Below are 288358 nucleotides of genomic sequence, written 5' to 3'. Positions count from 1 at the left end.
GAGTAAATATCTATGAGTGATACAGCTGGGCCATATGATAATCTATGTTTAGTTTTATTAGAAACTCCCAAACTTGTGTTCCAAAGTGCTTCTATGATTTTACGTTTCCATGGTGGTCCTTGAACGTTCCTCTGGTCTGGCATGTGGCCCTCACCATCCATGGTGGGCACTGCAATCCAGTCCTCTCCTGCCTCGCCTCCAGGAAGCCTTCCTTGGCTGCGTCCACCTTCCCTCCCTCTCTTCCGCCTCTGGTTTCCTAGAGCAGGTGGGCTCTGAACCTCAGCACTCATGTGGTGATTTCTGTAGATCAGTCCTGAATTTTTCAATCAGGAGGAGCCTCTTGAGCCAGGGACCACACAGCCCTGAGGTCAGAGGGGAGGGAAGAGCTGCTCGCTGCTGGCCCCTGGTGCCCAGGCTGGTGTAAACGTGGGAAAGCCTACGCCACGGAGGATGGATTGCAGGCTGAACATCAGGGTCCCGGGCCCTTTTCTGCCAATGATCCCTGGGCCTATTGTTTCTATCTCTGAGCCTCAGGTCCTGAAGCTGCGAAATGGGAACAGATGAGCTGGGCTAGGTGATTCCTAAAAGCCCTCTCCAGTTTTCAGGATTCTTTCTGTTCCATTAGTGTTTCTTAACACTTTGCAGGTAGAATCACCAAAGAAACTTAAAAGGCTAGCAACGCCTGTGCCCCATTCCCATGGATTTAAGATGCAATTGGCTTGTAATGGAGCTCTGGTGTTCGTGGTTTTATAAAAGTTCATGGAATCAGCAAGACAGAGTTGGGAACCTGACATCCCCAGGTTTGGTGGGGAAGCCACTCATTGGAAGGACCTGGGTAATGTTCAGGCAGAGCCATGGCCTCATGCTGCCCTCTGGTGGTCAGGTTGTTCACTACAGGCAGATTTCCACATCCAAGTGTTTCACCCTGGGTCAGGAAAAATGTGTAATAATTGAGCAGACCGGGGAAAGGAATTGAGGAAGAGGAAGAAGGAGAAAGAGAAGGCCTGGCTTCTCCATGACCCACGGGTACACAGGCATTTCCCTTCCCACTTCTCTCCTACAACAAATAATGTGCCTCCAGGATAAGCCTCTGGGTCCCCGCTCCCCACTCCATAGATGTAAGGGGAATTTAGAAGGATAGCGGTTCAGATGAATGGCTTTAGGTCAGTATTCCCCCAGCAGAGGGAAACTTTGATGCAGGGGTTCCAGAACCCAGCACAGGGCCTGGCCCATCATAGGGGCTCAATACATTGTTGAGCAAATGAATCCCACCAGGAAAAATACTGTCTTTCCTCATTGTGCCATATTTATTTGTCATCCCCAATTTTTTACTACCATTAAGTAGTTCATTTCAATTCGGTTGGCACAGCTACTTTTTAACTATGTAAAAAGGAAATCATTGACTTTTTGGGCTAAATTGAGAACAGATTATCCACACATTAGAAATGGCAACAACATTAAGATCTTAGCATATTAATCTTCACCTTCTTTCAAAAACTCTTTAGCTCCATAAAATTCTGGGCCTGGCCAGAGACAGTCCTGGCCAGAAGCTCATGAGTAAAAACTATTCTCATTTCCCTTCCACAAGCTGGGGTAACTCTAGCAGGATGGTGCTACTCAAATACGGTTCAGAGACAACACAGGCATCACCTTGGAGCTTGTTGGAAATGCAGAATCTCAGTCCTCACCCCAACTGAAGAATCAGAATATGTGTCTTAATAAGCTACCCTGGTGATACACACGCACATCAAAAGTCAAGAACGGCTCTTCTGGGTTGTGCAATCACCAAGCTGTTTGAAGCTCAAGGAATCTATGCAGAAAGTTGAATACTTATTGATTTGGGTCTGGAAAACTTTCTCCAACAACTTTTCTTGAAACTAAACCTTAACTAAACCTGCAAGGGCTAAAAAAAGTTTGTCAAAAATTTTCCAAGTCATTATGATTAATACTATTTTCAAAATCTGTGTCGGCCTTCTCTCTCTGGTGAATGCTCCACACTCCCCTGTCTCTTATCTACTTCGTGTTTACACGTTGGTTTGGCAAGGGGGTGTTGGGTTGGTCAATATCAGTGAGCTCTGGCCATGTTTAGAGGCTCACTCTTAGAAAAATCAATCAACTTTCAATTAACAATTAACTTTCACAGCAAAAAGTATTTTTAAACCTAGACCTGTCTGGCTCACGCATCACATGAGGCCATGGAAAATCAGATAAAGAGTAAGGATAGTTAAGCACTAATGGACTCTACAGATGTAGGGTTTGTGAAAATGAAAGATAACTCAGCTCTTTGAGGTGGACCAGCTCACAAGAGCTTTTCGTGTGACAGCTGGCAGCTGGAATCAGCCTACTTTTGAAGCTCTGATTCCTCACTAAGCAAGAAATCATGCACGTTTTGTGGTTGTTGTCAATGGTTTTCCTTCCTTGAAAAAAAAGATAAACAGCTGAAGTGGGTTTCTTATCATTATCAAAATCATATGAGTTTAGGTATCCAAACTATGTTTCCGATGATCTGATAAAGAAGATGAAAAAAGACTTTGTAGACCAAATTTGGCAGCTTAGACTTTACAAGCAAAACATAAAAGCTACCCTTTCGTAACCAGTCAACCTGATCGTAATTCCAACATTGGATAGTAGAAACTCTAAACAAAATAAAGACCTGTTACAGTTAGTAGAGCTCTTAAAGATGTAAAAACTCAGTTTAACCATCTTATTGGTTCAGGTGATGCTAAGACATTAAATGACTAGCCCGTGATCACACTGCTTGTTTCTATCGAAGCAAAAGCTAGCATCTGGGTCTTCTGATATGGAATTAGGTGTTATTATCATCTATATTAGGCGTCCCTGGTGGCTCAGACAGTAAAGCGTCTGTCTGTAATGCAGGAGACTTGGGTTTGATCCCTGGGTTGGGAAAATCCCCTGGAGAAGGAAATGGCAACCTACTCCAGTATTCTTGCCTGGAAAATTCCATGGACGGAGGAGGCTACAGTCCATGGGGTCGCAAAGAGTTGGACACGACTGAGCCACTTCACTCACTTATTATCTGTAACACTGTGCATGTGAAACATAATGCCCCTCCTTACGAAGAATAACAAGAACGACAGAACAGAATAAAGCACAGAAGGGTAGAGACCACATCTGTTTATCGCTTTATCTGGTATAGCCTAAAATCACGGGCACAGCACTCAACACATATTTGCTGAATAGACTTGGAACAGATCACAATTCAAGAAATGTTTGCTGAGTGTTTCTGAGTTTCTAAAACCATTGGTTAGGCAGTATACGAGACACATTTACATCACTACCTTCATTTTATACAACACCATTCCCACCACCATTATTGTGATTATCAGAGTTGCACGCAGTTACTACACAAGGTATAGATAGAGGTCATCATTTCCTCTGATTTAGGAGAGAAGGAAAGGAAGACCGGCAGGAAAGGGTGGATAGGATATCTCGGAACTTAGAGACAGGCTCACCTTAGACATAATTTGAAATTTTCTGAAATCTATAAGCAATTGTCTTTTTTCACGAAGTATATTTTCAGAGTATAAACGGTGATCCTTAAATTTTGCCCAGCTGATGCAATCCCCAGAGGACTGTCACTCTTAAAGGCAAGAAGTGAAGGGAGATGGTCCATGGGTATTCCAACGGTTATAGGTTTTCAGTCTTCCCTACAAACTGGTGCTTATCAGATCCTTTTCCTCCCTCTGTTTGCACGAAATGATCTAGAGGTATGTTAACAAAAGAAAAACGACTTAGAACACATAAAGGCAGTTAAGCCTAAGACTCTGCCAACGCTGTTTGAGCAAATCCTTCAAAAATAGCCTCTCCAGGGGAGCACGGTCTTTCATTGTGGCTCAGGGAAGAAATGCAGACAAAACTCCATCATCCAGCTCTGTTGGTTTAGCACTGTTTTATTTTTACTCTCGAAGCCTTCTATCTACTAAAACCTTAAATGGAAGAGAATACACTATAGATCAAGACAGAACTCAGTTACAACTCAAACCCTGCTCCCGACTGATTCTTAGAGTGGACCCTGGTGCACAGCGACTGCTGGATAAATGCTAGCAATGGCCGTCACCATGGCCATCACCTCCATATTGCCCTCGTGGAGGCTGCTCCAAGCCTGCTGCTCCAACGTTGACGATCTTCCCTCAATCCGCATGGATCCCTATGGATTGCTTCACCCGAGGAGACAAGTCATTTCTGGACTTCTGCACTTCAGCACTGAATGCCTTATCTAGATTAAAAAGTACCAGCTCCTGTCTAGTCAAATGACCAAGGACCATTTTTAGGTTTTTCTTCTAAGATGAAAGTAAATTTTTTTTTAATCTACAGTATGTGACACCTATTACTACTAATGCAACACTAATAAACCTACTATTAACAATATAGTACTAATAAATCAACATTTATGTCAGAAGTAAGGGCAAGAGACAGATATAGGCAGAGAGAATGAATACAGCTGTGTAGACCACCAAATAAAGTTCCATTGGTCCTGACCCCAGTAGGAACGTAAAAAATAAACTCAAAATGGATTAAAGACCTAAATGTGAGATTGGACACCGTAAAATCGTCGAGGAAAACATAGGCAGAACACTCTCTGACATATATCACAGCAGTGTCTTTTTTGATCTCTCTCAGATTAATGGAAACAAAAGCAAATGGAACCTAATTAAACTCAAAACCTTTAGCAGAGCAAAGGAAATCACAAACAAGATGAAAAGACAACCCACAGAATGAAAGAAAATATTTGCAAATGATGACAAGGGATTATTCACCAAAGTTTACAAACAGCTCATGTAGCTCAGTATCATCAAAACAAACAATCCAATTTAAAAAATGGGCAGAAAACCTAAACAGATATTTCGCATGTTCCAACAGACATATGAAAATATGTTCACCATTGCTAATTATCAGAGAAATGCAAATCAAAATCACAATATCACCTCACACCAGTCAGAATGGCTATCATAAAAAAAGAAAAAAATCCACAAACAAATGCTGGAGAGGGTGTGGAGAGAAGGGGACCCTCCTACACTGTTGATGGGAATGTAAATTGGTGCAGCCACTATGGAGAACAGTATGGAGGTTCCTTTAAAAAACTAAAAATAGAGCTACTGTAGGACCCTGCAATCCCATTCCTGGGCATATACCTGGAGTAGAAAGGATACATGCACCCCAATGTTCACAGAAGGGCCGTTTACAATAGCCAAGGCATGGAAGCAACCTAAATGCCCATGGATAGAAGAATATATAAAGAGGTGGTATATATATACAATGGAATAGTTACAAGAATGAAATAATGCCATTTGCAATAATGGATGCACCTAGAGATTGTCACCATGAGTGAAGTAAGTAGACAGAGAAAGACAAATATTACATGATATCACTTACTTGCAGAATCGAAAAAGAAACGAACAAGTGAACTTATTTACAAAACAGAAACAGGCTTTTTCTCCTGGGAACTGGCACATTTAAAATGGATAGCTAACAAGGACCTACTTGGCATAGCACATGAAACTCTGCTCAATATTCTGTAACAACCTACCTGGGAAAAGAATTTAATAAAGAAAAATATATATATTAAATAAAATAAGAACAGCAAAGTCATCCTTTACTGAAGAATCTTCCCTCAGTTACTGAGTCTAAGCCTTTCAACCATTTTAAGGTCATCTTTGAAAGTTATCGACCCTCTCTACGGAGAAACATTCACACACACACTAAATATTGAATAAATATTACTGGCTGATCCTTGAGAGTTACTTGACTCCCTGAAGCCCATTTTAAGAAAACCTTGGCTAAGATTAGCCCCGCACCTTTAAAAATGAAACAAAAGTCAACATTCAGCCTCAAAGGAGAGAAGAGAGAGACAAGGGGATTGCTGGGCTACCAAGGACAGCTCACACTCTGCCCTGAGGTAAGGACAGGTGGAATAGAAGCAGCCCCATTGCCCCAGGGAAGTTATACTGCCCCTAAGAGAACACAGAGCCAAGAGCTGCAGAACCTCCCTAATGCAGGATTCCTCAAATAGGAAGGGTTCTTTTTTTTTTTTTTCCCTTTTCTTGGCAAGAAGGGAAAATTTGATGATTCTATCTAGTGGGGAATACAGGTCATTCTTGGCAGTGCCCTTGGCCCCCTGTTTATAGAAGTCACCAACAGGGGTCGCTATGAATGTATCTACTCTACCTTCAAGGCCCCAAGGCCGTGCAAAACAATTTTGTCTTGACAAACAAAAGAACGGTCTACTACTACCCCACCGTGCGAGCTCTGGTTTCTTGCAGATTCAGGAAATACGGAGCCTTGTCTTGCGAGAGAGGGAGGGGTTAGGGACCGAGTCCCAGCCCTCGTCCTGGTTCCCACCGGTCCACTGTCTGTAATTGTCCTGGAGCATTCCTGGTTTTCCCACTGGGCCCTAAACCTCATAGGGGTTTTGCCCTCCAGGAGTTGGCAAATCCGCGCCGGGTTTTCCTATGCTCCCACCTGCCTGGCTGCGAGTCTGGCAGCGGCCGCAGCCTGTCTTCGGTACCTACTGCCGCCTCTCCATCCTCTTTGCTTAGGCCACCGCCTCTCTTTGGCAGCGTAGCTACCAGGTTTTTCCTTTTGCAGCGAACGTACCTCTGTTTTTTCAAATGGCACCTTTGCTGTGGGGCTCCAGGGCCTGGCAGAGCCCGTGCTACAGCTTTGCTTCCCTCCCAGATCTCAGAGCCCACCCCCTGCAGCTGAGGTCCCGAACTCAGAGGCCGCCTCCTGGGCTAGTCGACGCCTGAGACCCTCACCCAGGCTCCAGCGCTTCCTGAGACCTGACAGGACCTTAAGAAGAAATGTTGCCATCCCTAAGGGTCCCCGGCTTCAAATGAAGTCTTAGTCGCACGACTGTGTCTGACCGACTCTTTGCGACCCCATGGACTGTAGCCTGCCAGGCTCCTCTGTCCATGGGATTCTCCAGGCATGAATCCTGGAGGGGGTTGCCATTTCCTTCTCCAGGGGATCTTCCCCATCCAGGGATCAAACCTGGGTCTCCTGCATTGCAGGCAGATTCTTTACCATCTGAGTCACCAGGGAGGCTTCAAATGACCACCTTCAAAAACTGGAGACAAGGTGGATGTGTGCCTGTGTGGTGGCAACGGTCATGTGGGAAAACAAGGGTCCCCACCCCTGAGGTGGCACCCAGGTACAGATAGAGTTCATGAGACACCTAGGAGCAGGGGAGGGAGAGCCTCCTCGCCACCCTCAGCTCCGCACACACGTGTGGCTGTTCGGGCAGAGCTGCCCTGGGCACTGCAGTAAGGTCTTGGCCAAGTGATGCTCTTACTCCAAGGGGGAAGGGACATGGGTGTCTACAAAACAGCATGTCTTCCTGATTGAGGACATGGCTTTGGCGGAAAGCAGCTGCCTCTGCAGTCTAGCCTGCCTTTCTTCTGTGCTCACTCAGACCCGCTGAACTAACACCTTGAGCACAACCAAAAAGGCAGGGCCAACCTGCCTGGGTCCCTCCTTAATCAAGCACTGCCTTTCTTCCCCCCTAGGGTCTTAAGAGCACAAACAACATCACATTCATTTCTGTAACCCCCCTCAATACTGAGGAAGGGCTGCCATTCATCACTGTCCATCAGGTTGCGATAACAGACACAGATTCTTGAAAAGACAGCTGCAAAGTTTTCAGTAAACAGTATTTCTTCCAAGGAAATGCTGAAAAGTACCATGTGATCCCTCTTTGGAATGATTACTGCTGTCTTAGAGCTCCCTGGTGGCTCAGAGGTTAAAGTGTCTGCCTGCAATGCGGGAGACCTGGGTTCGATCCCTGGGTCGGGAAGATCCCCTGGAGAAGGAAATGGCAACCCACTCCAGTATTCTTGCCTGGAGAATCCCATGGACAGAGGAGCCTGGTGGGCTACAGTCCACGGGGTCACAAAGAGTTGGACACAACTGAGCGACTTCACTTCACTCACTCCTGTCTTACTCACTGGAAAACTGCCGGGGGCCAGCGTGAGGAACTCCGCTCATGGCTAAAGGTCATGAGGAAGGAGGCTTGGCATACGCAAAGGCGTGATCAAGCCTCAGGAAATCCCCTGTCCCCGATCATCTACCCCCAAACCAGAGTCTGTTTTATGCTCTCACCTACACCTCTGACTTCATGGGGGGCTCTCCCCCATAACCGTTTCTCTCGGAGAAGGAGTAAACATGCAGCTCCAAGGCAATAAAAATTCTTGGGCGTGACAAGAGTGTTTCAGCTTACGGACTCCTCTGAAGGTTATCTAGCCCGCCTGTATAGGTTTGTTTGGCCACATGTGATTGTTTACAGCCTCCCAACCTGAGAGGCACGAGATGTTTTAGACTTACTAAAGGCAAATTCTTTGGGGGAGTTAGAAATTATTAGTATAGTGGGTTGGTTAGGAATTATATTGGTGAAGGGTTTTTCATTTGTTGTGTCAATAATTGCTGCTAATTCCCTGCTCTGGGTGGGACAAGGATGTCTCAGGTCAAACCTCTCTGCTGACAGAATAGCTTGTATGACAGGATTATCCATACTCCTGCCACTACGCACATGATTGTTTACTATGCCTCAGCCATAAACAGCACAGAGTTTGGGAGTATTTTGAAAGTCTTAATTAGCATAGGGCTTTTTCTTCTTGTTGAGTCAATGATTGCCGCCAGGCCTCCATATCCTTAGGCACCTGGGAATATATTAATCAATGTATTTGGAATATAGAAAAGGAAATATAGTCATTTTTAAGGTTAGCAATACTAAACTTTTTGAGTTAATGAATTTTCTCTTTTGTAATAGATCACTGTACTTTGTTATAAATCACTGTGTCCTTGTTATGTAAAAATGTAACTTTATCACTATCTTAAGACTAAATAGATCTTAAGGGGAGCATTGGTGAAAGGATTTTCATTTGTTAGGCTGATGTTTGCTGCTAAATCTCCATGTTCCCAGCCCTTATAACGAATATAACTAGCATATGGGAGAAATAAACATTAACCTTTAAGTATATAGGAGAAATACGTATTAACCTTTAAGATTAATCATGTTAACCTTGGGTTAAATAAATTCCTTTCTTGATTGTAACTCACTACACCCTCACCCTATAGGAATGTAACTTTATTTGGAGGGTGGTGCCTGGTTTAAGAAAGGATCATAAAATCCCTAAGACCTTTTTATGTGAAGCACCTGATTTTGATAAAGGTCAGGACTGCTGACCCCCGCGTGACTCTGTATTCATCCCTATGTGTAACAAAAGGTATATAAGCAAACCTAAAAATAAAGAAAATGGGTCAGTTTCCAGAAAGACTGATTCCCCCATGTCGCTTCCTTCTTGCTCCCGTTTCCCTGGCTGAATTCCCATCTGGATTCAGCCTCCTTTTCTCCACTACACTATCTCCTACTATACTATCCGTTTCTAATCTCTCCCTATATCTGTAACTAAATATGTATTTTTCCAAAGACGCCGACGCTGTCCCCACCTTCGAATTCCCTGGATCCACCAGGGCTGGACCCCGGCAGAAAACCTGTCCCCTGAAAGCAGACTATCAGAAACTTGGCTGTTTGAAATTATTTCAGTAAGAATGAAACCCCTTCAGTCTTGTCTGGAGTAACTAAGACACTCTGACACAGAGAAGCTGACTTGATTTTAAGCCCAGGTGCAGACACTCAAATAAAGGTGTCTGGACACAGGAGTACACATTTAACCTAACTTAGTGGTTTCCAGGGAAATATGACCCTGGGTCCATTTTGGTTTAGACCTGTTGTGACCCTTTTATTACACTCACTTTGCATTGCTTTAAATGCATTAAAACACTATTTCATCTGAATGTTATCCAGATTCTATCCTTCTGCCAAATTCTACAATAACTCTACTTTTCCCTTTGTTGAGAAGCTCCATAATGACTACTGCGTGGTTCTCCTCCTTGAATGAGACAATAAACCCCACTTTGCCAAACTGCAGGTTTGTCCCTAGTGATCTTAGGCTGATTGGGCTCTGACAGTAACAGGCACAGAGACTCACTTGTAATGGAAGGGAATTCTGGTGGGTTTGTTGAACAGTCAACATGGACCGTGAAACAGATGGAGATACGGCATAAGCAGAGGTGAGCCGTTTTCATTACACTAAGGGAGTAGAATCATTTCTGCAGCACTATCCAACTGTTTTCCCAAGAACAGGTAGAAATGAGAACATGAATCAACTTGTTTGTAAAGTGTACAGTTCAGTGGTTTTCCAATACAGTCACAGAATTAGGCAGGCATACCCACTGTCTAAGTTCATATATTTTTATCATCCCCAAAGAACTGCCCTTGTACCAACCACTCCCCAACCCCTCTGCACATCCTCTGGCAACCACTAATCTACCTTCTGTCTCCTTGGATTTGCCTATTACTGGACATTTCCGTGACTGTAACCCTACAATGTGTGGTCTTTTGTGATTGGCATCTTTCATTGTACCATGGTCCTCCATTTTGTTTCATTTCTCTCTTGTTTTTTTACCTAATAATATTTTATTGTATGGATTCTCCATACTTCATTTATCTGTTCAGTTGATGGACATAAGGGTTATTTCCATGTTGGGGGCACTATGAATAATACTATGAATATTCATATATATGTTTTTATGGGAACAAATTCTTTTAATTCTTTTGGGTTTATACTTAAGAGTGAGATTGCCAGCCTATAAGATAACTCCATATTTAACTTTTGAAGAACTGCCAAACTGAGAGGTCTTATGCTAGCACTAGGCCCCATTTTTGAAGGAACTCTTACTATTATATATAAGCCAGTCATTTTATCTGCTTGGTCCTTAATACAATTTTAGTTTGGACAGATTTATACTAGTCATGTCAGAAGTATCAACGTGTAAACTTATTTTGATTTTTTTATCAAAAAATGTGACTGAACAATTTTACATTCCCACCAGCAATGTGTGGGGTTTCCAATTTCTGCACACCCTCATCAACAATTGTTATTGTCTGTCTCTTTTATTATAGCTGTCGTGGTGTGTGTTTTTGATTTGCATTTTCCTGATGACTAACGATGTTGAATATCTTTCCATGTGCTTATTGGCCATTTATCTATCTTCTTTGGAGAAATGTCTTTTCAAATACTTTACCCAGTTTTTAATTGGGTTATTTGTCTTTTTATTGTTGAGCTTAGGATATCCTTTATATATATTGTATATAAATAGTATGCAATATGAGCATATATATTATTACAAGTCCCTTATCAGATATATATACTTGCAAACATTTTCTCCCATTATATGGGTTGTCTTTTCACGTTCTTGATAGGGTCTAGTATAAGACAAAAGTTTTCAGTTTTGATGAAGTTCACTTTATCTCTTTCTTTTCTTTTGTTCATGTTTTGGTATGATATCTAAGAATCCACTGCCAAGGTCATTAAGATTTACTTGCATGCTATCTTATAAGAGTGTTATAGTTTTAGGTCTAATTTAGGTCATTGACCCATTTGGAATTAATTTTTGTATAAGGATTCAATCTCATTCTTTTTTATGTGACTATCCAGTTGTCCCAGCCCTTGTCTATTGAAAATCTGATTCTCTCTTCACTGCTGTCTTAATATCCTCACTGAAAGCCAATTGACAAATGTACAGGTTTGTTTTTAGACTCAATTTTATTCTATTGATCTATAGAATTCTCCTTATTCTATATTCTCATGATTGCTGTAGCTTTCCAGTAAGTTTTGAAATCAGGATATGTGAGTCCTCCAACCTTATTTTCTTTCTCAAGATTATATTGGTATTCTGAGTTGCTTGCATTTTCATATGAATTTTAGGATCAACTCATCAATTTCTCCAAAGAAACCATCTAGGATTTTGATAGAGATTAAACTGACTCTATAGATCAATTTGGAAAAAAATTGCCATCTTAACAATAAGTTTCCACTTATTAAGGTCTTCTCTAATACCTTTTGATGGTGTTTTAGAATTTTTAGTATGCAAGTCTTGTACTTTTGTTAAATTTATTTCTATGTATTTTATTATTTTTGATGCTCTTATAAATTGGATTGTTTTATCTTTCATTTTGGATTGTCCATTGCTAATACATAGGGATGCAGTGAATTTTTATATATTGACCATGTATTCTGCCACTTTGTTGAAACTGTTTATTAGCTGCAGTATTTGTCTGTGTGTGTATTCCTTAGGATTTTCTACAAACAAAATCACATCAAACGCAAATACAGTTTTACTTCTTCCTTTCCAACCTAGATGCCTTTTATTCCTATTCTTGTTTAATTTCCCGGACTGGAATCCTCAGTAAATATTAAATAGAAGTGATGCGAGCAGACATTTTGTCTTATTCCTGATACTACAGGTAAAAGCTTTCAGTCTTTCCCTGTTAAGTGTGACACTGCTGCTGCTACTGCTGCTAAGTCGCTTCAGTTGTGTCCGACTCCGTGCGACCCCATAGACGGCAGCCCACCAGACTCCCCCACCCCTGGGATTCTCCAGGCAAGAACACTGGAGTGGGTTGCCATTGCCTTCTCCAATGCATGGAATGTGAAAAGTGAAAGTGAAGTCGCTCAGCCATGTCTGACTCTTAGGGACCCCATGGACTGCAGCCCACCAGGCTCCTCTGTCCATGGATTTTCCAGGCAAGAGTACTGGAGTGGGGTGCCATTGCCTTTAGCTGTGGGGATTTCATAGATGTCTCAGTCTACTAATTCAGATGCTAATCTCATCCAGAAATACCCTCACAGACACATCAAGAATCATGTTGGACCAAATGTCTGGGCACTCACATTGTATTAATAACAAGACAATACAAATGTATAAAACAAAATAAAATAATCATCTCCCTTCATTCCCTCTCATTTTCCTTACTCACCTTTTCCACACCATCCTTGTATTTATCTCCAGGAAAGCAGTATTAACAGTCACTTAATTTATCATGTCTGAGTTTTGAAAATACTCATAACAACAAGGACAATAAAGAGTATATCTTCCTGGGAAAAGAAGTTTTACATAGCTTATTTTTCCTGTTGCATACTTAGCGTACAAAATACTAGAACTTAGTCATGGGATACCCTAGAGTAAATGCCTAAAAATTTTAAATTAATGAAAAGATTTCCATATGATTTAACAGACACTCTATTCCTTGACCACACTTAAATCCTTGCAATATATCCTTTTCATCAAGTAAAGTAGGTTTTGAATATAGCTCTGCATGCTAACATCATCAGCTAAGCACAGATAAGAAGTAAAGACATTTAATCTCTATGAAGTTCATTTTCTGCCATAATTACTAGTAATATAAAGCAGACTCTAAAAATAGATTACCTGAATCAAAAGAATCACAGCTTTAAACGAAAGCATATCATTAAAAATGATAAGGCTGCAGAGTTAGTAATTCCATGAATGTCTCAGACTGGAACTTCAGGCACCTTGAAAACATCTTCACACCCTGGCTCCATTTTCCCTCTGCAAGCATTTTACTTGGCAAAATCCGGCCCATCCCACGATGTTCAGCTCAGCTGTCGCATTCTGGGGGATGCTTTTCTTCACTGACCTGCCCACCACTAGGTTAGTCACTTCCACCATCTGTGCCTTCATGATGTTCTGCTGACACTGCCATCATCCCAGTTAATCCCACTGCAAGTGTCAGCTAGGGCGAGGTTTCTCTTATCTTCTGAACTGTCAGCAAAATGTGGTAAAGTTTTACGGTGTCCTTGCTCCTTGAGCACATGTGAATACACACACACATACACACACATCTCAAAAATATACAAGCAACTCCTGCAGCTCAATTCCAGAAAAATAAACAACCCAATCAAAAAATGGGCCAAAGAACTAAATAGACTTTTCTCCAAAGAAGACATACAGATGGCTAACAAACACATGAAAAGATGCTCAACATCACTCATTATCAGATGAGTACCATTTCACCACAATGAGGTACCATTTGACGCCAGTCAGAATGGCTGCGATCCAAAAGTCTACAAGCAATAAATGCTGGAAAAGGTGTGGAGAAAAGGGAACCCTCTTACACTGTTGGTGGGAATGCAAACTATTATAGCCACTGTGGAGAACAGTGTGGAGATTCCTTAAAAGACTGGAACTAGAACTGCCTTATGACCCAGCAATCCCACTGCTGGGCATACACACCAAGGAAACCAGAATTGAAAGAGACATGTGTACCCCAATGTTCATCGCAGCACTGTTTATAATAGCCAGGACATGGAAGCAACCTAGATGTCCATCAGCAGATGAATGGGTAAGAAAGCTGTGGTACATATACACAATGGAGTATTACTCAGCCATTAAAAAGAATACATTTGAATCAGTTCTAATGAAGTGGATGAAACTGGAGCCTATATATACGGAGAAGGCAATGGCACCCTACTCCAGCACTCTTGCTTGGAAAATCCCACGGTGGAGGAGCCTGGTAGGCTGCAGTCCACGGGGTCGCTAAGAGTCAGACACGACTGAACGACTTCACTTTCACTTTTCACTTTCATACATTGGAGAAGGCAATGGCAACCCACTCCAGTGTTCTTGCCTGGAGAATCCCAGGGATGGGGAAGCCTGGTGGGCTGCCGTCTATGGGGTCGCACAGAGTCGGACACGACTGAAGTGACGCAGCAGCAGCAGCAGCAACGCATATATATGGAATTTAGAAAGATGTTAACGATAACCCTGTATGCAAGACAGCAAAAGAGACACACAGATGTATAGAACACTCTTTTGGACTCTGTGGGAGAGGCGAGACTGGGATGATTTGGGAGAATGGCATTGAAACATGTATAATATCATATATGAAATGAATCGCCAGTCCAGGTTCAATGCATGATACTGGATGCTTGGTGCTGGTGCACTGGGACGACCCAGAGGGATGGTACGGGGAGGGAGGAGGGAGGGGGGTTCAGGATGGGGAACACGTGTGTACCTGTGGCGGATTCATGTTGATGTATGGCAAAACCAATACAATACTGTAAAGTAATTAACCTCCAGTTAAAATAAATAAATTTATATTATTAAAAAAAAAGAAATGCACCAACAGTTACACATACATAGAGTGAGATATGGAACCTAAATGTCAATTCCACTATTTTCTGTTCCTAAGAACTGTGGTGTTGGAGAAGACTCGTGAGAGTCCCTTGGACTGCAAGGAGATCCAACCAGTCCATCCTAGAGGAAATCAGTCCTGGTTATTCATTGGAAGGACTGATGCTGAAGCTGAAACTCCAATACTTTGGCCACTTCATGTGAAGAGCTGACTCATTTGAAAGGACCCTGATGATGGGAAAGATTGAGGGCAGGAGGAGAAGGGGACGACAGAGGATGAGATGGTTGGATGGCATCACTGACTCAATGGACATGGGTTTGGGTGAACACCAGGAGTTTGTGATGGACAGGGAGGACTGGTGTGCTGCGGTTCACTGGGTCGCAAAGAGTCGGACACAACTGAGCGACTGAACTGAACTGAATTCCTTCCGTTAGACTTTTCCTTAATTTATACATATCTGGCTTCCCTAAATGTATTTGTTTTTCTACAACTTGAGTGGAATGATTTGTATATCTATTTTCCTTCCTTGTCTAGTACAGAAAATATTTAAGGTTTTTAGTTTGCTTCTAGGTAAGGTTTTGGCAGAAAAAAATTTTTTTAATTATTATATGCCCCTCTGGTGGTCATTATTGTCAAATAATTCCATAACATCTGCTTTAATTTCTTTGACTGATAAGGTTTTTAAAGGATGTTTTTATTTATTTGCTTTTTGAGGCCAACTGGTGGGGCTTTGAGAATATACATTTATTATTCGTTTCTGATTTTACTATATTTGGGTCAGAGAATATGGGTCTGTACTGCTTCTATATCTAGAACTCAAGGTTTTGTCTGTAACCTATTTTGAGAGCCTTTTAGAAATATATGACAAACTATTAAAAAGTTTGCAAACTTGACCCAGCAATTCCAAACCTAAGATTTATGTTACGAGCATAATTGAAACAATTCACAAAAATGAATATACAATTATATTTATCAAAATGCCATTTATTATAACAAATTTGGAGATTTTCTAAATTTGTCATAATAGGAGACTAAAGTAAAATATGCTACATTCATATTTTATTATATTTGTATTTTCATTTCTATTATCTTTCCTATTTTATTTTTTCAGCTTTTTGAGGTATGAGTGACAAAACTGTAGTTATTTTAAGTGTACGACACAAAGATTTGATACACTCATACACTGCGGAAGGAGTCCCACAATCAAGTTAATTAACTTTGTTCTTTTGCCCACTGAACATTCACAAGATAATTTGTGTTCTTCAAATCCACCAATCGGTGACAGCCTTGCTGCAACACCCCGCACTTCGGAAAGTCAGCAAATCACAGAGCGCCCCTAAGCTGCTGAAAGTGAGCCAATCAGTGACAGCCAGTACGTGTCAGCACATCAGCTCACAAAGTAATTGTCGAGTGTGTTTTGTCAGTAATGGATGTTCAGTGGACAAAAGAGCAAACTAAGCTGGATGTGACCCCGTAGAAACCATCTTACAGTGTAAATGAAACACAGATTTATTGTAAATGAAAGGAAACACGGAACTTACACAAGTGAAACACAATGTAAATGAAACACAAGACTTACACAAGCAACTGACAAATGGCCCAAGACAGCTGAACTGGTCAGGCTTGCAGAGACCACCAGGCCATCACTGGACAGACAGGCAGAGTGGGCAGAGAACACAAGGTTTTTTTCAGTAACAGCAGCTTCTATTTTTGTCGAAAGAATTTTCAGTTGGGTATCTTCATCCTTTTGGTGGTTTCATTAGTGTCATGGGTTAGAGCATAGACTCAGTGAGCTGATATAGATAGACATGAGGCCCATATATGCTTCATCAGTCTTTTTAAGTAGGTTATTTTCCTCTACATTTTGTTGCTCTTCCACAGAGGGTGCCTGTGGACAGTGTGCTTGACAGCCAAAAATGGCACGTGAAGTTTAACCCATTGTTTAGCATGCCTAGTGCTATGGGCCTCTGTGATTTATGGCTGTGGCGTTCCATGGGATTTGCCCATCTCAGAAGCAAGCTATTTCATCAGTGAACCGTGCTTTTCCATTATATGCTAGTCTTATCAAAAAGACACCAGTGAGCTAACTGCTTAGGCTGAACAGTAAGTTGGTCTCTCTGAGTTTACTGGATGGGCAGTCACCTGTTTCTGAATTTGGCTAAGGCATCAGGAACCAGGCTTGGGCCCTGGTTAGAGGGACCATCTTCATATCATTGCAGACCTTGCTATGTTCTAGTTCAGATGGTTCAGGACCCAGAGCAAGGTAGGAATGTCAGGTGGCAGAGTCATTTTCTTTTCAGTGACCATCCCGTTTTTCCAGAATGGGCTGGTTTCAGGCTGGACAACAGAAGGAAGTCCCTGTAGACTTGGCTGATGAGAAAGTAGAGCCCCATTTCCACAGTCTCCAACCTGTTGTGAGATTGAACCGTGACACCTGTGAGTCCATGGGTCTGAAGGAGGTAGGAAGAGGCCTCCAGCACAAGGTTAGCTTCCCTGATGACTGGATCACTATCCAGGGCTTCTTGCCCCAGGTGCCCCCTCCCCAAGTGTGGTTGCTTATCTGGTATATAAGGCTGCAGTGAAATTCCTATGTGTAGAGAGTGTTGTTTCCAAAATAGGCCAATCAGAGGTTGGGCCTCCATTCCTATGGCTGCTAGCCACACAGGAAGCCCCCAGAAAGGTCCCATGCCCATTTCTTCTTTTTTTTTCCCCCCCTCTTTACAGCTCTATTGACGTTTAGTTGATATATACCAAAAGTTTCACATATTTACTATACACATTTTGATGAGTTTGGGCATATACAGAAAAACACAATTATAGGCAAAACTCCAGCTGAGGGAGACTAAATATCCTGTTCCTCCTTTCTCCCCCTTTCCCCAGTTGCTGACCAGAAGCCAAATGACAGGGGAACCCAAATGAAGGAGTCCATAGAGGTCAGCCTCTCAGGGCACAGAGATGAGCAGAGATCAGAGGCTGAATTTTCCCTTCTTCCTAGAGAGTATCCCCTACCCTCTGAAAAAGAAGTATTGGCCCATCCAAGCCCGCATACCAAGCATCCCACTGGTTCAGCCACTCTTATGATATCTTTCAGGCACTACAGGAAAACAGCACACAAGCTGACCTGCATAAGCCTCAAAAGGACACAGAAGGACTTCAAACACCATGTCTCCCTCAGCCTACAGGCTACTGAGTTGGTGGATGGCATTATCTGGCACCCTGAACTGCGTAACATCTTGTATGAGGACACTGCATTTTCTCTGACCCTGGGAGAAGTCATTGTTTCCAAGATGCAATCTTGGGAAACTCTGAGATTACAGACCATCCACCCTTAGTATTCACTGTTTTAGAAGCCACCAATAGCGGACACCACTTCAAATGTGTTCAATAGGCAGGTCCATTCACTGGGCATCCAGAAAGTTCACACTAATTACCAAGGCTGCAAGAAAATGAGAAGTGTGTTCCAGAAAAAAAAAAAAACAACAAAACAACACATGTATGCTTTAGCAAATTCAGGAATATTGAAAGTCTTGCCCATGAGAGGAGCAGGGGACCAAATCCCAGAACCTCATTCATATGACTGCTGGAACCGTATGTTTAAATCCAGGTTTATTAGCCATGGGTTTTCCTGTGTTTTTACCACAGAAACAGATAAATCCATTCCAGATTTTTGCATCAGCTCATCAGGCTGGATGCCTTTCTGAGCAGCAGTGGCAGCCCCTAATCTCCCTGCCACCCTGTAATTATATTCTTCTCCCTGCTTTCAGCCATGAAGCATGAGCATGCTCTTGAGTTTTTCTGAGCTCCACAGAGGCAGGCCTCCTTATCACCAGTCACTGGCAGCCTTTCACCCGGCTTTGTTTTTGTTTTTTTTTTCTGGATGACGCACTTGTCTGGGGGAGCTGGTGACTGGTAGTTCCATCCTGGTCTTCCCACCCCCTCATCTCCTGGGTTCCCGATGCCAGGCCTGCCTCACCATCACTAGAAGAGTTGACAACAAGGCTTGCACGGTTCAGTCCCAAGCCTGCCCGACAACCTGACGGGACCCCTGAGAGCATCTCTGAGAGGCCCAATTGGTCAGGGCCATTTCCACAAACACTTAGCATGAGATGAAGCAGTGTGTGACCTCCAGGTTACCTCCAGCAGCTACTGTTCATAGGCCCAGGACACACACCACCCAGACCATGTAGCATAAATACAGAAAGTTGGTATGGGTCTACAAGCAGAGAAAAGGAGGAAAATACACAAAAACGCCCAACTTCCAGGCCCACTCCCATCTTCCTCCCCATCTCAGTTCACAGCTTTCACTGTCCCACTGGGAGGTGCATCTAGGCTGGGCAGAAGACGGGACACATCCCAGAGGCTGGTCAGTACAGACGGACCCTAAACTATGACGCTTTACATATGGCGGGTGGGGCGCAGGGCATGTGGCATGCGAGGCCACCATTTACATCATTTAGCAAGAGCCCCTAAAACCCAGTATCTGGCGACTGCCTGTTCTGCCTCCCAGCAAACTCAGATCTGCTGATGTAGCTAGTTGCTAAACCCTGAAAACGAGGGAGAAAATGAGACTCCAGGGCCATGTGGATTTGTTTCTCCCCAGGCAAACAGGAAGTGTATCTCTCACCTTCTAAAGAGTGATTGCATCTGAGTAGGAACAGCACCCTGTCTTGATCACTACGTGATTGCATCCAAGTAGGAACAGCACCCTGTCTTGATCACTACAGTCCTGAGCCTAGGTCCTGGCAAGTAATAAGGAATGAATGAATATCTGGAGGACTTACTGAAACAGCCGATGGGAACCTTGAAGCCAATGAAGCTAGTAAAATAAAGTATTAGCTGTTCAGTTGTGTCAGACTCTTTGCAAACCTATAGACTGTAGCCTGTCAGGTTCCTCTGTCCATTGAATTCTCCCGGCAAGAATCCTAGAGTGGGTAGCCATTCCCTTCTCCAGGGTATCCTCCCAACCCAGGGACTGAACCCATGTTTCCCATATTACAGGCAGTTTCTTTACTGTCTGAGCCACCAGGGAGTGTGAAACTAAACTGTAACTATGTGTAAGGAGGTAGGGTGTTGGGCACAAAGGACTACTTGCCACTAACCAAGGTGACACTGGGCTTTTAAAGAGAACATGTGAGTGTATTTATCTCTCAGGCATTATCTTATCTATCTCTGTTTCTGAGAGAATAGACAAATCTCTTCTTTTTTAATGCCATGTATGAACTCTTCTTTCAGAATCTTGTGCATTCTGATGTACCACAAGAATATTAATGGCGAATAGGGACTTTCCTGCTGGTCCAGTGGTTAACACTTCGCCTTCCAATGCAGAGGGTGCAGGTTTGATCCCTGGTCGGGGAGCTAAGATCCCATATGCCCTATGGCCAAGAAACCAGGACATAAACAACATAAGCAATACTGTAACAAATTCAATAAAGACTTAATTAAAAAAAAGAATATTAATGGCAAATAAATGCTATTTTGGTGAAGTCCTTCCATGCCCTTTAGAGACTAGCTTCCAAAACCATTAGCAGACTTGGACTGTCTCTCCCACCCAGGCACAAAGGCTATGAAGCCCTCACCCTTGACCTTAATCCAGGGGACCCAGATAGCCAAGTCCCAGCTCCTTCTTCCTACACCTTTCCAGCCATGACTGGGGATATAGTGGGGAGGGGGGGGGGCGGTGACAGGAAGCCACAGCCCAGAAAAGGGCTTTCCTGGGGACTGCTCACCTGCATTGCTCCCCCCAACCTCCTCGACCTGCTTCCTACCATTTTGGGGAGAAAAATGGAGTCTGGGCTGAGGTCACCTCCTGGGGAGGTATGGTCTATCACAGAAGGGGCCAGCAACCTGATAGTACTCCCCCGACCTAAGAATGCCAGGAGCTCTGAGCCTTGCTACATAGGGGAAGCAACTCCTCTACCTGAACACTCCCTTCTGGCCTTCTAGGAAAAAACAATAACTATTTGAAAAGTCATAAAAACATATATTTAAGAGCACATTTGTTTTTTCCCTTTTGGCTTAGGGTCCAATATGGCTTGCACAGCATTGTGGGATCCCATTTTTGTCTAAGATTTTGTTATTTTGTTCATCATGGGGGTTTTGCATTTAAAAAAATATTGCATTAAAATATTATTCATCTTGATTACTGAGGGTTGGTTTTTTTTTCCACACTGCCTTGAATTTTGTGTCCCAGGTGAGTACGTCTCTTACCTCACCTTAATCCTAGCTATGACAGAGTAACTTCACACTTTTGGTCTTCTCATTAGGTCATAACCAGACCAAGTCCAAAAAGGAGGAAAATGCAATAGGATAGCAGAAGCAAATACAGTCTACTTGAAACTCCAACTAGGCTTCCCAGGTGGCTCAGTGGTAAAGAATCTGCCTGCCAATGCAGGAGACATAGGTTCCATCCCTGGGTCGGAAAGATCCCCTGGAGGAAGAAACTGCAACCTCCTCCAGTATTCTTCCCCAGAAAATCCCGTGGACAGAGGAGCCTGGTTGGCTACAGTCCATAGGGTTGTGAACAGTCGGACATGACTGAAGTGGCTGGGCATGCATGAAACTCCTACCAGCTTTTAGATTTAAAACAAGTAGCCCATTTGAGGGAGAAATAGAGACAAACATGAATTAGGATCAAATGCCTTTATGAACTTTACCTATATCAATAGGTACAGTTCTCTTGTAAATAGAAATGAGAGTTGTCTTTATCCATTCAACCTGAATTTAAACTTTCTACTTATTGAATGTCATATTAGACCCTGAGTAATAAGGATGTAAAAGACAGAGTTTACAGCCTGGTATGTAGCAACTGACTCTAGCATTCTTGCCTGGAGAATTTCCAAGGACAGAAGAGCCTGGCAGGCTATAGTTCATGGGGTCACAAAGAGTCAGACACGACTGAGCGATTAAGAGTGAGAGAGACAGACAGGGAATAACTGATCTGCATCCAATTCAGTAAATGCTCTAAATATGTACACAAATAGTTTGGAAGTATAGACATGTAAGCACAAGGGTTTTTCGTTTGTTTGTTTGTTTGCTTCAGTTTTGGTTTTGCTGGGTAGGTCTCTCATTCATACTGTGGGATTTCAGTTTATGGAGGTGACTGAGTGACACCATGACAAGGTCAATGCCATGGAGAGAAGTTTTTCTTTTTTTTCAATTACATTTCCCTAGAGAAAGGGGCACACCATGCCATAAAGGGTCCCCGTGGAAGCATCAGGTTTGGGTCAGGAGGCAGAAGCAGGAGCAAGAGGCAAATTTAGGCCAGAGACTTTATCTGAGTTTGCATTGGGCAGGGCAGAGTAAACAGCTTGAAAAGTAAAGTGAAAGTGTTAGTTGCTCAGTCACGTCTGACTCTTTGTGACCCCATGGACTGTAGCCTGCCAGGCTCCTTTGTCCATGGAATTTTCCAGGCGAGAATACTGGAGAGTAGCCATTTCCTTCTCCAAGGGATCTTCCTGGCCCAGGACAAACAGCTTGGGACTGGCTGATCTGAAAAATAAACGGGGGTCTTCGGACTATTGGGGTGTTCTCTCATTGCCTGGTGCCTGACCCTGAGATGACACAGGGCAGGGGAAGTGGTGGCTCTGTGTGTGAGAGCTAGATAAAGGGGGTGGCTGGCTTGCATATGAAAGGTGTGTCCAAGCTGTTTGTTATCTTTAGAAACTAGCTAGCCCTGGGAGGTCAGTCTGTCTCTAGTCAGCAAGATTTTTAGGATGTCAAAACATCATAAGATACAGAAAATAAAAAACACAATTAACACAGTGGGAGTGGGGGAGGAAAGGGTTATAAATATTAGACAAAACCATAATTATAAGGCATTAATGGTATGGTTGCCAACATCCATTGGATCATAGACAAAGCAAGAGAATTCCAGAAAAACATCTATTCCTACTTCATTCCTAAAGCCTTTGACTGTGTGGATCACAACAAACTGTGGAAAATTCTTAGAGGTGGGAATACCAGACCACCTGACCTGCCTCCTGCAAAACCTGTGTGCAGGTCAAGAAGTAACAGAACTGGACATGGAACAATGGGCTGGTTCCAAATTGGGAAAGGAGTATGTCAAGGCTGTATATTGTCACCTTGCTTATTTAACTTATATGCAGAGTACATCATGTGAAATGCAGGCTGGATGAAGCACAAGCTGGAATCAAGATTACTGGGAGAGATATCAAAAACCTCAGATATGCAGATGACACCACTCTTATGGCAAAAAGCAAAGAACTAAAGAGCCTCCTGATGAAGGTGAAAGAGGAGAGTGAGAAAGCTGGTTTAAAACTCAACATTCAAAAAATGAAGACCATGGCATCCTGTCCATCACTTCATGGCAAACAGATAGGAAAACAATGGAAATAGTGAGAGATTTGATTTACTTGGGCTCCAAAATCACTGCAGATGGTGACAACAGCCATGAAATTAAAAGACACTTGCTCCTTGGAAGAAAAGCTATGACAAACCTAGACAGCATATTAAAAAGTAGAGACATTGCTTTGCCAACAAAGGTCTGTATACAGAAAAAGGCTATGGTTTTTCCAGTAGTCATGTATTGATGTGAATGTCAGACAATACAGATAACTGAGCGCCGAAGAATTGGTGCTTTTAAACTGAGGTGCTGGAGAAGACTCTTGAGAGTCCCTTGGACTGCAAGGAGATCCAACCAGTCCATCCTAAAAGAAATCAACCCTGAATACTCATTGGAAGGACTGATGCTGAAGCTGAAGCTGAAGCTCCAATACTTTGGCCACCTGATGCAAAGAACTGACTCATTAGAAAAGGTCTTGATGCGGGGAAAGATAGAAGGCAGGAGAAGGGGACGACAGAGGATGAGATGGCTAGATGGCCTCACCGACTTGATGGACATGAGTTTGAGCAAGCTCCGGGAGTTGGTAATAGGGAAGCCTGGCATGCTGCAGCGCGTGGGGTTGCAAAGAGTTGGACATGACTGAGGAACTGAAATGACTAAATGGTATGGTGAATTGAGGAAATGGAGTATTTTGTTGTTGAGGGTGGGTGGGATGGGAAGGGTAGAATCATTTCCCCTTTTCCAAATAGTAGGAAACTTTCTCCAGAATGTGGCAAAGTTTGTAAAACTTGGTGATGGATGTATGTACAGGCTTGTACAGGTTATTAAAAAATTAACATTTTTTAATATCTAGCCAGTCATTTACACAAATCTTTGTGGGCACCATAAACCACTTTAGTGGACAGATAGTTTTAGAGCTGAGTAAACAGTTACATGGGCTTTCCTAATGACTCAGCAGTAAAGAATCTGCCTGCAGGAGATGCAAGAGAGCTGGGTTTGATCCCTGGTCAGGAAGATTCCCCCCATGGCAATCCGCTCAAGTATTCTTGCCTGGAGAATCCCATGGACAGAGGAGTGAGGCTGGCTGCAGTCCATAGAATCGCAAAAAGTTGGACACGACTGAAGCCACTGAGCATGCACGCATGAAAACAGGATCATAGAATTTAGGCTTAATTAACTAGCTCACCATTCCACTTCCAGTAAACAACAGATGTATGAAGTCTAGATCTGACTGGACTCCCTCAAACACACAGAAGAACTGTACAAAAAAGATCTTCACGACCCAGATAATCACGATGGTGTGATCACTCACCTAGAGCCAGACACCTTGGAATCTGAAGTCAAGTGGGCCTTAGAAAGCATCACTACGAACAAAGCTAGTGGAGGTGATGGAATTCCAGTTGAGCTATTTCAAATCCTGAAAGATGATGCTATGAAAGTGCTGCACTCAATATGCCAACAAATTAGGAAAACTCAGCAGTGGCCACAGGACTGGAAAAGGTTTTTCATTCCAATCCCAAAGAAAGGCAATGCCAAAGAATGATCAAACTATCGCACAATTGCACTCATCTCACACGATAGTAAAGTAATGCTTAAAATTCTCTGAGCCAGGCTTCAGCAATACATGAACCATGAACTTCCAGATGTTCAAGCTGGTTTTAGAAAAGGCAGAGGAACCAGAGATCAAATTGCCAACATCTGCTGGATCATTGAAAAAGCAAGAGAGTTCCAGAAAAATATCTATTTCTGCTTTATTGTCTATGCCAAAACCTTTGACTGTGTGGATCACAATAAATTGTGGAAAATTCTGAAAGAGATGGGAATACCAGACCACCTGACCTGCCTCTTGAGAAATCTGTATGCAAGTCAGGAAGCAACAGTTAGAACTGGACATGGAACAACAGACTGGTTCCAAAGAGGAATAGGAGTATGTCAAGGCTCTATACTGTCACCCAGCTTATTTAACTTATATGCAGAGTACATCATGAGAAACGCTGGGCTGGATGAAGCACAAGCTGGAATCAAGATTGCCAGGAGAAATATCAATGACCTGAGATATGCAGATGACACCACCCTTATGGCAGAAAGTGAAGAAGAACTAAAGAGCCTCTTGATGAAAGTGAAAGAGGAGAGTGGAGAAGTTGGCTTAAAGTTCAACATTCAGAAAACTAAGATCATGGCATCCAACCCATCACTTCATGGAAAATAGATGGGGAAATAGTGGAAACAGTGGCTAATTTTGTTTTTCTGGGCTCCAAAATCACTGCAGATGGTGACTGCAGCCATGAAATTAAAAGACACTTACTCCTTGGGAGTAACCTAGACAGCATATTAAAAAGCAGAGACATTATTTTGCTGACAAAGGTCTGTCTAGTCAAGGCTATGGTTTTTCCAGTGGTCATGTATAGATGTGAGAGTCGGACTATAAAGAAAGCTGAGCACCGAAGAATTTATGCTTTTGAACTGTGGTGTTGGAGAAGACTCTTGAGAGTCCCTTGGACTGCAAGGAGATCCAACCAGTCCATCCTAAAGGAGACCAGTCCTGGGTGTTCATTGGAAAGACTGATGTTGAAGCTGAAACTCCAATACTTTGGCCACCTGATGTGAAGAGCTGACTCATTTGAAAGGACCCTGATGCTGGGAAAGGTTGAGGGCAGGAGGAGAGGGGGACGACAGAGGATGAGATGGTTGGATGGCATCACCGACTCATTGGACATGGGTTTGGGTGGACTCCGGGAGTTGGTGATGGACAGGGAGGCCTGGCGTGCTGCGATTCATGGGGTCCAAAGAGTTGGACATGACTGAGCGACTGAACTGACTTGATGAAGTCCAGGTCTCACTTGACTCCCTCAAGCTCTTTACACCACATTGCATTGGAAAAGAAACAGAAAAGAAGAAATCTGCTAAGTGATCTATTCCTTAGCTCACAGTCCAGGACATGTCTCCCATCTCCACTTTAATACCTTCTTGTCTAAGCTAAAGAGTGACCATCAGTGCCTCAACCAAGCCCATTGAGGCCTCAACTGCCCTTCACATCTGAAGTACTTAACCCTCTGAAAATAAATCTTGGCAAAAAAAAAAAAAATATTATACACTTGCATTGCCCTAAAATGATGCTAAAGCTGAAACTCCAGTACTTTGGCCACCTCATGCAAAGAGTTGACTCATTGGAAAAGACTCTGATGCTGGGAGGGATTGGGGGCAGGAGAAAAAGGGGACGACAGAGGATGAGATGGCTGGATGGCATCACTGACTCGATGGACGCGAGTCTGGGTGAACTCCAGGAGTTGGTGATGGACAGGGAGGCCTGGTGTGCTGCGATTCACGGGGTCGCAAAGAGTCGGACACGACTGAGCGACTGAACTGGACTGAACTGAAAATGACGAAAAACAACCGTGACGACCAAATTGAGAGCACCAAATAGATTCAGACCCTATGCACCTTTTACTTGGGAGGGGGTTAAAATTATACCCTCGATAACCATTTCCTTAGTTTGGAAGAAGAGCCTTCCACCAGCGCCTCTAGTTGATTCCCAACTCTGCCCCCTACAGAGTGGACAAGGATCCTGCTGTGTGTAAGCGACACTCCGGGCCAGAGAGGCTAAAAAGAGAAATGAGAGATTTCTTGGTCGGAAAACGAAGAGAAACAATGGATTTGGGGGCCAAAGGCAGAGAGAGAACTTGAGGCCACGCTTCAAGGATAGCGGATGTAAAATTTCTCGTGAGGGGCGAGAGTGACCCAATCAAATTTGGTAATAAACTCTCAAAGAGGTCCGGACTGGGCAAGTTTAGGGATCGAAATGGGAGGAGGGGGGGAGAATCTAAGGGAGAGCACAGGGGGACTCGGCAGAACTAGAGTAGCTTGGGTTAGCCAGATCCCGAGGCACGCGCGCTCGGCCTGCAAGGCAGAAGGCGGAGCCTTCGGGGGAACCGCCTATCGGGCCGCTCTGTGGGCGGGGCTATCCCGCTCTCCTGTCGATTACATAACAAACCTGTGCCGGTGGCGGGGGAGCGGCGCGGGCTGTGGCGGCGGGGGCGTGGCCGGGGCGTGGCCGGGGCGTGGCCAGGCCTGCACCGGGCCAGGCAAGATGGCGGCCATGGATACTGAGTCGGCGCCCCTGACCCTAGAATCGCTGCCCACCGACCCCCTGCTCCTCATCTTATCCTTCTTGGACTACCGGGACCTAATCAAGTAATGGGACGAGGCACATGGCAGGGGTGGGGTTCGCGGGTAAGGGAGGAGGTGTAAGGCAGGAAGGACGGAGGCCCGGCTCGCCGACCGAACCTGGACTCGGGTGTCAGCTAGAAGGTGACGCCAGGGCCACCCTGATCCTGCAGGGTCCCTCGGGGGTCCGGGGTGAGACCGCGGCGGAAGGGGTCCCGCCTTGAGGTCTTCCTCGCGGCCGGGGCCCAGGCCTGAGGAGCGACAAGAGCCCTCTCTCCCGGGCCTCAGCGAGGCCCAGTTGGAAGCGGGGAGATACTACTCCCCGCTGCCGGCCTGCGGACCCCCGCGGCCCGCACCTCCGGACCCCCGGCGTCTCTGCCCGATCCTGGCAGCCTTGGCCGGTTTGAAAAAGTCTCCGTCCCGGCGGCAGAGCACTCTTCTCTCTCTGCCTGGGCCGGAGGCCTTCGGAGTCGGGCGCCAAAGTGGGCCAGTGGGACGCGGGAGAGGAGCCGGGCGACCCCCTCACCCCTGGGTGCGACTTCTGCGGCAACGTTATATCTGGCAGGCTCACTTTCCATCTTCTCTGCTGGATAATTGTTTCGTTTTCAGCCTTCCTCCTCACGGTTGCATGTTGGATTTTGTTTTGGTACTGACTTCCGGTGTTGCGATACAGGTGACCATCTTCCCTCCTGTACGCTTTGGGTTTCACAAGTTGCCGGCGTCTGTTCCCAAAAATAAACACCGGTTGCTGGTAGGGGTGGTTAAATGCCAGGTTCCTTCAGTGCTTGGGACTGCCTGGAATGGTGGAAGAAATGGCGCTGTTTACACCCTTGACAGCTGGTGGCATGCCTCTTTCTTGGGCCACCATATATATTTTCAGAGGAGGCAAAGACGCCCTCTTAAGGATAGGTAGGAGAGATTAGTTTTGTTTTGTTTGATTAACCATTGGATTCTAGCAGTTTGGTGACTGTACCGTGTGTTGTCAGGGATCCTTGTAGACATGCAGCTTTCTGGAAGTTGGTGGCAGCTGTTGGTTTGTCTAGCTAAGTGGTGACAGAGAGAGCAGTTTCTGGCTGCTATCTATACTAATACCTGTAACATTTTTATTTTTCTAGAAAACAATTTTTTCTCTACTCACGCTTGTAATAAAGTTTGTCTTTTCTTTGGAAAAGTCTGTTCCAGCTGCAAACTCTCATCTGAAATATTGTGTTGGTAGGGCCTTTTAGGGGCTTCCCTTGTAGCTCAGTCGGTAAAGAATCTGTCTGCAGTGCAGGAGACCCGGTTCGATCCCCGGGTTGGGAAGATACCCTGGAGAAGGAAATGGCGACCCACTCCAGTATCCTTCCCTGAAAAAATCTCATGGACAGAGGAGCCTGGTGGCTGCAGTCCATGGGGTCGCAAAGAGTCGGGCACGACTGAGCAACTAACACTTACTTATAGCCTTTTAGAAATCTAACACTACACACACTCTTGATCTAATGGGCTACCTTGCTCTCAGAATGATCTTTCTAAGACAGATCCTAAAAATCCTGTAATGCCACTCGTTATTTACAGATTATAACCTAAACTTCAGGGAGCATTTAAGGCCCTTATTATTTGACATAGTCCACTCTATCCAAATTGACCTCAGCCAGCATACCACACTTGTGCCTTTTTTGTTCTGTGGCTTAAACTCTTGACCTTGCCTGGAATGCCATGCTCCCCTCTTCTCATCCTAGCAAGATGAATTCCTTTAAGACCCCCTGTCCTGAGTCCGATCTCTACCTTTTTTCCTCCCTCTGCAGAGTTCATTTACCATACCAGATAGATTGTGCATTTCTTAAATATAAAGACTGTGTTGTTTGTCTTTGTAGTCACTGTTTATTCAACAGGTTTTTTTTTTTTTTTTTTTTGAGTGTTTCTGTGTGCCAGCCTATTAAATGCTGGGGAAACAATAGTGAACAAGACACATAAGGACCCTCTTATAAGCTCTTACAGTCTAATGGGCAAGATGGAGAAAAAGTGCATAATTACAAGAGCTGCTGTGTGCTATGAAGGAAATGAATCAGTGACTCTGTTAAGGAGCTGATTCAGACTGGAAGGAGCTGATTCAGACTGGAAGGAGCTGCTGTATATGATAGACAGCATAGAGCAGTCCTGGCAGAAGGACCCATGTTTTCAGGAGCTGATTGGAGGATAGCAGAGCCTGTTGGAAGAGCTAGAAGACTGGTGTTGTAGGAAGTAGGGAGTGACTCACAGGCAGAGAGGCTGAGCAGAGACTGGTGAGATCATGAAGGACCTTGTGAGGAGTTCAAATTTATTATAAATGCTTTAGGTCATAATCAAAGTTTTAAACAAAAGTGACATGATCCCTCTATAAATGTTTGTAGAAGTAAACTGAGTTGAATACTGTATTAGTCAGGGTTCTTGAAGGAAGCAGAACCAATACGTGTGTGTATGTGTGGCTTATTTTAAGGTATTTGCTCATGAATTTTGGAGGCTCTTTCCTATAGTCTGCCATGTGCAAGCTGGAGACCCAAGAAAGCTGGTGGAATAGTTTGAAGGGTAGGGAGCTGGAGAAGTGATTCCAGTCTGGCTCTAAAAGCTTGAGAACCAGGAGTGCCAAAGGCAGGATAAGATCAGTGTCCCAGATCAGTGGTCAGGCAGAGAGCAAATTCAACCTTCCTCTGCCTTTTTGTTCTATTCAGACCCTCAGTGGATTGGATGATGCCCACCCGTACTGGGGAGGGCTGTTTGGCTAACCTAGTCCGCCAGTTCGAAGGCTCATTTTTTCCAGCAACATCTGACAGACACATCAGGAAATAGTGTTGAACCAGCTATCTGGGCATCCCTTAGCCCAAACAAGTTGAGACAAATGCCATCGAATTTTATCCACAGAAAAGTTTCCAATGTACTGTGACTTTCCTGTAGTATGTAGCTGAGATTTTTCAAGTGTCTCTCCCATTGCTAACCTTCTGAAGGTTTTGGTACATATTTGCTGAACTGGATTGGATTGGATTGATTAGTCTATTGGGATCATTGTTTAATGTAAACTGCACAGTTTGAGTCTCACTGCATATTAGAATTATATGTGGCATTTTAAAAATATACATATCATGCCCGAGGTACAGACGTCACCCCATGCCGACTGAGTTAGAAGCTCTAGGACAGTAGTTTTCATCCTTAATGTCCATCAAAAATCACTTCTGGTGCACATTCCAGCGACTCTTTTATGTTGTTTAACTCTTGGGACATCGAGAGAGAAGGACCTAAAAAAGAGATAGGGGACTCTTGAGTTCACAAAATTGGAGGGATTCCTAGTTTTGCAAATGTTTGGGCGTCTCCTGAGAGAGGCTGAAAAGGATGAGAATGATGTTTGTGTAAAATCTGAAAAGTGAACAAAGCCTATTCTGTTTAGCATCAGTTGTTTTTTTTAACATGCCCCACTCATGGCCTTGACAAATCCTGTGTGATTTAAGATTCCCTTAATTGATTAGTTATTGCCCAAGTAAAATCTTTTAATACCTACCTACTTTCTCTAACTTGTGATTTCTCTTCTGAAAGGATAGAAATCCATTTTTTAAAATCTCAAGTTCATTCTTTTTTGAATTAATTACATAGGGAAGGATTTACAGGCATCAAGCACTATTGTGTTAGAAATCTCTATATAATAAGAAAATTATTTCTAATATTTCATATTTTTGAGCAGTTGACCCTAAGTTGAATAGCTGTGGATACTGAATCAGAACTGTTGTGAATCCAACATCTTTTATAAGTGGGTTTTCCAATAGTTCCTATAATTGAAAAGTGGTTTTGGCTACATATTCCTGTTAAGAAAAAAATTGGAACAGAAGGCCTATGTATTTAATATCAAATGTCTCACATCTTAGAAAGAAAAAACAGTTTGTTTACATCTGCATAACATTTCTATTTGTAGAAATGATTACTGCCCAATAATGAGTATAGGAAAACTCTTTGATTTGAAATAACTCCAGTGGTTTATAGGTTTCATAGACTTTTGTATGAAAATTAAAATTGTAGACATTTTGCAGTGTGTTTGTGACGGCTGCACAAATAGTTAAGATTTCACTACTCACAAGGTAATTATACTAGCTAACACATTAAATAGGTTTTAGAAAATACTGTTTTGCGGAAGGTAGTGGAAGAAAAGCAAAAGGAACAAAACAGAACTTAACATTGACTATTTTCATCTTCATTTCTAAATTGCTTTCTTGTTTTCTTTTATACTAACCATGAATCTGGTTACTGCCAGCTGTTGCTATGTCAGTCGAAGACTCAGCCAGCTATCAAGTCATGATCCTCTGTGGAGAAGACATTGCAAAAAATACTGGCTGATATCTGAGTGAGTATTTGGGAAACATGTATCTTGAAATTGGGCCCTTGGCTTTCATTAGTGCTAGTCTATCCTGATTTTCCTCTCTAAGCCTGTCTCTTTAACACCTTTGATGGCTCTGCTTGTGCCTGCCAGTAAACGCAGGTGTTCTCCAAACTTCTCTCCGTGACTGACTGCTCTTCTCCCTCTGAGAAGTCTCCTGCATGGACTCCTGCAGTTTGTAGAGATGACTTGTATACTTCTAACTCCCAAACCTGAGTGTCCACCCCAGACATTGCCATTGAACCCCAGATTTGTTTGCATAACTGTCTGCTGGACCTTTCCACTGGATGACCCACAGGGTTCACCGAATTTAGTAAATTTTAATCAATTTGATAGAATAAAAGTGTAGATGACAGAAGGTGGGAGTTGGAAAAGGTGAAAGAAAGGGTAGGATTGCTAATATCTTTTTCTTAGGTTGAGGGGAGTCAGGTGGTAACTGAAGTTGGTGAAGCAAGAAACAGAGATTTAAACATATTATTTAAAGCTAAGCTATTGAGTAGAACTAAAAATAACAGCCTCTAAACATTGGAAGGAGAAAGAATGAGGAAGAAGGAATTTCATGTATTGCTTCATCCTGACCTTTTATTGATTCTTTGGGGTATCAGTAGATAGATATAAAATTGATAAATCAAGAACTAGAGGAATAGGGACTTCCCTGGTGGTCCAGTGGTTAAGAATCTGCCAGCCAGCATAGGGGACGTGGGTTCAGTCCCTGGTCCAAGAAGATCCCACATGCTGTGGAGCAGCTAAGCCCGTGTGCCACAGCTACCGAGCCTGTGTGCTGCAACTGCTGAGGCCACTTGGCGCAGCTGCTGAAGCCCATGTGCTCGAGAGCCTGTGCTCTGCAAGAAGAGAAGTCACTGCAGTGGGAAGCCGTCACACCACAGCTAGAGAGTAGCCCCCGCTCACCTCAACTATAGAAAGCCCAGACGCAGCAGCAAAGACTTAGTGCAGCCACAAATTTAAAAAATTAAAAAATACAGCTGGAGGAACAAGCATTTAGAATTACAGAGATACCTTCCAGAAGTACCTAAAGTTTCCTTTGAAGAGTTGGACGAAGAACAGGAGACTGCCTAGCTTTTCACTATAAGTTCTTTGGTACTTTTTGGTTTTAATAATATGTGTATTACTTCGATGAATAAAAGGTTGCTTCCTTCCTACCACTCCCCTCACCCCAAAACACACACACACGTACATACAACACCCTGGATTGTTCTCCCCATCCCTAAACCGGGTCCTCCTGTATTCCTGCCGTCATAGCGGTACCATGCATCCTGGCATCCAAGCCAGAGAGGGGCAGCATCCTACGTCTCTTCTGTCCTTCTCTCCCTACCTCATTCAGTGACCAAGCCTTTCTGACTTCAGCCCCTGTATGTTTCTTGAATCTTTCTTCTCATTTCGTTTCGCCACCACAGCTTTAGTTCAGTTATCGTCCCTTACCGGACTGCTGCAGAACCTTTCCAACCGGTCTCTCTGTCTGTGGTATACACCCCTCCCAAACCACAACCACAGGTCCGCTCTTTTCACTCCCCTGTTACAACGCTTCAGTGACTCTCTATTCCCTAGAGGATAAGGTCCAAGCTACTACTGGTATTCTGGCTGCCTTATCCTGTACCACTTCTGACTCTTAAATTTATATTTCATTCTTTCTCCCTGATTAGATTACATTCTTTGAAGGCAAAAAATGTGCCTTATTTTCAGTGTCCTCAGTGGCTAAATAAACAGTAAATGTTTGTGGAATCATACCAGACAGGAATGTTGAATTTTGACTCCTTTGCTGTGCTGTATTGATTCTCTGGTTAATCCAGTGTAGATAAATTAGATTAATATAGCCTGTCAGTCATTAGTTTCTAAATGTGCTCTAAAATGGAAAAGCTAAATATATATTTTAAAATTTTACCATTGGTATGTTTTTAGGAGTAAGTTGGAATTCATATCCCATATGTTATTCATATTATATCTTATTAAGGATTAGAAACCTTACAAAAATAATAAATAGAAAGTAAAAAAATAAGTGACTCATAATCCCACTATTCCAGGAACATTACTTGTTAAATTTTTTGATGTGTGTGTTACTGTTTATTATCTAGTCTTCATTTGTAGCTAAAATAAATGAAAAGGAAGACAAAAGTAGCCACAAATTCCCAATAAAGTACATTGGTAAGTGTCTAAAATATATGCTAATTTCATTGGGAAAGATTTTTAATTTTATTTTTTAAATCTATTTAGGGAAGAGAAAACACAGAAGAACCAGTGTTGGAAATCCCTCTTCATTGATACTTACTCTGATGTAGGAAGATATATTGACCATTATGCTGCTATTAAAAAGGCCTGGGATGATCTCAAGAAATACTTGGAACCCAGATGTCCTCGGATGGTTTTATCTCTGAAAGGTATTGGGAATACAGGGTGTCCCTTCTTCATTTTAGTGACTCTAGTATAAACAGGTTAAATAACTTTAGGTTTCTGTCTCCTACGCTGATCTCTGCTAGTCCAACATTGTCTGTAATGCATCATTCACTTTTGGTCGGGGAAACGGGAAGCCTCGGTTGCTAAGGGGATACTGACCCTGGTTTGCCCACCTCTGCACCCGCGTGATTCTTTATTGGAAGGGAAGGCTGAACTCATCTGATCTTTACATTTGTTTTACATAAAGAAACTAGTAATGCTAGAATTGCTTGAGGATACCTATTGTAATTTCTTTTAAAAGACTTTTTTTTTTTTTTTTAATTGAAGAATTGCCTGCTGTATCAACCCTCTTCCCTGTTTTCAGTACAAATAAGTGTTTATTTGACAGCCTGGTATTAGGAAAGACCAAATATTGACAGACCGGGTTTTTACGCATCTGAAGAGCAGCATAATAGAATAGGGAAAGCTTTCATCCCTACTTTGACATTTACAGAATAATGAAACTAGGATTTGAAGTGAGGTTTATTTGACCCCAGAATCTGTGCTCTGTCTACCATACTACTGTTGTCCAATTTTGGCAAGAAATATTAAGCTATTTTCCATTACTTCGATTTTTAAATTTATGCCCAAGAAATACATAAATGGATTGGAGATGCTACTTATCTGCTTTAGCCTCCAATTTTTTTAGGTTTCTCCACTAAAAGGAATTTTATATGTGTTTTGGTTTTGCTAAGCTGAAATTGGAATTAGTTCTTCTCAAGTGTATTCCTTTTGAACTGAGGTCTCTTTTGAAAAGGGATTCCTTTTACATTTCATATTTCTGCTGTACTTTTCCATGCAAATATGAATTTCATACAGTCATGATTGCATGACCAGTTACTTAAAACTGAATTGCAAGGAAGTAGAAGAAAGAATAATTTGGTAGAGAGAGTAGAGCTTTGAAGGAAAGGACCCTTGATTAATATTTTTATTAGTATTTTTTCTTGAAAGAAAAGAAAAATATCTATTTCATATGTGGGGCTGAAAAATTTCAAGAGGAAAATAATTCCGAAAATAGGTAATTTGGTGGTGATATGTAAAATATGTAAGTGTTAGTGGGCTTCCTGGGTGGCGCTAGTGGTAAAGAACTTCTGCTAATGCAGGAAATGTAAGAGACGCAGGTTCGATCCCTGAGTTGGGAAGATCCCCTGGAGGAGGAAATGGCAACCCACTCCAGTGTTCTTGCCTAGAGAATCCCATGGACAGAGGAGCTTGGCAGGCTACAGTCCATAGGGTCTCAAAGAGTCCTACATGAGTGAAGTGATTTAGCATGAAGCAAGTATGCAGTAGCTAATATTTGTTCAACACAAAACTAAGTGCTAAGCTAAGTACTGTGTATTATTACATTTAAATTGCCAAAATCCAGTGACGCAGGCAATTACTATTCTCATCTTATAGGTGAGCTACCTGAGGCAAAAAAAATCTAAGGAGGTTGTTTGCCATCACAAAGCAAAGGCTGAGCCAGGATTTGAATACAGGACTGATTCCAGAGCTGCGGTCTTAACAGCTGTTGAAGGAAGAGAGGACCTATTCTGCTTAGGTTATCTTAGGACTCTTAGAGAGCTAGTCTAATATTAGGATATTTGGAATATGAGAATATATTCATTGTTCTCCTTTGAGGCACGGAGCTACCAGGAAAGGAAGAAACTAAGGGTGCATAGCAGTCTCTTCCTTTTCTCTTTTATAGTTTTTTAGGGGGGCACTCAGTTGGTATTCCCAGGCTCCCTGCTCACAGTTGTGTACCTAGTGGATGGAGGTGCGGTTGTCAGAGGATTCCTTCACAGCCCCTGTTTTACTGCTAGGTGCCAGTTCTCTGGGGTCTTTGCTCTGAGTTGGAATAGGACAGATGCTCTGAAATCTAGAAAATCGGGGGTTCTATTCATGTAGACCTATGAGTTTTAGGACTGAGTCAGGAACTTAGCTATTCATCTCAGGGGCCATAATCCCTGACTCAATTTCAAGAGTATGGAGATTGCAGATAGGAAACTTGGAAAGCAGATAGGCATTGGGCTTGGGAAAATTTTTATTAAGTATCTTGAAATTATAGTGTACTGGCCTGTTGTTGTCGTTCAGTCACTCAGTCATGTCCAACTCTTTGGGACCCCGTGACTGCAGCATACCAGGCTTCCCTGTCCTTCACCATCTGCCAGAGTTTGCTCAAACTCATGTCCATTGAGTCAATGATGCCATTGAACCGTCTCATCCTCTGTCGTCCCCTTCTCCTCCTGCCCTCAATCTTTCCCGGCAACAAGGTCTTTCCCAGTGAGTCGGCTCTTCACATCAGGTGGCCGAAGTATTGGAGTTTCAGCTTCAGCATCAGTCCTTCCAATGAATATTCAGGGTTGATTCCTTTTAGGATTGACTGGTTGGATGTCCTTGCAGTCCAAGGGACTCTCAAGAGTCTTCTCCAGCACCACAGTTCAAAGGCATCATTTCTTCCCCACTTGGCCATTTTTATTGTCCAGCTCTCACATCTATACATGGCTACTGGAAAAACCATAGCTTTGACTAGATGGACCTTTGTAGGCAAAGCTATGTCTCTACTTTTTAATATGCTGTCTAGGTTTGTCATAGCTTTTCTTCCAAGGAGTAAGCGTCTTTTAATTTCATGGCTGCAGTCACCATCCAAAGTGATTTTGGAGCCCTAGAAAATAAAGTCTGTCACTGGTTCCATGTTTCCCCATCTATTTGCCATGAAGTGATAACCAGATGTCATGGTGTTTGTTTTTTGAATGTTGAGTTTTAAACCAGCTTTCTTACTCTCCTCTTTCACCTTCAAGAGGCTCTTAGTTCCTCTTTGCTTACTGCCATAAGGGTGGTGTCATCTGCATATCTGAGGTGATTGATATTTCTCCTGGCAATCTTGATTCCAGCTTGTGCTTTATCCAGCCTGCGTTTCGGATGATGTACTCTGCATATAAATTAAATAAGCAGGGTGACAATATACAGCCTTGTCCTACTCCTTTCCCAATTTGGAACCAGTCTGTTCTTCCATGTCCAGTTCTAACTGTTGCTTCTTGACTTGCACACAGGTTTCGCAGGAGGCAGGTCAGGTGGTCTGGTATTCCCATCTCTTTAAGAATCTTCCACAGTTTGTTGTGATCCATGCAGTCAAAGGCTTTAGCATAGTCAATGAAGCAGAAGTAGATGTTTTTCTGGATTTCTCTTTGCTTTTTCAATGATCAAAATATGTTGGCAATTTGATCTCTGGTTCCTCTGCCTTTTCTAAATCCAACTTGCACATCTGGAAGTTCCAGGTTGCAGTCTGTCTAATGGTATGTATCATATGTCTTTGAAGTTCATATTAACCTTAAGTGTTGGCTTAACATTTTTAGAGTCAAGGGACCTTTTAGAGATCATTTTGACCAAGGATTAGCAAACTTTTTCTTTAAATGACCAGCTAGTAAATACTTTAGGCTTCGATAGGCAGATGACCTTTGTGACAGCTGTTCAGCTCTGCTATTGTGGGAGAGCAGCCATAGACAGTTCAACGACAAATGGGTGTGGCAGTGTTCCAAGAAAACTTCATTTACAGAAGTAGGTGGCATGTGGCCTTCGGGCTGTAGTTTGTGGATCCCTGATTTATAACAGCCCTTTTCTTTTCATAGGTGAAGGAACAGTCTCAGAGAGTTTAGGTGACTTATGTAGCTGGTGAGGAACAGAGATGAACTCTAGAACTCTAGGCCTCTTGGCTCCTAGTGATCGTTTCACCTCTTCCTCATACAAATAGGCTGGGGGCCAGGAAAGCACTTTATTAAGCACATGAAAGTTGCTTAATCCTCTCTGTAATTTTCTGTAGGTGGTTATCATCTATTTTGCAGAGGAGGAAACCGGATTAAAGAGTTGAAATAACTTGCCAGAGATCACAGTCAGTCTAGTCATGCCTTGGTATCCACAGTGGATTGGTTCCAGGGCTCACTGGGGATATCAAAACCCAAAGACGCGCAAGTGCCATTGTTGACCCTTTGTATCCTTGTGTTGCACAACCGTGGATACAGAGGGCCAGCTATAATTGGTAGAGCTGAGATTTGACCCTGGTCTGTCTGGCTTCCAAATTCTGTTAGAGTAGGATGCCCCTCTAAAACATATTTCCTTGTATTTGTCTTTCACCATGTTTCCTTGTTGTCATTTAACTTTTTTTTTTCCTCTGTCTTGCTATCTGTTTTCAAGAAATGCTTGGTTTCTTAATGTTACATGTTAAATGTCCAATATGTAGCACTAACCATATAAATAGTAATTTTTTTCTCATTCAACTTCTGGTTCAGATAGCTATTTAGCTTGTTTACTTTCATACTGAACTTTTTAAAAAATAAACTTTTTTTGTAGTAATTTACATTACAAGACAGTTGCAAAGATGGCACAGAGGGTTCCTGTGTACCCCTCAGCCAGCTTCAGTTTCCCCTAACATACCACCCTGTGGGACATTTGTCAAACTAAAGTCTTCACTGGCACATTCCTGCTCACTGAACTCTGGACTTTATTTGTAATTCCCCAGGTTTTCCATCAGTGAGATCCTTTTTCAGTTCCTGCACACAGTCAAGAATACCACATGGCATTTAGTTGCCATGTGTCTCCTCACTGTCCTCTGGCCTGTGGAAATTTTCCAGCCTTTCCTTATCTTTCACAGCCTTGACAGTTTGAAGCAGTACTGGTCAGGTGTTTTGCAGGATGTCCCTCCGACTGACTTTGTCTAAAGTATTGCTCCTGATTAGACTGGACTAAGGGGTTTTTCAGGTTACTACCGAGGTGAAATGTTTCTCTTATTACATAGCTGGAGGTATGTGATATTAACAGGCTATCACTAGTGATGTTAACCAACCTAGAGAAATGTGCACACATCAAAAGTAAAAAATAAAGAAATGTGCACAGATCATAAGTGTACAACTCAGTAAACTGTTGCAATGTGAACTTTCCCATTGTAACACCCTTCAGGTCATAAAGTTGAATAATTATGTGTACCTCGAATCCTCTCTCTTTCTCAGGGGTAACCATTATCCTGATTGCTAATGCCACAGAGTTGCTTTCTCTCTTTTTGAACTTTATATAATTTGCATGATTAACTTGTGTATTTTGTGTAAAGTATTTGTTTCATTTGTGAGATTCAGTTGTGTGTAACAGTATTTTGTTCATTTTTGTTATGGTATAAACATTCCATTATATGATTAGACCACAGTTTATGTATTTATTCTACTGTTGATGGATAGTTTATTTCTAGTCTTTGACTATTACTAATAATATTGTAAATCATTTTAAAAGTGATTTTTATTAGGGCATAGTTGATTTAAAATGCTGTGTTAGTTTCTGCTGTATGGCAAAGTGAGTCAGTTATACATATACATATATCCACTCTTTTTTAGATTCTTTTCCCATGTACGTCATTACAAGTGTTGAGTGGAGTTCCCTGTTCCATACAGTAGGTCCTTATTAGTTATCTATTTTATGTACAGTAATGTGTATATGTCAAACCCAGTCTCCCAATTTATCCCTCCCCCCCACAATCCTGTCTGTCTTCTATGTCTGTGACTCTATATCTATTTGTAAATCATTTTTGATGTATATATGGGCATATTTCTATCAGGCAAATATCTGGGATTGTGTTTGTTGGGTGGTATAGTATGCTTACATTAAACTTCAAAAAATAGTTAATTTTCCAAAATGGTTTTACCACTTTACATTCCTACTAGCACTTTAATGTTGTCATTGTTTCTATTTTGGCCTTTCTAATGGGTGTGTATGGTGATCTTAATTTGCATATCCTTGAGGAGGTAGAATGACAGTTTTATTTCTAGCTTTCCAATCCCTATATGTCATTTCTTTGTTTTTCTTGCTTTATTGAACTGGCTGGGCCTTCAGTACAGTATTGGGTAGAAATGATAATAGTGAGTATCCTTATCTTTCCGACTGCAGAGGGAGAGCTTTCAACAAGATGATGTTTGCTGTAGGTTTTTAGTAAATACTCTTTAGCATATTGAAGGAAGTCCCTTAAGATCCTAGTTTGGGGAAAGGGTTTTTTGTTTTTGTGTTTTAAATGAATAATTGAATTTTATCAAATCCCTTTCTACTTCATTCTGTTAATGCTCTGAATTATATTGATTGCTTTTTCTGAATGTTAAACCAGTTTTGCATTCTTGGAGTAAACTTACTTTGGTTAGAATGTGTTATCTTTTCTTTTTAATATATTGTTGGATTTGATTTGCTAGTATTTGGGGTTTTACATCTATGCTCATGAGAGAGTTTGGCCTGTAATTTTCCTTTCTTGCAATGTTCTTGTCAGGTTTTGGTATCAAGATGATGCTGGCCTTGTAAAACGAGTCGGGAAGTGTTGCCTCTTTTTCTGTTCCCTGGAAGAGTTTATGTAAGCTTGGTCTTATTTCTTGTTTAAATGATTAGTAGAATATTACCAGTGAAGCTATTCAATCTTGGAGTTTTCATTGTGGGAAGGTTTTAAATTAAGTTTCAATTTCTTTATCAGATTTAGGACTACTCAGATTTTCTACTTAGTCTCATGTCAGTTTTGGTAAGTTGTGTTTTTCTAGGAAATTGTGCACTTCATGTACATTTTCCAATTTATTGCTATAAAATTTTTCATAATATCCTCTTATCTTTGTAATGCTCGTTGGATCGGTAGTGATTTCACCTTTCCATTTCTGATATTATTTGATATTATTATTTCTCTCTGTTATTCTTGATCAGTTTTGCTAGGTAGGGACTAATCAATTTTATTAATGTTTTCAAAGAACTGACTTTTGTCTTTGTCAATCCTCTGTATATTAATATCTTATTTCTTATTTCATTAATTTTGCTGACTGCATCTCTTTGAGTTTATATTGTCACTTTTTCCTGACTTGAGATGATTACTTAGACTATAAATTTTTCAGCCTTTCTTATTTTCTTCAAATCCCTTTAGGTGTATAAATTTCCCATTAAACATAGCTTTAAGTTCATCCAACAAGTTTGAATATGTTGTGTTTTCATTAACATGCAGTTCAAAATATTTTGTGATTTCTTCTTTGACCCATGGATTGTATAGAAATGTATTCCTTCATTTCCAAACATTGGGGGCTTTTTTAGTAATCTTTTTAATGTAATTTATATTTTAATTCCACTATGATCAGAGAATATACTTTATATGAGTTCAGTCATTTGAACTTTATTGTGATTTGTTGTGTGTCCAGCATATAATTTATCTTGGGAAATATTCCATGTATACTTGGAAAGAATATGTATCTCTCCTATATATTTTTTGCCATTGTTGCCATTTAGTACTATGTATATAATTAGGCAAAAACTGTTAATCTTATCAAATCATTTATACTTTTATGAAGTTTTTGGTTTCCTTATTCTGTTAGTTACTGAGAGAGATATGTTAAAATTCCTTACTGTGGTAGGCAGAGTTCTGAGAAAGTTTCCAAGATTCCCATCCTTGTGGTACATGCCTGATAAAATGATAGCCTCCCCTTAAGTATGAGTGGTACTATGGATATAATTTGGAGAAGGCAATGGTACGCCACTCCAGTACTCTTGCCTTTTAGTCCTGTGATAGGTCATATCATATGACAAAAGGTGAAGGGGTTTTACAAATTAATGAAAGTCAAAAATTAGTTGTTTTTGAATTAATTATTAATCAAAAGGGAAATTATCCTGAGCAGGCCTGACCCAGAAGGAACTTAAAAGGAACTGGGCCCTTCCAGAAGTCAGAGAGATACAAAGCATGAGTATCTCTCCTATTGGCCATGAGCAAGCAAATTGGCATGTTGTGGAGAGGGCCAGCTGAGAGGGATGGCAGATCGCTTCTCAGAGCAGAGAGCTTCAGTCCTACAACTGCAGAGAACCGTGTTCTGCCAACAACCAGTGAGTTTGGAATAGAACCCCAAGCAAAGGATGCATAAAATGAGCTAGCAGCCCCAGTTAACACCATGACTTCAGCCTTGTGGGACCCGAGTGGGAGATCCAGTTAAGTCATGCCCAGAATTCTGACCTGCAGAAACTGTAAAATAGTAAATGAGTGTTGTTTGACACTTCTAATATTGTGGCAGTAGAAAACTAATATTCCCATTATAATTATAGACAATCTTTTTTTTCCATTTTAATTCTGTCATTTAAAAAATATATTTTGAAGCTGTGTTATTAGATGTACAAAACTAAAGTTATAATGCCTGTGTAGTGAATTGAGCCTTTTTTCCTTTACGGAAAGTCCTCCATTACCTCAAATAATGCTATTTGCCTTTAAGTCTGTTTTGTATGATTTTAGTAGAGCTATTTTAGTTTTCTGTGTTTACATCTTTAAGATGTGCCTCTTGTATATAATTGTGTTTTGTTTTTCATCTGGTCTGTCAATCTTTTTTAATTAGATTATTTAGTCTGTTTATATTTAATATAATTATTAATACATTTGAATGTAAATATACCATGTTGCTGGGAGGCCCAGGTGGTTCCATGGTAAAGAATCCGCCTACCAGTGCCGGAGACACGGTTTGATCCCCTGGTCGGGGAGGTCCCCTGGAGAAGGAAATGGCAACCCACTCCAGTACTCTTGCCTGGAGAATCCCATGGAACAGAGCAGCCTAGTGGGCTGCAGTCCACGGGGCTGCAAAGAGTCGGACAGGACTGAGCGGCTGAGCAGGCATGTGTGCATACCTTGTTTCTACTTTTTATTGGTGCTGCCTCAGCAGCTGCTCCTTTTTTTGCATTCTTCTTAATTATCTTTTATTCCATACCCCCTTGCCTTTCTTAGTTAACGTCTTCTTTTAGTGATTAGTCTAGAAATTAGAATACGTATGTCTGACATAGTGAAAGTCTATTGTAAAATTAGTATCTTTACCACTTCCTGAACAATGAAAGATCCTTAAAATACTTTAATTTCAATTACCTCCCTCTTATCTTTTTATTATAGTTTTATGATTTTAGTTTTCATCAACCTGTTTTATATCTTTGAAAACATTATTTCTATTTTATATGTTCAATATTATTTTAGATTTACCTCCATATTTACATCTTCTATTGCACTTTATTTCTTCCTGTATCTTCATGCTTCCATCTGGGGTAATTTTTCTTCTGCCTGAAGAATTCCTATTAGTATTTTTTTTTTTAATGAGGGACTGCAACTGCTGAATTATTTTCAGATTTTTTTTTTTTTTTTGGTTGAAAAATGTATTGATTTCATCTTCACTTTTGAAGTATAAATTCACTGAATATAGAATTCTAGTCAGCAGTTGTTGTTTTTTTTTCCCAGTGCTTGGAGATAACTGTTCTAGCTTCTGTTGTTCTGTTGGTAATTTAGCTATCAGTCTTACTGTCATTCCTCTGAAAGTGACTGTGGCTTTTTCCCCTTCTCTGGTTGCTTTTAAGATTTCTCTTTGTCTTTGATTTTCAGCAGTTTTCTGGTAATGTGTCTAGGTAACGATTTTCTTTGTAATTATAGTCCTTCTTGTAATTATAGTGCTTCTTGAATTGTTTTAATAAATTTTGGAGAACTCTCAACCCTATGATAATGCTGAAAGCTTTGCTCAGTTTCTCAGCTTTGTGTTTGCTTTCAGAATTGGGAGTTGCCTCAAAGACAAGGTACCTCCAGTGGCTAAATTCTCAGTCTCCCTGTTCTGGACCAGCCTCCCCCGGCCCAGACCGTGCTCATTCTCACCGCCTTTGAGGTTCTCCGGAAACGTTGAAACCAATATTCTGTTCAGCTTTTCTGCTTCTAAGCAGAAGGTTTGGCCCAGCAGCCTGGTGTGCCATTGCTGGGAATGACTCTCTTCCTTGCTATTTGTAATGATACTTTTTGAAGCTAGTTTATATGGCAGGCTTACAAACGTGAAAATCAAATGCTAGGTAATATCCTCCTAGAATGAACCTACACCTAAGTCCTGTATTCCCCATTGAGAAGCTTGGTTAAGACTCTTGAACAACATCTGTTTAGAGAACTTCTGGAGAGTTTTTTTAAATAGAGAAGTTTATTAGATTAAGAAAAATGAGCTATGCTCTTAAGTTTGCAGTGTAATGTGAAAAATTATTGTGGATTTCACTGGTGCCTGCCATTCCATATTTTATTTAATGCCAGTGCTTTCCCCCTGGAGAGGAAACTGGGGAATTTGCTTGCTCAGGTGCTTCAATTGTCACAGCCAATCTAAAGTGATGTAATGGTTCTCTAAATATTCAGTTCATTTCCCTATATTTCAGCAAGTACCTTTTAGGCAGAATTCAATTGGTCTAAAATTGTTTCATTGGCTAGCAGATACAGTGGAATTCCTTCTTAGATTTAAGGCTATCATTGTTTCATAATTTGCTTTTTTGTGTCTCTGCAGAGGGTGCTCGAGAGGAAGACCTAGATGCTGTGGAAGCTCAGATCGGCTGCAAGCTTCCTGATGATTATCGGTGTTCCTATCGTATCCACAATGGGCAGAAGTTAGTTGTTCCTGGGTAAGATGTTCACTGTTTGGGTTATTTTTTATGATACAAAGTATTTTCTAGAATGTAAACAAATTGTATTTGTAGTTATTCTTAACAGATTAAAGGAGTATGAGAATTTCCTCTTGTTTGTTGTAGCAATCCATAAGACAGAATATAAAGCTTGAATTTGATTTTGCCAAAATAGATTTATGTCTCAAAAGCATCATTTCTATTAATACATCTTTATAGTTTAAATGAAGTCTGGTTGGAGGTGGGGGTATGGGACATGAGAGAGGGGTGTGTGTGTGTATATATATATAATTTAACTAGAACTGTTCTGAATCCTTGAAATGTTTACCCTGTTACAGGCCAGGTAAATTGTTTGGGAGAACTTGTTGTAAATTCTGTGTATCATACATCTAAAAAGTAATTTGCTCAGAGCTATACATACTTAACCAAAGAAAATATAGTTTTGTCCTATTCAAGCATAGCCTATTTTAAACTTACTTCCAAAAGATATGAAGTATTCACTGTGGATCCTTTTGGTAAAAGCAGAGCATACAGTAGCTGTCAAATTCACTCCTAGTTTTAAAAGGTTTATTCTTTGAATGATTCTGCTCCTTTTGTTCCTTTATGAAATTAAGCTAATTCAGAGACTTTGCATTTGTGACATGCTAATAGGAATTTAGGGAGAATTTTGCATTGTTCTTGTTAGAATTTGATATCTATGTGTGTGAAAAATCATATGAGGCTCTTTTACCATTTTAGATCAGAGTTGAGTGAGGACAGGGAATCTAGAAGGTGATCGATCATGTTGAGGTTACTGAGGTTCAGATATCAAATACTGGGCAGTTAGAACTAGATAAGCCTAAATCACTGATTTTTTTTTTTTTCTACTCTTGTTTTCCTGTCACGCTGCAACTTGACAAAAAAGGAAAAATTGTCATATTTCAAGAACAAACAGGAGAGAACTTTACTAAAGGAGTTGCTCAGACTTGACATGACAAACAGGTCATGAGTTCAACCCAGGGATTTTTATCTGTCCACAGCTCAGTGAGGCTTAGGATGAGACTCTTGCAAAGACTGAAACCTGTGTTGTTCTCATTTGTCTACCATGAGATGAGTTTAGACACCAGACATCCCAAGTTTTTGAAAATTTGAATAAGGTTTAAGCTGATCTCCATTTATTCTGCCTGGTAGGATAGGGTAAGCTAAAGGTTGTATCAAGATAAAACTATCAGAGAGAATATACTCCTTTAAACAGAAAATTAGTCATACATACATATATAGCAAAATGCTGGCAAATTATGGCAAGATAGGTTTTTGAAAGCAATAAAACTATTTTTTCTTTTTAAAAGGTATATATTTAGATATTTAGGCTTTTAATTTAAACCAGAATCTTTCCACTCAAGAGTTTGAATTTAAGATATATAGAAATTGTAGTGTTTCATGTATTCCTGCTTTAGAATTGACATGGTAATCAGTTTTCATAAAGTTGTCAATGTGAAATTAGTACTCATCAAAAGGTTGCAGCTGACTAAATTTTTGAGTCTGTGTTCTCAGGTTGTTGGGAAGCATGGCACTGTCTAATCACTACCGTTCTGAGGATTTGTTAGATGTCGACACGGCTGCTGGAGGCTTCCAGCAGAGACAGGGACTGAAATACTGTCTCCCTTTAACTTTTTGCATACACACTGGTTTGAGTCAGTACATAGCAGTGGAAGCTGCGGAGGGCCGAAACAAAAATGAAGTCTTCTACCAATGTCCAGTAAGTAGGAAGTGTCTTGAAAGGTGGCTTTCAGATATGTTCTGATAAAATGTGCATTAGGAATTTTCAAGATTATGGAATGAGTATAGAGCGTTATATAATTTGATTATAGACCTATTTGACTAGAGGGCTAATATTCTGATTTAATGACATAAAATACTAAAAGAAAATTTCACCAATGGACCAACAGTGCAAACAATTGTACGTACAGAGGGAAAGCTGTGATTTGTGTTAGGGATTTTAAGCTTGAGAAAAACTAATGAGCTTCTTTCTGAGGTGATTAATTGTAATATCAGTTTCTAACCTTAAAAATCTAACATTTGCACATCATTTGATTCAAGTTCTGAGTGCAGTAGAAACTTTCTAAACTCTTTCTTCAGCATGTATTTGGGTTATTGAAAAATATAGATCCTTTTCAGGAGGCTTTTGTTAAGATTTTCCTGTACGCACAGAATATCATGTCATTTGGTCTCATTCTTATTTCCTCAGTTCTCAGTCATTCCTCAGTTACAGACCTGCTGCTTTTGTTTTTGTCTGGATGTGAACTTTTAACTTAAAAGAGGAATTTAAAATAGAAAATGTTTTTCTTAGTTATCTGAGACATGTGACTCTATATGACATTTATATTATTTAAAGAACTTTCATTGCTTTAAATTTTTTTCTAAGCATTTGCATTTCTTTATCTCATTTTTGACTTGATAGTTCTGTAAGGTTGTAGGACAGTGACTTGGCCTCTCATTTCCTGAGAGAAACGATTAATCTAGAATTGTTCAGGTCCATTGACTGAATCCAAAGCCCTGTCTTTTAGGTCCATAGGTCATATATCATCTCATGGTTTTAATGTCTTAATCGTTCTCTTAAAGGATCATTTTTTTTTTAGTTCATTTGAACACTGAGAGCAGTGTATAAGCATTTTAACTGTTTTTGAGAGCTGCTTGGCATTCTTCCAAGGGCTTGATAGGAAGAGCCTAAATACAGAAATCATAAAAACAGAAACTGAACAGTATGTGGAATGTCTAAGTATTGTTTAGAGCACTTCAGTTATTGCTGTCTGTTTTGCCTTGTCCCCAGGGAAGGATACAATGAATAACAAGAAATTAAGTAAAATGTACCATATTCAATTATAATATTCTTTTTCTCACCTAGGACCAAATGGCTCGGAATCCAGCTGCTATTGACATGTTTATCATAGGTAAAACAAAAGTCTTCTTTTCTCCCTTTTTCCTTTTGGTCCAGACACATGAAGTTAGTAAAAACTTGTCTGTTACTTGATCAGCTAGCAATTTTATATTTGTATTTCTTAGAGCGTGTTGGTTCATAAAGTACTATAACTATGTTTCTTTAGAATAGCCCTTATACTTCATTTGACTTGGGTTTCTACTTGGAAAAAAGCCACGCCCGATACAACCTTGTTTTCTCAGGATTCTTCTGTAGAACAGTGAAATATATGGAATAGCTAGAAATGTGTATATAGTTCCCTTATACACACATGCATTTTTGGTCGATCATATTAATGCGTAATTAGATAATGAAATAATGGTACTTGTTCTCGTCTAGTGCCAGTGCTGTAGTAAGATACTGATAAGTCACACCAGAGACCTCAAACCAGCAGCCTTCAGAGACCAGTATAAACTGGGCCTTATAAACTGCTTGGCACACCTGATTTTTCTTGGTCTTAAAAGGGTATTTCTCATAGGATTTTTTTTAACTTTTTATTAAAACCAGTTAACAATGTTATGATAGTTACAGGTGAACAGTGAAGGGAGTCAGCAATACAGACACATCTCATAGGATTCTGAGAACAATTCAGTCTGTATACAAGAGCATCTCACCCCTTTGTTGTTCATTCATTCTTTTTTTTTTTTTTTTAAAGGGACAACATTTATTCCTTTTTCAAATGTTACAGTAAAACCAGGTGGAAGAGAATGGTTTTAGCAGTTAGAAAAAAAAAAAAAGTACAAATCTGGGGTTTGGCCATTAAAAGTTATTTACAACAATGGGAGGGGGAAAAAAAGACAACAAGAAGTTGTTTCACATTACAGACCTCCCGCCCACCCCAAAGCTTAATACTTGGTTACCAAGTCAAAAAAGGAGACACGGGTTGATTCACAAGCTGGAGGTTTGAACTTGAGTAAGACATTTATAAAAACCTAGACCGGGGCAGTGTTCTCCCCAGCCCAGGTGCCACTAGGCACAGCACAAGAGACTAAAAACTCAACGGGAAAGCTGGACACTCAGGGTTTGGGAGTGTAGGCACCCCCACATCTGGCTCAGGGATTTGGGGAGTAAACAAAACCTACTTGGAAAAGAATTGGGGAAGAAAACCAGCAATTGCCTTCGGCACAGGTGGGGACAGGGAAGGAGGTAGGGCCAAGGGCAGGAGCATTTCACATCACTAACCTAACTTGGGAAAACTGCAAGGGACCATCTTCAACTGGCCTTAAGAGGAAGACCAGATGGATGATGGGAGAATCCACAGGAGCGAGAGAAGGAGAGGAAACGTGGCTAGGGGGCAACAGCCCCTTCCTTTCTGGGCACAGGAAGGCAGCTGGGGCACCAGGTCCAGGCAGTGACCTCACAAGGACAGCACAGTTTTTGCAGCTTAGAGATCACCCACCTGCCCCCACCCAGCTACTCATTCTGCTCGCTGGCTGGTGCAGGGTCACTCTCTGGCCCCGAGGGAGTGGATGGCTCTGCGGCCTGGGGCCCTGCCTCTTCTGTGTCTCCTCCCTTGGCGGCAGCGCTGGCCTCTGCCCCTTTGGCCTGGGGCTCCTGGCTCTCGGGGGTGGCAGCAGCCTTCCCTTCCTGGGCAGTGCCCTCCTCGCCGCAGGCACTGATCTCCCCCTGCTCCTGCTCTTCCTCTGTGGGTGAAGAGGCAGACGAATCACCCCCACCCTCCCGATTTCTCTTGAAGGACAGGCCACTCCATTTGAAAGGCTTCTTGAAAGAGAATTTCTTCTTCTTCTTGGGGGTCTCCTTGGGGGGCACCTCCCCCTTAGCCTCAGCGCCCTGGCCAGGGGGTGCTGGCTCGATGGCATCACCAGTGGCCCCTGCTGCCTCCTCTGTTCCGTTCACGGGGGGCGACTCCCCTTCACCTTTGGGGGATAAGTCTCCATTGCTTTTCACGTGGCCGTTCTCCTGTCCGTTGACCTTGGCGGGGGAAGCGCCTGCTGCCTCCTCGGTGGTCACGTCGCCCCGGGGAGCCTTGGAGCTCTGGCTGCCCATGGTGGGGGGGTTCTGCTGGGGGGGCGCCCGGAGCCGCCCCGGGCTCGCGCCGCAGGGGATAGTTCAGTCGGGTGGGCCTGGCCGGCGGAGGGGTGGGGCTCGCGTCTGAGGGGGAGGGGTGTCGGGGGTAAACCAAGCTGACCCCCGCTCCGCGCCCGACCCACTAGCTGCGCCCACCGCCGCTCCGCTCTGCTCCGCGCCAGAATGCCCTGTTCATTCATTCTTGTTTTGCTTAGATTTTGCTCAAGTAAGACAAGCGTCCTAACTATCTGTTCTGCTTTTTAGAGGTATTTCTGGCACATATTAAACATCCTCATGTATTAATAGTGAAGGGGCCTTCCAGACTAAGTCATCTATAATTGTATCTCCTAATGGAATCTTGAGCAGAGTATAAGTTTCTGTGAGTTCAGAAACTTATGGCATATTCTAGGTTTGTATGTTCAAGTTATGGCATATTCTAGGTTTAATAAATAAACTGGTACAGCCACTATGGAGAACAGTGTGGAGATTCCTTAAAAAACTGGGAATTGAACTGCCATACGACCCAGTAATCCCAGTGCTGGGCATACACCTCAAGGAAACAAGAATTGAAAGAGACGTGTACTCCAGTGTTCACTGTAGGACTATTTACGATAGCTAGGACATGGAAGCAAGCTAGATGTCCATCAGCAGATGAATGGATAAGGAAGTTGTGGTACATATACACAATGGAATATAGCTCAGCAATATTCCTTTTCCCCCTGCCCGTAGGGGAGGGTGAGGAAGGCAGGGGTTGGGTGTGGCCTCTGGCCCTGACCTTTGGTCACCTGTCCCCTGCCTCGGGGCGTCATTGGGGGCCGTTAGAATATTGCTCAGAAGGAATGGATTTGAGTCAATTCTGATGAGGTGGATGAACCTGGAGCCTATTATACAAAGTAAAGTAAGTCAGAAAGAGAAAGACAAGTACTGTATATTAATGCATATATGTGGAGTTTAGAAAGTCAGTACCAACAATCCTACATGCAGGGCAGCAAAGGAGACATAGATGTAAAGAACAGACTTTTGGACTCAGTGCGAGAGGGCAAGGGTGGGATGATTTGAGAGAATAGCACTGAAACATGTACATTGCCATGTGTAAAATAGATGACCAGTGCAAGTTTGATGCATGAAGCAGGGCACCCAAAGCTGGTGCTCTGGGACAACCCAGAGGGATGAGGTGGGGAGGGAGGTGGGAGAGAGGTTCAGGATCAGGGGGACACACGTATGCCTGTGGCCAATTCATGTTGATGTATGACAAAAGCCATCACAATACTGTAATTATTCTCCAATTAAAATAAATTAATTTGTTTTTTAGCAAAAGAAAAACAAAGGGCCAGAGTGAGCCATTAATAGACATTGAGAAAAGAGAAAACTGGGTTGGATGGCATCACTGAGTCAGTGGACATGAGTTTGAGCAAACTCTGGGAGATGGTGAAGGACAGGGAAGCCTGGCGTGCTGCAGTCCATGGGGTCGCAGAGTTGGACACGACTTAGGGACTGAACAACAACAATTGCAGTTTACCTGCTCTCAACTGATACCTTTAAATTTTTAAAGCTGTATACTATCAGACTCAGCTTGAATTGTATCTTCAGTCATTCCCTAAATAGAATTGTAAGTAAATGCAGACTGTAAATTCAGCATCGGACTTTCAATGTGGAAGAGTACAGAAACTAGGTTAATAGAAACCATATTATGAAGAAATTCACTGAACACTATTGATTAAGGGACTAACTAATATATTCTATGCACTGAGATGTATTAAGAGTAAATGATAGGGGTCTGAGATAGATTATGTTGTATTACCTAGATGAGGCAACATAATTCACACAAATACTTGCTATTGATCTAATCACTAGGTCACAGATACATGGTCTGGACTAGACTATCCCAGTCCTGCGTCTCTGCTTCGAGTTGGTCACTGAGACTATGGAGGACATTTGAATCTGTAGTAGCACAGCTGGGCTGTATGTGTTAGTCGCTCAATCGTGTCTGACTCTTTGTGACCCCATGGACTGTAGCCCACCAGGCTCCTCTGTCCATGGAATTTTGCAGGCAAGAATACTGGAGTGGGTGGCCATTCCCTTCTCCAGCGGATCTTACCAACCCAGGGATCGAATCCAGGTCTCCTACATTACAGGCGGATTCTTTACCGTCTGAGCCACCAGAGAAACTGCTTTGGGGTTATCCTGATGCCCAGAACTCCACAGTGCTATACCCCTATTAAATGTCCAGACTGAGCCTGGCCTCTACCAGAATTTTGTGCGTGAATCAGAATTTGCCTAGTAGACCAGGGATATACCTTATTCATCTGAGGATAGCTGCTGATATCTTTTTCTGTAGTTTCTTCCTACATGTGGCTATATCTCCTTTGTTCTGTATGTTCTAGGAATTATAGACCGAAGGCTTTTCATTCTTGTACCAGAACCAATTAAAATTTAAAAGTTAACTGTTTAGTTTTAAGTGTTAAAAAGTAGTTTGAAGGAAGTTGGAGGATTCTCTAGCAAGGTAGTTAGGGAATACGATTGCTAGAATTGAGGATAGAAATTTACCTAGGATTTGTAGATGACATCTATAAATATTTCCAGTTTTGATATCACTAGATACCAGTGTAAGCATAGAGAATTACAATTTTTTTCCTTGTTTCCTGTGTAGATTTTTAAAACCTGTTTGTCCTTTTCTCTTTTCTTCTTCCCTTCCTTGTTTATAGGTGCTACTTTTACTGACTGGTTTACTTCTTATGTCAACAGTGTTGTATCAGGTGGCTTCCCTATCATCAGAGACCAAATTTTCAGGTATTTCACTCAGACCTTTTTGGTTTGGAATGATTATAAATCAGAAAAAAAACATTAAGTTACACATCATGAGATGAAGTTTCCCAGGAATGTTAATAACAGAACCTCTCATCTTGAATCTTATAGTTTTATTCTCATTTTAAAGCCAAAACATCCAAACAGTTGAATGACCAGTATTTTTTTCATCTTGAAGAATCAAGAGAAAAATTGATTTTGCTTTAGGGGCTATGGCTTTATAGTAGTTATATAATTGGGGGGTGGGGTGGGCAGGGGACCAAATAATGAATATATTGTGACTAGCAAGGCAGTAACTGTTTACTCCTGGAAAATGTTATGTATTATCTCTGAAACATTCACGTATTATAGATGGTATTAGAGGTAATCTTGGTTCACAGTGGGCTGGTTGGCAGAAATGATAGATTAATTATACATTAGAGGCCTCTAGAATAACATACTAACACACTTTTATTGTCAGAGTTACCATTTAAAGGGCATAGCTGGGTTTTCAGATGTTCTAAGTTTCCTTAGCTCTGAAAACTGAAATAAGCTGTTTTTAGTTTCCAGATTAGTTACTAATCCATTATTTGAACCACTGATCATTGAACCTTGACTGCTGTCATTATTGATGCAGAGTCTTCAAAATTTTCTAATTTGTTTGTTTAAGTTTAATAAGGTCCCAAATATGATTAAAATTTTTTATCCTAAGGTAAAATATAAACTATTTTGCACTGTATCTTTAAAACTTATATCTTGCAGAATTGAGGTTTGTTGATTTAACAATGTTTAATTTTTTAAAATTACCTAGATATGTTCATGATCCAGAGTGTGTAGCAACGACTGGGGATATTACAGTTTCAGTTTCCACATCATTTCTGCCAGAACTTAGCTCTGTACATCCACCCCATTATTTCTTCACATACCGAATCAGGTGAGAATTTTAAATGGGGGGTGTTTTTTTAAATTGTGGGATATAGCTCATGGATGTGTTATTATCTCCCTATTTGATATGATATAAAAAACACATTTTGAAAAGCAGCTTCTTGCTAAAGTGTAGGGGTAAGTGGATAGCAAAAAAATTTTCTACAATGTAGTGTTTATAAAGTACCTTGAGTCTATATCAGCCTAACTTTAAGTTGTTTCTTCAGTATAAGTATTGTGCCCGGTACTTTGAGAGGTGGACTGCTAAGTTGGAACCATCATGAAAGTTCAGTATTAGAGTGAGGATGCATTCTAAAACTATGAATAACTTCCCTGGTCATCCAGTGATTAAGACTCTGTGCTCTCAGTGCAGTGGGTACAGGTTTGATCCCTGGTCAGGGAACTAAGATCCCACATGCTGCACAGTGTGGCCAAAAAAAAAGCTATGAAATTGCTCAAGATAAAACTATGCATTTAAGTTTTAACTTGCTTGTCTATATTTAGTTAAAAGTGTAATAAGTATTATTTGAATACAGCCTCTATAATTAGACATAGTGCTGAGCAAGCCCTGGATTTGGTTGAATAAAAAACATATTAAATTAAATTCACTTTAATTAGTACTCTGTACTATGAGGTAAAGATAACATTTATCTTAAGATATTAAGATGTATTTTTTAGATGTATTTTTAAATACTTTATGATGTATAGATTTTTACAATGCCTGTATATACACATATGTATACATACTGGAAATAATGGTAATGTATACTTAACCAGGAAGCATTCTAGGATTTTGGTATTGTATCCAGCTTTGATGTCTAGTTACATATATTCAGATGAATTTGTTTTAATTTACATCCTGCCTAGGATTGAGATATGCTTAAAATAATAACACCTGTACATGCTTATAGGGTATTCTAAATGAAAATGAGTCAGCAGATTCTCAGAAAAAGGAGGGAAATAATAGTATTGGAAAACAGAGTCAAGGGACGATCTTGGTAACTGAACAGTAGATGCCCAAAATAGTGACATTTTGCTCTGAGCTTTCTAGAAGCTAATGGAGAAAAGGGAAATGGGCTGCATAGCCTTGTAGTGAAAAAAAGACTCCCGTTTTTTTTACAGCAGTTTTTCGTAGCACTATATTCTAGAATGTGTTTCCCACATTGGTCATTTAAACATAAGATTGTTGGCACCACTGTGTTTGTAAGTTTTTGTGTCGCCCTTTCTATTGTTAATCCTAACTGACAGTCAAGTGTATAAACGGAATGAAACAAGCGTGTAAACTGAATGAAAGCATTTCTGTGGGTGGAGTCCAGCCAGTATCTTTGAGAGCTTACAGGAATAGATGATTTACACAGACTTTGGGTTGGGTTTCTTAATTTACTTTGGAAATCCCTTTCACCATCTTAGCTCAAATACTATAGCTCTTAAACAGAAGAAACCAATGTGTCTCTACCACCCCTTTTTCTCCAGGATTGAAATGTCAAAAGACGCCCTTCCTGAAAAGGCTTGTCAGTTAGACAGTCGTTACTGGAGAATAACAAATGCTAAAGGTGATGTGGAAGAAGTTCAGGGACCTGGAGTAGTTGGTATGTAACCCAAGACTTGAGTTTAAACATCAGACGCTTCTGAGACATTTTGGAGAGTATATGTGTGATACATATACTTGCTTGGTAAATACATGATGTACTAGTGGATAAGATGGCATCTTCTTAATAGCTGTGTTTCAGTGTGAAAGATACCATAGATTCTGGATTCTTCTCCTAACTGTAATACAATGAGTATAATGTATAAAGGTCATTATTTTATCAGTTTAGTACCTTAAATATGACCTTTTCTAAAAGGATAGCAAAGTCAATTATTTAGGGGTTGAATTTCCATTCTGTGCATCACATGGGTTTCTTGCTTTCCCTTCTTAACTACTTATTTGTTTTAGCTGGAAGATTATTCATTGTCATATTCTATAGGGTTACAAGGTATAGGACAGAAAAAGAAAATAAATTTCATACTGGTCATCTGTTTGAATTTCAGGGGAAATGTTAAAATTAATAGCACAGATTTTATTGTCAATCATCTCTAGCCTCTGATTACAACTGACATTTGGCTTTTTAAAAAATTACGAGTATCATAAGTTTCTGAGTCCTCAGATTCTTCAGTCTTTTGTTGTACTTCAGGAAAATATTATTACTTAAGCAATGCAGTTCAGTTACTGGTCCTAAGCATATGTAGGATTCAGTTTAAATTTGTTTTAATTAATTGCCACAAGTAGAGTCACAGTCTACATCTCTTTTTAAGGAATTATTAAGGGTCTAGTGCTAACGAACTTTATCAAAGTTGTAATTCTTTTTCAGTCATTTGGTCTGTTGGGGTAAGACCTCTCTTCCTTGTGACTGCACTCTGGGCTAAATGTTGAAGACACATCTTCAGAGTTTTATGTTTTAGTCTCTTGCTACTTTTGAACATTTAAATTATCCTTATCTCTGTTTGAATTAGAGTCTGCGATAGTTTTTATTACCCATGTCTTAAAGAGTGTGTCTTCAATGACTCTCCTTTTTTGGTTTTTATTCTGATACTAGAGATCATTACCCACCCCACCCGCCCATGCATATACACTGTAAGGAATTCAGAGAGTACAAAAAAATGTCAAAATCTTCATAATCCCATCACTGTTACCATTTTGTTACATTTCCTTTAAAAATTGTTTCTAATTATGCATTTACTTTAGCACAATTTAAAGAGGACATGTTTTATTTGCTATAATGAAGAATTAAATTTTATACTTTGATTTATTGTTGCTATTTTCTCTGCAGGTGAATTTCCAATCATCAGCCCAGGCCGGGTATATGAATATACAAGTTGTACCACATTCTCTACAACATCAGGCTATATGGAAGGATATTATACCTTCCATTTTCTTTACTTTAAAGACAAGATCTTTAATGTCGCCATTCCCCGATTCCATATGGCATGTCCGACATTCAGGGTGTCTATAGCTCGATTGGTAGGTTAAAATTTCCTCTGGTGCTGATTTACGTGACTTTGTAGAATGAACTCCACAGAAGGTCTTACAAATAGTTTGTAAATGGTATTTCAGAGAACCCTAGCGATTTTGAGGGACATATCTTTGAGGGACTGGGGGGATATGTGAATACATTGGGTGGGAGTGGACAGTAAGTAAACTAGGCTCCATATTCTTTAATCAGAGTAACTGTTATCTTTTTGTTGTTTTTGTTTGCTTTAAAGAAACTATTTTTAGAGCAGTTTCAGATTCATAGCAAAATTGAGCAGAAGGTACAGAGATTTCCCATGCTTCAGCACATGCATAGACATGCCCATTATCAATATCTTCTGCCAGAATGGTACCTTTGTTACAACTGATGAACCTACCTTGACGCACCATGATCACCCAAAGTCCATAGTTTACATGAGGGTTCATTCACTCTTGGTGTTGCATATTCTGTGAGTTTGAATGAATGACCTGTATCCTCCATATAAAGTAGTTACTGGTTTTAAAGCTTCAATGTCTTTTCCAGTTTCCAAAAACAGTTTTGTTGCCTAATGAGAATCACTACACTGGACCAGTTATAGTTGCCTTTATTTCATGAAGAGTAGGGAAACAATTTCTTACTATGTTTTTGCTAAAATTCCCAATTTTAAAAAATAATAAAAATATCCTATAAAATCATTACAAATAAGATTTAATGGGTAGACTTGTACTTTTAGTAGTCTCTCTTTGGGATAATTTCCTAACTCAACTAGTCCTATTTTTAAAATCTCATTTCTAGGGTTATGACAGGTATAGCAGTAACCCCAGTCTTACCAGCTATAAAATGATTAAAGAAATTTATCATGCTCCAGTAATACAATAGGAATACCATATGAATAGCATATCCAGAATGTAATCAAATCATAGATGTCAGGTATTAAAAAAAAAAAAACTCTAGCTCCTGGGTGACCCTGATGGGTGGGTCCAAAATAAGTCTGGGAAGATAGACATGATGTTAACATGACTTAGATACATTCCCAACTCCAGTTTGGAAAGAAAAGGATGGTGATGAGACTCCGCTACTAATACTTGTAGTATTTCTGGTGAAAAGAATCTATAGTCTCAGCTTTGGAAGTGAAGTTTAGCTTCCCTCCCAGTGTGTATTTCCAACACTGTGAATTTGCTACTTCCTATAACAGTCTTCCGTTTTTGAGTAGCTCCATCTCTGTATGAGATTGATATCATCCTTAAATGTTTGATACAGTTTATCAGTGAAGTCATCTAGGGCTAGAGTTCTCTTTGTGGGAACATTTTGAAATATGAATTTTATTTCTTTAATCATATTTTCTGTTCCTTATTTCACTTTTGGTAATTTGTGTCTTTCAAGGAATTTGTCCATTTGGTCTAAATACTGAATTTATTTCTATAAAGTTATTTGCAATATTCCCTTGATACCCTAAAGAGCTACAGTTATACATCGTGTTTTGTTCTTGGTATTGGCAGTTTGCATCTTCTCTTTTGTTCATCACCTTAGCTAGGGGGTTATCACTTTTATTGATCATTTAAAGGAACAGTTTTTGGTTTCACTGTTTTTCTCTATTTGCTCATTTTCTATTTCATTGATTTTTGGAGTTATCTTTATTTCTTTCCCACTTTAGGGTTTAATTTGCTTTTTTTTTTTTAATTTCTCAAAGTAGAAGTTTAGATGATTGATTTTAGACCTTCTAAGCACTGTTTTAGCTGCATTTCACAAATTTTGATGTTTTTTTATTAACATTTAATTCAAAATATTTTCAGATTTCCTTTGTAATTTAATTTTGATCTCTGTATTTTTCTAGAAATGTATTGATTTCCAAATATTTGGAGCTTTTCTAGTTACCTTTTGGTTATTGATTTCTAGTTTTGTTATGGTTAGAAAACTTGCTGTGTATAATTTCAATTTTTTAAAATGTTTTGTGGCCTAGCATTATGATCTGTCTTGGTAAATGATCCTTGTGTATTTGAAAAGAATGTGTATTCTGATATTTGGGAAATATTATTCTATAAATGGCAAGACAAATTGATTGTTTTTCAAGTCTTCTTTATATTTACTGATCTTTTTTGTGTATGTGTTTGTTCTCTGAGAGATGATTGTTGTAATCTCCAACTGTAATTATAGTTTTGTCTATTTTTTTAATTCTGAATTTTTATTCTTTTAAATTTGTTTCATGTATTTTAATTATATGCAAATATGTGTAGGATTGTTATGTGTTTTTAATGAAGTGCTTTTTTTATTGTTATAAAACCTCTATCTGTGACAATATTCCTTGCCCTAAAGTTGCTATATATTCCTGACCTAAAGTGTAAAGAGTGTTGACGTTTGTTTGTGCAGGCAGTTTGCGCAGTTAAGTTACTATTGAGTCAGTTGATCCTGTCGAGGCTTGTTTTTTTGTGTTTGTTAGGGTGGGGATAGAGTAGTCTTTACTTAAGTACAGTAGTTCTCAGACTTTCCAGTCTCATGATCCCCCTAAGCTTTTACAAGTTATTGAGGACTCCAAAGAACTCTTGCTTACCTGGGTTATACAACATTTATCATGTTAGAAATTAAAACTGAGAAATTTTATAATATTTACTTACTCCTTTTTTAAAGTTTAAAATGTTTTAATTTATAATTTCCAATTACGGTAATAAACTCGTAACATGTTCAACCTTCTCTTAACTATGTTCTTACTTATTTAGAGTTTTAGTTTCCTCCCGACCACAAAGAAACATGTAAAATCTTGATCTCCCTGGTGGAAAATGTTTTCTCTTTCTCCAGGATGAGAACTCAATAAAATTAAATGAGAATTCTGCACTTACTTCTAATCAACATGAAAGAGGCAGTGGGGATTGTATTTCTATTGTGTTGTATTTGTATTGTACTTTTCCTATTTAAAAATTAGTTTTCTTGATACAGAAGTTGAGTTGTCCTCATTTGTCCCCTAACCATGTATTATCATTCTTAATACTGCTTTTTGTTCTATACTTCGAATGCTGCTTTAAAGATTTTTTTGGTTGGTCTTAAGTCTTTTCTTGGTCTAGGTAGTTTGCTCTTGGACACTTTAGAGGCCTCTAAAGACATTCTTGTCTGTGTGTTCCCTTTTCCATCTACTGTTTTTGTATATACACTTTTGTCTGAGATTATCGGCAATCTTCTTCTTTAGCTACATTATTTTTTTTTAAGAGTTTTTCTGTTCTTTTCTTAAGATAATTAATAATCATACTACCTGGATTTAATGTTTCAGAATTTCCTAAGTTTTAATCTTCTCCCCCTTTTGGAGCTTCTGCTGAATTTTAAAGTCTTTATTTCCCAGAATAAGAAAAATCAAAAGATAAAAGTAATGAAATATGTTATATTTATGTATATTTTCTCTGTTGTTGTTAGTGTTACAATAAATCCTGAGTGACAATTACTTTGACAAATTCTAAAGGACATTTCCTTTCTCCCACATTCATTACCTTGCTTGCTCAACAGATATTTATTGAGTACCTACTAGGTGCTGGGGAAAATCCAGTGACCAACACAATGAAAATCTCTGCCTTCAGGGGTGTAATGTACAGCATGGTGATTATGGTTAATAATACTGTATTGCATATTTTGAAAGTTGCTAAGAGAGTAAATTTTAGAAGTTCTCATCACACGAAAAAAGCTCTGTAACTATGTATGGTGATGGATGTTAACTAGATTTATTGTGGTGATCACTTTGTAATGTATACAGATACTGAATCATTATGTTATACATCTGAAACTAATATAATGTTGTTTGTCAATTATGCTTCAATAAAAATAAAAAATAAAAGAGAAGAAAGATGAGGAGATTGAAAAGAAATCTCTGGCTTGGAATTTACATTGTAGTTGGAAGAGACAAAGTGTAGTAAATATACATTCCTCACTTGTGTCAATAAGTAGTCATAGTGCGCTGGAGAAAAAGCAGAGTAAGGATGCTAAGAAGTGTACTGTTGGGTTGTTCTGATACAAAGATGTGTGATGGAAGGCCTTGGTGACATTTGAGTTCATGCTTAAAAGAAGTAGAGGGAAATGGGTGGATGTGTATCCTAAGGGTGTTCCAAGCAGAACAGCAAGTACAGAGGTGCTGAAAGCACTCATGTGCTTGGTGTGTCTGAAGACGTGCACGGAGGCCAGTGTGGCTGGAGGACAGTGGATAGGGGAGAGTGGTTGGAGACGCCACATGGGGCCGTGGGGTGCTGCATTTGCCATGCCATAAAGGCCATGGGGGACGGACTTTTGCTGCCACCCCAGCCCAGGTTTCCCAGTACTTCCCACAGTAACAGCTAGGTCCTCCTTGCTGTTCAGAATTCTGTTCAATTATAGTAGCTCCTCTCTTGAGTCTTCAAAAACGTATGAGACAGAAAACCAACAGCAGAGTAAGTCAAGACTCCACTAGAGACGTTGCTTAAAAGGAATGGAAGTGTCCAAGAGACGTTCAGATACTGGGTGTTCAACATCACTGCTGCGTTATTCTGATAGTCTTCAACAAGTTAATTTAAAAGTAGAGGCTACTGAAGGTGGTTCTTACTAGACCTCTTGTTGACAGTACATAAAAGTTACCAGCAGAGGTCGTAACTTAGTTATATTTTTATATCCTTGTTTCTGTAAGCATGCAGGTTAATAAAGAATTGTTCCACAGTACATTAATAAATTCAGTAAAATTTTATCTTGGGTTGTTAGAAGTGGTCTGTTTGCTCCCTTCTGTGAATTACCAACCACCATGTAAAAAATAACTATTGATGAAGTATATTTACTGTGAAAACCACATTGAGCATTAACTTGTCATAGCATATATACTCTAGAATCTTAACGTTAGCATATGCATCATGAACATGTATAAAAGTCTGTAAGATTCTATAAAAAGGTATAAAATTCAATGAGAAGTCTATAGAAATTCATACTTGGCATGCCCAGTTGTTTAGATTCTAGATAAATGAGAATTTGTATTAAAAAAAAAAAACCTGATGGAAGTTCTTATCAAAAGATTGTCTTTTCTTTCAAGGAAATGGGTCCTGATGAATATGAAGAAATGGAAGAGGAAGAAGAGGAGGAGGAGGACGACGACAATGACGATTCGGCAGACATGGATGAATCTGATGATGATGAGGAAGAGAGACAGAGGAGAGTCTTTGATGTTCCCATTCGAAGACGCCGCTGCTCTCGCCTGTTTTAGCAAGCCTCTGCTGATGGAAGCCCTGGGATGAATCTAGCCTTTTAAATAGGTGTCTCAATAATGTCAGTAACTAAACTGTTCTCAGCTTATATTAATAGCAGGAAGACTAGCATGAAATACTGTGCCAGGCCCTGGGTTCCATGAGATGCTACTTTAGGAATTGGATTGTTTGGGTTTGCTTTGTGTTTTCGAGGTAGAGGAAGGAATGGGAATCTTTTTTCTCTTCTAGGAGTTAATGGGAGAATAGTTATCTAGCTAAGGAACAGACATTTCTTTATTTAAAAATATTTTATACTTATAAAAATATGGAAATGGAAGGGAATTGGTTTGAAAGGGAATTTAAAATGAGTCAGAAATACCTACACAAGGATAGAGAGAAACTATGTGACTGAATGGTTCTGTGAAAAGACTTATAAGTTATTTAGAAATGAACAGAATTTGTAATTAGGCTAATCCATTTAGTGATTCCTATATATTTTGTACGAACAGGGAACTAACTGACTAAATAGCTTGACTGCCAGTTGTTTGTCCTTAGACAATCTATCCTTGAATTTAGAGTTTTCATCACGACCTTGAATTTAAAGCTATTGGTATGGCCTTGACCATAAATCTAGTCTTCAGCTCTATCAACTTTGGATTTAATTTAAGGTTTTCAACACTATGACCTTTACCACACTGTTCACAGATGCTTCATGTTTGAAATGTAGTGTGTAAAAGTATGTATTGTGTTTATTAACAAGGTTCTTCACAGTGTCTCATGTAGTCTAAATTTGTAAATACTGCTTCTGTTTTGTTACTTGACTGTCTTAACTTTGTGATAAGTAACATGAATTTTATCTTAAGATGAAGTTTGTTTTCCTGAAACATAAGAGATTTTTTTTTTTGTAATTATATATAATTGAGAGTTTGGAAATGAAATCCTCCGAATGTCAAAACCTCACATTTTGAAAACAAATTTTGGTTCCAATCCTGTATTTTGTGTAATTGACTATTTCCCATAAATATATACATTAATAAGCCTTTGCTCTTAAAATGAAGATGAAATCAAACCTCTTTGGCCTATTGCCAGAGGCCCATTCAAAGTCATTTTCTGGCTCTAACTAAACTCTTGTCATGTAATCTACCTTGTCTTTCCCTCAGAAACAGTTCTTTTGTAGGGAAAACTGTAGAAAGAGGGAAGTATATAGAGGATTAAGAAGTTGCCATCAAGAAACTTAAAGGCAAACTTAGACTTTCATATTGGCTAACATGGAACATGTCAGAATGTTCTGAAGTGGAGTAAATAGTTTTTCCTGCCCCCCCCTTTTTTTAATAGAGTATTATCAGGGTGCCAAATCCTTCTATTATGCCTATCCTTAAAAAAAACAACCCATTGGTTTTTTGAAAAATAAACTTTCCCAATAGAGTAGTAACTAAAAGTAGTTAATGTTGGAAGTTAAAGCTGGTTCCAGGATCCCTCACCATTCTTTGCATCTTTCACTTTTCAGAATTGGCCTCTCCTTTCAGTTCCCAGAGAACTCATGATGCCCCATGTCTCCCTGTCACCCGATCCAACCCTTGTTCCTCGGAATGCTTCAGGCTCACTTATCCTTGGTTAGAATTCACATTCTTTTAGTATGTTGACTGAGTTCTTCCTAAGTTGTGATTAATTAGTTGATAACCTCAACTTTTATTTCATTGGCAGAATGTGTATTCACACAAAAAAAGGGATCTAACAGTTGGTCTGACTGGACTTTCGGTGTAGTGAACCCCATTTCTGGCTCTGAGGTCCCTTCAGAACATTACTTATTTATCTGAAGCTTGATGTATCAGAATGAGGCAGATAGGTAAACAGTAACCAAACAGCTCAGAGTTTTTACCTCTTGTGAAGAGTCAGAGGTAACTAGCTGATGCCTGATAAGGTGGCCCAATCTTTTCAACATTCCAGATTGCTTCCATCTTCCCGTTCTGCCATTTGTAGCAGACTTTAAGATCATTCATACCTTCAGTGTAGCAACTGCAGTCATACTGTATTCCAGGAAGGATGATGAGAAAAGGGGGAAATTAAATGGAAAGTAAAAAGCCTGGAGAAGTAAACCAGCCAGGTCTCTTAACAGGAAGGTAAGTAGAGATGGGGCAAGAGATGCAGGTGTTAACATGGGCAGCATGGAACCCTAGTATGAAGAAATTGTAATGGCCCAAGTAAGACATTCTAAATCTAGATGTACAAGCTGGCTTTAGAAAAGGCAGAGGAACCAGAGATCAAGTTGCCAAGCATCCTTTGGATCGTAGAAAAAGCAAGAGAATTCCAGGAAAACATCTGTTTCATTGACTACGCTAAAGCCTTGGACTGTGTGGATCACAAAAAAACTGGAAAATTCTTCAAGAGATGGGAATACCAGACCACCTGACCTGCCTCCTATGAAATTTATATGCAGGTCAAGAAGCAACGGTTAGAACCGCCATGGAACAACAAACTGGTTCCAAATTGGGAAAGGAGTATGACAAGGCTGTATATTATCACCCTGATTATTTAACTGATATGCAGAGGACATCATATGAAATGCCAGGCTGGATGAAGCACAAGCTGGAATCAAGATTGCCGGGAGAAATATCAATAACCTCATTTGCAGATGACACTACCCTATGGCACAAAGCGAAGAAGACCTAAAAAGCCTTTTGATGAAGGTCAAAGAAGAGAGTGAAAAAGCTGGCTTAAAACTCAACATTGAAAAAACTAATCATGGCATCCGGTCCTGTCACTTCATGGCAAATAGAAGGGGAAACAATGGAAACAGTGACAGACTTTTATTTTCCTGGGCTCCAAAATCACTGTGGACAGTGACTGCAGCTATGAAATTAAAAGGTGCTTGCTCCTTGGAAGAAAAGCTATGACCAACTTAGACAGCATATTAAAAAGCAGAGAAATTACTTTGTTGACAAAGGTCTGTCTAAGTCAAAGCTGTGATTTTTCCAGTGTGTGGATGTGAGAACTGGACAATAAAAAAGGCTGAATGCCAAAGAAGTGATGCTTTTGAACTGTGGTGCTGGAGAAAACTCTTGAGTGTCCCTTGGACAGCAAGGAGATCAAACCCACCAATCTTAAAGGAAATCAACCCTGAATATTCATTGGAAGGACTGATACTACTTTGATCACCTGATGCAAAGAGCAGACCTATTGGAAAAGACTCTGATGCTGGGAAAGATTGAAGGCAGGAGGAGAAGGGGACAACAGAGGATGAGACAGCTGGATGGCATCACCAACTCAATGGGCATGAGTTTGAGCAAACTCTGGGAGATGGTTAAGGACAGGGAAGCCTGACATGCTGTAGTCCATGGGGTCGCAAAGAGTCAGACACGACTGAACAGAATAAGATATTCTACAGGCTTGAGTCAGGGCAGCAGCAGTGGGAGTGGAGTGGAGAGAGGATGAAATTGAAGGATCTAGACGGTAAAATAGGCAGGAGTTGGTGACTGCACGTGTGGGAGCAGAAGAAACTGAAGTTGTTTCCAGGTATAGGACTTCATGGAAAAAAAAATTACAGGAAAAGCAGTGGAACATTGGAGAGGAGTTGAGATTTGAACACATTTTGGGTTCAGATGTCTGTGGGACATATAGATGGAGATGTCCAGTAATTAGATATGAAGATTCAAGGAGTGATAGAGAAAAAAGATTTGCAAGTTGACTTGTAAACATATATACAGTCAGCCCTCGGTATCTGCAAGAGATTGGTTCCAGAACCTCCACAGATACCAAAATCAGTGGATGCTCAGTTCAGTTCAGTCGCTCAGTTGTGTCCGACTCTTTGCGACCCAATGAATCACAGCACGCCAGGCCTCCCTGTCCATCACCAACTCCCGGAGTTCACTCAGACTCACGGCCATCAAGTCAGTGATGCCATCCAGCCATCCCATCCTCTGTCGTCCCCTTCTCCTCCTGCCTCCAATCCGCTTTACCATCTGAGCCACCGGGTAAATCTCCCCAGCATCAGGGTCTTTTCCAATGAGTCAGCTCTTCACATGAGGTGGCCAAAGTACTGGAATTTCAGCTTTAGCATCATTCCTTCCAAAGAACACCCAGGGCTGATCTCCTTCAGAATGGATTGGTTGGATCTCCTTGCAGTCCAAGGGACTCTCAAGAGTCCTCTCCAACACCGCAGTTCAAAAGCATCAATTCTTCGGCACTCAGCCTTCTTCGCAGTCCAACTCTCACATCCATACATGACCACAGGAAAAACCATAGCCTTGACTAGTTTGTTGGGAAAGTAACGTCTCTGCTTTTCAATATGCTATCTAGGTTTGTCATAACTTTTCTTCCAAGGAGTAAGCGTCTTTTAATTTCATGGCTGCAATCACCATCTGCAGTGATTTTGGAGCCCCCCAAAATAAAGTCTGATACTGTTTACACTGTTTCCCCTTCCCCATCTATTTTCCATGAAGTGATGGGTCGGATGCCATGATCTTAGTTTTCTGAATGTTGAGCTTCAAGCCAACTTTTTCACTCTCCTCTTTCACTTTCATCAAGAGGCTTTTTAGTTCCTCTCCACTTTCTGCCATAAGGGTGGTGTCATCTGCATATCTGAGGTTCTTGATATTTCTCCTGGCAATCTTGATTCCGGCTTGTGCTTCTTCCAGCCCAGTGTTGCTCACAATGTACTCTACATATAGTGGATGCTCAAGTCCCTTATAAAAAGTGAAAGTGAAGTCGCTCAGTTTTATCCAACTCTTCGACCCCATCCTTAGCCTACCAGGGTCCTCTGTCCATGGGATTTTCCAGGCAAGAGTACTGGAATGGGTTGCCATTTCCTTCTCTCCCTTCCAAAAAATGATGTATTTATAATACAGTCATCCCTTGACAACTGCAGTTTTGGTAGCTGAATCCACTGATGCCAAACCTATGGATATGCAGGGCTAATTGTATTCTCAAGTTAAAACAAAGAGGGTGCACTGTAGTCTGCCCGGGAAAACATACAGCCATGGTTCTTAGGCCAACACTGGCTACACCACATTATGAGCAGGTAATGGAAGAGAGCTTATAGGATGCACAGAAAATGCATGTGAAAGAGCTCTGTAAACAATCAGGAAACACCTATTAGCTGATTTAAGCACACTGTAATATCAGGGCTTCCCTGATAGCTAAGTCGGTAAAGAATCTGCCTGCAGTGCAGAAAACCCAGGTTTATCCCTGGGTCAGGAAGATACCCTGGAGAAGGAAATGGCAACCCACTCCAGTGTTCTCGCCTGGAGAATCCCATGGACAGAGGAACCTAGTGGGGTCGCAGTCCATGGGGTCACAAGAGTCAGACACGACTTAGTGGCTACACCACCACCACCACGACTGTAATATCAAAGCAAATCCTGATTTGAGACTCCAGTTTGTATAGAGAAAAACCAAGATTAAGGCACCACCATATGAAATTCATTCCATGACACCCCAAAGCCATCAGAGGGTCATGGTAGAAGGTACATGTCATGATGAGTTATCATACAATTTCCCCTCCTTGAACTTCATCTCAGCAGAGGTCAATCTCTTGGAAAAAGAATGTACTTCTGGCCTGCTTTCCCAGCTCTCCTTTGCAGGGCTCTCATTAAGGCAGTTCCGGAGCGGATGCTGACAAAGTGATAAATGAAAACTTCAGATTATTATCTTCACATAAAAATAACATTCTAAATGGTGATACTGGCCCCAGACTGGCTAATATACGTTTTTAAGATCACAAAAGGGAATACCCCTGCGAGCCAGTGGTTAGGACTCCATGCTCTCACTGCCAGGAGTCCAGTTCCATCTCTTGTCCCGTAACTAAGATTCCACAAGCTGCGTGGTGGACCACGCCCTGCGCAGCTCCACCCCCACCCCCCACCCCCGCCCCCGCAAAAAAAATCCACAAAAATTTCATCTCGCTTCCAAACAAGACTCAAGGGACCAGATGTGGCTATGGCTGAAGGGTCTTTGTGGGTTACCAGAGCCCGAGAGCCGAGAGAAGCCTGGCCAATGGGAGTTTGGCATGGGCACGCAAACATTTTGAAAAACATTTTTATATATTTTTTGTAAACAAAAGAAAATTCCTAAGTCCTGGAATTTTTTTAAAAATAACAAATCCAAAGGAGGAAGGGCATCATAAACTTTACGTTTTCAGCTTTTTAACATAAAGAACTTCACCTAATCCTGGTCACGAGTCTTTTTCTGCACCGTGGCCTAGACCGCTTGCTTGCCCGCAGCCGTGTGACCTTGGACTGGCCACTGCGGCGCGCAGAGCTCGGCGGCGGGCGGGGCTCGGAGGGGAGGGGGCGGGGCCGGCGGGCGGGGGCGGGGCTCGCCTCCCTCCCAGCCCAGGAGATAAAGAGGGGCTGGGCTGTTGTCGCAGGTTCTGCGGCGCTGAAGCGGAGGCGTGTGGCGTTTAGGTAAGGTTGGAGGGTCGGGGAGCCGCGCTCCGAGCCCGGCGCTGAGACGCTTGACCCGCTGCTCTAGCAGCTGGGCCGCGGGACTGAGGGGTTTGGAGGGTCCGAGCTGGCGCGCTTACCCTGCGCCGGCCTCCGCGCTGGGGGACGGCGAGCTCCGGCGCCCTTCCCTCCGCCCGCGTCCCGCAGCATCCCGGCGCAGAAGTTCCCGGCGCGCTTTAAGCTTCCCGGCTTCTTTTGTATACAGCGAGAAGGGAGCTGACGCATTCCCCGTTCCGCGCGCCCCCGCCGCCCACCCCCCCACCCTGTATTCCGCCGCTCCACCACCCCCCCGCCCAGCCCCCCCGTCCCCGGGAATACCTTCCGAACCTCGATTCTGAAAAGGAGCTCTTGCAATTTAGGGAAAACAGATCGCACCTTGAAAGGAGGTTATAACCCCATCCCTGAGTGTCGACATTCTTCTCTTCCCCTGGAAGTCTAAATTTTGAAATTTTAAAAAGCAAGGTGGGGTCGTAACTTAGACATTTCAAGTACGATGTTGGTTTTCTTGGGCCGGCCTGGGCCGCACCCTTCTTGGAGTCTGACGGCTGACTTTTAAGGAGACGTTAAGTAGTGATTTTCTCCATGGATCCTGGAAGGGTACCAAGTAACGTTCTATTTCTCCTCTGACGCTTGTGAGTTCTCCCCTTTAGCCCGCTTCCCACACGAAAAAGAGATGGGCTTGGTGACTCACTTTGGCAGTAGTTGGGTGACTTATTTGAAAATGCAGTGTGGCCCGTTGCCACCTTGTGAAAACTGTGGTGCAGGAGGCTTCCTCCCGTTTCGCTTTTGACCAGTGCTCTCCTTCTTTTTCCTTCCTGTAATGCCTTAGGTCCACTTTAAAAGTGCCTCTTGCTGTGGCCAGCTGATTCTTTTAAAAATCCTCTTGGCCAACTTTTAAAAGATACCAGGGGGCCCCAGCGGAGACCTGCCTACCGCTCTCAACTGCAAGAACTCTGTGCTGTGTTTAGTTCCTCAGTCATGTCCGACTCTTTGCGACCCCATGGACTGCAGCCCTCCAGGCTCCTCTGTCCATGGGGATTCTCCAAGCAAGAATACTGGAGTGGGTTGCTATGCCCTCCTCCAGGGGATCTTCCCAACCCAGGGATCGAACCCAGGTCACACGCATTGCAGGGGAATTCTTCATGGACTGAAAGGGACGTTCTTTATGGACCACCAGGGAAGCCTGCATTAACTCTGTTTCATTCTAAACAGATCAGCCCATAAATTTTACAAAGCTAGAGATGTAGCCCACACCATATCAACGTAGCTTGTGATTGACAGACATTTCTCAAAAAGGAGGAGACCTCAAATACAGGTGAGATAATCCAAAGATTACTTTGTTTAATTGTGAGAATCACAGATCAGAGAAACAGCTCTTTCCTACCTCTTTGCTCTACCTTATCTAGTTTCATCTGTGGGTGGTGGTGGCTTTGGAATCCACCTAGAATACCTAGAATTTGACACTTGGTTTGCTTGCAGAGAAATGATGAAGTTCATGTGTTGTGGCATAGTGATCAGGGGCCTGGACATGGCCACAGACCAGGGTTTGAATCTCGACTCTGCTTTTTTGCTGGCTAGGTAATGGTGAGCATGCTATTTAACCTCATTTTCTTATGGGTAAAATGAGTGTATGCTAAGTCTCTTCAGTTGTGTCTGACTCTTTGCGACCCTGTGGACTGTAGCCCACCAGGCTCCTCTGTCCATGGGATTCTCCAGGCAAGAATACAGGAGTGGGTTGCCATTTCCTACTCCAGGGGATCTTCTGACCCAAGGATCGACCCCGAGTCTCTTAGGTCTCCTGCATTGGCAGGTGGATTCTTTACCAGTAGTAGCGCCACCAGGGTGTTGTAAGAACTAAATGAGATAATTTGTGGCACCTGATAAGTGGAAAACAAATGTGGCTGTTAATAGTTCATATCCCCATGTTCCTCGCAGAGGGTAGCTTATTCCCAGTTCTCCAGGGAAGGCGCACACAGTTCAGAATGTTGATCAAAGGAATTGCCTGACTGTGGACCAAATGTATGAAACTGTGGCTTCTGTGTTTTCAAACAGGGAACTGTAAGGAAAACACTCCACTATGCTGAGTAGCTTGTAAGATAAAATTCCAAATAAAAATGGATATTAGAGTGAGGCAAGCAGGTGTCTAGTGGAATTCAGCTTTGAGAGCTGCAGGTACAAGTTCTTGAAAAGAAATGCATTAAAAATTCTGGGCCAACCAGACTGCCTTAAACAAAACCTAGCCCAGAGATGCTTGAGGCTTTCCAAAACAGGATGTGGTATTACTTATGTCCCGTATTTTTTGTGAAATATCTTCATAGCTGGCTCTTACATGTACTACCTCAAAGGGCAGGGCTCTTTAAATGAGGGCCCGCTTTGAAGAACTTGAGACTAGAGTTCCTGGAAGAAATCCCAGGACTGGCCCTTCTTTTTGAGGAAGCAGCAAATTTGTGGGTTTGGAGAGTTCTGAGATGATTATCTCTGGCACTGGGAGCTCAAGAGTAGCTGGGAGGGGCTGTTCATTGTGATGGTGGCTTTCTGTCTGTCTCTACTTGCTGATGTAATCACTTTTCTGAGCTGAGTGATCTCTGTGTAGGTGACTCAACTTGCCTGGCTGTACGTGTCCAAGGTGATAAAGAGGTAAAGCCCCGAGTCCCCAATACTGAGAGCCTCCAGGCAGTGTTACTTTGAGCTACTTGTGAGCTGCTGTGCTCTGTTCAGTTGTGTCTGACTCTTGACTTTCTCATAGACTTCAAGCCACCAGGCTCCTCTGTCCATGGACTTTTCCAGCCCAGAGCCCTGGATCAGTTTGCCATTTTCTGCTTCAGGGGACCTTCCCACCCCAGGGATTGAACCCACATCTCTTGCGTTGCCCACATTGGCCAAGTGGACTCTTTACCACTATGTCACCACTGGCCCCTGGTAAACAGAAGCAAGATCTACCCAGTGTGGCTTTGCAACTAACCTGTTGCCTTGGGACAGGTACTTTCATCTCCCAGGGCCTCCATTAATTTTCGTAAAATAGGAACATTGGGTTTGGTGTTTGAAAATACCTTTAGCCTTAAAGATCATCAGCCTCTAAGGCTCCAGGCTCCTAGGAACACTAAGTGTGCCCCTGGGCATCTGTGAATCTTGTGGCAACATTGCCCATGTGTAGTCTCTTCTCTGGTGGCCTCTGTTCAACCAGTTTATTTCAGAAGCTGAATTCACGAGAAGTTTCCCCGCCAGAGAGTTTAACTATGGGTAAGAAGTCAGGCCTGGGTTTAAACACTGTTCTGCCATGTACCAGTTCTGAGGTTGGTGTATTCATTTTCTATTACTGTAGAAACAAACTGCCACAAATTTAGTGGCTTAACACAACACAAATGTATTAGTCTTACAGTTCCATCCATCAGAAGTCTGACCTGAGCCTCCCTGGGTTCAAATCAAGGTGTCAGCAGGGCTGGGTTCCTTTCTGAGGGCACTGTGTGAGAGAACCTGTCCCCTTGATCATTCAAGCTGTTGGCGTGGCACAGTCCTTGTGATTGGAGGACTGAGGTGCCATTTCCTGAGTCGCCTGAGGACCATTCTTCACTTCTGGAGGTCACCTGTATGCCTCAGCTGTGACCTCTGTCCTCAAAATCCCCATGGGTAGGCAAAGTCCTTCTCACTCTTTGAATCTTCAGTTGTCTGTGTAGTCTCTGATTAGAAATGCTAATTCCTGGGCACCCCCCAAGACCTCCAGAATCAGAACTTCTAGGGGCAGGGCCCAGCAATCTGTGTTTGAACAGCCCTCCAGATGAGTCTGACACCCACTGAAGCTAGAGAACCAGGACTTGGTACCCTATTTTATTTTCTACCTCGTCTGTAGCATTAGTTCGTATCCACCTCCACTAGACTGTAAGGTTCTTGAGAGTGGGGCTTTACCTGGTTTAGCAATCACTGTACCCCAGTGTCTAGCTGCTCAGCTTACACGGGCTCGTAAATGGTCACTGTAAATGACTGGGGGTAAGTGTCAGGACCGAACTTACTTTGTAGAGTAAATATACCCACAATGAATTCCTTAAATTTGTTGGGTCATTGGCATGTCAAATGTTTTATGTTCAAATTTATTTGGATTGTTTAAATAGGTGGATAAATATTTGAGGGTGCTGGCTGGGGTTTTTGGATGGACAGCAGCGTGTCTGTTTTCCTCTGTAAAATAATGGAATATAGGCTTGCAGTGTCCGTAAACTGGCTACCCAAAACATCTTCAGGAACTCGGTTAGGGATGCCTGTATTTGTAAATCGCCTTGCTACTGCTAGCTTTCCTTGACATCTCAGGTGGATGGAAATGAATAAATCATGATTGGGTTGGTTTTTATTGTAGAATGAGAATCTCTAGTTTTAACCCTTTGCTGCTTTCTGCTGCTATCTTTTCTGCAACATCTCTGATCTGTGTTCTTTTCATGTGAACATTTCTAAGTGACGGGGAGTTTTTCATATTTCACCAAAGAAATTGATTTCCATCTGTGCTGACACTTTGTTGAGTGCCTGGCACGTGGCAGGGAGGGAGGAGGAAGTGGGGTGATAGCAAGCAGTTTCTTAGGAAGCCCAAAATGCCTCTCTAATTGATCCTAACGCTGTCTTTGGAAATTACATGGAGTAACCTGCCCCTCTCTTCCTTGGTGGCCCTTACCATATTTGAAGATAGTTACTGTCTCTGACCATACTTTTCCAAACAGAACAGCCTGGATTTCTCCCACCCGTTTCTCCTGGCTTTTACAGCTGTTTATTTTGATGTCCTGATAAACTGGAAGAAATTCAGAAATCTGGCACCTAATCATAAAAATATTATTTCCAGGGTAGGTCTGAGCCCAGGACAGACCCCAGGATTGTGTGTGCATTTATTTGTTCCTTTAAGTGCCATATAACATTTTAGCCCATACTGAGCTTTAAAACCCTCAAGTCTTAGATTTCATTATTCTATAAAAGCATTATTATCACTTTGCGAATTAGAAACTGAAGTAAAGGAGTTTACTGCTTTAAGGTTATAAAAATGGACAGCAAAGTGGGATTAGAATATGGGTCTCTCTTTCAGGACTACTAGAAAATCCTGAAAGCCTCATTTTTTCCCCCCCAAATATAGGGTGTGACTAAAATAACTATTTTTAGACCTTCCGTTCAGTTCAGCTCAGTCGTGTCTGACTCTTTGCGACCCCATGAATCACAGCACGCCAGGCCTCCCTGTCCATCACCAACTCCTGGAGTTCACTCAGACTCACATCCATCGAGTCAGTGATGCCATCCAGTCATCTCATCCTCTGTCGTCCCCTTCTCCTCTTGCCCCCAATCCCTCCCAGCATCAGAGTCTTTTCCAATGAGTCAACTCTTTGCATGAGGTGGCCAAAGTACTGGAGTTTCAGCTTTAGCATCATTCCTTCCAAAGAAATCCCAGGGCTGATCTCTCTTTTAGACCTAGGAGACCATATATACAGGAAATACTTTTTACCTCAATGTAGCAAATTTGGAAAGCTGTTATGTATTTTTAATAATCAGGTAGAGTATTAGAAAAATAAAAATTTAAGCTGCAAGTTCCAAATGACACAGAAGTACATTAAAATATTCTCTTTTGAGAGCTCTTTCTGAAAAATATTCATTGTTAAAACACATATTTAAGTATAAATAAGCTGCTCATAATTCTGCCATGCTGTTCATCACGTGCCCCAAAATGTTTGGAAAAGTTGATGTCTGAAGCTTTTTTTTTTAAAGGTGTGTGTATGTATGTATGTGTCTTTTAAAGAAAAAGTAATAAAATTATAGCTAAACTGGCTTTTTTTTTCTTATAGCCTTTCACGGCTGTTACCTTTCATGGCTGTATAGTTCCCCACCATGGAATTGGACCATAATTTATTCATCATCTTGTTAGACATGTGTGTTACCAAATTCTTACTGTTTGAAACAATGCTTATATATCCTTGACCATTACTTATTCTTCTAGTGAAAAGCCTACTTGACTTGTCCCTCAAGCAATTCCTTTTTAGAGTCAACTTCAGAGCCACCCAGAAAAATTTCCAGATTTCCTAAAATCGGCACCAAGCGTGTTCTACCACTGCAAAATGGTGTCTTCCAGGAAGCTCACCCATCATATCCTGTGGACCCTTTTCAGAATGACTTTAGGCTGTTTCTAATAATTAAATCCATTTGCTTAAATTAATCCTAAAATGTTGAGGAAAGCCTAATGAGGTCTTCTGCATGCTTCTTGCATCTAAGTGTTTGGTGGGGGGGGTTGGAAAAGTCACGGTAGCTCTGTTGGTTCACCTACCATGTGATCCACCCTTGTGGGCATCATTTTTAAATTGAAAATGGAGGATGTTTTATACTAGGGGGAAGAGTTGTAAGCCTTGAGGTTCAGTTTTCTTTTTAATGCTGAAACAGATTTGCCAGAAAATAGGTGATTAGAAACAGTGTCAGACTTTATTTTTTTGGGCTCCAAAATCACTGCAGATGGTGACTGCAGCCATGAAATTAAAAGACACTTACTCCTTGGAAGAAAAGTTATGACCAACCTAGATAGTATATTCAAAAGCAGAGACATTACTTTGCCGACTAAGGTCCGTCTAGTCAAGGCTATGGTTTTTCCTGTGGTCATGTATGGATGTGAGAGTTGGACTGTGAAGAAGGCTGAGTGCCGAAGAATTGATGCGTTTGAACTGTGGTGTTGGAGAAGACTCTTGAGAGTCCCCTGGACTGCAAGGAGATCCAACCAGTTCATTCTGAAGGAGATCAGCCCTGGGATTTCTTTGGAAGGAATGAAGCTAAAGCTGAAACTCCAGTACTTTGGCCAGTCATGCTAAGAGTTGACTCATTGGAAAAGACTCTGATGCTGGAAGGGATTGGAGGCAGGAGGAGAAGGGGACGACAGAGGATGAGATGGCTGGATGGCATCACTGACTCGATGGCCGTGAGTCTGAGTGAACTCCGGGAGATGGTGAGGAACAGGGAGGCCTGGTGTGCTGCGATTCATGGGGTCGCGAAGAGTTGGACACGACTGAACTGAACTGAACTGAACTGAGGTGATTGATGACTACTAAAAGGGAAATTTTTGTAATGTGTGGATTTTCCTATTTCTGATTATAAAACCAATGCTTGTCTCTTTATAGAATATTTGGGAAAGTATGACAAAGAGTAAAGAGTCAGGAAGAGAAATAAGAAATCATAAATAATCCTGCTTAGTGTTAACTACTGTCAGCATTTAGAGGCATTTATAAAATAGCTTTAACACAATCAGCTATTTTGTCTTTTCTGGTGGCTCGGTGGTAAAGAATCCACCTGCAGTGCAGGAGATGCAGGTTCGATCCCCAGAAGGAAATGGCAACCCACTCCAGTATTCTTGCCTGGGAAATCCCATGGACAGAGATGCCTGGGTCGCAAAAAAGACAGACATGACTTAGCTAATAAACAGCAACAATGAAGACCTGGACTTCTGATTCAAATACTACAACCTTGGCATCTGCACACTGACCACTTCCTTTCTCTGCCGTCTTTGCCCTCTTGCAACCATCATGGAAACATCCACTGTGACTCCCAGCCAGTCCTGTGGACTTAAAGCTCAATCTTGACACTCCCCATCCAACCCATATGGCTGCGGGCTGCCTTAGGCTTGGGGCCTGCGATCTCCTCTGCTCATCCAAGCCCAGAGTATTTGTCCAGCTTTCGGACCTGATGCTACCTTCTGTATACCCTCTCCACCCTTCTCGGCCCAATGCCCCCTCCCTGCCCAGCTGCTGCTTCTGGGGACCTCATGACTTCCCATGACTCATGGTGGCTGCTGCTTTTTGAGGGCTTCCTTTGGCCAGGCACTGTGCTATGCAGTGTGTGTGCTTATCCCTGTGTGTCCTGGATGCAGAGGGGAGGCCCAGAGGTTGAGTAACACACAGCAAAAAGTGGCAGAGCCAGAAATATCCAAGGCTTTGTTCACCAGTCAATGAGAAAGCCTGTCCCTGAACCAGTTCACTGTGCAGTTTCTGCTGCTTTTGTTAAGAGATAAGCCTTTCTTAGTAACCCTTTCATCAAGGATGGGTTCTCTGCACCACATCCTGTTTATTTGTTTTAATGATGCTGTTCATGCCAAGGACCATTTGGAAGGAAGTCTCCTAGAGGTTGTGACCACCTCCCTCCTCCTCTGGTGGGGCTGCCCGAGGAAGCAGCTATTTCAGAACTTTTAGGAAGAGTCTGACACTCCCTGTCTCCCTCTTTGGGAACCTCTGATGGATGCCTTTCTCTCCTGTTCTCTTGCAGCACTTGTTCCCAGCCCCGGGCTTGTGTGAGCGTGTTAAGTTATCCTTTCTACCAAAACGCCCTTGCTTGTAAGGAACCAGGCTGGGAGCTGGGGTGTGCTGGGCCTGGGTCACTGACTGGGGTCCAGGGATAGGGGAACACTATCATTTGTTCACTTGACTCATCTGGCTCCAGCCAGAAAGCATTGCAGGGGCGTTGGGTGCCAGCCAGAGGGGCTGGGACCTCTTCCTGATTTGTTAGGGTATAGAGACCCTGATCTGTTAGGGTGCCTCCCATCTCTCAGTTTCAGGGAACAAGAGGGAAGCTCCCTGGAGAGGCCCATAGTCCAGCCAGGAGGTGTGGTCATGCCTGTCTGACTTAAGGCAGGAAGTCGGGGAGTGGTTGTGAATCCATTTGCCACAGATTGGGACATGAACTCATGTGCTGGGACTTGAACCCAGCCAAAACCTTGGTTGGGACTCGAACCCATGTGGCTTGGCACTCAAACCCAGCCAAAACCCATGGTACGTGGTTTCAGGACGTAATTAAGCTCAGGTTCTTGATGTCTCATTGCAGAAAGAATTCAGTGAGAGACAAAGTGATAGGTAAGAAGTAGATTTATTCAGATTCTGAGAGAAGCACACTCCGCAGACACAGACAGAGTGTGGGCTGTTGCAGAGGGTGAGTGTGCTCCGAAATTTGGGGTGGTTCGTTTTTATAGGCTGGGTAATTTCATATGCTAATGAGTGGGAGGATTATTCCAACCATTTTGGGGACGGGGCAGAGATTTCCAGGATTTGGGCCACCACCCATCCCTTGATCTTTGAACAGTGCCTTGGAAATGTCATGAACCTCCTTCCATAGTTGTTCAGGCACTCTCTGTATCAGATCGAATCCCTTGAATCTGTTTCTCACTTCCACTGTATAATTGTAAGGGATTTGATTTAGGTCATACCAGAATCACTGCAGATGGTGATTGCAGCCATGAAATTAAAAGATGCTTACTCCTTGGAAGAAAAGTTATGACCAACCTAGATAGTATATTCAAAAGCAGAGACATTACTTTGCCGACTAAGGTCCGTCTAGTCAAGGCTATGGTTTTTCCAGTGGTCATGTGTGGATGTGAAAGTTGGACTGTGAAGAAGGCTGAGTGCTGAAGAATTGATGCTTTTGAACTGTGGTGTTGGAGAAGACTCTTGAGGGTCCCTTGGACTGCAAGGAGATCCAACCAGTTCATTCTGAAGGAGATCAGCCCTGGGATTTCTTTGGAAGGAATGAAGCTAAAGCTGAAACTCCAGTACTATGGCCACCTCATGAGAAGAGTTGACTCACTGGAAGAGACTCTGATGCTGGGAGGGATTGGGGGCAAAAGGAGAAGGGGACGACAGAGGATGAGATGGCTGGATGGCATTACGGACTCGATGGCCGTGAGTCTGAGTGAACTCCGGGAGATGGTGATGAACAGGGAGGCCTGGTGTGCTGCGATTCATGGGGTCGCAAAGAGTTGGACACGACTGAGCGACTGAACTGAACTGAGAATGGTCTGGTGGTTTTCCCTATTTTATTCAATTTAAGTCTGAATTTGGCAATAAGGCGTTCATGATCTAAGCCACAGTCAGCTCCCGGTCTTGTTTATGCTGACTGTATAGAGCTTCTCCATCATTGGCTGCAAAGAATATAATCAGTGTGATTTCGGTGTTGACCGTCTGGTGATGTCCATGTATAAAGCTTCTCTTGTGTTGTTGGAAGAGGGTTTGCTATGACCAGTGTGTTCTCCTGGCAAAACTCTATTAGCCTTTGACCTGCTTTGTTTTATACTCCAAGGCCAAATTTGCCTGTTACTCCAGGTATCTCTTGACTTTGTACATTTGCGTTCCAGTCCCCTATAATGAAAAGGATATCTTTTTGGGGTGTTTGTTAGTTTTAGAAGGTCGTGTAGGTCTTCATAGAACCAGTCTACTTCAGCTTCTTCAGCATTACTGGTTGGGGCATAGAGTTGGATTACTGCGATCTTGAATGGTTTGCTTTGAAAACAAACAGAGATCATCCTGCCATTTTTGAGACTGCATCCAAGTACTGCATTTTGGACTCTTTTGTTGACTATGATGGCTATTCCATTTCTTCTAGGGGATTCTTGCCCACAGTGGTAGATATTGGTCATCTGAGTTAAATTCACCCATTCCAGTCCATTTTAGTTCCCTGATTCCTAAAATGTCAATGTTCACTCTTGTCATCTCCTGTTTGGCACTTCAAAATTGCCAACATCCCCTGGATCATTGAAAAAGCAAGAGAGTTCCAGAAAAACATCTATTTTTGCGTCATTGACTATGCCAAAGCCTTTGTGTGGATCACAATAAACTGTGGAAAATTCTGAAAGAGATGGGAATACCAGACCACCTGACCTGCCTCTTGAGAAACCTGTATGCAGGTCAGGAAGCCGCAGTTAGAACTGGACATGGAACAACCGACTGGTTCCAAATAGGAAAAGGAGTACGTCAAGGCTGTATATTCTCACCCTGCTTATTTAACTTATATGCAGAGCACATCATGAGAAACGCTGGGCTGGTTGAAGCACAAGTTGAAATCAAGATTGCCAGGAGAAATATCAATAACTTCAGATACGCAGATGACACCACTCTTATGGCAGAAAGTGAATAAGAACCAAAGAGCCTCTTGATGAAAGTGAAAGAGGAGAGTGAAGAAGTTGGCTTAAAGCTCAACATTCAGAAAACAAAGATCATGGATGGCATCGAGTCCCATTACTCCATGACAAATAGATGGGGAAACAGTGTCGGACTTTATTTTTTGGGGCTCCAAAATCACTGCAGATGGTGATTGCAGCCATAAATTTAAAAGATGCTTACTCCTTGAAAGGGAAGTTATGACCAACCTAGACAGCATATTAAAAAGCAGAGACATTATTTTGCCAACAAAGGTCCGTCTAGTCAAGGCTGTGGTTTTTCCAGTGGTCATGTATGGATGTGAGAGTTGGACTATAAAGGAAGCTGAGCGCCGAAGAGCTGAGCTTTTGAACTGTCGTGTTGGAGAAGACTCCCTTGTGTTAGGGGAAGCACACTGATTGAAACTGCCCACCCTGGCCAGGCACCACAGTAACCATTTGCATGAGTTGTTTTATGATAGGAGGTCCTGGTAAGGAACAGGGAACTAATAAACCTCCACCAACCAGAAGAGTTAAGGAGACACCACTTGTCTGACCACCTCCCAGAATCCTCTCTGGCATCCATCTTGGCTGAACAAGGCGTGCACCACCAGGAAGGACTTTGAGTTAGAATGATTGGCTAAGGACAACCTGGAAACTAATCCCATCACCATAAAACCGGAGACTGCAAGCCATGTGACAGAGCAGTTCTCCTGAGTTCCCCTACCCTCCTGCTTTCCGCCCAGGCACCCTTTCCCAATAAAATCTCTTGCTTTGTCAGCACGTGTCTCCTCGGACAGTTCATTTCCGAGTGTTAAACAAGAGTGTTAAACAAGAGCCCAGTTTCGGGCCCTGGAAGGGGTCTCCTTTCCTACAACACTTGGACTGCAAGGAGATCCAACCAGTCCATCCTAAAGGAAATCAGTCCAGAATATTCATTGGAAGAACTGATGCTGAAGCTGAAAATTCAATACTTTGGCCACCTGATGCGAAGAACTGACTCATTTGAAAAGACCCTGATGCCAGGACAGATTGAAGGCGGGAGGAGGAGACGACAGAGGATGAGATGGTTGGATGGCATCACCAACTTGATGGACATGAGCTTGAGTAAGCTCTGGGAGTTGGTGATGGACAGGGAAGCCTGGTGTGCTGCAGTCCATGGGATCGCAAAGAGTTGGACACAACTGAGCGACTGAACTGAACTGGCACTGACGTGGCACCTCTGGGTGTGTTATTTCACTTGCTGATTGAGGTCTAGTCTTGTCTGCCATCTTGGTCCCATTTTATTCTAATCAGTTTATGTTGTGTCCTTGGGCTATGTCATTCTTTCAAAAGTTGTGCCCTGCCCCATTCCAGTAGTGGTGGTGGCAGGGGGCGGGTGAGTGTGTGTGTGTGTGTGTGTGTGTGTGTGTGTGCAGAGTGAGGCAGGAAGTGGCAGTAGCCACCACTTTCCTGTGACTGTGTCAAGCACATAGTTAGGTTGTTTTATCTTACATCTCCCCATGTGGGGAAGCACCCATGTATAGGTGAGAAAAATGAGGCTCGATAGCTATGAGAGAGCCAGACTTTAGTATGTCCGGGTCTGAGCTTTTGACCACTAGCTTGGGCAGCCTCAGATCCTCACTGCACTGGGGTGTTGGGCAGCTACTCCCCAGGGAGAGTTAGCCTGGTGGGAGTGGGCATATAGGCTATGGTAGGTTTTGAAGACCCCAGAGGGAAATGGGGATGATTCAGCCTTAAAGAAAGGCCAGGCCCAGTTAGATTTTCTTCCTGCTTCCCCATTCATCAGAATGTGACCTTTCTGTCTCCTGGGTGTGAGCTTCCTTAATATCATCTTCTTGAGGCAACTCCCAGTCCTGCCCTTTTCACTTCCTGGTCCCATCCTCCCCACCACCCACCTCCAACTCAGAGGAGGGCTGGGTCCGGTAGGGTGGAGTGGGGCGGGGTGGGGCGGGGTGGGGCCAAGAACCCTTATCTGTTTGCCAGGCAGATGTCCTGGCCTGTGGGGCTCAGGAGAGTAGACTGTGGAGCCCCCCTGGTTTGGGGCAGATATCACCTCCCTGTTGCTCAGGGAAGTCAGGATGGGGTCAGGAGACTCCTTAGATCTGTTGCTCATGGTTTGGACTAAGTCTTCCCTGGTGGTTCAGATGGTAAAGCGTCTGCCTGCAATGCAGGACACCCGGGTACGATCCCTGGGTTGGGAAGATCTCCTGGAGAAGGAAACAGCAACCCACTCCAGTACTCTTGCCTGGAGAATTCCACGGACAGAGGAGCCTGGTAGGCTACAGTCCATGGAGTCACAAAGAGTCGGACGTGACTGAGGGACTTCACTTTCACTTAAGTTAAAAACTGCCCTGTGGCTCAGCCTCCTCAAGTGAAAGGAGGATTTGAGGCATTTCAGCCCTCCCCTCTTCTCTCCTGATGCTCACTGCCACACCTCTAAGCATTAATGGAATAGGGACTAGACAGCAGAGTTACCTGGAACCTGCCTGCCCTTTGCAGAGTGAAGGAGGAGGTGTCCCCATCACACTTACCAAGGTGGGGAGCCAGAGCTTCTGTGCATAAAGCCTTTGCCCCATGTTCTGCCACTGAATGCCTGCTGGCGCCCCTCAGAGTCACCCCTTTGGTGTGATGCACTTAGTGGCATGGCCTGGAAAAGTGATGCTTGCTGGGCTCAGCTCAGCCAGCAGCTAGAGGTGGGGCCTGCAGAGCTCGAATTGCAGGCGCTGCCCTGTGTACTCTGTACATTTTACCGGTGCCCCTGAGGGAGGAGATAGTGCTGTCCCACTGCTCAGTCCTGAACACTGAGGCTCAGAGGGGTGAGTTTCTGCAAGGGTGCACGGCTACTGTGGGTGAGGGCTGGGGTGGGCCCCGGGGTGCCATGTCTCCCTGCAGCCGCCTCTCCCACCAGGCCTGACAGCATTTCTTCAGCAAGCTGAGGTCTTCAACTGCAGAGGGCCCGAGCACTGCCCCCACAAAGAACACCCTTGTTTCACGGCCACTGTCCCGGAGGTTCTCTGTTTTCTTGGTCTGCTCTCTCCTTCCTGTGTTTCTGGAAGCCCCCAGGCCTTCAAGCAATCACCTGTTGGTTTGTGACAATGCTTTGTGTTCCTGTCTCCTAGACTCTGTTGCTGGTCGCAATGGCAAGCAAAGGAGGGTACATCCTGCTCGGGCTCCTGTTCTTCCTGGCTGTCCTCTGCCAACTCGGTGAGTGGTCCAGAGAGACTTGGATCTGGGTTACGTAGGTTGCTTCCACCCTAACTTTTTCTTAGGCTTCAGGATGACCAAGCTGGTGCCACGGACCCAGGCCAGGCTTCGATTCTTTCGCCATCAGTGTTACAGGTCCAGGGTGATATGACTGCTCCTTCCTACATTACAGCCCTGCCCTCGGCAAAGCCCCTTCCTGAGTTACAGTTCATCCTGGGTGACAGAGCTGCTTTTGTGGGGGAGAGATTACACACAGCCTCTTAAGTTTCACCCGTCGCACTGCCAGCAGCCGGGGCTGCTGACCCATGCCATCTTCAGAGTGCTGAGCTCGGCAGCCACCCTGGGCACTCCCATGTGACGCAGCCGTGGCTTAGCGCACTGTGGTTATAGCAGCAGCAGCTGCTGCCCACAGCATTCATGAGCCAATCATTGTTCTCAGCATCTTAACACTATCTACTTATTTAATCCTTATATCCATCCTATGGAACAGGGGCTGTTTATTGCCACTTTCCAGATGACAAGACTGAGGCCCAAAGAAATGGTTTGTTATTACTAATTTCTTTTATTTTTTGAGGAGCAGGGATGGGAGACAGAAAAGAAAGTAGCCGTGTAGTGAACAGTACAGAGTCATCTGTGTGTTGGAGCATGTCTTAGAGCTTACAGCGTTAGCAGCTTCCATACGGTCAACGCTTACTATATACCAGACCCTGTCACATTTAATCCTTAGCCATCCCCTGAGGGCTCAGCGCTATTAGGCCCATTTTACAGATGAGGAAACTGAAGCAAAGAAGAAGTTAAACAAGGTCACGTTTGAGCAAGTTCTCCCTTTCTGAGACAGGACGGAAGTCATGACCTCCCCGCCCTCCTCCCCACTGTTGATCTTAGCCAAGGTGGTACGTAATGTAGTGACTGTGTTACAACATACATTATTGTCACAGTTCTACCCAGTGAATTTTCTGTAATAAGAGTAGCTTGGGGGACGTCCCTGGTGGTCCAGTGGTTAAGACTTCGCCTTCCAATACAGGGGGTGTAGATTCAATCTCTGCTGGGGAGTTAAGATTCCACCTGCCTCATAGCCAAAAAAACCAAAGCATAAAACAGAAGCAGTATTGTAACAAATTCAATAAAGACTTTTAAAATGATCCACATCAAAAAAGTCTTAAAAGAATAGCCTGGTCACACCCTCTTTCCAACCGTCTACATTTGTTTATGGAGCTTGGGTTTGGTGCCATTAGTCATTCTGTGACAAGTCTTGGGGTCACTTAGGTCCTTCCTGAGGGAGTTGGAGTGTGAAGAATATCCACTTCACCCTGGTTAAGTGGCTGGAGTATCAAACAGCCCATCGTCTGACTTATTGCTTGCCCCTGGCCTGGTCTTCTCTGTGATTATGGTTGGTTTCTTCTCTTTTTCACTCAGGATGGTTAGAAGAACATCATGGTAAACAAACCAAGCATGGGCTTCAGAACTGACCATCTAGGTGTAAGTCCCAGCTCTCGTCTTAAGGGCTGTCTGCCTTTTGACAAGTTAGTTAACATCTTAGTTTAATGGGGATGGCAGTCCTTAAGCCTGCCTCTTAACAGCAGTTCTCTGAAGATTCAAAGTTTAGATATTTGAACACAGTGTTAGCTGTGAATATTTCTGCCTCACAGAAGTTCCAAAGGTGAGCTCTCTTTCCTCTGTCCGAAGGTTTGTCAAGAAGCCAAATGAACTCTGGCTGTAGCCAGGAGAAAATGTTCTCCCATGGGCAGCCTTTCCAAATGGCCCTCTCAGATAGCCAGGACTCCCTCTTCATTCTTTCCTCTTATCAGGTGGACACACTTCTGGAGCAGGGAAAGATTGTTGCAAATTGGCATCTTTGTACCTTCTCATGGTGACTCCCCTCTCTCGCAGGCGTGGCAAGCACTGAGCCTGGCAGAGAAGAGGCAGAGGGGGCCAGCGGAGCCCGGCCCCAGACCTAGAGGCTGGCGTCATCTCTGCCACATGAAGTGCTTCGAGTGTTCTTGATGGAGTCACTCCTCCTCTCCAGACATCTGTCTTATCATCTGCAAACAAAGTGGAGGAGGAGGGGGTTTGGAGGGCTGATGTTTCAGAGTTTAACCTGCAGCCTTCACAAATCAGGGACTTCTGCTAGTTGGGATTTCACACCTGTGAAGACAGACGTGGTCATTTAAGATGTTTATAGAGAGCTTCACTCCTGACTGTGCTCAGAAAGTGAGGAGCCACTTTCTTCTGGCCTTCTGAAACTTCTTCTCCCTGGTGATAAACCCAGGCTATGGCCTTAGGACTCAAAGTCAGCTCTTGGGTGCTAAAACCCACATTTTGGTCTTGGTTTCACCATGCCATTCTTCGATGACACTTTACACATTTCATCTTTGAAAATGTCTTCTCATACATATGGGTGCTACCAAATACTGATTACATGGCAAATATGGAATGTGACTCATCTGTGTCCTGTCACCACTGTTATATAAAACAAAGGGAAAATAATTCAGGGAAACTTGAAGTCTAGCCACCAAAGAGGAATCCTAAGAACGGAATGGGAGTGGTAGTCATTTTTCAAATTGGGGAACCAGAGGCATTTGCTTCTGATAGGAGCCAGCCCTTCTGTTCAGTGTCACTGTGCAATGCCTGCTCACCCATATGGGTTTAAGACACATGGCTGCTGCCTGTCCCTTAGCTGTGTTTGCTTCTGGTGATGGGCCAGTCCCTCAGCAGGGAACGGCCGCACTGAGGATGCCTTATCCCGAAGGCCATCAGACTTGTTCTGTAGAGGGCCAGATAGTAAATATTTTAGGCTTTGCAGGCCAAGAGACAAAAACCAAGGGTATTTTGTAGGCTTCTGTATAAATAAGAGAGAAAACAAGTTTCTGTAAGTTTTTAATTGATGATTCAAAAATTAATAATTGAGTACAATTATTTATGATATAGCCCTACTAATAAAAGTGGAATTCTTTCTGGGAGAATAACATTTTGCTTACACTGATTTAAAAATTAGTGTTCCCCATCAATCAAATGAGTTGCAAATGTTCATGTGTCGATACTGATTTGTAATAGATTTAATGTATTTCATCTTGGAACATGTCTTTTCACACAAATAGGTACTACCAAATACCGATGATCAGTCCATGAGAATGTGATGTCAGAGCATATTTGTTCCTCGGAAGTTTTTATGGAATTATGTTAGTTTATCCTCTTGATGGGTTCCTTTCAACCTGTTATTAACATTGCAGATTAATCACTTCTGGTTGAAAGTAGGAGAAAGTGTCTCAATTGCACAGTTAAATGGGTTTTGAAACCTGGACATTCCCTTTGCACATGCCACAGGGTCCGGAAAACCACTGCTGGAACTGTAGTCTGAACTTCAAAAACTGTGTCTGCTGTAGGTTTGTGTGGGAAGGCATCCCACTGTGAGTTGCTGACCTCTGACCCACACTCTGGAGATGGTGGGCTTGCTTCTGCACTGCTTATCTACCAGGTCCTGACAGTCATTCTTCCTGATTCTAGGTCACAGTCTGCAATGCTACAGCTGTATTAACCAAGTTGACTGCACTTCAGTCGTCAATTGTACACATAATCAAGATGCTTGTCTCTACGTTAAGGCTGGTAAGAGCCTCCCCCTCCCCTCTCTGCCTGAGTGTAATGGGATGAAGAGAGTCTGGGAAAAAATCCTTGCCATCTTCTTTTTGTTAGACTTGTATTCAACAAGTAATAGCTACCATTTAATAGCACCAGTTGCATATGACACTAAGCACTTTCCATTTGTTTTTGTTTTGTTTTTCCATTTTTTTAAAAAATTTAATGCTTTCCATCTACCACTTGGGGTAATATTTTATTCCCATTTGGTAAACAAGGAGACTGAGATTCAGATTTAGCAACACAAAGGTCAAGGAAACCAGCTCAGGATTTGAACATGGAAACCCATCCAATTCCAACACTTGTTCTCATAACACCTACACTGGCTGCCTCCCAAACTTTTGAGAGCCTGCCATGTGCTAGAGCCTGAGCTAGGAGCTCAAGATAAAAAGATAAAGAAAGGAGAAAATGAAAATTGAGAGAGGCTTGTGTAGCCATCACAGATGTCTTTATTTACTTATACTCGTGTATCATTCTGGAGGGAATTTAATATATGCAGAGTCCTAAGGGGACAGGATGAAAAGGCAAAATGATAGGATACTGAAAGAGGAACTCCCCAGGTCAGTAGGTGACCAATATGCTACGGGAGATCAGTGAAGAAATAACTCCAGAAAGAATGAAGGGATGGAGCCAAAGCAAAAATAATACCCAGTTGTGGATGTGACTGGTGATAGAAGCAAGGTCTGATGCTATAAAGAGCAATATTGCATAGGAACCTGGAATGTCAGGTCCATGAATCAAGGCAAATTGGAAGTGGTCAAACAGGAGATGACAAGAGTGAACGTCGACATTCTAGGAATCAGCAAACTAAAATGGACTGGAATGGGTGAATTTAACTCAGATGACCATTATGTGTACTACTGCAGGCAGGAATCCCTCAGAAGAAATGGAGTAGCCATCATGGTCAATAAAAGAGTCTGAAATGCAGTACTTGGATGCAGTCTCAGAAACAACAGAATGATCTCTGTTCATTTCCAAGGCAACCCATTCAATATCACAGTAATCCAAGTCTATGCCCCAGCCAGTAACGCTGAAGAAGCTGAAGTTGAATGGTTCTATGAAGACCTACAAGACTGTTTAGAACTAACACCCAAAAAAGATATCCTTTTCATTATAGGGGACTGGAACGCAAAAGTAGGAAGTCAAGAAACACCTGGAGTAACAGGCAAATTTGGCCTTGGAATGAGGAATGAAGCAGGGCAAAGACTAATAGAGTTTTGCCAAGAAAATGCACTGGTCATAGCAAACACCCTCTTCCAACAACACAAGAGAAGATGCTACACATGGACATCACCAGATGGTCAACACCGAAATAGATTGATTATATTCTTTGCAGCCAAAGATGGAGAAGCTCTATACAGTCAACAAAAACAAGACCAGGTGCTGACTGTGGCTCAGATCATGAACTCCTTATTGCCAGATTCAGACTTAAATAGAAGAAAGTAGGGAAAACCACTTGACCATTCAGGTATGACCTAAATCAAATCCTTTATGATTATACAGTGGAAGTGAGAAATAGATTTGAGGGCTTAGATCTGATAGATAGAGTGCCTGATGAACTATGGAATGAGGTTCATGACATTGTACAGGAGACAGGGATCAAGACCATCCCCATGGAAAAGAAATGCAAAAAATCAAAATGGCTGTCTTGAGGAGGCCTTACAAATAGCTGTGAAAAGAAGAGAAGTGAAAAGCAAAGGAGAAAAGGAAAGATATAAGCATCTGAATGTAGAGTTCCAAAGAATAGCAAGAAGAGAGAAGAAAGCCTTCTTCAGCGATCAATGCAAAGAAATAGAGGCAAACAACAGAATGGGAAAGACTAGAGATCTCGTCAAGAAAATTAGAGATCCCAAGGGAATATTTCATGCAAAGATGGGCTCGATAAAGGACAGAAATGGTATGGACCTAACAGAAGCAGAAGATATTAAGAAGAGGTGGCAAGAATACACAGAAGAACTGTACAAAAAAGAGCTTCACGACCAAGATAATCATGATGGTGTGATCACTCACCTAGAGCCAGACATCCTGGAATGTGAAGTCAAGTGGGCCTTAGAAAGCATCACTACGAACAAAGCTAGTGGAGGTGATGGAAATCCAGTTGAGCTATTTCAAATCCTGAAAGATAATGCTGTGAAAGTGCTGCACTCAATATGACAGCAAATTAGGAAAACTCAGAAGTGGCCACAGGACTGGAAAAGGTCAGTTTTCATTCCAATCCCAAAGAAAGGCAATGCCAAAGAATGCTCAAACTATCACACAACTGCACTCATCTCACACACTAGTAAAGTAATGCTCAAAATTCTCCAAGCCAGGCTTCAGCAATACATGAACCATGAACTTGCAAATGTTCATGCTGGTTTTAGAAAAGGCAGAGGAACCAGAGATCAAATGCCAACATCCTCCGGATCATGGAAAAAGCAAGAGAGTTCCAGAAAAACATCTATTTCTGCTTTAGTGACTATGCCAAAGCCTTTGACTGTGTGGATCACAATAAACTGTGGAAAACTCTGAGAGAGATGGGAATATCAGACCATCTGACCTGCCTCTTGAGAAACCTATATGTAGGTCAGGAAGCAACAGTTAGAACTGGACATGGAACAACACACTGGTTCCAAATAGGAAAAGGAGTATGTCAAGGCTGTATATTGTCACCCTGCTTATTTAACTTATATGCAGAGTACATCATGAGAAACACTGGGCTGGAAGAAGCACAAGCTGGAATCAAGATTCCCGGGAGAAATATCAATAACCTCAGATAGGCAGATGACACCGCCCTTATGGCAGAAAGTGGAGAGGAACTCAAAAGCCTCTTGATGAAAGTGAAAGAGGAGAGTGAAAAAGTTGGCTTAAAGCTCAACATTCAGAAAACGAAGATCATGGCATCTGGTCCCATCACGTCATGGCAAATAGATGGGGAAACCGTGGAAACAGTGTCAGACTTTATTTTTTTGAGCTCCAAAATCACTGCAGATGGTGATTGCAGCCATGAAATTAAAAGACGCTTACTCCTTGGAAGGAAAGTTGTGACCAACCTAGATAGCTTGTTGAAAAGCAGAGACATTACTTTGCCAACAAAGGTCCGTCTAGTCAAGGCTGTGGTTTTTCCAGTAGTCATGTATGGATGTGAGAGTTGGACAGTAAAGAAAGCTGAGTGCCGAAGAATTGATGCTTTTGAACTGTGGTGTTGGAGAAGACTCTTGAGAGTCCCTTGGACTGCAAGGAGATCCAACCAGTCCATTCTGAAGGAGGTCAGCCCTGGGATTTCTTTGGAAAGAATGAAGCTAAAGCTGAAACTCCAGTACTTTGGCCACCTCATGCGAAGAGTTGACTCACTGGAAAAGACTTTGATGCTGGGAGGGATTCGGGGCAGGAGGAGAAGGGGATGACAGAGGATGAGATGGCTGGATGGCATCACTGACTCAATGGATGTAAGTCTGAGTGAACTCTGGGAGTTGGTGATGGACAGGGAGGCCTGGCATGCTGCAATTCATGGGGTCGCAAAGAGTTGGACAGGACTGACTGACTGAATCAATGAATGAAGGGGACTCAAGCTTGAGCTCAACGGACAATTAGGAAGTAAGAGGACTTCCCCATAAGCGGGGAAGGGTGTTCCAAAGAAAGGATAAGCAGGTACTGAGGCTTGGTGGCCTCAGAGAGCAAGGCACTGATGGGCTTGGGATGGGGAATGGCCTGCATTGACAAGTTCTGTCAAATCTGCAGTTTCCAAATTGGTTAGACTATGGAATTGCCTCTTCCATAAATCCTAGTAAAGCAGAATTTAGGAAATGGTTGGCAGAGGCAAGAAACCAGCCACATCATGCCCTCTACTCTCACTAGGTGTGGTTCTGGATTGAATTGACATGTAGAAAAGATACTGTGAGGTGAGGAGCAGCTATTTCAGGGTCTGCTTAGTGAGTGTACAAGGTAAACCCCCAACTTCCATCTCTTAAAAGATAAAAATAAAAACACCCTTCAAGTTAGTTCACTCACACTCTCTATGCAGGTTCTTCCCAGCATCCTTCAAAAGAATGCTGAGCACATCAGATAAACTCAGAAAAGTTTTAGGAGACCCACAAGCTCAGAAAAACCTGATAGAAAGAAGGGGGAGATAATTCCCCCAGAAAGGAAAAATCCCTCAGTAACTCAGGATGAATTAGAATTCTCCTGTGTAAATAATAGGAGTGTCTCTTGATTTTGGTACTAGCTCCTAGAATGCAGCTCTAATTCCAAGACCTGCACGTGAGGTCCTTGTTTCTGTAGGGAGACAGTTCCTTTGCCTCACCTGGAAGACCATGTTGATTCACTGCTAATGTAGAAAGCACAGTGAGGCCCCCAGAGAGAAGAGCCATTCACTCCACAAATATTTGAGCACCAGTTATCTACAAACACAGAGACCTACTTCTTAACCCTGATCATCTGTCTCTTGGACCCCCACGAGGAAAAGTATAATTTCCCGATGAGATAATAAAGGCAGTATTATGTGTAGAGTAAGTATTAGATTAACAGTTAGAACCATTAAGCTCAGATCTCTGTCCTGCCAGCAGTAAGTTCGTCCTGCCTGTGTTTTTTTATTGATGGAATGGGTATGTTGGATGGTAGAGGTGGAGAGAAGGGATGAGGGAAATAGAGTGAAATTGAAATCTTTTTTCCAGCTCTCTAATCCTGTTGTTTCCTACCTAAATGGGTAAACTTTCATTTTAATTGTTTTCTAACATTATTGACGTATAATTGACAAATAAAAGCTGTATATATTTAAAGTGTGAAATGATTACCACAATCTAATTAATACATTCACCCCCTCCCATTATTACCTTTTTGTGTATGATGAGAACACTTAAGATCTATTCTCTTAAGCAAGTTTTGAATAGACAATCTAGTATTATTAACCCCCTGGTAAAGAATCCGCCTGCAATGCAGGAGACCCCAGTTTGATTCCTGGGTTGGGAAGGTCCCCTGGAGAAGGGATGGACTACCCACTTTAGTACTCATGGGCGTCCCTGGTGGCTCAGATGGTAAAGAGTCTGCCTGCAATATGGGAGACCTGGGTTCAGTCCCTGGGTTGTGAAGATCCCTTGGAGGAGGGCATGGCAACCCACTCCTGTATTCTTGCCTGGAGAATGCCCATGGGCAGAGGAGCCTGGCGGGCTACAGTCCATGGGTCGCAAAGAGTCGGACAAGACTGAGCGACTAAGCACGTTATTAACTATAGTCACCATGCTGTACATTAGATCCCCAGAATTTATTCATCTTATAATGAACTTTTATACTTTTAAAAACAGTTACTGTAAACAGTGAGGCACATCTGTCAGAAGGGCCAGGATGTAAAACACTGACCACACCAGATACCAGTGAGGGTGTGGAGCTCCTAGAGCTCGCATTCACTGCTGGTGGGAATGTAAAGTGGTACAGACTGTTTGGCAGTTCCTTAAAAAACGAAATGTACCCTCACCATAGATTCAACAATTGCATTCCTTGATTTCATTACCCAAATGAGTTGAAAACTTAGGTCCATATAAAAACCTGCACATGGATGTTTACAGCAGCTTTATTCATAATTGCCCAAACTTGGTGAATGGATAAGTAAATGGAGGTATGTCCAAAGAATGGACTAAAAAGAAATGAGGTATCAATCCATGAAAAGACATGAAGCAAACTGCATATTTCTGAGTGAAAGAAGTCACTTTGGGAAGGCTAAGTACAGTTATCATTCCAACAACATTTCAGAAAAGGCAAACTAAGGAGATAATAAAAAGGACAGTGACTGCCAGGGGTTAAGTGGGGAGGAGAGAGGAATGAACAGGTGGGGCACAGGATTTTTAGGGCAACCAGTATGACACTATAGTGGTGGATACACGTCATATGTTTTGTCAAACCCCATAGAATGTACCCAGAGTGAACCTAAATGTAAACTATGGACTTTGGGTGATCATGATGACATCAGTTGCAACAAATGGAGGTGTTGGAGATGTTAATAGTGAGGGAGCTTGTTTAGGGTCGTGGCTGGGCGTATCAGGGAGCTATATAGGAACTCTGCTCAATTTTGCTGTGAATCTGAAAGTCTAAAATATAATTTTTTTAAAGGATGATGTGAGTCTTAAGTAATAATTTTCTTCTTCTCATGAACATATGTCCCAAAACTTTAGCTAGACATGTGGTAGTAGCAGTTCTTGAAATACAGATACTCAGACCTTACAGTAAGGCAGATACTAACAGAGCCTCTAAATCCCCCTCCAGCTCTGACATCAGCCTGGGAGACGCAGAGTACATGTTGTCATAAACATGAGTCAAAGGCCAGGCGTACACTGGAGAAATTATTTAACCACATTTCACCCTCAGACTGTGAAATGGGAATACTTATCTCCCGAGGTCAGTAGGGCAGTTAGAGGAGAAGTGTGTATGATAGTGCTATGCAGATGCCGTCTAGAAGAGAGACAGGTATTAATTCAGCCACTGTTTCCTGGTGTCCTGGCTAGGTCCTAGAAGTATAAACCATGTACTTGGAGTCTGGCAGAGCCTCTGATGACAGTGTCAAGCAATCATTGCTGAAATGGCCTTTCAAATAAGGGATATATTTAAGGGTCCCTAAGGCAATTGGGGGCTATTGCTTGGTAAAAACAGACTTGAACCAAATCTTCAAAAAGGGTAGAGAGGCTGTGCTCAGAGAGAGAACCTTCAACATTCCAGTGACTGATGTAATCCACTTTTATTCGGGTCATTCTGATAGTGGCTTTGGTGAGAAGCTCCCTTGTAAGGTTGTTATGCAAGTAAGATCATTCAAGTAAAATGCTTGGCTCACTGCAGAACAGGTAGTACATGATTCATTGGTAGCAGTTATTAATAAATGACTAATTTATTAATGAATAATTATGACAAAATTAATCCGCCCTTCTCAAGCTGTTAGGCTTCCCAAATTAACATTCTGGTGGCTTTAATGCCTTCCTAGTTCCAATGTCTGATTATTATTACATAAGGCAGTAACTTGTCCTATTCAACAGTATTTTTAGTACAGTTTTAGAAGCAGCCTCTTAAATGCTTATGATCCAAACAAGCAGAGTCAGTGGAACACTTGTTCTGGCCTCTGCCACTTGACCAAACTTCATTAAAATCCAGGCCATCACCTCATCTCTGAAGGGGAGTACAGAACAGTTATACCTGCAGTTATTAACTTAGGGGTTTTTGCTCTGAGCTGTGAGTACAATTGGATAAAAATTAGTTACAAGGCTTATGTAAAAAAAATAGGCATCTGTATTTTTTATCTTTCCAACACAGAAGAAAAGAAAATGATACCAGGGCAAGCACCAGCCTTTTATTGATATATCTGTGTGCCCCTAGCATCTAGCACATACTGTAACTTTTGAAGAGGAAAATCTAACATCATAATTCTCTCTCAACACTTTTTTTTTCTTCACTTAACATAGCTTATTTATATATTTGACATATATACTTTTGGTCTTTATTTTCCTTTGTTGTGCCAAAATTAGGACCACAACTGCATATTCTTTTGGAAAGTTTTTCCTGTGTTACTAAATAGTTTAATGATTTTTAAAGGAAGTTAAAATATTTTGGAAATAGATTCATCCAGTGACTTTATTTTAAATATCAATCCACCTATAAATATAATAAATAGGTAAATGAAAGATAGTTGTCTGTGAAGGATTCCTTGGGAATCCTTCCAGAGAAAATTAATATATTTAGCCCCACACATGTGCTTTATACAAGTGGACCACATTCTACATATTGCCCTGCATCTAGGTTTTTTTCTCTTGAGATGTAATTCACATATCTAAGTTCCAAAGTTCATTTTAAAGTGTATAATTCAGTGGTCTTTAGTATATTCACAAGTCTGTATAACTGTCACCACTGTCTAGTTTCAGAACATTGTTGTGGTCTCAAAAGGAAGCCCCTTACCTATTAGCAGTCACTGTCCATTCCTCCTCCCCACACACCCTGGCAGCTGCTAATCTACTTTCTAGCTCCATGGATTTGCTTTTTTGCTTTTTCTGGATATTAACTGAAACATAAAATGTTGTGGTCCTCTGCGACTGGCTCCTATCACTGAGCATGAGGTTCTTAAGATTCACCCATGTTATTGGATATATCACAGTACCTTATTCCTTTTTATGGCCAAATAATATTCCACTAGGTGGAAATACCACATTTTGTTTATTCGTTCATCAGTTAATGGACATCTGGGTTTGTTTCCACTTTTTAGCTGTTTTGAATAATGCTGCTATGAACATTGATATATAAGCTTTTGTGTGAACATAGTTTTTAGTTCTCTTGGGTGATGTACTTACCTAGAAGTAGAATTACTAGGTCATATGGAAACTATTTTTAACCTTTTGAGGAAATACTAGACTTTTCCAAGATATCTGCACCATTTTACCTTTCCACAAGCAATATATGAGGGTTCTAATATTCCATGACACTAATTATTTTCCAGTTTTGTTGATTATAGCCATCCTAGTTGATATGAATTGATATTCATTGTGGTTTTGATTTGTATTTTCTTAATGACTAATGATATTGAGCATCTTTTTGTGCACTTATTGTGCATTTGTATATCTTTGAAGTGTCTATATCCTTTGCCCATTTTTTAATTGAGTTGCCTTTTTATTGTTCAGTTGTATTTCACTCTTCTTGGATATGTGATTTGTAAACGTTTTCTTCCTTTTGTGGGTTTTGTCTTTTTAATTTTTTAAAGTGTTCTTTAACTATTTGAAGCACTAAAGTTTTTAATTTTGATGAAGTCCAATTTATCTATTTTTTCTGCATTTTTTTTTAAAGAAACTAAAACTCCTCATGTCAACACACACAGTCCTATGACATTCCTTATCTGCATGGAGCTTTGTTGTGTGGAACTGCTACCATAATTTATTCAGATGCTTTTTTTTTTTTTATTAACAGACTGTCTTAGTTTCTTGCTGCTACAGATAGTACTGCAGTGACCATTCTTGAGCGTGTATCTTAACCCTTTTTCAAGTCATTCAGAGAGTAAATCCTAGAAGTGGGATTGCCAAATCAAAGAGGGCATGCATTTAAAAATCTTAGTAAATCTCAAGCATTAATATGACCGCCTGTTGCCTCCTATGCACACATAACTGTACTGGCTCTGCTGAGACTCTGGTTTTATGGAGAAGTTCCATTCAGAGCTGGATCCTGCATCTTTTTAGCCAGATATGAGAATTCAAAGACAAGTATAGAGCTTTACCTGCTTGATTGCTTACCCTTGTATGTGTGTGGTTCCCCACAGTGCCGCTAAAAGTTTACCGCCAGTGTTGGAGTTTGGAACATTGCAATTTTGAATTCATTGCAAACGCCTTAGGGGAGAAGGAGCTCCACTATGACTGCTGCCAGAAGAACCTGTGTAACAAAAGTGACGGGACGAGCATATCTGAGAAGACCCCGCTGCTGCTCACCCTGCTGCTGGTGGCAGTCTGCCGCTTTTATCTCTAAATCTATGCCAGGAGGACTTCTCCTGAATGTCCTGTTTCTATCTATTCCTTTCTTCATGTGATGCTGTGTTCCAAAGGCTTTTTATTTTCCAACTGGATCCTGTTGGGAAAGACTAAAACTAGCTTGAGCAACTTGAATAATAGAGGAACTCAGAAAGACTCTGAAGACCAGTCCTCTTGGCAGAGAAGACCTGTTTGAGTTGAAAAAAAGAGTGAACTGTGTGTAATTTGAGTGAGATGACATGCTTCTTACTCTGTACTTTGTGAGGCCAGCTTTGCAGGGACAGCTTGAGTTGCTCTGCAATCCTCAGACGTTTCCCTCTGGTTCCTTGGATGTAATTAGTGTGGTCAGTACTCTTTTGGGGTAGCTGGAGCAGGGGCTCCTTTTCAACAGTCTTTCTCACAAGGAATGCTCTATGCTTGCCTTTCATGGCCCCTGTATTGCCAGGTAGGCATGACCCATCTTTCGGATGTGGACTGTCAGTCAGGGACAATGAAATTCTTAAAGAAGAGTAATGGGAATGACTGTTGTCTTCACAGCTGCCTGGGAAGGAGGTAAGCTTTCCAGATGGCAGGGCATCGAAGCACAAGGTTTGTCTTCGAAGAGGTACCAGTGGCTCAAATCAGTTTTCCTCTGTCCCTCAATTTTGTGTTGGCTTTGCTGTCTTTCCCTAGAAAAATTCAGTAGCATAAATGAACAGTGTGTTAAAACTATCCCTTCCACTCCCCACCTTTTCTGTTGACATGGTAGGCTGTCTTGGCTTTGTCACACACAGTTAAAAACTAAACATTTGAATATTCTATGTTACATGTGACTTGCAGTTATTAAGTATGCTTATTTTAACTGTTACTGGTAGGAACACTCTTTATGTGTGCATGTATAATGCGTGAATGGAACAGGAGGGGCCTTTGGGGTTAGGATTTGGAAGTTCCAGATGTCATCATGGACAGTAACAGGTCTGCAGGGGTGTGTTTTACCTGCCAACACACAGCCAGTAGGCTCCTAGCTGAGTCAGCACAGATTGTCTAAAATACATTTGTAAGGGCTATTAGCATCATCACAAATGCTGAGGCTTTCAGAAGCATTATCAGTTCGCTAAAAAGTGCCCACCTTTTCAGGAGGACAAAGTTTTGCCTTTTGCTTGTGGGTGCTGGTGAATAAGATTCAGTAGACTTAATGACATTTGTATGCTTACAATCTTGGCTGTATGTAACAGCATAGCCTGACTTTTACAGATAAAGGTAAAATTTCTTGATTTTTTTTTTTTTAATCCTTGTTTTTGTGATGTGCTGGACAGACTGAAATGAATCCTGCCTTTTTTCTGAAAATAAAATCTCATCAAATGCACGAGTGTGGTTATTGGCCCAAAAGGAGAGCAACATATGCAACACGTCCAACAGTAGCAACTGCAAGAAGAGATCGTAGCACCTGGTTTCTTCTGTGGCTGCTATTACTTGAACAGACAGAGGCTTCCTCATCCCAACCTAGCGTTACTTTGGTGCTTTGTGTTCCTTGTCGACTCAGTGTTTTTCCTTACATCATCTTTAATATTCTTTTCAAAGACAGAATGCAACTCGGGGTGACTCTTTCCTTAATAGGACTTCTGCCTGAGGAAGTACTGACCATTCCATAGCAAAGCAGCTCATCTCATATAGTGCCTTTTGGTTCTAAAGAACAAGAACAAACTTTGATTGACTTAGGCAGGAAATGAATTTTGGGAAGCTTTGAAGAGGATTTCAACCAGACTGGAAAAAGCCAGGAATTGGGGGAATTCCCTGGTGATTAGGATTCAGCACTTTAACTGTCGTGGCCCAAGTTCAGTCCCAGGTTGGGGAACTGAGACTCGTGGCCAAAAAAAAAATTTTTTTTAATTAAGAAAAAAACCAAGAATTGGGAAGTTGGAGAATTCTCTTTCTAGATTCAGATGCCAAGGTGAGACTGTCTGCTTGCTCTCCTGGGTCTTGTGCCCACTTTGGGGCCAGAGTGCATTGAGAAGGGGGTCATTCTCTAAAGCAGAATCTGCTAAGAGGGAGCTAGGGAGAGCACTGCTGGGAGTCAGAATCAGCAGAGGTTGTAGAAATAGTCTTTCTGCAGATAGTTGCTATGACTCATGGCATAGGCTAAGGGTTGGATGTCTGGACCCAAAGGCGAGAGTACAGGGACTTCCTGGCGGTCCAGTGGTTAAGACTCTACACTTTCAATGCAGGTTCCATCCCTATTCATGGAACTGAGTTCCCACGTGCTAGTGCTGCAGCACCCCACCCCTCGCCAACAGGCAATACTACAAAGGCCAGATGAGTTGGAGAGTCACTAGTCTTGGGTTCATTATTGGGTGGTGATAACCCCATTGGGGGCTTCCCTTGTGGCTCAGATGGTAAAGAATCTGTCTGCAATGCAAGAGACCCGGGTTCGATCCCTGGTTCAGGAAGATCCCCTGGAGAAGACTGACTGTGGAGAAGGCAGCTTCCTTTCCGTGATCAGCTTCCCTGGGGCTGCTGTTCTTCCTACCCTTGCTATTATGGGCCATATACAAATTAGTCAGCTCCAGCATGCTGACCCTGTATGTGAGCACTGTTGGCTTGTTATGATGCTGTGACCAGAAGTGGAACTCAGCATAATGTATAAACTCTACTAGGGTAGATAAATGGGACCTGGCTCTAAATTTGTGAACAGGGAGCATATTGGGTCACAATTTGAGGGCTTTCTGTGTGCCAGGCACTAGTCTAGGCACTGTATGCATATGAGTTCATTTTTCTCAGTAACTATGCATGGTATTGGGGCTTCTCAGGTGGTGCTAGTGGTAAAGAATCTGCCTGCCAGTGCAGGAGATGCAAGATGCAGGTTCTATCCCTGGGTCGGGAAGATCCCCCGGAGGAGGAGAGCATGGCAGCCCGCTCCAGTATTCCTGCCTGGAGAATCCCATGGACAGAGGAGCCTGGTGAACTACGGTCCATAGGGTCACAAAGAGTCGGACAGGACTGAAGCGACTTAGCACAGCGCGTGCATAGTATTGTCTGTACCCAAACCCATCAGAGTGTTTGCAAACTACAGAGACTGTCCATTTCACTGAGTGGGGCGGTGGGGCCCAGGGCACTCAGCCTGGAGGTGGGCAGCCGCTGGCAGTTGATTCAGCTGCTCAGTGATATCTGGGCTGGGATATTTGTGCTAATTTTGGTCTTTCCGTCCTGATCATAAAATGACTGCAGAAGTTCTAGCTTTGCATCTGGGTTCAAGGCAGGAAGACAAGATCAGAAAGTTCCAGTTGTTTCTGTCCCTCTTATTGGGGAAGTAAAACCCTTCTCAGAAAGCTCTCAGATATGTGTCTGACTGGATCTGTCTCATGGCTGTCCCTAGCTTCAAGGGGGCTGGCAGAATTTCCAGTCTTTGTAGGGGATGGCAGCAACGGAAAGGGTTAAAAACAGTCATCGAGAATAGCCAGCCAATAGCATTTACCACCCCAGCTGCCACACTGAACAGGCTGTTGATTTCTTCCCCTTACGTGGACCCCCAAAATTACCCTGGTCTCCACATCTTCTAAACCTAAATCTTAAGCTTTCAATTCCATGAGCTATCTCATATCCCTCTGTATAAATCCTCAATATCAAACTCTGTTGCTTGTGAACAGAAAATTCTGATGACCTACCCTACAACTGTAACCATCAGTGTAACATGAAAACACACTAAGTGGACAGCAAGTGTTAGTGCCAATTATTTCACCCAAGGTTTCACCACTAGTTCATGCTGGTTGATGGGACTCAGACTTGGGTCTCATCTTCCAAGCCCCTGCATTCTCCATGCCAGCCAATCTACCTCCCAGGGTTTGGTTTATTAAAAACTGTACTAACACTTAAAATGCAGAGCAACACATCCAACCAAGAGAAACAAGAAAAATGGCTAGGCTGCAGTTTTAAGAAACTTTCTTGAAATAGTGGGTGTTGGGAAGGGAGGTGGGAATGCCTCTGCCCCACCCCCGAGGTTCAGACCAACACAATGGTTAATTCAAATAAGTAATAAAGAAAAGACTGTTCCATGGTTCCCAGAATAGCCGGCCCTTGAACTGTGGTACAAACAACTTTCAATTAGAGTCAGCCCCCTGCCAAGAAGAGGATGGGAAGCCAGAGGCCAGGAAAGTGGCCTTGCCTGAGGGCTGAGGCAACTTCTGGGAAGCTGTCAGAGGGAGTGGGCCCTGGAGTCAGCCTGCCTGTGTGGAACTCCAGCTCTGATGCCAACCAGCCACAGGACCTCAGGTAAGTTAACTGAACCTTGTGTGCCTCAGTTTCCACATCTGGAAAATGGGGATAATGACACCTACTTCTAGGGGTTGTTAGATAAAGTGAGTGATGACAAGTACCTGGTACACAGTAGCCTCTATTTATATGTTTACTACCAAAGGGACGACTTCCTTGTAGCTCAAACAGTAAAGAATCTTGCCTGTGATGCAGGAGACCAGGGTTTGATTCCTGGGTTGGGAAGTTCCTTTGGAGAAGGGAGTGGCAATCCACTCCAGTATTCTTGCCTGGAAAATTCCATGGACAGAGAAGCCTGGCGGGCTTGGGGGGGTCCGTGGGGTCACAAAGAGTCAGACACTACTGAGCAACTAACACACACACCATAAGGACAGAGTAGAAGGACAAAGCAGATGACTAAATAGTTAACTCCATGGAAGACTCCAGTAAGTTAATGATCACTCAAGAAAGCAGGCTTGCTTAGCAGAGAAAGCAAGCAGGCTTTGCCTAGCAACAAAACCACACAGACTTGCTTGGCAACAAAGCTGTGCCTCAGAAGCATGAGACATGCCCCCAAACAATAAGATGATGATGGACTAAGACCTGTATCATACCCATCAAAATCAAGTTAATGATTCTCGAGAAGGGGCTTTTTCTGCATGTACTAAGAGCAGAAATATAGAAGAAAGGTGGGGGCTTCCTTGGTGGTCCCATGGCTAAGACTTTGCATTCCCAATGCAGGGGGCCTGGGTTCAATCCCTGGTCAGGGAACTAGATCCCACATGCCACAACTAAGAGGTCATATGCTGCAACTAAAGATACTACATGCCACAACTAAGACCCAATGTGGCCAAAACAGGAAAAAAAAAAAAAAAAAATATATATATATATATACACACACATACACACACATATATGGGAGAAAGGTGACATTTTACTGAAATGACATGATTTGCCATATTTTAGTATATGTTACCACCTGTTTCTCATTTCTGTAGTGCCATTGGGCTTCTCTGGTGGTTCAGATGGTAAAGAATCCGCCTGCAATGCAGGAGACCTGGGTTCAATCCCTGGTTTGGGAAGATCCCCTAGAAGGGCATGACAATCCCTTCCAGTATTCTCCATGCCTGGAGCATCCCATGGACAGAGGAGCCTGGCAGACTACAGTCCATGGTGTCGCAAAGAGTTGGACACGACTGAGCAACTGAACAACAACGACCACAGTTCCAGTTTGACTATGTAGAGATAAGAAAGCTCCCCCACTCGGTGTAGAGGAGCAGCTGATGGACGCTTGATGTCCACTTAAGAATGAGGAACAATGTGGTCTTCGCCCCCACCTCTTCCTTTGATTAAAGAACTGCAGCCCCCTAAGTTCTCAGGGTGGCACTCCCTTTCCTGCCCACTTGGATTTCTCAGAAGTTTCAGTAACTAAAAGGACTCTTGAGAGTCCCTTGGACTACAAGGAGATCCAACCAGTCTATCCTAAAGGAAATCAGTCCTGAATATTCATTGGAAGGACTGATGTTGAAGCTGAAACTCCAATACTTTGGCCACCTGATGTGAAGAACTGACTCACTTGAAAAGACCCTGATGCTGGGAAAGATTGAAGGCAGGAGGAGAAGGGGATGACAGAGGATGAGATGGTTGGATGGCATCATTGACTCAATGGACATGAGTTTGAATAAACTCTGGAGTTGATGATGGACAGGGAGGCCTGGTGTGCTGCAGTCCATGGGACGCAAAGAATTGGACACGACTGAGTGACTGAACTGAACTGAATCTATCACTCTGCCTCTCACTGAATTATTTCTTCACGAAGATGGGAGAACCTTCAGCACTAAGTCCTGAAATGCATTCTGTGGTTCCCCTATCAGTGTCTTAATCAGCTTCTAGGGTATAGGGCTTTTCAACCTGGCTGCTGCTGCTGCTTAATCACTCAGTCATGTCTGACTCTTTGCAACCCCATGGGCTGTAGCCTGCCAGGCTCCTCTGTCCATGGGATTCTCCAGACAAGAATACTGCAGTGAGTTGCCATGCCCTCCTCCAGGGGATCTTCTAACCCAGGGATCGAACCCAGTTCTCCCACATTGCAGGCAGATTCTTTACCATCTAAGCCATGAGGGAAGGCCTCTCAGCCTGGAGGGGGTCTGATTTTCAAGGAGGGACCCCTCCTGATCCATTTTTCTCATTAACTTACCAGGACCTCGTGATAAACAAAGGAATCCATGTGGAAGTGAAAACTAATCAGTCACACCTCATTGAGCAGCAGAGATGTGTCCCAGGTACTGCTTATCAAGCAGATACTGTCTTCACTTTCCAGGTCAGAAGACGGAGGATCAGGGAGCTAGCATGATTTTCTCGGAGTCACAAAGAGTCCTGATTCAAGCATTGACTCTTGTCTCAGCCTGTTCAAGCAGCTATATAAAAAATGCCATAGGCTGCGTGGCATAAACAACAAACATTTCTATCTCACAGTTCTGGGGAGAAGTCCCGGATAACAGCTCCAGTGTACTTGGTGTCTGATGAGTGTACTTCCTGGTTCACTGGCAGTGGTCTTCTGTGTCCTCACATGGTGGAAGGGCAAAAGAGCTCTTTTATTCTCAGGGCACTCATCCCATGTATGAGAGCTGTGTCTTCAGGACATAACCACTTCCTACTACCCTCCCAATGGGAGTCAGGATTTCATATGAATTTGCTGCTGCTGCTAAGTCGCTTCACTCGTGTCTGACTCTGTGTAATCCCATAGATGGCAGCCCACCAGGCTCCCCCGTCCCGGGGATTCTCCAGGCAAGAGTACTGGAGTGGGTTGCCATTGCCTTTTCCATCATAAGAATTTGAGTGGACACAAACATTCTCTCCATAACAACTCTGTTATATTCCAAGCCACTGTATTTCCCTAAAAGCCATCCAGAGCCAAGGCAAGCATGGAAAATCCTGATGTACCCCTGAAGAGGCAGAGACCCTAGAGAAGGTGTGCTGGCCAGCAGTGTATCTAGACGCAGAACTAGAGTGATGGAGGGAAAGGGTACTCCCAGGGGAAGTCTTCTGTACCATCTTCAGCAGTCCCACGACTCAGGGAGCCAGGCAGACAGCACCCCAGGACTGCCAGGCTGGAGAGGGATGTGGCCATGGAAATTTCACAAACTCCAACTGCAACGAGGCAAACTAGGTAAATAGAGTTTAAGTCAGTGTTGGGAGGAACTTCCATCTTGATGTCTTATGAAGAGTGACACTCCTGGCCCCTCTCCTCTAGAGTGGAGAAAGGACAGCCCTGCTTAGAGAGTTCAGAGAAAGAGTCAGGTTGGTTCTTGGCAGTCTCTTCACTGTGCCTATGAAGGCCCTTTCTCTGCACACAAAGCCTGTGGTTTTCCCACAGGGCCTTGTGCTAGTGGGTGAGGTCAATTGAGAGGTGCAGTATCAGTAAGCCTAGCTGGCTGCCAGACCACTAACCACTTCTTCCAACTGGACTTCATCAGCAAAAAAGGCCTCAAGTGTGTCTTGGTTCCAAATGCAAGCAGGGGACAGGGGTGTTAGGAATTGAATCCCTCAAGCCCAATACGATGGCACTAAATGGGGATTTGGGGGGAGAGGCAGATTATACAACAGCTTTGGACTCCAGGAGAGAAAGATTCTGTTTAAAATGAACATAAGCCTGCTTTATCTTTTCTTTAGCAACTTGAATTTCCTGGACCTTTGTTTGCAGAAATAATCTGTAGGCGTTTTTCTTAACAACCATGGTTTTTTATGGCTCCATTTGGACTTCACCTCCAAACTCAGGTTTATCTCATTGTGGCACCTGAGTTTTCTTGCGGTGTGCTTGTTACAGGAAACAACCTCTTTATAAACCCATTTTATAACACAATGGTGTTATGATTAAGCCATCCAGTGTCAAATCTTTAGATTATCTTGGAGCTAAGAAAAAACATCTGGAAGCTTTCTCTCTTTGAAAGGAGAAATACACATAAAAACATGTGATTATATTACATCATTTAATAAAACTTAATGCAAAGTCTCTTTCCATTCTAAGGATCTTCAACATGTAACAACAAGAGCTAATATAGGTACTATGCCCAGGTACTTAGATTGTCTCATTTAATCTTGCCAACCCATTGCAAGTAGGTACCATTTCTATTTCCACTGTATGGATGAAAAACTAAGATTCAGAAAGGTTCACCCACACAGCCAAATACACAGTGGATTCACAGCTTGGTCCCAGGTCTGAGTCTCAGACCCTGGTTCTTACCTTTACTACAGTTCTGTAGAGGTGGGAAAAAACCTCCTCTGCTACTTTAGGTTCAGTAGCTGGGTCATGAGAATCAAAGCAGCAAAAGACAGATTAACAGGAGAAAAGATTTATTATGCACACACATGTGGGCCTTACACAGTTCAGTTCAGTTCAATTCAGTTCAGTCTCTCAGTCGTGTCCGACTCTTTGCCACCCCATGAATCGCAGCACGCCAGGCCTCCCTGTCCATCACCAGCTCCCAGAGTTCACTCAGACTCACGTCCATCGAGTCCGTGATGCCATCTAGCCATCTCATCCTCTGTTGTCCCCTTCTCCTCCTGCCCCCAATCCCTCCCAGCATCAGAGTCTTTTCCAATGAGTCAACTCTTCGCATGAGGTGGCCAAAGTACTGGAGTTTCAGCTTTAGCATCATTCCTTCCAAAGATATCCCAGTGCTGATCTCCTTCAGAATGGACTCGTTGGATCTCCTTGCAGTCCAAGGGACTCTCAAGAGTCTTCTCCAACACTACAGTTCAAAATCATCAATTCTTCAGCGCTCAGTTTTCTTCACAGTCCAACTCTCACATCCATACATGACCACTGGAAAATCCATAGCCTTGACTAGACGGACCTTAGTCGGCAAAGTAATGTCTCTGCTTTTGAATATACTATCTAGGTTGGTCATAACTTTTCTTCCAAGGAGTAAGCGTCTTTTAATTTCATGGCTGCAATCACCATCTGCAGTGATTTTGGAGCCCCAAAAAGATCAAGTCTGACACTGTTTCCACTGTTTCCCCATCTATTTCCCATGAAGTGATGGGACCAGATGCCATGATCTCCGTTTTCTGAATGTTGAGCTTTAAGCCAACTTTTTCATTCTCCTCTTTCACTTTCTTCAAGAGGCTTTTTAGCTCCTCTTCACTTTCTGCCATAAGGGTGGTGTCATCTGCATATCTGAGGTTATTGATATTTCTCCCAGCAATCTTGATTCCAGCTTGTGTTTCTTCCAGCCCAGCATTTCTCATGATGTACTCTGCATATAAGTTAAATAAGCAGGGTGACAATATACAGCCTTGATGTACTCCTTTTCCTATTTGGAACCAGTGTGTTGTTCCATGTCCAGTTTTAACTGTTGCTTCCTGACCTGCATACAGATTTCTCAAGAGGCAGGTTAGGTGGTCTGGTATTCCCATCTCTTTCAGAATTTTCCACAGTTTATTGTGATCCACAAAGTCAAAGGCTTTGGCATAGTCAATAAAGCAGAAATAGATGTTTTTCTGAAACTCTTGCTTTTTCCATGATCCAACACATGTTGGCAATTTGATCTCTGGTTCCTCTGCCTTTTCTAAAACCAGCTTGAACATCAGGGAGTTCACGGTTCACGTATTGCTGAAACCTGGCTTGGAGAATTTTGAGCATTACTTTACTAGCGTGTGAGATGAGTGCAGTTGTGCGGTAGTTTGAGCATTCTTTGGCATTGCCTTTCTTTGGGATTGGAATGAAAACTGACCTTTTCCAGTCCTGTGGCCACTGCTGAGTTTTCCTAATTTACTGGCATATTGAGTGCAGCACTTTCACAGCATTATCTTTCAGGATTTGAAACAGCTCAACTGGAATTCCATCACCTCCACTAGCTTTGTTTGTAGTGATGCTTTCTAAGGCCTACTTGACTTCACTTTCCAAGATGTCTGGCTCTAGATTAGTGATCACATCATCATGATTATCTGGGTCGTGAAGATCTTTTTTGTACAGCTCTTCCATGTATTCTTGCCACCTCTTCTTAATATCTTCTGCCTCTGTTAGGCCCATACCATTTCTGCCCTTTATTGAGCCCATCTTTGCATGAAATGTTCCCTTGGTGTCTCTAATTTTCTTGAAGAGATCTCTAGTCTTTCCCATTCTGTTGTTTGCCTCTATTTCTTTGCATTGATCGCTGAAGAAGGCTTTCTTCTCTCTTCTTGCTATTCTTTGGAACTCTACATTCAGATGCTTATATCTTTCCTTTTCTCCTTTGCTTTTCACTCCTCTTCTTTTCACAGCTATTTGTAAGGCCTCCTCAAGACAGCCATTTTGCTTTTTTGCATTTCTTTTCCATGGGGATGGTCTTGATCCCTGTCTCCTGTACAATGTCATGAACCTCATTCCATAGTTCATCAGGCACTCTATCTATCAGATCTAGGCCCTTAAATCTATTTCTCACTTCCACTGTATAATCATAAGGGATTTGATTTAGGTCATATCTGAATGGTCTAGTGGTTTTCTCCACTTTCTTCAATTTAAGTCTGAATTTGGTAATAAGGAGTTCATGATCAGAGCCACAGTCAGCTCCTGGTCTTATTTTTGTTGACTGTATAGAGCTTCTCCATCTTTGGCTGCATAGAATATACTCAATCTGATTTTGGTGTTGACCATCTGGTGATGTCCATGTGTAGAGTCTTCTCTTGTGTTGTTGGAAGAGGGTGTTTGCTATGACCAGTGCATTTTTCTTGGCAAAACTCTATTAGCCTTTGCCCTGCTTCATTCCTCATTCCAAGGCCAAATTTGCCTGTTACTCCAGGTGTTTCTTGACTTCCTACTTTTGCATTCCAGTCCCCTATAATGAAAAGGATATCTTTTTTGGGTGTTAGTTCTAAACGGTCTTGTAGGTCTTCATAGAACCGTTCAACTTCAGCTTTTTCAGCATTACTGGTTGGGACGTAGACTTATACAACAGTAGTGAAAACCCAAAGAAGTGTTTAGGCTTGAGAGCTCCTAAACCATTTCAACAAAAGGTGATAAACTGTAAACAAGACAAAGGGGAAAAGGGCTTGGGTTTCCAGGAATTTTCATTTCTAGGTAAATTGTGGGAAGGTAAATATTGGATTGGACAAAGACTTGATTCAAGTTTTTTAGTAAGATCTTACAGAAAAACCCAAACAAATTTTTGGCCAACCCAATAAATGGGGGAAACTTATGGAAGATAAAGTTTTTTTGGTAAGGCTCTGTTATGCAGACTCAAGTTAGGGCCATTTCCAGTGATGAGTTGTCTCTTTATTCTGGCATGGGAGAAGGGGTTGGGGACACCTCCACAAAGGGAAATTTATTTTATTTTTACAAAGGAAATTCTGTAACCTTTAAAAGGGGAAATTTATGCCCTGCTTTTAGGCAGAAAAGGAGAGGACAGAGTAACTCTTGTGTCTGCTTTTTCTCAATTAACTTCAACTTAAAATAATTCTTATGCCAAAGTGGTGTATTTTGTGGTGGTATATTCCGATCTCCTTCAGGTCCCACAATACATAACACTGTTTTAAAAGTGCCCAAATATTTATTGAGTCCTATTATATGCCCTGGTGGCTCAGTTGGTAAAGAATCTGCCTGCAATGCAAGGGACCTGGGTTCGATCCCTGTGTTGGGTAGATCCCCTAGAGAAGGAGATGGCAACCCACTCTAGTACTCTTGCCTGGAAAATCCCATGGACAGAGGAGCCTGGAGAGCTACAGTCCATGGGGTCACAAGAGTTGGACACAACTTGGGGACAAAACCACTCCACCACCACCATTATATGCCCAGCATTATAAGATCCTTGGCCAGATCCTCGCCCTCAAGAAGCTTACAGGTGAGTATGGGAAAAAAAGCTTACTAGTTTCAGACAAGCTCCTCAATGGGAACTGCTCTTATATTTGGACAGAATACATACGTTTACAAGTTCTTCACACACACTACTGTCTTCCATCTGATCATCAGAAACAACCCTATGAGGCCACCTGGTTCTTTTATTTTGCAGAAAACCATCTTAGAAGTCAAGCAACTTGCCAGTCCAGGACATTTGACTATCCTTTGCTGCTACACACACATACACACACACAATATTTGCTATTGGGCTTGGATCTGACTTAAGATCTTAACTGACCAACAGACTAAACTGGCACCCACCCATCTTTGTTCCTTCACCTCAGTATCATTAGGCAGAGGTTTTTCTGTCTATGACTAATACAGGCTACTATTTAAATGAGCTGGGCATATCCTTGGGCAGTATATCCAAGTCACCTGGAAAAATAACTGAGCTGTTTGAGGGTTGCTCTGCAGAATTTCCTTTTGGTGGTTTGTTGACTGCCTTTTAGCTCCTGATAAGCAATGTTAGGAAGAAAACTAAACTGCATTTCACTAAAGACACCTAGGTCAGATCTATTACAAATCCATAAAAGGCTCTCTCTTTTTTCCCAGAATTGTCCACAACACTGGGAAATTTGGTGAAAACTTGCGTTGGTTCTGACAGCTAGTCCCATCAATCTGCTTCTTTGGTTATAGAGAATGAAAAGTCAGATACTTGTTTCCCCAGACTTCTCTGCAAGGAGGGGTGGTAAGAGAAGTCTGCTGATGCAGGGGGCAAGTTTCTAGGATTTTTTTTTTTCCTCCCTATAAGAGGAGAGGGGCTTCCCAGGTGGCACAGTGGGAAAGAATCCACCTGTCAAGGCAAATTCAATCCCTGGGTGGGGAAGATCCCCTGGCTAGGAAATGGCAACCCACTCCAGTATTCTTGCCTGGAAAATTCTGTGGACAGAGTCTGGTGGGCAACAGTCTGTGGGGTCGCAAAGAGTCTAACACGATTGAGCATGCCCGCACACACGCAGGCACAAACACATGAAAGGAGAGCGAGACTGAAGAAAGTTTCCTCTCGGAGTTCTGACCAGCTCGCGGCTTCCTACTTTTGGATGAGGTTACAGTGGGATGAGAGAGCAGGAGTCAGGGGTGCAATAACACGAGTGAGGCTTGTGAAATTCAGCAGCGGTAGTGGGACTCTTGGGGCGGGACCTGGCCGGGGTGTGGAGGACTGCCAGGAACCAGCATGAGGAATCCCGCCTGTGGCAAAGGTCATGAGGAAGGAAGCCTGACAAAATGCAAGGGCGTGATCAGGTTTCAGGGGTTCCCCCTGGAATTTCCTGAGCATCCACCCCCAAAAACCAGAGTCTGCCTGCTTTACTGTGTTATGCTTTCCACCTACTCTTCTGACATTAACAGGGGGCTGTCCCCCCACCACCTTTTTCTGGAAAAAGTTAATTTAGAGCTTTTAGATAATAAATCTCCTGGGCATAATAAGAGTGTTTCAATCCCAAAACCCCTCTGATGGCTTTCTAGCCTGGCTGCTGGACTCTTACAGCTGTGCATGTGATTGTTTGTGGCCTCCCGACCTCAAGAGGCACAGGAGGCTTAAAACATCCTAGGAATGTAGGGGCTTCTGAGGAGTCAAAATCATTAGAATAGGACTGATTAAAGGTTTCATTTGTTGAGCCAATACTTGCTGCCAAATTTTCATATCTTTTATTCGTAGATATAGTTGGTATATAGAAAAAACAGGTAGTAGACCTGGTATTAGCAACATTAGATCTTTGTTATAACCCACTGCACCTTTGTTCTACAGGAATGTAACTTTATTTAGTACTTTGAGGGTGATGCAGAGTAAAGAAAAAACTCTTCTAGGGAAAAAGTTTTCTGGTTGATAGACATTTATCTAGGAAGAGAGCCATAAAAATGTTAACAGGCCTCTTGGCCAGAAGATAATGTAAACCACCTGAGACCTTTTGTATACGGGAAGGTATGCAAAAAGAAAGCCTGGTCTCAATGAGGGTCAGGACTGCTTCTCCTGCATAACTCTGCATATTCCGTTATTTCTTTATATACAACTTGGGGTATATAAGCTGATTTTGAAAATAAAGTTGTGAGTCTTGCACTGATGCTGGGCTCCCCCATGTCGTTCTTTTCTCCCCTTTTCCAGCTAAATTCCCATCTGGAGCGCGGAGGCTCACCAAGTTTACTTACTTGCCCTGGCTTCTAAGATCCACGTGAGAGGGAGCCCAAGGTGGGGCACCCTCCGCTATTCAAGTGGGTGTCAGTAGCCTAAGTAGATGGTGCAAACCTCTTGTCTCGAGGTTTTATTAGTTTTCCACGTGAACCAAGTTATTCAGCCTCTTTTCTCCACTAATTTTCCTACTACACTATTCTTTCCTAATCTGTTTATATTTCTAATTAAATAATCCTTTCCCAGACTCCGACTCCATCCCCGATTCGAATTCCCTGGATCCACCGGGGCTGGACCTCGGCAGAGGACGTGGAGGTGCTGTTGTGGAGGACGGTGGGTGATCGCAGGTAGGGGATGAGCGGCACAACAGAAGGGACCTGCCAGATTCCCCAGTTCCCTCTACTAGGGCGGCCTTTCTCACTCCAGGGGGCGGCGGCGGGCCACATTCTGGGGCGTGGCCAGCCGGACTTGAAAACCCCGACTGTTTGGGGGCGGGGCCGCTCCCTCGGGGCGTGGCCTGTGGAACCTCGGAATCCCGGTGACTCGGGGCCAGGCCGGGGCTCGAGTCTCTTGGCTCGGGGTTCCTCCCACGCAGCTTCCCATTCAAACGATGCCGAAGGGGCGGCGCGGCTGCCAGAGCCCCACGATGAGCCAGCGACCGGCTCCGTCCCTCTACTTCCCGTCTCTCTACGACCGCGGCATCTCCTCGTCCCCGCTCAGCGACTTCAACATCTGGAAAAAGCTCTTCGTGCCCCTGAAGGCTGGAGGGGCGCCGGCGGGAGGGGCACCGGCGGCGGGGGGCCGGTCACTGCCCCAGGCACCCTCGGCCTCAGCACCCCCGCCGCCACCCGGCCTGGGTCCCCCTAGTGAGCGCCCTTGTCCCCCTCCCTGGCCCTCCGGCCTGGCTTCCATCCCCTACGAGCCTCTGCGCTTCTTCTACTCTCCACCGCCGAGGCCTGAGGCAGCGGCCTCCCCGCTGGCTCCTGGCCCCACGACCTCCCGGCTAGCCTCTGCCTCCCACCCCGAGGAGTTGTGCGAGCTGGAGATCCGGATTAAGGAGCTGGAGCTGCTCACCATAACTGGGGACGGCTTCGACTCCCAGCGCTGTGCGTGACCTCGGCGCCTTAGCCTGCCTCGGCTCCGTCCTTGGCTCCGTGTCCCCTGAGCCCCTCACTTGCAGTGTGGCCTTTAGGCTCAGACTCCAGTTCCCAGGAACCCCGGATCCCAAACCAATACCTCTGAGCTCTAAACCTGGAACTCGGTCCATCACAACCCCCAGGTTGAACTTTAAGCCTCCTTCACAGTAGTACAACCACCCTGGGGGGTCCACCCCCACAGACAACCCCTGTTTCTAGAGACCTGGCTCAGTGTTTATCTTAACTTGGGGTCCTCAGTGGAAGGAGGGGAAGTAGGTGAGGATCATTTGATCTCTAGGGAGAGGTGCAAGACCTAGAAGGCTGAGGACGATCACCAAGGGGCTTTGGGATCATCCATTTCTCAATGCTGGAAGGTCACCTCCTCTGATGCCCCTGGCTGCCCTCTCACCAGGGTCCTGGCCTCTGCCATCTGATCTTAGGTCTAAAGTCTTAGACCAGGGCAGACCAAGTGTGCTGATGTGGGCAGGATTCCTCTAGTGTGCAAACTGTCTGAGTCCTCCCTGTTCCAGAGTGAAGTTGTTAAATCCAGTTTTACTCCCAGAAGGACCAGATTGCACTGTGGAATATTCAGGAGCCATAGGCTGTTCAACAGACTTTGTCTTTGCCAACACCTGGTCTGGCTAAGGCTAGCACTTGACCACTGGAGGAAGGCAGATGGGTCTAGAAAGACCATCCCCACCATTGTGAAGTAAACTACATGTTTAGGTACATGTGGCTATGGGAACGGTCCCACAACTCATCAGGCACTCTCTGATGTCCCCTTCCCCACTACCTCAAGAAGAAAACTCCTAGAATACTTGGACTTTCCAAGTCCTGGATTTCTCAACCACATAGTTCTCCACTTGTATGTGTTTTGGCTCTTAGGGGTTTCCCCCCCTCTCACCCATCTTGGGTCTGAGTAGGTTTGGGACTCATGTGGGGAAGCACATGATAGCTTCCTCAAAGCTAGCTTTGGAAGTGTTAGAAAAAAGCCTTTCTCTCTCCTACATCTAAGTTTGTTTTGGTCTTCTGCAGATAAATTCTTGAAGGCGCTGAAAGATGAAAAGTTACAAGGCCTGAAGACCAGGCAGCCTGGAAAGAAGTCTGCCCCTCTCTCCTGAGGAGCTGCCCACCAGAGCCTGGCAGCCGCCACCTTAGGTGTTAGTGCTTAGATAATGTGTCCTGTTTTTGCCATTTCAAAGATCGTTATTTTCTGTTCTGTATTTGCTGCTGTTCTCGTTGCTCCCAGCACGTCCTCCACATACAGTGCCCACTTGCATGGTAAATTTCATGGTCTCTCTCCTGTCTGTGCCACTGCTGGGGGGGAGTGCTCTCGTGGGGGCTGGAGGCTGCTGCCCAGCCAGCATTCAGGGGCTTCCAAGACCAGGGGAGGAGGAGATCCCCAACACTGTCAAGTCAGGGGGACTGGAAAAAGCCAAGGGCAACATATATTTGGTTCTGCTGCCATGTCCCTATTCAGAAAGGCTCTTTGAGGACTGGAACAAGGGGTTAGTTTGGTTTCAAACAGCTTTAGTCCTTAGAAATGTTTTATAATATTTAAATGCTTGTTTGGAGCACAAAACTCTTTGCTAATCTGATGAAAGGCACGGTCCTTCCTAGACACTCATATAGTCAAGTATTTGAGTGCTTATTATGTGTTAGGCACCTTCCTAGGCTCTTGGGATTGGGGGTGGGGATACAGACAGCAAATATTATTAGTCAATCAGAATATGGTATCAGAGGATGACAGGCAAAGGGGAAAACAAAAGTAGGGATGAGGATGGTTAGAGACTGGGAGGAAAGCAGGGTTTCTTGAAGAGAGAACATGTAAACAGTGTTTGATGGAGATTGAGGGCAATAGCCAGGAGACACCCTAGGGGAGCATTTCAGGGTGAAGGGCTGGTGCAAAGGCTGAAGGTGGGAGCACGCTGGGAGGTTTGAGGGTCAGCAGAGAGTGTAGACGGCTGGAGCCAGGAGTAAGGGGAGGGAGGAAAGGATGAGTGCAGAGAGGGTCCATTTGCATGGGACCTTACAAACGTGGTAAAGGACCCGGGGATTTTACTCTGAGTGGGATGGAAAGTAGAGAGAGTTTTGAGCTGAGGAGTAACAGGTTCTGATTTGTGCTATGTTGAGAACAGAGTAAGCAAGGACGAAGAGAGCACAGCTAGGAGGTTGTTGGAATTACTGCAGCCCAGTGAGATGCAGCGGTGCAGTATGCCTCCCCTTTCCCCCTCGCGGGGTCCTCTGCTGCCAGGTGCTGCCTCTACGGCGAGGAGGAGCAAGGACCTAGTGGCTCGAGCACACGAAGGAGAACATAGTTGATAGAGCAAATCTTTGATCTAGAACGAATCTTCCAGGGACTTCCCTGGTGGTTAAGACTCCATGCTCCCAGTGCAGAGGAGATGGGTTTGATCCCTGGTTGGGGAACTAAGATCCTGCATGCCACACAGTGAGGCCTACAAACAAAACCTAAATCTTCCATTTGGGTGCTTAGCTTCTCAACCCCCTTGTGCCTTCACTATGCCAGCAGCCTAGATCGCAGCTGAAGAATCTGTGAAGTTTGGGCTTCTTTCAGAGGAGAATGGAAAAGAGTAGCTGGTGAGCCAGGCTCCTGGAGTGGCTCAGAGGTAAAGAACCTACCTGCCAATGCAGGGGACATGGGTTCAATTCCTGGATCGGGAAGATCCCCCGGAGAAGGAAATGGCAACCCACCCCAGTATTCTCGCCTCGAGAATCCCATGGACAGAGGAGCTTGGCCGGCTATAGTCCATGGGGTCACAAAAGAGTTGGATGCAACTTATCTACTAAACAACAACAGCTGGTAAGCCAGGTGTCTTCAAAGACATGTGAAGTAGGAGGGAGAAGCAGAGGGAGTCTGACAAATAGCGTTGATAGGTCAAGAGGAGCCTGAGCATTTGCAACATGCTGAGGATTTAGCAGCACGATTTTGTATTGGTGATTTTGCAGTTTTGGTTGAGCAAAAGGGGTTGATGCCTGACTGCAGTTGTTTGAGAATGGGAGGAGAGGAATTAGAGACAGGAAGTAGATGCCTTTATAGGAAGTTCAGCTTCAGATAGAGCTGAGATCCGAGAAGGCAATGGCACCCCACTCCAGTACTCTTGCCTGGAAAATCCCACGGATGGAGGAGCCTGGTGGGCTGAAGTCCATGGGGTCGTGAAGAGTCGGACACGACTGAGCGACTTCCCTTTCACTTTTCACTTTCACGCATTGGAGAAGGACATGGCAACCGACTCCAGCGTTCTCGCCTGGAGAATCCCAGGGACGGGGGAGCCTGGTGGGCTGCCATCTATGGGGTCGCACAGAGTCGGACATGACTGAAGTGACTTAGCAACAAGAGCTGAGATAGAAACAACTGGCAGGGCAAGCAGGATCAAGATAAGAGTGTTTTAAGAAAGAAATGACCATGCATTTGTCTGATAGAGAATGACCCCTTAGAGGGAGAAAAACTGACAAAGTAGAAGAGGTCTCTGCCTGATGCACAGCAAGCCAAATATTGAGACACCAGTGTTTGCAGCAAAAAGAGGTCTTATTTGTGAGACAACTGGAGGAGAGGCTGAAAGAACAAGTCATAAGTCTACTCCCAAAAGGCAAGGGGCCAGGGTATTTATGGGATTACAAATAAAGATGATTCAGGTCAGCTGGGGGTGTGGGGGAATGTGGGGATGTGATTGGGAATAGATTCAGGAATTGTCCTCCTGTGCAGGCATAACTTGCCTATGCACCTCTGTACATTCTGAGCATGGGGGTTTGAGCCCTCTGATGTCAAAAAGTTCCTGAGGGGACCCTGGTGCAGTCCCAGTTAGAGGGTCAGTGGTCCTATCGTATCTTAACCCTTTCAGATTGAATTAGCCTCCAAGTTTCTGGGCAATAACTCAGGCTAACATCTTACTGTTTAGGCTTCATGCTGCTGGGAGAACATGCGAATCTTAAAACAAACTTAATTAGTGAAGACAGGTGAAATGGATTTAACCTATGGCTTCAGAGAGAGGAGGAATTGCTGGAATGGTGTCCTTGAGTGGATGAGAGGGGTCAGGTCTAGTTTATAGTAGAGGGATTGGGTTTGGATGGAAGCAGAGATGGTTTATTCTTAATGTGCTTAGCTGCTCAGTCATGTCCGACTCTTTGCAACCCCATGGACTGTAGCCCACCCGGCTCCTCTGTCCATGGGGATTCCCCAGGCCAAAGTACTGGAATGAGTTGTCATGCCCTCCTCCAGGGGATCTTCCCAACCCAGGGATTGAACCCAGGTCTCCCATGTTGCAGGTGGATTCTTTACCACTGAGCCACCAGGGAAGCCCTGGGTTTTCAACAGGTTGGCTTTGGATGGAAGCAGAGATGGTTTATCCTTAATAGCAGGAGGTTATCACCTGATGATGATGGGGTGGTGGAGCCCCAGAGCTACGTACAACTTGCCCCAGAGTTTGTGCAGCGACCACCAACTTGAGGACACAAATGTGCATGTCTGTGAAGCCCAGCTGGAGATCCTGGGCATGGGTACCGGGAGCCAGGCAGAGGCTGGCCAGCCATAGAGCTGCTGCCTGACTACAGGGGCATTTCAGCCACTGCTGCCCACAGCCAGGAGTGTGGGCCCAATGTTAGGCCAAAGCCTCCAGCTTCTAAACCTTAGCAACGAATTTCAGTGTTTCCAAAACCCAGTATAGGGTGAGCAAAGTCTGGACAGTTCCTCAGAATTCACAACTGTGGCAGTTCACAACCCCAGAATTCACAACCCCTGGGAGTTCTCCCATCCTGGGCATTCCAGGTCATGTCTCCCCTCACTAGGAGGAAGTTAGATTCCCATTACCCCAGGCTGGCTGATGCAAGAGAAGCTCCCTTGTTCTAGAAAACTTCAGGCTGGCAAGTCCAGTGAGGGGAGCTGGAGACTCTTAATGAGAGTCAGGAAAACTCAGCAGCAAGCTCAAGGAGGGCAGAGCTGCCCAGGGGCCCATTTGCCATTTCTTCCCCAGAGCCTCCTTTGCCCCCCACCCCCATCCATCCAAACTAATAAAACTGGCCACCAATTAAGTGATCCTGGGCACAGAGGGAGGCAGTTAACATGAACAGTCTACTTCCTAGTAGTACTGGGACTCCATGCTTTCACCACACGGGGCATGGGTCCAATCCTTGGTCAGGAAACTAAGGTCCAGAAAACCCTGTGGCATGGCAAAAAATAATAATTCTTACTAGCACCTTGTGATATAGGAACCATTCTTGGCATGTTTTACAAATGACAGAGACTCTGAAAGGTGTAGTGACTTACACCCTCTTCCACCCCTGGGCACAGGGCTAGGGAATGGCAGAGTGAGGATTGGAAGTCAGGCTTATCAAGGTTCTCCCAGGCCTTCCTGCAGTGTACATAGCACAGACATAGGGGAAGCCCTAGTGAGTCACCAGAAGGAAACGTTAGGTTCAATACCGGGAGGACATAGTTTGGGTGTGGGCTGAGTTGTCTCCCAATGTTGAGGATGAGTTGACAGTCTTATGGTATCACAGTCAAGGTCCCAGGAATGCCCACACTCAGCCCCATCACTTGTCCCTTCATCCCATGGCTTTGGTCACAGGTCTTGTTATCAGGATGGTGGAGGAGGCAGGTCCTGTGATTCTCAGTCTGTCCTGAACAGAATGGAATGGAAGAGGCTGTATACCAAAGAGAAGGATGCTTGGCAATTGAAAACAAGATAAGGGTCCAGGTGAAGCAAACACCATAGGCACGGAATAATAGATAAATGCAGTGGCATGCTGGAGCCAGCTGGAACAGCTCATGAAAGCCAATGGTTAAATTTTGAGGAATTTTGTAAGCCAGTTGTAAAATACAGCCCTTTTTAAAAATTAACTTGTATCAACTTACAATTAAACAATATTAAAAATGAAGGTAATATTCAGAATTCAGCACTCCCTAATTATTTGCTCCATTTTACAATTACCCGTGCTCTTAAAGGTATTTATGGCTCCTGGGTCTGTATGGTGGAAATACTGTATAACAGTGTACTAATGTTACATTCCTTCTGAGTAACGTCCGTGTTGATGGTTTGAAACTGGCCACAGTGAGAGTATTTACACTATGGAAATTGGCAAATGTACAAATGCAGATTGTTCTTGTCCTCTCTACCCTTTCCAACCTCCATAAAAAGTTGGTTGTTAAACATTTACTAACACACCGCCAGATAAACAGGAAAAATCACTGATAGCTGGGCTAGAAGGAAAGCTGCTTTGGAACATTCAGAGTTGGGCTGAAGGTATGACTGAAGCCCCCTGCTGCTTCTGGTTTGTCTGCCCACTTAGTTACCCACGTGGAAGAGGTAGGAAATAAGAGCCTAGTGATATCTGCTCATGAAGGCAGGCTTTTTTTTTTTTTTGCCACTGGACTTCCATCCCATCCACAGCCGAGCATCAGCACATCCAAGTGCAGCAACCAGAGGCCAAGTGACTAGAGAGGAATCCAGAAAATGCATCCACAACACTTAGTTCCCCTGAACCAGGGATCCAACCTGTGCCCCCAGCAGTGGGAGCATGGAGTCTCAACCACTGATGATGCAAGGCCCAGGGAATGTCCTGGACCTCAGCCAATCAGATTAGCAGTTTGTACTCTCAGGGCATCAGCGTAGAGGGTGAACAGAGGAAACAGCCCATGGGTGGGGGACTGACGTTCATCCTCTCCAGCGGTAACTTGTTTGAGCTAGATGGAACAGCAAATCTGACAGAGGGTGAAACCAGATATTTGCATCATGACTGCTCCATCAACAGATCGTTAGTCCTGAGAGAAGCAGAGATTTCAAGTGTGATGGGGAACCTCCCACCCCCTCAACCAAATAACCTGTGCCCTACGCTATGGCCAAGGATTCAGGCAGAATCCAGTGCCTGCAGGGGCCTGGTTTCTTGGGGAGCAGGAGGAAGAGACGTCATCACTGCGTTAAAGCTTCCCTCTCACTAGAAGTGAAGGCTGTACTGATGATGCCTCATGCACACTGGCCTTTTCCTTTCAATGACATCTTGAGCCTGTCACCACCCAGATATGTGACCTTGGGAATGTTACTCAACCTCTCTGAGCCTGTCTCATCATCCGGTAGATGGAGACATGTTCTCATGGGTGGGAGAAAACAATCAAGATGATAGAGGGGAAATTTTTCTCAGATGAGAGTCATAATTACCATAGTCATAGTCTTCCATCCTATTTAGGACTCATCTCTCACTGCTGAGCCCTGAATCTGCAGGGCTCTACAAAACTGATGGGGGTGAGTATGGCTAGGGGGCAATTTGGGGAAGAGGGTGATTCTTTTCTAGTGAGGGCCAACCATGTCTCTCCCAGGCAGCATCACATCTGCCACTTCAGATGAGGTCAAGGACTCGGCCCCTCCGTAGGTGATGCCCCAAAGAGAGAGGGCTTCCATCCCATCCACAGCCTAGCATCAGCACATCCAAGTACAGCGACCAGAGGCAAACTGGCTAGAAAGGAATCCAGAAAATGCATCCATGACACCAAGCTGGAAGATCACATGTTCTAGGGGCTCTTCTTGTTGGTGGGGGAAAGAGGCCACTCAAAGCAGCTCACTTAAATAACAAGAGGGGACGATGGTAGGGTTGGTGGTTACAGACAGTAGGAAATAATGCAAGAGAAAGAAACAAAGGGGGCATCTAGGGCTTTAGGAGGAAAGGAATGTGGCGCTGCCATTGGACACTTGGCTCCAACCACATTTGTTCTCTCCAATCATGTTTGTTCCTTGGAGAGCAAATGTGATTGGCTGGTGTGGGTCGCTTGTCTGTTTCTGTCCCCTCTGGGGTGGGGTGGCCAGAGTCCTGAGATTGCCGCCCCACCAGAGGCCCTTGGAACAGAGGAGCGTTTTTAGACACGTCATATGTCCCCTTATGGGCCTCAGGCCCATTGGCACCAGGGCCTGGAAGCCACAAGGAGCCCAGGCAGCTGGTCCCCCCTCTGTTCCTCTCACTCCACACATCTGCATACCTCCTGCCTTTCTCCCTAGACTGTCGACTCAGTTCAGGTTCCCCCTAGAGAGTCACGTTGGGTTCCCTCTCACAGGAACCCTTTGCTAGTTGCAGTTCCTAAGGGAAGAATCGGAGTGGCTCACCAGCTGGATTTGGGCTCACGTCACAAGTCAGAGGAGAGGAGAAACAGAGCAGCAAAGGCCCTATAATCAGGTGATATTCTACTGGAGCCTGGCGGAGGATTTCTGCAGAAGCAGGACTAAACGTTAGCTGTTCCAGCCATCTTTCCCCAGCGCCCCCAGGATTACTCATCTCATCTCTGTGTCTGTCTGAATGCAGTGCCCACATTCTATAACTCTGAAAACGGTGCACATAAACTAAACCTGCGCACCTTTACTGGTTTGTTCATTCATTTATCCATTCAATGGTTCTTCCAGTGAAGCAGGTTCGTCACTTCTCTGAGCCCTTTTCCTCATCTGAAAAATGGATGGTACTTCCCCTGCCTGGGGCTGCGAATTAACTGAGAGAATGTATAAACTGCTCAGCTCACGACCTGACACACAGCTGATGCTCACCTTCCTAGGGTTTGCCAGGCAAATTTGCATCGAAGTTTCTGGTCAACAGCACAAAATCCTTGTTTCTGTCTTGGTGGCGGGGTGAGGGGGAGGGTGGTGGTGGGCAGGATCCACTAGATGGCAGCATGGATTTAGACATGGGATGAAATCGCCCCCTTCCCCTCTCAGGTCCAGGGCTGATATTTATCAGCTTGCTCATTATTATCTAGAAGAAAATGCAATTTGGAAACCCTTAGGGAGGAGGAGAACTGTGGCCATTGCACATACTCATTGCAAAAATAAACACAGGGACAACATCAGCCCTTTCCCAGAAGCGGCAGCTGGCAACCTGCTGGAAGTCATGTTTTATACTCCCACAGGAAACATCTCTTTCCAAAACCAGTTTCAAGGTGAAAAGTCCAGTTCACATGAATAAAAAAAGCTGGACAGGACCCATTTACGCTTATTTTCTGTATTGGTCTGCTCAGGTTGCTATAACAAAGCACCACAGACTGGGTGGTTTAAACAACAGACATTTATTTCTTACAGTTCTGGAGGCAGGGAAGTCCAAGTTCAAGGTGCTGGCCAATTTGGTTCCTGGTGAGAGTTCTCCTCCTGGCTTGCAATCGGCTGCCTTCTTGTTGTGTCCTTATGTGACAGAGAAAGGGAGGGACGGAGGGAGGGAGGGAGAGAGCACTCTGCCGTGTTTCCCTCTTGTCGTCGTTGTTATTTCGTCTCTCAGTTGTGTCCGACTCTTTGCAACTCCATGGATGCAGCTCGCCAGGCCTCCCTGTCCATCACCAACTCCTGGAGTTTACTCAAACTCATGTCCATTGAGTCAGTGATGCCATCCAACCATCATCTAAACCTAATTAACTCCTAAGGCTCCATCTCCAAACAACAACACATTGGGGATTAATGTTTCAACGTGTGGGGGAGGGGAGAACACAACACATTTTAATCCACAGCAGATCAGTGTTGTCTAACAGAACTTTCTGCAGGGACAGAAATATTCTATATCTGTGCTGCTTAATATGGAGCTGTTAGTCACATGTGGCTAGAGGAACTGAATTTTCAATTTTATTTTTAGTTATTTAAATTTCAGTTTAAATAGCCACATAGGGTTAGTGGCTACCATAATAGACAGCTCAGGACTAAATAGAGGGATATATATATATATATATATATATATATATATATATATATATATATATATATATATACACTATTTTTTTTCCCCTCTCTTTGGAGAAGGAAATGGCAACCCACTCCAGTATTCTTACCTGGAGAATCTTATGGGCAGAGGGGCCTGGTGGACTACAGTCCATAAGATCGCAGAGTCAGACACGACTGAGCTACTAACACTTATTTAATTGATTTGATTGTGTAACATTTGGAAAGAGGGAAATTTGGGGTTTAATGTAGGCTTGGTTTCCAAAGTTAATTGATACGGGAGCAGGTGAAAATGGTGTCTCTTTATAAACCAGTGAAGTGAAGGCACTGCCCATGGAGACAGTGGGTCAGCTGGCCCACCTGCTCCCTCCGAGTAGCAGCTCCTTCCTGTGTAAGCCTCCAGGAATCTAGGTTCCCTTTCTATACCTCCTGGGGGGGATTTGGGAAGAGTCACAGTTCCATTAGGACAGACTTGCTAATCCAAGGTGCTTCGTGTGTGTGTGTGTGCATGTGTGTTTGTGTTCACGCACATATATGTATATGATCGGGCCTCTTACAGAATAAGGTTGTGAATCTTTACGTGGGAAAGAGGGGTGGTTTCCTAGTCCAAATTATTCACTGCATGCTTCCTCATCTATCCCAAAGAAACAGTTTATTACAGGTGTTTTCAAGAACTGATGTCATTTTATAGTTTGTTTTAGGGACAGAGCAAAATGCTCTGATGCGACCAGTTCTAGCAAAGGACAAGGTGTTTTGGGGTCTGGTACAAGAAAGACCACTGGGGTCTAGTGACACTCTTGGAGTTTCTCCCGAGCCCTGCCACACCCACTGCTATCAGCTATCAAGTACCTGTTAGCAAGTAGTTTCCTTGTGCCAGGTCCTGGGTTTAGCACTCTATGTCTAGCATCTCATTAATATGTACAGACTGAACCCGTGAGGCACTTGTCCTCACCCCCATTTACAGGGGCACCAAGAAGTGTACAGCTAGGGTGTGGGCAAGCTGCTCCAAGGCCCAAACACTTAAATCCCAGCTCGTTTTTTGCTGACTGATTTCAATCTATTTTATTTTCACTGTTCCCCACCAGCCCACCTCAGCTAGCTGTTAGGGAGAATGTTTGTGCGAGCAAATGTCATAAGAGTCTGGACTCCAAGATAACGACAGGCAAGTTTTCTCCTGAGTTCAGCCTAGGCGAACTTTACTTTAGCAATGCCGTGCCCGAGCAGTTACAGGGGTAATCTAATGGAGTTTTCCAAAATTGAATCTCATTTTCCACTGGCCTACTGTATAATTCTGGTAGTGAGTTCCACGTCAATCTTGTAGAGGTGATCATCTTTGCTGCCGACTTTAAACACACCAAGCCCAGGTGTGTTTTTTTTTCTTTTTCTTTTGGCCTTGCTGCACAAGTATGTGGGATCTTAGTTCCCCAACCAGAGATTAAACCCACATCGCCTGCATTGGCAGGGTAGAGTCTTAACCATTGGACCACCAGGGAAGTCCCAAGCCCAGGTGTTTTGGAAAGAGTTGTGTGCTGCGATGAAGGTATATGCCCTGGGTGGGTTGAATCTTTTGGGTGCTCAGAAAGATGACTCGCGGAAGTGATGGGACCGAGGAATCTGTGGGAGATCTCCAGCCAGCTCCGGCTAGTCTCACCTCGGCCAGGTGATGAAGGGCCTTCCCTGTCACAGCACCAGTCCCCTCTCCCGAGGTGTCCTGAGCTCAGCCTCTGTTTGGGGGCCTTATGGGTGTTGAAAAGGGACACTGTCTACAATGGGTGCCAGAAGGGGCTGAGCATAGCAGTCACTACTGGTGGATCAATAGGTAATGCTTCGGCTCTGGCAAGAGAGTGAGTTCCTCAATGCTAGAAGTATTCAAGCAGAGATTAATCAATAACAATAACCTTGCAGTTGTCAACTGTGTGTTCTCTCTTTCCAGCTCTACAGTCATTTCACTGACTAGATCTTAGCTTCATTTCACAGAAAGGCTCAGAGAGGGGACATGACTTGCCCAATGTCACACAGCTAGAATGTGGTAAAGATGAGGTTTAAATCCCATTCAGGTATGACCTAAATCAAATCCCTTATGATTATGCAGTGGAAGTGAGAAATAGATTTAAGGGCCTAGATCTGATAGATAGAGTGCCTGATGAACTATAGGCGGAGGTTCGTGACATTGTACAGGAGACAGGGATCAAGACCATCCTCATGGAAAAGAAATGCAAAAAAGCAAAATGGCTGTCTTGAGGAGGCCTTACAAATAGCTGTGAAAAGAAGAGGAGTGAAAAGCAAAGGAGAAAAGGAAAGATCTAAGCATCTGAATGTAGAGTTCCAAAGAATAGCAAGAAGAGTTAAGAAAGCCATCCTCAGCGATCAATGCAAAGAAATAGAGGAAACAACGGAATGGGAAAGACTAGAGATCTCTTCAAGAAAATTAGAGACACCAAGGGAACATTTCATGCAAAGATGGGCTCGATAAAGGACAGAAATGGTATGGACCTAACAGAAGCAGAAGATTAAGAAGAGGTGGCAAGAATACACGGAAGAACTGTACAAAAAAGAGCTTCACGACCAAGATAATCACGATGGTGTGATCACTCACCTAGAGCCAGACATCCTGGAATGTGAAGTCAAGTGGGCCTTAGAAAGCATCACTATGAACAAAGCTAGTGGAGGTGATGGAATTCCAGTGGAGCTGTTTCAAATCCTGAAAGATAATGCTGTGAAAGTGCTGCACTCAATATGCCAGTAAATTAGGAAAACTCAGCAGTGGCCACAGGACTGGAAAAGGTCAGTTTTCATTCCAATCCCAAAGAAAAGCAATGCCAAAGAATGCTCAAACTACCACACAACTGCACTCATCTCACACGCTAGTAAAGTAATGCTCAAAATTCTTCAAGCCAGGCTTCAGCAGTACATGAACCATGAACTTCCAGATGTTCAAGCTGGTTTTAGAAAAGGCCGAGGAACCAGAGATCAAATTGCCAACATCCACTGGATCATGGAAAAAGCAAGAGAGTTCCAGAAAAACATCTATCTCTGCTTTATTGACTATGCCAAAGCCTTTGTGTGGATCACAATAAACTGTGGAAAATTCTGAAAGAGATGGGAATACCAGACCACCTGACCTGCCTCTTGAGAAACCTATATTGCAGGTCAGGAAGCAACAGTTGGAACTAGACATGGAACAACAGACTGGTTCCAAATAGGAAAAGGAGTACTTCAAGGCTGTACATTGTCACCCTGCTTATTTAACTTCTATGCAGAGTACATCATGAGAAACGCTGGACTGGAAGAAGCACAAGCTGGAATCAAGATTGCCAGGAGAAATGTCAATAACCTCAGATATGCAGATGACACCACCCTTATGGCAGAAAGTGGAGAGGAACTAAAAAGCCTCTTGATGAAAGTGAAAGTGGAGAGTGAAAAAGTTGGCTTAAAGCTCAACATTCAGAAAACGAAGATCATGGCATCCGGTCCCATCACTTCATGGGAAATAGATGGGGAAACAGTGGAAACAGTGTCAGACTTTATTTTTGGGGGCTCCAAAATTACTGCAGATCGTGACTGCAGCCATGAAATTAAAAGACGCTTACTCCTTGGAAGGAAAGTTATGACCAACCTAGATAGCATATTGAAAAGCAGAGACATTACTTTTCCAACAAAGGTCCGTCTAGTCAAGGCTATGGTTTTTCAAGTAGTCATGTATGGATGTGAGAGTTGGACTGTGAAGAAGGCTGAGCGCCAAAGAATTTATGCTTTTGAAGTGTGGTGTTGGAGGAGACTCTTGAGAGTCCCTTGGACTGCAAGGAGATCCAACCAGTCCATTCTGAAGGAGATCAGCCCTGGGTGTTCTTTGGAAGGACTGATGCTAAAGCTGAAACTCCAGTACTTTGGCCACCTGATGCGAAGAGTTGTCTCATTGGAAAAGACTCTGATGCTGGGAGGGATTGGGGGCAGGAGGAGAAGAGGACGACAGAGGATAAGATGGCTGGATGGCATCACAGACTCGATGGACGTGAGTCTGAGTGAACTCCGGGAGTTGGTGATGGACAGGGAGGCCTGGCGTGCTGAGGTTCTCAGGTTGCAAAGAGTCGGACACAACTGAGAGACTTAACTGAACTGGATGACCCCAAATCCTAACATGGGCATCCCTTTAAAATGTGATAACAGTGGTCTTCACAGACATTCAGAGCTAGAGTAAAACCTTTCAGACTCCAAATTATTCTGGTGTCCTCTCACCCCTTGCGTAAATTAAAATCAAGGAAATTGTTCCACTCCCACCCACTGGTAACTGCATTGCTTTTTACTCCTAAATATTAAATTACATTTAAAACTCTCCATGTGTGCCCCATTCATTCCCTACTCCCTCATTCTGAGTACCTGCCTTGCTGAAGCCCTACTTCTGCTTCATCTTTGATCTGGTAAGCCTATGTAGTATCCACAGGGCATGAGGTTTTTTTCTGTGTTGATTCCAGGGTGGAAAGCTGGATAATTTTCCCAATAAATTGTCTTCCAACTAAAAGAGTCTAGGATGCTATAATTTCAAAACCAGTAAGATAACATCAGTGATCACAAGATGATTTCCAATATTATGAGAATTTATAAATACTTGTTAAAATTTTTTTCCTTATGGGTAATGGAGAAAGAACTACTAAGTAAGAGAAAGGACAAAATGTGAACATGAGTATCCACTAACACCTTGGAAAGAAAATTATTAGTAAGACAATGTGCTTTATTTCATATGTAAGTTGTCCAGGAGAAAACACAATTTCAACCAAACAAAACAGGCTAATGCAGCAAAGAAATGGTGTCACAGAGAAAGAAAAAAGAAAAAGAAATGGTAATCACTGCAGAGCTCTACCTGGTTTGCCTGTTTAGATTTGCTCCATAGAGCAAATTTATTCAGAGGCTGAATAAAAACCGAAACCCATTCATTAATAAGCCAGCACATCCTGAATGGCAGTTTATTGATAAAAACAATGCACAGTGAGAGTGTTCAGTGGACTGTGGCTTCATTGGTAAAGTATACGGTTCTTAAAATTTTCATTTGATGGCATAGTAGAGTTCCTAAATTGGTTGTTCTTTTCCTTACAGTTTGGGCTCCTGATTTCTTTTGGTGGTGACAGCTCTGAAATTTGGGTTTGTAATGCTTGTTGATTCTTGGCAGTTGGCAATTTGTTCTCTGTCCCCAGAGGGATACTGTGGACACCTTACTAATCAGTTAAAGATCTTTGGGAAGGAAAGTTGTGCGTAGCATAATCAGAAGCTGCAATTGCAGAGTCTGTCATTTTCTAAACCTAAACGTTTCCAGAAAGAAGGGGACTTTGGTTTTCATTCAGCTGGCCCTGATGTGGCAGGAAAAGCACAGAATGAATGGTGAGTCCTTCATATGCTGGGCTTTGTGTCTCAAGGATCAGTCCTCCTTGACATGAACTCTGAGGGCAGGTGCTGTGTCCTGCTGACTCCTGATCCCTAGCAGTGTCTGATGCATAGTTAGTAGTCAGGAAAGTTTGCTCAGCCAATGAAGGGCTGAATGGAAAGCTATGTGGAAGCTTTGATCAGTGCTTCCTATTCAGTTCCAGTTAAATGAAAGATTAACCACCAACAGACACACACAACCCTGGCAGGGAGAGAGCCCCATGCAGCCCTTCTCTGAGCCTCGTGTCTGCTCAGGTCATGGCTCTAGCTTCTGGTCTTGGTCTTTTGTTCTCTTTAACCTGAACCTATTCAAAGAGTTGGTTCCTGGGACACAAAAGGCTTATCTGGGACCTAATCTTAGAGACAAAAACTTAAATTACAGAGAAGCAAACTTTTAGTTCCCCAAATACCCAAATATTAATACATGCAGCAACTAGGGCAATTAGGCACTTTATTTTCACAGTCTTAAGACTATCCAGACCCTGAGTCTAGATAGGCTTTCATATCTAGACTCTAAATCTCCCTGGTCTCAAGGCTACTTCTTATCCAGTGTTCTGCTTTCTTAGATCTTTGTTTTGCATACAGCCTATCATGGCCTATGAGTCTTGACCATTTGGTTTCAACACCTGCGGCTAACAGACTCTGTTTCTTGGTATTAATATTTCCTAGAGAATCTGGTTGATCTAGTCCCATGTGCTGAGCGACATTTTTTTGATGGGTGATCAACCTACAAATTGGTGGCTCCTGGGGCAGATGTGTCTCTTGTCCAGTCAGCTTAGATCAGAGGGCAAATCGTGGAGTATAACACATAGCCTCTGTTTAGACCTGAACATAAGGCTGGCATCATGATTGCTACGACTAGCAATGGGGGCGGGGCAGTGGAGAAGAAGTAGGTGGTCCTGGGAGTTTGTGTCCCATACTAACATCATCCATGGACTCACTGGGAGCACTGGATGGGACTTCTTTATGCTCCGAGAAGGGCATGTGAGCAGACACTGGCTTACTCTGCCCCCGGACACCATCTGTTCCAATGATACGGTCATGAATGGGCTGGAACTGCTTCTCAGGGGCCTTTGGCTGGCCAGGGGTGAGCTCTTTTAGGCTGATGAGCTCAGGCTCCAGGCTAAGACCATAAGGGGTCTTGCCAGACCTACAACTGTCCTTTAAAAGACCCCAGTGGGAAAAAACAAAACAAAACTCCAGCAGGTACTGCTGTATAACTGGTTTGTGAGGAAGATTCCATCTCACCATCTGGAGGAGGTAAAATGAGGAGCAGGCAGGTTTGGGGACATGAAAGCCTTCAGTCTTGTCCGACTCTTTGCAACCCCATAGACTATAACCTGGAAGGCTCCTCTGTCCATGGGATTCGCCAGGCAAGAATACTGGAGTGGGTTGCCATTCCTTTCTCCAGGGGATCTTCCAACCCAGGGATCAAACCCTGGACTCCTGCATTGGAAGCAGATTCTTTCTCGTCTGAGTCACCAGGGAAACCCCTTTACCATTTTATTTTACCATAAAAACTCTAATAGCTTATGAACACTGTTCCAAGCAGAGGCCAACGAGATACAAACTTAATTAGGAAGCAAAGCATGGCATGGCAACAGCTACAGTCAAGCTCCTGTTCAGTACCTGCCTTTGCCCAATATGTCTAATGTGGTTAGTGAGAATTCCTGGCCTAGGTTTTCACCTGCAGAGAGAAAGCACAGGTACCAGTACTTACATGTTCTCCAGATCATAGGCAACAGCAGCAGTGATGCAGGTGAGGCTGGCTTTCACGGGCAGTTCCAAACGTAGGGTCATCTTTACCTTTTTGTTTTATAGCATAGATTTAAAAACTTTACAGAACATGTAACAAATTAGTTCAGTGGATGGAAGGACCTAACATATTTCACTGGATGAAACTGAATTATGAAGCTAATACTCTAAGAACATCTTCAAATATGCTTTCCAAGACACTTTGCGATGTATTCTGCCAAGTGATCTTCATAACCACCAGAGGTGGGGCTTGCAGGAGTTCTTATACCCATTTCACAAATGAGGAATTAGAGACTGGTTTAGAGTGAGTTGTCAAGGCTGTGATTATTTCTGCTTTTTTTTCATAATTTCCAGACCAATGATATTTCTCTGATTCTGTTTGCTAAAACCTTCTCTCAACTCAGTTTCTGTGTAGTTGGGCGAGGGTGGGTGGGTGAGGTTAGACATAAGGTCGAGATGGGGAAAATAAGGTGAAGCCACAGTTAATTTATGTAAAATACCTTGATGGCCTCCCTCCATAATTTACAAAAGTCAGAGAATGAAAATAATCCATTTCTAGATTTCATTGCATAATGGCTTTCGTTAAAATCTGGATTTGTCCTTTGAAGACAAATTCTGCCCCGGCACACATTTCCCTATTTTGGAAACCTGCCTAATCAAAGCAACTTAATAACTTCTAAAAGAATTGTCTCTGGAATTATGAATTCTACTTCCTAAATACTCCTTTCCAGAAACACCCCACATTTTAGCACTTATCACAGGCTACTGTCAAGAGAACTTTCAATGCTTGGGAGACTGAAGAATCACAGTAATATCAGTTTCACTTGAAACCAATACGGTTTCAAAAGACTCTGAGAGGCTCATGAGTTTCCTCATCATTCAAGTGTGTCGCCAGGAGCCATATTAACCGCACCTGAGCTAAGAGCACTCATTTCAGTTTACAGTAAGTATTTATCATCTGCTGAGGAAGACATTCTGCTAACTGGGCCTCAGTCAGAAGTCACTTTCTAGACGCAGCAGCAGTGTCAACAGGACTGGTGTTGGGGTGGGAAATGGTTGGGGCAGGTCTGGCCAGCCTGCCAGGGTTTCAAGCACATGTGTTCTCACCTGATGTGGCAGTCAAGGGTGCCCTTTCCTTTCTGTGCCAATGTCCATAGGGACCCCCCAGCTGCTGGCTGCTGTCCTGGGGTGGGTGGCATGCTCCCTCTTCGGGGTACAAGCCCCCAACCAAGGCCTTCACTGAAAGGGTTGGTCCGTGGCAATGGTGGGGGTTGGGGAGCATGCTTTTGTCACGTGACCCTGTCTCTTGCTTATAGCTGATTGTATAGGCACTTGACCCAAGTGTGGCTCATCATAGGCAGATGAACTGGATCAATCGGAGTCTCAAGAATTTGCCCTGGGAGCACAAACAGAGGTGTAGAGAGGGGTGGGTATGAAAGGGTAAAGTTGTGCAGAGTGGGTCCGGGGTGGATTCTTTCAACTAAATACACACCAGTGAGAAAACAGAGAAGGCTAGCAGGATGAAGCAAGCAAGAGAACTAAGCAGATATGTAGAGGTGAAAGCAGGTGTGGAGAGAGGACAGGAGAGAGCAAGCTGTGTGACTCCTGGAACTGCCCTGCCCAGGGATCAAACCTGTGCCCCTGCATTGCAAGTGCGGAGTCTTAATCACCAGGGAAGTCCAATTGGAGTCTGTTTTGTTTCCGTGAAATGGCCCCTGAACAGGCCACACCTGGTCTTACTATGCTTTGCTTTATTGTGCTTCACACATATTTCTTTTCTTTTTAAATAAATTGAAGGTCTGTGGCAACCTTCTGTTGCCACAATTTTTCCAACAGCATTTGTTCACTTCTTGTCTTTGTATCACATTTTGGCAATTCTTGCAATATTTCAAAATTTTTCATTATTATCATATTTGTTATGGTGGTCTGGGATCACTGATCTTTGATGTTACTGTTATAATTGCTCTGGGCACCACAAACTGCACCCAGATAGAAGACAAACATAGTCAGTGTGGTGTGAGTTCTGACTGCTCCACTGACTGGCTGTTTCCATTTCTTCCCTCCCTCTCCTCGGGTCTCTCTATTCCCTGAGACACAGCAATATTGAAATTAGGACAATGAATAATGCTACGATAGTCTCCAACTGTTCAAGTGAAAGAAAGATTTCAGCATCTCTCACTTTAAATCAAAAGCCAGAAATGATTAGGCTTAGTGAGAGGAAAAGATTCTAGGAAAGATTGAAGGCAGAAGGAGAAGGGGACGACAGAGGAAGAGATGGTTGGGTGGCATCTCTGACTTAATGGACACGAGTTTGAGCAAACTCTGGGAGATGGTAAAGGACAGGGAAGCCTGGCATGCTCTAGTCCACGGGATCACAAACAGTTGAACACAACTTAGCGATGAAACAACAACAGCGAGAGGAAGGGATATTGATAGCTGAGACAGGCCAAAAGCTAGGCCTCTTGCAGCAGTTAGCCAAGCTGTGAATGCAAAGAAAAAGTTCTTGAAGGAAATTCAAAGTGCTGCTCCAGTGAAAACACAAATGAGAAGGTGAAGCAGCCTTTTTGCTGATCTGGAAAGTTTTAATAGTCTAAAGGTCCAACCAGCCACAACATTCCCTTACCCAACCCAGAGCAAGGCCCTAACTTATCTCTTCAATTTCCTGAAGGCCAAGAGGTGAGGAAGCTGCAGAAGAAAAGTCTGAAGCCAGCAGAGGTGGTTCATGAGGTTTAAGGAAAGAAGCCATTTCCAAACCATACAAGTTCAAGGTGAAGCAGCAAGTGCCAACGTAGAAGCTGCAGGAAGTTATCCAGTAGATCCACCTGAGATGGTTAACAAAGGTGGCTGCATAAAACAGCAGATTGTTAATGTAGATGCATGTTGGAGGACAAAGGGACAGAAAGTGCCCGCCTAACTGAGAAAGCATCTTGAGGCTGAAAAGTTAGGCAGGAAGCGCCATAAAATCAATGGATCAGTTTATTATATGGTATCTTCCAGGGTGGGATCAGGTAGACAACAATTTGGAAGCATTCCACACCGCTGAGGGGCCACTGGCACAATTCTATAGTTAACCTCGAATACAGAGATATGTGCTTAGAAATAGGATGTGCATTCCTAAGTCAAGATTTGTGGTAGGTGACTAGTCTCATGGGGCTTCCCAGGTGGCACTAGTGGTAAAGAACCCACCTGCCAATGCAGGAGATACAAGAGATGCAGTTTCTATCCCTGGACTGGGGAGATCCCCTGGAGGAGGGCATGGCAATCCACTCCAGTATTCTTGCCTGGAGGATCCCATGGACAGAAGAGCATGATGGGCTGCGATCCACAGGGTCTCAGAGTCAGACACGACTGAAGCAATTTAGCAACTAGTCTCATGGGCACCAGGAATACATCAGGGGAGGACTAGAGAGCATTGAAGCAAACTGGTCCTGATGATTCTTAAACAATATCTATTAATTACAAAGCCTTTGATGACAGAGAAGTGATTCACTGCACAGCACAGTCCTGGGTAAGGTCAGCAAAGTGCAGTGCAAGTTGCTCAGTCGTGTCCAACTCTTTGCGACCCCATGGACTGAATTCTCCAGGCCAGAATACTGGAGTGGGTAGTTTTTCCCTTCTCCAGGGGATCTTTCCAACCCAGGGATCAAACCCAGGTCTCCTGCATTGCAGGTGGATTCTTTACCAGATGAGCCAAAAGGTCAGCATAAAGGACAGGAGAAACTCTTAAGTGTCCAAATGGCATCAGTTATGCTAACAGTCAAGCAACAAAACAGTCTTAGAAGGGGATGTCATCCAGGACTTTTATAGCCAGAGAGAGGGAATCAGTGCCTGGTTTTGAAGCTTCAAAGGACAGGCTGACCCTCTTATTAGGGGCTAATGCAACTGGTAACTTAAAGTTGAAACTAATGTTCATTTACCATTCCCCGAACCCTACGGCGCTTAAGAATTAGGCTAAATCTACTTTGCCTGTGCTCTATAAATGGAACAACATAGCATGGGTGAGAGCACATCTGTTGAAAACATGATTTAATGAACATTTTAAGCCCACCATTGAGATTACTGCTCAAACAAACAACATAAAAAAAGGTTAAAAAACAAAATATTTCTCATTGACCTGGTCAACCAAGAGCTCTGATAGGGATGTACAGTGAGATTCACAGTGTTTTCATGCCTGCTAACACATTGTGCAGCTTGTGGATCAAGGAGTAATTCTGGCTTTAAGTCTTATTATTTTATGAAATATATTTTGTAGATTTCATAGATAGTGATTCCTCTGATGGATCTGGGCAAAGTCAACTGAAAATGTTCTGGAAAGGATTCACTATTCGAGATGCCATTAAGATCATTTGTGATTTATGGGAAAAGGTAAAAATATCAACATTAATAGGAATTCAGGAGAAGTTGATTCCACGTCTCATGGATGATGATGATGCCAGTGGGGGAAGTACTTGCAGATGTGATGGAAACAGCGAGAAAATTAGAATTACACATGGAACCTGAAGATGTGACTGAACTGCTGCCGTCTTACGATAAAACTGTAATGGGTGAGGAGTTGCTTCTTGTGCATGAGCAAAGAAAGTGGTTTCTTGACACGGAACCTACTGCTGGTGAAGGTGCTATGAAGGCTGGTGAAAGGACAACGAAGGACTTAGCATATGACCTAAGTTTAGGTGACAAAGCAGCAGCAGGGTTTTGAGAGTTGATTCCAATTTTGAAAGAAGTTCTAATGTGGTTAAGATGCTATCAAACAGCATTGCAGTCACAGAGAAATGATTCATGAAGAGAGTCAGTCTGGCAAACGTCACTTGTCTTATTTTAAGAAATTGCCACAGCCAAGCCAGCCTTCAGCAACCACCACCCTGATCAGTCAATGGCCATCAACACTGAGGCAAGACTCTCCACCAGCAGAAAGATCATGACTTGCTGAAGGCTCAGGTGATGGTTAGCATTTTTTAAGCAATAAAGTATTTTTAAATTAAGATATGCATTTTAGAGATAATGCTATTGTACATTTAATAGACTATACTATAGTATAACCTTTATATGCACCAGGAACCCCAAAATGAATGGACTCACTTTATTATGATATTTGCTTAATTGTGGCAGTCTGGAACCAGACTCACAATATTTCTGAGGTCTGCTTATATTTGCTCAGTCACTCCCCACATCTGCCCAAGTATGAATGGGTTTCTAGTCCTTGCAAATGCCCTTGACTAGAATCTCTTCCAGATTGGACTAAATAGCCACATTGAATTTCTAACACTTGGACCCAAGTCAGTCACTGCTCTAAGCTAAATTACTATCTTTCCCTAAGCGTATTTGGCTGTATTTTGTTAGAAAAGTCCAAACTACTTTCTGGTGTGTAACAGAAGGAGTGAATTACATTTAAATTCTGTTCTCAGACTTTAAAATAATGTTATTTTATTCATTAAACAATGAATGCCTACATGTTATGTATGAAAAAGAAGCCTATTTATTGGTAATCAGGATTTAAATCTTTTGATATATTTTGTTAGTTCCTGCCTGTTAGAGAAGCATTTTAGTCAGGTATTTAAATTTTTCTCCTCCTCCATCTGTACTCTGAGGTTTTTTTCTTTTTTTAAAAATCACGAATCCAACAATATCCTATCCATTCTTCCCTCAAGAATACACAGAAATTATACATGCCCTTCTGCTGAATTCTTAAATTAAGAAATGCACAATATAACTTCTGCACCAGAGAACTGATTCCTACATGATCCACCCTGTCTTAGTCATTAGTCAACTCAGGCTGCCTCTTTGGATCCATGGCACTAAGAGAAGAATACACCCCTAAAGTCTTCAACAGCAGTGGAGAACCCCATTTCCTTGATGGTACTCTCTAGAAAAAGCCAAAATGCTTTTCTTTTCATGAACTCAGAAAACTCACATCGAAACTAGTTCCAAAAAATGTTTATTATGCCACAAATGCGTTGTCCTCTATACACTGTATTCAATCATCTTTTTCCTTTGCAAGAATGTAGGGAGTCCCTCACATAACCCTTGTCTACTTTTTAAACTTCCTAGCACAGTTCAAGAAACGCATCACAGACAAGCGTTCAGGCAGCATGGCGAAATGGAAAGCAAGCCCGATCACGAGCAAGTGGGCTGGGGCTGAAGGCCTGGGCAGGTCACTCCACTTCTCCGAACGTTGACTTCCCTCTCGGACGTCACCAATGGTCCTCTGGTTCTTCAAGGCTTCTTCAACTGTCTGGAGGGTCATGAGGAACACAGAGTCTCTGGGCTCTCATGGCACTTCTGAACACCTGCCTTGTCTCAGGGCCGGCCGTCCAGGTATCTATCATCTCCTGAGGGTCAGGAGACTCTTCAGAAAAGGGACTCCCATCTTAGTCACAGGACATCAAACAATGGCGGCCATCTTTGCATTGGCGGAACAACATGGACACACTGATTTCTCAACTTAAGCTTTTCCTCCCATATACTACTCTTAAACCTGTGGTGTCTAGTTTAAGAGAGTGTCTGACTTAGCATGCCATATTTGAAGTCATCTCCACTGACTCACTCATAATCTGCACAGCTCGCCATGATTTTTTGGCATTCTTTTAGCCAACTGAAGCCAGACCACTGCACCCTGTGAGCTCTTCCTCTGTGAGTCACTGGGACATCCAAAGTGTAGACACTGTCTTGGAAGCATGTGTATATATTTAAATTACACTAAGGTCTTGAAACTTCATTTTCACATACAGTATTTCCAAGCATTTACCAAGTAGACAAAGTACTGGGTTGATATCATTGCACTGATGAGATAGTAATATCATTGATAAGGCGGGACAATGTAGCTGACTTTATCAGACTCATACCGTTTGCATGAAAAGGCTGAGTTTCTTTGGCTCTTTGTTCATTCAAGTGCACTGAATACCTATTTGGATAGACTTAGGTATTGTGTTAATCTGTCAATAAAATCTTGCACTGTCCACAGTGTTTGCAAACTGACTTAGGTTTTGGGTTACAACAACTGGCCATTGGTAGAAATATACCATATATACACATGGAAATTACAAAAATACATTTTATTTATAGCTGATTTTTTTTTTAAGTAACAAAAAACTAACACTATGAAAGATCAACCAGCATACCAAAAGGACGCTACCTAATATCATCCGAACAAGAGACTGGTTTGGGGCATCCATGACACATCATCTCCAGAACATTGCAGAAAGGGCAATTTGCCATTGAGAAATAAAAACAGCTTCTTTGAAAAGTCTGTGCTTTGACAGTTTGATTCTCTCACTCTAATCAGTTCCATTCCTACTCTTCTCTCAATTTGAAAATTTCCACCTTCTTCTCTCAATAAAGACCAAAGAAACTCATGAGGAGAATGGAAAGATGGGCTCAGAGGAGATGAATACAAGCTGAAGCTAGATGGATCATGGGTGAAGGCAGGAGAGGACCTCATTCCCCAACGGACACCATGAAAGCCCTTGACATTGAGCATAGCTCCCAAAGTTGGTGATGAAACCAGGGTGTCCCTTCCCCAGGGGGACCTGAAGTCAGCGTTGACAGTCAGCAGCTGGGGCCTCCGGGCTGCAAGGCAATGTCCACCCAGAGCTCTGGAGGCTGACCTACCATGCCAGGAAGCCTAACTTACAACACCATGGTCATGAGGTCAGAAGCCTGCCATTGCAGCAAATGTCCTCCTATGTCTATTAACTATGGGGACAAGTATGGGAGGGGACTGGCTAACTCCATACACCTTTAAAAATGTTATTTACATTTGAACATAAATCAACAGATTTTCTACATTCAGAAGCTTCTATAAACAGAGGCTGCAGCCTGGGGAGACTGGGTTCACTATTCCTGCTTCCAATAGGCGTCAATGACTATTTCCTTTTGGATCACTGGGCAGCACATGCTGGACATCATTGTTGAAGAGACAGAGATTTCCTTGTAAAAGTCGATGTATCTATTGTCCCCACAAAAAGAGAGAAGCTCTGTTCTCAGGCTACCTTCACTGCAGGGCAAAGAAAACCTGTTTTTCTTTTGTAGGATCCTAAAAGCTCTTAGCACCGATGCTCTTCCAGCTAGAGCCCAACTTGCAGAATACTCTGTTTCCAACATGACAACACCTTTTCAAAGAACCTGTCAACACGAATCCACCATTCCCTCTTATCTTCTCTCTTTCTTGGCCTTTGTTGAATTAATTGGGGGCAGGGCTGGGTGGGGGGGAAGAGTCAGGACTATGTATAGGTGCAGTCATTGACACTCCTGATTTTCATCCAATTTATTTGACTTTGAATATGAACCTTTAAAAGAAAAGGACTCAAGTTTCTTGGCTGGAGTCAGTGTCTCCCTTGGAGACTGGAGGTGACTGGATAATTACAGTTCTGGCTGAATGAGAGAACAGTCTGGGGCTTCATCACACGCCTGCATTGCCTTTAACACAGAAACAGTTAACATGCAGAGGTTACTGAAGATAGAGCTGTGCTCTCCCCCCTTCTGGTGACCTGTTAAAATGTGGTACTGGACAGGAATCTGCAGATTAGCAAGCGTCTCCTCTCTTGTGACTAAGGCTCCACTGGGGAGGGAATACACCCACAGCTCAAACAGTTAATTAACAGAGTATCAAACATATGGTCCCACATGCGGACTTGTTGACATACAATCAGTTGAATAGGCCAAGCATCCCGTTGTTCAAGAGTTTTCTGTTCCCCAGAAGCCCCTCTGTTCACCTTTTCAGAAACTGAGGGTGAGAAAGACTCCCGCATCGTCTCATGTCTCCAGTCCCACCACGCCTGGAAAAACCCAAAGCCTGCTTCCTCAGAGTCTGGAAGTCTCAAGGGGTGAAGGCATTAGACCTGGAACTCGAACATGTCTGTCTGTTTCTTGGCAAGCTTGGCCACCTCTTCCCGGATGGCTTTCACCAGGGCCGCCGTGGAAATGTTGGTGAGGGGGGTGTCGGATGGGTCGTTGTCCGCCAGGCTCTGCTGTGAGGCTGCTGTGGAGGGCGCCGGGGCCTGCTCCAAGCTGGGGTGCAGCCCGGCCGGCTGGCTGTACTGACGCGGGAGCCTGGAGGGTGAGTTCTGCTGATACCGGGATCGGGGGTAAGCTTCGATGTACCCCGGGAGGGGGACCTGCAGAGCATTTTGGGAGAGAAGACAGGGCCAGGTATCAGGAATGGGCTCAAGTCATAGGATACACTAGATACCAAAGGAGGAGGGGACTGAGGACAAGGAAGAGATTTAGAAGAAAATGAAGGCAACTCGCCATTGTGCAGATATAAAAAAAGCTAGGTGACTTCGACTCACTGGTTCTGCTGGTTGGATGAATTAAATAGGCATTTTACACTTTGTGCAAACAGTGGGCACATACCCAGTCTACATCTGAATCTACCTGGCTACCTTTTTAATATAAGCACCATCTAAGCAGAGATGTGTGGTTCTTTAAGGACCTCAAAGGACTCAGGGATTTATTACTGATGACAATAGTTAACGCTGAACGAGCCCTGTGCTAAGGGCTTTCCAATCATGATCTCATTTAATTCTCAGAGCAATTCTCCTAGGAGGTAGGTATTGTTACCCTTATTTTACAGAAGAGGAAACAAAAACAAACAGTGTCTCAGTCAAAGCTGCCACAGCTGACAAGCCACAGAGACAGGCTGGCTTCAAGGCTGGGAGTTAATCACTGAACTATCATGTCATGCATCTGGAATAAGATCTTGGCTTCTTGGAAAAATTTTCTTTTCATTAAAAGTGGAAGATAGTTCTATGCCAATAATACGGACACTTCTAGAAGTATGGACAGGACAATGATTTAGAATTCAGGATCGACTTGCCCACAGAAACAGGGCCACACATGGGGATGCTGTTCCAGACTAATCCACAAAAGGCCTTTATATCCCATAAGCTAGTTGCATCACTGTGAGATAAATGCCCATGGATCACGTAGGCCCTGGGGTGCTGCAGGGGATGGGACACATGTGGGCAGTACGGCAGCTTTCCAGGAGAAGCATCTTAGCTGAGTCTGGAGAGGAGACGGCTAGGATGGAGAGGCTGTTTCGCGGAAGACAAGGTGGAAGGGGCATTCCAGGCAGAGGGACAGCCATGCAGAGGTCTGGCAATACACGGAGGACGGTGTCCCCAGGGAGGTTCAGTAAGGTGGTCTGACCACGGAGGGTGTGAGCAGTTTGGGAGGAGCTCAGGAAGAAGGGTGGGCAGGACCAGTTCAGAAAGCCGCTGAACACCAAGCTACAGAGGTAACGTTTTCTATGGGCCACTTCTGAGGAATTCATCATGTTCCCATTCTTTACAGAGATGTCTGTGTGGGAGCTGGTGAGGATGGAGTGGGATGAGGTTGGGTGATGATTCAGAAATTCTGGATGGCTGAACATGTAGTAAGAAAGCAGGCCCCTCCTAGTCCCTGTCAGTCCCTCCTAGTCCCTGGCCTGGGAGCCACCAGGGGTGTCAGGCAGAGGAAAGGTCTGTACTGTAGGAAGGAACACTCTGCAGGAGGTGGACCCACTGGAGGTAGAGAGGAAACGGGATCTGAGGCTACCTCAATGGGCCAGGTGAGAACCAGGGAGGACCTGAATAACGGAAGAAATGACGGGATATCCCAAAGTCTGGGGGTTAAATTTCCCTACAAGACCTAGCAAAGAAAGACAAAGTTGCAAATACACTGCACTTGCATCTTAGAGGAAAACTGGAGTCAGACTGTCCAAGTCCTTGGGCCACGTGAGCTGGGGACACACTGGTAGTTAACTGGGGGGAACCGAGCACCAAGGCCAGGACACAGGGTTTGCCTGTCAAGTCTCACTTCACACTGCTTTTCTTCTGAGAGGCCTTCCCCAGCCCTATATTAGTCAAGGACTCCCTGTAAATTCCTTCCATGCACCTTGTCTAGCATAACTAGTCGTCACTCATGACTTCATCACTCATCTCAGGCATCGACTTGTGAACGCAAAGCTGTGTCTCACCTGCTTATCACTGTGCCCCGAACTGTGCATGGTACACAGAAGGGAGTGTCTTAGAACCCAGGGTTCTGAGCAGCATAATCTGAAAATCACTGAAGGATAGGCACCTGGTGCCCTATGTTTGTGAAAGAAGCTGCCATGTCCCCTTTCCCTGGATTTCAAGTTCAGCTGGAGCTGAGGGTCAGTGTCCAACTATTGAGACCTCCTACCTCTGCAGCATTAACTGACTTGGTGCTGGTGGCTGGGACAGGCCGGGGGACCGGACTCCACTGGTTCAGTTCGGTTCAGTCTTTGAGACCCCATGGACTGCAGCATGCCAGGCCTCCCTGTCCATCACCAACTCCTGGAGTTTACTCAAACTCATCTCCATTGAGTCAGTAATGCCATCCAACCATCTCATCCTCTGTCATCCCCTTCTCCTCCTGCCTTCAATCTTCCCCAGCATCAGGCTCTTTTCAAATGAGTCAGTTCTTTGCATCAGATGGCCAAAGTACTGGAGTTTCAGCTTCAGCATTAGTCCTTCCAAAGAACACCCAGGGGTGATCTCCTTCAGAATGGACCGGTTGGATCTCCTTGCAGTCCAAGGGACTCTCAAGAGTCTTCTCCAACACCACAGTTCAAAAGCATCAATTTTTTGGTGCTCAGCTTTCTTTATAGTCCAACTCTCACATCCATACATGACCAATGGAAAAACCATAGCCTTGACTAGATGGACCTTTGTTGGCAAAGTAATGCCTCTGCTTTTTAACATGCTGTCTAGGTTGGTCATAACTTTCCTTCCAAGGAGTAAGCGTCTTTTAATTTCATGGCTGCAGTCACCATCTGCAGTGATTTTGGAGCCCCCCAAAATAAAGTCCGTCACTTTTTCCATTGCTTCCCCATCTATTTGCCATGAAGTGATGGGACCAGATGCCATGATCTTCGTTTTCTGAATGTTGAGTTTTAAGACAACTTTTTCACTCTCTTCTTTCACTTTCATCAAGAGGCTCTTTAGTTCTTTGCTTTCTGCCATGAGGGTGGTGTCATCTGTGTATCTGAGGTTATTGATATTTCTCCTGGCAATCTTGATTCCAGCTTGTGCTTCATCCAGCCCAGCATTTCTCATGATGTACTCTGCATATAAGTTAAATAAGCAGGGTGACAATACACAACCTTGACATACTCCTTTCCCTATTTGGAACCAGTGTGTTGTTCCATGTTCAGTTCTAACTGTTGCTTCTTGATCTGCATACAGATTTCTCAGATGGCAGGTCAGGTGGTCTGGTATTCCCATCTCTTTCAGAATTTTCCATAGTTTATTGTGATCCACACAGTCAAAGGGTTGGTGTAGTCAATAAAGCAGATGTTTTTCTGGAACTCTCTTGCTTTTTCGATGATGCAACGGATGCTGGCAATTTGATCTCTGGTTCCTCTGCCTTTTCTAAATACAGCTTCAACATCTGGAAGTTCACAGTTCACATACTGTTGAAGCCTGACTTGGAGAATTTTGAGCATTACTTTGCTAGCATATGAGATGAGTGCAACTGTATGGTAATTTGAGCATTCTTTGTAATTGCCTTTCTTTGGGATTGGAATGAAAATAGCTTTTCCAGTCCTGTGGCCACTGCTGAGTTTTCCAGATTTGCTGGCATATTGGGTGTAGCACTTTCACAGCATCATCTTTCAGGATTTGAAATAGCTCCACTGGAATTCCATCACCTCCACTAGCTCTGTTCGTAGTGATGCTTCACAGGGCCCACTTGACTTTGCACTCCAGGATGTCTGGTTCTAAGTGAGTGATCACACCATCGTGGTTAACTGGGTTGTGAAGATCTTTTTTGTATAGTTCTTCTGTGTATTCTTGCCACCTCTTCTTAATATCTTCTGCTTCTGTTAGGTCCATACCACTTCAGTCCTTTATTGTGCTCATCTTTGCATGAAATGTTCCCTTCAGAAGTGCAGAAGATGAGGACATGACATACTCTTCCTCTCTTACAGGAGATGCAGGTGGGACCCACCACACCGTGTGGACCAAAATCCAGGACTGGCAAACATCACTCCTTGCGTAGCCAGGGCCCATGGGAAGCATCCCCTACAGACGAGAGCAGTTTCCTACTGAGCCTGGTAACTCCTTCCCAATCCCTCTCCACCTAGCACCAAGAATGAAACCTATTTATCAGGCCAGGTCCAGGTGTTATGCAAGCTAGCTCCTTACATTTGGATACCTGGAATCAGGAAGGCCAGCTCTCCAAATGATACATGTGTGCACGCACGCAAAGTCACTTCAGTCGTGTCCGACTCCGTGTGACCCTTATGGACTGTAGCCCGCCAAACTTCTCTGTCCATGGGATTCTACAGGCAAGAATACTGGAGTGGGTTGCCATGCCCTCCTCCAGAGGATCTTCCCCACCCAGGGATAGAACCCACATCTCTTAAATCTCCTGCACTGGCAGTCGGGTTCTTTACCACTAGCACCAGCTGATGGTAGGCACTTTTTTCTTCTCACATGGATGTAGTTGTTGTTCAGTTGCTAAGACATGTTGTGACCCCATGGACTATAGCACACCAGGCTTCCCTGTCCTTCACTATCTCCTGGAATTTGCTCAGACTCATGTCCATTGAGGTGGTGATGCCAGAGGGTGAACATTTTCTCCAACGGAATCTCTTTCTCAAGCTGAAAGAATATCTGAATATCTTTCTCAGCTGGTCCCTCTGAACCTCCTGTGCTGTCTTTCAAATGCAATAAAGCACCTGACCTCCCAGCTTGCTCCCTGGCTACTGCGTTCCATGCAAGGGGCTATACCTGCTTACCTGCAGATGGTAAGTGGGCTCCATGAAAGACCCATCTAGGCTGTAGCAATCATTTTTCTCTTAAAAACAGCTAATAAGAAACTAGCTCTCCCTCACACTGGGGATGGGGGTGGGGGAATGCGGTGATCAAGTCATCCTGTCCAGAAGATTAGGTTTTGATTTGCTGGGTTCCCTTTCCTTCATTTTTAAGGCAACACGAACCCAGAGGCATCTGAGTTATGTGGCCATAAGTCCGGCTAAGTGTTATCTGTAAGTATCTTGAAGGCAAGGGCCAAGGTTTTGTAAATACCTCTGTTGACTCCTGCCACGCACCCAGCGCACCCTGCACACAGAGGGTGAGCTGACAAAGCTGCAGGTTTACTGACTAATTAGCACAAGTTAAGTACCATCTACTTTCTGAAAAGTACACATTATGTTTAGATTGCAAGTGAAATTATGGAGTCAAATAAAATCTGAACTGATCAACGCACACCCCGTGATTTCAGCTGCTTAGAAGAGCTGAGCATGACAAAGGAAGCAAAAAAGGCCCACTGCCAACCAGAACACAGGCCAAACACTCCCACACTAAGATGTGTAGACCTATCAGTAGGGAATGCCTCTAGTTACTCTCTTAGAGTTCATTTACTCCAACTCTACAAACAACTCTCATGAGCTCAGATGTGCCTCATTTGCACATAATAGTACATTAGGAAAAGCATATTTAAGGGCAAATATATCTGAAAGTGGGGACATTGGCAGCAATAGAAGAAGTGAGCTGGGAGCAAGGTCAGAGAAAGAAAAACCATACTAAGCCTTGTAGTAATTCCAAAAAGCATAGTTTGGAGATGTTTGACGTAGGGGAAGTAATTCTACAAACCATCAGAGCCCATCTTACAGATGTCATTTTAGTACTGCTACTGCTACTGCTAAGTCGCTTCAGTCGTGTCCGACTCTGTGCAACCCCATAGACGGCAGCCCACCAGGCTCCCCCGTCCCTGGGATTCTCCAGGCAAGAACACTGGAGTGGGTTGCCATTTCCTTCTCCAACGCATGAAAGTGAAAAGTGAAAGTGAAGTCGCTCAGTTGTGTCTGACTCTTAGCGACCACATGGACTGCAGCCCACCAGGCTCCTCCCTCCATGGGACTTTCCAGGCAAGAGTACTGGAGTGGGGTGCCATTGCCTTCTCAGTGGGGCATAATAATGATGTTGAATCATTTGTTAAAGACAAATTAAATTATGTTTTTCTTCTAAAGAAGGGGAGAAGGATGTAATTCATTCCAGAATTTTAAAATTCAAGATAGCACATACTTTAAAGATATTTTGGCAAGTAAAGGGATGAGCTTTTTTTAAAGACAACTTTTTAAATATACAGTTTTATTTATTTATTTATGGCAGTGCTGGGTCTTCATTGCTGCGTGGGCTTTTTTCTAGTTGCAGAGAGCGGGAGCTGCTCTCTCTTTGCACCACGCAGGCCTCTCATTGTGGTGGCTTCCCTTGTTGCGAAGCATGGGCTCTAGAGCACAGGCTCAATAGTTGTGGCATGTGGGCTTAGTTGCTCTGTGGCATGTGGAATTTTCCCAAATCAGGGATCGGGAGACACAATGCATGTGTCTCCTGCATTGGCAGGCGGATTCTTTACCACTGAGCCACCGGGAACGCTCAGGGATAAGCTTTGATCATCAGGAAAATTAATAAATATGTAGGGTAGTTTTACCTTGACAATGCTGTTTAAATGTGGCATCACTACAATAAAAGCAGACACCAACTGAACCTGTAGGGGTAGACAGAATGGACCCTAGGGGTCTGGACAGAGAAAAAAGTTGACACAGGCCTTGGGTGTCAATGCGTATTGACAAATGCTGAAACAAACCCTAAGATGAATACAGCACCACAGGCCTTCAGAAGACAGCCTGCCTTTCTTATCCATGACGGACGGTCTCACACAGGGACTGGAGCAACCCACTCTAGGGGCTGTCACTGTGGTACTTTGGTTTGCTTGCTTTTTGTTTTTCATTTGGCAGTGCGTTAACAGGCAGGTTTGGGTGTGCATATTCAGGTTCAGCTGGTTGCTGCCCCTCTTTGGTCTAGGCTGGGCCAAGTCGACTGTGCCATAGACTCCGACTCATATAAGGAAGAAACCAGGGGACTGTGACAAGACAGTTTTCAGCTGAAGACATGCAGAAAGCCTTCGGATCTACATGCAAAGTAGTTCTGTCCTGGGTTTCTAATACTGCTTTTTCTGGTATTGGAACTAAAATTCTTACAGGATTTTAAAGTTGAAGGGAACAAACTTGGCAAAGGCTTTGGAGCTGGAGAGATGCAGGTCTGAATGCTGGATACATCAGAGGAACAACAATAATACCTACATTATGGGTCTTGTGTAGATTAAGACAACATAAATAGAACATCTAACATGGTGTCTGGCACATACAAAATACTCAAAAATTGACAGTTAATATAAAAAGGTATTTGATTAAGGGTGCCCTCCAGGAAGAGGTGGAATCTGACTGAAAGTGGTTCTCAGACATCTCTATCAAAGGATATCACCACCACCACCACCGCCACTCCCCCAACCCCAACCCCCTCCACCTGCCAACTGTCTCTTCTAAAGGCTGACTTTCGACACCTGGTTGGTGAGAGGGGGCCTGAGCTAACAAAACACTTAGTCTCAGCCTCACATTCATTTTCTCCCTGAAGTGTGTCAAGCAGGTAAAGTTGTGAGGGAATCAGCGAGGGTCTCACCGAATCAGCCCACTGGCTGGGGAGCTCGTTCTCTCCGGCGTAGGACATCCAGGCCTGGTTCCTGTAGGATGAGGGGGGCGTTGGGATGAAGTAGCCGGTGAAACCAGGTCTGTTGGCAGCTGGGATGGCGAACACTGCTGGCACTGTATTACCTGGCATGGAGGAGATGGATGGGTGAGATTAAGCCAGCACCTTGCCCACTGGGCTAACATCTGCACAAGCTTGGAGAAGCTGTGAAATAGGATTGTGGCATTGGGGAAGGAGCTCCTGGGGGGCAGGGGGCAACAGATCTCCACCTGTAGCCTCAGCCCCCCGCTCACCTGCCCAGACAGTAGTAGAGTCACCTGCTGAGACTCGGACCTGGCTTTCTAGAGAAGCGATGGCTCAACTCCCCTTGCCGAGCCCTCACCAACTCCCCCATCCCCATCCCACACCCCTGATCTGCTGGCAAGAGGAAATGACACCTTGGTGCCAAGGGTTTTCCTCCCAGAAGGATGGCTGTTCTTAAAGAGACAAGAAGAGGAACCAAAAGGAATGGGTTTCATTGGTGGAATTTCTGGACATACTATGCTTTAATAAGTGTTGACAGTTGGGTGTTTTAGCCTAAAAGGAATGGTTTGATTAAAAGAAAAAACCCATTAGGGCATGTCCAGACCTCCATGTTCATTGTTTGTAATAGCGAAACGCTGGAAACAACCAGTCTGTCCCTTGTTAGGGGACAGGATCAAGTGTGGCCTATCACGTAATGGAACACCACATGGCAGTGTAAACAAAGGAGCTAGATCAATGTGAGTGTAGCAACCTGGAGAAGCTTTGCTAACAATGTTTAATCAAGAAAATAGTGCAAAAGGAAAGGTATAGCTTGACATCACTTACGTAAATTTAAAATATATACAGCATTAATACAGTATATTGTTGTAACGTAATGAAACGTTAACACCTACGACTTAAGGATTGTGATTACCTCTGGGGAGAAGGAGAATGAGTTGGGGGTAGACAGTTGTATCTGGAATGCTTTTTTTAAAGGTCTGAGGTCTGGAAAGATGTTAACATCCACCCTGACTGTAATATATCTTAGTATTTTGTCAGATTTCAGATATTGTAAACAAATAAGAGCAGTAGCTCTTCTAGCCAGGGCTACAGGAGATCCAGAAATACAGTCGCTTTGATCCCTGAGCCTGGCGGACAGAAGGTGGAGGGCCGGGAAAAGAACAGAGGTAGGGGGGGGGACGCTGGGGCAGGGCGCGGGCTTCTTCCAGGCTTTTCTCCTCTAGCCCACCTGAGTAATTTAAAGCCGACTGATCCAACTGCGCCACGGACACGGGGCCTCGGGACACCTGCGCGAAGGAGGCGCTGTCGTGCAGCTGGGCGGGCTCGGGCCCCGCGGACTCGCCCATCCTAGTCTTGCTGCCAATGTCCGAAGTGGACCTGGGCAGGGAGAAAGGCCACCTTAGCCGCCTGCTGGGACAGCGGCCCGCGAGGTGAGGCGAGGCTCCCGGGGCAGGTCACCGCCGGGGAAGCGGGGGAGCGCCTCGGCCTCCGAGCGACAGGACTGCTGGGTCCTCGGGCCTGAGTTTGCAGCCCCCGTTCCCCCGATGACAAAGGGAGCCCAGACCTGCAGCAGCCGTCGCGGTGGCCGAGCTGGAGTCATTTTTAGACATTCAAGGTCAGTGCTCCCCTGTGGGTGACTCTTGCGTCTCTGGGGAGAAGAACACTTCATCTCCACATAAACACGAGCCAAGCAATTAGCACTGGGTCTTTGCTGGGGATGGTCAACCTGGCAGGCGATGACATCACCGGCAGCCAATGGGAAGGCTTCGTCTGGAGAGCGGCTGGAAGCAAGAAGCCCCAGGCTCCGGAAGCTCGGGCTGGGGTCTGCTCTCAGGAGCAGAAGCCTAGCTCTTGCTGAGTGCTGTGAATGCGAGAACACGTTTTTGTTCCACAGATAAACAGAGAATCTGGCCCACTTAACACCCATTTCCACTTAGTGCTCAGAAAGCCAGGTAATAAGAGGGGGCTGGGGTGGGAGCACCAGCCTCTCCCCCAAGTATAAAGGGTGCTTTAGCCAGTGTCTCTCTTCCCTTCGGCGGAGGCCCTCCGGCTTTCCTAAAATTCAGATGGAAGGAGGCAAAGACAGCCACAGCGGGTAGCAGGCTGCCAGCCCACAGGGCCACCCTCTGCACAGGGGCGCAAGGGAGCAGGACAGGAGGCAGGGGGGTCTGAGTCCTAACTACCTCCTCTCTCTGAGCCCCAGTTTCCTCAAAGGGGAGGGTGACTCCATCTCAAAGGTTCCTCTCTGGTCCAACCCTCTGGGTTCCTATGGAGGGAGTGACCTCCTGATACTTGGCGAGGATGACAAATGGTGCAGAAGGACATGAAAGGAGAAATAAGAAGTAGGTGCGGGCCTTCAGCAAATGTAGCATGAATCGCTGATGACAAGCTCCTCCAATTCAGAACCCTCAGGAGTAACTATTCCCCAGGGAGGGTCAGACACAGGCTGTGAGGATTAAACTCCACATGAGGTGGGTGTCGGGGACCAGGACTGTGGGGTCTCTCTTCTTTCTCCATCTCTCCTTTTCTCACTCCCACAGCTCTGGCTTCTCACATGCTGTTTCTAGGCATCAGTTACTCCTTTGGAAAACCATCCTGGGAAAATCCCTGGATTCTGCTCTGTACATGTGGCCACCTTTGGGGACTCCCAGAGCCTCTGAGATCATTTAGAACTTTGCTCTCATTTGACAGATAAGGAAAGAGGAACCAGAGAGGTGAGGCATCGTGCCTGGGGTTACACAGCAGGCTACTGGCAGGTAGGGTGGAACCCTGGTCTGCTGTCCCCACCCCCCACCCCCACTCTGAACTTGACTGGGGTCAAAGGGTGATGTCTACATACAGCTCAGCATCCTAAACTGCTGGAAATGAAGGGAGGGTTGTTTCTGAGGAAAACTCATTTCTTTTCACCATTTTCACAAAGTTCAGACCTGTGGCCCATATACAGCGTGACAAGCATTTTGGGGGAGGCTATGGTAGGAAGGCCAGGGCAGTGGCCCATAGGGACCCCAAGGCACCGTATGGGCCACTCTCCCAGCCCTGGACATATTGACTATTCCAACCTCCCCAGTGCTCTTGGCTGTTGTTTCCTATCTATACTTAAAGCATGTGCTTTTTATAGTGTTACAGAGCAAAGAGAATGCTGAATATATGCTTCCCAGCTGACCTGTCCAAGTTCATGTACTTTCAGCCTCCCCATCTTGGAAGGCAAGAGTTAGGGCAGGAGCCCAGACACACTGCTCCCCAGCCTCTGGGACACCACCCCTCAGTAACAAAGGGTCTTCTGACACACACACCTGCAGGAGGTGCCCAGACTTGAGACAGCTGTTGTGATGGCCCAAACTGGAATAATTTTTAGATCCTCAATGTCAGTGCATGAGGTTTTCAGGGTATGGGGCAGTTGACCTTGGGTTTTTTCAATTGTGGGTTCTATGGGACTTTCAATTTTCAATGGTAAGAAAGTAGGCCAACCCTCTGTGGCCCCCACTTTTTTCACGGCATTCGAGGTGCCCTGGTCACATGGTTGTCTACACAGGTGATGCACCCCCGAGTGGGGCAGGGCATGAAGGATGTATGTTGCTGGGCTCACAGGACCAAATCCTCTGCAAATATCCCAAACAAGGCAAAGAAAGGAATGTGTTACCGCCTGAGAGAAGCGACAGCCACAGGGCCTGTCCGCGGAGGCACAGGTGGAGGGGGAGAGCCCATGACCATTTCAGGAAGCTGGGAAAACCTGTAGGCCTGAGAAAGGGAGGAGCAAACAGGGAGACACATGTTAATACCTGGTGCTCATCAACACACAGGTTCTTCTCACTTAAAAGGGAAGCAGACTTCCGAGGGTTAGACTTTCCTTCTTTCCTCAGACGTCCCCCTTCCATCGCCCTTAACTTGTTCCCAGACCCCTCTTCTGTCTCATCCACCTCCACTCTTCCCTTGCTGGGCCCTTGCAGTCAGAGTCCCTCAGTTGGTCTTAGAATCCGCCAAGTTGTTTCCCGCCTTGGGCTTCCCTAGGAATGTTTCTCTCCTGGTTCTTCCCATGGCTCCTTTCTTTCTGTCATTCATCCAGCCCCATATTCCCTTGGGGCTCCATATTCTGTTTTAATTTTTTATCATAGCAGTTGTCACTCTGGTATTACAACAAGACTGTAATGAGGGCGAGGGATCTGTTGTCAGCTGTATCTTCATGCCTGGAACAGTGCCTGTTATATCCTGGATGGGCAATAAATATTGGATAAAGAATGAATCATGGATTGTGCTTATTTTCTCACTCATGGAAAGCAGGTTTTGTGGGGGAAAGCGATGGGTTTGGAGTCAGGAAGTATGGGTGGAGGTTTGCTAATAAATAGATTTTCTGTCTCTAAGCAAGTCAGGTGACTTCTCTGGACCTCAGTGTCTTCTGCTGAGATGGAGACAAGGATGCCTTGCTCAGAGGGGTGGGTGCAAAGAAGATCAGGCCAGGCAGTGTATGTGTAAGTATTTTATGATCTGTAAAGCACTATTTAAAGATAAGGGATCAAAACTGTCAAGTGAAGATTGTAATCAACTCAGGAGGGGAGAAAAGAAAAATGGTCAGAGACAGGACCAGCAAGCCAGACCACAGTCTCTGAGCAGGAGAAAATCTAGGAATGCTCTCCGCAAAGACAAAGCGTGGCTTGTGCTTCTTATTCATTTTTTTTTTTTTCTATAGGTATCATGGCCTGCCATATCTCTTAAGGAACAAGATGATAGGGCTTTAAACCTGAAGGTATCCAGACGAAAGGTAGCAGGAGAGAGAAACCATAAACAGGATTCTTTAAAATGAATGAGGGTTTTTCCCTCCAGCATTATAGGCATCCCACATGGCACAGATTGGTGAAGAATTCACCTGCCAATGCAGGAGATGAAAGATGTGAGTTTGATTCCTGGAGTAGGAAATGGCAACCTGATCCAGAATTCATGCCTGGAGAATCCCATGGACAGAGGAGCCTGGGGGGCTACAGTCCATGGGGTCGCAAAGAGTCAAACATGACTGGGCAACTGAGCACACACACATTATGGCAGACGACCTACTCATAAGGGCCAACCCACTAAACAACAAGTAGATGCTAGGCAAAACATGGCTTTTAATGCATGCTGGAATTGCAAGATGTAAGGAAATCTTAAGGATTCCCATCCACTATCCACCCTTTCCCTCCCACACCATAGCAAACTAAAATAAAAATTGTGAGTTGAAATCAGAGGTGGAAACAATGAGCAGTAAACAAATATGAAAGGTGAGATTGCCTGGAAAACAAATGCCATATTGGCAATCAATTAAGAGATCAAGCCCGGGACAGGCAAGGTGAGGCAGGTAAAACCGAGACCCTTACAGCCAACCTAGGCTCTCCTTTTGGTTCAGTCATTCATGCTCTGTAGACACGTCAGTCCCTCTGCGCCTTATTTTTCTATTACTTATTTTCCTTGTGAAATAAGGCACTGAAATACTTCATGGGTTTCCACAAAAAACATTTCTTTAGCCATGAAATCATTCTGGCATAGCCCAAATACATAATCAAATCAAAGCAGAACTGCTCTGGTTGAAGTTGAGGGTGGGGATGCCCTGGTGAGTTTGACCCTTTGCTTACCTGCACGATAGCACCTGGGGATTCCCTGAACCCTATGGTTTTGCAGAGTTTGAAAATCACTGTCCTTCCAGCTTGGCATTCCACTATTATCAACAAACCAACAAGTAAGGACATGCCTTTCCCAAAACAGAGAAAGAGATGTCTAGCCCCTCGTCTCTCTTCTGGCTTCTCCTGATATCAGTAGAGGAGACAGGCAACTTATTTTTATCCCTGGTTCTTGGAAGGCATACTCTGTAGTCAACACAGTTTTCCAGCCAAGAAAATGCATTCAGGGTCTCTGTCTTGTAACAGTTAACCAAAGAATTGATTAAAAGTTCTGAATTTTTGACAAGTACCAAGGGAATTTCCTTCTTTGGATGATTTTTTCCAGGTACAAAGCAAGCCTGCACAGGAGATCAAGGTCTCCTTTGGTCTGTACCCTTGGTGCTCCTGGGCAGCTACAGGGTCACAGGAAAAGCAGAAAGGCCACCTTTGCCCTGGGCTGAGGAATTCCCGCCAGCAGTGTCTTCCTCCCTTCCCCTGCGCGGTTCCCCCATGGGTCCAAGTCCTCCTGGATTTGCATTCTGGCTCCTTTTCCATGTGTTTGGAACCTGACTCCCTGCCAGCTGCCTTGTGACTCAGATCTCACTGGAAGCTATTGTTCAAAACTGTCACCTTGTTCCAGGTTTCTAGTTTTGTGACAGTGGCCGTGAGGGGCCCAGTCTGGCACCCAAGGACACCATCTTTGGGGATCCTTGTCCTCTGGCTAGAAGGGAGATCAGACACTCGGAACTGAAGGCAGACTTTATAAATAGCTCTTAGGTCTCCCGGGTGGAAGAAGCCTGGATATAACAAGAAGAGGCCACTCTTTGAGCTCAGAAGTTTGGTTGTAAAAGTAGAGGAGACAGTGACCACGGTCTGCTCAAGGTTCCCAGTCCCGATGGCCTTGGGCCGGGGACGGGGGGGTGGGTCAGGGCCATTCTTTCTAGCAAATCCAGTGGAGAATGAGCCCAAATGAGACTCCCTGTGTGCTGGACCCTCGTTGTGCACGTGCATCCATCCAGAGGGGGGAAACTGGTCAAGATCAACCTTGGTGGGGGGTAGCACTAGAGGGGTGACAGGTCAAAGGGGGCAGCCTGCAGTTGGAGGAACAGATCAGGGCCTCAGGCTTTGCACTGGTGGGAGAGCGAGGACTCACAGGCCAAAGCCACCTACTCTAGTTGGAGGCCACTGTCCAGGGCCAGCCAGTCAGCCCCAGGCCAGAGCGGATATGCCAGTTTTCCCATTCCTGCTGACAATGCTGCCTTCCACTGCATGGTGCCCCTTCCACCGCACTGTGAATACTGCTCAGCACAACCTGTGTCTGCCTAAAGCCCCATGCAGCTATAAATAACTTTACATCCTACTGCACGAAGTCGAATCTTCCGGAGGATAGTTCTTATTTAGTTGAAAACAGAGGGCATGGTAACTGAAGACGGACCCCATGGTGAAAATCCAGTGTTTATCTTGATCTCTCAGCTTACCAGGAGTTACTGAGAGCAACACTGGGGCTCTCAAGGCCCTGGGATTCATAGAAGGTTCGAGCTGGAAAGAACAGGAGACACCAAGACCTCACTCCTTACCTTAACACAGAGGGAAAAGGAAACCCAGAGAAGTGAACTGACTTGCCCAAAATCACACAGCCAGTTTAAGGGCCCTATCTCAAAATTCTGAGCCAAGGGTGGCGTGCTGCAGAGCGTATGGGTTTGGAGTCAGACAAAACTGGAGTTGAAACCTGGCTTGACCTTGACCAGGTGCTTGACTTCAAGTAACTTACCTCTCTGTACCTGTTTTCTCATTAGGTAATGAAAGTAACAGGATCATACCCCCATTTCAAAGGTTGTTTAAAAGACTCATTTTATATGTTGATGTGATATCTGGCACATAGTGGGTACTCAATAAATGATATGCTCTTCCTTCTGAGACAAGATAATATTTTGATACAGTAATTATAGAAACCAAGACTTTGCCACCACAGTTTCCTTGAATCCAGGGTCCTTCTTCTGCTCCAAGGACATCTTGCCTTCCTGCCCCTGGGAAGGAAGTCCACTATCGCTAAAGATGGCCCAAGAGCCAACTCTTCCTGGCATTTCAAAAGCTAAAGTTATTAAAATGCAAGAGTTTAGGATTTTGAATATCAAAAACCTAAGCTCTTAAAGCACTCAAAGCTGATGTCAAAACGAGCTTTGAAAGAAGTGAGGTACCTTTTAGACCAGCGGTCCCTAAGCTTTTTGACACCTCGGACCTGCTTCATGGGATACAATGCTTACATGGAACTGGGGAGGGGGGTGATTTCAGGATGATTGAAGCGTATTACATTTACTGTGCACTATATTTCTGTTATTATTACATCAGCAGCCCCTCAGATCATCAGGCATTAGATCCTGGAGGTTGGCAATCCCTGGTTTAGACCACTCTGCTCCTGTATTAGGCAAAGACCCTTAAGTAAAGAAGAGCAGAGCTTAGATGCTAATGAGTCTGGAGAAGGGGCTCTGTGTCCCATCTCAGTCTGGGAGAACAAGGGATGGAGAGGAGAGAATAAACAGAAGGAAGACGCTAGAGAGCGGAGAGGGGCAAGGTGTGTGTGTGTGTGTGTGTGTGTGTGTGTGTAAGAATGATGCTAGAGAGGGGAGAGGGGCAAGGGTGTGTGTGTGTGTGTAAGGACGATGATAGAGAGGGGAGAGGGGCAAGGGCGTGTGTGTGTGTGTGTGTAAGAATGATGCTAGAGAGGGGAGAGGGGCAAGGGCGTGTGTGTGTGTAAGACAGAGAGGGAGAGAGAGAGAGGAGAGGCAGAAGGAACAGAGAAGCCTCAAGTGTGTGTGTGTGTGTAAGACAGAGAGGGAGGGAGAGAGAGGAGAGGCAGAAGGGAGAGAAAAGGCTCCAGCATGGGAGGAAGGGAAAGAGAAGTCCGGAGAGAGCTTGTAAGCAGGAGGGCCAGGAAACAGCTGTGCTCTCCCCAGACCAACACCTGCAGACTAGGTGGAAAGCAACGCTTCTCAGAGGTGCCGCCCAGAGTAGTTAGATGAGAATAAAATGAGACCAAGTACTGAAGCTTTCTTCACCCTCTGGCCATGCTTTGCACCATGTAGGCACCCACCCCTACTCCTACACACACACAAAATAAGCTTAATCAGAGACGGGGACGGAGGCACTAGAGATTGAGCTTTTGGCACTAGAACGCCATTACAGAGAAACAGTTACCTGTCTTGCACACCTGAGTTTGTGAGCTGAGCTGCATATTCCACTCCTCCCTCCCTCTCTCCATGCAGCATTCCTGAACAAAATGTGATTTTTACTCACTTGAATGATTTCTCTAAACCTGAAGGGATATGCACTTGCCAGACACTGAGCACGCTGTTGGTTTTCAAGGGGGATTCCTCGGGGCAGCCCATAGGCAAAGATCTCCAACCCAGGCTGTCCCAGGTAATATAGAGCAACCTACCTTCACAGACTCTGGGAGTTGCAACACCCCATTGTTGGCAGCTAGCATAACTGACTCCATCTTGGGCCTGTTCAGTTCCTCCTGTCCTTCCATTGACCCTACCTGAGACTGTACCGCGTGGTAAATCACTTCTGTGCTGTCAAGGGCTTTGTAGTGAATAGATATTATCTAATGATCATTAGGTTCCAGGTGGCCTCTATGCTCTGCTACTCTCCAGTGATAAAGGCTTTCATGATGTAGTCCCTGCACCCATAAGACTAATTACCCATCATAAATCTTGACTTAGGAATGCCTCCCTGACTCCCTGTCCCCCAAACCCTAGGTTAACTATGAAACTGTCCCAGCAGCCCTTCTGCAGTGTTGAGTGCAGCTGCTAATGCTTCTGGATCGCCCCCTGCCCCATCCTACCCTGTACGTAAGTTACCCTATAATACTGATCCATTGATTACATGGAACTGCCTCATTTTTCAGTCTCCAGATACCTTCTTGGTTTGTTGGGTTCCCTCCATCCTTAAACACCATTCAGGACTGCCTAGGGTAGATCTCTCCTGTTGTTCCAGCTTCACCAAACTGTCAATGACTTTTATGCAAGAACTAACATTGAACCCCCACCCCCACCCCTCCCCGCTACTTCCTGCCCCACCAAACCTGGCTGGCTGGGAGCTCAGAATAGATTCAAATTAGATTTAGAGAAACACAAGAAATGTTTAACTTTTTTTGAACCCAAGTGCTGTGGATGTAAATTCCTGCCTGATATGCCTGGTTATCTCATCATTAAGAAAGTTTAGGACGGAGTTTTTTGTTTTATTTTTGAGGGGAGAGGAGGAAAACAGGCTATAATCTTCTCAATTCTATCTTAGTAGAGATGTCTCTCTTACAAGGGGTATGATAGGGATGAACAAAACCCCATCCAACTGGGGAGGCTTCCTTATAAGAAGAGCACACTCTGAAGTTTAGATGTGAGTTCTCATCAGAGCCTGGGACAACCTTCTGGCTTACCTGGCCAGAGGGTAGAAAGAACATGGGCTTTGAAGTTAGAGAGCCCTGGGTTCCAACCCCAGTTCTGTCCTGTGTCACCTTGGGCAAGTTTCTTTACTTCTCCAGGTCTCAGTTTCCCATGGAGTATGTGGGGGATAGTAATGTTGACTTCATGGGGTGGTTGTTAGATCAGAAGAGACAATGTGCATGTGTGCTAAGCTGTGTCTGACTCTTTGTGACCCCATAGACTATAGCCCACCAGACTCCTCTGTTCCTGGGATTCTCCAGGCAAGGATTCTAGAATGGTTGGCATGCCCTCCTCCAGAGAATCTTCCAAACCCAGGGACTGAACCTGCATCTCCTGTGTCTCCTGCACTGCAGGCAGATTCTTTACCACCAGTAACACCTGGGAAGCCTTGGAAGAGACAAGAGCACTTAGCCTAATATCCTATTTAGTGGGAGCTCCATAGATAGCAGCTGTTGTTATTATCACTGTTAGTTACATTTGTAAGGCCTCTAGTGGGGAAGATGTTTTCACCCTGCTGCCTATCTTGGAGGGCTTCCTGGGTAGCTTAGTAGTAAACAATCTGCCTGCAGATGTAGGTGACACAGGAGATGAGGGTTCGATTCCTGGGTCGGGAAGATCCCTGGAGAAGGAAATAGAAACTCCAATATTCTTGCCTGGAAATTATGGACAGAGGAGTCTGGTGGGCTACAGTCCATGGGGTCACAAAGAGTCGGACACAACTGAGCATGCACACTTACCTTTCTCAGCATCCCCTACTCTGACAACAAGAAGGCTATAGGATGTTTTCATTCCACTTGGCAGAGACCCATTATGGCTGATAGCAAAATTGGGTTGGTCATTAGGTGTCAAGTCCAATTTCTTCACAGATTCAAGGGGTAAAATATGATCAACAGTCTCCTGAACTGAGGTGCAGGAATCCCCAGCTGCCAGCAATAACCTTTTCCATGATATAAATGCCATCAGCCTGGCCGAATGCATTTAGAACCAGCAACTTCCAATTATCCTCCAGTAGAGCTTGGAGTGCTTCCTTTTTGGAAGCTGAAAAGTAATCATAGTTATCATTCTAAATTGCCACCTTGTCCATTGATTTCCACATTATCATAGCACAAGAGGGCTTGGCAAGAACTTGGGTTAAGAATTATCATTGCTATTGTGTATTGTTAGCCATTTCTCTTTTCATTAAAATAAGGACCTCATGTGTTGTTGGCAAGAGGAAACCTTAACAATGAAAAAACTGCCTTTGATATTCAGTTTGATGGATTGTCTCTCTGCTGTGTTATTTCTCAATCCACTTCCACTCTTTGGTGGCTTCATTTTTTCAAAGTATATAATACTAATGTTTCTGCCTTTCTTGGCACAACTGCCAATCCTGAATTATAGCAAACAGAACCATCTAAGCTTTCATATTCCCACAATGACATTTTTAGATGGTTTTGTTAAATTGAGGCATATGGATGTGGGTTGTGGCATCTTCTGGCCTGTCATTGGAAGACTCATCCTAGTTGTTTAAGTTTTTCTCTCTGAAATCCAGATCTGTTCACAGATCCCCAGAATCTGGCCTCCAGCTAGAGGGGCCCAGTCATTCCTGAGGATCACCTTTAAACAGAAGTGAGGCTTCCCTGAGCACCGAGAGAGAGCATGCTCTTAAAAAGAGTATAGCAGAGTAGAAGAAAAAGATGTCATCTCAGAAGTGTCAGGAGAAGGGAGATAAGAGTGGAACCCAATGGATAGAAAAAGAATATTTTTATAATAATGGCTACATTTAGCCAGTAATTCCATGTACCAGGCTCCATACGAAGCACTCTGATTAAAATCCACTAACACCTGTTGGGTGCTAAGCGCCAGGACCGTGCTGAGCATTTTACGTGAATTATCATCCTATCCCCACTGCAGCTCTCTTCTCATCGCCATTCTATGGCTAAGGAGACAGGAGGCTCAGAGTTACGGTCACCGGGTAAGGTCATACAGTTGGTGAGTGCCATCCACTCTGGGTAGAGGGAGAATTTGGGGATATGGGCAATGTCTGGAATCAGAAAGGATGAGTCAATGAAACTGAAGTCAGTATGGACCAGTGTAAGAATGGATGCAGGTAGCCCTCCCCCAAAGGACAGACACTTTTTGTGGTAAGATTAAAGTGTTTTCAACATCTCAGTGAGAAAATCCCTTCTTTCCCCATAAAGAAGAGTACCAATTTAATGGGCAATTAGTTAAGAAAACTGTAATTGTGGAAACTGTAATACGACTGTCATGGGAAAGTATTTTAAAGTACCCGATTTGTAAGGCTCAGGGAGCATTTTTCTAACTCTTTCTGAAAAAAAGGGTATGTGGATTCTCATCTGATGGGAGCATGGCCAGTGGCGGCCCCAGAGTTGCTGGCACTCTTCTGGAAGTCAGTGCTTCTTGAACACATCCAGCCAAGTTCCTGGATGGCAGAGGCAAACTCCTATTCCTGAGATCTGGGCATTGACCTTAGTCTTCTATTTAACGTAAACATTGTATTAAGGGGACTTCCCTGGTGGTCCAGAGGCTAAAAGTTCACACTCCCAAAGCAGGGGGCCCAGTTTCAATGTTTGGTTGGGGAACTAGATCCTGTATGTTGCAATAAAGACAGCACAGCCAAATAAATAGTAAATATTAAAATAAAATCCTTTAAAACATTAAGAATTTTGCACTGTATTCCACCTATATCTCAGAAAAATGGGATGCAAAAAAGATGTCCCACATTCACCCTATTTCCTTTACTGACTTTGCTCTCTGGGTTTGCATATCACAGGCTGAGAAAAATGACTCTAATATCAACCAGTTTTCCTTCTTATAATGTCGTACTTTCCTTACATTGGCTTTTACTTAATGAAAGACCATAAAATGAAGTTGCTCAGTCGTGTCCAACTCTGCAACCCCATAGACTGTAGCCTGCCAGGCTCCTCCGTCTATGGGATTTTCCAGGCAAGAATACTGGAGTGGGTTGCCATTTCCTTCTCCAGGGGATCTTCCCAACTCAGGGATTGAACGCAGGTCTCCCGCACTGAAGGCAGTCACTTTACCATCTGAGCCACCAGGAAAGCCCAAAGTGAAAGTTACTCAGCTGTGTCCGGCTCTTTGCAACCCCATGGACTATACAGTCCATGGAATTCTCCAGGCCAAAATACTAGAGTGGGTAGCCTATACAGTCCATGGAATTCTCCAGGCCAAAATACTAGAGTGGGTAGCCTTTCCTTTCTCCAGGGGATCTTCCCAACCCAGGTATCAAACCCAGGTCTCCCACATTGCAGGTGGATTCTTTACCAGCTGAGCTACAAGGGAAGCCAATGAAAGACCATGTTGACCAGCAAACAAATATTCTGGCCCACCTGGTCATTCAGCTTCTCACTGCAGGTTTGTAAGTTAATATTAATAATAAAGCAGTTTCAGTGAGTTTCAGCAGCATGATCTGATCACCCTGGAGTGAATGGACAAAACAGAAATTCTGCACCTGCCGACCTAAAGACAAACTCTCGCAGTGATGATGATCTCATCCAAGTACAGGTGTCCCTGCCCCAAAGGCTCAGTTTGAAATCAACTTTGGTCTTTATTTTTTTGGGCTCCAAAATCACTGCAGATGGTGATTGCAGCCATGAAATTAAAAGACGCTTACTCCTTGGAAGAAAAGTTATGACCTACCTAGATAGCATATTGAAAAGCAGAGACATTACTTTGCCGACTAAGGTCCATCTAGTCAAGGTTATGGTTTTTCCTGTGTTCATGTATGGATGTGAGAGTTGGACTGTGAAGAAGGCTGAGCGCCGAAGAATTGATGCTTTTGAACTGTGGTGTTGGAGAAGACTCTTGAGAGTCCCTTGGACTGCAGGGAGATCCAACCAGTCCATTCTGAAGGAGATCAGCCCTGGGATTTCTTTGGAAGGAATGATGCTAAAGCTGAAATTCCAGTACTTCAGTCACCTGATGCGAAGAGTTGACTCATTGGAAAAGACTCTGATGCTGGGAGGGATAGGGGGCAGGAGGAGAAGGAGACAACAGAGGATGAGATGGCTGGATGGCATCACTGACTCAATGGATGTGAGTCTGAGTGAACTCTGGGAGTTGGTAATGGACAGGGAGGCCTGGCGTGCTGTGATTCATGGGGTCGCAAGGAGTCAGACACGACTGAGCAACTGAACTGAACTGAACTGAACCTGGTCTCTCCTGATAAGAGTTTTATCAACAGGGAAAGGCTGGGCCAGAGACTGACATTCAAAGAGAAAGACTGAGGGGATTAGGAATAGTGTTAAGAGAAGACATCTCAGGGACCTGGTGAAGGAGGGAATCTGGAACAAAGAACAATAGGGAAGTACACAGCAGTGTTTAGATTAGGTGGTTACGTAGCAAAACAGCAATTTATTAACTGCCATTGTAGTGGTGCTGTTGGAGGCTGGTGGCTGAAGTTATCAAAAGGCTCCACAAACTCACAGGTCCCCCGAATAGTCTACTGGAAAATGAAAGATAGAGAGACAATACAACAGCAGAGATGGCCTGACTTTGGGTCCTGGCTCCGCCCCTTCCTGGCTGTGTGACTTGAACAAGCTGTGAAACCTCAGTTTCAACATCTGTAAAATAGGGATAAAACTAGTAACTGTCTCAGAGGCATATAGTAAGAACTAAATAAATGAGTTACCATACATATACACTTAGATCACTACCTAGTCACAGTGTAGCACTCAATAAATGTTAGCTTTTATTATTGTTGTTCACTCGAGAAGTTGAATCCAACTCTTTGCAGCTCCATGGACTATAGCATGCCAGGCTTCCCTGTCCTTCACTAGTTCCTGAAATTTGCTCAGATTCCTGTCCATCGAGTCGGTGATGCCATCCAACCATCTTATCTTCTGTCGCCCCCTTCTCTTCCTGCCTTTAATCTTTCCCAATATCAGGGTCTTTTCCAATGAGTTGGCTCTTCACATCAGGTGGCCAAAATACTGGAGCTTCAGCTTCAGCAACCGTCCTTCAAATGAACAATCAGGATTGATTTCCTTTAGGATAGACTGGTTGGATCTCCGCAGTCCAAGGGACTCTCAAGAATCTTCTCCAACACCACAATTTGAAACCATCAATTCTTTGGTCCTCAGCCCTGTTTATGGTCCAACTCACATCCACACATGACTACTACTGGAAAAACCATATGACTATATGGACATTTGTCAGCAACGTGCCTTCTCTAGCTGTTATTAGATAATTACATATCACAATGATAATTTATAATGCTCTATTAATGAGTAACTTGGAGATAGGGTATGAAATATTACAAGGGTAGAATCTATATATCACATAAAGCATTGTCTATTATGGTCTGTGGCTTATAAAACTATTTCTTTTTAAAAAGATTTTCTATAGATGCTATGGTAATGAACTAATTAAATGCAAACTAATTAAAATGGTTGCTTAAATCATGGAAGCCTTTAGTCACTGGGTACTTTCTCAAATACTGAAGTATAGTTACTAGTTAGTGAGATGATCATAACAAACCTTTATGGCATTTACTGGGTGCCTGGCATCCATCTAGTACCTCATGTTAATCTTTACAACCACCTTAGGAAGTCAGTTATTTTTCTTATCTGTTTATTTCACCTGTAGAAAATCTAAGTAACATCCCCAAGTCACAAAGCCGCTGAATGCTAGAGCTGGAATTCAAAGTCAAACCACCCGCCGCCTCCAGAGCCTCTGCTTAGAACTACGTGCTCCATGGCCTCCTGACATGGGGCCTTGCCCTACATTTTGACATTTAAATGAGGTCCTTGCCCTTGGGGTTGTAGAAAACCACCAGTGCACAAAGAATGAGGTCTGGCCTTCACAGGAGGGATAGAAAAGGAAATTCATTCAAAAATGTGTTTCAGCTGGACATCAGGGCTTCCCGTGCGCCTGTGCCCATAGGACTGAAAGCCTTAGGCTTGGATCAGGGATGGAGGACAGGATGAGAGCCCAGCAAAGGTCGTCTCCAAATCCCAAGATGGCTCATCACAAAAGTCCCCACCCTGAGACCCCGGGGGCACACCGGGGACAGGCAGATCTGATGATGACAGGCAGAGGGGAGGGACGTCTGACTTACCGGCCGGGGCAGACTGTACTGGTACACTTCCGGGCGGTAGGTTGGCACCCACTGCACCCCAGCCCTGGGCCGTGTCATGGTGCCCGGAGCGCTGGTCACCACCTCGGAGTAGGGCAGGTGCTGGGCGGAGCCGTAGGCCTCCGGGTGCCGGCCCTGGCCTGCGTGGCCCGCCGACGCCAGGCTGAAGGCCTCCTCTAGCAGCATGTGCATCTGCTGCCGGACCTCATCGATGGAGGGCTGCGAGCTCAGCGTGGAGGTCTCCGAGTGGCCTTTCACCTGCCTCGACCGGCCGTAGCCTCGGGGCTCATTCACTCTGTCGATGTTCGTTTCCTCTATGATCTCAGGCTCTGTCTGTGGGACCAAACAAATGCCCAGCGATTTGTTAGTGAACTTTCCTTCTATTCATGTTGTCTGTAACTTACTCTAAGATGTTCCATTTGGACAAGTGATATTAGGCATTTGTGCTAATTTATGTTATACCCTAGGTGCCCTCTCCAGGAATTCACACTACAGGGCTATTCAGCTAGTATTGTATCAGTGAGGCCATGCTCCAACTATCTGTGTGAAATGAACCTCAGTTATTGGAGCATAAGGAATGCACTGCTGCTGCTAAGTCGCTTCAATCGTGTCCAGCTCTGTGCGACCCCATAGACGGCAGCCCACCAGGCTCTGCCGTCCCTGGGATTCTCCAGGCAAGAACACTGGAGTGGGATGCCATTTCCTTTTCCAATGCATGAAGGTGAAAAGTGAAAGTGAAGTCACTGAGTCGTGTCCAACTCTCAGCGACCCCATGGACTGAAGCCTACCAGGCTCCTCCGTCCATGGGATTTTCCAGGCAAGAGTACTGGAGTGGGGTGCCATCGCCTTCGCCAAAGGAATGCACCAGGCTTTGCTAATTAGCATAATGAGGATGAGAAATGACATTAACAATATCCTTTAAATCCTTTAAATCAGGGGCCCCCAACCTCCAGGATCTAACGCCTGACGATCTGAGGTGGAGCTGATGTAATAATAATAGAAATAAAGTGCACAATAAATGTAATATGCTTGAATCATCCTCCTGAAACCACCCCCCCAACCCCAGCCCCAGTCCGTGGAAAAACTGTCTTCCACAAAATCTGTCCCTGGTGCCAAAAAAGGTGAGGACCGCTGCTCTAAAACCTTTCACTGACATTCTTTACCCTTATGCCTTTTAGGTAAAGGAATCCAGAACACCTTGTGGTCCACACCCAAGGGTTGGTGTTCTAGACCATAGACTAACTCTCTAAATGGTCCTGTGCCCAGGGATTGAGCGAATTGCTGGTTGCCTGATGCCATTTATCAGAGAGAGTAACAAAATCAGATCTCAAAGTGTGGAGCCCTTAGAAGCTCTAGGGTCAGGGCCCAGCAGTCAGTGCCTTAACAAGCCCTCCAGGAGATTTGGATGGTTGCTCAAGTTTGAGACCCACCGCTCTAGAATGTTTGCCTGCCTTCTTCCAGTGAACCTTCCACTCAGGAAGCAGTTGCAGTACCCAAATGAGCAGAGGATTGGGACTTGATCAGCTTCCAGAGCAGGCTGCCTGCCCTGTCTTATGTTTGCCAGCCTAGGAATGCTTATTCAATAAGCATTCATAACCTGCACGTGTGACAGGTTTTGCTCTGAGATTTGCTTTTGTAATAAGATGATGGTGGGACTGTGGAGACTAGTTAATCCACATCCACTTCAACTATGCCCATGGCTACTGCTGCTGCTGCTGCTGCTAAGTCGCTTCAGTCGTGTCCGACTCTGTGCAACCCCATAGACGGGGGCCCACTGTCTCTGGGATTCTCCAGGCAAGAACACTGGAATGGGTTGCCATTTCCTTCTCCAGTGCATGAAAGTGAAAAGCGAAAGGGAAGTTGCTCAGTCGTCCCCGACTCTTAGCGACCCCATGGACTGCAGCCCACCAGGCTCCTCCATCCATGGGATTTTCCAGAAAAGAGTACTGGAGTGGGGTGCCATTGCCTTCTCCGATGCCCATGGCTACTACTATCTGCTAAAAGAACCTGAGAGTTCTGTGTGAATAAACTAGCATAGATTAGTTTGCCACCCTTCTCTTCATCCATGACACAACTGTCACCTTAGGAAAATTAGAAAATACAGATAGAGCAAGTGGAATAGGGCAGAGACACCTCAGGGCAAAACCAAGAGACGAGGAACTGCTAAGTAAAACCACCAAGTTGCTGCGCTCGGGGCAAATGCTGCCACAATGACCAGGTCTAAAAGGCCAGCCAAGAAGAGAAAAGACAGCACAGGAAAGCTGTTCCAACTGGAACAGTTGCTTAACTTTTTGATGTTTTGGTTTCCTCGTCTGTAAAATGAGGATAATAAGACCTGCCTCAAAGGGTTTTATAAGGACTGAATAAGATGACTGAGGTTAAGAGTTTAGAACAGTAGCACATGGTAAAAACACAATAACGGTAGCTTTTATCATCGTCATAATTGTCATTATTCTTTTATTCATTCAACCACATGTTATTTATCACAAACAGAGCACTCAGATGGGCTTCCCGGTGGCACTTCTGTGTGGGAAAGAACCCGCCTGCCAACGCATGAGACCTAAGAGACGTGGGTTCTATCCCTGGGTCTTGAAGATCCTGGAGGAGGGCATGGCAACCCCCTCCAGTATTCTTGCCTGAAGAATCCCACGGACAGAGGAGCCTGGCAGCCTACAGTCAATGGAGTCGCAGAGAGTCGGATACAACTGAGTAACCAGGCACACAGGCACAGAGCACTCGGATACAGAAGAATGTGCACATTAAGAAAATGTCATCAGGGGACCCATCCATTAAGGGGAGCCCTTCCCTCCTTAAAACCTAGATGTGGAAGGTCAGAACTACATTATTTTTCATGTTTTAAAATTTTATTTACTTTTCTTTAGTATTAATACACACACATTAGAGAAGAAATAAAATACAGAAAGCATGAAAAAGAAATTAGACATCTCCTGTAATCTTATCACACAAAATTAGGGCTTGTATAGTTCAAGATCAAAAGACAAGATTCTCTGCCAACTTGCAAGTCTAGCTTTATCAACACATTCACAAACAGTGAATAATTCAGAATACTATTTTTATATCAACACAAGCAAGGATAGATTTATGGAGTAGAGTGCAAAATTACCTCCGTGATAACAAACAAGAACTCAAAGACATTTCATGCCTGGGTGTATGCCCCCAGATCCTGGGCTGGAGATGCACTAGGGCTCTTATGCCTGGGAGTTCTTTAGGAAAAGGTTTGAGATCACCTTCAGGGAAATATGCTCCCTGAAGACCCCAGAGATACCTTCTAGGGTAATGAAAACAAGCTCTTTTTTTTTTTTTTTGGTCGTTGTTAACTTTTCATTTTTTGTATATATCTAGAGACTGTTACACAGACTGAAGGAAGTCTGAAAGCAACTTCTGCATGACATTTTCACACAATGCTTAGAACATTCTGAATGGAACTCCAGAGCCTGAGGGACCTGAGGAGACTGTTTCACTCAAGCCCTATTTTAAGGCTGAGGAGCTGGAGGCCACAGCAGTTAAGTGACTGGCCCAGTGTCTACTAGAGCGGGCAGTGGCACAGTCTTGCTCTCCCAGCTCCAGTCCCAGGCACACCGTGCTGCACCCCCTGCCTCTCACAGCTCCCTGTCAGTACTGGTTGCCACCCACACACTGCCCTTCCCGCTGACATCTCTAGTCTCCCTGATAAATAATGGACCAGCAGCAGCAGCAGCCGCAGCAGCAGCCGCAGCAGGGCTACACTGCTCCCAGGTGGAAGATGAATGGCGCTGAGGCAGGCTATGAATCGCCCCTCCCGTCAGCTGTGCTCTGCATTTCCAGGCATACTGGTGGGTCTCTTATTATGTGAATTTATAGCTGTGCCTTCAGCAGAGCCAAAACAAACTTCTCAGCAACAACTTCCTACTCACCCATTTTCCTAGGATCCCTGGGGTGGGGCCGTACTGAATTGGGGAGGGGGTTCTCTGAGCAAGGCTTGGGGAAGACGTTCTCTTTGCCAGGGAGGTAGAGATACATTCTGTAGAATCCCATGGCATCTACCCATAACACCCCAATGCAATCCACCTCTGCTCACCCCACTCGAGTTTTCTTCTTGTGCGGGGTGGGGGGGGGTCCCCTTTAACTGGAGGGACCAGAGTCATAACCCAAGTATGACCTCAACAGGTTTGCGCTAAAGTTCTGAGTTCCCACTGTTCTCACTTGGCTGTTTAGTCTCCTGACATCTACAGAATGGGAACAAAGGGAGCGCTCATCATTTCCTGGGATTTTTCCCATTTTCACATTTGATCTGCTTAGTTAATCTCAAGCAAGTCTGAACGCTCTTTGAGCCCATTTTACTCATCTCTCGTGAGCTGAGAACAAGGCATTTGGCATTCAACAAAGCTTTGTGAAACTGAACCAGAATAAAAACATCTGTTTAATTAACCACAGAGTATTAATGGAAATTGAGGCTAAGATAAAGGGCCATGTTCGCCAACAAATTTCCTCCAACACTGCAGGACCACAGATAAGGTACACGAACTCCCTACGCCTCAGGCTCCTCACCTGAAAAATGGGAGCACTAACCATGGTCTGGGATGTACCTTCTGGTTCTTACTTTGACTCTGATTTAGGTTGATTTCTTGGAGTCTGGCTGCTCTAATAGAATCCACATTCCTCCTACAATCGTGGTTCTTGGGAGAATCTGATGTCCACTCATAAGGGCAATCCCTCTTCCCTCTGTATCATCTCCCTCCCTACCTCAAAATATATGAGTAGTGATAACTTTTTTCTTTTACTTAACAGATAATCGTTGATTTCAACCCCATGATCAGCCTTGGGTTGGGAGTTGCACATATGATTAATAAGATAGTGTCATAGTCCTCAAGGAGCCCCCAGTCTACAGAAGGAGACAAGTGACACAACAATAATAATAACAGCAAATGTTTACTGACAGCTTATATAAATCTTACAATAATCTATGAGGCAACAACTATAGCTATTCTTATTTTACAGTTGAAAACATTATTGAGGCATTGACAGATCAAATATCTTGCCCATAATTGGTGGAGCTGCATTTTGAACCCAGAAAGTCTGATTCCAGCACCCAAGCTCTCACCCACCACATATACAAACAGATTCAATACCGTTATCACAGATGTGGGCTCTTACAGAGGGACAGGCATCTGTGACCAGGAAGACAGACTACGAAGTAATACTTGAGATAATCTACCTCATCAGATTGGGCTTCCCAGGTGGCGCTAGGGGTAAAGAACCCGCCTGCCAGTGCAGGAGGCATAAGAGATGCAGATTCAATCCCTGGGTTGGGAAGATCCCCTGGAGGAGGGCACAGCAATCTACTTTAATATTCTTGCCTGGAGAATCCCGTGGACAGAGGAGCCTTGTGGGTTACAGTCCATAGGGTCACACAGAGTCAGACATGACTGAAGCGACTTAACATGCGCACACACCTCATCGACTTCTATAAGGATGTAAAGCATCAATATGCAAATATCAAGTGTTTAGAAGACTGTCTGGCACATAAGCAGACACTTTCATGTTGTCTGTCTCCTCCCACAAACTGGGGGCTCCATTAGGGCTGGGTCAGTGTCTTACTGCTATATCCACAGTCCCCAATTCAGAACTTTAGCCCAAAGCTGAAACCAGTAATTGCCTCTTAAGCAAAAGAACTGAACAGAGCAGGTGCTCAGAGTTCCTCGAGGACCTGAGATGTGCCGGCCCTGTGCTAGGCTTTTCCATTTATGGTCCCTTACCAGTCCCCAAGGACCATGTGGTTGTCCCCAATTTTCCAGGGAAGACATATGTGTCAACTGGTTTAACCTGCTCCAAGTCCTTCTCCCATTTTTGAAAATACCTTTTGCTTTTATTTGACAGAAAGGGGTGACAGGCACAAAGACAGATCTCAGTGTTGGCTGATGGTTGGCTTGCGTACAAATGTCAGTGGCATATCTGGGACAGAGAATATATTTCTAAACCTCCTTAACTTAGGCTTTACCATACTTACTTTTCCAACCTTATAATTCTGAGAAGCACTGGGGAACTTTTTTTTTCTCAAATGATTTTTATAAATCAATCAAGATATACTTCAATAAAAATTCTAAGAATTTAATCAGGGAATGCCTGTTCATGGTAGAAAATTAGAAAACATAGATAAGCAAAAGGAAGGAAATTAAAATCCACTCTAATCCTATCACCAGAAATAACAAAATGTTAACATTGTGACCTTCGTGCGTGTCCTTGCAGCTGTTTTCTATGCATATGAAATAGAATGAAGATTATGAATGCTGGCGTATTACCAACACCCTCCCAGTTGCTCACCCACCCCACCCATTGCCCTACTCCAGTTAGCTACAAAGAATCCTGGCTTGGACCATCTCAGTTTCTCCCCTCCTCTTCTTCCAAACAGAGGCCACCACTTGGCACAAGATTCTTTGGCTTTTGTGATGGAGAACAGAAAGTACGGGAGGGCACTGAGGCAGAAGGGCAGAGGGCTGCAGGATTGTCTTAGTGGGATTTTGGGTAGCGATGCAAAAGCAGCTATGCAGCATGCGAATGGGAAAGGAATTAAGGATATTGAAAAAGTATTACTGGACATGACAGGATAGCCTTCAGGTACAGAAGAAGTAGGGCTTTCCTGGTGACTCATGCGATAAAGAATCTGCCTGCAATCCAGGAGACTCGAGTGCAGTCCCTGGGTCAGGAAGATCCCCTGGAGAAGGGAATGGCTACCCACTCCAGTATTCTTGCCTGGAAAATTCCATGGGCAGTGCAGCCTGGCAGGCTACAGTATATGGGGTTGCAAAGAGTCAGACACAACTGAGCAACTAACACTTTTCACTTTCTTTCATAACTATTTAAAATTTACTTTTGTTGATATAATTCTTTTGACTTAGACACACTCTCAGACTAAGCCATCTTGGTCATGATTTTACACACTATAATCGCACACATATATATTTTGTAAATGTAAATAAATTAAATGTCCCATTTAATAAAAATCCTCCTACATATATGGATTTATGTATATATAAAATAGAAATATATATATTTTGAAATCTTTTTATATAACATTGCAAATAAATATCTCTGTCAATAAAAATATGGTATTTATAGGGAATAACTTTAAAAGATTTCACTGCATTCTGTTATATGGAGTTTTCAACCTATATGTAACTACCCACTCTTTTAGTTTCCCAATGAAAGTGAAATCTGTATATTGTGGTTAAAATTCTGAATATAACCATGCATTTAGCCTTATGTTAAATTCCTGGAAGTAGAATTACTGAGTTAGAGAAAACTTACATATTTAAGATTTTGGATACTTATGGTATATAAGTGAGATACGCTGAGACCCAGGACTTTTTGCTGTAGTGTCTGCACCTGGACAAAAATCTCCTCCAGCAACAAATACAAAGAAACTAAATATAAGGGACTAAAAATAACTGCATACATGTGCTGTTGGGCCAAGTGATGAACAATACGATACAAGAGGGCCACAAACCAGCTGCCACTTGTGAAGTGCCAGGAGCAAAAGCAGAGCACTGCATGATCGCTGCACTCAGGCACCACCAAGGGGGTGAGCGGACCACCTAAGCTACGCCTCCTGCCCAACCCACCAGATCTGCCCTCCCCCTCACCCCACTAAAGGAATCAGCTCACCCTCCCACCTTGGGAGCAAGCGAGGGCACCTGTTTCTGATTTTCACTCCCTTGCTTGAGTTCCTCCACTGGCCTTATCAATTTCTATCAATTAAAGATCTGCAGAGTACATCATGAGAAACGCTGGGCTGGAAGAAGCACAAGCTGGAATCGAGATTGCCAGGAGAAATATCAGTCACCTCAGATATGCAGATGACACCACCCTTATGGCAGAAAGTGAAGAGGAACTAAAAAGCCTCTTGATGAAAGTGAAAGAGGAGAGTGAAAAAGCTGGCCTAAAGCTCAACATTCAGAAGACGAAGATCATGGCATCTGGTCCCATCACTTCATGGGAAATAGATGGGGAAACAGTAGAAACAGTGTCAGACTTTATTTTTGGGGCCTCTAAAATCACTGCAGATGGTGACTGCAGCCATGAAATTAAAAGACATTTACTCCTTGGAAGGAAAGTTATGACCAACCTAGATGGCATATTCAAAAGCAGAGACATTACTTTGCCAACAAAGGTCCATCTAGTCAAGGCTATGGTTTTTCCAGTGGTCATGTATGGATGTGAGAGTTGGACTGTGAAGAAAGCTGAGCACCGAAGAATTGATGCTTTTGAACTGTGGTGTTGGAGAAGACTCTTGAGAGTCCCTTGGACTACCAGGAAATCCAACCAGTCCATTCTAAAGGAGATCAGTCCTGGGTGTTCATTGGAAGGACTCATGCTGAGGCTGAAACTCTAATAATTTGGCCACCTCATGTGAAGAGTTGACTCATTGGAAAAGACCCTGATGCTGCGAGGGACTGGGAGCAGGAGGAGAAGGGGATGATAGAGGATGAGATGGCTGGATGGCATCACCGACTTGATGCACATGAGTTTGAGCAGACTCGGAGTTGGTGATGGACAGGGAGGCCTGGCATGCTGCGATTCATGGGGTTGCAAGAGTCGGACACGACTGAGCGACTGAATTGAACTGAACCCTGTGTTTGGCGAAATGTGCTCTTAGAGGTCACCTTTGGAAGTGTGATCTCTGTGTCCTCAGGGCAAAGGGGGAGGGTCTCAGGTACCCCTTACAAAGCCCTTGTCCAGCCCCATCATACTGGAGAAAGGTGCCCTTTGAGGAATCCAATTCTCTCTTTAGTGAGTACAAATCTGATCACCAATGTGTAAGTTTTTTCCCCACACAACCAATTCTTGACACCAGCTGGGTGTCCTACAGTTCAACTCAATTCAGACACTACCCGGAGAAAGCATCAGATTCCACAGGTTAAGAGCTCAGTCCCACCAGACTGCCCTCCATCCCCACTGCTCCCCCACCCCACCTCAGAGGCCAGTCCCAAGGCCAGGTTGTCACCAGTGCTTCTGACCAATGAGCTAGATAGAGAGCAGAGGTTCCAGCAACCTCCTCTTTAGGTTCAATTAACTTCCTGGAGCAGCTCAGAAAGCTCAGAGAAACATTTTACTTACTAGATTGCTGGCCCATCACTAAAAGACATAAATCGAGAACAACCAGATGGAAGAGATGCATAAGGCACTAGGGGGAAGGGCAGGGAGTTTTCATACTGTCTGAGGGTGCCACTTTCCCAGAATCGCCACCTGTTCACCAACCCAGAAGCTCTCCAAACCCACTTCTTTTAGGTTTTTATGGAGGCTCCTTTGCTTAGGCATGATTGATTAAATCACTGGCCATTGGCCATGGAACTCAATCTCCAGTTCATCCCCCCTCCCTGGCAGTGGGCATGAGGTTGGAAATCACATACTGGGCTCCACAGGCAACCAGCTGCCATCCTTAGGTGCTTTCCAGGTCACCTATTTAACATGAAGAACATTTAATGTTCCCATCACTCAGGAAATCCCAAGGGGTTTTGGAGCTAGCTCTGGGCCAGCAGCAGGGACTAAGACCAAATAATGTATTTCTTTCTTTCTTTCTTTTTCATTTTGACTGTGCCAGGTTTCAGCTGTGCCATGTGGGATCTAGTTCCCTGACCAGGGATGGAAGTCCAGGCTCCCTGCATTGGGAGCATGGTCTCTTAATCACTGGACCACCAGGGAAGTCCCCAAATGATATATTTCTTATTATAAATCACAATATCACAGTATGTGAGAAAATTCACAGCTGGCCTGAAGTGTCTAAAGTGTTAGAATGGAAAAGAAACAGAAAAAAGAATATCCTCCTCTCTTTCATGGAATATTAGCCATAGCAACAGCAGCTAATATTCACTGTGCATCTTCTATGTGTTTTATGAGCATAATGCATTTAATCCTCACGTGCGTACTAATCCTCACGTGGGTACTAAGTTGCCCCAGTTGTGTCCAACTCTTTGCGCCCCATGAACTGTAGCTGCCAGTCTCTTCTGTCCTTGGGGATTCTCCAGGCAAGAATACTGGAGTGGGTTACCATGCCCTCCTCTAGGGTATCTTCCTGACCCAGGGATCAAACACACACCTTTTATGTCTCCTGCATTGGCAGGTGGGTTCTTTAGTGCCACCTGGGAAGCCCCTTCATCCTCACAACAACCCTATAAAGCAGGTACAACTTGTATGCCCATTATCCAGTTCGAGAAACTACAGCAGGTAATGAAGTAGCCTAGCTTCACACTGTGGAGAAGGCGATGGCACCCCACTCCAGTGCTCTTGCCTGGAAAATCCCATGGACAGAGGAGGCTGGTAGGCTGCAGTCCATGGGGTCGCTAAGAGTCGGTCATGACTGAGCGACTTCACTTTCATTTTTCACTTTCATGCACTGGAGAAGGAAATGGCAACCCACTCCAGTGTTCTTGCCTGGAGAATCCCAGGGATGGAGGAGCCTGGTGGGCTGCTGTCTATGGAGTCACACAGAGTCAGACATGACTGAAGCGACTTAGCAGCAGCAGCAGCAGCAGCAGCTTCACACTGCCAGTGTTCAACTGAGCTGGACCATGAACCAAGCCTAGCTCCAGAGGCCATGAGCATAACCATTACACAGCACTGCCTGTGAATGCTGAGAGCAATACATGAGCCAGACTCATGCGTTAGTGACAAAAACCTACTAAAAAGGGACCACTGAAAGTAAACACACAAGAATGGCTTTCTGTCATGGGAAGCTATTTTGCTTTTGCTCTTAAGGTGAGTCACTACCTGCTTTTTCTTATCTTCTTAGCTTAGCTGACCCCGCAGGCAACAAGGGTTAACCCAAGCCAACACTATTCTGTAACAAAACAGGCTCTCCCCATTGCCAACTCAAATTTCCGTTTCCCTGTCCTGTCTCTTGAAAAAGCCAGACAGATTCACAAAATCCCTCTTGGTCATTCTATCTGCCTCCAAGATACAACCTTCAACAGTAGTCAGGCCTCCCCAAGCCCATGGGAAGAAGTAGTCATGGGCTCATTGCCTTGCCAATCTTTCCCTTTATGGGTGGTCAACCAAAGGTGTGTTTGTCCCACAGCTGAGACTGGAGGGACAAGTGACATGGATGATTCTCCTGGTTTTACTCCTTAAAAGGCCCAACCGTCAATATTCCTCAAGGAGCAAGTACTGGGGTGGCCTCAGCATCCATCCACTCCTCTCCCTGGGTCTCAGGCAGGGTCTCTGGGGTGAGGGTGGGGGACTAAGCCTGTCCCAGCTCTGCTGGTGACATCTGCCTGGGTTAAATCAATCAGTGGACCCCCCTCTCCCCGCCCAGCACCCCCCACCCCAGTGATACAGGGGTAGAGTGGGCATTGGACCTACTGTGGCTCAGTTAGAGTAAAAAACCCATAAACTTTCAATTCATGGCTGAGAAAGAGATAGTCTCTCTTGGGTTGGCCAACACAGCATGTGGACACAAGGCTTGAGGCTGCTGCAGGAAATGGCTATTTCTGGTGGAGAGAACCAACTTGTGTTTGAAGCCAACGTATGAGGGGGCAGCACTGCATAATGCAGAGAAAAGGAACACCAGTCCGACCAGGCCTGGATTTACTCTACCTGGTACATGTCCTTCATGAGTACAGATAGTCTGAGTTGGGTTGGGCTTTCCGTTATTTTAGCCAAAGTATCCTAACTGATAACCACCATTTAGACTGAACTTCAAACAGTAACATGCATTTGTCTACGGTGTTGATAAGCCAGTCAAATCAGCTGTTTATATGGCTCTGAGCTGAATGCAAAAAAGCAAAATGGCTGTCTGGGGTGGCCTTACAAATAGCTGTGAAAAGAAGAGAAGCAAAAAGCAAAGGAGAAAAGGAAAGATATAAGCATCTGAATGCAGAGTTCCAAAGAATAGCAAGAAGAGATAAGAAAGCCTTCCTCAGTGATCAATGCAAAGAAATAGAGGAAAACAACAGAATGGGAAAGACTAGAGATCTCTTCAAGAAAATTAGAGATACCAAAGGAACATTTCATGCAAAGATGGGCTCGATAAAGGAGAGAAATGGTATGGACCTAACAGAAGCAGAAGATATTAAGAAGAGGTGGCAAGAATACACAGAAGAACTGTACAAAAAAGAGCTTCACAACCCAGATAATCACGATGGTGTAATCACTCATCTAGAGCCAGATATCCTGGAATGTGAAGTCAAGTGGGCCTTAGAAAGCATCGCTACGAACAAAGCTAGTGGAGGTGATGGAATTCCGGTGGAGCTATTTCAAACCCTGAAAGATGATGCTGTGAAAATGCTGCACTCAATATGCCAGCAAATTAGGAAAACTCAGCAGTGGCCACAGGACTGGAAAAGGTCAGTTTTCATCCCAATCCCAAAGAAAGGCAATGCCAAAGAATGCTCAAACTACCGCACAATTGCACTCATCTCACATGCTAGTAAAGTAATGCTCAAAATTCTCCAAGCCAGGCTTCAGCAATATGTGAACCGTGAACTTCCTGATGTTCAAGCTGGTTTTAGAAAAGGCAGAGGAACCAGAGATCAAATTGCCAACATTCGCTGGATCATTGAAAAAGCAAGAGAGTTCCAGAAAAACATCTATTTCTGGTTTATTGACTATGCCAAAGCCTTTGACTGTGTGGATCACAGTAAACTGTGGAAAATTCTGAAAGAGATGGGAATACCAGACCACCTGACCTGCCTCTTGAGAAATCTGTATGCAAGTCAGGAAGCAACAGTTAGAACTGGACATGGAACAACAGACTGGTTCCAAATAGGAAAAGGAATACATCAAGGCTGTACATTGTCACCCTGCTTATTTAACTTATATGCAGAGTACATCATGAGAAATGCTGGACTGGAAGAAGCACAAGCTGGAATCAAGATTGCTGGGAGAAATATCAATAACCTCAGATATGCAGATAACACCACCCTTATGGCAGAAAGTGAAGAGGAGTTACAAAGCCTCTTGATGAAAGTGAAAGAGGAGAGTGAAAAAGTTGGCTTAAAGCTCAACATTCAGAAAACGAAGATCATGGCATCTGGTCCCATCACTTCATGGCAAATAGATGGGGAAACAGTGGAAACAGTGTCAGACTTTATTTTGGGGGGCTCCAAAATCACTGCAGATGGTGATTGCAGCCATGAAATTAAAAGACACTTACTCCTTAAAAGAAAAGTTATGACCTACCTAGATAGCATATTGAAAAGCAGAGACATTACTTTGCTGACTAAGGTCCACCTAGTCAAGGGTATGGTTTTTCCAGTGGTCATGTATGGATGTGAGAGTTGGACTGTGAAGAAGGCTGAGTGCCGAAGAATTGATGCTTTTGAACTGTGGTGTTGGAGAAAACTCTTGAGACTCCCTTGGACTGCAAGGAGATCCAACCAGTCCATTCTGAAGATCAGCCCTGGGATTTCTTTGGAGGGAATGATGCTAAAGCTGAAACTCCAGTACTTTGGCCACCTGATGCGAAGAGTTGACTCATTGGAAAAGACTCTGATGCTGGGAGGGATTGGGGGCAGGAGGAGAAGGGGACGACAGAGGATGAAAAGGCTGGATGGCATCACTGACTTGATGGCCGTGAGTCTGAGTGAACTCCGGGAGTTGGTGATGGACAGGGAGGCCTGGTGTGCTGCGATACATGGGGTCACAAAGAGTCGGACATGACTGAGTGACTGAACTGACTGAACTGAACTGAACTGAGCTAAATCTGCCCCATATTTTCAAGTCTCAGCTCCAGAGTCACTTGTGGTTGACACTTGTTTGTTCGTTTGCTCAACAAATAGAGACACACTGCATCTGATATGCGCTGGTTTGGATTCTGAGTGCTGAGGCTTCCAGGATGAATAAAACATGATTTCTGTCCTTGAGGAGGGCGGGGGTTGGGGAGTAATACAAGTAAATGCACCTGGGAGGAACAGGAATAAGGACTCTGATAAAGTGAGTCCCAGGTACTAAGTCAGACTCCAGATGCGGGGTCGAGGAAAAGATTCTCAAGGAGGCATTTAACCGAGTTCTGAAAGCACTGCCTGAATAGGCAGGTTTTGTTTTTTTTTTGGAAGTTTTTTTTTTCTTGATGTGGACCATTTTTAAAGTCTTTTTTGAACTTGTTACAATATTGCTTCTGTCTTAGGTTTATGTGAGATCCTAGCTCCCTGACCAGGGACGGAACCCATACCCTCTGCATTGGCAGGCAAAGTCTTAACCACTAGACAGCCAGGGAAGTCCCAAGAATAGGCAGTTCTTAACTGGGAACAGGCTTGGCCCCAAGGGACACTTGGCAGTGTCTGGAGGCATTTTGGGGCAGTCACAAGTGGGAGGGGCTATTGGCAGCTGGTGGGTAGAGGCCAGAGATGCTGCTGGCCATCTTATAAGCACAGGACAGCCCTCCCTCCATACAAAGAATTAACCAGCCCCTAGATCAACAGAGCCAAGGTTGAGCAACTTAAGCCAGAGGGAACGGATGTTCTGAACAGAGAGAGAAGCATGGGCAAAGATGTGGAGATGTGAAACCACAGGGCAAGTCTGGGGAGGGCGGGGAGGGCTGTAGCCAACAGGTAGCTTAAGGAGTGGTGAGCATCAGCCAGAAGGGCATGTCAGGGCCAGCCAGCGCATCTGAGCCCTGAGCCGGAAGCTTAGGGTTTGAGTCTTTTTTTTTTTTAATTGGAGGCTAATTACTTTACAATATTGTAGTCATTTTTGCCATACATTGACATGAATCAGCCATGGGTGTACATGTGTTCCCTACACTGAACCCCCTCCCACCTCCCTCCCCATAGGGTTTGAGTCTTTTTCCCAAGCCCTGAGGAGCCGTGCTGTGCTGTGCATAGTCGCTCAGTCATGTCCAACTCGTTGTAACCCCATGGACTGTAGCCCACCAGACTCCTCTGTCCATGGGGATTCTCCAGGCAAGAAAACTGAAGTGGGTTGCCATGCCTTCCTCCAAGGGATCTTCACAACTCAGGGATCAAACCCAGGGCTGCTGCATTGCAGGGAGATTTTTTTTTTTACCATCTGAGCCACCAGGAGAGCCCACAAATACTGGAGTGGGTAGCCTATCCCTTCTCCAGGGGATCTTCTCGACCCAGGAATCAAACCAGAGGCTCCTGCATTGGAGGTGGATTCTATACCAGTTGAGCTTCCTCAGGGAACCCCCCCTGAGGAGCTACTGAAGGATTTTAAACAAGGGCATGTATTTTAGAAGGATTCCTCTGGCAGCTGTGAGTGGGACAGACAGGAACAGACTTCCAGCAGGACTTCCTGTTCCCATCCAAGTTCACTACCCTAACATGTTGCATATGTCTCTGTGTGTCCCCTCCACTAGCCTCCAAAAGCACCTTGGGGCAAGCACTAGTTAATCCACCTTTCTCTTCTCCATAGAGCCTCACACAGGTACTACAGTGGAATCACATGTGGGGCTCAGATGCTAATACCAGCAGAGAAGGTAAAAATCATGTAGTTAAACCTTTGAAAATTCATCATCATCCACATAGTATACACGCATGGCCTGTGTGTACAATCTTATAGAAATAAGAAATAGGTCACCTATAATGCACAACACGAACAGAATATAGGCAAAAGCTAACTTTTTTTTTTGCAATATTTATATTTTTTCCCTTTATCTTTCAGAGACTATATTGTGGAACTGGCAGATGTTAAACGCACATATGATGCAATGGATCCAGTGCCCTTGAGAAATGTTTGCTGGAAGAAATGAAGGGGTGGCAACTACCGATGTGGGGTTCTCATTTGTCCTCTCGCTTTGGATCCTACAGGGATTCGAGGGCTCCCATGGGCCAAGGACCAGAGTTCAGAGGAACCAGCATTGGGTGGATGGCACTGTGCTTCTCCAGACTCGAGGGTTTCTTCCGGAGCTGATGGGCATGTCTCCAGCCCTTGGCTGTCACCTGGGTATTACCCTTGCTCTCCCCTGGCCTTAGAGAGAACAGGCAGTGCCAACTCTCTCACTAGGAACTGTCCTTGGCTAAAGTGAAATGCCTTACCCAACGACACACAAGGACTGGTCAGTACTAGAGGCCAAGAACCCAGACGCTTCTTGAAAACTTAACACAACTCTTTAGGGTTGCATGAGTTACGTGGGGAGGTCTTGTAGGTCCTATACGACATCTTGACCTTTAACTCTGTCCAATCCTGCTTCTTTCCTTCCCTCAAGGTGTCCACTCCAGAGTGTACTGGGTACACTGACCTGCAGTAAGCAGCTGCCAGTGCAGGAGACGTACGAGACGCGGGTTCAGTCTCTGGGTTGGGAAGATCCCCTGGAGGAGGACATGGCAGCCCCCTCCAGTATTCTTGCCTGGAGAATCCATGGACAGAGGAGACTCGCAAGCTATAGTCCCTAGGGTCACAAAGAGTCAGACGTGACTTAGCACACATGCACACACTGGTCAAGAGGCTAAGAGGTCTCAGAGCCCAGGAGAGGCAGGATGGGTAGGTGATGCCAAGAGCAGAAGCAGACAGCATCTAGAGCACAGGAGACCAGAGAGAACTGGCGGGCAGATGGCACCTGAGTGCTCACTAAGCAAGGAGAGTTGTCTCCTGCCCACTGGGAACCCACCTGCATGGGAAGGAAGCCCAGCAGGGGAGGCCTGGCTCCAAGCAGGGCCACTAGGCCATCCTGAAACCTGACCTGCCACCCCCCAAACCTGCAAACAAGAAACCACCTCCTGTTCCCCACATGCCAAGAGGCCTCCATTTCTGTAGTTTAACAAGTCTCTTTGTGGGCAGCCACCAGCCTGGAGAGGTCTAGATGACACTGAAAGGCTCCCTTCACCACCAAACACCTCCCTCTGCCTCAGCTTCAACCAGGGAGCCTGATTTCCCATCATCAGATATTTCCCTGGGATTAAAGGACTCTATTAAAACACAATGTCCTATACATTAACATGAGATAACATATCAAGCCAGGGTTGCTGCTGCTAAGTCACTTCAGTCGTGTCTGACTCTGTGCGACCCCATAGATGGCAGCCCACCAGGCTCCTCCATCCCTGGGATTCTCCAGGCAAGAACACTGGAGTGGGTTGCCATTTTCTTCTCCAAGGCATGACGGTGAAAAGTGAAAGTGAAGTCACTCAGTCGTGACCGACTCTTAGCGACCCCATGGACAGCAGCCTACCAGGCTCCTCCATCCATGGGATTTTCCAGGCAAGAGTACTGGAGTGGGGTGCCATTGCCTTCTCCACAAGCCAGGGTTATTAACAGCTTAAACTAGTCAGCAGAGGCAAGAGAAAGAAATGAAAGGCTGAGATGGGAGACCTATGTAAGCCAGTTCTAGGTGGGATGCCTAGGAGGTGATGGGGGTGGGGGCAGGGCTGACACAGAGTACGTGGTTCCGAGGGCAACAGCAGGAGGCTTCTGGTAAAGGACTGAATCCCCCAATCCAACCATTTGCTTCCCAGTGAAACCAGTAGATGGTTATACCCTTCACTGGGCACATCACGTGGTACCAGGGCATCCTTGTGCTTCACCTTGGTCTCTGACTCTCATGCCAGCTCGTAAGAGCAGGAGAGCCTCCCACTAACAGCAGGATTTACAAGTTTACTGAGAAGGCCCCAGACTCCCTCTAAGCTATCTCAGGCAGTCAGGGCCCTTCTAGATCACATTTCATTCCCCTCCAAATGGAAGCCATCAAAACAACTGCGTCAGGCCCTTAGTTGCAGCATGCAGGATCTTTTGGTTGCAGTGCATGGATTCTCTAGCTGCGGTACGCCACTTAGCTGCTCTGCAACACATGGGATCTCAGTTCCCTGACCAGGGATTGAACCCATGTCCCCTGCATTGCCAGGCAGATTTTTAACCACTGAACCACAAGGGAAATCCCTGAAATAGTTACTTTTGTTTTGAAATATTAGGCTGACATTATCTTTTTCACCCACTTACGCACTGTGAGGAATTCATTTCAATTCATGTCAAAGTTAGTCTAAAGATACAGTCTGGCCTCATTAGGACTGATCCATTTTGGACATCTTTTAAAAATCCTTTCTTCTTCTAAAAAGGATGCCTTCCTCCTAGAAAATTACTACTCAAGTGAGCCCCAGTAACTGCCGGGAGAGTACACCACGGCTTAGCTGTTAGGGATGAGAATCATTGCTGTAAAACACAGGGGTTCCCAATGCCCTTGCAGCTAAGTCTTTTCTGCATGCTCCTATTCTTCCTGCTCAGTGCAAAAAGTTCTGCAACAATGCAGGTGGCCATCAGCCCCAGGGCTGAGGTTTGCCCGTGATGAGTGCGTTTGTTGGCTTGCTCATTTATTCCTTTATTTTTACATGCAGGCATTTCCTTTGGGACTCTAACGCAGGCAACCTTTGAAAAGTTCACACTTAAATCAATCTTCCAGTGCTTTTGTTTCTCCCATGTTGAGTGGGTCCTTCTGGCATTCCCTCATCTGGCAGAAAAGATTTGAAAATGTTGGCCTGGCTTTAAGATGCCCAGGCCCAGTAGGACACATGACATGCTTCCAACTGAATGACCTGTTCACTGCTGAGCTACTGGGTTCTTTTGCCAGGAGTGCTTTGGCACTTCTGGAAAATCAAGATTCAGAAAATGAATACGTGCATTATTTAAAACTATGACCCTTCTTTTTCTGCTTTATCTTCAGGTCCACCTTTTGCTTGTGTGAGTTCACCATACAAGAGTTCTTGTGAGACCTGACATCTTAGAGAGATCAGAATTATAGGGCATACGTTATGTAAAGACAGATATATAGTATGGTGGGGGCACATGGAAGCTGTATTAAGGGGTAGTTAAGGGGACAGGATCTGGAGATGGGTAAACATATTATGTAACTGCCCGGAGCCTCAGTTTCCCATCTGTACAATGGGCATAATGAGAATAACTACTTGCCTGGTGACAGCAAATACAATTATATTATATACGGAAAAAGACTAGAATAGGGCCTGGTCTAGTGTGGGCAGTCAGGAAATGATAGCAAATACCTCTCATGTAATTAAAATGTTCAGGAGGCAATAACGGAAACAATTTCATTCTTAGCATCAACAGTCCAAATTCTTCAAATTGTTCCCCAGATGATCATCATCTCTTAGGAAACCTGTATTTGCATATGTTTTTGTGATCACATACACTTTTCAAAGAAACACATATTTTTTAAAAATTTATTGAAATGAAGTGGGCTTCCCTTAAAGTAATCTGTAATTGGAATATTTATACATGACTGTGAGAAGCAAGCAACCTCCTTTTAAAAAAATCCTCTCTCTCCTACTGTTCTAATGCAACATTCCAAAAGTATCCAGTGAACACTCCAAGTCCTGGCACAGTGGCGAAAACACCTGCAGTGTTCTCTTTTCAAGACTAACAGTGTTCTAGCCTATTTCCTCAAACTGTGAAAACATCTATGTCTAGAACCTCATCAATACAAGAAATCTATTCATACAAGTCTTGAAAAAAACTAAGAATGCTATCACATATCAGCAGAATATTCCTGAGCAGAAGAAAAAGTTTCCCAAACTGCAAGCATCCAGGAAGAATACTCACTGTTGGTAGGGAGAGATTAAATGGAAATTTCAAATGGCCTACTTTTAACCACAGGCTGATTATCAAATTGATGACCAAGCTTGGCATAAGAAATATTTGTATGAGGAGAAAATTTAACTCTGAATACTTTAATCTGGAGAAGAAAAAAAAGAGATTTTCCCAAAGCATCTGGAATTTTACAAAATTAAACCACCTAACTCTTAGCTATGAAAAAGAAATAAAAGATAAGGGTATCACCACCAACACAGATATCAAGTTTAAATGTCAGGAAGGTAATTAGAAATTCAAATTAGGTATAGTATCTGTTTTAATTGGACCAACTAAAAATTCCACTTTAAGCTTTGTGGCAAAGAATGACCAATTCCGAGGGGGAAAAATCTTCTTACCTTCAAATTAGCACCGTATGTTTAAGAAAGCAAGTGTAATTTTCAAATTACAACCTCACAATTAAAACAAAAGTTTATCTGGATATATTTGAATCATAACTCTTGTTACAGAAAATTTTGTATTTGTAATTAGAGAAACATTTTACAAGAAAAGGAAAGAAACATTTTCATAAAACCTAAGAGTATATTCAAGACCATTTGAATCTTGGGACACCATAAAGCACTATTGAACATCTTAGCACAGCATCTTTCACGTGAATTCATAAGAGCAACTACACATGACGGGATGTAAGCAGTTTGATAGGAGGCACCAAACTGTTAAGTCATCACCTGGGGAATTTGATGGGATTAGAAACATTTTTGCAGCCTGGAGCACTCCTGCACATAATCATGTGCTTCATCATGTGAATTCACCAAATCGCTCTGTGGGAAATCTCATTGTTTCCATGGCATATTGAGGAGTTACGAAATCAGAAACAAATCCAACTTCTCAACAGTGCTCTGGATTAAAAGACGCCTATGTTCAAATGATTTCTAACCCACGGCCATGGTTCCTACTGAGTTTCTAAGAACAAAAGGGAAAAAATTAAGGACATTTAGCATTGCTGTTGAGCTTAAGGTCAATAAAGTACTATTCATAAAATGGTTGAATTTAGACCTCGAGATTCTTTGTACAATAATTTGTTACTCTGATACATTCCAATTAGTCTTACTTTGCAAAAGAGGAAATAAGGAGTAATAAAATAGAAAACATTTTAGTGTATTTTTAAATTCTACTAATATTCAATAAACTGAAATATGACAGAATGCTCTATCCCCTTTGCATTCAGGAAAAAGCAAAGCTTGCATTCACCTCTGCCCACCAGACACTTACATCGTATCCACTGTTACGTATCCCACGCCGGGGTCGCTCCCGAGTTACCAGAAGGTCCATCTCTGTTTCCCCTGGACTCGGGCTGTTCAGAGATTGCCGGCTCCGGTAGACAGAGTTCTTCATCTGTTGCCTGAAGAAAATTCAACAACTGTTATGATGCAGCAAATACCCTGACAGATGGAATTCTCCACTGATCCAAACTACAGGCAACCAATGAAGGCTTTGGATTTGCCTCGCGAATCTCAGAATTGATGGTATTCGTTCCCTGGCCATCAGGAACTATAGAAAGAGTGGAATAAAGATCCCCCAACCCCCCACCCAGATGCTGTAACCATTTGGCTGAATTGTAAGTGCCCTTTCGTATGGAAACTAGGTAACTCTAATCAATTGTATCACTGCAACCTCATCTAAAATTCTGCTGACTGCAAGGCCAGGGACTCTCCCTTGACCCTCTAGGACAGTGAACGCTGGAAGAACAAACTTGCTTTTGTTGGCTTTGTTGACTTAGCAGCCTCCTATTCCTTTTCACCTTTCTAATTTCACATGCAGGATTCCACGATGTGTCAACAAACACTGTGGATAATAAGCTTCTTAAACATGACTGACGATAGATTTTTTTTTCTACCTTCATCACAATGGATTCCCTTCTGGGCTAGGGAGCCATAAACCGAAAGGCAATTTGGGGCCCATGCATCCATCCATTGCTGAGTGGCTAAAATGTACCAGGTAGGGTGGAAGAGAATGAGGATCCACAATGAGACAGACACAGCTCTGCTTTGCTGAGCTTATATTCTAAAGAGGCAGATAGACAGTGTGCCTGGTAATTCCCAAAGTAATAAGGGTGACAGATAGTGACTAGGATGTGGGGTGACTTTAGATCGGGTGGATGGTCAGGGAAGGCCTCTCTAGAGAGGTGACATTTCGGTAGACACCTGAACAGAGCCAGCCACATACCAACCTGAACACAGAGCATTTCAGGCCTGGGAAGTTCACTTCAATTAATTTCAAAGTTAGTTTACAGTTATGGTCTAGCCTCATCAGGACTGATCAGTTTCAGACATCTTTTTAAAATCATGCCTTCTTCTAAAAAGGGGTGCCTCCTTCTAGAAAATTACTACTCAAGTGAGCCCCAGTAACTGCCAGGAGCGTGCAGCCCCTTATAGCTGTTAGGGTGGCAGAGTGGTTGAGAATTACGGCTGCAAAATACAGGGAGGGAGATGGGAGGGAGGTTCCAGAGAGAGGGGACATATGTATACCTATGGCTAATTCATGCTGATATTTGGCAGAAAACAACAAAATTCTGTAAAGCAATTATCCTTCAATTAAAAAATAAATTAAAAAAAAATTTATTTGAATCGCCAGTCCATGTCTGACGCAGGATACAGCTTGCTTGGGGTTGGTGCATGGGGATGACCCACTGAGATGTTATGGGGAGGGAGGGGAGGGGGGTTCATGTTTGGGAACACATGTAAGTATTAAAGATTTTAAAATTTAAAAAAAAATAAAAAAATTCTAAAAAATAAATAAATTAATTAATTAAAAAAAAAAACACACACAGGGATACCCAAACCCCTTGTAGCTAAGAGTCTTTTCCACATGCCCTTCCTCCTCCTGCTCAGTGGAAAAGTTCTGGAACAATCCAGGCTTCCATCAGTGCCAGTGCCATCACTTGCCCATGATGAGTGTGTTTCTTGGCTTGTTTATTTATTCCATTATTTTTACATGCAGGCATTTTCTAGCGCCCTGACCAGGGACTGAGGGTCACAGGTTCAGAGGCTCCACCCAGCTCACCCTAGGAAATGCATCCTTTTGTCATCACTGTTTTGTTTCCACTTGTCCTTAGAGGAATTTTTTTTAGGAGGGGAAAGAACCAGTAACAGCGAGGGCTGTGGCTGGGCTTTTCTTTTTTGCACAGGAGGCAACTCAAGAGTGATGACTTTTTTGCAGGGTTTTATTCTGCAAAATTTGCAGAGTTTATCCCACATGATTTTGCACGGTTTATCCCATATGATCTTGCAGGGTTTATCCCACGAAAGTAGGAGAAAATCACTGGCTACTTCCCTCTCATCCAACAGTAAGTTTTTCTCTGTAAACTTTTTACATTTCAGAGCATCTACCTTCAGAGAACTCCCCTATTTTGTGTCTTGGTTCTAAGATTCTATCCATTTGTGGGTTCAAGGTGCAGAGGTTGTGTTATTGTCAGTGACTATGGAAGAAACCTGGGAGGTAAAGATACCTTTTTCATGACCCCATACCCAGTTACTCAGAGCATGACATTCACACACTGCTAGTCTAGAACAGACATCAGAACCCCAAGGGCAAGACCCTACCCTTGCAATTAATCTAGGGAATAAAACATACACTATTAGACTGACTCCCTCACCAAGAGGGGCTTACACCTGTTTAGAGAGCCTCTGTGGTCTTTGCTCATCTGGCACCAGGACAAACCTCTTTAGCTAAGGGCACTATGATGGCCAGCTTTTCTCCAGGGATAGGCATGTGACACAGGCCGGACAATCATAGCATCACAACCCCATGGCCATAAGAACTGGTCAGAGGGGGCACATGAGTTGGTCAAGTGCAACTAAGTCTCAAGGCTTTTGCTACAGCAATCAGGAAAGAGGCATTCTCTTGGCATTGAGGTTTCTAAGAAGATAGGATGTAAGCCTAGAGTTGCTGGGAGCCAGTTTGCCACTCTGAGGTAAGAGCCTGCCTGAAAAGGAGCCAGCAAAAAGTGAAGAAACAAGGTAAACACGGAAGTCATTGTATGACCTCTTGGATCTAGCCGTGCTTGAAGCCTTGGCCTGTTCAGTGGTAAAATTTCCCCTTTATTGAGCCAGTTTGTGTTGGTTTTCCATTATTTGCAACCAAAAGAATCCTGACTAATATAGGAGCTTCCCACCTAATGTTATAAACTGTGCCCTATAGTTATCTGCAAATAGAGGTGTCCTCTAGGAAAGGAGCACAATCTTGTGAAACAGAATCTGTTCTGAGTGACTCATACTTTAAGGAAGACCCCAAAGAATTCTTTCCCTTGACCCAATTACAAATCATTCTTTGAAAAACCAGACTCCATAACTGTCCTGAGATTGCCAATTAACCCATTTAGAAAAGATTTACTAATAACAGTGGTAGAAGAGTAAATACTAGGATTAGCAATTGACATTTAAGTAGGTTATTTTGGAAGTATTAGAAATACAATAGTGAGATTGTATAAGCCCTTTCGAGAACCTTGAACGTGGGTATGCGCTTAGACACTGGCATACCCTCCAGTCTCCTTCTCCATCAAACACACTGCTCCATTATATACAGCTTAAAGGCTGCTGTTTAACATGAATCTCAATTAATCAGGCTACCAATGTGTGCCTGCAACTACTTTGAAATAAACTGGGCTTTTGGGTAGAGAAATTACTTATTTTAATCAAATAGAGTTCCATTCGGTATATCATTTCCTATTGGCATTTTCCTATATTCTTTCAAAGTTAACAAATTTTAAAACGTGCAAAATTGAGGTATAAGTTTTTTAACCTCTGGAAATATTGTTGGGAGGAGGATGCTGCATTTCATTTGGATTTTTTAGGAGGTTGGGATCAACCACTATAGTTTTAAGAAAGTAGTTCCTGAACACTGTATTCTGTGGAGGCCTAGGGTTCCATAAAGATGGATTAGAAGGAGGAGGAGGAAGAGGAGGGGAAGGGGAAGAGAAGGGGGAGGAGGTCCTGCTTCTACTAGAGCAACTGTCTTTACAGGTTATTGCCTTAGCTTGGGTTCCTCCAGAAGTAAGCTCTGTGGTGATCTGAGTAGAAGTGGTTTATTTGGGAGAGGGTTCCAGGAAGCACCAGTTGAGAAGTGGGAAAATGAGAGAGGGAAGGGAAGGGGCCAATAAAGAATACGGGCTAGAGCAGGTCAATGTCTTGGGCATCTGGGGCTCAAACTTACTGCAGAAGTGTGGGAGAGCATTATTTTTAAATGTAGGTTTCATTGTTATTCAGGTATGGTAAACCCAGCAGATCGGGGGATGACTGCCATTGAAGAGACGACTTGTATACTCACAGATCCCAAGAGGAAGGGGCATACTGCACTATAGAGGGCCACACGGGAAGCACCAGGGTCGGTCACAAGGCGGGGGGGGGGGGGGGGGGGGTGCAAGGAGAATGTGGGCAGGAGCTTTTATTGTAGCTTTCATGGGAAAGAACTGGAAAGGGGTGATTCGCACAGGAGATTAGGGGCCAGAGTGCAGAGCCCCTGTGTGCAGGAGGCAGCTGGGGTCTGAGTTCTCGTTTGTTTGGTTTGTGTGTCACAGGTGCATTTACACATGAGAATTACTGTCCCTAGGAACTGGCAACCCAGCCCAGGGAGGGGCAGTTTCTCCAGGGGCCAGACCCCAGATGTCAAATCATCAAACACAGAAAGCAGAAAATGTGGTTATTACAACAGTGTAGAGTTCTCTTGCCAGGGGTGTTTATCTATCCGTCCCCAACTGTCACGGACTGCAGCTGCTCCAGAGTACGTTAACTACCCGACACTTCTGCTGGGGGAGCTCATATCAGTCACAGATGTTCGCGGTAAGAAGGATGCTGCTGGCCTATAGGGGGCTGAGGGGACATACAGGGGGCCTCTGATAGCACCTGCCTCAGTTATATTATGTACTTTGTATCTCTGAAGACTTGAAGAGTTTATAACATAAAAATGGGGGTGTGCTCTGACTTAAAAAAAGCTGTGAAAACTCTTTGAAAGGGGATCAGGATGAGTCAACATTTGGAATCTAAATTTTGATTTGATTTATTTAGCTCTCAGGGTAAGATTCTGGTTATTGACGCTATCTCTGGCCTAGAGAATGGGTTCCTTACTCGTGTCTTACAGGGGCTGGTCACTGAGAGCAGACCCTCTAGAGAGCTGAACTGTGAATGGTAACTAACAGGTATGTCTCACCTGTGATAACAGGTGACATACAACGGGCAGCAGTGGACAGTGCCTGGAGTCAACAGCAGAGTGTGACAAGAAGAGTGCTTGAGGGACTTCCCTGGTGGTCCAGAGGCTATGACTCTGTGCTCCCAATGCAGGGGGCCTGGGTTCAATCCCTGGTCAGGGAACTAGATCCCACATGCGCAACTAAGCATTTGCAGGTGGCAACTAAAGATCCCTCATGCAGCAACTAAGACCCAGTGTAACCAAACAAATATGTTTAAAAAGAAGAATAGTGTCCAAGAGCTTACTAAGTCTCTTTCTTGACATTAATCTTTCTCTTCTCATCCCCATCTCTTGCTGATCTCATCTCCCTTTCTACCGCCACCCCACCTGATTTGTGGTTATCTCTAATTTTCCCTTAACTGATCACATTTTTAAATTAAATCCTTTCTTCAACAGACATTTACTAAGAATTGCCTGTATACTCCCAGCATCAGCAGGCTAGCAAAAGGCCTTAGGAAACTGGCCTGGCCTTTTGTTAGGCAGTGGAGATGCACCTCTCCAGAAAAATGTTTTGTTCATTCTCCTTATAAAATGTCTTCACTGAAAATTGTATTTAACTCTCAAATAATTTCCAAGCTAAGTTTCACATACTTGTACATGATTTTTGATTCAGTTTCCAAATATCAGCAGGAAACCCAAGAAAAAATAAATCCCCACTCCAGTCTATAAAAGACCTCTGAAGTAAAAAGTCCCAAAGTGTGAAGTAAAAGGCAAAGACGCCCCCAGCCTCCCAATAAAATCCACAGATGTCCCTCCCTTTTTTCTACAGTTATCAACATGGGGTACGTGCACTGTGATCCCATCACAGTGTGATTTTACACCAACAGCTTGTCGTCCCCACCAAGACTAATAAGAAGCCTTGAAAATGAAGCGCTGGCTTAGAATTCCCTCTTTTCATTTTAAAAATAAATCATGCAGGTTCCATTCATAAAATTTAGTCCCCACTCCCAGCTTGACTATGTGGCTTCCATCTAAGCCCATCACATAGTCATTTTGGCTTTTAATAAATACCTACTCAGTCCAGGAACCATCCTGTCCTCCCCAGGGACCTCTCTAGAGGCTGTGTCTGTGAAGGCTATGGTTTGGGTTGGAGCACTGGCAGCTCTGAGTCAAGGGGCAGCTGCCAAGGAGAACGTGTATTTGGAGGAGTTGGTCTCAAGTCATGAAAATGCTTCTGGGGGAAGTGCCTCAGAGGGGAAGGCAAAGAAGAGAAGTGGGTGTATTGCGCTTTGCTGACATTTACCCCTTTACCCTCAGAGGGTAAAGAAACTGCCTGCAATGTAGGAGATCGGGGTTGAATCTCTGGACTGGAAGATCCCCCTGGAAAAGGGAATGGCAACCCACTCCAGTGTTCTTGCCTGGAGAATTCCATGGACAGAGGAGTTTGGCAGGCTACAGTCCATAGAATCAGACCTGACTGAGTGACTAACACACACACACCCCTTTTCCTAGTAGGTGAAGCCACTCCCTGCTGAGTTAGGAGCAAAGTTTAACCACCAGGTTGAAGGTTGTCAATTTCAACTACCAGGCCTATCCCTTCCTTGCTAGGGCAGGCCTGCCTTTTAGGCTGAGTATCTCACATTTCAAACATCCATCACACTTGTGAGCAAGAAACTCTTGGGTTCGTCTTTCTCTCCCATTAGGCCTTAAGTTCCATAAAAGCAGAGACTGGGCTGTTCGGCCCACCTTAAAATATTGAATGAATGAACCCATGACCATGACAGTATTCAGCATCATGCCTGGTGCCCAATACAGAGCAGGAGACAATAAATGTCAAATGGACAAGTCTATGAATTAAAGACAGGAACCCAGCATGGAGACTGGAGTAGCTGTGCAGTAAGTATTGATTGCAGCTGAATAAAAAGGTGAGGCATGGATTCTGTTTTTCTTATGCAAGAGACACTAAAATCACTGATGAATACACTGTTCCTTGATCTGGAAGTTGCATAACCAGGTGGGTGATAATTACATGAGAACCCAGCTCTGAAACAGCTACAGGTTTGAAAACATCGTTAAAAGCTAAGGGACAATTACGGTTGTTTGCATAAGTGTTGTTTTTCAGTGGTTTTAATTTTATTCTCTTCCAGACTCATTGTGGAACTCCTGCTTGTAGAGACCAGTGCGGCCCAGACCGGCAGCCTGCAAAGATGAGAGTCCTCAGGTGACAAATAGAACCAGAGACCTGGATGGTACTGCCCAAGGTACCCCTTGCCCTCATCCCACCAATGATACAGCGACCCCTGGAGAATCCCTTAAGAACTGCACCTGTTTTTAGCCTCGGTGAATGGGGCACACAGTTCTGGGTCTGGATCCAAGACGTGCTCGATTTCCTTTGGTGCTTTTTCATACATCTTTTTCCTTTCCGTCTGAGCCTTGCTAGCCTCCACCGGGGGGAAGTCGTAGTAACCCTTCCTCTTGGCTTTGAGGCGCAGCTTGTTCCGATAGTGCTCGATGTCTGACTTCTGCTTCAGGGCTTTGTTCACCTGGGGAGAGAAACAGTCTCAACATGCATGGTGTCCAATACACAGCAGGTGACAACGACTGTCACGTGAAGAAACAAGTCTATGGCCGTTTAGCTGATGCCCAGCTGGGTAAGACCACCAGCTCTGGAAGGGCTAGAGTTGGGATGAATGGGGTGGGAAAGAGGAGTAGACGTCCTGCTTGCAAGGTCTCCCCGCTCTATCAACCTGCCCTTGAAAGCTTATTTTTGTCAGTCTATAGCTTCGTTGTTGTTGTTTAGTTGTTCAATCACGTCTGCTCTTTTGCAACCCCATAGATTGTAGCCCACCAGGCTCCTCTGTCCATGGGAGCTTCTGGGAAAGATTACTGGAGTGGGTTACCATTTCTTCCTCCAGGGGATCTTCCAACCCAGGGATCGAACCCATGTCTCCCCATCTCCTGCACTGCAGGCGCATTCTTTACTGCTAGGTAATTTTGAAGCCTTGCATAGCCATTATTGCCAACTGGTTCCTGCTCACCTGTCAAAGATACAAACGGATGACTGCCCTAAATAAATTAACAAATGATATGAAGATGTTACGTCCACAAACAGAGCTGAATGAAACCTGCCTGATACTAACTGAACAATATGGAGAACCGTTGGAGCTGTTTGCAGTCAGACTTGACTACATCTGTATAATCATGTATAAAGTAGAGAGCATTTTCATAGCTAAGATTTCAAGGAACAATCATGGAAAGGCTGGTAAATGTGGGGATGACATCCACCTGGCAATTGAGGAAACAAAGAGTCAAAAAGGCTAAGTTAGTAAAGCGAAGAGTTGGGACCCCTAGTGAACTAAGAGCTCCCCTTACAGATTCTGTGCTGTGCCATCACTGTGGTCACTTACATGCATGATGTCTTCTTAACCTTCATGACAACCCATAATCAGAGGTGGGGTCAGGGTTTGACCTCGGACAGTCTGTCAGAGTTCAGAGTCTGCACATTTAGCTGTTAAATACCCTGCCCCTCAGGATGAGAAGACAAAGAAGTACAGAGGGTCCAAGGTCTAAGCCCCTGGACTGTAGATTCTGCCCAGGGTGTGGCTGGGGGCTGGGGTTGGTGTGGGCTTGCCAGAATTGGGGCTTTCCATTTGGAAGATGCTCAAGGCAATAGTCAATCGGCAGAGCATTGAAGCTGCATGCAGAGCTGGCAAAAATCCAGAGGCCCAGACCTGCTAAATCAGAATCTTCAAGAGTGAGGCTTGGGCATCTGTAGTTTGCACAAGTACCAGAGCTGACTCTGGTCCCGTACCTGGGTAGGAAACCTCTGGCACTGATCAGTGGTTTTCAGATTATATTCCGTGGGTTTGTGGAAGATCAGTAGAAAATCCTAGAGTTAGGAGTCTTGCCCTCCAAAAGCCAAGACACAGCCATTTTCATATTGCTTTAGCAAGTTTAGGGACCTGGGCTAAGAACTGTTGCCCGAGGGCTCCAGGAGGGTCCTCAGGAGTCAAGGAAGTGCAGGGGCAGCAAGAAGATGGGGCTGAGCTGCTGGTCCTCGTTCCCAATCAATAGAGCAGCCGCCCACGCTCCTGTTTGCTGTCTGTGTTGGACTCCTACAAAACAGTGTGTTTGCAGAAAGGATTAGGGGCTGAGAGAAGACTTAAGGTCCAGCGGTCTCAGAAACTTGAGGTCAGATCCCCAGGTTAGGCTCCGCTGAGCTTCTGAAGACATGTGAGAAGTACAGAGGTGGTGAGGCCAGGGAGGACAGGAGGAACTGCCTGGAGGCCCGGGGGACACAGCAGAGGAGATTCCTTACTGCTGCAGCCAATGCCAAGGGAGGAAGGTGGGGTACAGCTGCCTCACCTCCTTCTGTGTCCCTCCTGGACCTGAAAGTCCCCCCGGTAGCAGGGTCCAAAGCCTGGAATTCTGGGCTTCCAGCCATCAGACCCATGAATCCCTGACTCACTGTCCACATTGCTGATGATACTTTAGATTAAGCTCTTTTTCTTCTTAAGTCTCTTCTATTTGGATAATGAACTTAAAATCTGCTAGGACATCAGGACTCCAAAAACTAAGGCTGGCAGTACTACCTTCTGCAGAGGGAACTGCTTGCTCCCCTCTGTCCTCCGGGTCCCCCGGCTGCTATAGGGAAGCATGGGAGCAGGGTCCCCTCTTGAGCCAAACTTAAGCAAGTTTGCCAGCAACACAGGGGTAGAATTTCCTTTTAAAGTCAATCTCTTTCTCTCACTCATTCCCAACTCTTCATGAAACATTTACCAGAGTTCACTGGGTTTATATGCAAACACCCTTGGGAGGATAATTCTGTTGCTTTCAGTCATTTACATTTTAATGATGGTGCGGCATAAAGCTGGGGCTAAGGGGATAGGTTCTGGAACCAGATCAACTGCCTGGGTTTAAATCTCAGCTCTGTCTTTCCCTAGCTGGGTGACCCTGGGCACATTATTAACTTCTCTGTGCCTCAGATTCTTTTGATGTAAGGGGGAGATAATACTACTGCCCTCGTAGAGCTGTTGTGAGGACTGCAGGAGTTCACACACACCGCATGCTTGCAATATGGCCAGGCACTGAGACCAGCTCTAAAACAGGCTATCTATCTTACATATGGGAATGAATATGTTTCCACACTACTCTCTCCATTCATCTTGAAGATTTTTATGAAGAACAGAATGTAAAAATAATTTCATTATATCTTTTGTATATTGAAAAAAATCTTATTACCATTAATGTGGGTTATGCAGGGTTCATTTTCATCAAAGACTAAGGGAATGGGAGTCTGACAGAGACAAGGGGAGGGGAAATGAGTGGCTTTGGGAGCACAGAGCACTAAAGTGAGTAGGCTTGGGTGGAGTGGGGCAGTCGAGGGGGCTTTGGGCTGAACAGCCTGGGGGCGGCACTTTGGGGGCCGGGGGTTCAGGGGAGGGGCAGGACGAAGAAAGGAAGGCGGACAGGCCACGTCTACACTGCTGTCTTAGAATGTCCCTGTTCCTTCTTGCCCATGGGAGTTACTCTGGTTGTTTTTTCTGGCTCGTTTCAAGAAGGAGAGAGCAAGGGGCAATCCAGCTGCAAGAAGCAGCTGTGACAATACAAACCGATACCCGGGGGCTCTGAGGGTTAGATACAGCAATATCTGTGTTTGGTCAGCAAGTAGTGGTGAGAGTGTGGCGCTTTATGAAAACCTGTCCATGTAGCTAGCTCAGAAGCCAGCAGCCTGAGCACCTATATATATCCCATCCTCTAGGATAAACTCTCAAATGCCCAGGACATGGTTCAGTGTGCAAGCAGAGATTCCAGTCCTGACACTTTGCACTGCTAGGTGGTTCTAGCAATGTACTCATCCAGGGGTAAGATACGTGTCAACTGATGTACAAAGCCAGCGGTTCGCCAACATGAGGCCAAATATTATGCAGATGCTTTACTTTTACAAGGTTTGAAGAAACAAACTGAGGGATATATTTTTTTCTAACTCTTGAAAAGATCTCCCCAACCTGGGTCCTGATGGTATCTTTAGGCTGGCAGCATCTCACAAGTCTTTAACTGTTCCCTCATTCCACTTGCCACTGAGAAAACCAGCAAAGAGAAGCTAGCATGACACCCTCTGAGCCAGAAATCCATTTCTGGAATCTCTCCTAAGATGACATTCCAAGAGAATTTCAAAGTCAGAGATGAAAGTTAATATCGTCAGTAATCAGACATATCAGTATCAGGTACTTCTTGATTCCATGGCCACGAAGGGGCACATCATTGCCATGAATATGTGAAAAATTCATAACCTCAACGCAATCATAAGAAAACACCAGACAAATCCAAACCAAGAGACATTCTACACAGTAACTGGCCAGTACACTTCAAAAGAATAATAGTCATGAAGAACAAAATGGTCACAGAGGATGGAGGAACTCTCCCAAACTTGAACTACCCCAAACTTGTTTGGGAGGAGACTCAAGAGACAGTTAAATGCCACATGGGATCCTGGATTGGATTACAGAACAGAGAACGGACATGAGAGGAAAACCGGTGAATTTCAGATGAGGTCTGCACATTATTCAACAGTACTGCACCAATATTATGTTCCTGGGCTGGATCATTTTTTATGGTTACACAAGGTGTTCATATTAGGGGGAGCAGGTAAACAACTAGCTGGATAAAGGAATTCTCTGTACTATTATGGCAACTCTTTTGTAAATCTAAAGTTATTCTCAAATTAAAAAGTTTCTATAAGTCATCCACAAAAACTAAAACCAAAAAATACCTGGTTTGAACAATGGGAGAGTAGTTTCCCAATCAATGGTGCACTTACTCAATCAAGACATTCACAACGATGGTCAGAAAGACAACAGCAACACAACCAGTGCTTAAGATACAAGATATAAGGTGGTCTGAATATGATAAGATTCTAAAATACACATGAGTTTGAGCAACAGCTTGAAGAGAAGGTGGAAAACATGAAAACAGAGGATATGTTAGGGTAGTAAAATTGAGTGCTCTTTCTTATTTTCTGAATTTTGTATGCTGTTATTCTGTTTACTTTAAAATAATCTTTAAAATAATTACCTACAATTAATAAAAAGAAAATTTATGGCTTTGAGGCTGTATTTTCTTCACTTAAACAAGCTGCCTGCAAGAGAAGGAGGAAAATGATAAAATAATCTGCCTAAAATGTCACAAGGCAGCAAATTACAGAGAACAGTCCAGGGCTCTTTTTCAATCCAGATGCCAGCAAGGTCTATTCCTTCAACTACCAAAATGTGACATGTATACATTTCTGGACAGGGAGAATGCTAGTCTGTTCTCCTGTGACAGTGTGATGGGTCTGGCTGAAAAAGAGAGTGGAAAATTAGATTTAGCTGACATCTGGAATCTGTCCCCATTGCTAAGCTGGGATGAAAAGATCCAGGCATGGCAGCCATCACCTGGGTCCATACTGGGTAGAGGGTCTTAATGAAGAATAGTTACCAGTACATCAGTGATAAACTCAGAGGCCTCTAATCTGGGGCTTGAGTGTCCAGTGGCAGAAGTGGGCCCAGGGAAAGATTCAGTGGCTGTGATTGTCTTTGAGAAGATATATAGGTTCCCAAATTGTAGGGCCTAAGGGCCCTAAGTACTTGATCAATGAATCCTGGATGGTTAGCTGACTAATGATGAAGTATGCTCAGTCACTATATAAAGCACATCTATTTCTGCTTTATTGACTATGCCAAAGCCTTTGACTGTGTGGATCACAATAAACTGTGGAAAACTCTGAAAGAGATGGGAATACCAGACCACCTGACGTGCCTCTTGAGAAACCTATATGCAGGTCAGGAAGCAACAGTTAGAACTGGACATGGAACAACAGACTGGTTCCAAATAGGACAAGGAGTACGTCATGGCTGTATATTGTCACCCTGCTTATTTAACTTATATGCAGAGTACATCATGAGAAACGCTGGACTGGAAGAAACACAAGCTGGAATCAAGATTGCCGGGAGAAATATCAATAACCTCAGATATGCAGATGACATCACCCTTATGGCAGAAAGTGAAGAGGAGCTAAAAAGCCTCTTGATGAAAGTGAAAGAGGAGAGTGAAAAAGTTGGCTTAAAGCTCAACATTCAGAAAACGAAGATCATGGCATCTGGTCCCATCACTTCATGGCAAATAGATGGGGAAACAGTGGAAACAGTGTCAGACTTTTTTGGGGGGGCTCCAAAATCACTGCAGATGGTGACTACAGCCATGAAATTAAAAGACACTTACTCCTTGGAAGAAAAGTTATGACCAACCTAGATAGCATATTGAAAAGCAGAGATATTACTTTGCTAACAAAGGTCCGTCTAGTCAAGGCTATGGTTTTTTCCAGTGGTCATGTATGGATGCGAGATTTGGACTGTGAAGAAAGCTGAGCACCAAGGAATTGATGCTTTTAAACTGTGGTGTTGGAGGAGACTCTTGAGAGTCCCTTGGACTGCAAGGAGATCCAACCAGTCCATTCTGAAGGAGATCAGCCCTGCGATTTCTTTGGAAGGAATGGTGCTAAAGCTGAAACTCCAGTACTTTGGCCACCTCATGTGAAGAGTTGACTCATTGGAAAAGACTCTGATGCTGTGAGGGATTGGGGGCAGGAGGAGACGGGGACGACAGAGGATGAGATGGCTGGATGGCATCACGGACTCGATGGACGTGAGTCTGAGTGAACTCCAGGAGATGGTGATGGACATGGAGGCCTGGCGTGCTGCCATTCATGGGGTGGCAAAGAGTCGGCCATGACTGAGCAACTGAGCTGAACTGAACTGCTGCTCAGTCACTCAGTTGTGCATGACTCTGTGATGCTATGAACTGTAGTCCTCTAGGCTCCTCTGTCCATAGGATTCTCCAGGTAAGAATACTGGAGTGGATTTCCATTTCCTACTCCAGGGGATCTTCCTGACCCAGGGATCAAACCTGCGTCTCCTACATCTTCTGCATTGGCAGGTGGGTTCTTTACCCCTAGCACCACCTGAAAGCTAATGATGATGGTATAATAATAACATATTTGTTGTATGTTAGACAATATTCTATGTGCTTTATGCATATTAACTCATTTGATCCTCACAACAGTCTCATTGTACAGATAGAGATACTGAGGCAAGAGAATTTAAGCTGTTGGTGATGGCAGGGAGGCCTGGTGTGCTGCGGTTCATGGTGTCACGAAGAGTCAGACACGACTAAGCGACTGAACTGAACTGAACTGAAGGTCACGCAGATGTTAAGTAGAAGAGCCAGGACTCACAATCTTGCAGTGTGGCTGAAGAGTCCATACTCTTTCAAGCAAAGTGCTCTTTTTTACTGATGGGCCACAGTAAGTCAAAGAGAGGGAAGGAGTGCTGGACAGGGAGCCAGGGGACCTGATCCTCATGTTGTCACAATAACCGGCAGTGTGACTCTGATTAAGCCTCCTGAGCCCTCTGACTTCCATTTCTTTGTCTAAAAAAAAATGAGAAAGTTGGGATACAAGTGCTCCATGAGTCCCCAACCAGTTAAGTTCTTTTTATTTCTAATTATCTATTTATTTATTTTTATTTTTGGCTGCCCTGTGCAGCTTGTGGGAGCTTAGTTGCCCAACTAGGGATCAAACCCAGGCCCACATAAGTGAAACTGTCAAGTCTTAAGCACTGGACCTCCAGGAAATTCCCAGTTAAGTTCTTTTTAAAAATTGATAAACATCAACTCATCATCCCTCTAGGCAGTTCAGGCTTTCTGTCGAGAAAACAGAAGGAGCTTCCTGGATCAGGTCTATAACAGGCTTTTTCATGTGGCCTGGATGGGGGATGTGGACAAGCCGCTGAAGGGTGTTTACAGTACCCAGCTGTATGGGGTCGTGGTGTGTTCCTCAAGGTGTGGTGGGAAAGAGCCTTTAAAGTTTTGGAAATCTCCCACCCAGCGCAGGTAAGCATAGCCGGCTGGGTATAAACAAACAAAGTGAATAACCAAACTGCGGAATGACAACAGAGAATAACAGTGAAATTGTGTGTGTGTGCATGCATGTGTGAGGTATTCACAAGGAGGTTCCATCAGCAGGGCCTTAAGGGATCATAAACATCTTCAGCCCACTGACCATTCTGCTGCAGAAGATGGGGAATGGCAGCTAATTTTTACCCAGTTTACTCTCTTGTTCTCCCCTAAACTGCCTCTATCTATCATCTATCTATCTCCATCCACCCATCCATCCATCCATCCATCCATCCGTTTTCCTTTGGTGAAATCTCTGATGTACAGTACTAATCTTTTTAAGACTTAGGAAAATTGACTAACATCACGCTATTCATTGATATTCCTCCTGGAAGCACGCAAAGGGTTGCTTCAAGCTTGCTCATTCACACCAGTCAGAATGGCAGCGATCCAAAAGTCTACAAGCAATAAATGCTGGAGAGGGTGTGGAGAAAAAGGAACCCTCTTACACTGTTGGTGGGAATGCAAACTAGTACAGCCACTATGGAGAACAGTGTGGAGATTCCTTAAAAAATTGCAAATAGAACTGCCTTATGACCCAGCAATCCCACTGCTAGGCATACACACTGAGGAAACCAGAACTGAGACACGTGTATCCCAATGTTCATCGCGGCACTATTTATAATAGCCAGGTCATGGAAACAACCTAGATGTCCATCAGCAGATGAATGGATAAGAAAGCTGTGGTACATATACACAATGGAGTATTACTCAGCCATTAAAAAGAATACATTTGAATCCGTTCTAATGAGGTGGATGAAACTGGAGCCTATTATACAGAGTGAAGTAAGCCAGAAAGAAAAACACCAATATAGTATACTAACACATATATATGGAATTTAGAAAGATGGTAATGATAACCCTCTATGCGAGACAGCAAAAGAGACACAGATGTATAGAATGGACTTTTAGACTGTGGGAGAGGGAGAGGGTAGGATGATTTGGGAGAATGGCATTGAAACATGTATACTATCAGGTAAGAAACAAATCGCCAGTCTATGTTCGATGCAGGATACAGGATGCTTGGGGCTGGTGCACGGGGATGATCCAGAGAGATGATATGGGATGGGAGGTGGAAGGGGGGGTCAGGATTGGGAACTCATGTACACCTGTGGCTGATTCATGTGAATGTATGGCAAAACCAACCAAAGTAAAATAAAGTAAAAATAAAAATTAAAAAAAATAAATTTAAAACAAGGAATCTAAAAAAAAAAAAGAAATAAAAGTCATTTCAAAGCCTATGTAGTGGGCCACATTCCCTGTCCATATCTCCTCTGGTCCCCTATCAATTTCAGCTCTCTCCATCCCCACTGCCACAGATACCCCATCATGACCACTTTAGTGGTGTTATCAAAAAAGGAAGCAGGCTGTATGAGTGAGGGATTAGGGAAGCAGAATTTTGGATGTTTCTCTTCATAATGACAGCTTTTTATAAAGTCCCCTATGGGCTTTCTGGCCTGGAGAATTCCATAGACTGTACAGTCTATGGGATCACAAAGAGTTGGACACAACTGAGCGACTTTCACTTCACTTCATTTCATGGACTTCCTGATGAAGGTGGAAAACGCTCCAAAAACATCACTCAACAAACTGGTTTGGGGTGACCGGTGTCCTGATTTGTTCCACTGAGGCCTGCACATGCAGAGGGAAAAATGACCCACAGAGCCCCATACACCTGCACCCGGGGCCCCCAGGGCTCCTCCTTGGTCCACATTCACAGAGGCCTGGCTGCACCCACTCTCTCCCGCTCTGTCCTGGGGTGCTCACCTCGCCGTTGAGGACAGCTGGCTCCTGGCTCCTGTCCGAGACAGGGTGCACCACGGGGAGGGCTGTGGGCTTTATTCCGATGAGATGCACAGACCCAGAAGATGTGTCAAAGGGATCCACAGCCACCTTGCCAGAGTTGTCAAAAAGGACCGCTCCTTCCTCTTCATCACTCGCCGGCACTAAAGCACAACATAAACACATTGATTTTCTGTTGTAGGGGAGCTGCGCCATCGTGGGGGAATGTATGTCAGGCTCACAGCCTAAGGACATCATTTTACTCAAAATGACCTCAGGAACAACAGTGTCTGGTTCGGTGCCAACGGCTCACTGCTGCTGGTGGCTTTCTCTTAAAATTTACTATCTATACTCTTCACCCCGCCACTGGTTTGAATTTAAATGGCAAAACCATTCCTTCAAAACTGTGATAGAACACATTTTGGGGGAAAAAAAGTTAATTTTTTCTCTATATTTGAGTCGGACATGGGGAAAGTGCCATTTGGCCAAACTTGGCACCTATTCTTAAAATATGATAATCAAGACAATAACAGCACTCAGTTAGTCTCTGCCACCAAAGCCACCCATTTTTGCATTGCATAAAGGTTATGAGTCTTCCCTGGTCAACCAGCCACAGTAATTGCTGCTGAAATTTTTTCCCCTTGAAGATTATTTCTCCAGTGACTAAGGTTTTGGTTTCTTTCATTTGTCTAAAACAAAAGAAAGCTAAGAAATAACCACTGAGAAATGAATTTAAAGCTACAGTGAAAGTCACTCAGTCGCGTCCGACTCTTTGCAACTCCATGGACTATACAGTCCATGGAATTCGCTAGGCCAGAATACTGGAGTGGGTAGCCTTTCCCTTCTCCAGGGGATCTTCCCAACCCAGGGATTGAACCCAGGTTCCCTGCATTGCAGGTGGATTCTTGACCAGCTGAGCCACAAGGGAAGCCCTTAAAGCTACAGGCAACTCTCCTAATTACCTAGAGCGATTTGCACCTACACTCTGTTAAACTAATGCTCCCCTCTGACAGAGGGTTCTGCTGCAATTGCTGAAGGACAGCCGTCTGCATTGTGCGTCCATAGACAGGCTGATGGAGAATGTTCCAGGGCCAGTGGTACCTTGCTGACTTACTTAAAGCACATTCCCATTAAATATCTATATGAATGACAGTTTACTAAGCACGGCTCGGCAAGAGATAAATGAAGCCCGTTCAAACAACCAACCCAGTAAGCAACTTAGGAGCAAAATAGGTGTTATATAAAAGATGAATGTAATAGAAGTATATTCACCTTTCCTCCTGTCTCACAAGATTGGGATTTCATTTAAATTATTGAGAAACATCTGTCACGTATCATAATCACAGAAGATTTTTCAAATTAAGCCAAGTAAATTGCTATTTTTACAAAAGTAGTTAAAACTCTTCACAGTCTAACCATGGGTTATACCTGGAATATTTGGGGTGCTGTGGACTTATTTGTAAATAGGTCACCGATGAGCCAATGACAGAGAAAGATCTTTATTCAGATGTGTTACCAGACGCATATATCATTTTAGAATGTAGTTTTGCTAGGCAGTTCTTGCTTTCCCATCATAATCTCCCTCCCAGACAACTGCTATGAAGTTCAAGATGGCACCAAGATGACTTGGTGTATCCAAGATGCACTCCAAGATGGCACCAAGTAACTCTCACCTCATAGTCACATAGGACTAACCTGTGTAACAAATAGGGAACTGCAGAAATGACAGTGTATTGCTTCCAAGTCTAGGTCATTAAAAAAAGCATTGTTGCTTCCACTTTGCTCTCTCTTGGATGACTCCTTACTCTAGGGGAAGCCTGCTGCCGTGTTATGAGACCACTAAAGTAGCCCTACGGAGAGGTCCATTTGGCAGGAAACAGACTCCTGCCAACAACTGTGATAGTGTAACCTTTTGATGGGTACAGCTCAGCCTAACATCTTGACTGCAACCTCATGAGACACTCGGAGCCAGAATCACCCCATTAAGCCATTTCTGAATTCCTGACCCACAGACATTATGTGAGATACTAAATTTAGATAGTCATTTTTGGTGGCTAGGTGTTGGGGTAGTTTGTTACACAGCTATAAGTAACTAATACACTTCCTAAACAAGCCCCCTCCTCTGAGCTGCCACTCGGCTCCTCCTGCCTCTAAAATACACATTCCACTAGAAGCAAGGATGGATTATCTTTTCAGGAGATAACCAGATCACAGCACTCCTTTGATCAGAACCCTCTGAAGGCTTCATCTCTCTCAGAATAAAACCAAGAGTCTTTACTGTGACCTACAAAGTTCTGTACCATGTGGCCCTGGCCACCTTGCTGAGCCCATTTCCCAACTCTCCCCTGAGTCAGCCTGCTCCAGCCACAATGGCCTTTTGAACACAGCAGGCTTGTTCCCACCTCCAGGATTTTGCATTTACTATTCCTTCTGCTCAGACTGCTCTTTCCATGATTCTTTACCTGCCTAGTTCCTTCTTATTTTTCAAGTTGCTGCTTAAAGAAGACTTTCTTTATCCACCAGTCCAAAATAACTCACCTCATCCTTCTATTATTTCTGCATTGCCTTTACCATTATTGTTGTATTGATTTAATCTGCTCCCATCCCCTGCCACTAGAACATAAGCTCCATTTGTGCCCATCTTTTTAATGTCTAATGTTTTTGCCTTTAACAATGTCTTACACACAGTTGGCTTTCAATAGGGATTTGCTGAATGAGTGAAGGAAGGACTAAAATTTCCTGACTTGGAAAAGGAGATGCTGTTAGTACCTGCAAAACCAGTAAACATGTAGAAGTTAAAGTCTTGCCATCATGAAACCATTCAGAGGTTGAAAAGATGGTACCTCACATTTTTATTGCTTCCAAATTGTGATACTCTTACTTCCCACCCCATGGTCAGGTAAAAGGGGGGAGCATAACTATAATAGGACAGGAAAAGGATACCCTGGAAACTACAAACTGCAGCTCTTTTCCATCGTTACTTAAAGTCATATTTCGATTCACACAATAATTCCTCTAGGTTTCTTTAAGAGCAAATAGCTATCCTCCCCCCAAAAAAGACTGTGTGGAAAAATACATTAAAAGGAACTACATTAAGTGCTAATACATTAAAGTGTTATGTGAATACAGCAGGTTCGTGAGAATATTTAGAGCATAATTTGTCTCCTAAGAAAAAAGCATGGGGCAATGCTAAGAAAAGGGCCATGGTGAGGCTGAGAAAGTCCTAGAACTTTATCATGTCATCAGTAATTGCCACCAAGCATCCACCCCGTATCTATTTGTGTTTTGTTTGCATTGCTGGTTTGAACTTCAGTAAATAAGAGATTTCACTTTCTCCTGTTTCAACTGGCAGGAGGAGAACCTTCTCATCAGACGCAGAAAATGCCCTGAAACAAAACATGTTCTTTTGTGGGGGGAATCTTTATTAAAGCTCAAGACAAATAATCTACAACTAGAATCACTGCCCTTTGGTGTTGCTTATCAAATAATAAGTGAGTCTCCATCTCATTGAGAAGGAAAAGAACATAAAAACTGAAACTATTTTTGAGCAAATATCTCTAACAAATCTTCAAGGGCTCCTGCCAAGAAAGCAGTGATTCATCCTCCGAGCTCTCTGCTTCTTGTCTCCCTCCTGCCCCATGATAGCTAAGAGGCAAGGTCTGATTAAATTCTGAACCCTGGCTGTGAAATCACGGTATCTTAAAGGAAGGTACACTCTTATGCATCTGTGGAGGTTCTTTCTTCTAAATAACTGAAGTATAAATACATACATTATGTTCTCACCTTGAACTCATTTTTAACTCTTTCACAGAAAACACTCTTTTTAAGGTGATATTCATCTTCTTTCAGAAGTTTGCATGCATGTGTCTCAGTGTCTCAGTCATGTCTATCTCTTTGTGACCTCATGGACTGTAGTCCACCAGGCTCCTCTGTCTCTGGGATTTTCCAGGCAAGAATACTGGAGTAGGTTGCCATTTCCTTCTCCAGGGGATCTTCCTGACATGGGGATTGAACTTGTGTCTCCTACATCTCCTTTATTGGCAGGCAGATTCTTTTCTACTGAGCCACCTGGCAAGTTTAAGCATCTGTATTTAGTTGAGAAAATGCCAAATTGTTTTGCTTTCAAAATCCTAGCTCTCACATCTATCCTTCCCACTTATATTTAAACATCATCTTGAAACAGACTCTAAAACTGCCTATAGCTATGGTAGGTATGGACCAAACAGAAGCAGAAGATATTAACAAGAGGTGGCAAGAATACACAGAAGAATACAAAAAAGATCTTAATGACCCAGATAACCACGATGGTGTGACCACTCACCTAAAGCCAGACAACTTGGAGTGAGAAGTCAAGCGGGCCTTAGGAAGCATCACTATGAACAAAGCTAATGGAGGTGATGGAATTTCAGCTGAGCCATTTCAAACCTTAAAAAGATGATGCTGTGAAAGTGCTGCACTCAATATACCAGTAAATTTGGAAAACTCAGCAGTGGCCACAGGACTGGAAAAGGTCAGTTTTCATGCCAAGCCCAAAGAAGGGCAATGCCAAAGAATGTTCAAACTATAACACAATTGCACTTTTTCACATGTTAGAAAAGTAATACTCAAAATTCTCCAAGCCAAGCTTCAACAGTACGTGAACTGAGAATTTCCAGATGTTCAAGCTGAATTTAGAAAAGGCAGAGGAACCAGAAATCAAATTGCCAACATCCATTGCATCATTGAAAAAGCAAGAGAGTTCCAGAAAAACAGCTACTTCTGCTTCATTGACTATGCTAAAGCCTTTAACTGTGTGGATCACAAAAAACTGAAAAATTCTGAAAGAGATGGGAATACCAGACCACCTGACCTGCCTCTTGAGAAATCTGTATGTAGGTCAAGAAGCAACAGTTAGAACTGGACATGGAACAACCGACTGGTTCCTAATTGGGAAAGGAGTACTTCAAGGCTGCATATTGTCACCCTGCTTATTTAACTTATATGCAGAGTACATCATGTGAAATGCCAGGCTGGATGAAGCACAAGCTGGAATCAAGATTGCTGGGAGAAATATCAATAACCTCAGATATGCAGATGACATCACCCTTATGGCAGAAAGCAAAGAGGAACTAAAGAGCCTCTTGATGAAAGTGAAAGAGGAGAGTGAAAAGCTGGCTTAAAACTCAACATTCAAAAAACAAAAATTATGGCATCCAGTCCCACCACTTCATGGCAAATAGATGGGGAAACAATGGAAACAGTCAAAGACTTTATTTTCTTGGGCCCCAAAATCACTGCAGATGGTGACTCATGAAATTAAGATACTTGCTCCTTGGAAGAAAAGCTAAAACAAACCTAGACAGTAAATTAAAAAGCAGAGATATTACTTTGCCAACAAAGATCTGTAAAGTCAAAGCTATGGTTTTTCCAGTAGTCATGTATGGATGTGACAGCTGGACCATAAAGAAGGCTAACTGCTGAAGAATTGATGCTTTTGAGCTGTGGTGTTGGAGAAAACTCTTGAGAATCCCTTGGGCTGCAAGGAGATCAAACCATCAATCCTAAAGGAAGTCAGTCCTGAATATTTATTAGAAGGACTGATGCTGAAGCTGAGGGTTCAGTACTTTGGCCACCTGATGCAAAGAACTGACTCATTAGAAAAGACCCTGATGCTGGGAAAGATTGAGGACAGGAGGAGAAGGGGACGACAGAGAATGAGATGGCTGGATGGCACCACTGACTCAATGGACATAAGCTTGAGCAAGCTTAGGGAATGGTGAAGGGCAGGGAAGTCTGGCGTGCTGCAGTCCAAGTGGTCACAAAGAGTCAGACATGACTGAGTGACTGAACACAATAACAACAGCTATGTTAACTAATGAAGCCACTGAACTACAAGTTTCCCATCCCCACCCCACCCCTGCCTTCAGTCACATTGCATATGAGACAGTCTTTTCCTGTTAAAGTTTTGATTGACACACAAAAAAGCAGAGAGTTAGAAGCTACGGAGGCAACAAACCTGGTGAAAATCAAGAACAATTTTAGAATAACAGCCTGTTAAATGAACATTTATTAATGAAAATCAGTAACCCTAACTTCTAGGATGGACCTTGAGCCATAAAACAACATCTGATTATTCCATACCAAAAGAATAATCTATTCTCAGAGGTTATATTCACACATTCAGTACTTTATGCAAGCTGACAATGTGATGGAAATACACCTTATACGTTTTCTACAATTCCATTCAATGTTATTTTTTGCTTTCCCTTCCTTCCCTCTGTTTATCTTCTAATCCAATAAAATATGTTATTGATGTTTTTGATGAACTATAATATTGCATTGTGATAAAGTGGAACCTGTGTTAAAAAAGGACACTTGTAGGTTCCACTGAAGGTCCAGCCTAGAATTCTAATGTGCTTCAGCATCTGTTGAATTTTACATTAAACGAGTTGGTCCTTTCATTTCTATTTGAAACTTTCAAAGTGAAGCCTCGCTGAACAGGAACCTCCAGTCAAAGAGAAGTGACCAAGTCTGAAAATTCACTGTGTTTGCCTTTGGCAAAAATAAAATGCAACGAAGCACTGTAAACTTGGAGAAAGGATGGCTTTTTAATAAGACAAACGCATTAAAACCTCAACCTGGTACAGTAATTGCATTTTATTCATGCACCAGCTGTTGCTATTTCTGAACCTGATATTTAAATAATCAAAGTGACCTAAAGGGAATAAGGAGGCAGGCAGGAAGGGTGGGGGAAACAAGAACAGGAAGGTCAGCGGGAACATTTAGAGAACTCAGTGTCCCACTGCCCGGGCCAGTGGGGAGCCACGGAGTATGAAACTGGCCCTGCCCCTTCCTCTTGTACAGATTAAGTGCAGGGAAGGGGGAAAGGCATCCTCTTGTAAGAGAGTATTTATTGACAGAACAGTCTGTTGCACATTTTTAAGCAAGTAAAAGGGCATAGAGCAGTATGTACACTGGTCTCATTGTACAAAATAAAGCAAAGCAATACAACAAAAAAGCAAATATACATGTGTGGTGTCGTGTGCATAGTCAACAGGTCTGAGAGAGACACACTGAGTTATTCAAGACCCTTTGAAGACTGGGGTGGGTGATGGGGCAGCTGGGGGAGGATGGACTCTGATTTCAGTTCAATTCAGTTGCTCAGTCGTGTCCAACTCTGCGACCCCATGGACCGCAGCATGCCAGGCTTCCCTGTCCATCACCAACTCCCGGAGTTTACCCAGACTTTATATATTTCCAGGAAGAATATAAAGGAAGGTGGGGGAGGAGTGTGCCAGGAGTAGGAGGAGCAGGAGGGCCTCTTGATTAGAGGTCATGGTGGTCACCACATTTGGTTAAAGCAGCCTGCCCCTACGGCTTCACTGCCCATCGTCTCTGGGTTGCCTCACTCCCTCTGCCCACCTCTCTGATGATCTCACTCGGGAGGAAAGAAGAGAAAGTTGCGAAGTTCACATCTCCCTTTACAAGCCGGAGTTCCTGCGGTCTCCTGTGTGTTGGCTTGGCAGAACACCAAGTGGTCCCAGGTGGGGTGGTTAGTCCAGGAAAACCCCATACGTCACACCCTGATTCTGGCATGGAACGAACGGTCTCTATGTTACAGAGCATAGAGGGGTTTAGGAGAAGAAAAAAATTTAAGAATCAAATCGGTATGCCAGTTTAAACACATGCTTTACATAATGGCCAGAAATAGGGACCACGGTTTCCCTACAGAAGACAAATCCATTGTGTCACTCTGTTTTGGTCAAAAAAAGAGAAAGAAGTGATATTTGAAAACAAAAGAATATTCTGGTGCTCTCTTCAAGACAGAGTCCTTGAACCACACTTCATCAAATTCCTTTTTTTAAAAAAGCACAGCCAACCAGAGTGCCAGACCGTTTGCCTTTTCACCTGGCATTGCTATAGGACTCTATCTATAACCCTTGGAGATCCAAAAGGAATTTTCCCTGATCTGAGTGGCAGAGACATCACACACGGAAGGATTGAGCGAAGATGAGACTCAGGACAAAAGTAAGATGAGGAGGAGGGAGGGAGGCTGCACAATGATGCCTGACAGATGCCATCTATAGACGGTGCGACAGCACAGCAAGGCAGCTGCGACCACTTGTAAACAACCCCCAAGACCAGTCCTTTACAGGGAGGGAAAAGACCTGCCCTAGAGAGAAACTAAACGGTTAAGTTGCCCTGGAGAATAAAGACAGAAGCAGGGGCTGATTTTTATGAGGACAGATTTATTACTGTCTTGTTTTTCCTGGGGGAGCTGGACTTGTGCTATCTGGATTCATAGGCACAGACTGAACCCCTGAAATTTATCAAGGGGCTCAGGGCAAGAAAATGAAGGGCAACCTCCAAGACAAGCATCAATTCGGAAACCCGCCACCCTAGTGGACCTGGTGCTAGAAATCAAGGCAATTCACCTCCAAATAAGAAAAATGTCTAAGCAAACCTCAGTTCAACCTGTAAATGAGGTTTTTCTGCACAGTCCCATAAGAACAGAGGGCAGAGGTAGTGAAACAGAATAATTCAGGAAAGGGTATGGTGTGATACCTCAGGAAGGTAGGTAGGACCTTTGTAGGACACAGGAAGGAGGAGCGTGGGGCTGATTTAAAGCACACTGGTGTGCAAGTGTGAGCACGCGCTTGCGCGAGTGTGTGTGGGCTGGGCTCGGGGGTGGTGCTTGGCAGGGAAGGCTTCTCACCATTTCTCTTCCGAGCCTCCTCCTTTGTCACTTTCTGCTGTGCCATTACATTCTGGGGTGAGCGCCTCCCCGAGCTGGGCTTCCCTGATTCGTTGCTGATGACAGAGCCATTCTCACTGGGCGACCTGCTGGAGGTAACCATAGCAACAGGGAGACAGTAAGTTTCAACTGGAGCAGCCTCCTCTCAAGGTTATTTTATTTGCACAGTTTATGGCTGTAGCCTTTCTTTCCGGTTTTATCCACCAAGAAGACATAATATAGGAAAAGGGGAAAAAACAAACCCTGCAGTACAACACTATAGCTTAACACTACAGGGTTAAGCAGCTGGCTGTTGTAAAGTGTGTTTACCAGTGCTTAGCTCTGCAGAGAAGTTCAACGAGTGCAGCCCTCCGTTCCCATCTCCTTTTCATTAACCCCCAGTGACTACGGACATGGCAGTGATGGCGTTTGCTCACTGTGCCCTCTTTTTAAAACATGGCAATTTGGAGAGTGTTGCAGAGTGTTTGATTCACATGGCATCTTGAGGGACATGCATAAAATATGGTTCTCTTTGGTTGATTTCCTTACAGAATATATCTTGACTCCTAAAGATTAAGTCACTCCACCACTGAGTTCTCTCTCACACACATGCACACACATTCTTTGTGCTAACTGGTAACCACTTACATTTGAATCTATCAATTTGAGCTATCCATTCATTCAGAAGTTCCTACTCTGTGCTGGGATCTGTGCCAGGTTTACAGGCATCCAGAGATATGAAGATACCACCCACGTTCTCCAAAAACCCACCATGAGCACCTACTATGCGCCAAGGACTTGCTGCATGCTTTCAAACTGTTGTTCTATGTGCTAAGTCACTTCAATCATGTCCAACTCTGCGACCCTATGGACTGTAGCCCTCCAGGCTCTTCTGTCCATGGGCTTCTCCAGACAAGAATACTGGAGTGCATTGCCCTTTCCTTTCTCCAGGGGATCTTCCCGACCTGGGGACCACACTGCCGTCTCTTACGTCTCCTGCATTGGCAAGCAGGTTCTTTACCACTAGCGCCCGCCGGGAAGCCCTTCACACTGTCGCTGCATCCTCATTGTGACCAACTGGCATGGTGACTGCCACTCTTGTTAGCAAGTGAGGAACGCGAGTTTCCGGAGCCGAGGTGTTTTGTCCAGGGCAGAGTTGGGAAGTGGTGAGTCAGCCCTGGAAGCCAGAGCCCCTTCCCTTTCTGTCTTCTACGGTGTCCCAGAGGAGGCAGGCCTTACACAGGGCAAGCCACAGGGCCTTCTTGCCTTCCCTTGGGGCCATTCTAGGGTCCTCTGGAACCTATGGGGAAAGGGACTCCTGCCCCTGCCGAGGCTCACGCACCCCAGACCACACCAGCCTGTGGGTGGGATGAGCCAAAGACCCACTGCCTTCCCCTCTGGGGGAGACAATCAGGGGACAGCTATCCAGAGGCTCACCGAACCCCTTGTTCTTCTCTTGTCAATTGCACAAACTCAGAACCTACTGGCACGTGGCCCCTACAGTGGAAAACTGACTGGAATAAAATGCAGCCCCTGACCCGTAAGTAAGCCTCCTCCTCTCATTTCCCTCTTTTCCTCTGAGAATTTGGGATTCTCAGTCATGCACATTTCCATGCACTTCAGCACCCTAAAAACCATGCACAATGAAAGGGCCCACTCACAACCATGGGAGGAGGCAGTCGGCACGAGTGCACAGAACACACTCAGGGCCACAGGAGGTGCTCTCTGCCAAGGACATGCAGACAAGCATGCGTCTGGGAGGAACCGTTTACAATGCTCCCTCTTTGGGCATTCTGACAGCACGTTAGCACTTCAAAGGGTCCCATCAGTCCTGTCAGAAAGAGATTCATCTTGTTTTGTTTAATTCAGCACTTCTCTGGGTTGTTTTTGTTTGTTTGTTTGTTTTTTACCACAACCTCTTTCACCATAAAAGTAATACAACAAATGTAGTTTGGGAAATATGAATGAGGCATTAACTATGTGATCACTGAGTGCCCAGTGGGCAAACACACACACGCTCTAGGATTGTTTTCAGAACCTCACAGTTAAAGAAATGGCAATCCACTCCAGTATTCTTGCCTGGAAAATTCCATGGACTGAGGAGCCTGGTAGGCTACAGTCCATGGGGTTGCAAAGAGTCGGACATGACTGAGCAACTTCACTTCACTTCTTCACTCTCCCCAAGACCCTGATGCTGGGCAAGATTGAAGGCTGGAGGAGAAGGGGATGGGAGAATGAGATGGTTGGATGGCATCACTGACTCAATGGACATGAGTTTGAGTAAACTCCAGGAGTTGGTGGTGATGGACAGGGAAGCCTGGCGTGCAGCAGTCCATGGGGTCGCAAAGAGTCAGACACGACTGAGAGACTGAACTGAACTGAACTCTTCCCATTGGCTTAGTGGGACAAAGGGATTTTCATTGAGGTCCAGAAAGAAAAGCTCCTGGCAACTTGTTTTACGTGCACAAAATATTTAATGGTTTTTCTGAGGCACTACAAGGAGATCCAACCAGTCCATTCTAAAGGAGATCAGCCCTGGGTATTTTTTGGAAGGAATGATGCTAAAGATGAAACTCCAGTACTTTGGCCACCTCATGCGAAGAGTTGACTCATTGGAAAAGACTAATGCTGGGAGGGATTGGGGCAGGAGGAAAAGGGGATGACAGAGGATGAGATGGCTGGATGGCATCACTGACTCGATGGACGTTGAGTTTGAGTGAACTCCGGGAGATGGTGATGGACAGGGAGGCCTGGCGTGCTGAGATTCATGGGGTCGCAAAGAGTCGGACACAACTGAGCGACTGAACTGAACTGAACTGAACTGAGGCATTTGCATGTCCCTTCCCTCATTTGATCTTGAAATAATTTTCTGACTATTCCTCTCCCTCCAAGGAAAGGTATGAATGAGCACATTTCCGGGTTGGGGTGGGGGGAGCCCAACTCTGCTTTATTCTTTGCATCAGCTTATAGACTTCTGTTTACATGAAACTGTCAACTTCATTCACAGGGCTAGGTGGCTTAAACAGTAGAGAGTCCGCCTGCAATGCAGGAGACCCGGGTTTGTCAATTCCATGAATTTCTGATCCAAAACAGAGGGTGAGATGTGTGTGTGTGTGTGCATGTGTCTACTCAGGACAGGGACAAAAATGTCTTTAAATGGGTCACCAGAGAGGCTGCAATCTAAGGCCACTGAACTCAATAGTCCCCATTCTGAGTCTGGGTGGACACAGATCCTGAAGAACAATCATGGGGGTGGGGATTAAATCAACTGCTCAACAATCAGGACCAGTCCATGCACTGAAGTGCCCACTGCAAATGGCTGTCCCTATGAGGTCGATTCTCCATCCTTGCTCATAATATCAGTCATGGACCAACAAAATAGCATTGCCAAAAGCCTACATAAGGAAAAGAACTTGAAACATCATCTGGTTGTTTGCACACAGCTAAATCTTCCATTTTCCTTCAGTTTTAAAACAATTTTGAAGAATGGAGATATCTTAATGATCACCAAATCATTGGTTTCCCCTATTCTTTTTTTTTTTTTAAGATTTTTTTTGTGTGTGGATCATTTTCTTGTGCGTGGATCTATAGAAGTTGTACCACACTGTTTCCATTTTCTATGTTTTGGCTTTTGGGGGCCATGAGGCATGTGGGATCTCGGCTCCCGAACCAGGGGTCGAACCTGCATCCCTTGCACTGGAAGGCATAGTCTTTTAACCTCTGGACCACCAGAGAAGTCACTCCCTTATTCTTCACTTGCAAAACTTTTTGGACCATCTAACAGCCCCATTCTGAGAGGTCACATAGTCCTGGTCTGGCAAGAATGAGGAGACTGATGTGGCAAGTTGGGGAAGACAGAAACATAGATGTATGATAGGCTTGTTCTCAGATTTGGCATCTTAAAATCTTCCTAAATGATCAGAGACTCCTGTGATCAGTTGAACTTGAACAGAGATGACGTTTCTCCCACAGTTTTGGCAATGATATAGCCAGCCCTTAGTAAAGTTATATTTGTAGATAAAATTATGAAGCAAATGGAGATATCATTTAACAGGGTCATTGTTTTCTTTATTTGTATTCGTTTCATAAGCTAGTATTTCTTAATAAAAATCTGAGGTTAAAGAATTTGAATCTGATTAATCCCAGGGACGGAGGAGCCTGGTAGGCTGCAGCCCATGGGGTCGCGAAGAGTTGGACACGACTGAGCGACTTCACTTTCACGCATTGGAGAAGGAAATGGCAACCCACTCCAGTGTTCTTGCCTGGAGAATCCCAGGAATGGGGGAGCCTGGTGGGCTGCCGTCTATGGGGGTCGCACAGAGTCGGACACAACTGAAGCGACTTAGCAGCAGCAGCAGCAGTAGCAAGAGTAGACTCCTTGCAAATTCATGAAAAAAAAGAGCCTGTTCTAAAACCATTTTTTTAAAAGAAAGCTTTGCACAATTTAAACCACTCAACTAGAATGTGTGGAAAAGTTTCTATTCTTCCTGGCAGTGCAGTGCTATGTTAATATCCTAATTTTAGTAATTCTATTTATTTCTTTTCAGTGTCATCCTAATAGGTGATATAAAATTATTAACATGCCTTTATTGTACTTGGCAAAGATCATAATGAGAATAATTACTATAGATAACACTACTGGCCAGCCAACTCCAATACATCATCCATTGCTTCTCTGTATGTTTCAACTCCAGGCTGGAGTGGACCCTGGCATTTAAGGTTCCAATTTGTTCACACTTCCCTGTAACTAACTTAGGTTAGTCCCCTCCCACACTGACTCTTGTGTTTTGCTTTGGCCAATAGGACAGTAATAAACATGATACAAGCAAAGACTTGAGGTTTGTTTGGGGCTTGTTTTCTTGCTTCCCTGGGAACTCTGTAACCATCTTGTCAAAAAGCGAAAGCTAACCTACTAGAGGAATCAGGACCACATACCATGATGCCCCAGTTAGCTGGCCACCCCAGACAAGGCTGTCATCAACAAGCCAGCCCAGCAGACCTCCTCCCTGACCAAAGATGCATGAGACAGCCCAGCTGAGATCAGCCAAGCCAAGTTCAGACTAGAAGAGCCACCCAGCTGAGCTCAGCCAAGACTGCTGATCCACCGAAAATTATGAGCTAAATAAATGGTTGCTGTTTTAGGCTGCTAAACTTTAGAGTGGTTTGTTATGAGGAAACAGATAATTAATCAACATGCCCTCTGCATTCTTCCCCACATAAGCTGAAATCCAACCCTCTGTTTCTCTGTACTTCTTCTTCTTTTTTTTTTTTCCTTTGTGAACTAGGGAGGAAGTCTGTAGCAGCTGAGTCAGAGAAACTAACTGAGGTTGATCTTGTTAGGCTTTAGAAATCAAAGTCAGAACCTGGCATTTTATTGTGAATGAAGATCAGGTGTCCTTAGAAGAGGGTTTTGAGAACAAAAAAACCCTCTTTCGGTACCCTTTTTAGGCACCAAGATCTCCTGGAGAAAAGCATGGAGACTTAATGCTTGACCCGATACAAAATTTGTAAATTTGATACAAACAATCCTTTCTTCCTCCTGAAATAACTTCATTCTCTTGGCTTCCTGGGTTCCACTCTTGCTTTGTTCTGTGCCTTTCTTCTGGATGCTTTTCAGAATCTTTTGCCAATTCATCTTCATTATCTGGGTCTCTTAATCACTGCCATGTCCCAGGCATCAATTCTTAGATTTCTTCTCCATCTATACTGTCCAAGGTGCCCATCTAGTCTCAGAGATTTTTGTAACTAAACACTGATAGCTCCTACATTTGTATTTCGACTCTCGACCTCTCCTCTGAACTCCAGACTCATATGGTTAACTGAGCTCTCAGTGTCTCCACTTGCATGTCTCATGGGCATCTCACACTTCACATTTCCATAACCAAACTCTACAAACTTCTCCTCCAGTCTTCCCCAGCACAAAAAGGGTAAATCATCCCTCTCTATTTCCATACTACACAACAATTTATCAGCAAACCTTGTCGGCTCTTCCTTGTACACACCTCTAGAGCCTAATCACTTCCCACATCTCCATGACCTGGTCCACACCACCATCTCTCACCTGGACTCATACAAAAGCCTCCTAATGGGTCTCTCTGCTTCTCTACAGTCTTATTTCCACACAGCAGCCAGAGTGAGCCTTTAAAATGCAAGTCACATCCTGTCATTGTTCTCAAAACCCTCTTCTAAGGACTCCTGATCTTCATTCACAATAAAATGCCAGGTTCGGACTTTGATTTCTAAAGCCTAACAAGATCAACCTCAGTTAGTTTCTCTGACTCAGCTACTACAAACTTTCTCCCTAGTTCTCATCAGCCTCTTTGGCCTTCATGCTCTTCCTTAAGCAAGTCAAGACGTTTCCTCCTCTGGGCTTAGCACATACTGTTCCATCTGCTTGGGATGTTCAATAAAGTCTTTCTCACATGTCACTTTATCAGTGAGGCCTTCCCCAAGTCTTGCTAAAATAGCATCATATTCCCCTTTCCACATCTCCAATCCCTTACCATGCTTTGGTTTTCTTCTCCATACTCATCACCTCCCAACCTACTATATTTTTATCTTCCTGTTTATTGTCTATCTCTCCCCCATTAAACTGTAAGAACTATGGGAGCACGAACTTTGTCTTGTTCCTTGCAGTATCTTTTGTGCCTGGTTAACAGCAAACAATTGATAAATATCTGTTACCGGAAAGGAGAGAAGGAGGCAAACAGGATGTAGTTTTTCAGCCACCATTGTGGTCTCAGGCAAGAAAAAAAGAGGTTGGCAATGAAAGTTGGTTAGCCAGGCAACAGAGTTGGCCATGGAGTTCATTATCTCTTTCTGAGGCTATTGCAAAGTCCCAACAAGTGTCCTGGCCTCTAGCCTAACCTCTCCCATCTATCACCCACAAGGCACTGGAGAAGTCTTTCTAAGACACAGGCTGGGCATCACTGTCTTCCTGAAGAACTCTCAGTGGCTTAATACTGACTAGAGTATAAAGGTCAAACTCCTCAGTCTGGCAGTTAAGACTCTCCACAGTTTTCATCTATCTTCTGGTTCCATCTTTCACTGCATTTCAAACACTGTGAACTCTAAACCCCATTCATCATAAGTAATCATCGCTGTCTCCTGGCTCTTCCAGCCTGGATGCTTTTATCTCTTTCCCGCCATGGACATCCCACTTGTCCTTCAAGGCTTGGTTAAAACACAACCTCTTCGATGACACTTTCCCGCATCAGATTTAAATTCTTCCTTCTCTCTTTTCTCCAGGACATGGTTTAGACTCCACAGTAGGCACCTGCCCATCAGGCTTGGTATTCCAACAATTTATCTCTGTCTTTCCATCATGAGATGCTTGGGGACAGGAATCAATCTTAAACCTTTCTGTAGCCATCCCAATGCCTGTCAAAGTGCCTTGCTCATAGTAAAAGCCCAATAACTAGTTTTTGAACTAAAACCATAAGCTCTACAGAGAAATTGCCAGATAAAATACAACTATCCTGAACCAAAGGCACTGCTTTTAAGATAAATTAAAAAAATATGTGTAACATCAGTGCCAAATTTGTTACCATAAATCTAAGAAGCAAACCTCAACAGTTGTGGTTGATTAGACATCTAAAACGTTACAACGGATGGCTCATGAGATGCAAGAATTATGATTCCTATCCTCTTCCTTAGTCTCCTTCTCAAATATTCAAAACAAGCATGAAGGGGAATTTTTAAAGAGAACAGAGGAATTGAGGGCTTCAGCTCTTCTCCCCATCAATTATTTCTCTTGCTGACACAGAGAGGCAGAATCTGGCCCTGTGCCTACCTCTTTCTGGTTTCGATGGATTTGGCCGTCTTGATGGTGCTTCCATCCTGAGGGGCATCCCTTTCCTGAGAGGCAGGAGCATCTCTAACGGGTAGTGGGAGGACCACCGTTTCCTGAGTCACCGGGATGACCTCCTCGTCCGCCCCTTGCTGGCCCAGGTGCTGCTTGGCATAATCAAAGCCCTGCACAGGCTGCAAAGAGGAAACAGATTTGCAGTCATGTTTCTGGCAAAGTGTGATGCTCACAGCAGCTTTAAGAGAAGACAGGTGGGAAAGTGCACATGATGGGCCCATACTTAGCTTTCTGATGAATAAGAGTTAACTCGAATCTCCACGCTATTTTCTGTCTCTATGAAATCAAAGTCCACATTAATTCCACCTAGCTACAGAACCTCTATAGATAAGACTCAGAAAAAGGAATAGTATAAACAAGATGCAAATATGTTTATGAGAACAAGTTCTTTCAAGGATTTTAGACCACTTATTCAAAGTCATTGGATACTGCTAATTAGAAGCTCTTAATTGCTACGTTAAACAGGTCCTGCCTCTTCTACATAAGAATAGTTCTGTCACCTCTTAAGCCCTGTGAAATAACAGGTTGTGTGACTTTGCCAAGTCATTGAAATCTGAACCTCAATGTTTTCATCTGAGAAATGAAGATAATCATATCCGTTCTACCTCCTCCACCCTGGAGTGTTAGAGAGAATCACAGATTTGAAAACAAAAGAGGAGAGACAGGCTACCACATGTGAGGCAGTATAATTATTAATAATAAAATGGAACTTATGGAATCACTCTCTAATCCAGACCGTTCCCTTTAGCAGGCGAGCTCACTTCTCATTTCTCATGACTAAGACATTAGCAAGGTTTTTATTGCAGTGTCTGAAATCCCAAGTGAATAGGGCAGCTGTGAGCAAAACCCAACAGACATGTATTAGTGGGGTAATAAAAAACCAAGCAGCATGTTTAAACAATTCCTGTGAGTGTCTCTATTCTGCTCTATGCCCCAAAGCAGCACAACACGGATTTGAGGCAGGACAATGGGGTGGCTAGGAGCAGCAACTCTGAAAACAGATAGCCTGGGTTCAAATCCTGTCTCTGACACACATTAGCTGTGTGACCTTGGGTAAGTGACTGAGATTCTCTGTACATGTTTCCTTACCTGTAACATGGAGAGAGTATAGTGTGAGCAGGATCAAACGTGTATGTCTGTGACAGTGAATTTAACCACCTCAAAGGGACGCTGTGTAGATTAGATAAGTAAATTCAAGCCCAGCATTTAGCTAAGTACCTGACCCATAGTATGTGCTCAATCAGTATTTGTTCAAATTGTTTTCCTGCCTACTAAATCATTGGCCAGGTGAAACGGACATCAGCGATTCTTTTTAAGAAAATTTGGGGTGAAACTCAACCTCTATCATTTGGGTTCTATCAGAACTTGATATGATCAGACATTCCTCTTTTAGCACCTTACTTAGTCTAGAACTGTAACAGGAAGGCCAGATTAAATGGTCTAAGACCATGGCCCAACCCATCACATCATGTCTCAGAATCAGAGGGAGTTTTATTGCTAAATCCAGAAAAGCTTCCTTTTTCAAGCTGTCTGTGGTATAGCCAAGGGCTTCTCCAGTGGCTCAGCAGTAAAGAATTTGCCTGCAATGCAGGAGACACAGGAGATGTGGGTTCAGTCCCTGGATGGGGAAGATCCCTTGGAGGGAGACATGGCAACCCGTGACTTGCTGATGTTCCTAGAATACTGACTCACCTGCTTCTCCTATAAACAATTAATCACCAGTTGAACTCCACCGAAATGTTTCTGGAAACCGACCTCTTCTCCCCAGGTTCACTGCTGTACTGACTCTGCCGTGGTCTTGTAATTTCGATTCTGCTCCTTTCCAGACCCATCCTTGGCAATCCTCCAAAGTTATCTCCCTCAGAAATTCATCAGGTCATCACTCCCTCATTAAAAACTCTCTCTGGCACCCAAACTCTTTGGCAAGGCATTCAAGACCCTGGAATTCTGTGTGAACCCATGCGTCCAGTCTCATCTCCTCTTGATCCCTTTTCTGCTCTACCTTATCTTCCCATCATCCTGTTCACTTTTGTTCCAACTCTAGTTATTGGGCATTGGCTTGTGTCAGGGAGTGTGCTTGGCGCTGGAAATATAAAGGTGAATAATACCTGGCTCCCCTACCCTCAAGAAGCTCACAGTTTCAGTTTCACTTGGTATCGTTGGTACAAGACTGAACACATAACATGAGTTATGCCATTTCATCCTCACTGTAGCTCAAGGAGCTGGGTATTGTTGTGGTTCTCCATTTTAAAGATGAAGAAACTGAGGTTCAGAGAGGTTCATCAGTTTCCCCAGACTTGCTCAGCCGGTCTATGGTGGAGCCAGTATACGAATCCAGGACCACAGGGGCCAGAGGCAGAACACCAACCACTGCTTGATGATTCGCCCCACGGTCTTCTCTCTTTCTGCAGCCTGCCACCTAGGTCGCGCATCTCCTACCACACTTCGCCTGGCTCCTGGTTTCAGTCTCCTGGCCTGGGTGCGAGCTATCGGCAGTCTGCAGCAGCAGCTAAGAACCTAGTGAGGAGGACAAGCTGGTGCTGGCTTGTCCCCCTCATTCCCACCTTCTTTGGTTCCTCACCCTTCACACTGCACTGGCTACTTCAGGGGACTGAATTGATGATGGTTGACCAGAAGGACATTAAGGAATGACAAGCTTAAGATGTGGCCTTTGTTATTAGGTTAACAAGAATCCCTGTACATGTTCAGTACTTACAGCCTGCAAGACACTGACACCTCGTTTCATTCTCACAACAACCTTATGGGGAAAATTGGGCAAACAGCACAGTCTTCACTTCATGGGTAAGAAAACAAAAGCTCAGAGAGGTTCAGTGACTTGCTTAAGACCACACAGCTAAGTGGTGAAAGACTCAAGACTTGTACCCTGCTCTTCTGACTGACAGGATAGTGGTCTTTCAACCTCCAACTTGAAAATCACTTGAGATTAACTAATTGCCCATTGGACACACACTGGAAACCCCTAACACCGCTAATACAACATCATGAAACATTTATAGTTGTTTTAATGAATTTTATAAAATTATCAAATCAAAATAATCCCCAACATTTTTAAAGGTAGATATGTTACCTGGATTTTTTTTTAAGAAACATGTGTAATAATAAAAATCAACTTACCTATAATGTTTATTCTGTACAAGGCACATTCAAAGTAATTCACATAACTCAATCCTCACAGCAAAGTGTAAGTGAACACTGTTATCACCCCCAATTCACAGATGGGGAAAACTGAGGCACATATAAATAGTATGTGAGAAAAGAACAGGGCATCTTTAGGGGGTAACTGCACCATCCTGAGCAGGGCATGCCAACCCTCTAAACTCCGTTTTGTATCTCCATATGGCCTTAACAACTTTTTCTTCAGGTTGCCTGTTCCAAGGGGCCGTGTTCTCTTCACTTATAAGAAGGGACAATCTGGGGAAAGTCTGTGAATCCAATGACAAAGAGGAAGCAAAAGGGAACTAGGAAGAAAGGAGGCGACAAAGGCAAGATACCCTGCTCTCCTCCTGTGTTGATCATTTTTTAACCTTCTGCCCGCATCTGGCTGACAGCAGTGGTAACAGGGTTACGTCTGTGGTATTGATACCTTGTCTCTGAAGAAGGGAGCAGGCAGGTATGGCCTGATCTCGGCTCTGAGACAGCCACACTCACCTCCTCCGAGCCTATGGGTCTACTAGTGAGGCTCAGCAAAGGTCCCCATCCGTGTCCTCTGGCTCCGCAGCCAACATTCTTACAGATGCAATGGTGTCCCTGGAGACTAGGAGACCATCCTCCCCGTCTCTGGGTTGGTGGCAATAGCTAACTTTCTCTTCCCGCCTCGTCCCTTGGCACTAAATGAATTCTGCTCACGCACTCAGGTTGTGAGAAGTGACGCAGGCTCGCTCCTCTGCCAAAAGCCGCAGTGTCCCCGGGTTGCACCAGCAGAAGCAGTGCGGTAGGAGAGAGGCAGTTCCGCCCCACTGGTTTCCCGTGATAACAGGGCTTTGGAAATCAAAGTGCGTAGCCCAGCCTTACTGAGGGAGAAAACAACCACTGCCACCCCCGAGAGTGAACTCAGTCATCTCACGCAACATAAATTTGCTTGATTTTCCACAGCAGCTGGGTATCTCTTGAAGCACAATGTGCTGGGCAAGGACATAAAAGGGGCTATGAAAACCCACAAACATGAATCTGTTCCAGCCTCAGACAGCTTTCCAGCCAGGGGATATGCTGAAATCACGTGCTGCCCAGCTCATCTCAGCAAATTAATAAAATTTTGCCTTCATCAATCACATGAAGATGGCATTTACAACCTCGGTATGGCATGCTTTGCATTCCTGGACTTGGCTGCAATTAGATTCTGGTAATTACTGTATGTCTGAAAGGCTCAGATTGTAACTGAGCTAAGATGGAAATGAAATACCCCTTCTTGGAATAGCTTCATTTTTCACTGCTTGGGTAATTACCAACATCGTGCTGCATCCTGGCAGCAGGTTCCTTTGTGTCAACAGACACAGAACGACATTCTTTGGGGTTGGACCCTTCGCTAGACAGAGTGTCTCAGTAAGCTGCAGCTTCTCAACAGGTGACTCAGTTTAATAAACAACCAAATTCATTTGATTTCTTTTGTTGAAGCGAGGTATGGTCATCCAGGAAGAACTAGGCATGCGTGACTCCCAGCAAAGACAACCACCAAGTCATGAGGTCCAGGGGATCTGAAATTCCATTCTCTATTTCATTCCTGCCCAGAGAATTAGGCCGAACAAGTGCAGAGGTTAGGGGCTGGAGGAGGGTTCTACCCACCAAGTGTCAGGGTTCAGGATGGTGTATAATGTAGACAAAGCCCAAAGACTCAGGTATGGACCTGAGCGCCCCCCTCTGCTGTGGATAAGTCCCACTGTCTCTCATTCTTTTGAGTTTCTCTGCAGTAAAATGAAAATAATAAGAGCTGCCCTGACTATGACCTACCTCATAGGACTACTGTGATGAGCAAGCAAGGTGACAGACCTAGAAGAGCCCAGGATATTGTAAGACATTATTTAAACATTATATGATAATCTGGGTAGTAGAGGTTATTATATTCCTGTTGGGGACTATGGTGAAGGGAGCTACGTGACCAGAAAACTTGTTATTGTTGAGTTGCTCAGTTGTGTCCGACTCTTTGTGACCCCATACTATATAGCCTGCTAGGCTCCTCTGTCCATAGGATTTCCCAGGCAAGAATACTAGAGTAGGTTGCTATTTCCTGACCCAGGGATCAAACCTGGGTCTCCTGAGCTGCCAGTGAAGTCCGACTGGAAAAGTAGCCTTTGGAATTTCCTGTTTGCCCCTCTCCCAGTCACTGGAGGGGGATGGTGCAGCCCAGTGGAGGCTGTGGATGGTGGATGGAGCCCCCCACTAGCCTTCAGTGGAGCCACTGAACTGGGGTTTGACAGCTGCCCTGCCAAGGCTCTGCAGCTTGGTCATCATGCAGCCTTTTTTCTTTTTTTTAATTATTTATTTGACTGTCTTAGTTGCAGCATGTGGGATCTAGTTACCTGACCAGGAATATAACCTGGACCCCCTGCATTGGGGGCGTGAATTCTTAGCCACTGAATCACCAGGGAAGTCCCTGTCATGCAGCCTTTGAAGATCAGCCACTGTGGCCAGTGGAACAAGGAAGGTTTTGAGGGTCTGATGTGCCCCTAAAGAGCCCTGAGTTAGGAGCCAAGACACCTGGTTCTACCATGAGTTCTGCTACTTACTCACTGTGCCGTCATGAAAAAGTCACTTCTCTGTAAAAGAGAAGGTGTCAGGTCAGATGAGCTCTGAGACCCCTTTCAAGTCTATCTAACTCCTCATTTTCAGTACCTCTGTTTCCTCCTCTGTAAAATAATGTTCTTCCTCAAAGGGCTGCTACGAAGAGTAGGTGAGCTGGTACCTGCAAAGCACTGAGAAGCACTTAGAGCAAAGAGTTATTGTGTCCTGATTATAAAAATGAAGGTTTGCACAACAATGCAAATATCCTTAACAATACTGAGCTGGACACTTCAAAAGGGCTAAAATGGTGCACTTTATGTTATGTATATTTTACCACAATTTTTTAAACATTCAAATAAGTAACAAAAGGGTCTCCTTCAACATGAGGACTGAAGAGGAGGTTTCTGAAGGTACTCGCAATGACCTCAATGGCCAAAAGGCAGGCAAAGCCGCCTCGGGCCAGGGTTCCTACCCCTCTCCTCTCAGCTTCCAACACATACCTTTGCTCGCTGAGGCATGTTCATCATGGTGTCTGGCTTGAAGTCGTTCTTGTTCTTGCGGCAGAGCACGGCAGTGATGATGATGATGATGACGGTGACCACGGCGATGGGCGCCAGCACGGCAGCGATGATCCACAGGTTGTTGGGTGGGTTCTTCACCACGGCTGCAGAGTTGAGGGGGGGAAGCACGTGACCAGGAGCTCCGGGAAGCAAAAACAGCCCTGAGATAAGTGCCCCCCAGTCCCCAATCATGAGGTGGTTGAGAGGCTTTGGGCTCAGAAAGGCTCTTGCCTTGACAAGTTACTCCAGGTCTCTGAGTCTCAGTGTCCCCATCTGTAAAATGGGCTATCCTGTGGCGAGGCATCAGAGAGACCAGGTACATGTGGTGCTTGGTGTAGCCCCTAGGAGGTGCTCAATGAATGAAAGTCTTTACTAGGACCAGGAGGAGGAAGAAGAAGATGGATTGGGATCAATCTTCCCCACTGGTGATGTCCATGAATCAGAAGAAGAGAGAAGAACTCTGAGGATTAGTGTGTTGCTTCAATCAGGAGGCAAAGGTCACAGAGAGATGACTCGAAATACTGTAGTGAAGTCGCCCTCTGAGCGACCAATGAATAAAACATACCTGAGTGGACAGATCTGCTCCCATTCTGCCATGGTTAGCTGGGGATGCTTGGAAATGCCGTGCTCTAATCAATACCGTGTCCGATTAGACACGGGTAATCTGGTCAGACAGGAAAGGTGGTGGGCAAGATGACTGTGACTGGTTGTTTTAGCTTGTGATACTGTCTGCTAATAATACACAAGCTCTCATCTCTCCCACTCCCTGGATGATCTCATAGACTCATGCCATTAAACACCATCTGGGCTGATGATGCTCATTTACATAGCTCTAACTAGGACCCCTACCCCCAAATCCAGATTCCTATATCCAACCGCCAACTCAAATCTCCAACTGGATACACAAGAGATGTCTCAAATTTAATACATCTGGAACACAACTCTCAATCTTCCACCCCCTAAAACCTGTTCTTGTGATATTCTCTTCTCCAATAAGTGGCAACTCTTTCCTTCCAGCTGTGCAGGCCAATAACTGTCATCAATGTCAACCTGTTCCTTTTATTCTCTCCCAACATCCTACTTGTCAACAAACCCTGTCATCCCCATCTTCAAAATATATCACTTCTTTCTATCGCTATGGTCCAACCTAGCAACATGTCTCACCTGAACTACTGCAATGGTCTCCTCTCTTGTTCTCTATAGTCTATTTGTAACACAGAAGCTGGAGTGATCCTTTGAAAATTCAGATCACAACATTCTTCTGCTCAAACCCTGCAGAGGTTCCAACCCCACTCAGAGTAAGAGCCACAGTATAGTTTCTACAAGACTTTAAGTGATCTGCTCCAACCAACCATCCTAGTTACTTCTCTGCTCTTATAGCTCTTCCTTCAACTCACTCTGTTCCAGTCTACCTCCAACTGTTCCCTGAGCATGCTGCACATGCTTCTGCCTCAGGGCCTTTACATCAGCTTATTCTTCTACCTAGAACACTCTTCGCCTAGATATCCACATGACTCTCTCCCTCATTCCTGCAGGGCTCTGAACAAGCGTCATTGTATCTGTGAGGCTTTCCCTGTATTCTTTGTAAAATAACAATCCCTGCCTCAGGCACTCTCCATCCCCCCGTTTCCTACTTAGTGTTCCTTTAAATCAGTGCTTCTCAAACTGTAAAGTGAACGTGTGAAAGTGAAAGTCATTCAGTCGTGTCTGACTCTTTGCGACCCCATGGACTATAGAGTCCATGGAATTCTCCAGGTCAGAATACTGGAGTGGGTAGCCTTTCTCTGCTCCAGGGGATCTTCCCAATCCAGGGATCAAACCAGGTTCTCCTGCATTGTAGGCGGATTCTTGACCAGCTGAGCCACAAGGGAAGCCCAAGAATACTGGAGTGGGTAGCCTATCTCCTCTCCAGCAGATCTTCCTAACCCATGAATCGAACCAGGATCTCCTGCATTGCACTCGGATTCTTTACCAGCTGACCTACCAGGAAATCCCCTCAAACTAAAGTGCATGCCAATCGCCTGGGAATCTTGCTCAATGTGGATTCTAATTTTGTGCGTTGGGATGGGTTCACCTATAATAAGTTCTTTGGGACACCAGTCCACCATCTTCTCTGTCTACTGGCTGTCTGAATAAAGTCACTATTCCTTGCCTCAACAACTTGTGTCTCAATTTGTTGGCCTGACATGTGGTGAGTAATATGAGCTTGGACTTGGTAACATGCCTAATAAGCTCCCAGTAGATACCCATGCAGTAGGGCCCCAGGCCATACTTGGAGTGGTGAGACTCTAAAGTATATGTCACCATCTGCTATGATACATACGTTATTTGCTCACCATCTGTCACCCCTTGCCCCTCGTTTAGCATGTATACCCTAGCAGAGCAGGGAGGTTTATTTTTTGTCTCTTGTTTGCTGCATCTTCAGGGCTAGAACAGGGTCTTGCACATAGTAGTGAAAAGTGAAAGTGAAAGTTGCTCAGTTGTGTCCAACTCTTTGAGACCCCATGCACTATAGAGTCCATGGAATTCTCCAGGTCAGAATACTGGAGTGGGTAGCCTTTCTCTGCTCCAGGGGATCTTCCCAATCCAGGGATCGAACTGGGGTCTCCTGCTTTGGAGGCAGATTCTTGACCAGCTGAGCCACAAGGGAAGCCCGAGAATACTGGATGGGTAGCCTATCCCTTCTTCAGCAGATCTTCCCAACTCAGGAATCAAACCGGAGTCTCCTGCATTGCAGGCGGATTCTTTACCAACTGAGCTATCAGGGAAGCCCCTGCACATAGTAGGGGCTGAACGAATGTACAACTAAACTATCATTATTCCTATTGCAATTTGGCTCCCCATACAGGTTTCCACAAAGGACAGAGTAAAAGCCATTTAAGGGAGAAGTTCCCTTCTCCTTGGTAGTTCCCATCCGTGAAACTGCTGTGTGTGCTAAGTTGCTCAGTCGTGTCCAACTCCTGGTGACCTCATGGACTGTGTCCTGCCAGGCTCCTCTGTCCATGGAACTCTCCAGGGGAGAATACTGGGGTGGGTTGCCATTTTCTTCTCCAAGTTCCAATCCACATTTTAAATTAAACACTTTCAATCTGGTTTATATATCACTCTCTTATAAGTCTGGTTAGCATAACTTGGTGCTCCTGATCTTGTTTAATACTGGGGGCTACTAAACTCACAAGACTGAGGACTCAAGTCTGGAGTACAAAGACCCCACAGTAAGCATCACATGGTGAGGACCTGCCTGAGGAGCCAGCTGGTCTTTCTCTGACATCAGCCACCCCTGACTTCCACTGGCACCTCATTAGCCAAGATTTACCTCTCTGCAGGCAGCACTTGGCTTGGGAGTGCTATTAGTACAAAATAACTTCTTTTTCACAGTTTTTGTCAATTGGTGATTAATCACATTATTAACTTCTGAAAACAGCTCATTAGATAATGTGCTTCTGTTGACATTAAACATGTAATTGCTGCTGCTTTTAGTAATTCAGTATTTCTATGTGAGTTTTAGGCCATTAACATTTTTTAAAGCTTAATGCTTCTGTGAAAAATATCAATTTTGGCTATCCTATCCTGATGGGGAAAAATGTATAGTGTATCAGAACATGATACCCTAAATATATTTATATGTATGTTTTTCATTAGCAAGAATGAAATATTAACATGTGTTCAGCTTTTACTCAGCTTTATTGTTTTGATGGATGTGTGCCTTCTTGAGGCAGTATGGAAAATCCTTTCACCTCTATTTAAATGAGGAGAGAATAAAGGCATGCTAAGTACATTAATAAATTCATTTAACGGTCAAAGCGATAGTAAAGTTAGGTCAACTGAAGTCATCCAAACCCAATATATTCATTGGCATAATGATCTAAAACTACAAAGTCATGTACAGAGGTGAAAAGGAACAAATGGCTATTTAATTTGCAAGAATGTCAGAGGAAGGATAGGAAAATGAGACAACACGCTCTGAGCCTCTGCTGTGCATTAGGCACTGGGATACACTCTTTGTCAGGCTTTTACTCTCATACCCATTTTGCAGATGAAGAAACTGAGCCCCAGGGAGGTTAGACTATGTTATTTTTTTTAACCATAAAAAGTCATTTCTCTGAAATATACAAATTAAGTCAGCTCTGAGTTAATGCGTATGAATGGGAGTGTGTGCATGTGAGTGTGAATGTATGAATACACACACACAAAGTGTTGGTCAGAGTGAATGAAGTCAAAGGGCCCCTATAATCTGAACTCAGAAAGAATCACTCTCATGTAGAGCAAATGGTGAAAGGAGAAGGAATCCATTCAAAAAAGTTCTCAGCTCGTCTTCATGACTCTCAAAACATGAGAAATCATGACTGGTGTGAGTAGACACAGGGAAGGGTCTAACTCAGATCCCTGAAGCTGTTGAGAGCTCAGGCCCATCGTGCCCCTGCCCACACACTCTTGCGGCTCTCATCCCGCTCAGGTGTGGCCCATGAGACTCTACCGCTAGTGGCCTCTCGGCTGCATCTATGACTCATCATTGCTGCTCTCTTCCATCAGGGACCTCCTCGCTGGCTCTCAAACCCCACCCCTTCTCTGCCTGGAACCTTCTCCCCAGGTATCCTCAAGAAGCAACTCAAAGGTTGCTTCCTCAATATCGTCTTCACACCCCCAAACAATTTAAGATTGCAACCATTATCTCCTAAGCATCCTTCAGCCTCTTCCCTGCTTAATTTTTCTCCATGGCACTTACTAGCACATAACATATTATTCAGTTATTTTGTCTGCTTAATCTGCCCACTTAGGAATATAAGATCTATGTGGGCAGAGTGCCTGCTTGGCTCACAGCTATATTTCCAGGGCCTAGAACAGCACCAGACATATACTAGGCACTCCAGAAATATTTGTTGAAAGAATGAGAGTTCCCTTTACTGAAGGGCCAGTCTATATAGCTTTCTTTAAGTGATATTTTTTGAGATCACTGTCTGACGGCCACATAAGGGAAACCAATTCCTGCCCTGGTCTGCTTGTGTACGGGGAGAATTGTCCCTACTCCATCAGCTGGCTAGGCCCTCTGAGGGGCCCCTCACTCCAGATCCGGTAAAGGGAGCAGATGAAAACCTCCATCGGGAATGCAGCCGCTTCTTTAGAGGTCACTGCTGCCCCATTACCTGGAGACGGCATGGGGAGAGCAGGCATCACACATTCCACTGTAGGGCACTGTACCTTGGCCCTGTGCTGTGTGCACGCTAAGTCACTTCAGTCGTGTCCAGCGCTTTGCAGCCCCATGGACTATAGCCCACTGGGCTCTTTTGTCCATGGGATTCTCCAGGCAAGAATAGTAGGGTGCTCCAGGGGATCTTCCATACCCAGGGATCCAATCTGCATCTCTTCCATCTCCTGCATTGGCAGATGGGTTCTTTATCACTAGTGCCACCTGGGAATCCCTGCACATCGGCCCTAGACTTAGCAATTTAGAAAACATTGGAACACACGGTATGGGATAAGGAGGTGTCTGTTCAACGCCATGATTCTCCATTCAAAGTGCTGATCTTAGATTTACGTAGCAGGCTGATTTCAGAACTATTAGGAGAAAATGTGGAGAAGGCAATGGCAACCCACTCCAGTACTCTTGCCTGGAGAATCCCATGGAGGGAGGAGCCTGGTAGGCTGCAGTCCATGGGGTCACGAAGACTTGGACACGACTGAGCGACTTCACTTTCACTTTTCACTTTCCTGCATTGGAGAAGGAAATGGCAAGCTACTCCAGCGTTCTTGCCTGGAGAATCTCAGGGACGGGGGAGTCTGGTGGGCTGCCGTCTATGGGGTCGAACAGAGTCAGACACAACTGAAGCAACTTAGCAGCAGCTTAGCAGCAGGGATACACACTAAACCCTCTACATGCAAGAATTATTTCATTTACACCCCTAGTAGGTCTCCCAGGTCAGTGCTTTTATTTCACCATTTTACAGATGAGGAAAATGTAGGTCAGAGAGGGTCACTCATTTGTCTCCTGTCTTATTGCAAAGGCTCTGCTCTCAACCGCTCTCCTATGGTGTCTTCCAACCACATGCCTCACTCACGGCCTGGCAAAGGCATTTAGCAAAGGTGGGTCCTAGGCCTTCACAAGAATAGAGCCAGGCAGTAACTGAAGCTGGATATTCAGAAAGGAATGAGATGCGGTACCTGCTTTTAAAGAGCTCATGAGGAAGAAAGCAAGAAAACAATTCATTTGCCCACCGTGATAAGGGCAGTGAAGGCCCTTGGAACTTGGGGGAAGGGGTCACGCTTCAGCAGTCAGGGATAGGGAATATGAAGAATGAATCCTCCCATGTGACTGAAGCCCTGGGTCTGAAGGAAAGAAGAGTAGGCTGTATGATTGGGAAAGAAGCCTGGAGACCAGGCTGTGAAGGGATCTGAATGTTTGCTGAGCACCTGTTGTGAAGGACTTGGAAGACCCACTTTAAGAAGCTTGAATTTTACTCTTGTGAACAGTGAAGAGCCACCAAATATTTTTTAAATGTTATAGATGTAAGATCAGAACCTGTGTTTATTATAATGACTCTAATTACGATGTAGATAGTACATTAGCAGCACAGAAGCTGAAGCTGAGTCATTCGGGAAGCATACGCAAAGTCCAAGAGGAGATAATGATGAAATGGAGAAGAAAAAACAGTTTGAGAATTACTCTAGAAGGGAGCTAGGAGGGCCAAGTGGATCTGAAGCAAAGAAAAAAGGGTGAAGGCTAGCAGCTCTGAAGGCAGGTGGAAGAGAGTTGAAATCCTGTCTCTCTGAGCCGCAGTCATGCCTCTAAGGTCATCCCTAGATGATCCTTCGACTGGCATTTCCAAAAGGCTTCAAGCACCTTCTAACTGCTGTGACTGCTGTCTCTGGCCCAAGCTCTTGAACCTTCCACTGTTCTCCATGCATTTCCATCAGTAAAGTCCCCTTAGCCTCAACCTGACACTCCAATCACCTCCCGCTCTAAGTAAGGCCAGCTCTCCCATGGCTGCCCCCTCCCAAGTACAATGAGGCCTGAAGAAGAAGTAAGGAGGTCAAGGAGCTGATCTCAAAGTAAAGGATGGGTTAGGGAAGGAGAACTGGTGAAGAAGAGGAGACAGTGAACCAGGTAAAAATCTCTAAAGGTTGGACTTCCCTGGTTGTTCAGTGGTTGGGAGTCTGCCTCCCAATCAATCCCTGCTCCGGGAAGATTTCACAGGCCACAGGGCAACTAAGCCTGCGCACCATAACTACTGAGCCTGAACTCTAGTGCCTGTGCTCTGAAATAGGAAAAGCCACTGAGACAGCTAGATAGTGGCCCATACACAGCAACAGAGACCAAGGGTAGCCAAAAATAAGTAAATTAATGTTAAAAAAAAAACTTCAAAGGACAGTGGGGGTCAGCTTGGGGTCTAGAGGTGACTGCAATAAGGAGGGGACAACTTTTAAGCATCTAGCAATTTGCAAGAATAGAAAAAATGGTCTGGACATAGCAATGAGGAGCTGGGAGGAGGGAAGCCTTCCTCTCTTACGGTGTTTCTCTAATCAGTTTGCTGATTCACAGGGTGTACCACTGCACCCAGGCTCAATGTGCCCTGCCCCACAATCCTAACCTCAGCTGCCTCCTTCACTTCATTATGACCCAAGAGAGCAGAAACAACCACAGAGATGTCCTCAGGCTTCCAGTACCAAATGTACCACATGACTGACACCCACATCCCTGCTCCACTTGCCCTCCTGCTGCCAAAGGATGGGCCATCCCGGCTCCTCGCTGAGTCTGACCCTCCACTTGCGCCACCCCCTTGTCCATGTGTGGACTTTATTCCTGCAGGGCTTGTCTCTCTTCTGCATTGTCAATTTCTCCCTCTCTATTACAGTCTTAATACTCAAATGTACCCACTGTCTCTCATGTGGCCTCATTAATCTCCTCCCTTTGCTGTCCTTGCTTCCCCACCTCCACTGTCTCCTGGGCCCGCTCCAGCCACTGTGTCTCCACTACCTATTCCTGGGAACTCCTCCTGCCAACCTGTCTCCACTACCTATTCCTGGGAACTCCTCCTGCCAACGTTCCCACCAAGCTCCAGTTTAGCAAGGCCACTTCATCTCCGTCCTTCCAGTCTCTGCCTCTTAAGAACAGAAGCTGATGCAACAGCTCACCCGCTTCTAAGATATTCACTTTCTTTGCTTGTTTCTGGACCCCACCTCCTTCTGGGTTTCCTCCATCTCCTGGATGCTCCTTCTCAGGGTCCTTTGCTGGCTCCAGTTCTTCCCGCAGGTAACCTCTCCAGGCCTTAATTTTCACCCTCTTCTCTTTAGTTCTAAATCGTGCCAAGTCTGGTTAATCTCACGAACTCCCTTAACTCTAAATGTTATCTGTGTTGATGACTCCTCCCAAGTTAGTATTTCCGGATCTCTACTTGCATGTATAAACTAACATGTTCAAAACCAAACTCTCAATTCCATCTCCCCGACCCCACCACTGCCCCACCGAACCACTTCCTCTCCATACCTTCTGCATCTCAACAAGTGACACCACAGTCAGTGCTCAAGTCAACCTTGAGTCTTTTGGCCCTCACCTTCTCCTGCTCATACACAATCCATTATCTTGTCCCACTGGTTCTGTCTGCAAAAATATGTAAAATATCTTCTCTGAGTCTCTCCCTCTGACTCTTTCCCCTCTCACCTGGACACCTGCAGGGGTTTTCACTCCTAGCCTCTACAATTCATTCTCTACCTGGAGAGATGGATAAAGAGCTGAGGATGGAGCCTGGGGACACACACATGAAGAGGATACGGCAGAACTGATGAGGCCATTGACCTGACCAGAGATGGGACAGGGCCCATACGGAGGGAAGGGCAGAGGTGCAGAGGGAGAGAATCTGAGTTAAAAGCATTGTAAAGGCAAGACTGTAGAGGGTGATCATCATTTCTACGCAAAGGTATGTCTATGAGGATGTGCTGGCCGAGCAGAAGTGAGGGCCGTAATAACACATGGGCTGGACCATCCCCATGGAAGCCACACACACCGTGAAGAAGGCAGAAGATGAGGAGAGGAAAACCATGAGCCAGGTGTCAGGTTCCTAAGGAGTGTGGACACCAACTAGGAGATCAAGCTAGGCCTTTTGGGCCTACAGCATGCTCCACGTGCTGCCGAATCTAACATTTCTGCCACACAGTTGCTCACGTACCTCATCCTGGCTTTCTTTGAAGCCCTTATTTGGGTCCCTAATGCCTGGGCCATCAGAAAGCCTCATTAGTTCTGCCTTCTCTCAACCTGAACGCTGACAACAGATTAATCTCCCTAGATAATGGGTACTTTCAATGATACTATTTCCCCGCACAGAAATCTCCAATAGCTCCCCAGAACCAATCTCATCACTGTACAATCCCTTCCCTTGCCATGCAAGGCCTGAGTCTCCTAAGCAATGCTCATTTCTACCCCCATCATCTCCTCCTCATGCTTCAGTACTGCAGGAAACTTGATTCCTTTTTTTCAAGCACCACTGGTACTTCTCACTTCATTTCTATTGCTCCTGCTGCTTGCTCTTTCTGGACTATACCCTCTTCCCCACCCTTGGCTGGAATCATAGCGTACAATACAGTTACAAACACACTTTTGAACTCAGATTCAGATTCCTGTCTTGGAATTCATACCATATCAAGTACTAATTCTGTGATGTGGAGCAATTAGTTAACCTGTCTTAGCGTAGGTGTCTTCATCTGTAACTGGGAGCTAAATAAAGTTGCCCCAGAGAAATAGAGAAAAATTATGTAAAGCAATAAGCATAGTAGCTGCCATGGGGAGGACCCTCAAAAAGGCAGTTATTATGTTTCATACCCTTTCTCTATTAATTCTTCCCAGATACCCCTTGAGAGCAATCTGTCCCTCTGTTGAGTCCTGTATCAATCACATTGTCTCCTCGAAGCATCTCTGCATTCTACACCTTTATATCTGCATCAACAGCTTCTCTGCTCCTTAAAGGCAGGGATTTAGCAAGTCTTGCCCACTTCTCTGTGTCCTCCAGCACAGTTCATGTAGGACTCTGGAAAGTTTACTGAATCAAATTACCTTTAATTCCCCAGCAGACAAATACAGTCTCAGCAGTGGTGATTTTTCTAGCTGCTCACAAGACTATACTGAGGAGGGAGAGTGGGTAGGACCTGGGGCAAAGCAGTATTGCCATCACCCTAGTATCCAAAACACATCCCTTCCCCAAAACCCGATAGCTACCTCATATCAGGGCTTCCCTGAGAGCTCAGCTGGTAAAGAATCTGCCTGCAATGCAGGAGACCTGGGTTTGATCCCTAGGTTGGGGAGATGGCCTGGAGAAGGCAAAGGCTACCCACTCCAGTATTCTGGCCTAGAGAATTCCAGGAACTGTATAGTCCATAGTCCACGGGGTCACAAAGAGTCAGACACGGCTGAGCGACTTTCACTTTCACCCAAAACCTATTGCTTTAAACAATATAGGAAACAGCTGGTTGGGTTGAGAACCTTCCAGAATAGAAATATTTTTAGCTCTGGGTCTACTAACATGAGTTTAGGGACTCACTTGGATGAACAGGAAATATTTGCTGATGTTAAAAATATTGAATAGAAAGACTGTCCCCTTACGGTCAGCTTGCAGAAGAACAACATGGTGCAGAGTCAAGGCCATCCTTTGGGAGTCAATGGTGCTCAGGATCTTGGCAGCTGCAGTCCCCAGCAGAGGCTTCCCATTGTACAGGGTGTAGTAAGTCAGCTCCGCAGGGTCCTTGGGGCCCGGCACCCGCTGCATCTTTACCATCTTGCAGAAAAAGATAGGCTTTGTTTACAGGGCATCGTGCATCAACTCTGCAATTACTCACGTGATCAGCAGGCTCGCTCCCGACTGTGAAGCCTTCTGCAGCTGAGTAGACCCATAACATATATTTAAGGCATCAACCTTCGTGTACCTCCCTAACACCGACGTCTCAAGAAACCCTACTATCGCTGGAAGAGGAAGGCAGGGAGGAGAAAACAGTCTTGAAAATACAAACATCTGGGAAGAACAGTGAGACAGAGAAGAAATGCTGAAATGGTCAAGTCTCCAGCTTCTAGAGAACTCTGGCCTCATTTGAAAATAGGCCTCCACATGAATTCAGGGCATGTTAGGTTATGCTCAGACAAGATTTCTAATTTCAAATTCCTGCAATTGCCAGAGAGGGGAAAAAAACTGAACTTCTATGTTTGCAATTCAAAAGGTCTCTGATAAAAGCAAGGTTTGGAGACTCAAAGTTCTTTTTCTAAAATAACCTTTGTTGCTTTTTCTCACTGCACTACAGAGAATTTGAAAATACAGAAAAGCATCGAGAAATGAAATAAAATATAAACAACCTGTAACCCCTCCTCTATAAGCTAATTACTATCATCATTTTAGAGTATTTGCTACTATTTTTTTCCACACAAGTCTCTTATTTATCATTTTACAAAATTATTTATCGTACTTTCTATATAATATTATATATTGCCATTTTTACTTACATCCATAGGGGCTTAATTATAATAAAAGCATAAACGTTAATTTCTACATGGCATTCCAAGGCATGCCTCATAAACTTACCCAATCCTTTATTGTCAAACACCTAGATTGTTACTCATTTTTCAGTACTGTAACTAGCAATTTGATAATCACACATAAAACATAAATTTTAATACCTACATAATGTTCTACTGTGTGCATGTCTCATAAACTTAACTAAACCTTCATTTGTGGACATTTAGGTTGTTATCAAGTTTTCACTAGCATAATTCACCATTGATAAATATGGCATCATATAAGTATTTCCCAAAGTATATCTTACAGATTATGAGTTTCACAGGATATCAAAAGAGGTAACAAAAATGTTTATAGCAGCATTGTTCATAATAGCAAAAAAAAATACAAAAATTCAGAAGTCACTAACAGTAGGATGGATAAATGAATTATAGTACTGTTGCACAATTAAATGTTATAGAGTAGTAGAACTAAGGCTCTTTGATCCAATATGGGTGAATACAAAACCTGATATGGAGCAAAAGAGACAAATTACAGAATATAAAGTTCAAAACCAAACAAAACCACATGATGCACTGCTTACGGATACACATGAGAATGGTAAAACCTATACAGAAAACACAGGCATGATTTAATACGAAATCCAGAAGCACACTCAACTCTGGTAGAAAGGAAGCAAGTAGGTATAATCAGAAAAGACACAGAGAAAGCTTATCAGGTAAGGTAACAGTACTGTTCTTACTCTTTGGGTTGTGGGTTCTTTTTTTATTAGTGTTCTTTAAACTCTGCCTATTTTTATGCTGCTGAGTATGTGTGCTATAAATAACAATTAAAAATAAATATTACTACAATCCAATAAAAAATGGCTTTTAAAATAATCTGACCAGACATTTCACAAAGAAAGATATCTGAGGAGCCAATAAGCATGTTTTTTTAGATGCTCAATGAGGAAATTCAACTAAAACCCATAAGGCATCACTATCAACCACTAGAATGACTAAAATAAGAAGGGCTGATAACCCTGTGTTGATGAGAAGGTGGGGTAACTCCACATCTGGTTGGTGGGAGCATCAGACAGTATACTTTGGGGAGAGGTCTGGCGGTTTCTCACAGAATTCGCATACACCAACCCTGTGAACCACTCCTGCATACCCAAGAGAAATGAAAGCACATGTCTAAAGAAAGTCTTGCAGAAGAAAGTTCAGAGAAGCTTTGCTTATTGTAGCTAAAAATTGGGAAAAGCCCAGGTGTCCATCAGCAGAAGCATGGATAAACAATGCTTGGATAAACAACCTGTAGTATATTTCATACAAGGGAATATTACTCAGCAATAAAAAGGAATAAACTACTGAATAAAAGAACATGGATGAATCTCAAAAACACTCCAGAGTCAAAAAACTACACAAAAGGGAATCTACTGTCGGATTTCATTTATATGAGGTTTTAGAACAGTCCAAACCGGTCTATGGTATGGAAATGATATATGTTATCAAATATAAAATGGTAACGTCATACACTGTTAATGGTAGAACCGAGATGTTGAGTATATGTGTGTTTACATCATAATTTTTGGAACTTTTCTGTGAATTTACAAATGCTCATTATAAAATATCAGGGAAATATAGATGTTATTATAAACAAGGGTTTTAATGGTGCTTAAATTTAGAAACCAGTATATTGCCGAAAGGCAAGGAGATTACTTGCAGGTCTTTTTAGAGTCTTTGTATGTTAATATACCTTTGGAATCTTCAAGAATGCTTTAGAGGATGCAGCCTTGCCCAAACTGACCTGGTCAGATGGGCACCTTATAAGACCATTTTCCGGACACTCTGAGAAACAGCGCTCTCACCTCTTCATCTTTATGTTCACCTTCATCTTCTCGAAAGGAATTTCTAGGGGTGAGGTTGTGACCATCTAAAAGCTTCTTGTCTAAATCACTCACATGTTCTCCCATTTACTGAGTCTGAGGGTGCCCATTTCACTGCATCCTCATCAACACTGGACAGTACCAATTCACTCACTTTTAGTAGGTGAAAATGGTATCTTGTGGAAGTTAAAACTTGCATTACTTTGATGACAAATAGAGTTACACAATTAAAAATGCTTACTGGTCCTATGTATATCTTCTCTGGACTCACTTTTTCAAATATATCCACTAGAGAAATATCTTTAGCTTCTAGACATTTAAATTTCCATATTCATGAAGGTGGCTCATCTTTAAAAATGATCTGAGCCCAGATGAAAGACTTCTCTGCATGATGGATGATGTAAGCCCTACAGAGTGAATTTTCTTTGGGAAATTGGGGGTGTTATTTCTGTCCCCAGTGGGAGAGGAGGTAGGGAGAGCATTAGTATAACCAGGTATGAGATGAATGAACATTCAAGCAACTAATAACTTTGCTCAATTTCAATTTAACAGCAAATTCTTCCTAGCAAATTCCTCCAAGGATGATGTTGGAAGGTGATCTACACCCTTGGTAAATTGGAGGTTTGCAGAAATAAATCCCTAGTTACTTCATGCAGGTTTTCCAGGTAACAAAAGGGGCCACACACACTGAGTACTCTGGAAAAAAGAGGAAAAAACACCTTGCTGGGCTCTTTTAGGCACTTAGAATGTGTTGCTTTTCTTAGGTTCACAAATAATCGTGAGTGTAGGGTGATTCTTTCTCCTACTTCAGTTGAGGCAAACTCCATTTCAACTGTCTGAATCCCAGCGACTTCCTTTCTGTTACTTGGAGAAATGTGAATTATAAGGCTCACATGGACCCTCCCCCCAGAAAGGGAATCACAAACCTGGCACATGAAATTAACGACCACTTTACCTCATCATGAGGCTGTCTCAGACCACCAAGAGTTTAGAACCAAAGCGATGTTCAATAGGACACAAGAGGCCAAATACACCAACTGTGAATGGGGTACCTGGAGTCTCCCTAAGGGGCAGGATGTTGACTGACGTAGGAAACTGTGTTTCAAAAGATGGGTTGCATGTACTTCCAAGATTGCCTGGGGACAGCATCTGCAGACAGACTATGGTAATGTCTGTAATTTCTTTTAAAGCTTCTCTTAGACAGTGCGATACCATGCATGTGTGTTTGGGTTAAGTTATACCCTAAATGTGGTCAGTCACCAATCAGGAGTTCACACCCCAGGGGCAGTTGGCTAAGGCCGTAGAAGAAGCCCGCTCTCCAGAGGCGACTGCCAGAAGAGCTTCTATAACTTGATACCTCGCTCCACAGAGCTTTAATTAGCATAACAAATGTTAGAAATAGATTCTCATTGGGTAGAAGTAGTGGTACTCAAGATATGTGGATTGGTTAGAATATGCTGGAGACATTCCCACTCTTGCTTGAATTGGATAAAGAATCTAGAGAGGCTCAGAACCTCTACCCTTAGGATGGTATCTCTGTTGGGTTCCCTCTGAAGCAGACTCTGAGAAGAGCTGAATGCTTGTCATTTATTGGAAAGGTGCAGAGAACTGATGGAGTGGTAGGGGGGTGGAAAGGAGCTGACAAGGGGTGCACTGGAAGTGAGTCACCATGGTGGGAAACCAAAGCTTAATTCTGTGGGAAAGCTCTGCTGACGATCCTAAAGCACACTTTTCAGAATTTTCCCAGCCAAGAAACCAAAGAACTGTGGTATTTATACCCCCACTGCCAGTGAAGTCCCAGGTACTTCCAGCCAGCCATGACTGGGCAAAGTGGGTTCTGGCATCTCAAGAGCGGCCCTTGAATAAAATGATGCTGGAAGTCTACCAGCCTTCATAGCAATGGTAAGCAAATATGGGCAGGACCCCAGCAGTGTCTGCTATAGCATATTCCCCTAAATCCCAGCGTGGTCAAGTGTCCCTTATAAATGGAGAGGGCTCTGTTTGTTGAAACAGACATGACAAGGCCAACACAACCCCATTTTTGGAAGGCTGATGGGTGTTTCTGCTGATCACAGCCGTGGTGCTGAGAGGCCTGGAAACTGGGACCTCATCCAGCCTCCAGAGCAGGTTGTGGGGGAGCTAACACTTACTAATAATGCTTTGTTGAATAAATATGCACGTGTGGGCAGCCTGTCTTCTGAGACCTGCTTCCCCTTGCAATCCAGAGTGAGACAGTCGGGAGAGCAGCTCTCACCCTCCTTCACGATGTCAATGATTATGACCACCAACCCCACAAAAAAAGTAAGAGCAGTGTGAATTAACCGGCCTCATCAGCCTGTGGTGTGCACACACCTCGGCACGCAGCACAATCTACTTCAGCTCAGGAAGCACGTTTCCATACCTTTCTTATAGACTCTGGCGGCTTTGCACGCACCCACCTGGACGGTGTAGCTTCCCAGAGTGGTAGCCCGTTTAAACCGCCGGCCTTGCTGCTGGGACATCATGAACAGCTGGGCCAGGCGCTGCTCCATGACCCGGGCGAAGCTCTGGTTGTGCAGGCCCACCAGGGAGTTGTCCACGCCCTGCAGCACTGGACACAGGAGACAGAGCCGCTGTCAGGGGAGAGGCTCACTGCTGACTCAGAAGCCAAGCCACCAGGGCCAGGCCTGCACCAGCCGTAAGGGCCGTGGGCCTGACCCCATGTTAGGGTCTGCCCATCCTTCCCTCTCGACAGCCCCTGGGGTTAGGAATCACTATCCACCTGTTTGAGATGCTGAAGAGGCTATGTGACTAGTCTAAGTTCACACAGCTAGTAATCAGCAAAGCCGGGGCTCAAGCCCAAACCCCTGAAACCCTGTCCTTCACAATCTGGGACAGGTGTAATGACCTAAACTTATTGTACTAGGTCCCAACCTTATTTAAGATAGCCTGTTCAGTTAGAGTCTGTATGGGAACACAGCATTGCTGTAGGAACAGCTGATTGGATTTCTTGGTGGTTCCTGGCTCAGCGCTACCCTGATTCTACTTTTCTTTCCAACAGCTTTGCTGAAGGATCTCAACTCCATCCTGCTACTCAGCCCCTTCCACGTGGGCAAACCACCCTGCTCAGTGTTGTCATCCCCTCCCTCGTCAGTGGGGTCCTTTCAGAGCTCACTCCTAAAGTTGCCCAGGGCCCCAGGAGAGACCCTCCTGGCTTGAGAGCAGGATCGTGTGATAGAAGGAGTGGGCTCTCTCAGTGCTGGCACTTGCCAGCTGGGGGACTTTGGGCAAACCACTGGCCCTCTCAGAGTCCAGGTCCTTCTCTATAAAATGGAATAAGAAAGGCTACATCACAGCAAATATATGTCTAGTGGGCTTTAATGTTGAGATGAGATGTATATAGCAGCGTAGCACAGAGCCTCCTGTGTGGAAGGTAAATGAAACCCTCTCTTTCTACCCTTCCTCCACTTCTGGACTTTATCCACACCCAGAGTATCTGTAATCAGTAAGTAAAGCACTGATATGGAATTCCAGGCTATGGCTGGTGCCTGGAGGAGGATTTTAATGAACGCCAGGACCATCCTAGAACTGCTGGAGTCACTTACTATGGGGGCGACTGCCTTTATGCTGTCTATTCCCCAAACCAGCCCTTCTTCCAAGTCCCTTGGGAAGAAGCACACTTCTTCCCAAACACCTAAAACACTCCCTCCAAACACATCCCTGAAAACAAAAATGCTAAAAGCAATTCTCATCTTCTTAGACCAAAACTTACATGGGCTGGGGATGTAATACAAGATTTTTCATTTAGCAGACTTTGTTCTACTACAGTCCAGCCAAGGACCATTAATACCACTCTGTCTACTGGGATCTGGAAAGAGTCTGGATATAAAGGCTGTATTGTTACTATGATGGCATTCTAACAGGGCAGAACAAGGCAAGGATGACAATGAGATACAGAGAGCGATGTTGAAACTGATCATGAGAAAAGTGAAACCCACAGCTGAGTTTCAGAAGTTATTTCTTTGAAACCACAAATCCTAAAAAAATCCCCATGAAGGGCAGGCATAAAGCAGCTTTCCTTCCAGGGCCCTCGTGAGGGACTCCCAGCTCAGCAGAATTCCTGCAAACAAACTCCTGCAAACATTCCTGTGCCTCCCACGGTGGTGGGTCCCAGAAAGGCCCCTCCAAACCCTCCTCGCACAGCTGTCAGGCTGAGGAAGGGCTGACCCACTTCCTGACCCCAGGAGGAGAGCTCATGTTCTTTCAAGTTCAAAGATACCCCTCCCATAAAACGACAGTGCCAACGGCTGCAGGATTACTTCTATGCTGGTCTCTCCTGACCAGTGGACAAGGGTGAGAGAGGGAATGCAGGACGGTTGAGGGGTGTCATCATGAGTTACTTTAGAGAAATCCCAGAGGTGATGCAAAAAGGGCAGACATCAAAGAAGAGAAGAGTCAAAGCCTCCAGGTGACGAACCGTTTCGGAAATAGACAGTGGTGATGGGTATACAACTCTGTGAACGTACTCAATGCTGCTGTGTTGTACACTTAGAAAAATGGTACCAATGAACCTAGTTCCAGGGCAGGAATAGAGATGTAGATGTAGAGAACAGACTCGCAGACACTTGGGGGAAAGAAGAGGGTGGGACAAATTGGGAGAGTAGCATTGACATATACACACCGCTGCTTCTGCTGCTGCTGAGTTGCGTCAGTCGTGGCCCCATAGACGGCAGCCCACCAGGCTCCCCTGTCCCGGGGATTCTCCAGGCAAGAACACTGGAGTGGGTTGCCATTGCCTTCTCCAATGCATGAAAGTGAAAAGTGAAAGTGAAGTCGCTCAGTCGTGCCCGACTCTTCGCGACCCCATGGACTGCAGCCTACCAGGCTCCTCCGCCCATGGGATTTTCCAGGCAAGAGTACTGGAGTGGGGTGCCATTGCCTTCTCCAATTAAACTACCATGTATGAAACAGCTAGCTAGTAGAAGCTGCTGCATAGCACAGGAAGCTCAGCGCGGTGCTCTGTAATGACCTGAAGCGGAGGGATCAGGGGGTGGTGGGGGGAGAGAGGTCCAAGAGGGAGGGGATATATGTATACATATAAATGATCCACTTTGAGGTATAACAGAAACTAACACAATGTCGTAATTATACTCCAGTAGAAAATAATTTTTAAAAAGGTTAAAACGATAAATCACATCTTATGTGTATTTTACCACAATTTTAAAAATTGAGAGAAAAAAAAAATGCCTCCAGGGAAGTGCAGGAAGTTATGAGAACCTGCCACAGAGTTCCACAGAATCAACAGCTAGGCAGCTCCCACGTGCCTCATGGCTCTTTCTGCAAAGAGGATGTGTCCTTCCTAGGAGGAGCTGGACAAGAGCTGGGGGCTGGAGCCAGGAGCTTGGGTTTGAATCCTGATGCCCCCCTATTGAGTGTTCCTGGGCAGGTTCCTCTGGGCCCCAGTTCCTCATCTGAAAACATGGTTGTCATAAGCTACTCCTGACCGTATGATGAAGAACAGAATACTTTATAAAAGAAAACTGCTTCTAGCATAGTGCCATAAAGCCCTTGAGAGGATGCCCACAAGCAGCAGCTGTTGTTGTTCAAACGCACCTCCTGCTTCGCTAGACAGGTCTTCAGCAGAGGAAGGAATCGCCTGGAAAACACAGAGCTGTGTTCCAGGACTGCAGTTTCTCTCCTTTCTCCAGAGAAGCCCAGTGGCCTCAGGCTCCTGGCCTGGGGAATGGGTTGAACAAAGCTATCTTCATCTCTCCATTCCCAATCTCCTACCTTTCTGGAAATGATGGTAAAAGTTGGTGGTGACTGCCCACAGGTCTAGAAAGTGGTCATGGACCAAAGGGAAGGCAGGAGGGTCCTCCTGAAACCTGAAACTGTTCCCCCCTCTCCCTGCCCCTCAAGCAGAAATCAACTGGTCCAGTCAGCCCTGAACACAGTGTTGGGATGGGTTGGGCGGGGGGGGGGGGGTCACTGTGTATGCTGATTACCAACAGCAGCACCAGTGATAACAAGTGAGGGATGTCCAGGTGAGTGGGCTGGAGGTCAAGTCGCAAGAGAATCCTGAAAACAAGACCATGTATGGAGCATTTTGTTAAGCACGTGTCACTCAAACAGAGGCAGGGCAACACAGAAGTACCTGAGGAAAGGCCAAAACAAGAGGTTGACAAGGACAGGTTGTCTTACCATCAAATGTCAATATTAAAGTTAGAGAAGGGCGGGGATATATCTGCAAGTTAAAAAAAAAAAAAAGCATTCCTTGGGCAGGAAACATGATTTTATAAGTGTTACATAACCTGCTGGCTTCAAAAATGTGTTGCTGGGTTAGCACTGTCTCTCTTGGGCATAAGCTCTGGTGGGTCGCTGCTGCTTTCCTTTGTAAACACATTTCTTTTGTTGGCGTTCTTCGCAGGTAAAATAATCTCTGCAAATCCATGGCTTTGCAGGGCAGAAAGAAACGCAATTTTCTGCAGTTTAGGAGAGGTCTTGAGCAGGCTTCACCGAGCTCCTAGTTAGTATTCCAGCCAGCACCCACCTACTGCTTGTTTGGGACAGCAAGGGAAGGAGGAGACACGGAAGGGAAGAAGGAGGTTGGGGAGGGCCTGCTTGTCCAGGCTCATCTTCCAGGACTTGCAAAATCTTGCTCCGTCTTTGTTATGGGCTGAATTGTTTCCCCCTCACCTCATCTGCTGATGTTTTATCCCCCAGGACCTCAGAATGTGACTGTTTGGAGATAGGGCCTTTAAAGAGGCAATTAAGATACAATGAGGTCATTAGGGTGGAGCCTAGTTCTAAATGACTGGTGTCCTTGTAAGAAGAGGAAATTAAGACACAGACCTGCACAGAGGGAAGGTGGTTGTTTTACAAGCCAGGGAGAGAGAACCTCAGAAGCAAACAGCCCTGCTGACACCTTGATATTAGACCTCCAGCCTCTTGAGTTATGAGAAAATAAATTCCTGTGGTTGAAGCCCCCACCCTCACCCCTCAGCCTAGGGTAGCAGCTCTAGCAGGCCAACACCTTCCTGTCCCTCCCCTTGAAATCGAGGAGGACCCTTTGGGGCTCCTGGGCTTGGAAGCCTTTCTGTCCCCATTTCTTGTAGGCAAGACTCCAGCCACTGTAACGTTCCCCAAGTTCCAAAGGGCAGATCCAGAACAGTTGCTAATGAAGGAGAGAGCTGCCACAAAAGCACCTGAGGCAAGATTAAAGGGACCAGAGAAGTACATCAAGGTGAGGAGACCGACCACCTGAGACCCCGTGCATGCTAAGTTGCTTCAGTCACGTCCAAACTCCTTGCAACCCTATGGACGGTAGCTCTCCAGGTTCCTCTGTCCATGGATTCCCCAGACAAGAATACTGGAGGGGGTTGCCATGCCCTCCTCCAGGGGGTCTTCTTAACCCAGAGATCGAACCCACATCTCTTACCTCTACCTGCATTGGCAGGCAGGTTCTTTACCACCAGGACCACCTGGAGACCCTACACATACCTTAATCTTTTTAGCAACCCTACCTTGAACTATTGCTATAAACCCCCTCATCAAATCCTCCCAGGTTGGCACATGTAGTTTTCTGAGGCAGGAGCTTGCGGTATCCCCCGCTAGCAAAGCAATGAAGCTATCCATTTCTACTTCACCCCAAACTGCCTCTGAGATTCAATCTGGCACCAGTGAACAGAGAAGCTGAGCTTTCGGCACCACCCTTAATGACCCAGCTAGTCACTCTGCCTCCTACACGCTTCTGTTCTCTCTCTGCTTCTAATCCTTGCTTCTCTAATTTTCAGAGCTACTGTCTGGCTTTTGAAAAACACAAACAAGAACTTTTTTTTGCTATTTCATAAATCTCAGCTGGAAAATGTCAAGGAAAATGCCACCCAAACACCCTTCTACTTCCGTCCGCCTTCACTGTCAGGACACGCTGGGCTTCACCAGGATCAGCGTGGGTGTGCCCAGGGAGAGAGAAAAGTGCATGCCTGGCATTCCTCTGACTTCACTGGGTTTTGTAGGGCAGTGGAGAAAGGCCTACGATCTTTAAACGAATAGACAACCATTCGCACGGACATGCCCCAGCCCTCCACAGCTTAATGCTGTTCCTTCTGATGGATGCATGTTTTGCAAGAAGAAGGCTCCAGACTGGGACTTTCAAGGTAGCTGTTTTGAACTGATTATTTAATACCCATCTTCAGTGTGATGTCTTTTTTTTTTTTAATTGAAGAATAACTACAACATTGTGTTGGTTTCTGCCTCAACATGGATCAGCCATAGGTACATACATGTCCCCTCCCTCTTCAGCCTCCCTCCCACCTCCCACCCCATCTTAGCCCCTCTAGGCTGTCACAGAGCCCAGGTTCTTATTTCAGTTTACTCCATTTCTGGTCCTATGGAAGGAACTCCTTGGCTTATAAGGCAGAATCCAAGAAAAGATGCCAACTCTATCACTGAAAGGCAGGCAAGCTTTTAAAAATAAACCAACCTGATAGGGTGAAAGGAACAATGAAAGAAGAGATTACCTGTAATTACCCAGTAGTCTCTCGTTGTTTCTGATATATCAAGGTTGGGGTATTCCAGCGCTAAAACAAACAAGAAACACACCAAATTACTTTTATATATGGATATTGTTTTATATGTAGATATCAGGTTTTATATATAGATATAGTTCAGGGAAATAGACATAGCTGACAAAATACCAAGCAGCTAAATCCTGCTCTATCATTCTTGGGAACTCTAGGACATACAGCCTGAAACTTGCTTTTCAGAAAACTTAAATACTCGGTAAAGGGCTAACTTTCAGAAGAAGAATTTTCTAAGGCTTTTGGGTGTCTGCTTCCAGCTTTTCCATCAAAACCTTCTTAAGGCAAAACAATTTCACTGTTAAGACCTACAACGAGAACCAGTCAACTATAGCCTTCTTTTCTAGAAAATTATCTATCATAACGTAGTTTTAGGAATAATTATTTATTGAATGGATCTTTCCAAAGTCAAAGTTTAGGAGCTAAATGCTTGCAAGCAATGGTCCCATTTCATTATAGTGTGGTGACCATCAGAGTTAACATATGTTAAGGGTTTAGCACGTTATTTGGCACATAATAAGTACTCAGTAAATCACAGTTGTGTTATTATTATTATTCTTAGACTGTCAAGATGATAAAAGAAAATAAATCCTTTACATGCTGCCAGGTGAATAACGCCATCTTTTATGACATTATCTTTTCCATAAAATCCAGAGTCATCTTTTCCGAGTACATGGAAATTCACAAAAGCTTGCCACTAAACTAACATTTTTTTATAAAGTCTGAGTGGCTACTTTGTGCTAATAAGTACATTCACACACATTATCTCACTTATTTACAATATAAAAAGGGACCATAGAGGGAAATGAAAACAACTTTGCTAATACACGTTTAAAAAAAAACACCCAGTAACCTTGAGTATGTATCAACAATTAAATGTAAGAGCACCGATCTTTACTTCCTTTGGCTACTGAGTAAGTGTTTGGGTACAAAATGTAGGCTGCATCTTTGAAGTCTATGTCTGCTGCATGGTAATGAGGATTATGTAACTGAAGCATGAGAAAAAGAGGAGGCCACAAGCCTATGGGGACTTCATCAAGTGAAGTCACGATGCTGACTGCATGTGAGCTGCGTTATAATGTCTATAGCCCAGGCAAGGGCTGAAGGCCTGGGAATTTTTGTTGATGGCAGAAGTGGGGGGAACCCTAGCAACCAAGATTGCCATGAGGACAGATGCTCTATCAGGCAGTGTTATAAGCTAAGAAGACAGACTGCTTGGTTCAAGCCCCAGGTTCCATGTCTCACCAGCTATGTCAGAGTTAAACCTCTTGGAGTTTCATTTTTCCCATCTGCAAGATGGCGCTAATTTTGCACCTACCATAGAGGGTAGTTGTGAGGATTAAATGAGATACAAGACAAGTGAAGGGTAAAAGCACCTAGCCAGTGCTTTTTACAACATGCAGTGAAGTTTTCATCAATTCAACCCCCTTCAGTCACATATTACAGTTGTGATTTTATGACAAAAGAGTTAGCATGTGGCATCATGGAGGCTTGCTAAACGGACAAGTTCCCAGAGAATATGGTAGAGTCCTACAGGGATTCAAACATAACTCAAACATACTCACGTTCAGCGATGGTGAGCGGCGGGTAGGTGAGGTAGAACCCCACCAGCTCAGCAGAGAGCTGGCGGAGGAGGCTGCTGGCCACGGTGCCGTTGAGGAAGGAGCTTCGGTTGGCCACCACATACACCAAGGTGACTGTCTGGGAGGCGTTGGACGTGCTCACCATCTGAATGGACACAGGAGGAAAGGGGAGGGAGACATGCCAAATAAGATGAGGGTCTGTTTCATGGAGGCCATGGGAGGAGAAGTTTAAGGAGAGGTTAGGAATGAAAGGGAGGTGGGAAGAGAGCAAGGAAGAGATAAGAATAACAACAGTTGTCATATGATGGCTCACAACATGCCTGGCATCTCGTACCAGGCATCGTTCCAAGGGCACATGATCTCATTTAATCCTCATCACAACCCTAGGAGGTGTATCCTGTCATGGAGGTATATCCTTTGACAGAGGAGGAAACTGAAGCCCAGAACGATCAAGGGACTTGCCCAGGGTCACACAGCTAATAAGTGACGGAGCCAGGATCCAAACCTCAGCAGCCTGACTTCAGGTTTTAACCACTGGTGTGTGTATATTTTCCAGGGGCTAAATGGTCGCAGGCTACTTTTATGGTTCTGAAGATACACTATAGAGTAGAGGAATGGTAAATTTAAGAGGGTTCAACTGCTCAGACAGAGAAAGCCTGATTCAAACTTTTGGGGAATTTTAAAGTTGAAAGGACGGAGAATGCACGCCACTGGTCACCAACCTAGTAATGGACAGCATGATGAAAACTGATGACAATAAGAATGCAGAAATAGAAAACAGCTTCTTTAGAGAGAGATTCCATTTCATTGTGATCTATCAATTCAATATAGAATATGTTAATATGAATTGTGAAATGTGAAATGTGAAAAACAGATGCAGTAGGAAGGCATTCTGCCTGGTGAGACAGTCTCTGTGAGCTTCTGCGCTGGATGTCTGCCCCTTCCCCCACCAGATCCATTTGCTACCCTGCCCTCATCCTGCTCAGTGCGCCCAGAGGCAGAATTCTGTGGACCACACCAATGGGCTACTTGGCACCCTGGTATTAGCTACAGAGAGCTCAGGAGGATGTGGGTGAGAAGGAGGAGAGTGAGGTCAGAGAGCTGGTGTTGGGGGCTCCCTCCTGGGGGGTCACAGCTCTGGCTGGGCACTTCTGGCCCAAGTTTCCCACAACTGCTCCATCCCCTCATCTCATCAGCCCCAATGTCACAGCCTTGAAAGCTGCGCCACCCCTGTAGTCTCCCTAGAGCCTGGGCACACTTCTGCAAAGTCCTTTTCAGAAGGACTTTGGACTTGGACTTTCCTCGAACTGCCTTCATTTGAATATGTCCTCTCTTTTTGCCAGGAACTGATACCCAGTCTGTCTAAAACCTTTGTGTGCTCAGACACAAATATCTCTGCAACATTTCTTTTAAAACTTACTTTGAAGACAACTGTCAAGAGTAAGCTTCTTCAAGCTATTTCGAAGTTTTTCCCATAAGAGCAAGTTCCTTTTAAGTTCTCTAACACAGCACCTAGAGTCCCATGATTACTGATATACGGAGTCAACATTTCTGGTCAACTGTTACTTCCTCTCCAGAAGCATTTTTGGAATGTGGTTTAGCCACAAGGATTCATACCTCTTTCCCAAGGTACCAAGAAGAAAGGTACTTCTTTCTGAATAATTCAAAAGACCTCACTGTACTGTCACCTAAAAAATAATAACTAAAGTAACTTTGCAATCTTTATCTCTATTTGGAACATTATATATATATGCTTGTTTCTTTTCAACAAAACTAAATCTCACTGGATCCCAAAGAGCCTGCAGTATGGTATCTTAGTACATAATACACTCGACAAAATAAGTTATACTTTTTTTAGTTGAGAACATTTTCATTAAGGAGACTTCACTAACATACAACACTATGTTAGTTTCGTACTTTCTGTGGTAAAATACACATTATGTTATACCATTTTAACCATTTAAAGTGTACAGTGGCATTAAGTGCATTTTCATTCTTGGGCAATCATCACCGCTGTCCATTTCCAAAACTTTTCCATCATCCCAAACTGAAACTCTACACCTACTAAATAACTCCCCATTTCTTCCTCTTCCTAGTCCCTGGGAACCACCATTCAATTTTTCTCTCTCTATTAATTTGACAAAACTAAACTCGTGGCTCAGATGGTAAAAGCGTCTGCCTGCAATGAGGGAGACCTGGGTTCAATCCCTAGGTCAGGAAGATCCCCTGGAGAAGGAAATGACAACCCACTCCAGTATTCTTGCCTGGAAAATCCCATGGATGGAGGAGCCTGGTAGGCTACAGTCCATGGGGTCGCAAAGGGTCAGACACAACTGAGCAACTTCACTTCACTTCAAACACTTTTCATGAGTGGAATCATACAGTATTTTCCTTTTGTGATTGGCTCCTTTCATTTAGCCTGATGTCCTCAAGGTACACTCATACTGAAGCACGTGTCAGAATTTCCCTCTGTTTTAAAAGTGAATAATACTCCCTGGCATAGCTATACCACATTTATTTATTCATTCACCTGCAGATGGACACTTAACGTTGCTTCCACCTTTTGGGTGCTGTGAATAATGTTATGAACACTGGTGTTCAAACATCTGTTCAAGTCCCTGGTTTACATTCTATGGAGCATATACCCAGAAACAGAATTGCTGGATCATATGGTAATTCTGTGCTTTTTTTGAGGGAATGCTAACAACAACAATACTCTTTTCCACAGCAGCTGCACCATATGACATGCCCACCAGCAGTGCACAAGAGTTCCAATTTCTCCTTCCCAACACTTGTTATTCTCTTTTTTTTTTTTTTAAATAACAGTTATCCTCATAGGTGTGAAGTGGTATTTTGTGGGCTTTATTTTGCATGTCATATGCTTATTGGTTACCTGTATATCATCTTTGGAGAAACATCTAATCAAATCTTTTGCCCATTTCGTACTTGGGTTGCTTGGTTTTTTGCTGTTGACATGTAGGAGTTCTTTATGCACTCTAGATATTAATTCCTTATAGATACAGTATTTGCAAATATTTTCTTCCATTATGTGGGCTGAGTTTTGATTATGCCTTTTGAGCCACAAAAGTTTTTAATTTTGTTGACATCTAACTTACTTATTTTTTCTTTTGTTATCTGTGCTTTTTGGTGTCATATCAACAAATCACTGCCAAATTCAATGTCATAAAGCTTTTCTCCCCGATTTTCTTCTAAGAGTCCTACAGTTTTATTAGCTCCTACATTTAGGTATTTGATCCGTTTTGAGTTAACTTTTGTATATGGTATTAGGTGAGGATACAACTTCATTTTCTGCTTGTGGATATCAGTTTTCCTAGTATTATTGGGCTGAAGCTAAAGGCAAAGGAGAAAAGGAAAGATATACCCATTTGAATGCAGAGTTTCAAAGAATCTCAAGGAGAGATAAGAAAGCCTTCCTCAGTGATCAATGCAAAGAAATATAGGAAAACAACAGATTGGGAAAGACTACAGATCTCTTCAAGAAAATCAGAGATACCAAGGGAACATTTCATGCAAAGATGAGCACAATAAAGGCCAGAAAAGGTATGGACCTAACAGAAGTAGAAGATATTAGGAAAAGGCCGCAAGAATACACAGAAGAGCTAGACAAAAAAGATCTTCACAACCCAGATAACCATGATGGTGTGATTACTTACCTAAAGCCAGACATGCTGGAATGCTGGAAATCAAGAGGGCCTTATTATGCTAGCAAGTTTGGAAAACTCAGCAGTGGCCATGGGACTGGAAAAGTCAGTTTTCATTCCAATCCCAAAGAAGGGCAATGCCAAAGAATGTTCAAACTACCACACAATTGCACTCATCTCACATGCTAGCAAAGTAATGCTCAAAATTCTCCAAGCCAGGTTTCAACAGTATGTGAACCGTGAAATTCCAGATGTTCAAGCTGGATTTAGAAAAGGTAGAGGAACCAGAGATCAAATTGCCAACAGCTGTTGGATCATCGAAAAAGCAAAGGAATTACAGAAAAACATCTAATTCTGCTTTATTGATTACATCAAACCCTTTGACTGTGTGGATCACAACAAACTGGAAAATTCTTAAAGAGATGGGAATACTAGACCACCTGACCTGCCACTTGAGAAATCTGTATGCAGGTCAAGAAGCAACAGTTAGAACCAGACATGAAACAGACTGGTTCCAAACCGGGAAAGGAGTACGTCAAGGATGTATATTGTCACCCTACTTATTTAACTTATATGCAGAGTACATCATGAGAAATGGTGGGCTGGATGAAGCACAAACTGGAATCAAGATTGCCGAGAGAAATATCAATAATCTCAGATACACAGATGACACCACCCTTACGGCAGAAAGAAGAAGAACTAAAGAACCTCTTGATGAAAGTGAAAGAGGAGAGTGAAAAAGCTGGCTTAAATCTCAACATTCAGAAAATGAAGATCATGGCATCTGGTCCCATCACTTCATGGCAAATGGATGGGGAAACAATGGAAACAGTGACAGACTTTATTTTGGGGGGCTCCAAAATCACTGCAGGTGGTGACTGCAGCCATGAAATTAAAAGATGCTTGCTCCTTGGCAGAAAAGTTATGACCAACCTAGACAGCATATTAGAAAGCAGAGACATTACTTTGTTGACAAAGGCCCATCTAGCCAAAGCTATGGTTTTTCCAGTAATCATGTATGGATGTGAGAGTTGGACTATAAAGAAAGCTGAGTGCCTAAGAATTGATGCTTTTGAACTGTGGTGTTAGAGAAGACTCTTGAGAGTCCCTTGGACTGCAAGGAGATCCAACCAGTCCATCCTAAAGGAAATCAGTCCTGAATATTCATTGGAAGGACTGATGCTGAAGCTGAAACTCCAATACTTTGGCCACCTAATGTGAAGAACTGACACACTGGAAAAGATCCTGATCCTGGGAAAGATTGGAGGCAGGAGGAGAAAGGGACAAAGAGGATGAGATAGTTAGATGGCATCACCGACTTGATGGACATAAGTTTGAGCAAGTTCTGGGAGTTGGTGATGGACAGGGAGGCCTGGCATGCTACAGTCCATGGGGTCACTACAGTTGGACACAACTGAGCGACTGGACTGAACTGATTGGCTGAAATGACTGTCCCTTCCCCCACCTAATGGTCTTGTCAGAAATCATTTGACCATGTATGTATTTATTTCTGAGGTTTCTGTTTGGTTCCACCATATTTCTGTCTTTATGCCAGTTCCACCCTTTTTTGAATACCATAGTTCTGCACTAAGTTTTGAAATCAGGAAGTGTGAGATCTCTGACTTTTGTTTTCCTCTTTAGGATTGTTTTGGCAATTTGGGGTCCCTTGAGATTTCATGTGAATTGTAGGATAGATTTTTCTATTTCTGCAAAAGACGTCACTGGAATTTTGATAGGGATTGCATTGAATCTATCAAACATTCTTGGTAGTACTTGACATCATAACAACATTAAGTCTTCCAATTCATAAGCACAGAATGTCTTTCCATTTATGTTTTCTTTACTCATATTTTTATAGCTAAGAAAAGTGTAGTCACTCTTGGGGGCTACTTAACAACAGCTTCATAAATAAGAAGAAATCCACAGGCCTGAAACCAAGGTCAAATCATGGTTCCCTCATAGTCATGCCCTGTCCCTTGCAGAGAACACTTTCCCATCACCCCCCTATTCTTGGATTCCTTTGGGTTCTGACATCATCTCTTACTTCCCATTCACTCTTGCCATGATTCATTTAGTTAATTAGTCCCATAAAGCTGATGGAATGGAAAGCCATTGTTTTCATCCTTAGTATCCATTCCTCCTTCTTCCATGTCAGTGCCACAATTTCTCTTGAGGAAACACTACTTCTCTCCTGTAAGTTCATGTGCTTTGGGTAGAGTTGCCCCAGTCAGGTTCCAGGAGTGGGTATCTCAGTCAGGCTTAGTTGACTGGGACATTTCATATCCTCAATCACAGTTACTGGTCCACAAATAAGCACATGATACAAGAGGGTTCAATGAAAACTAACCCCAGGATTTTGACTGGAATGACACAAGAAAAGGCACTCTGGTTCCATGAGACTGTGAGCAATAAAGATGAGACAAACTTGGAGGTGCCAGGAGCCTGAGGATAATGCCAGCCTATAGCAAGGCAAGCCAAGAGATGAGGAGAGAATTTCATGAAGAAATCATGTAAGCACCTGGATCCAACTGTTCCTGAAGTAGGAAGCTACAAACTTTTCAGTTACATGAGCCAATCACTTCCTCTTTTTGCATAAGCCTTGTGAGCTTGCATTCCATTGCTTATCATCAAAAAGTCTTAATTGAGCCTACTATAATCTAGCCCTTAATATCGATGCTATGCAAGTAAAAAGTAAGTCACTTTTTCAATGACCCTCTGAAAAAAGTAAATATTTACATGATTTTATTCCACAAAAGATCCAAGGTGCCCCACAAATTATATTTAATACAAGAAAAGGGAAATTTATTAATTGCAAAACCAGGTCCCTAAAAAAAGAGATTAATGACAACCCTAGGGGATGATTAGCATGTAACAATCTATGTATAACATAGTGGCCTAGAGGGTTATTAAATCTACACAACAGCTTTGGCTCTGGGCTTCCTGTTAGCCAAGGCAAAAAGTGAAAGAGGGTTAATAAAACAATTCACCCAATTATCCATTCATATCAAGAGCTGTTGATACATTCAAGAACATCTAAAATCTTTTTAGATGCAATTTTCTAATTGCCTGCTGTAGTCTTTTCCAAGGAATGATTGTTGCTTACTTTATAAAGTTTCATCTCATGGCCCCAACTATCATACAACAACACAAGAGAGGCTTCTTAAGGCCAAGGGCAGCTTATTTATCTTGGTGTCCCTTCCACTGGCTGATAAAAAGAAGCTGCTCTGTAAGTCTGTACTTCCTGATTATAATTAGAATATGTTCCTCTGCCAAGCTCCAATAAGACTCATGTACCTGTGAGGATCACAAACGCAATCAGAAAGGAAAAGATCCCCCACAAAGGAGCTGAGTCACACTCCTTACATAAATCTTATGTCTGTGACATGTTTTTAGATCTTAGTCAAATATGAACCAGATCATAATGAGATACTTCCATATATACTTTGGGTGAATCTAGAAAGGGACAACTGCTCTTTCAAATTAAATTGTATGCTTTCCACATCATATTGGCTTTACTGATAATTCATTTAAGCTAAATGTCAATTTTAAAACCACTGGGTTTAATTGCAAAGGCTTTTAGTTCAGTAAAAACAGAGAGATTGGTTAGTACAATCAGAGAAATCTGGGGGCTTGATGAAAATTATTAAGAAGCATCTGTCTTTAGGGAGATGTTGTCCATAGAAATGTAAAAAATGGGTCTGAGAAAGACATTTGGTAGCATGTCTACTGCAAATTCAGGAAGTTGAAATACAGTATACCAGTACTGAGACTGCCCTGGAAGAGAAGTCAAATGCCTGCTGAAAATTTCATCAAGGATCCCATTTCTACATTGCATTGATGCTAGCAGAGCATGGTAGATTAGAGTACAGGCTTTGGCTCAAGCCCTAATTCTGGAAGTTTCTTACCATTCTCTACATTCCTTTCTCTGTGAAATGCTGATAATAACACCTCAGAAGGATGTCTTGAGTATTATGTAGCAAAGCGTTTATAAAACACTTAGCACAATCCTGGCACATGCTGCTGCTGCTAAGTCGCTTCAGTTGTGTCCAACTCTGTGCGACCCCATAGATGGCAGCCCACCAGGCTCCCTCATCCCTGGGATTCTCTAGGCAAGAACACTGGAGTGGGTTGCCATTTCCTTCTCCAATGCATGGAAGTGAAAAGTCAAAGTGAAGTTGCTCAGTCATGTCCGACACTTAGCGACCCCATGGACTGCAGCCTACCAGGCTCCTCCCTCCACGGGATTTTCCAGGCAAGAATACTGGAGTAGGGTGCCATTGCCTTCTCCAGATCCTGGCACACAGTAAGCCCTAAATATAAGATGTGTGTGCTTAAACTAAGGTGATTGTTCCTGTGGATACCTGGAAAATAAACTGAATTAAAATCACAGAAAGGAAATCTTAGGTGAATTAGTTATTTAGAAATGATTCACTTTATATGAGACACCTGACATATAGAGTATATTCTAGTACATTAAAAATAAATAAGTATATTAGAAAGACTTGAGGAAGCTTCACAAGGGAAAATAAACATAAAATCCCAAATCACAGCAGGTACACAGGGGTACACCATCTCTCTTGTATAATCAACCCCAGATATCCTCACATAACCGAAGTACAAAGGCAGCTTTGAAGTGGGGGAACCACAGCACTTCTTGCCAACATTTGGGTTCTGGGTGGCTTCTGTCAACTACAGGCTGAAGCACACTCCCACTTACCTCAATCGTCAGGTTGCTTTTAGTATTCAGAACTTTCCTCTCAGCATCCTGGAAGGCCCTCTGTAGCCTCTGTTCCATGGTCTGAGCAAATTTGCAGGACTGTATGTTGTCGGACTGGCTCACAAACTGTAGCACTAGAATGAGAGTAATAAATCAACGCTCACCAAAGCTCTATGTCTTAGTTCCTTGAACTTAATGGCAGTCATGATACAAAACGGCATGATTTTACATCACAGAAATCAGGCAAATAAGGGCAGTCATAGTTTTGGAAGTGGCTCTTAAAATAATTTATAATATAGAAGAATTAAAAACATGATCGAATCTGAGATTCCCTCCAATGCAAAGAATTTTGTGATTTCAATTACTGGCATATGGAAACATCTGCTCCAAGACAACAACATGACTTTAGAGTGATCAGGCCTTCTATTTCTTTGGAAGGAAAAAAAGAAGTCAATTGACCTACATAACTAAGTTGTTTGAGTCTTTCAGTTTCAATGGTTCCTCTACTCTTGTGGCTTCCAAACCACAAGATCAGAATTTTTAAAAACATAAAACATTTTTAAAATTATCTATTTAGGTTGCACTGGGTCTTCACTGCTGTGCAAGAGCTTTCTCTAGTTGTGGAAAGCGGAGGCTTTCTCTAGGTACAGTGAGCTTTTGTTGCAGAGCACACAGACGCAGTAGCTGTGGCACACAGGGTTAGTTGCCTCACAGCATATGGAATACTCCCGGGCCAGGGATGGAACCTGTGACCCCTGCATTAGCAAGTTTATTCTTAACCACTGGACCACCAGGGAAGTCCCAACAGGGAATTTAAAAGAAAGACTCTAAGGCCTAAGCTCAAAGATTCTAATTCAAGGGCATCTGGAACATGTTATCGTAAAGCACAGATTTTATGCTGAGGATACTCAACCCTCCTCAGTATCCACTGATAATACAGGAAAAAAAAAATACAGTACCTGATGCTCATAAGTACTATATACTCATATAAATTGGGAAGACTTCTATGAAGGAATATTTCTCATGAATCCAGGTTGGAAAAGTTTAGGCCGCTGTGCAGGGAACTTGGACATTAGATTAGCAAGGCCCTTGAAGGAAGGTACACAAGGACTCTAAGAAATGACAGAGCAGCTAGTGATGGAATTTTCTTTCTTTTATTTGGCTGCCCCAGGCCTTAGTTGTGGCATCTTCAGCTGTGGCATGAGGGATTTAGTTCCCTGACCAGGGATCAAACCTGTACCCTCTGCACTGGGAGTGTGGAGTCTTACCCACTGAACACCAGGGAAGTTCCAGTGATGGAGTTTTCAAACAGGTCCTCCTGGTACCGCCCACAATCCCAGAATGAAGAGGAATCCTTCTCTTCTGAATTACTTGCCTGTTTTCAGCTGCAAGTAGCCTGCAGGCTGGGGAATCCACGGGGAAGCAAGTACAGCCACAGACTGCAAGTTTGGCGTGTGCTGCTTCACATCCGCAGTGACGTTGCTGATCCCATAAACACCCAGCATTTCGCTCACTGCGGAAGGCAAGTAGACCAGCCTCCCTTTGGTAGCGTAATAACCAACGGTGATATTGTGAGAATGTTCCAGGAGGTCCACCTACAAGACAAATGGACCCAAAGAACTTAGTGTTCATTTCCACTGTACTTTAAGTCTCTCCTGGTGTTTCTTAGAACCACAGTGGTTACTCAGCATGGCTGGGGAACAGGACGCTCCCATTCGACAAATATTCTAGCAATCCTATAACCTGATGGGATTGGCAGGTCTCAAAATATCAGAATACAACAAAATATAACTTGAGTTGAACCTATGGATATAAGATTAAATCTATATTTAATTCTGAAACAGAATTAAGTCTGTGGGTAGGTTTTTTTTTTTTTTTATTCCTTAAGTGCCTCAGTTTAATCCTGTGAGCACCAATTATCACCCAGGAGGGCAGGCAGGAGACAGCAGGCAAAAGAGATTTCCTGGGGCAGGAATGCTGGGAAAAATGGCTGTACCATATTTCTCATCATTTATAAACATTAAAGGGGCTTCCCTGATGGCTCAGTGGGTAAAGAATCCACCTGCAGTACAGGAGCTGCAGGAGACATGGGTTCAACCCCTGGGTCGGGAAGATCTCCTGGAACAGGAAATGGCACCCACTCCAGTCCTCTTGCCTGGAAAATCCCACGGACAGAGAAGCCTGGTGGGCTACGGTCCATGGGGTTGCAAAGAGCTGGACACGGCTGAGTGACTGAGCCCAACAACAACATAAACATTAAAAGGCAGAAATGATAGATTAAGTTCGGACCCCTTCCAGACAAGGGCCAGGTAGTAAATGAGGTGAGAGAAGAAGCTGAGAGAAGAGCTGTTCAGATTTAACTCCATTCTTGGCTTGTAACTGGGTCACGACCAAGGCAAGGCTGGGCCATGGAGAATTTCTCTTACAGCAAAGGAGTCCTAAGGGATGCTGATGATCTGAGCTCTTTCTCACCCAACTGGAAGAGTTTTGAGGCTTTTGACCTTATTCTTATTTTGTTTTGCTTTCCTCGTGTTTGATACCAACAGTTCAGGGTGTTTGAACACTGCCTTCCCTCCCCTTATTCCTCCATCTCCATTAGGGGTGTCAAGTTTTTTGCCAAAGAAACCAAGACAACTGACTTTGCAGGAGGCTGGGTGTCCTTTGCTTCCTCCACATTGTGCTCCTCAGCACCTCGTCACTTGAAGCTGGTGTTCAAGGTGACATTAGGTGGGACAAGAGGTATTTCTGGATGGAACACAGACTCAGCACCAAATACCACCAAATCACCCAGAAAGAAGGTGACTCCCATTCTCATCCTCCTAATATTAATATCTCAAGAAGCAAGTCTCAGTTTGAGGACAGTTGACTTCTAACACCTCTCTAATCCTTGCTAATCAAATTTTTAAACAAACAAAGGGATGCCAGGCCCCAGCCTTAATGCCTTCTGTAAGCAGTAATATCTAGCTTGAATTTAACAGGCTGTCTCCACTATTTTCATTTTTATTTTTAAATTTTGGCCATCCCATGCAGCTTGTAGGATCTCAGTTCCCTGACCAGGGATTGAAACTGGGCCATGAAGGTAAAGGCGCCAAATCCTAACCACTAGACCATCAGGAAACTCCCTTATTTCATTTTTATCATTACCTTCTATTTGCTGCAAATGATCCTGACTTCTATTCATGGTGATAATATCAAACATCTTCTCGAAAGAAATATGTTTCAGTGTTTTCTTTAAATTTTTATTGAACCATAGTCAGTTCAAAGTGTTGTGTTAGTTTCTGCAGTACAGTACAGTGAATCAGTTATACATATCCATTTATCCACTCCTTTCTAGATTCTTTCCCCATATAGGTCATTACAGAGTATTGAATAGAGTTCCCGACACTATATAGTAGGTCTTTATTAGTTATCCATCTTATATAAAGTAGTGCATATATGACAATCCCAATCTTAAATGTGTTTTTAAAATAAAAACTGATTTAAAAATAACTACTACATACTAATTCTCACAGCAGTCTGAGATGATACGCAACAAAGAGCAAAAACTGGGAGGCTAATTTGCAAACAACCAAAGTTTCATAAAAACTGTCTCAGGTGACCACAGGGAAACATTCACATTTTCAACTTTCAAATAAAGTTTCTGGTGCAGAAACCACAGATGTCTCTTGTGGAGAGCATTTCCTCTTCTTCTTTTCAGAACTATATAAAAGAGATTAACAATGATGAATAAACTGTACCCAATCTCCTTCCTAGTCCATGGTGTGGTGGTGGGGAAGGACCGCTAATTTGAGTGCAGCTGTGCAAAGCATCAGAGCAGAAAGCTGGAGCAATATTTTTAAGTGATGTAAAGGGCTGTCCACTGACTGCCCATCACATGTACTGCTTAAAACTTGGAATCAAACCAAAAGGAAGCAGACCAAGACTTCCATCACTTGGATATGCCATCAAAATCAGTTGGTGGTTGTTAAATAGTACTTGGCATGAAAGTGTTTGGAGAGAAAAAAAAAAAGCCTACTTCCTTGTCTGTTGCTCTCAATTTAAGCAAAGTTGGACTCAATTTACAAGTCAGAGTAATTTTTAAATGTCCAGAAATAAATCGCCAACTGTTTACAATGGTGAGGAAGATGAAAGAAAAAGCAGTGGATGGTTTCTGCAAAATTACACTGACACAGTTAAATACTTTCCCCAAATAACAGGATAATGGGGCAATTTTTATAAAGTACATCCAGGCTTTAAAAAAAACAACCCCAAAACTAGACACAATTATCCTCAATTTTCTATCTCAAAATTTGACCTCCTTCTCCTGCTACCACACATTAGCTCTTTGCCAAAAGCATGCATGATGAAAGATTCTACTTGTGCGGTGGTGATGGTGCCCAGGGAGGAGAGAAACAATGTAAACAGGCTCTGGACCCAAAAAGAAGACGTGGCTGGACGAGGCTGGTTACAAGAACAGGGGGCTTACGTGAGCCAAGACGTCATTCTGGTGGAAGGCCTTCCGCAAGGCCTGTGTGAGCCCTTTGGCTATATTGAGCTTCAAGGTCTCACTGATCTGCATCCTCCTTTGGGTCAGAAAGAGAACTGTGGGGTGAAAGAGAAGCACAGCATCAGCAGAAGGCAGCCGACCTCCTACCTAATTCATGCGCCTCTGCTCCTCCCCAGCCACCCAGCACCCCCTGCAGGTTCTGAGCAAAGCTGGTGGGCACAGGGCCAACTGAAAACCAGATGGTATAATTTCCTAGTTTCACAATTTTCCCATTTAGCATAGCTGGAGCGGCAGCTCTGTTGGTCCTGCTCACGTCCTAAAGGAAGAAGGCCCAGCCATTTGGGTGGCCCTAGTGGAGAGATGGCTAGCACACTAGTGGCACTTCACTTCTGACCGTCACCGCCTCTAACTCTGAAAGCCAGGCTAAAGCCAACGTGCCTGCCTCTGACTGGTCTGCATGCAAGGATATTCCTGCAATAGCATCCCTGAGTGCCACCTTAAGGGCAGGCCCTGCATCCTAAAACAGCCTAAATCAACTCTGCATCAGGAGGGGCAGTCCCCACCCCACAAGCAGGATGTCCTGTTTGCTTGACTTCCCAGATACCTGGCATGGAAAAGAGGCATTTGTGATGGAACATGACAGGTGCTCCCTGAAGGGAAGCCTAGGAGGTAGTTGGAGGCCCTTGGAGAAGCATCCGGCCCTGACTGGGGCGAGGGAGTGGGGATCAGGGGAGGTTTCCAGGAGGAACTGATGCTTCCATGAAGCCTTGGAGGATGATGGGTGTGAGCTGGGCCAAGGCCAGAGGGACTGCCCTGGCCCCTCCCAACAGAGGGAAGACCAAGTGCAAAGGCACAGGGGAGAGAAGTGAACACTTCAGTCTACAAGTCCAGGCCTGGTCCTGAGGGCAGTGGGAAAGGAAGGGGTTTAAGCAAAGGCATGCACTTTAGAAGGTTCCCTTGACTGCAGACTGGAGAAGAGATTGGAGGGGTGGGGCAGTCTGAAGGCAGACAGAGAAATCTGGCCGCTGTTGCAGAATGTAGGTGAGTGATAGGAACCAGGGAAGGGGCTGTGGGGGTGGAGGGAAGAGGTATTCAGGAGGCAGAACAGGAAGGAACCAACTGGGTGTGGCTGGGGTGAGGCGGGGCTGTGAAGAAGAGGGAGTGGAGAATGTTCCAGACTTCCACATCAAGGAGGCTGGGGTTGCCTGCCACTCAGAGAGGGAGGCAGAGATCTGGAGGGAGGGGGCAGAGGGAGGGAAAACCAGATGGTACAATTTCTTGAGAAATTGAAAAAGATACTGTGCTTTCTGCTATGCCTAGCTTCACATTTTCCCATTTTAGAATAGGATCTGTCTCAAGAAATAATTTCATTTAATTCCTTGTGGGGTGAAGAGGAAGGCGGGACATGAGCATTCAACACTGGCATGCTCTTTCAAATAATGTTTCTAATGCTTTTTATAGCAGACACTACCAAACTATTAAAAGCATTGTGTGCCTTCTTGGCCCATTTGCTGCAACTCAGAGGTGGGGGCTGAAAAACCAGCATCTACCACCCCACCTTTTTCAAGAAGGTCTCCTTTTTAACATGAGAAGAAAATTCAGGCGCCAACATAGAGTACCATAGCTGTACTTTTAGTATCCGATGATTGAGAAGACACATGAGAGTCCTTCTGAGTCCTCTTGCCCTTCCTGTGATTGTGTATTTTACTAATCACAGCATTCACACATGTGAGACATCACTTTAGGCATCGCATCATCAAGGTTTGCCTGCAGATATACTCTACAGGCAAATTTTGGTGTACCTTTGCTTTTTTAGACTCCCTAGTGGAACTGGTTTCAGGAGGCCTCTGATACCAGGATGGATCCCAGGGCTAGATTCCGTGTCATACTCTCCACATGATAGAGGAGATTCTTCTCCATCACTTAATGAAGATCAGGACTTCTCAGCCTCAGCACTTTGGATGTTTTGGGCTGGATTATTCTGTTGCCTGAGCATCCTGTGCACTGTAGGAACGTTTAGCAGCATCCCTGGTCTCTTAACACTCTAGATGCCTGAAACACCCTCCCTACCCTCCAAGATATAGACACTCCAAAACATCTCCAGACGTGGCAGCAGGGACTGGTTGAGAACCACTGATTTCAAAGAAATCTAAGAATTCTGCTACATCTCTGAGGCCAGAACGCACTTGCGGCTTTCACATCAAATCAGGGCAGTGAACCCTTACCTGTCTTCACCAGGAGCTTACTGGACATCTGACACTCCAGGTTGGACGCCGTCTTGCCAGCTGTGACCACGGCAGTGGACACAGCGGGAAGAGCGGCATCTGTGTTTTCTGCTGATGAAGGCGGCATCCGGGTGGCCCTCACTGGCGCGGTGATGGACGTCAAGGCTGCTGTGATGGTCAGCGGGCGAGTGGTGGACACCCTGGGCAGGTCTGGGTTGGTGGGGTTCGGGAAGCCCGTGTGCATGGCTTGTGGTTTCCTGGGGAGGTGTGTTGTGGATAACAGGCCAGAGGGAGCGCCCGTGTTCCCTTGCATGGCTGTGTGAGTGCTCATGGTGTGTGCTGTTCTTGCAAACATGTAGGTCGGCGTGAACGAGAAGGCTGGATGAGCCACCCCTGGTGTTGCTTTGGGGCCAGATGCTGCACTGTTCGTGATGTTTTTAGCTAGAGCTGTGGTCCAGCTGCTCTTGGCTAATCCCGAGGCCATGGCCGAAGGGCTGCTGCCAGTGCCCTTAGCAACCAGGGCTGCAGACAGCACCAGTGGACTTGATTTCCGAAGAAACAATGTGGTTGCTGCTGCTGCTGCTGTCGGCTCTGCCTTGGGCAACACTGAGGAGTCCACTGCAAAGAGAAAAAGCAAAGTTTGTCATTGGCACGGAATGCACACACCACTTGTGGAGATGAATGGATGTCACTTATGGGTTTGTTGGGGTTACAGGTCTCTGAGCTCTGGAATTTAGGCAAAATGGCTTTAGGTTCATTAAGTCGATTAACCATAATGAGAATGCCACCTAGAGCAAAGCTATGGGTGGAAATGAGGACACTTAAATTCTGAATACTTTCCAAAAAATCCAAGTCGGCCGAAGATCAAGGGCATGACTATCTGGACTAATAACTCATTCATCATCCTAAAATCAGGCGTATCTGCTCCTTTGGAGCAAAGCTAGGTATTTGTGTTGAGCCTGAAGATGCTTTGGCCCCAGAAGCAGTCACACTCCTATCTTGGGAGGGACCAGGAAACAAACTACCTGCATTAGTGGTTGCACCTGTCCATTTCTCGGGGTGCTGAGAAGCCCACGGTGCTTTGGACAGGGTCCTGAATAAGGCACTGGTTGACGGAGAAGGCGATTCAGCAGGAGAGTGAAATCTCAGGATATTCTGGAATGGTGGGGAAGCATTTATCACCGGAGATGGATAGATGTCATCGGCAATTTGAAAACTTGTATCCACTTCATCTGAAAGCATTTCTGGCAAGCGAGCTGTGGAAGTCAGACGGAGAGCTCAGCACAAGTGGATGTGTTGGATGGGCAGGTGACTGTAGATGGGGATGAGACACAGCTTGTTGGCTTATACGTGGGTAATCTCCAATCTCAGCTGTTTGGAAGTCTCTGGTGTAGTTGTTAGTGTTTATGGACAAGAAGTCTGTATGGTTTCCAACCGTAACATCTGACTGTTGGATGGACTGGTTGGTGCTCAGACCAGACCCTGGATCCTGGATGCTAAAACCTTCCACAGTCACTGAATGCCCAACATTATCTTTGAAGTCCTGAGATTTTATTGTATTGGCAGTGGAATTTAACCCACCAGGAGAAGTGGCTGGAGCTGGGTGAGTTTCCCAACTTGTGGAGTTAATTGTGTGCCCATTTACATCATAATTTGTTTGCTGCAGCCAGCTAGACATCATGGGTTCTGTGGAAAGGGACTCAGCTTCTACTGCAACAGAACTCCAGAAAACATCTGTGGTTGCTGGCTTCCTCATGCCTCCCATTGTTGAGAAATCATAGACCTCACTGGAGGAGGGAAAAGCTGTCACCTGTTTAGAAGCCAAAACTGGCAACTCAGAATGGTCTGTCACAGCTGTGTAAGTCACTGGCTTGGTGCTGGAAAAACCATGAGATGGGGATACAGTCTGCGTAGCTCGTGTGAAGGGGATGGAAGATGGAGGTAATTCAGAAGGAAGGAGGCTGGTTCCTGGTGGTGTCATGTCTGTAGAGACATGATCAGTGCTGAAATCAGAGGTGAATCCACCTACAGCATGAAGACTTAGACTCTCTTTACTCAGAAGGGTCTGGAGAGCAACTGTCAAACTTGCCTTTTCGTTTTTCTTTAAAACAGCTGCCATGCTACCTTCCTTCTGCAGGGGAAATGTCCAGGTCATGGAAGGACGATGAGGAAATGTGCTTAAGAGGAGGAGGTCTGCAGCTGCTGTGGGAGGGGACCCATCACCACCTGCTTCTTGAGGAGTTGGCACTTGGGGCACGGCGGATGGAGAGACGTGACTCTGTGCCAGCTGGAGTGGGGCAGGCGTGGAGGGGAAGCCTGCTGTTTTGCCATTTGATGGGGATGTGGGAACTGCCCCAGAAGGACCTTGTTGTCCTTGGCCAGCTGTAGTGAGAGGCAGAGGAGAAGGCACCGAAGGAGAAGATTTGTGTTCTGCTGAAAGGGTGGGCCCTTTGGAATTCTCTGGGGTTGCTGACACATGCAGGGGGTAAGCAGAGTTCTTTGCTGGAGCACGGGTTGCCTCCAGGCTGGTCATTCTCACTGCCACTGACTCTGCAGTCTGGACCAGTGAGGACGCAGCCTCATGGGTTGCTGCACTCTTCAAGGTTGGCAGAGACACCCCATTATGTGCTCCTTCAGCCACCTCAGCTTCAGTTGGCTGGGTGGATGCAAGACTTGGAGCCACTTCCAACGTCGACAATGAGGGCCTTCCACCATGAAGCTGAAGACTTCCAGAGGCTGGGGGAGCGGGAGACAAAGGGGCCAGGTCTGCCACGGAGCTCAAAAATTTGGGTGAGGGGGAGCCCGCTGAGTGAGGACCCCCTGCTGGGCTTGAGGATCCAGAAAAACCTAGATGAGGGATGCCTATTAAATCCTGGGCATTTCTGGATCGAGCGTGGTTCATTCCCTTAGCAAATGGGTTTTTAGGGGCTTCACTATGCTCTGACTTGAGGAGGAGGCAGTTGGAGCCATGTGGGGGAATAAAGGCACTTTGGTGGGTCGCTCTGCTGCCTTAGAAAAGATGATGGAATGAGGTGAGTCGGGAGCCAATGAAGAAGACGAAGATGAGAGCAGAGCGTCTGCCCTCGGGGAATGTAGTTCTGAGATGGAAGGAGTCCCTACCCGCGGCGGCCGCAACAGGAGGCCAGCGGTGAAGGGCGTCCCTGGCGGGAGGGTGGGCAGTGGGGGCGGCATGCGGGCGTGAGGCAAACCTGACATGGTGGCCGCTTCTCTCCCCACTGGAGGTCTTGGCTGGACCAGGGTCTCGGTGGAATCCTTGGACGGCTCGAGGGAGGCGCTGCGTGCGCTGTCTTGGGGAGGAGAGAAGTCCCTGTGGGCCCGAGCTCGGCGGTGTGTCTTGGGTAGGGCCGTCCAGGCAGACTGCGGCCAGCTCGTGTTGTCAGGGGATGGTCCAGGCCCAGGCTTCATTCTGTCCACTGCTGAGGAAGACTGGACTTCGGAGAAAGGCCATGTTGGTGAAATCGGTAACAGCCTCCCATGAGGAGATGACTCCGGGGTTGGGGTGACAGCTATCTGCTGGTTGTCCTTTCCTGTGAAATGAAATATCATGCCATCAGGCCTTGGCTAACCATAGGTCCTGGAGAGAAGGGTAGGCAAGAGAAGTACCCCTTGGACCTCACAGAACTTCCACGCCATTAAACATTCATTAAGACTCATTAAACACATCCAAACAATAACTTAGGTCATTACAGATAGGCCGATGCTGCAGCTAACCTACATGGTAGCGTAGGTGAGAGATAGCCACTGATGAGGTGATGCTTAAGCAAAGATGTGGAAGATATTTGTGTGTTTTAAATCTGTTCCACCGACAAGGGTTGGACTGTGAAACTCACAGCCTAGAAAACCAAAGCTGAACATGGCTCCCTGCCATGGCCAAGGACACCAAAATAAACCTCATCCAAGAATCCTCAGTGCAGAAGGGAAGGACTGTGTGTCTAAATGCAGATCTTTTATTCTTAGGGCATTTCAAGAGCAACAACTGAGGTTGCCTGTGTTTGGAGAGATGGCACCCAGGAGACAGACTTATTAATATCTTGCTGGATTTAAAAGGATTCCTGATGCTATGGTTCACACCATGTCAAACAGCAAAGGGGATTTCCTTCAAATTAGGCTATTTGAAGAGAAAAACTGTTCATATCCCACCCAGGACCACAGACAGCTCTCACAAGGCCTGGTGTCACTACCAGCACCTGCAGAGAAACCAGAACTGTCAGCGCAAATGTGCAAAACTGCAGGCGGAAAGGCGAGGAGACAGGGCATGAAATGTGACTCCACGGGAAAGGAGGCGAAGAAACAACCAATCAGGAAGCTGGGAATTCCACGCTTGGGAGGACCTCCTGCTTGAGGATCCTCTCTGATCCCTTTTCCACAGCAGTGCCAATGGTGCTGACAAAGAGGAGGTACTCCTAGAGCTTTCTACACTATTGGCCAAAAAAACGTTAGACTCAGGGATTTCCCTGGTGGTTCAGTGGTTAAGAATCTGCCTGCCAATGCAGGCGACAGGGGTTTGGTCCCTGGTCCGGGAAGATCCCACATGTCACGGGGCAACTAAGCCCATGTGCCACAACTACTGAAGCTCTTGTGCCTAGAGCCTGTTCTCCGTAAGGAGAAGCTTCTGCAACGAGAGGCCCACGCATCACAAGTTAGGCCCTGCTCGCCCTAACTAGAGAAAGCCCACGTGCAGCAATGAACACCCAACACAGCCAATAAAGTTTTGTTTAAAGTTACACCCATCTGGTAGAAGCAGACAAACCAAGAGCTGAAGTCAGAAGAACTGGGCTTGTGTGCACCCTCCAGCCACCCGCAACTGTTGTGTGTATCTGCGGACTGTTGTTGCAAGAGTAAAGGCAACAAGCACACTCCAACTGTCCCATGGGGCGACTGGAAGGAACACAGGGTATCATGGAGGTGGAAGGAAGGGCTCCCCAAGAAGAAAAGCGCTAAACAAACACTAAAAAAAATAATAATAATAAATCACTAAACAAGTGAGCAGTCAGTAGAATGGTCACGACAGGATCTAAGTCCCTGTGTTTTTGTTTGCTTATTTGCTTAACAAAAGAGGACACTATGGCCCAGAGAGGGGACACCATTGGCGGAAACCACTTAACCCATCAGAGACAGAAGCAGCCCAGATGTGAGGCTTGCTCACTCCCACTGCAGCGTCTTCTCCCTGACTGCCTCTCCAAACCAGTTCTAGTCTTCACTCTAGCTCCACTCTATCCTGCCACCAGAAAACCTAACAACCAAAGCCGAAACCTTTAAATATCTGAGCTTTTAGAAAATGAAATATTCTGAGTCACAAAAGCTAAACAGTGATGATCCGCTGAAATATTCAGTTTCATTTTTTAAGAGGGAAACAGTTTCAGGACAAAGGGCAAACTTAGCCTCTGTGTCTCCTTATTATGAGATCAGAATCTCTAAAACTTCCTTTGTGCTGGACCCAAAGCTTCCTCCCTTTATACAGAAATAATAGGCAAATGCATATACAGCTACAGGACCAAAAAGTCTACACAGCATTTCATTAAGATAACCGCACTCCTTGGGAACTGTCTCATGGTTTGCTATGGAAATGGTGTTTCTGTTACTGTGCTCAGCCTAAGGAAATAAAATTGGTTGCAATTTTCCCTGGAAGGCTGATGCTCCTGCCATGTCTCAGTCCTTCTGTTCATGATGCTTACCTCCTAGACAGACTCAGGTTCACACGTCATGTGGTCTTGTCTGGCTATGCACGTAGGTGGTACTTACATGAGTGAATAGAACATCCTTCTAGTGTAGTTTGTCCATTTTGGTATTTTCCAATAACACTTTAGAATACATTTTTTTTACTTCCATGTCAGGTGAAATCTATGTAGGATTTCTTCTTTCGTACTCTCATTGAAATAAATTCAACCAGGGGCTCAACTCACAGATTCAAAAGTCACACCAAATTAAACTGGTTACAAGCAAGTACCCTTCTAAGTCAAATAGGATGCAACACGCAGAGTAGTTTTTGCTTTCAGAAAGAGTTTTTGCAAACTCTTTCATAAAAATCTTACAAGCAGGAAGGGGAAGTGGGTGTCAGAGGATGAATACAAGGGGATTTGTAATTAACTGAAATGCACAACCAAAGGAGGCTAAAATAAGGAAACAGTCTCTAGTGGACTTGCCTCTGCCAAACCTTGCTGTTTATAGACTAGAATCCAGTGTTTCCCAAGCTATCCTTCACAAAACAGAGTGTCCCAACGTCCCTTAGGGACCATAATAAGCAAAGGCCCTCTGCCTTTGTAAAAGTGTATACAGGTAGCATGAGCAAAAAATAAGCTTTTGCTCTTTTAAATCACTGAAATTTGGGAGTTGTTTATTACAGTAGCATAACCTAACTTACTCTAACCTATTCAGAAACTGGTATCAGAGTGGATTTGGAACTTAGATGGGCATACTCCCATGTACATTAACATTTAAATAAAGGCTGAGTCCCATCATCCAGAAAACAAAAGAGCACCTAGGATGTAGCAAAAATTCAACAAATTGATGTTGGATGGTTTAATTAAACTTTGGCCAAAGTTGATCAAGCATATTTAACTTCTGAAATATGTTTAGTTTATTTCTCAAACATATTTGACCTCAGAAGTTGATTACTCAAAAAAACCCCAACAATATACATAAAGCTAAAGAAGAAAACATGCTCATTGAATTAGCAAATGATAGCAAATTCAAAAGAATAAATGATATGAAGAATTTCAGAGAAATACTTCAAAGACATGTCAACTAACTGAAATTATTATTGAAGGAAGACATAAATTAAGATTAAATATAAAGGCTTGCTTTTAATCTACATATTACCTGGATAAGAACAGAATGTGGGAGCTTTCCTTCAAGGATAGCTTATGTTACCTGTAGGTAGGGTTGACTGGAGTTCATTAAGAACTACAATAGGAATGTAGGCTAGCAAGAAAATGATAAATTCTTAGACTGCATTAAATTTTTTCACTCCTAAAATATAAAAATATTTCATACTTAAGAAAAATATTTATAATGTCTGTATGTAAGGCATAAAAACAAATAATGAAAAACATACATGATCTCTGGCTTCATGGACATAGCAGTCTTATGGGAGATAAGGAGTTAAATCAAATATTCTCACAAGTATAAAAATGATACATGTTACAGATGAAAGATGCATGGTCCTTAAGAGCAGGCAATAAGAGGATGTGACCTGATGGGGGAGGTCAGAAAGCACATCACTGAGAAAGTAACTATCAAGGCAAGATCCAAAGAATAAGTAGAAGTTAATCAAGACATGAGGGTAGGGAAAAACATTCCACGTAGAGACGAGCATTTGCAGAAACCTTGTTGCAGGAAGATGCATAAATAGTATAAGGGACTGAAAACAAAGTAACCATAGTGACATCAAGGAGAAGACGAGTGGACATGCCACAAGATAAGGCTGAAGAGGTAGTTGAGGACCAACCATCAGAGTGTCACAGACATCAGTTCAAAGATGAGTGCGAAGGAATGCAGGTGAAGGTGGGGGGTGTACAGGAGCAAATGTGTTTCAGGACAATCTTTCTGGTTACAGGGTGAAGAACAGACTGCACCGCACTAGGCAAGAGTGGCCGACGGGAGACCAATAAGGAAATGACTGTTGTGGTCCAGGTATGCAATGACAGAAAAGTTGTAAAGAGAAGCTAAGCCACAGTGGGAGATTGAAATGGATAATCCTCCTGGATCCCTTTCAAGTCTCAGAGTTCAGGACAATACATTTTTTTAAATATGTGTGTTTGTGGTAATTTTTTTTTCTAATGGCTGCAAATTCTCCTATATGCCTCTCATTGAGAGGTAGAGTCTACTTCCCTTTGGACTTGAGACTGTTCCACCAGTTAGAGTGTGACATTAGTAATGCCATGAGACTTCTGAAGCTAACATCATAAAAAGCAGCTTGGCCTTTGGAATGTTCCCCTTCATATCCTCCTTTACTCTTCCTCCTAGAACCCAGACACCGCTCTATGAGCAGCCCAAGCCCTGTGGAGAGATCCAACCCTGTAAGTACTCCAGTCAACAGTCCCAGCTAAGCCCAAGCTTCCCAGTCATCTCAGCCCATGGACAGACAAGTGAATGAAAAAGCCTCCGGATAATTCTCACCCCCAACCATCAGAATCACCATGGTTGTTTGAATCTTCCCTACAGAGGCCCCAGGCATCAAAAAGCAGAGACAAGTCATCCTCACTGTGCTCTGAATTCCTGAAACCATGAGCACAACAAAATAGTTGTTGTTTCAGAGCACTTTGTTGGGGAGGAATGTTGTGCAGAAATAAAAACTGAAGCAGGACAGTGCTGTGTCCCTCACTTCTGGGAGTGAATCACTATGATTCTTAAAAGGATTCAGAAGCCAAAAAATAGTTAAGAAGCCTTCTGCTTTATACACAAGACTTTAGAACTTTGTCTATGCTAATAAAAATATTTCTGTATTAATTAAAGAGGCATCATTGAAGGAGAAGAAGGGAAGAAAAATTTTGAGGGGGAAATGAGAGGTAGGTGGTACATATTTAGAAGAAGGAAAAGTAAATTAGAAGTAAGGCAAAACCAAATTACAGAGAGATGAAACACACTCAAAAGAAGGAAGTGAAGCAGGAGACTGGTAGAGGTGGTGAGCTGGACAGGCTCTAAGGCAGCCCCTTGCTCCCTCTCTCTCGGTGGCCATGCTTTCGTGTGACCCTTCTCCTGGCACATGAGCAGAACCTGTGACATGCTTCTAACCAAGAGACTATGGCAAAGGCAACAGGCTGTCACCCCTTGTGATTTCATTCTTGCTGTCGTTGTTTAGTCCCTAAGTCATGTCCAACTCTTTGCAACCCCAGGGACTGTAGCCCACCAGGCTTCTCTGTCCGTGGAATCTCCCAGGCAAGAAAATTAGAGTGGGTTGCCATGTCCTCCTCCAGGGGATCTTCCCCACCCAGGGATCGAATCCACATCTCCTGCATTAGCCGGCAGATTCTTGACCACTAAGCCACCAGCAAAGCCATACGATTATATCTTGCTAGCAGACTCCTTCTCCTTGATGGCCTGACGAATTAGGGGTCATACTGAGAAAGCCAGGCTTCCCAGGTGACGCTAGTGGTAAAGAGCCCAATTGCCAATGCAGGAGCTGCATGTTCAATCTCTGGGTCAGGAAGATCCCCTGGAGGAGGGTTTGGCAACCCTCTCCATTATTCTTACCTGGAGAATCCCATGGACAGAGGAGCCTGGCAGGCCACAGTCCATAGGATCGCAAAGAATCGAACACAACTGAAGCAACTTAGCGCAGATGTACGCACTGAGAAAGCCAGTGTCGCAAAGAGCTAAGGGTGGAATGCGGGCAGTCTCTAGGAACTACAGGTGGCATCTCAGAACTGAGAGTGGCCTTCAGCTGACAGCCAGCAAAAATCCAGGGCCTTCAATCTGGCGGCCACAAGGAAATGAACTCTGCCAACCTGGGTGAACTTGGAAGTGGATTCTTCCCCAGCCAAGCCTCTGGATGAGAATACAGCCTGGTTGACACCATGATGGTAGCCTTAAGAGACCTTGTACAAAGGACCCAGATAAGCTGTGCTCAACTCTTGATCCACGGAAGCTGTGAGATCATAAAGTGTGTTGTTTTAAGCTGTAAAGTTTGTGGTAGTTAGTCAACAATCGAAAACTGATACAGGTAGGAAGGAAGGTGCTGTGGAAGGGCACGTGGGGCTGTAGGAAGAGGACATGGAATATGAGGGCCCGTGGCTGAAGCGTAGCATAAAGGACAGTGAGAAGGGGAGCTCAAGACAGCAGAAAGGAAGCATGAATTAACATGTTTGGACTATCACAGAGAACAAGCTATGAAATAAAAAATTCTAACACAGTACCTGAGACGCAGAGGAAGTTATTTGAAAAGAACACAAGGCTTTGCAAGACCAGAAACAAAGCCACCACAGCAAAAGCGCCAGACATGTTGGAAGGTTGCTATGAAACAGGTTGTACTCATCTGTTTAAATTCTATTTTCAAGGGGGGAAAAAAAGCACACTAGTCTAATCAAATTACTCATTTCTTACTTTTCTCAATGAATTCTCACTGATTCTCCAATCTCCCCTTTCCTTATAACATGAATTGTTCTTTGCTGAAAATACAGTAATGGTCTTCCAAAAATGCACAGAAAGCGATGTCCCACACATTACAGCGGGAGATAAAGGCAATTTCGTCTTCCTGCACAAGCCCCAGACTGGCTATCCTTTCTAAACAATTACAAAGACTACCCTTTCTAGGGATGAGGAAACAATTACTTTCTGCTTGGACAGTGTTTCCCACAAAGGGACTGGTAATCTCAAGAACTGTAAAGGGAAGTAGTTTAGATGGTTGAGATTTAAGGAGCTTCTGGATGAAGAAAGACAAAGAGCAGAAATCAACTTATGTTATGAATGAGTGAAAGCAAACAAGAGGAAACCCTCAAAATAATGAAAAGTTAACTTGAATCAGTTCTTTCCTTCTCAAGGCACCAAGAATGAGTGATTACACAAATGCTACTCAGCTGACAACCAACACAAACCCATTTCAAACCAAGTTTATTTGAGCCAAGTTTAAATAAAACCATGGCTCTCATGGAGCCTCAGGAAAGTGATGTCACTCCTCTCTAAGCATCCGACGGTAATAACAGGCACGAGCTTGCATGCACAGGTTAAGTATCAAGGGCTCCTTCTGCTCAGCAAGCTTGCGTGAAGTCAGTCCCAGAACAGCTAAACTTAGCCTTGAACTAGGAGTCCAGCCAATGCCAATGTGTGTGCTCAGTCATGTCTGATTCTTTGCAACCCTACAGACTATAGCTTGCCAGACTCCTCTGTCCGTGGGATTTTTCAGGCTAGAATATTGGAACGGGTTGCCATTTCCTCCTCCAGGGGATCTTCCCGACCCAGGGATCAAACCCGCATCTCCTGCGTCTTCTTCATTGCAGGCAGATTCTTTATCCACTGAGCATCAAGGAAGCCCTGAAGCAGATCACTAACATGGCAAAACATCAGAAGTTAAGAAAATTCTTAGCCACATTTGAACATGAAGTCTATCACTGACTGACGTCAAAATGGTGAAAACTATCTCCCTCATCTCCCCAGACCTCAGAGGCCCACGTGGGAACACCGAGACGCACAATGATGAATTGTTCAGGCCTCTGTCTTCCTGAGGCCCTTGGCACCGCCCGTTTATCATCCTTGGTGCTTGTACATAAGATGCAGACCCAGGCTGTGAGGATGCTGCTGCCTGTGCAGGGCACACTCTAACCTCACAGACGCCCCCGGGGTAGAGCAGCGTCTCTGCTGCTGCCACTCCTCACCTGAGCTTCTCTCTTCAGTTCCCAGGGCTCTGTCAGCCTCCGGGTCAGGGCTGTTTCCAGAGCCCTCAGAGTCTGCTACTTACAGAGTGTCCTCAATTCAGGTTCACAGGGTTGCTGCCTGGTTTCCTCAAAACCACTCTTGTAACCCAGCCATAATCCTTTTCCAATCAGCACTGTTCCTCTCTCTGCCTGCTGGCAGGACAGAGGAGAAGACAGGCCTCCTTAGTTGGCCTAACACATGCTGCAGTATGGTTGCATTTATAACCAAGGTCAAGAAACCATCTACTCTGTCCAGCTCCCCACGTCCCAGCAAGTCTGCCTCACTGAGCGCTTACAGGAAAGCAAGCCTGATCCCCAGCAGCCCTTAAATGTAGGGAGCTAAGGCAATCAAAGAATAAATACCCCAAACTCATCTTCCTTGTATGTCAGAGAAAAACAGCTGCAGTTTCCTATCAGGCCTCACAGTCAGACGGCCTGGATACAAGTCCCACTCACTCCTCCACTTGCCGTGTGACCTTGGGTGAGATACTTAACCTCTCTGTGCCTCAGTATCCTCAAGAGACAATCACAGTACCTATTTCATGACACCCACAGTGCCATGAAATTGTTTTAAGGATTATAATGAGGTAGCACACGTGCCGGGCACACACTGCTAGCTATTATTATTATTATCTGTTGAGTTCTGGGTAGGCATGGATGTACTCAGAAGCCACCCCAGGGGACCTGAACACTAGTCATAACTTAGAAATGCCTGCAAATCATGCACTGTTACGACTCCACACAACTGTGGAACTGCTTATAGTTTGTACAATACTGTCACACTCTCATCCCACCTTGTTCCTCACAGTCCCTGTTATTACCCTCATTTTACAGGTGGAGAAACCAAGGTTCAGGGAGGTCAAGTGCTGCCTTGGTCAAGGTCATGCTGAGAATTACCTTATAGCCACATATGACTCCACCCCCTTGACCTCAGATCCAGGGCTCTCTATTCCACATGAGAAACAGTAGGTCTCCCTCCATCTCCAGGTCTGTGGTGGACTCTATCCTCCCAGGAGGACCCCCAACAGACTGCAGCCCACACAGTAGCTGCCCCTTCCTGTCTGATGATGAGTCTGTGTGCTTGGTGCCTTTTCAACAAACATTACTGAGCACCACTCTAAATCATCGAGACCTGTCAAACTTCGATTCCCAGAAGGTCAAAAGAGATGGATTAAGCATCATTGCTATGCTGAAGCATCCGCTCCTCACCCTGCAGTCCTGAAGTTTGGTGCCTGGGATATTCTTGCCTAAGCTGATTTCTCTTGGGGCTTTTTAAAACGAAATGCGCTAGTTAATAGAATCAAATTGCCATTCCTTGAAGTGATGCCAGCAAAGAGAAAGTTCTGTTTATTGCTTCGACAGAAGCATTTTAACTTTCAAAGCTCTTTCACAGCTGTTTTCTTCTTCTTTTCTTTAAGTTTATTGCTTTCAAATCCTTTGTAAAACAGGTTTAAAAATAAAGTTGATCTTCCCCCGTTATAACAGTAATAAATTTCACTGTTTTTTCAAAATCCTTGGTATATGTGATCATTATAGAATATTCAGAAAATGGAAGATGGAAAAGTAGAAGGCAAGCTGTGTTGGAGAAGACTCTCGAGAGTCCCTTGGACTGCAAGGAGATCCAACCAGTCCATTCTGAAGGAGATCAGCCCTGGGATTTCTTTGGAAGGAATGATGCTAAAGCTGAAGCTCCAGTACTTTGGCCACCTCATGCGAAGAGTTGACTCATTGGAAAAGACTCTGATGCTGGGAGGGATTGGGGGCAGGAGGAGAAGAGGATGACAGAGGATGAGATGGCTGGATGGCATCACTGACTTGATGGACGTGAGTCTGAGTGAACTCCAGGAGATGGTGATGGACAGGGAGGCCTGGCGTGCTGCGATTCATGGGGTCGCAAAGAGTCGGACACGACTGAGCGACTGAACTGAACTGAACCCTCAACCTTCTCCAAGTACATGTCCAGTTCATCAAGAAAACCAGGATTCATACTGTGGTGAGTTGTACTTATGGACTTCATTCTCGGAAAAGCTTGGGTTTCCTCTGTTTTCAGACCTATGATTACACTGCACATCCAAATTTGCACCTGCTTCTTGTCTTTTATAGCATTGTATTAAGGCATGCTTCCATACTGGATAAGGCTCTAATTATTTCCACTAAGATGTGATATCATAATTTGTTTAACCATCCCCTAACTGTTAGGATACAAGTTTTTCATAAAATTTCAGTATTATAAATAAAGGCCTCATTGCCTTCCAATTCTGTCATCACAGCCCGTGGGTAGCAGATGGGACAGATGCAATGACCTCCTCTTATGGACCAGGACACCACACATATAGAAGAATATCTGCAGCAAGAGAAATAAATCAATGAGACTTGGAGTTTCTCTCCTCCCCCTATACCTTAGCATCCTTCTGATTTCTCAGATAGGGTCATTTATAAGTTTTAAAACTTCATGATGGCCTAACTCAATGACAGAAAACACAATGAACCACCAGTAACTGACCACCAGTATAACTGACCTTCTCCAATAACTGACCAGTATTTAGGACAACCTTAATTGGCAAACCTTTGCAAATTTTCATATGTTTTAGTATTTCACTCCAATGACCTTAAGGGAGGTTGAGACCATTTAAATCCATTAGGCAAGCAATACTGGAGATCTAGGGCTGCCCACCTGGAAAATCCCACGGATGGAAAAGCCTGGTCCATGGGGTCGCTGAGGGTCGGACACAACTGAGTGACTTCACTTTGACTTTTCACTTTTGTGCATTGGAGAAGGAAATGGCAACCCACTCCAGTGTTCTTTCCTGGAGAATCCCAGGGACGGGGGAGCCTGGTAGGCTGCCATCTATGGGGTCACACAGAGTCGGACACGACTGAAGTGACTTAGCAGCAGCAGCAGCAGCAGCAGGGCTGCCCAGGTGGCTCAGTGGGTAAAGTATTTACCTGTGATGCAGGAGACATGGGTTCGATCCCTGGGTTGGGAAGATCCCCTGGAGGAGAAAATGGCAACCCACTCCGTACTCTTCCCTGGATAATCTCACGGACAGAGGAGCCTGAAGGGCTACAGTCCATGCGGTCACAAAGAGAAGGACACGACTGAAGTGACTCAGCACACAATATGCATACATACACTGGAGATCTAGGGAATTCTATACCTAAAGAAACACAGAAACAGGAGCTTAGTTCAGTTCAGTTCAGTAGCTCAGTCACGTCTGACTCTTTATGACCTCATGGACTACAGCACGCCAGGCCTCCCTGTCCTTCACCAACTCCTGGAGTTTATTCAAACTCATGTCCATTGAGTCAGTGATGCCATCCAACCATCTTATCCTCTGTCATCCCCTTCTCTTCCTGCCTTCAATCTTTCCCAGCATCAGGGTCTTTTCAAATGAGTCAGTTCTTCACATCAGGTGGCCAAAGTATTGGAGTTTCAGCTTCAGCATCAGTCCTTCCAATAAATGTTCAGGACTGATTTCCTTTAGGCTAGACTGGTTGGATCTCCTTGCAGTCCAAGGGACTCTCAAGAGTCTTCTCCAACACCACAGTTCAAAAGCATCAATTTTTCGGTGCTCAACTTTCTTTATAGTCCAAGTCTCACATCCATACATGGCTACCGGAAAAACCATAGCTTTGACTAGACAGACCTTTGTTGGCAAAGTAATGTCTCTGCTTTTTAATATGTTGTCTAGGTTGGTCATAACTTTTCTTCCAAAGAGCAAGTGTCTTTTAATTTCATGGCTGCAGTCACCACCTGCAGTGATTTTTGGAGCCCCCAAAATAATGTCTGTCACTGTTTCCACTGTTTCCTCATTTATTTACCATGAAATGATGGGACCAGATGCCATGATCTTAGTTTTCTGAATGTTGAGTTTTAAGCCAACTTTTCCACTCTCCTCTCTCACTTTCATCAAGAGGCTCTTTAGTTCTTTTTCACTTTCTGCCTTAAGTGTGGTGTCATCTGAATATCTGAGGTTATTGATATTTCCCCTGGCAATCTTGATTCCAGCTTGTGCTTCATCCAGTCCAGCATTTCTCATGATGTACTCTGCATATAAGTTAAATAAGCAGGGTGACAATATACAGCCTTGACAGTCACATGGACCACAGCCTTGTCTAACTCAGTGAAACTATGAGCCATGCCATGTAGGGGCACCCAAAATGGATGGATCATGGTGGAGAGTTCTGACAAAATGTGGTCCACTAGAGAAAGGAATGGCAAACCACTTCAGTATTCTTGCCTTGAGAACCTCATGAACAGTATGAAAAGGCAAAAAGATAGGACACTGAAAGATGAACTCCCTAGGTTGGTAGGTGCCCAATATGCTACTGGAGATCAGTGGATCCAGAAAGAATGAAGGGATGAAGCCAAAGCAAAAACATAACCCAGTTGTGGAAGTGACTGGTGATGGAAGTAAAATCCAATGCTGTAAAGACCAATATTACATAGGAACCTGGAATGTTAGGTCTATGAATCAAGGCAAATTGGAAGTGGTCAAACAGGAGATGACAAGAGTAAATATTGACATTTTAGGAATCAGCAAACTAAAATGGACTGGAATGGGTGAATTTAACTCAGATGACCATTATATCTACATTTGTGGGCAAGAATCCCTTAGAAGAAATGGAGTAGCCATCATAGTCAACAAAAGAGTCCAAAATGCAGTCTCAAAAACAATAGAATGATCTCTGTTAGTCTCCAAGGCAAACCATTCAATATCACAGTAATCCAAGTCTATGCCCCAATCAGTAATGCTGAAGAAGCTGAAGCTGAACAGTTCTATGAAGACCTACAAGACCTTCTAGAACTAACACCCCCAAAAGATATCCTTTTCATTATAGGGAACTGAAATGCAAGAGTAGAAAGTCAAGAAACACCTGGAATAACAGGCAAACTTGGCCTAGGGGTACAGAATGAAGCAGGCAAAGACTAACAGAGTTTTGCCAAGAGAATGCACTGGTCATAACAAACACCCTCTTCCAAAAACACAAGAGAAGATTCTACACATGGACATCACCAGATGGTCAATATCAAAATCAGATTGATGTATCCTTTGCAGCCAAAGATGGAGAAGCTCTATACAGTCAGCAAAGACAAGACCAGGAGCTGACTGTGGCTCAGATCATGAACTCTTTATTGCCAAATTCAGACTTAATTTGAAGAAACTAGGGAAAACCACTAGACCATTCAGGTATGACCTAAATCAAATCCATTACGATTATAAAGTAGAAGAGACAAATAGAGTCAAGAGGTTAGATCTGATAGAGTGCCTGAAGAACTATTGATGGAGGTTCATGACATTGTACAAGAGGCAGTGATCAAGACCATCCCCAAGAAAAAGAAATGCAAAAAGGCAAAATGGTTGTCTGAGGAGGCCTTACAAATAGCTATGAAAAGAAGAAAAGCAAAAGGCAAGGAGAAAAGGAAAGATATACCCATTTGAATGAAGAGTTCCAAAGAATGGCAAAGAGAGATAAGAAAGCATTCCTCAGTGATCAGTGCAAAGAAATAGACAAAAACAACAGAATGGGAAAGAAGAGATCTCTTCAAGAAAATTAGAGATACCAAGGGAACTTTTCATGCAAAGATGGGCACAATAAAGGACAGAAATGGTATGGACCTAACAGAAGCAGAAGATATTAAGAAGAGGTGGCGAGAATACACAGAAGAACCGAACAAAAAAGATCTTCATGACCCGGATAATCACGATGGTGTGATCACTCACCTAGAGCCAGACATCCTGGAATGTGAAGTCAAGTGGGCCTTAGAAAGCATCACTACGAACAAAGCTAGTGGAGGTGATGGAATTCCAGTTGAGCTATTTCAAATCCTAAAAGGTGATGCTGTGAAAGTGCTGCACTCAATATGCCAGCAAATTTGGAAAACACAGCAGTGGCCACAGGATTGGAAAAGGTCAGTTTTCATTCCAATCCCAAAGAAAGGTAATGCCAAACAATGCTCAAACTACCGCACAATTGCACTCATCTCAGATGCTAGCAAAGTAATGCTTAAAATTCTCCAAGCCAGGCTTCAACAGTATGTGAACTGTGAACTTCTAGATGTTCAAGCTGGTTTTAGAAAAGGCAGAGGAACCAGAGATCAAATTGACAACATCTGTTGGATCATTGAAAAAGCAAGAGAGTTCAAGAAAAACATCTACTTCTGTTTTATTGATTATGCCAAAGCCTTTGACTGTGGATCACAACAAATTGCGGAAAATTCTTATAGAGATGGGAATACCAGACCACCTTACCTGCCTCCTGAGAAACCTGTATGCAGGCCAAGAAGGAACAGTTAGAACTGGACATGGAACAACAGACTGGTTCCAACAGGAGCTTAGAGAGTTGAGCAAAAAGACGACATATTACTAGTCTTCCCCATGTTGAAAGGTTTAAATGTAAACCATTCCTAAGAGACAGTCCCGTAATTAAGATGCACTATTCCCACAACTCTTTATTTTTAGCTCTATAGGAGTACTTTTCCCTTTCTGCTTAGTATTACAGCCAGTTATCTCAATTATTAGCTCATCACTTTACCGTTTATCCCACAAGCACACAATGAATGCTTTATTTGATTGTCTTACGAAGATGAACAAACTGTAATCTCACTGGGAAGGTGGCTTAGGAGGAGGGGCCTGCTTCCAGCTGTGTAAACTTAGGCAAGTGATATACATCTCTGTGCCTGTTTCCTCCTTTCTAAGATGAAGATGGTAATAATTGCTGTCTCACAGGCTGTTTTGAGGCTTAAAGGCATTGATCCATGTAGAGTACGTGAAATGTATCCTTGTATGTGGTTAGCAGTCAAAATGTTACTTGTTTTGATTATCATCAAGGGGCACAAACACCAGCTGAGAGGTTTCAGGGATATATCTTTTTTCTAAACTATGATTAAAAATACATTCTTATACTCTCACTTTTCTGGGTAAATGGATTCTGTCTTCTCAGGAATAGTTCTCGTTTCTTACAATGAATCCCTTTTATCCGGCCGTAATTCTCCAATGAGTACCTGAGCAATCCATCTGGCTTTCTTAGCTTTAGTAAGATTCACAAAGCTTCTGCATTAGATGTCTCCCCTGAAGTCAACTTATTTCCACAGTCAAGAATGTGGTTTCAAAGATGATTAATTCAGAATGGTTTCAAAATGAACACTTTCCCAATAAGATTCCTTATAAATCTAACTACAGCTACAGCTGAGATGCTAAGAAGAAGGCAGAGACAGAACAAGAGCAACTCATATATTTATATCAAATTTTAAAATTAATAATTTATGTATTTATTAATACTTAATCCACTCCAGGATTCTTACCTGGGAAGCCCTATGGACAGAGGACACTGGTGGGCTCACAGTCCATGGGGTTACTACAGTCAGACATGACTTAGCAACTAAACAACAATTCACTTCATATATGAGAAAAAAATTGATAACCAAAATTAAACCAGAAATGAAAAACGCAAACAGACAAATTAATACACAAAAAGGGAGCCGCTATGAAAAAAGGCACCCAAACTAGATATATTCAGGTGAGAGATATCTAACTTTAAAAAACTCAAAAAAACAAACAGGTAATTCTAATGTTATTAAACTAACTCAGGCCTTTGAAATATATGAAAATGTCCCCACTTGTTTTATGAAATCAGTAATGCCTTAACACCAAAATCCAATAAAGATATATGAAACAAATAAACACTGATCAAAATATGTAAATGAATACAGGGCAGCCAAATAAAAATGTGTATATGTGGAGGACAGGAAAAAATAACAGTGAAAATAGAAATCTTTGTGCACATCAAGATAGAGTTATATTAAAATTATGTATGTATATATATAATAAAGTATGTAATACATAAGTATTAATTAATAAATACTAAAATTTTATAAGGTTTTGTGATAGTCAGCATAAACACACTCACAAGTATATGCACAAAACACGCATATACACAAAAGGAGTATGTTAAACTCTTACTGAATTTAAAGACCAGATATTATGACCGTAGGTAAAACTCTGGACTCAATGTTTTCCACCTCAACTCTGTACCATCTGCCTTGTAGTTCATGATAGGCAGAGTCCTTCTCATTCATATTGTATTTCATAGGATATTTTGTTACCTTGGTACAAAAATAATACTACAGATATCTAGACAACTCAACATTCTCTAAAACTGAGAAAAAGCAAAGATAAGCCTTCCTGGGTAACTCAGCAGTTAAGAATCTGCCTGCCAATGCAGGAGACTCAGGAGACGCAGGTTTGATCCGTGGATTGGGGGAAACTCCTGGGGAAGGAAAAGGCAACCCATTCCAGTATTCTTGCCTGGAAAATCCGATGGACAGGGGAGCCTGGCGAGTTACAGTCCATGTGGTTGCAAAGAGTCAGACATGTCTTAGCAACTAAATAACAACCATGTTCCAACATCCCTTCCAATAAATACTGGTCCCGTGCAAGGATTTGAGGGGGAAAAAAGATTCTTTATTCAAAAATGTTCAGGACATTTCTCTAAAAAGGGCATACAGATGGCCAATAGGCACATGAAAAGATGTTCAACATCGCCAGTTATTAGAGAAATGCAAATCAAAACTACAATGAGATATCACCTCACACTGGTCAGAATGGTTATCATCAAAAAATTCATTCACAAACAATAAATGCTGGCAAGGGTATGGAGAGAAGGGAACCTCCTGCACTGTTGGTGGGAATGTAAACTGGTACAGCCAGTATGGAGAACAGTATGGAGGTTCCTTACATAACTAAAAATAGAGCTACCATATGACCCTGCAACCCCACTCCTGGGCACATATCCAGAGAAAAACAAAAAGATACATGCGTCCCAGTGTTCATTGCAGCACTGTTTACAATGGCCAAGACGTGGAAACAACCGAAATGCCCACTGACGGAGGAATGGATAGAGAAGATGTGGTGCATACCTATACACACATAAGTGAAGTGAGTGAAAGTCACTCAGTTACGCCCGACTCTTTGCAACCCCGTGGACTGTACAGTCCATGGAATTCTCCAGGCCAGAATACTGGAGTGGGTAGCCTTTCCCTTCTGCAGGGATCTTCCCAACCCAGGGATCGAATCCAGGTCTCCTGCATTGCAGGCGGATTCTTTACCAGCTGAGCCACAAGGGAAACCCAATATATATATTAAAAAGAATGAAATAAAGCCATTTGCAGCAACATGGATGGACCTAGAGAATGTCATACTGAGTGGAGTAAGTTGGAGAAGGAGAAATATCATATGACATCCCTTATATGCAGAATATAAAAAGAAATGATACAAATGGTCTTACTTACAAAACAGAAAGAGACTCAGACTTACAAAACTAACTCATGGTTGCCAGGGGGAAGAGATAGTTAAGGACTTTGGGAAGGTCATGTACACACTGCTACATTTAAAATGGATAACCAACAAAAACCTATTGTATAGCACCTGGAACTCTGCTCAATGTTACATGCCAGCCAGGATGGGAGAGTTCTGGGGGAGAACGGATGCATGTATATGTATGGCTGAGTCCCTTCACTGTTCACCTGAAACTATCATAACATTGTTAATTGGCATTACCCTGATACAAAATATTTTTGGTGTTAAAAAAAAATTTTTTTTAAGAGAGAGAGAGAGAAAAAAAGAAGTATCAGTGGCAAAAAAAAAATGTTCAGAAAATTTCTTGTGGGAGATTTCCAGATTTACAGACAAGTTCACTGAAGATTTTGAAAAGTATGTAATAAACAAAAGTTCTGTTTCATCTGAAGTGCAGTATTAATCGCTGTCATGTCCAACTCTTTGCAACCCCATGGACTGTAGCCCGCCAGGCTCCTCTGGCCATAGAATTCTCCAGGCAAAAATAATGGAGTAGGTAGCCATTCCCTTCTTCAGGCGATCTTTCCGACCCAGGGATCAAATCTGGGTTTCCTACATTGAAGTCAGATTCTTTACCGTAAAATACTAAAGCTAGCTGACTGTGGAATTTTTCTTCTTTTTTTACCTGATACCAGTTAGTAAACCCAACTGAAGAACACTTTGAGCGAATCCCAGCTTAGATCATTGCAGAATTTAAAGTTGTTGTCCTTGAGCAATTTCAGACAAAGAGAAAACCAAAGAAAAACTGACGGGTGGACTGAATTCATTATGGGATCAGAAAACAAACTCTTGGTCATTATATAGCTGACAGATTCTGTTTGCTTGTTTCACAGTGTATGTTATCAGACGTATCCGCAAACTCCTTTATTGATGCACATCACTGAGATAACACAAGCCTGAGCACTAAGAAATCAGTAATGTGCTGTCACGAATGGAAAGAACCATCGTTATTACACTGATTGGCTCTAATGCCTTCCTGGGGCATTAAGTTAATTTAGGTAAAATAATAATATCAATAATTTTATTGTTTTCCTCTCTGACTGGAGACATATTTTTAAAAATGAATGCTTTACTGGAAAAGGCTCTGTGATGCTTCATGGATACCGATGTTTTTCTTACAATGAGACACTAAAAACCTACAAGTATCTATGTGGAGATCAAAGAAGCAGAATAAGTTGCCAATATTAATACAAATATTATTACTGACTCAATTCATAGTCATTGATGACTGATTTAGGCATATGTTTACTGCAGATGTCTAACTTCACTAATGTGAATATCTCTATTTTAGGATTTATTCAGATTCTTAAAGAAGAAATTATAGATCCATTCTATTAGGACTGAAAAACAATCAAACCAATTGCCTCTAAGACAGAAAAGAAAATCTTTATTCTAAGTAAAGAATTTTCGTGCGCTTTTTAGAAGCACCAAAATTCAAAAACACAGCCAATATTGTCATGGAACATCATTTCCGTTCATAGTTGATTTGCCCTTAGTATTTATACAAGTGACCCTATCAAGATAGCATTTTTAAAAAAATTCTGCGATTTAGACATTTCTAACTGAGACTACATTTTCTCTCATTTGGGATAAAATCATAAGATCTATCTAGACTAAATTTAAATTTATTTCACCAACAGAATTTCCAGTGCTATCTCTCAATACCTTGGCTTACCAAATAATAAACAAAATCATCAGACATGATTTTTCAGTATTGGCAATGGGACTTTCCTTTATCCTTCCAGTCTCCTACAGGCCAATCTGTGACTAGCAACCAAGTTTAGAGATGTGTGGCCCAAAGAAGGGGTGCCTACAACAGGCAACCAGAATGCTGGTACTCTACACCTGGCTTACCCAATAAATTCGATCTCAGGAGAAGCTAGGACTGACTGAGCACACACCAGTTGGTGGGAGGCAGGGAGGAGATGCTTTGTGTTTCTGCCTGACTGCCACCTACCTGAAAGACAAGAATCAACAGTCAAAGTATCCTACCATAGGGACTTCCCTGGGGGTCCAGTGGCTAAGACTCCAAGCTCCCAACGAAGGGGGCCCAGGTTCGATCCCTGGCCAGGGAATCTACATGCCACAACTAAGAGTTTGAATGCTGCAACTAAAGACCCCACATGCCACAATTAAGACCCAGCACAGTCAAACAAAATTAATAAACATTATAGTATCCTATAATACAACAGACATGAAGCTTAACCATTTCTATTACACTCATTCAATACATCTGCTGAGTATCTGAGGTATGCCAGACCCTAGCACTTACTGGACCTTTTCTACAGTCCAACAAAATATCCAAACTGAACAAGGCAGGATTTCATCCCTTCCTGCCTATTTGAGGCAGGACGTGGGTCTCCTGTCCTTGGATTAGGAGATACACCATCTGCTCCCCTGGTTCTCAGGTCTTTGGATTCTGACTCAGACTATTCCATGGGTTTCCCTGTGGGTCTCGAGCTTTCCAGGTGGTAGAACTTCTCAACCTTCATAAACACACGAGCCAAATCCTCATATTAATACCCTTTCGTATGTATTTGTGTGTGTGTTCACCAACTGCCTCTCTGGGTCTAAAGGACAAGCCTCCATTTTGGGTGTCAAGATTTTCTTTCTTTTCTACATGATAGCAGGTATAGCTGTGGTTTTGTTCATACCCTTACTTGACAAAATTAAAAGTTTACCAATCTAAACTAGACTTCCAAACATCTTCATTTCACTAGTCCACGAGTTCTCCAAGTCTGAAAATCAATGATCTACCTTTTTGGAAAAAGATCTGAGGTTTCCTTCCACAGTTAAGTATCACTGAGAAATGGATTTCACACCTGTTACTGCTGTGTGTGTGTGTGTGTGTGTGTGTGTGTGTGTGTGTGTATGTTTAGAGGTGGGCAGGGAGGAAATTCGAGGAGAGTCTGACAATGAAGCAGCAGCCTCTACAGAACATTCTGATGCTAAGGGTTGGGATGGGCTAGTCTGAATGACCAAGGAAAAACCACAAAAATGAAGACTTTTGAAGGGATGGAAAACTATCTCTCCTTGCCTGATGGCCCATAAAGAAAGAACAGCTCTCCTGAAGTCACAAGTTTATCTAGCTTGTGATTTTCCATGCTTCTTGCTCCAGTATCAATATACAGCTTCTTGAACTTAAAAACACACACTATTATCTGCAGAATAAATAACATACAATTCCCTCTTCTACCCTGAATTGTTAACACTACTATTTTCACAGTAAATAACTGTTAGAACCATTACCAGTGAAATAGTAGCATGTTTTGTTGACTCTTTACAAATACCAAGAGAAATTAAATGTTTCTTGTGGCACACTGGTTGGGCTGTTAATGACCTGTAATTGAGCCTGAAATCCTGGCTTTTTTCAAAAATAGAAATAACCAATGATAAATACATGTCATATAGAAATCAACATCTCTATTACAGAGGCTTCATTAAAATCTATTTCCTCTCAAACTATGTTGACTATTGAATACTTTTTAATAATTTTACTTATGCATTCTTTTGGCCATGCTGGGTCTTTGTTGCTGTGAAGGCTTTGCTCCAGCTGTGGCGAGCAGGGGCTGCTCTCTAGCTGTGGTACACAGGCTTCTCGCTGCAGTGGCTTCTCTTGTTGCAGAGCACGGGCTCTAGGGCACTCAGGCTTCAGGAGGTGCAGCTCAAGGGCTCAGCAGCTGCAGTCTGCGGCCTCCTGAGCACAGGTTCAATAGCTATGGTGCACGGGCTTCGTTTCTTTGCAGCATGTGGGATCTTCCCAGAACAGGGATTGAGCCTGTGATCTCCTGCACTGGCAGCCAGATTCTTCACCACTGAGCCACTGGGGAAGCTCTGAATATTGAATAGTTTAATTCTATATCTATTTCAGAAGGATGAATTTGTTGGCTAAATTGTTTGAATGGTAAGAGACACACCTTTATTCAGAGTTCTGAAACTTTAATTGGTTATTTTTCATACCAGCCTACATCAAGTGGTTCCCATCTTCAAAACATTCAGTCTCTATAAGAATGAATTCCCCCCCAAAAAAGTGCTATAGGTGAAAATGTATAATTTAAATCAGTGCCAGAAGAACTACTAGGGAAAAAAGGAAAATTAATAACAAAGGTAAAGATTATTTAATAGCTCTAATTACAACTTTAGATCATTTTAATAGTGCTGAACAATGAAAGTGACTTTATAATATCAAAGCAAATAGAAAGCAAAAGAATAACTCTACTCTGTGAATCCGAAAGCCAGAGGATGCTGCAGCTCCTGGGCTTACTTGCAGCCACTATATGGACAAATAGATAATTTTGCTTGAAAGCCATTAACAGAACAGAGTAATACAAAGTATTCTCTGATATGTACTCAACTCTGGTGTGATTTTATCTATTTCAATGAACTCAAAGATAATATTAACATACAACGAAGGTCATATTTGGGGGAAGTAGCAAAACATCACACAAGGGCCAGGGCATCAGGATTCTAACCATGGTTCTCCCACCTTCTCCCTTTTAGATGCGAAGTGAATCACTTTCTCTGTCTGGGTCCCAGGTTCCTCCTCCATAACATGAGAGCACAAAATTGATCCATCTAGTGCGTGCAGAGTCACTTCAGTCATATCTGACTCTTTGCGACCCTATGGACCATAGCCCACCAGGCTCCTCTGTCCAAGGGATTCTCCAGGCAAGAATCCTGGAGTGGGTTGCCATGCCCTTCTCCAGGAGATCTTCCCAACCCAGGGATCGAGCTCATGTCTCATATCTCCTGCAAGCAGGTTCTTTACCACTAGCATCACCTGGGAAGCACTGATCATCTAGGTGGTGGTGGCAGTTAAGTCGCTAAGTCATGTCCAACTGTTGCAACCCCATGGACTGTAGCCTGCCAGGCTCCTCTGTCCGTGGGATTCTTCAGGCAAGAATACTGTAGTGGGCTGCCATTTCCTTCTCCAGATCATCTAGAAGAGCCCATTAATTAATGGCATGATTCAAGCTAGGAAATTATTTTTTAAATAACTGTATCACCCTAGACATGTATTTGGAGAAGGCAATGGTAACCCACTCCAGTGCCCTTGCCTAGAAAATCCCATGGACGGAGGAGTATGGCAGACTACAGTCCATGGGGTTGCAAAGAGTCGGACACGACTGAGCAACTTCACTTTCACTCTCAGACATGTATTAATCTTATTCAACAGTAACAAAAAAATTTTGTTGTTCCTTTTAGGTCTCATTTAATCTGTAGGTTCTGCCCTCCATTCCTTTTGTGACCTTACAGTGTGTCACCTGGGGCCTTGAACCTGCGGAGTTCCCACGAACTGGATGGGTCAGTACCTATTCATGGTGCAATTCAGCCTGCTCCTCTGTCCTCTGCAGAAGCAAATGACAGTTGGTTTCAGAAATAAAAGTATTTAAATCTTCACTTTTATTACCTTATGGTATTTTTCAAATGGGAAGTAAATATTAATAACAACAACAACAAAAGCATTTAAAGGCAGTCTTTATGGACTGTAACCCAACCTTCCTCATTCACCTAGAACATCACTCTTTTCCAAGGAGAAATAAAGTATATGGGCAGATTCTTAACCAATACCAAGGGTTCTTTTCTCCTAGGAAGCCAGCTCTAGACTCCTATGGATTAGAGATAGACATTTTCTCCCCAGTCTGGTCTTAGGAAAAGTTTCTTTTCATCCCTCTACTTCCATCTGTCTCTGTTCTAGAACTACAGCTCTCCTACCTCAAGGCTGTTACAGAAGGTGGCCCTACCACACGGAGCCTGCCATCAATACCTATTCCAGGAGGCAGCCTTTCAGCAGAAACACTGAAATATGCTACCTCAGAAGTATAAACTCATCTCTCCGGGGGAAGTGAACTCCAGAAGGCAACTTAAAAAACATCACCCAGCAGGAAAGGCAGAAAGGGAGAGAAATATGTTTCCCAGCATTGTCGTCGAGGAAACAATTCCACCACCAGCCATTCCAGCTGCATCATCTGCAAAACTGAGTGTCCCGTAGGCAGAGCAGATGTTACAAAGCTGTGTCATTTGTAAATATAGACAAGAAATGTGAATTGAAGATGTGACCTCACTCAATATCATATTTGAGGGTAACAGCAATTAGGAACATTGACTATAATTTGAGCTGAGAATGCAGAGATCTTTTTTCAGTCCAAATATAACTGCAGAAAACATATTTTCAAAAAGTAAAATGACACTCACTGTTGCCTGCCACCACACAGTCGCAAAGCAAGCCAGTCTAATTCTGAAACTCTCAGACAAACGTGGCCGATTCCACATCTTTGCTAAAATAACTGTTAATTCTTCGGCGACAGGAGAAATTAAAGGCTGGGTTGAATGGAGGTCAGGAAGTAAACAGTTTCTGTAAAAGAATGAATGACTGGGAAGAAAAGGGCAGAAGGAGGCTTTTTTTTTTCTTCAAAGTTTCAGGGAATTAGGAATAACAGCTTCACACATCCCATTCCTCTAAGGAAAGTAAAAGGAAGAAAAATTGGTAGACATTTGAGCCTTAATTTCTTGCTTGCTGCTGCTGCTGCTGCCAAGTCGCTTCAGTCGTGTCCGACTCTGTGTGACCCCAGAGACAGTGGCCCACCAGGCTCCCCCACCCCTGGGATTCTCCAGGCAAGAACACTGGAGTGGGTTGCCATTTCCTTCTCCAGTGCATGAAGGTGAAAAGTGGAAGAGAAGTCGCTCAGTCGTGTCCGACTCTTAACAACCCCATGGACTGCAGCCCACCAAGCTCCTCCGTCCATGGGATTTGCCAGGCAAGAGTACTGCAGTGGGTTGCCATTGCCTTCTCCATGATTTCTTGCTTGGAGATGGCTAATTGGTCACATCTCAAAGGTGGGCTACCTCCAGCTGATCTGTAGTAGTGGCTGCCTGGACCGTGAAGGATTCTAAGCACAGTCCTGGATCAGCAGGGAGGCATGCTGGGATCAATTAGTAATGTCTGCTACAGATGCCATACTTGCAGAACAGCAGCGTGAGCAGACAGATATTTAGCATCCTACAAGGTGATCTCCAAGGTTTCTTCCAGCATCCTGCGTAGCTCCATTAATTTTCAGAAGATGAAACCAGGACCAAAGGTGGTTAAGTGACTTGGCCAAGGTCTAGCCCTGGGCAAGGCTGAACTAGAGGCTGGCCTTGATTCCCAATTACCGTGTTCTTTCTACCAATAAATGCATCAGGTTACTTTCCTGAAGCACCAGCTGCAACAAACGAGAGAAAATGAAGTGAGGAGAAGCAAAAAGAGAAAGGTAAACAGTGACTGAGGGACCAAATAAAACAGAAGAAAAGATCAGCAGGATTAATAGGGCTCCGTCAGAGGACAGACATAACTTCCAGGCTACAGAGACTATGCAAATTAGCTATTCCCACACCTGGTGAGTCAAGGATGCTGACAATGTCCTCCGCACAATTCACCTGAGAGGACCCACTTGTGTCCCTCCCCTGCTTCATCCCTGAGCCAAAGCAATGCCAATGGCAATCATGCTCAGTCATGTCTGACTCTGCAACCCCATCGACTGTACCCCACCTGGCTCCTTTGTCCATGGAATTTTCCAGGCAAGAATACTGGAGTGGGTTGCCATTTCCTACTCCAGGGGATCTTCTCAACCCAGGGATTGAACCCGTGTCTTCTGTGGCTCCTGCATCGGCAGGCGAATTCTTTACCACTGGCGCCACCTGGGAAGCCATCCTTGAGCAGCAGCTCTTACAGCCCCATCTGAGCAGACCTCCAGTCATGTAGCCACAGATGCCCAGACCAGGAATGGATAACTGGTCAGAGCTAGGCTAAGTGAACTTCCCTTCCTCAACCCCCAGAATCTGAAACTGGGGCCTGGAGACACTTGGCATTCTGCATTGGGTGCTTGACAATGGAAGTGAAACAGAACCAGAAGCCGTGTTTGGGACACACACATGCCAAAACAGAGACTGCTGGTTTGAAGAGAAAGAGAGAGAAATGAAACAGGTTCAAGGAGCTGCAGGGACAAGAGACCATGTGACATTAAGAAGAGAAATTGGGAGATTGGGACTGACACGTATACACTACTCTATGTGAAATAGATAACTAGTAAGAACCTACTGTGTAGCACAGGGAACTCCACGCAATACTCTGTAATGGTCTACGGGGAAGAAAATCTAGAAAAGAGTAGATATATGTATATGTATATATGATTCACTTTACTATACATCTGAAACTAACACAACATTGTAAATCAGTTATACACCAGAGTTTCCCTGGTGGCTCAGATGGTAAAGAATCTGCCTGCAATGCAGGAGGCCTGGGTTCGATTTCTGGGTCAAGAAGATCCCCTGGAGAAAGGAATGGCAACCCACTCAGTATTCTTGCCTGGAGAATTCCATAGACAGAGGATCCTGATGGGTTACAGTCCATGCAGTCCCAAAGAGTCAGATACAACTGAGCGACTAACACACCAACATTATACTCCAGTAATATTTTTTAAAAATTTTTTAATGTTAAAAAAGAAGAGAAAGTTAAAGAAATTAGCTGCTCTGGTTCCACATTTTAGGGAGACTCAGACCACAGTGACAGATTTTATTTTCTTGGGCTTCAAAATCACTGCACTCGGTGACTGCAGCCGTGAAATCAAAAGATGTTTGCTCCTTGGAAGGAAATA

At 44.1% G+C, this 288358-nt stretch overlaps 5 protein-coding genes across 5 annotated transcripts; 3 read left to right on the top strand and 2 right to left on the bottom strand.

The window, feature by feature from the left end:
• The first annotated feature begins 27396 nt into the window (after nt 1–27396).
• On the top strand, nt 27397–62576 carry FBXO3 (F-box protein 3). The gene is made up of 11 exons (XM_068988646.1): nt 27397–27509; nt 31735–31824; nt 34087–34250; nt 44604–44718; nt 46252–46456; nt 47603–47648; nt 52408–52492; nt 53298–53420; nt 54884–54999; nt 56221–56411; nt 61427–62576. Exons 1-11 carry the CDS (start codon nt 27406–27408, stop codon nt 61595–61597), a joined length of 1410 nt encoding a protein of 469 aa, XP_068844747.1. The 5' UTR covers nt 27397–27405; the 3' UTR covers nt 61598–62576.
• LOC138093088 (MARCKS-related protein-like) lies at nt 48387–49681 on the bottom strand. Its single transcript, XM_068989183.1, has one exon. The coding sequence runs from the start codon at nt 49679–49681 to the stop codon at nt 49088–49090; it is 594 nt and encodes a 197-aa protein (XP_068845284.1). The 3' UTR covers nt 48387–49087.
• Nucleotides 62577–67916: 5340 nt separating the features above from the next.
• On the top strand, nt 67917–95548 carry CD59 (CD59 molecule (CD59 blood group)). Its single transcript, XM_068988650.1, has 4 exons — nt 67917–67978; nt 82034–82118; nt 85623–85721; nt 95005–95548. Exons 2-4 carry the CDS (start codon nt 82052–82054, stop codon nt 95205–95207), a joined length of 369 nt encoding a protein of 122 aa, XP_068844751.1. The 5' UTR covers nt 67917–67978; nt 82034–82051; the 3' UTR covers nt 95208–95548.
• Nucleotides 95549–110044: 14496 nt separating this feature from the next.
• On the top strand, nt 110045–111691 carry C16H11orf91 (chromosome 16 C11orf91 homolog). Its single transcript, XM_068987961.1, has 2 exons — nt 110045–110540; nt 111606–111691. Exons 1-2 carry the CDS (start codon nt 110045–110047, stop codon nt 111689–111691), a joined length of 582 nt encoding a protein of 193 aa, XP_068844062.1.
• Nucleotides 111692–133399: 21708 nt separating this feature from the next.
• On the bottom strand, nt 133400–262567 carry KIAA1549L (KIAA1549 like). Its single transcript, XM_068988048.1, has 20 exons — nt 262210–262567; nt 259001–259618; nt 256755–256870; nt 253665–253884; nt 252290–252423; nt 243893–244055; nt 242268–242327; nt 236208–236359; nt 231002–231173; nt 220354–220517; nt 214046–214236; nt 206236–206363; nt 197526–197704; nt 188094–188311; nt 180858–180987; nt 160086–160436; nt 147581–147678; nt 145169–145317; nt 143890–144041; nt 133400–136539 (listed from the first exon to the last, which is right to left on the bottom strand). Exons 1-20 carry the CDS (start codon nt 262565–262567, stop codon nt 136258–136260), a joined length of 4035 nt encoding a protein of 1344 aa, XP_068844149.1. The 3' UTR covers nt 133400–136257.
• Nucleotides 262568–288358: the final 25791 nt, after the last annotated feature.

The sequence above is a fragment of the Capricornis sumatraensis genome, chromosome 16 (genome assembly GCF_032405125.1).
Source record: "Capricornis sumatraensis isolate serow.1 chromosome 16, serow.2, whole genome shotgun sequence".
Classification (NCBI taxonomy): domain Eukaryota; kingdom Metazoa; phylum Chordata; class Mammalia; order Artiodactyla; family Bovidae; genus Capricornis; species Capricornis sumatraensis.
This window is presented reverse-complemented; position numbering and strand designations above follow the sequence as displayed.

Coding starts and splice junctions, on each gene's coding strand:
- FBXO3 (XM_068988646.1), top strand. CDS start 27,406: ATGGCGGCCATGGATACTGAGTCGGCGCCCCTGACCCTAGAATCGCTG. Junction 31,825..34,086: donor AAATACTGGCTGATATCTGA/GTGAGTATTTGG, acceptor AAATCTATTTAG/GGAAGAGAAAACACAGAAGA. Junction 46,457..47,602: donor AAGTCTTCTACCAATGTCCA/GTAAGTAGGAAG, acceptor TTTCTCACCTAG/GACCAAATGGCTCGGAATCC.
- C16H11orf91 (XM_068987961.1), top strand. CDS start 110,045: ATGCCGAAGGGGCGGCGCGGCTGCCAGAGCCCCACGATGAGCCAGCGA. Junction 110,541..111,605: donor CGGCTTCGACTCCCAGCGCT/GTGCGTGACCTC, acceptor GGTCTTCTGCAG/ATAAATTCTTGAAGGCGCTG.
- KIAA1549L (XM_068988048.1), bottom strand. CDS start 262,567: ATGATATTTCATTTCACAGGAAAGGACAACCAGCAGATAGCTGTCACC. Junction 220,518..231,001: donor TGTTCTTCTGCAAGCTGACC/GTAAGGGGACAG, acceptor TCAACTCTGCAG/CCGTGGTGAAGAACCCACCC. Junction 188,312..197,525: donor CAGCTGTCCTCAACGGCGAG/GTGAGCACCCCA, acceptor TTCTCTCCCCAG/GTGAACAAAGCCCTGAAGCA.
- CD59 (XM_068988650.1), top strand. CDS start 82,052: ATGGCAAGCAAAGGAGGGTACATCCTGCTCGGGCTCCTGTTCTTCCTG. Junction 82,119..85,622: donor GGCTGTCCTCTGCCAACTCG/GTGAGTGGTCCA, acceptor TCCTGATTCTAG/GTCACAGTCTGCAATGCTAC. Junction 85,722..95,004: donor TTGTCTCTACGTTAAGGCTG/GTAAGAGCCTCC, acceptor GGTTCCCCACAG/TGCCGCTAAAAGTTTACCGC.
- LOC138093088 (XM_068989183.1), bottom strand. CDS start 49,681: ATGGGCAGCCAGAGCTCCAAGGCTCCCCGGGGCGACGTGACCACCGAG.